This window comes from Phyllobates terribilis, unplaced genomic scaffold, assembly GCF_046119375.1.
Source record: "Phyllobates terribilis strain yellow unplaced genomic scaffold, ASM4611937v1 Scaffold_274__1_contigs__length_2534360, whole genome shotgun sequence".
Classification (NCBI taxonomy): domain Eukaryota; kingdom Metazoa; phylum Chordata; class Amphibia; order Anura; family Dendrobatidae; genus Phyllobates; species Phyllobates terribilis.
In genome coordinates, this window is record NW_027363034.1 from 1 (window position 1) to 257500 (window position 257500).

Consider the following 257500-nt stretch of genomic DNA (forward strand, 5'->3'; position numbering starts at 1 on the left):
CCACTCCACGCATTGACCTGGTATTGCAGTATCTCCAGGACCGGTGCACCCCTTCTTTAATGCAGTTTCTAAAATCAGAAAGAATTGAATTCAATGCTTTTTGTTCATTTTGCTTGTTTGTCGGATTTTGGGATGGACTCTTTGGCTTTGCTTTTCTTCTCCTCATTGGATTTTTCATGTTAAAAGTTGCAGAAGCCAGATGACAAGCTCATTTTGGTTCAACTTCAGCAACTGTGCATTGCATTGCCATGTAATGTAATGTAATGCAATGCTATCTATCTAGCTCTCCCTCTATACTTCCTTTTGGATAAACAGACATATTAGGCAAGCATTTTGGAGCTTTCACCTAAATAACTACAGGTGGTGAGATAAGCTGCACAATATAATTGACCTTTCAGTATATTGTTGCACACACACCATCTATTTAGCAAATGCCCTTGTTATCAACAGCAGCCTTTTAAACTCACCTGAGCTAACAGGTATGTGAGCTGGTTACTCTGCTGCGCTTAAAATTTCTTTTTTGGTTTGCTACAATGCCTTTTCTGAAACGTTGTCTCCCTCTGCTGGAACACTGACTTCTTTCATTTAATGCCTGCAGACTATAAAAGAGAAACCAACCCAAAAAGTTTGGTTGATTAGTCTGTGGCATTCTTTTAAACTGTTGCTTATGGCGGTCTCTGTGAGCTTCTCAGTGACATTCAGCCATCCAGGTATCCCGCCTGCAGTAGACGGAATGTGGCAATGGAACGCTGGCTGCGCGTGTCATAATAGGCTCTGAGCCTTTATATACCTGCGCACAGCAGCAGCCACCTTCAGTCTGCTGCTGGACAGCCAGCAGCAGCAGCAGCAGGAGAGGTAATTAATCAGCAACCCTCCTGCTAAGGGTAGACAGCTGCTCGTTCCACCCCCCCCCCCGCCTTAATTGGTTCTCCTCCCTTCCAACGGTGTTGAGGCGGGTGGGAACAGCCGGGGGTTGAGGGTACTGTGCTAAAAGAGGTGGAGTTATGCAGATCTAAAACGCGTGGATTGCAGCAGCAGCAAGCCGAAAAGTGCAGGCATGTGAGGGATCTAGAGGTTGACAGCATGTCTTCTTAACGGGAGTCCAGGTGGCCATCTCCACAAATGGACTTTTCAGAATCCTTGGGTGGCACCGTAGTCGGAAACCAATTCTGGTTATCGCTTCTCGGCCTTTTGGCTAAGATCAAGTGTAGTATCTGTTCTTATCAGTTTAATATCTGATACGTCCCCTATCTGGGGACCATATATTAAATGGATTTTTAGAACAGGGAGATGGAAAAAGAGCTTGCTCTGTCCACTCCACGCATTGACCTGGTATTGCAGTATCTCCAGGACCGGTGCACCCCTTCTTTAATGCAGTTTCTAAAATCAGAAAGAATTGAATTCAATGCTTTTTGTTCATTTTGCTTGTTTGTCGGATTTTGGGATGGACTCTTTGGCTTTGCTTTTCTTCTCCTCATTGGATTTTTCATGTTAAAAGTTGCAGAAGCCAGATGACAAGCTCATTTTGGTTCAACTTCAGCAACTGTGCATTGCATTGCCATGTAATGTAATGTAATGCAATGCTATCTATCTAGCTCTCCCTCTATACTTCCTTTTGGATAAACAGACATATTAGGCAAGCATTTTGGAGCTTTCACCTAAATAACTACAGGTGGTGAGATAAGCTGCACAATATAATTGACCTTTCAGTATATTGTTGCACACACACCATCTATTTAGCAAATGCCCTTGTTATCAACAGCAGCCTTTTAAACTCACCTGAGCTAACAGGTATGTGAGCTGGTTACTCTGCTGCGCTTAAAATTTCTTTTTTGGTTTGCTACAATGCCTTTTCTGAAACGTTGTCTCCCTCTGCTGGAACACTGACTTCTTTCATTTAATGCCTGCAGACTATAAAAGAGAAACCAACCCAAAAAGTTTGGTTGATTAGTCTGTGGCATTCTTTTAAACTGTTGCTTATGGCGGTCTCTGTGAGCTTCTCAGTGACATTCAGCCATCCAGGTATCCCGCCTGCAGTAGACGGAATGTGGCAATGGAACGCTGGCTGCGCGTGTCATAATAGGCTCTGAGCCTTTATATACCTGCGCACAGCAGCAGCCACCTTCAGTCTGCTGCTGGACAGCCAGCAGCAGCAGCAGCAGGAGAGGTAATTAATCAGCAACCCTCCTGCTAAGGGTAGACAGCTGCTCGTTCCACCCCCCCCCCCGCCTTAATTGGTTCTCCTCCCTTCCAACGGTGTTGAGGCGGGTGGGAACAGCCGGGGGTTGAGGGTACTGTGCTAAAAGAGGTGGAGTTATGCAGATCTAAAACGCGTGGATTGCAGCAGCAGCAAGCCGAAAAGTGCAGGCATGTGAGGGATCTAGAGGTTGACAGCATGTCTTCTTAACGGGAGTCCAGGTGGCCATCTCCACAAATGGACTTTTCAGAATCCTTGGGTGGCACCGTAGTCGGAAACCAATTCTGGTTATCGCTTCTCGGCCTTTTGGCTAAGATCAAGTGTAGTATCTGTTCTTATCAGTTTAATATCTGATACGTCCCCTATCTGGGGACCATATATTAAATGGATTTTTAGAACAGGGAGATGGAAAAAGAGCTTGCTCTGTCCACTCCACGCATTGACCTGGTATTGCAGTATCTCCAGGACCGGTGCACCCCTTCTTTAATGCAGTTTCTAAAATCAGAAAGAATTGAATTCAATGCTTTTTGTTCATTTTGCTTGTTTGTCGGATTTTGGGATGGACTCTTTGGCTTTGCTTTTCTTCTCCTCATTGGATTTTTCATGTTAAAAGTTGCAGAAGCCAGATGACAAGCTCATTTTGGTTCAACTTCAGCAACTGTGCATTGCATTGCCATGTAATGTAATGTAATGCAATGCTATCTATCTAGCTCTCCCTCTATACTTCCTTTTGGATAAACAGACATATTAGGCAAGCATTTTGGAGCTTTCACCTAAATAACTACAGGTGGTGAGATAAGCTGCACAATATAATTGACCTTTCAGTATATTGTTGCACACACACCATCTATTTAGCAAATGCCCTTGTTATCAACAGCAGCCTTTTAAACTCACCTGAGCTAACAGGTATGTGAGCTGGTTACTCTGCTGCGCTTAAAATTTCTTTTTTGGTTTGCTACAATGCCTTTTCTGAAACGTTGTCTCCCTCTGCTGGAACACTGACTTCTTTCATTTAATGCCTGCAGACTATAAAAGAGAAACCAACCCAAAAAGTTTGGTTGATTAGTCTGTGGCATTCTTTTAAACTGTTGCTTATGGCGGTCTCTGTGAGCTTCTCAGTGACATTCAGCCATCCAGGTATCCCGCCTGCAGTAGAGGAATGTGGCAATGGAACGCTGGCTGCGCGTGTCATAATAGGCTCTGAGCCTTTATATACCTGCGCACAGCAGCAGCCACCTTCAGTCTGCTGCTGGACAGCCAGCAGCAGCAGCAGCAGGAGAGGTAATTAATCAGCAACCCTCCTGCTAAGGGTAGACAGCTGCTCGTTCCACCCCCCCCCCCGCCTTAATTGGTTCTCCTCCCTTCCAACGGTGTTGAGGCGGGTGGGAACAGCCGGGGGTTGAGGGTACTGTGCTAAAAGAGGTGGAGTTATGCAGATCTAAAACGCGTGGATTGCAGCAGCAGCAAGCCGAAAAGTGCAGGCATGTGAGGGATCTAGAGGTTGACAGCATGTCTTCTTAACGGGAGTCCAGGTGGCCATCTCCACAAATGGACTTTTCAGAATCCTTGGGTGGCACCGTAGTCGGAAACCAATTCTGGTTATCGCTTCTCGGCCTTTTGGCTAAGATCAAGTGTAGTATCTGTTCTTATCAGTTTAATATCTGATACGTCCCCTATCTGGGGACCATATATTAAATGGATTTTTAGAACAGGGAGATGGAAAAAGAGCTTGCTCTGTCCACTCCACGCATTGACCTGGTATTGCAGTATCTCCAGGACCGGTGCACCCCTTCTTTAATGCAGTTTCTAAAATCAGAAAGAATTGAATTCAATGCTTTTTGTTCATTTGCTTGTTTGTCGGATTTTGGGATGGACTCTTTGGCTTTGCTTTTCTTCTCCTCATTGGATTTTTCATGTTAAAAGTTGCAGAAGCCAGATGACAAGCTCATTTTGGTTCAACTTCAGCAACTGTGCATTGCATTGCCATGTAATGTAATGTAATGCAATGCTATCTATCTAGCTCTCCCTCTATACTTCCTTTTGGATAAACAGACATATTAGGCAAGCATTTTGGAGCTTTCACCTAAATAACTACAGGTGGTGAGATAAGCTGCACAATATAATTGACCTTTCAGTATATTGTTGCACACACACCATCTATTTAGCAAATGCCCTTGTTATCAACAGCAGCCTTTTAAACTCACCTGAGCTAACAGGTATGTGAGCTGGTTACTCTGCTGCGCTTAAAATTTCTTTTTTGGTTTGCTACAATGCCTTTTCTGAAACGTTGTCTCCCTCTGCTGGAACACTGACTTCTTTCATTTAATGCCTGCAGACTATAAAAGAGAAACCAACCCAAAAAGTTTGGTTGATTAGTCTGTGGCATTCTTTTAAACTGTTGCTTATGGCGGTCTCTGTGAGCTTCTCAGTGACATTCAGCCATCCAGGTATCCCGCCTGCAGTAGACGGAATGTGGCAATGGAACGCTGGCTGCGCGTGTCATAATAGGCTCTGAGCCTTTATATACCTGCGCACAGCAGCAGCCACCTTCAGTCTGCTGCTGGACAGCCAGCAGCAGCAGCAGCAGGAGAGGTAATTAATCAGCAACCCTCCTGCTAAGGGTAGACAGCTGCTCGTTCCACCCCCCCCCGCCTTAATTGGTTCTCCTCCCTTCCAACGGTGTTGAGGCGGGTGGGAACAGCCCGGGGGTTGAGGGTACTGTGCTAAAAGAGGTGGAGTTATGCAGATCTAAAACGCGTGGATTGCAGCAGCAGGCAGCAAGCCGAAAAGTGCAGGCATGTGAGGGATCTAGAGGTTGACAGCATGTCTTCTTAACGGGAGTCCAGGTGGCCATCTCCACAAATGGACTTTTCAGAATCCTTGGGTGGCACCGTAGTCGGAAACCAATTCTGGTTATCGCTTCTCGGCCTTTTGGCTAAGATCAAGTGTAGTATCTGTTCTTATCAGTTTAATATCTGATACGTCCCCTATCTGGGGACCATATATTAAATGGATTTTTAGAACAGGGAGATGGAAAAAGAGCTTGCTCTGTCCACTCCACGCATTGACCTGGTATTGCAGTATCTCCAGGACCGGTGCACCCCTTCTTTAATGCAGTTTCTAAAATCAGAAAGAATTGAATTCAATGCTTTTTGTTCATTTTGCTTGTTTGTCGGATTTTGGGATGGACTCTTTGGCTTTGCTTTTCTTCTCCTCATTGGATTTTTCATGTTAAAAGTTGCAGAAGCCAGATGACAAGCTCATTTTGGTTCAACTTCAGCAACTGTGCATTGCATTGCCATGTAATGTAATGTAATGCAATGCTATCTATCTAGCTCTCCCCTCTATACTTCCTTTTGGATAAACAGACATATTAGGCAAGCATTTTGGAGCTTTCACCTAAATAACTACAGGTGGTGAGATAAGCTGCACAATATAATTGACCTTTCAGTATATTGTTGCACACACACCATCTATTTAGCAAATGCCCTTGTTATCAACAGCAGCCTTTTAAACTCACCTGAGCTAACAGGTATGTGAGCTGGTTACTCTGCTGCGCTTAAAATTTCTTTTTTGGTTTGCTACAATGCCTTTTCTGAAACGTTGTCTCCCTCTGCTGGAACACTGACTTCTTTCATTTAATGCCTGCAGACTATAAAAGAGAAACCAACCCAAAAAGTTTGGTTGATTAGTCTGTGGCATTCTTTTAAACTGTTGCTTATGGCGGTCTCTGTGAGCTTCTCAGTGACATTCAGCCATCCAGGTATCCCGCCTGCAGTAGACGGAATGTGGCAATGGAACGCTGGCTGCGCGTGTCATAATAGGCTCTGAGCCTTTATATACCTGCGCACAGCAGCAGCCACCTTCAGTCTGCTGCTGGACAGCCAGCAGCAGCAGCAGCAGGAGAGGTAATTAATCAGCAACCCTCCTGCTAAGGGTAGACAGCTGCTCGTTCCACCCCCCCCGCCTTAATTGGTTCTCCTCCCTTCCAACGGTGTTGAGGCGGGTGGGAACAGCCGGGGTTGAGGGTACTGTGCTAAAAGAGGTGGAGTTATGCAGATCTAAACGCGTGGATTGCAGCAGCAGCAAGCCGAAAAGTGCAGGCATGTGAGGGATCTAGAGGTTGACAGCATGTCTTCTTAACGGGAGTCCAGTGGCCATCTCCACAAATGGACTTTTCAGAATCCTTGGGTGGCACCGTAGTCGGAAACCAATTCTGGTTATCGCTTCTCGGCCTTTTGGCTAAGATCAAGTGTAGTATCTGTTCTTATCAGTTTAATATCTGATACGTCCCCTATCTGGGGACCATATATTAAATGGATTTTTAGAACAGGGAGATGGAAAAAGAGCTTGCTCTGTCCACTCCACGCATTGACCTGGTATTGCAGTATCTCCAGGACCGGTGCACCCCTTCTTTAATGCAGTTTCTAAAATCAGAAAGAATTGAATTCAATGCTTTTTGTTCATTTTGCTTGTTTGTCGGATTTTGGGATGGACTCTTTGGCTTTGCTTTTCTTCTCCTCATTGGATTTTTCATGTTAAAAGTTGCAGAAGCCAGATGACAAGCTCATTTTGGTTCAACTTCAGCAACTGTGCATTGCATTGCCATGTAATGTAATGTAATGCAATGCTATCTATCTAGCTCTCCTCTATACTTCCTTTTGGATAAACAGACATATTAGGCAAGCATTTTGGAGCTTTCACCTAAATAACTACAGGTGGTGAGATAAGCTGCACAATATAATTGACCTTTCAGTATATTGTTGCACACACACCATCTATTTAGCAAATGCCCTTGTTATCAACAGCAGCCTTTTAAACTCACCTGAGCTAACAGGTATGTGAGCTGGTTACTCTGCTGCGCTTAAAATTTCTTTTTTGGTTTGCTACAATGCCTTTTCTGAAACGTTGTCTCCCTCTGCTGGAACACTGACTTCTTTCATTTAATGCCTGCAGACTATAAAAGAGAAACCAACCCAAAAAGTTTGGTTGATTAGTCTGTGGCATTCTTTTAAACTGTTGCTTATGGCGGTCTCTGTGAGCTTCTCAGTGACATTCAGCCATCCAGGTATCCCGCCTGCAGTAGACGGAATGTGGCAATGGAACGCTGGCTGCGCGTGTCATAATAGGCTCTGAGCCTTTATATACCTGCGCACAGCAGCAGCCACCTTCAGTCTGCTGCTGGACAGCCAGCAGCAGCAGCAGCAGGAGAGGTAATTAATCAGCAACCCTCCTGCTAAGGGTAGACAGCTGCTCGTTCCACCCCCCCCCCCCGCCTTAATTGGTTCTCCTCCCTTCCAACGGTGTTGAGGCGGGTGGGAACAGCCGGGGGTTGAGGGTACTGTGCTAAAAGAGGTGGAGTTATGCAGATCTAAAATGCGTGGATTGCAGCAGCAGCAAGCCGAAAAGTGCAGGCATGTGAGGGATCTAGAGGTTGACAGCATGTCTTCTTAACGGGAGTCCAGGTGGCCATCTCCACAAATGGACTTTTCAGAATCCTTGGGTGGCACCGTAGTCGGAAACCAATTCTGGTTATCGCTTCTCGGCCTTTTGGCTAAGATCAAGTGTAGTATCTGTTCTTATCAGTTTAATATCTGATACGTCCCCTATCTGGGGACCATATATTAAATGGATTTTTAGAACAGGGAGATGGAAAAAGAGCTTGCTCTGTCCACTCCACGCATTGACCTGGTATTGCAGTATCTCCAGGACCGGTGCACCCCTTCTTTAATGCAGTTTCTAAAATCAGAAAGAATTGAATTCAATGCTTTTTGTTCATTTTGCTTGTTTGTCGGATTTTGGGATGGACTCTTTGGCTTTGCTTTTCTTCTCCTCATTGGATTTTTCATGTTAAAAGTTGCAGAAGCCAGATGACAAGCTCATTTTGGTTCAACTTCAGCAACTGTGCATTGCATTGCCATGTAATGTAATGTAATGCAATGCTATCTATCTAGCTCTCCCTCTATACTTCCTTTTGGATAAACAGACATATTAGGCAAGCATTTTGGAGCTTTCACCTAAATAACTACAGGTGGTGAGATAAGCTGCACAATATAATTGACCTTTCAGTATATTGTTGCACACACACCATCTATTTAGCAAATGCCCTTGTTATCAACAGCAGCCTTTTAAACTCACCTGAGCTAACAGGTATGTGAGCTGGTTACTCTGCTGCGCTTAAAATTTCTTTTTTGGTTTGCTACAATGCCTTTTCTGAAACGTTGTCTCCCTCTGCTGGAACACTGACTTCTTTCATTTAATGCCTGCAGACTATAAAAGAGAAACCAACCCAAAAAGTTTGGTTGATTAGTCTGTGGCATTCTTTTAAACTGTTGCTTATGGCGGTCTCTGTGAGCTTCTCAGTGACATTCAGCCATCCAGGTATCCCGCCTGCAGTAGACGGAATGTGGCAATGGAACGCTGGCTGCGCGTGTCATAATAGGCTCTGAGCCTTTATATACCTGCGCACAGCAGCAGCCACCTTCAGTCTGCTGCTGGACAGCCAGCAGCAGCAGCAGCAGGAGAGGTAATTAATCAGCAACCCTCCTGCTAAGGGTAGACAGCTGCTCGTTCCACCCCCCCCCCCGCCTTAATTGGTTCTCCTCCCTTCCAACGGTGTTGAGGCGGGTGGGAACAGCCGGGGGTTGAGGGTACTGTGCTAAAAGAGGTGGAGTTATGCAGATCTAAAATGCGTGGATTGCAGCAGCAGCAAGCCGAAAAGTGCAGGCATGTGAGGGATCTAGAGGTTGACAGCATGTCTTCTTAACGGGAGTCCAGGTGGCCATCTCCACAAATGGACTTTTCAGAATCCTTGGGTGGCACCGTAGTCGGAAACCAATTCTGGTTATCGCTTCTCGGCCTTTTGGCTAAGATCAAGTGTAGTATCTGTTCTTATCAGTTTAATATCTGATACGTCCCCTATCTGGGGACCATATATTAAATGGATTTTTAGAACAGGGAGATGGAAAAAGAGCTTGCTCTGTCCACTCCACGCATTGACCTGGTATTGCAGTATCTCCAGGACCGGTGCACCCCTTCTTTAATGCAGTTTCTAAAATCAGAAAGAATTGAATTCAATGCTTTTTGTTCATTTTGCTTGTTTGTCGGATTTTGGGATGGACTCTTTGGCTTTGCTTTTCTTCTCCTCATTGGATTTTTCATGTTAAAAGTTGCAGAAGCCAGATGACAAGCTCATTTTGGTTCAACTTCAGCAACTGTGCATTGCATTGCCATGTAATGTAATGTAATGCAATGCTATCTATCTAGCTCTCCCTCTATACTTCCTTTTGGATAAACAGACATATTAGGCAAGCATTTTGGAGCTTTCACCTAAATAACTACAGGTGGTGAGATAAGCTGCACAATATAATTGACCTTTCAGTATATTGTTGCACACACACCATCTATTTAGCAAATGCCCTTGTTATCAACAGCAGCCTTTTAAACTCACCTGAGCTAACAGGTATGTGAGCTGGTTACTCTGCTGCGCTTAAAATTTCTTTTTTGGTTTGCTACAATGCCTTTTCTGAAACGTTGTCTCCCTCTGCTGGAACACTGACTTCTTTCATTTAATGCCTGCAGACTATAAAAGAGAAACCAACCCAAAAAGTTTGGTTGATTAGTCTGTGGCATTCTTTTAAACTGTTGCTTATGGCGGTCTCTGTGAGCTTCTCAGTGACATTCAGCCATCCAGGTATCCCGCCTGCAGTAGACGGAATGTGGCAATGGAACGCTGGCTGCGCGTGTCATAATAGGCTCTGAGCCTTTATATACCTGCGCACAGCAGCAGCCACCTTCAGTCTGCTGCTGGACAGCCAGCAGCAGCAGCAGCAGGAGAGGTAATTAATCAGCAACCCTCCTGCTAAGGGTAGACAGCTGCTCGTTCCACCCCCCCCGCCTTAATTGGTTCTCCTCCCTTCCAACGGTGTTGAGGCGGGTGGGAACAGCCGGGGGTTGAGGGTACTGTGCTAAAAGAGGTGGAGTTATGCAGATCTAAAACGCGTGGATTGCAGCAGCAGCAAGCCGAAAAGTGCAGGCATGTGAGGGATCTAGAGGTTGACAGCATGTCTTCTTAACGGGAGTCCAGGTGGCCATCTCCACAAATGGACTTTTCAGAATCCTTGGGTGGCACCGTAGTCGGAAACCAATTCTGGTTATCGCTTCTCGGCCTTTTGGCTAAGATCAAGTGTAGTATCTGTTCTTATCAGTTTAATATCTGATACGTCCCCTATCTGGGGACCATATATTAAATGGATTTTTAGAACAGGGAGATGGAAAAAGAGCTTGCTCTGTCCACTCCACGCATTGACCTGGTATTGCAGTATCTCCAGGACCGGTGCACCCCTTCTTTAATGCAGTTTCTAAAATCAGAAAGAATTGAATTCAATGCTTTTTGTTCATTTTGCTTGTTTGTCGGATTTTGGGATGGACTCTTTGGCTTTGCTTTTCTTCTCCTCATTGGATTTTTCATGTTAAAAGTTGCAGAAGCCAGATGACAAGCTCATTTTGGTTCAACTTCAGCAACTGTGCATTGCATTGCCATGTAATGTAATGTAATGCAATGCTATCTATCTAGCTCTCCCTCTATACTTCCTTTTGGATAAACAGACATATTAGGCAAGCATTTTGGAGCTTTCACCTAAATAACTACAGGTGGTGAGATAAGCTGCACAATATAATTGACCTTTCAGTATATTGTTGCACACACACCATCTATTTAGCAAATGCCCTTGTTATCAACAGCAGCCTTTTAAACTCACCTGAGCTAACAGGTATGTGAGCTGGTTACTCTGCTGCGCTTAAAATTTCTTTTTTGGTTTGCTACAATGCCTTTTCTGAAACGTTGTCTCCCTCTGCTGGAACACTGACTTCTTTCATTTAATGCCTGCAGACTATAAAAGAGAAACCAACCCAAAAAGTTTGGTTGATTAGTCTGTGGCATTCTTTTAAACTGTTGCTTATGGCGGTCTCTGTGAGCTTCTCAGTGACATTCAGCCATCCAGGTATCCCGCCTGCAGTAGACGGAATGTGGCAATGGAACGCTGGCTGCGCGTGTCATAATAGGCTCTGAGCCTTTATATACCTGCGCACAGCAGCAGCCACCTTCAGTCTGCTGCTGGACAGCCAGCAGCAGCAGCAGCAGGAGAGGTAATTAATCAGCAACCCTCCTGCTAAGGGTAGACAGCTGCTCGTTCCACCCCCCCCCCCCGCCTTAATTGGTTCTCCTCCCTTCCAACGGTGTTGAGGCGGGTGGGAACAGCCGGGGGTTGAGGGTACTGTGCTAAAAGAGGTGGAGTTATGCAGATCTAAAACGCGTGGATTGCAGCAGCAGCAAGCCGAAAAGTGCAGGCATGTGAGGGATCTAGAGGTTGACAGCATGTCTTCTTAACGGGAGTCCAGGTGGCCATCTCCACAAATGGACTTTTCAGAATCCTTGGGTGGCACCGTAGTCGGAAACCAATTCTGGTTATCGCTTCTCGGCCTTTTGGCTAAGATCAAGTGTAGTATCTGTTCTTATCAGTTTAATATCTGATACGTCCCCTATCTGGGGACCATATATTAAATGGATTTTTAGAACAGGGAGATGGAAAAAGAGCTTGCTCTGTCCACTCCACGCATTGACCTGGTATTGCAGTATCTCCAGGACCGGTGCACCCCTTCTTTAATGCAGTTTCTAAAATCAGAAAGAATTGAATTCAATGCTTTTTGTTCATTTTGCTTGTTTGTCGGATTTTGGGATGGACTCTTTGGCTTTGCTTTTCTTCTCCTCATTGGATTTTTCATGTTAAAAGTTGCAGAAGCCAGATGACAAGCTCATTTTGGTTCAACTTCAGCAACTGTGCATTGCATTGCCATGTAATGTAATGTAATGCAATGCTATCTATCTAGCTCTCCCTCTATACTTCCTTTTGGATAAACAGACATATTAGGCAAGCATTTTGGAGCTTTCACCTAAATAACTACAGGTGGTGAGATAAGCTGCACAATATAATTGACCTTTCAGTATATTGTTGCACACACACCATCTATTTAGCAAATGCCCTTGTTATCAACAGCAGCCTTTTAAACTCACCTGAGCTAACAGGTATGTGAGCTGGTTACTCTGCTGCGCTTAAAATTTCTTTTTTGGTTTGCTACAATGCCTTTTCTGAAACGTTGTCTCCCTCTGCTGGAACACTGACTTCTTTCATTTAATGCCTGCAGACTATAAAAGAGAAACCAACCCAAAAAGTTTGGTTGATTAGTCTGTGGCATTCTTTTAAACTGTTGCTTATGGCGGTCTCTGTGAGCTTCTCAGTGACATTCAGCCATCCAGGTATCCCGCCTGCAGTAGACGGAATGTGGCAATGGAACGCTGGCTGCGCGTGTCATAATAGGCTCTGAGCCTTTATATACCTGCGCACAGCAGCAGCCACCTTCAGTCTGCTGCTGGACAGCCAGCAGCAGCAGCAGCAGGAGAGGTAATTAATCAGCAACCCTCCTGCTAAGGGTAGACAGCTGCTCGTTCCACCCCCCCCCCGCCTTAATTGGTTCTCCTCCCTTCCAACGGTGTTGAGGCGGGTGGGAACAGCCGGGGGTTGAGGGTACTGTGCTAAAAGAGGTGGAGTTATGCAGATCTAAAATGCGTGGATTGCAGCAGCAGCAAGCCGAAAAGTGCAGGCATGTGAGGGATCTAGAGGTTGACAGCATGTCTTCTTAACGGGAGTCCAGGTGGCCATCTCCACAAATGGACTTTTCAGAATCCTTGGGTGGCACCGTAGTCGGAAACCAATTCTGGTTATCGCTTCTCGGCCTTTTGGCTAAGATCAAGTGTAGTATCTGTTCTTATCAGTTTAATATCTGATACGTCCCCTATCTGGGGACCATATATTAAATGGATTTTTAGAACAGGGAGATGGAAAAAGAGCTTGCTCTGTCCACTCCACGCATTGACCTGGTATTGCAGTATCTCCAGGACCGGTGCACCCCTTCTTTAATGCAGTTTCTAAAATCAGAAAGAATTGAATTCAATGCTTTTTGTTCATTTTGCTTGTTTGTCGGATTTTGGGATGGACTCTTTGGCTTTGCTTTTCTTCTCCTCATTGGATTTTTCATGTTAAAAGTTGCAGAAGCCAGATGACAAGCTCATTTTGGTTCAACTTCAGCAACTGTGCATTGCATTGCCATGTAATGTAATGTAATGCAATGCTATCTATCTAGCTCTCCCTCTATACTTCCTTTTGGATAAACAGACATATTAGGCAAGCATTTTGGAGCTTTCACCTAAATAACTACAGGTGGTGAGATAAGCTGCACAATATAATTGACCTTTCAGTATATTGTTGCACACACACCATCTATTTAGCAAATGCCCTTGTTATCAACAGCAGCCTTTTAAACTCACCTGAGCTAACAGGTATGTGAGCTGGTTACTCTGCTGCGCTTAAAATTTCTTTTTTGGTTTGCTACAATGCCTTTTCTGAAACGTTGTCTCCCTCTGCTGGAACACTGACTTCTTTCATTTAATGCCTGCAGACTATAAAAGAGAAACCAACCCAAAAAGTTTGGTTGATTAGTCTGTGGCATTCTTTTAAACTGTTGCTTATGGCGGTCTCTGTGAGCTTCTCAGTGACATTCAGCCATCCAGGTATCCCGCCTGCAGTAGACGGAATGTGGCAATGGAACGCTGGCTGCGCGTGTCATAATAGGCTCTGAGCCTTTATATACCTGCGCACAGCAGCAGCCACCTTCAGTCTGCTGCTGGACAGCCAGCAGCAGCAGCAGCAGGAGAGGTAATTAATCAGCAACCCTCCTGCTAAGGGTAGACAGCTGCTCGTTCCACCCCCCCCGCCTTAATTGGTTCTCCTCCCTTCCAACGGTGTTGAGGCGGGTGGGAACAGCCGGGGGTTGAGGGTACTGTGCTAAAAGAGGTGGAGTTATGCAGATCTAAAACGCGTGGATTGCAGCAGCAGCAAGCCGAAAAGTGCAGGCATGTGAGGGATCTAGAGGTTGACAGCATGTCTTCTTAACGGGAGTCCAGGTGGCCATCTCCACAAATGGACTTTTCAGAATCCTTGGGTGGCACCGTAGTCGGAAACCAATTCTGGTTATCGCTTCTCGGCCTTTTGGCTAAGATCAAGTGTAGTATCTGTTCTTATCAGTTTAATATCTGATACGTCCCCTATCTGGGGACCATATATTAAATGGATTTTTAGAACAGGGAGATGGAAAAAGAGCTTGCTCTGTCCACTCCACGCATTGACCTGGTATTGCAGTATCTCCAGGACCGGTGCACCCCTTCTTTAATGCAGTTTCTAAAATCAGAAAGAATTGAATTCAATGCTTTTTGTTCATTTTGCTTGTTTGTCGGATTTTGGGATGGACTCTTTGGCTTTGCTTTTCTTCTCCTCATTGGATTTTTCATGTTAAAAGTTGCAGAAGCCAGATGACAAGCTCATTTTGGTTCAACTTCAGCAACTGTGCATTGCATTGCCATGTAATGTAATGTAATGCAATGCTATCTATCTAGCTCTCCCTCTATACTTCCTTTTGGATAAACAGACATATTAGGCAAGCATTTTGGAGCTTTCACCTAAATAACTACAGGCGGTGAGATAAGCTGCACAATATAATTGACCTTTCAGTATATTGTTGCACACACACCATCTATTTAGCAAATGCCCTTGTTATCAACAGCAGCCTTTTAAACTCACCTGAGCTAACAGGTATGTGAGCTGGTTACTCTGCTGCGCTTAAAATTTCTTTTTTGGTTTGCTACAATGCCTTTTCTGAAACGTTGTCTCCCTCTGCTGGAACACTGACTTCTTTCATTTAATGCCTGCAGACTATAAAAGAGAAACCAACCCAAAAAGTTTGGTTGATTAGTCTGTGGCATTCTTTTAAACTGTTGCTTATGGCGGTCTCTGTGAGCTTCTCAGTGACATTCAGCCATCCAGGTATCCCGCCTGCAGTAGACGGAATGTGGCAATGGAACGCTGGCTGCGCGTGTCATAATAGGCTCTGAGCCTTTATATACCTGCGCACAGCAGCAGCCACCTTCAGTCTGCTGCTGGACAGACAGCAGCAGCAGCAGCAGGAGAGGTAATTAATCAGCAACCCTCCTGCTAAGGGTAGACAGCTGCTCGTTCCACCCCCCCCCCCGCCTTAATTGGTTCTCCTCCCTTCCAACGGAGTTGAGGCGGGTGGGAACAGCCGGGGGTTGAGGGTACTGTGCTAAAAGAGGTGGAGTTATGCAGATCTAAAACGCGTGGATTGCAGCAGCAGCAAGCCGAAAAGTGCAGGCATGTGAGGGATCTAGAGGTTGACAGCATGTCTTCTTAACGGGAGTCCAGGTGGCCATCTCCACAAATGGACTTTTCAGAATCCTTGGGTGGCACCGTAGTCGGAAACCAATTCTGGTTATCGCTTCTCGGCCTTTTGGCTAAGATCAAGTGTAGTATCTGTTCTTATCAGTTTAATATCTGATACGTCCCCTATCTGGGGACCATATATTAAATGGATTTTTAGAACAGGGAGATGGAAAAAGAGCTTGCTCTGTCCACTCCACGCATTGACCTGGTATTGCAGTATCTCCAGGACCGGTGCACCCCTTCTTTAATGCAGTTTCTAAAATCAGAAAGAATTGAATTCAATGCTTTTTGTTCATTTTGCTTGTTTGTCGGATTTTGGGATGGACTCTTTGGCTTTGCTTTTCTTCTCCTCATTGGATTTTTCATGTTAAAAGTTGCAGAAGCCAGATGACAAGCTCATTTTGGTTCAACTTCAGCAACTGTGCATTGCATTGCCATGTAATGTAATGTAATGCAATGCTATCTATCTAGCTCTCCCTCTATACTTCCTTTTGGATAAACAGACATATTAGGCAAGCATTTTGGAGCTTTCACCTAAATAACTACAGGTGGTGAGATAAGCTGCACAATATAATTGACCTTTCAGTATATTGTTGCACACACACCATCTATTTAGCAAATGCCCTTGTTATCAACAGCAGCCTTTTAAACTCACCTGAGCTAACAGGTATGTGAGCTGGTTACTCTGCTGCGCTTAAAATTTCTTTTTTGGTTTGCTACAATGCCTTTTCTGAAACGTTGTCTCCCTCTGCTGGAACACTGACTTCTTTCATTTAATGCCTGCAGACTATAAAAGAGAAACCAACCCAAAAAGTTTGGTTGATTAGTCTGTGGCATTCTTTTAAACTGTTGCTTATGGCGGTCTCTGTGAGCTTCTCAGTGACATTCAGCCATCCAGGTATCCCGCCTGCAGTAGACGGAATGTGGCAATGGAACGCTGGCTGCGCGTGTCATAATAGGCTCTGAGCCTTTATATACCTGCGCACAGCAGCAGCCACCTTCAGTCTGCTGCTGGACAGCCAGCATCAGCAGCAGGAGAGGTAATTAATCAGCAACCCTCCTGCTAAGGGTAGACAGCTGCTCGTTCCACCCCCCCCCCGCCTTAATTGGTTCTCCTCCCTTCCAACGGTGTTGAGGCGGGTGGGAACAGCCGGGGGTTGAGGGTACTGTGCTAAAAGAGGTGGAGTTATGCAGATCTAAAACGCGTGGATTGCAGCAGCAGCAAGCCGAAAAGTGCAGGCATGTGAGGGATCTAGAGGTTGACAGCATGTCTTCTTAACGGGAGTCCAGGTGGCCATCTCCACAAATGGACTTTTCAGAATCCTTGGGTGGCACCGTAGTCGGAAACCAATTCTGGTTATCGCTTCTCGGCCTTTTGGCTAAGATCAAGTGTAGTATCTGTTCTTATCAGTTTAATATCTGATACGTCCCCTATCTGGGGACCATATATTAAATGGATTTTTAGAACAGGGAGATGGAAAAAGAGCTTGCTCTGTCCACTCCACGCATTGACCTGGTATTGCAGTATCTCCAGGACCGGTGCACCCCTTCTTTAATGCAGTTTCTAAAATCAGAAAGAATTGAATTCAATGCTTTTTGTTCATTTTGCTTGTTTGTCGGATTTTGGGATGGACTCTTTGGCTTTGCTTTTCTTCTCCTCATTGGATTTTTCATGTTAAAAGTTGCAGAAGCCAGATGACAAGCTCATTTTGGTTCAACTTCAGCAACTGTGCATTGCATTGCCATGTAATGTAATGTAATGCAATGCTATCTATCTAGCTCTCCCTCTATACTTCCTTTTGGATAAACAGACATATTAGGCAAGCATTTTGGAGCTTTCACCTAAATAACTACAGGTGGTGAGATAAGCTGCACAATATAATTGACCTTTCAGTATATTGTTGCACACACACCATCTATTTAGCAAATGCCCTTGTTATCAACAGCAGCCTTTTAAACTCACCTGAGCTAACAGGTATGTGAGCTGGTTACTCTGCTGCGCTTAAAATTTCTTTTTTGGTTTGCTACAATGCCTTTTCTGAAACGTTGTCTCCCTCTGCTGGAACACTGACTTCTTTCATTTAATGCCTGCAGACTATAAAAGAGAAACCAACCCAAAAAGTTTGGTTGATTAGTCTGTGGCATTCTTTTAAACTGTTGCTTATGGCGGTCTCTGTGAGCTTCTCAGTGACATTCAGCCATCCAGGTATCCCGCCTGCAGTAGACGGAATGTGGCAATGGAACGCTGGCTGCGCGTGTCATAATAGGCTCTGAGCCTTTATATACCTGCGCACAGCAGCAGCCACCTTCAGTCTGCTGCTGGACAGCCAGCAGCAGCAGCAGCAGGAGAGGTAATTAATCAGCAACCCTCCTGCTAAGGGTAGACAGCTGCTCGTTCCACCCCCCCCCCCCCGCCTTAATTGGTTCTCCTCCCTTCCAACGGTGTTGAGGCGGGTGGGAACAGCCGGGGGTTGAGGGTACTGTGCTAAAAGAGGTGGAGTTATGCAGATCTAAAACGCGTGGATTGCAGCAGCAGCAAGCCGAAAAGTGCAGGCATGTGAGGGATCTAGAGGTTGACAGCATGTCTTCTTAACGGGAGTCCAGGTGGCCATCTCCACAAATGGACTTTTCAGAATCCTTGGGTGGCACCGTAGTCGGAAACCAATTCTGGTTATCGCTTCTCGGCCTTTTGGCTAAGATCAAGTGTAGTATCTGTTCTTATCAGTTTAATATCTGATACGTCCCCTATCTGGGGACCATATATTAAATGGATTTTTAGAACAGGGAGATGGAAAAAGAGCTTGCTCTGTCCACTCCACGCATTGACCTGGTATTGCAGTATCTCCAGGACCGGTGCACCCCTTCTTTAATGCAGTTTCTAAAATCAGAAAGAATTGAATTCAATGCTTTTTGTTCATTTTGCTTGTTTGTCGGATTTTGGGATGGACTCTTTGGCTTTGCTTTTCTTCTCCTCATTGGATTTTTCATGTTAAAAGTTGCAGAAGCCAGATGACAAGCTCATTTTGGTTCAACTTCAGCAACTGTGCATTGCATTGCCATGTAATGTAATGTAATGCAATGCTATCTATCTAGCTCTCCCTCTATACTTCCTTTTGGATAAACAGACATATTAGGCAAGCATTTTGGAGCTTTCACCTAAATAACTACAGGCGGTGAGATAAGCTGCACAATATAATTGACCTTTCAGTATATTGTTGCACACACACCATCTATTTAGCAAATGCCCTTGTTATCAACAGCAGCCTTTTAAACTCACCTGAGCTAACAGGTATGTGAGCTGGTTACTCTGCTGCGCTTAAAATTTCTTTTTTGGTTTGCTACAATGCCTTTTCTGAAACGTTGTCTCCCTCTGCTGGAACACTGACTTCTTTCATTTAATGCCTGCAGACTATAAAAGAGAAACCAACCCAAAAAGTTTGGTTGATTAGTCTGTGGCATTCTTTTAAACTGTTGCTTATGGCGGTCTCTGTGAGCTTCTCAGTGACATTCAGCCATCCAGGTATCCCGCCTGCAGTAGACGGAATGTGGCAATGGAACGCTGGCTGCGCGTGTCATAATAGGCTCTGAGCCTTTATATACCTGCGCACAGCAGCAGCCACCTTCAGTCTGCTGCTGGACAGACAGCAGCAGCAGCAGCAAGAGAGGTAATTAATCAGCAACCCTCCTGCTAAGGGTAGACAGCTGCTCGTTCCACCCCCCCCCCCCGCCTTAATTGGTTCTCCTCCCTTCCAACGGTGTTGAGGCGGGTGGGAACAGCCGGGGGTTGAGGGTACTGTGCTAAAAGAGGTGGAGTTATGCAGATCTAAAACGCGTGGATTGCAGCAGCAGCAAGCCGAAAAGTGCAGGCATGTGAGGGATCTAGAGGTTGACAGCATGTCTTCTTAACGGGAGTCCAGGTGGCCATCTCCACAAATGGACTTTTCAGAATCCTTGGGTGGCACCGTAGTCGGAAACCAATTCTGGTTATCGCTTCTCGGCCTTTTGGCTAAGATCAAGTGTAGTATCTGTTCTTATCAGTTTAATATCTGATACGTCCCCTATCTGGGGACCATATATTAAATGGATTTTTAGAACAGGGAGATGGAAAAAGAGCTTCCTCTGTCCACTCCACGCATTGACCTGGTATTGCAGTATCTCCAGGACCGGTGCACCCCTTCTTTAATGCAGTTTCTAAAATCAGAAAGAATTGAATTCAATGCTTTTTGTTCATTTTGCTTGTTTGTCGGATTTTGGGATGGACTCTTTGGCTTTGCTTTTCTTCTCCTCATTGGATTTTTCATGTTAAAAGTTGCAGAAGCCAGATGACAAGCTCATTTTGGTTCAACTTCAGCAACTGTGCATTGCATTGCCATGTAATGTAATGTAATGCAATGCTATCTATCTAGCTCTCCCTCTATACTTCCTTTTGGATAAACAGACATATTAGGCAAGCATTTTGGAGCTTTCACCTAAATAACTACAGGTGGTGAGATAAGCTGCACAATATAATTGACCTTTCAGTATATTGTTGCACACACACCATCTATTTAGCAAATGCCCTTGTTATCAACAGCAGCCTTTTAAACTCACCTGAGCTAACAGGTATGTGAGCTGGTTACTCTGCTGCGCTTAAAATTTCTTTTTTGGTTTGCTACAATGCCTTTTCTGAAACGTTGTCTCCCTCTGCTGGAACACTGACTTCTTTCATTTAATGCCTGCAGACTATAAAAGAGAAACCAACCCAAAAAGTTTGGTTGATTAGTCTGTGGCATTCTTTTAAACTGTTGCTTATGGCGGTCTCTGTGAGCTTCTCAGTGACATTCAGCCATCCAGGTATCCCGCCTGCAGTAGACGGAATGTGGCAATGGAACGCTGGCTGCGCGTGTCATAATAGGCTCTGAGCCTTTATATACCTGCGCACAGCAGCAGCCACCTTCAGTCTGCTGCTGGACAGCCAGCAGCAGCAGCAGGAGAGGTAATTAATCAGCAACCCTCCTGCTAAGGGTAGACAGCTGCTCGTTCCACCCCCCCCCCCGCCTTAATTGGTTCTCCTCCCTTCCAACGGTGTTGAGGCGGGTGGGAACAGCCGGGGGTTGAGGGTACTGTGCTAAAAGAGGTGGAGTTATGCAGATCTAAAACGCGTGGATTGCAGCAGCAGCAAGCCGAAAAGTGCAGGCATGTGAGGGATCTAGAGGTTGACAGCATGTCTTCTTAACGGGAGTCCAGGTGGCCATCTCCACAAATGGACTTTTCAGAATCCTTGGGTGGCACCGTAGTCGGAAACCAATTCTGGTTATCGCTTCTCGGCCTTTTGGCTAAGATCAAGTGTAGTATCTGTTCTTATCAGTTTAATATCTGATACGTCCCCTATCTGGGGACCATATATTAAATGGATTTTTAGAACAGGGAGATGGAAAAAGAGCTTGCTCTGTCCACTCCACGCATTGACCTGGTATTGCAGTATCTCCAGGACCGGTGCACCCCTTCTTTAATGCAGTTTCTAAAATCAGAAAGAATTGAATTCAATGCTTTTTGTTCATTTTGCTTGTTTGTCGGATTTTGGGATGGACTCTTTGGCTTTGCTTTTCTTCTCCTCATTGGATTTTTCATGTTAAAAGTTGCAGAAGCCAGATGACAAGCTCATTTTGGTTCAACTTCAGCAACTGTGCATTGCATTGCCATGTAATGTAATGTAATGCAATGCTATCTATCTAGCTCTCCCTCTATACTTCCTTTTGGATAAACAGACATATTAGGCAAGCATTTTGGAGCTTTCACCTAAATAACTACAGGTGGTGAGATAAGCTGCACAATATAATTGACCTTTCAGTATATTGTTGCACACACACCATCTATTTAGCAAATGCCCTTGTTATCAACAGCAGCCTTTTAAACTCACCTGAGCTAACAGGTATGTGAGCTGGTTACTCTGCTGCGCTTAAAATTTCTTTTTTGGTTTGCTACAATGCCTTTTCTGAAACGTTGTCTCCCTCTGCTGGAACACTGACTTCTTTCATTTAATGCCTGCAGACTATAAAAGAGAAACCAACCCAAAAAGTTTGGTTGATTAGTCTGTGGCATTCTTTTAAACTGTTGCTTATGGCGGTCTCTGTGAGCTTCTCAGTGACATTCAGCCATCCAGGTATCCCGCCTGCAGTAGACGGAATGTGGCAATGGAACGCTGGCTGCGCGTGTCATAATAGGCTCTGAGCCTTTATATACCTGCGCACAGCAGCAGCCACCTTCAGTCTGCTGCTGGACAGCCAGCAGCAGCAGCAGCAGTAGAGGTAATTAATCAGCAACCCTCCTGCTAAGGGTAGACAGCTGCTCGTTCCACCCCCCCCCGCCTTAATTGGTTCTCCTCCCTTCCAACGGTGTTGAGGCGGGTGGGAACAGCCGGGGGTTGAGGGTACTGTGCTAAAAGAGGTGGAGTTATGCAGATCTAAAACGCGTGGATTGCAGCAGCAGCAAGCCGAAAAGTGCAGGCATGTGAGGGATCTAGAGGTTGACAGCATGTCTTCTTAACGGGAGTCCAGGTGGCCATCTCCACAAATGAACTTTTCAGAATCCTTGGGTGGCACCGTAGTCGGAAACCAATTCTGATTATCGCTTCTCGGCCTTTTGGCTAAGATCAAGTGTAGTATCTGTTCTTATCAGTTTAATATCTGATACGTCCCCTATCTGGGGACCATATATTAAATGGACTTTTAGAACAGGGAGATGGAAAAAGAGCTTGCTCTGTCCACTCCACGCATTGACCTGGTATTGCAGTATCTCCAGGACCGGTGCACCCCTTCTTTAATGCAGTTTCTAAAATCAGAAAAAGTTGAATTCAATGCTTTTTGTTCATTTTGCTTGTTTGTCGGATTTTGGGATGGACTCTTTGGCTTTGCTTTTCTTCTCCTCATTGGATTTTTCATGTTAAAAGTTGCAGAAGCCAGATGACAAGCTCATTTTGGTTCAACTTCAGCAACTGTGCATTGCATTGCCATGTAATGTAATGTAATGCAATGCTATCTATCTAGCTCTCCCTCTATACTTCCTTTTGGATAAACAGACATATTAGGCAAGCATTTTGGAGCTTTCACCTAAATAACTACAGGTGGTGAGATAAGCTGCACAATATAATTGACCTTTCAGTATATTGTTGCACACACACCATCTATTTAGCAAATGCCCTTGTTATCAACAGCAGCCTTTTAAACTCACCTGAGCTAACAGGTATGTGAGCTGGTTACTCTGCTGCGCTTAAAATTTCTTTTTTGGTTTGCTACAATGCCTTTTCTGAAACGTTGTCTCCCTCTGCTGGAACACTGACTTCTTTCATTTAATGCCTGCAGACTATAAAAGAGAAACCAACCCAAAAAGTTTGGTTGATTAGTCTGTGGCATTCTTTTAAACTGTTGCTTATGGCGGTCTCTGTGAGCTTCTCAGTGACATTCAGCCATCCAGGTATCCCGCCTGCAGTAGACGGAATGTGGCAATGGAACGCTGGCTGCGCGTGTCATAATAGGCTCTGAGCCTTTATATACCTGCGCACAGCAGCAGCCACCTTCAGTCTGCTGCTGGACAGCCAGCAGCAGCAGCGGCAGGAGAGGTAATTAATCAGCAACCCTCCTGCTAAGGGTAGACAGCTGCTCGTTCCACCCCCCCCCGCCTTAATTGGTTCTCCTCCCTTCCAACGGTGTTGAGGTGGGTGGGAACAGCCGGGGGTTGAGGGTACTGTGCTAAAAGAGGTGGAGTTATGCAGATCTAAAACGCGTGGATTGCAGCAGCAGCAAGCCGAAAAGTGCAGGCATGTGAGGGATCTAGAGGTTGACAGCATGTCTTCTTAACGGGAGTCCAGGTGGCAATCTCCACAAATGAACTTTTCAGAATCCTTGGGTGGCACCGTAGTCGGAAACCAATTCTGGTTATCGCTTCTCGGCCTTTTGGCTAAGATCAAGTGTAGTATCTGTTCTTATCAGTTTAATATCTGATACGTCCCCTATCTGGGGACCATATATTAAATGGACTTTTAGAACAGGGAGATGGAAAAAGAGCTTGCTCTGTCCACTCCACGCATTGACCTGGTATTGCAGTATCTCCAGGACCGGTGCACCCCTTCTTTAATGCAGTTTCTAAAATCAGAAAAAGTTGAATTCAATGCTTTTTGTTCATTTTGCTTGTTTGTCGGATTTTGGGATGGACTCTTTGGCTTTGCTTTTCTTCTCCTCATTGGATTTTTCATGTTAAAAGTTGCAGAAGCCAGATGACAAGCTCATTTTGGTTCAACTTCAGCAACTGTGCATTGCATTGCCATGTAATGTAATGTAATGCAATGCTATCTATCTAGCTCTCCCTCTATACTTCCTTTTGGATAAACAGACATATTAGGCAAGCATTTTGGAGCTTTCACCTAAATAACTACAGGTGGTGAGATAAGCTGCACAATATAATTGACCTTTCAGTATATTGTTGCACACACACCATCTATTTAGCAAATGCCCTTGTTATCAACAGCAGCCTTTTAAACTCACCTGAGCTAACAGGTATGTGAGCTGGTTACTCTGCTGCGCTTAAAATTTCTTTTTTGGTTTGCTACAATGCCTTTTCTGAAACGTTGTCTCCCTCTGCTGGAACACTGACTTCTTTCATTTAATGCCTGCAGACTATAAAAGAGAAACCAACCCAAAAGTTTGGTTGATTAGTCTGTGGCATTCTTTTAAACTGTTGCTTATGGCGGTCTCTGTGAGCTTCTCAGTGACATTCAGCCATCCAGGTATCCCGCCTGCAGTAGACGGAATGTGGCTATGGAACGCTGGCTGCGCGTGTCATAATAGGCTCTGAGCCTTTATATACCTGCGCACAGCAGCAGCCACCTTCAGTCTGCTGCTGGACAGCCAGCAGCAGCAGCAGCAGGAGAGGTAATTAATCAGCAACCCTCCTGCTAAGGGTAGACAGCTGCTCGTTCCACCCCCCCCCTGCCTTAATTGGTTCTCCTCCCTTCCAACGGTGTTGAGGCGGGTGGGAACAGCCGGGGGTTGAGGGTACTGTGCTAAAAGAGGTGGAGTTATGCAGATCTAAAACGCGTGGATTGCAGCAGCAGCAAGCCGAAAAGTGCAGGCATGTGAGGGATCTAGAGGTTGACAGCATGTCTTCTTAACGGGAGTCCAGGTGGCCATCTCCACAAATGGACTTTTCAGAATCCTTGGGTGGCACCGTAGTCGGAAACCAATTCTGGTTATCGCTTCTCGGCCTTTTGGCTAAGATCAAGTGTAGTATCTGTTCTTATCAGTTTAATATCTGATACGTCCCCTATCTGGGGACCATATATTAAATGGATTTTTAGAACAGGGAGATGGAAAAAGAGCTTGCTCTGTCCACTCCACGCATTGACCTGGTATTGCAGTATCTCCAGGACCGGTGCACCCCTTCTTTAATGCAGTTTCTAAAATCAGAAAGAATTGAATTCAATGCTTTTTGTTCATTTTGCTTGTTTGTCGGATTTTGGGATGGACTCTTTGGCTTTGCTTTTCTTCTCCTCATTGGATTTTTCATGTTAAAAGTTGCAGAAGCCAGATGACAAGCTCATTTTGGTTCAACTTCAGCAACTGTGCATTGCATTGCCATGTAATGTAATGTAATGCAATGCTATCTATCTAGCTCTCCCTCTATACTTCCTTTTGGATAAACAGACATATTAGGCAAGCATTTTGGAGCTTTCACCTAAATAACTACAGGTGGTGAGATAAGCTGCACAATATAATTGACCTTTCAGTATATTGTTGCACACACACCATCTATTTAGCAAATGCCCTTGTTATCAACAGCAGCCTTTTAAACTCACCTGAGCTAATAGGTATGTGAGCTGGTTACTCTGCTGCGCTTAAAATTTCTTTTTTGGTTTGCTACAATGCCTTTTCTGAAACGTTGTCTCCCTCTGCTGGAACACTGACTTCTTTCATTTAATGCCTGCAGACTATAAAAGAGAAACCAACCCAAAAAGTTTGGTTGATTAGTCTGTGGCATTCTTTTAAACTGTTGCTTATGGCGGTCTCTGTGAGCTTCTCAGTGACATTCAGCCATCCAGGTATCCCGCCTGCAGTAGACGGAATGTGGCAATGGAACGCTGGCTGCGCGTGTCATAATAGGCTCTGAGCCTTTATATACCTGCGCACAGCAGCAGCCACCTTCAGTCTGCTGCTGGACAGCCAGCAGCAGCAGCAGCAGGAGAGGTAATTAATCAGCAACCCTCCTGCTAAGGGTAGACAGCTGCTCGTTCCACCCCCCCCCCGCCTTAATTGGTTCTCCTCCCTTCCAACGGTGTTGAGGCGGGTGGGAACAGCCGGGGGTTGAGGGTACTGTGCTAAAAGAGGTGGAGTTATGCAGATCTAAAACGCGTGGATTGCAGCAGCAGCAAGCCGAAAAGTGCAGGCATGTGAGGGATCTAGAGGTTGACAGCATGTCTTCTTAACGGGAGTCCAGGTGGCCATCTCCACAAATGGACTTTTCAGAATCCTTGGGTGGCACCGTAGTCGGAAACCAATTCTGGTTATCGCTTCTCGGCCTTTTGGCTAAGATCAAGTGTAGTATCTGTTCTTATCAGTTTAATATCTGATACGTCCCCTATCTGGGGACCATATATTAAATGGATTTTTAGAACAGGGAGATGGAAAAAGAGCTTGCTCTGTCCACTCCACGCATTGACCTGGTATTGCAGTATCTCCAGGACCGGTGCACCCCTTCTTTAATGCAGTTTCTAAAATCAGAAAGAATTGAATTCAATGCTTTTTGTTCATTTTGCTTGTTTGTCGGATTTTGGGATGGACTCTTTGGCTTTGCTTTTCTTCTCCTCATTGGATTTTTCATGTTAAAAGTTGCAGAAGCCAGATGACAAGCTCATTTTGGTTCAACTTCAGCAACTGTGCATTGCATTGCCATGTAATGTAATGTAATGCAATGCTATCTATCTAGCTCTCCCTCTATACTTCCTTTTGGATAAACAGACATATTAGGCAAGCATTTTGGAGCTTTCACCTAAATAACTACAGGTGGTGAGATAAGCTGCACAATATAATTGACCTTTCAGTATATTGTTGCACACACACCATCTATTTAGCAAATGCCCTTGTTATCAACAGCAGCCTTTTAAACTCACCTGAGCTAACAGGTATGTGAGCTGGTTACTCTGCTGCGCTTAAAATTTCTTTTTTGGTTTGCTACAATGCCTTTTCTGAAACGTTGTCTCCCTCTGCTGGAACACTGACTTCTTTCATTTAATGCCTGCAGACTATAAAAGAGAAACCAACCCAAAAAGTTTGGTTGATTAGTCTGTGGCATTCTTTTAAACTGTTGCTTATGGCGGTCTCTGTGAGCTTCTCAGTGACATTCAGCCATCCAGGTATCCCGCCTGCAGTAGACGGAATGTGGCAATGGAACGCTGGCTGCGCGTGTCATAATAGGCTCTGAGCCTTTATATACCTGTGCACAGCAGCAGCCACCTTCAGTCTGCTGCTGGACAGCCAGCAGCAGCAGCAGCAGGAGAGGTAATTAATCAGCAACCCTCCTGCTAAGGGTAGACAGCTGCTCATTCCACCCCCCCCCCCCCCCGCCTTAATTGGTTCTCCTCCCTTCCAACGGTGTTGAGGCGGGTGAGAACAGCCGGGGGTTGAGGGTACTGTGCTAAAAGAGGTGGAGTTATGCAGATCTAAAACGCGTGGATTGCAGCAGCAGCAAGCCGAAAAGTGCAGGCATGTGAGGGATCTAGAGGTTGACAGCATGTCTTCTTAACGGGAGTCCAGGTGGCCATCTCCACAAATGGACTTTTCAGAATCCTTGGGTGGCACCGTAGTCGGAAACCAATTCTGGTTATCGCTTCTCGGCCTTTTGGCTAAGATCAAGTGTAGTATCTGTTCTTATCAGTTTAATATCTGATACGTCCCCTATCTGGGGACCATATATTAAATGGATTTTTAGAACAGGGAGATGGAAAAAGAGCTTGCTCTGTCCACTCCACGCATTGACCTGGTATTGCAGTATCTCCAGGACCGGTGCACCCCTTCTTTAATGCAGTTTCTAAAATCAGAAAGAATTGAATTCAATGCTTTTTGTTCATTTTGCTTGTTTGTCGGATTTTGGGATGGACTCTTTGGCTTTGCTTTTCTTCTCCTCATTGGATTTTTCATGTTAAAAGTTGCAGAAGCCAGATGACAAGCTCATTTTGGTTCAACTTCAGCAACTGTGCATTGCATTGCCATGTAATGTAATGTAATGCAATGCTATCTATCTAGCTCTCCCTCTATACTTCCTTTTGGATAAACAGACATATTAGGCAAGCATTTTGGAGCTTTCACCTAAATAACTACAGGTGGTGAGATAAGCTGCACAATATAATTGACCTTTCAGTATATTGTTGCACACACACCATCTATTTAGCAAATGCCCTTGTTATCAACAGCAGCCTTTTAAACTCACCTGAGCTAACAGGTATGTGAGCTGGTTACTCTGCTGCGCTTAAAATTTCTTTTTTGGTTTGCTACAATGCCTTTTATGAAACGTTGTCTCCCTCTGCTGGAACACTGACTTCTTTCATTTAATGCCTGCAGACTATAAAAGAGAAACCAACCCAAAAAGTTTGGTTGATTAGTCTGTGGCATTCTTTTAAACTGTTGCTTATGGCGGTCTCTGTGAGCTTCTCAGTGACATTCAGCCATCCAGGTATCCCGCCTGCAGTAGACGGAATGTGGCAATGGAACGCTGGCTGCGCGTGTCATAATAGGCTCTGAGCCTTTATATACCTGCGCACAGCAGCAGCCACCTTCAGTCTGCTGCTGGACAGCCAGCAGCAGCAGCAGCAGGAGAGGTAATTAATCAGCAACCCTCCTGCTAAGGGTAGACAGCTGCTCGTTCCACCCCCCCCCCCCGCCTTAATTGGTTCTCCTCCCTTCCAACGGTGTTGAGGCGGGTGGGAACAGCCGGGGGTTGAGGGTACTGTGCTAAAAGAGGTGGAGTTATGCAGATCTAAAACGCGTGGATTGCAGCAGCAGCAAGCCGAAAAGTGCAGGCATGTGAGGGATCTAGAGGTTGACAGCATGTCTTCTTAACGGGAGTCCAGGTGGCCATCTCCACAAATGGACTTTTCAGAATCCTTGGGTGGCACCGTAGTCGGAAACCAATTCTGGTTATCGCTTCTCGGCCTTTTGGCTAAGATCAAGTGTAGTATCTGTTCTTATCAGTTTAATATCTGATACGTCCCCTATCTGGGGACCATATATTAAATGGATTTTTAGAACAGGGAGATGGAAAAAGAGCATGCTCTGTCCACTCCACGCATTGACCTGGTATTGCAGTATCTCCAGGACCGGTGCACCCCTTCTTTAATGCAGTTTCTAAAATCAGAAAGAATTGAATTCAATGCTTTTTGTTCATTTTGCTTGTTTGTCGGATTTTGGGATGGACTCTTTGGCTTTGCTTTTCTTCTCCTCATTGGATTTTTCATGTTAAAAGTTGCAGAAGCCAGATGACAAGCTCATTTTGGTTCAACTTCAGCAACTGTGCATTGCATTGCCATGTAATGTAATGTAAAGCAATGCTATCTATCTAGCTCTCCCTCTATACTTCCTTTTGGATAAACAGACATATTAGGCAAGCATTTTGGAGCTTTCACCTAAATAACTACAGGTGGTGAGATAAGCTGCACAATATAATTGACCTTTCAGTATATTGTTGCACACACACCATCTATTTAGCAAATGCCCTTGTTATCAACAGCAGCCTTTTAAACTCACCTGAGCTAACAGGTATGTGAGCTGGTTACTCTGCTGCGCTTAAAATTTCTTTTTTGGTTTGCTACAATGCCTTTTCTGAAACGTTGTCTCCCTCTGCTGGAACACTGACTTCTTTCATTTAATGCCTGCAGACTATAAAAGAGAAACCAACCCAAAAAGTTTGGTTGATTAGTCTGTGGCATTCTTTTAAACTGTTGCTTATGGCGGTCTCTGTGAGCTTCTCAGTGACATTCAGCCATCCAGGTATCCCGCCTGCAGTAGACGGAATGTGGCAATGGAACGCTGGCTGCGCGTGTCATAATAGGCTCTGAGCCTTTATATACCTGCGCACAGCAGCAGCCACCTTCAGTCTGCTGCTGGACAGCCAGCAGCAGCAGCAGCAGGAGAGGTAATTAATCAGCAACCCTCCTGCTAAGGGTAGACAGCTGCTCGTTCCACCCCCCCCCCGCCTTAATTGGTTCTCCTCCCTTCCAACGGTGTTGAGGCGGGTGGGAACAGCCGGGGGTTGAGGGTACTGTGCTAAAAGAGGTGGAGTTATGCAGATCTAAAACGCGTGGATTGCAGCAGCAGCAAGCCGAAAAGTGCAGGCATGTGAGGGATCTAGAGGTTGACAGCATGTCTTCTTAACGGGAGTCCAGGTGGCCATCTCCACAAATGGACTTTTCAGAATCCTTGGGTGGCACCGTAGTCGGAAACCAATTCTGGTTATCGCTTCTCGGCCTTTTGGCTAAGATCAAGTGTAGTATCTGTTCTTATCAGTTTAATATCTGATACGTCCCCTATCTGGGGACCATATATTAAATGGATTTTTAGAACAGGGAGATGGAAAAAGAGCTTGCTCTGTCCACTCCACGCATTGACCTGGTATTGCAGTATCTCCAGGACCGGTGCACCCCTTCTTTAATGCAGTTTCTAAAATCAGAAAGAATTGAATTCAATGCTTTTTGTTCATTTTGCTTGTTTGTCGGATTTTGGGATGGACTCTTTGGCTTTGCTTTTCTTCTCCTCATTGGATTTTTCATGTTAAAAGTTGCAGAAGCCAGATGACAAGCTCATTTTGGTTCAACTTCAGCAACTGTGCATTGCATTGCCATGTAATGTAATGTAATGCAATGCTATCTATCTAGCTCTCCCTCTATACTTCCTTTTGGATAAACAGACATATTAGGCAAGCATTTTGGAGCTTTCACCTAAATAACTACAGGTGGTGAGATAAGCTGCACAATATAATTGACCTTTCAGTATATTGTTGCACACACACCATCTATTTAGCAAATGCCCTTGTTATCAACAGCAGCCTTTTAAACTCACCTGAGCTAACAGGTATGTGAGCTGGTTACTCTGCTGCGCTTAAAATTTCTTTTTTGGTTTGCTACAATGCCTTTTCTGAAACGTTGTCTCCCTCTGCTGGAACACTGACTTCTTTCATTTAATGCCTGCAGACTATAAAAGAGAAACCAACCCAAAAAGTTTGGTTGATTAGTCTGTGGCATTCTTTTAAACTGTTGCTTATGGCGGTCTCTGTGAGCTTCTCAGTGACATTCAGCCATCCAGGTATCCCGCCTGCAGTAGACGGAATGTGGCAATGGAACGCTGGCTGCGCGTGTCATAATAGGCTCTGAGCCTTTATATACCTGCGCACAGCAGCAGCCACCTTCAGTCTGCTGCTGGACAGCCAGCAGCAGCAGCAGCAGGAGAGGTAATTAATCAGCAACCCTCCTGCTAAGGGTAGACAGCTGCTCGTTCCACCCCCCCCCCCGCCTTAATTGGTTCTCCTCCCTTCCAACGGTGTTGAGGCGGGTGGGAACAGCCGGGGGTTGAGGGTACTGTGCTAAAAGAGGTGGAGTTATGCAGATCTAAAACGCGTGGATTGCAGCAGCAGCAAGCCGAAAAGTGCAGGCATGTGAGGGATCTAGAGGTTGACAGCATGTCTTCTTAACGGGAGTCCAGGTGGCCATCTCCACAAATGGACTTTTCAGAATCCTTGGGTGGCACCGTAGTCGGAAACCAATTCTGGTTATCGCTTCTCGGCCTTTTGGCTAAGATCAAGTGTAGTATCTTTCGAAAAGGCGGTTTTGGATGTTGGCCGCCCTAGTAGATTGATATATTATGCACACTGGGGTTTAGGCGCTTGTTAGTACGCCAGGTGGCTAATATAGTCATCTGGTGGAAAGCATGGCCCCCCAGGATCGACGCCATTGGGCCGGGGAAGATCGAAAGCCCGAAGTGTGAAGTGCCCCAGGAGTGGTGACCCTGGGGTGCCTTAACTCACTGGGATTGGGAACCCCACTTGAGTTTATGGCACATTTGCACAAGCACTTCAAATTTTCTTTCTTCGCACACACCCTTATTCCGGGCCTTCTGGCCTTAGGATGGGGAATTTTTCAATTCCCGGTCGAAGGTCCGGGCAGTATTATACTGTGAAACCTTCACTATTTATTTAATTTCTTTGTCACTGTGTGTCCACTTATTCACGTGTGTCACGTCCTACTAGGATTTTGTCGGGATGCGGTTCCCTTACGGGTTCCTCTCTTGGCAGGTCTAGGGGGGGAGTGTGTGGCCATCAGGTTCCGCTCCCCCCTGAACCCCCCTGGCTCTCCTCTTTCGGGAAGAGATCGATGTTGGCTCCCCTCTTCCGGGAGGGGAGCACAGTCTTTTGGCTCCCAGTGCCTTGCTCGGGTGAGAACTCGGGCAGGTATTGGGGGTAAGATTGGGTCGCCTCTGGTTTCGGCTGGAGGTGGCTATTTGTCCCTGTTCCTCGCTGTGGCCTTCTGGCTCGGAGGGACGGGGAATGGTTTGGGGGACCCTTCTCCTTTTGGAGAGGGTTTCAAGAAGACCAGCATCCAAGTGCACTTTTTTTGTGGCACTTGTCACTTTTTTAAGCGCACTCGGGTTTTGTACACGAATTCGCGCTTTCGAAAAAAAAAAAATCTGTTCTTATCAGTTTAATATCTGATACGTCCCCTATCTGGGGACCATATATTAAATGGATTTTTAGAACAGGGAGATGGAAAAAGAGCTTGCTCTGTCCACTCCACGCATTGACCTGGTATTGCAGTATCTCCAGGACCCGTGCACCCCTTCTTTAATGCAGTTTCTAAAATCAGAAAGAATTGAATTCAATGCTTTTTGTTCATTTTGCTTGTTTGTCGGATTTTGGGATGGACTCTTTGGCTTTGCTTTTCTTCTCCTCATTGGATTTTTCATGTTAAAAGTTGCAGAAGCCAGATGACAAGCTCATTTTGGTTCAACTTCAGCAACTGTGCATTGCATTGCCATGTAATGTAATGTAATGCAATGCTATCTATCTAGCTCTCCCTCTATACTTCCTTTTGGATAAACAGACATATTAGGCAAGCATTTTGGAGCTTTCACCTAAATAACTACAGGTGGTGAGATAAGCTGCACAATATAATTGACCTTTCAGTATATTGTTGCACACACACCATCTATTTAGCAAATGCCCTTGTTATCAACAGCAGCCTTTTAAACTCACCTGAGCTAACAGGTATGTGAGCTGGTTACTCTGCTGCGCTTAAAATTTCTTTTTTGGTTTGCTACAATGCCTTTTCTGAAACGTTGTCTCCCTCTGCTGGAACACTGACTTCTTTCATTTAATGCCTGCAGACTATAAAAGAGAAACCAACCCAAAAAGTTTGGTTGATTAGTCTGTGGCATTCTTTTAAACTGTTGCTTATGGCGGTCTCTGTGAGCTTCTCAGTGACATTCAGCCATCCAGGTATCCCGCCTGCAGTAGACGGAATGTGGCAATGGAACGCTGGCTGCGCGTGTCATAATAGGCTCTGAGCCTTTATATACCTGCGCACAGCAGCAGCCACCTTCAGTCTGCTGCTGGACAGCCAGCAGCAGCAGCAGCAGGAGAGGGAATTAATCAGCAACCCTCCTGCTAAGGGTAGACAGCTGCTCGTTCCACCCCCCCCCCCGCCTTAATTGGTTCTCCTCCCTTCCAACGGTGTTGAGGCGGGTGGGAACAGCCGGGGGTTGAGGGTACTGTGCTAAAAGAGGTGGAGTTATGCAGATCTAAAACGCGTGGATTGCAGCAGCAGCAAGCCGAAAAGTGCAGGCATGTGAGGGATCTACAGGTTGACAGCATGTCTTCTTAACGGGAGTCCAGGTGGCCATCTCCACAAATGGACTTTTCAGAATCCTTGGGTGGCACCGTAGTCGGAAACCAATTCTGGTTATCGCTTCTCGGCCTTTTGGCTAAGATCAAGTGTAGTATCTGTTCTTATCAGTTTAATATCTGATACGTCCCCTATCTGGGGACCATATATTAAATGGATTTTTAGAACAGGGAGATGGAAAAAGAGCTTGCTCTGTCCACTCCACGCATTGACCTGGTATTGCAGTATCTCCAGGACCGGTGCACCCCTTCTTTAATGCAGTTTCTAAAATCAGAAAGAATTGAATTCAATGCTTTTTGTTCATTTTGCTTGTTTGTCGGATTTTGGGATGGACTCTTTGGCTTTGCTTTTCTTCTCCTCATTGGATTTTTCATGTTAAAAGTTGCAGAAGCCAGATGACAAGCTCATTTTGGTTCAACTTCAGCAACTGTGCATTGCATTGCCATGTAATGTAATGTAATGCAATGCTATCTATCTAGCTCTCCCTCTATACTTCCTTTTGGATAAACAGACATATTAGGCAAGCATTTTGGAGCTTTCACCTAAATAACTACAGGTGGTGAGATAAGCTGCACAATATAATTGACCTTTCAGTATATTGTTGCACACACACCATCTATTTAGCAAATGCCCTTGTTATCAACAGCAGCCTTTTAAACTCACCTGAGCTAACAGGTATGTGAGCTGGTTACTCTGCTGCGCTTAAAATTTCTTTTTTGGTTTGCTACAATGCCTTTTCTGAAACGTTGTCTCCCTCTGCTGGAACACTGACTTCTTTCATTTAATGCCTGCAGACTATAAAAGAGAAACCAACCCAAAAAGTTTGGTTGATTAGTCTGTGGCATTCTTTTAAACTGTTGCTTATGGCGGTCTCTGTGAGCTTCTCAGTGACATTCAGCCATCCAAGTATCCCGCCTGCAGTAGACGGAATGTGGCAATGGAACGCTGGCTGCGCGTGTCATAATAGGCTCTGAGCCTTTATATACCTGCGCACAGCAGCAGCCACCTTCAGTCTGCTGCTGGACAGCCAGCAGCAGCAGCAGCAGGAGAGGTAATTAATCAGCAACCCTCCTGCTAAGGGTAGACAACTGCTCGTTCCACCCCCCCCCCTGCCTTAATTGGTTCTCCTCCCTTCCAACGGTGTTGAGGCGGGTGGGAACAGCCGGGGGTTGAGGGTACTGTGCTAAAAGAGGTGGAGTTATGCAGATCTAAAACGCGTGGATTGCAGCAGCAGCAAGCCGAAAAGTGCAGGCATGTGAGGGATCTAGAGGTTGACAGCATGTCTTCTTAACGGGAGTCCAGGTGGCCATCTCCACAAATGGACTTTTCAGAATCCTTGGGTGGCACCGTAGTCGGAAACCAATTCTGGTTATCGCTTCTCGGCCTTTTGGCTACGATCAAGTGCTTTATTGCAGGAGATTGTAGTTGAAGGGTACTCGGGTACCCCTCTCCTTGGCCTGGCAGGATCGTCCACTTTGGTGGACTTAACCTGCTTGCTGCTATTAGGGAGAGGGCTTAGTCCCAGGGTAACGTGTTGCGATCCCCCAGCTTCCAGGTGTCTTTCGCTGCAAGAACACTGGGAGCGCAGATTGCAAGCGGCTGCAATTTGCAACCTTGTTGCGGTTTCCATGGAGGTTGACCCTAACCTCGTGCCTCTTTATGCGAGGCTAAAAAACTCTATCCGAGTTCACTTCACGGCGGGTGGCTCGGATATGAGGAAATTAGGGTATGTAGTCCAGGACGTGCTCAGGAACCTTCTTGGCGTGCAGAGGAATGAAATTCTGTCCATCCAGGATTATCCTAGAAGAGGTGACTATGACATCACATTCACCGGAGAAGGTATTTTCAGAGATGTTCTAGAAAAGTTAAAAAAAGTTGAAAATAATCCTGTTCTGAAAGGGATACAAATTGTTGAGCACGTCCTGGATGAGGTAAGACTTGTTGTCGTAAAAGTATTTTCGCCTTTTGTTTCTGCTCCAGAAATTATGTCATTTTTAGCAATTTATTTTAAAAGTGTTAAATGTATTGGGAAGATACTTAATGAATATAACATATGGACATCTAAGTGGAAATTTCTTGTGAAGTGTATAAGAGATCCAAATACACCAGGTGGTATACGGCTTCCCCCTGCCCGTTTTAAAATTGGACAAACAAATGGGGATTTCTTCTTTTCTGGGATGCCAGTATATTGCAGAAATTGTGGGCGCTATGGTCATTCAAAAGAAAACTGTAATGTATCATGTAGAAATTGTGCTAGTGAAGAACATGAGACAAAAGAATGCCCTAAGGAAAAGAAATGTAGTTTTTGCCAGACTCCAGGTCACTTTTATTTTTCTTGCCCTCACAGATTTCGGGAAGATGAGCAAAAGGGAAAGTCCAAGACGTCCGACCAAGGACCAAAAGATCAGACCACCCCTCAGGAGGAGGAACAACAACCTGGAGCCTCTGGAGACAATAAGGGCGTACCAAATAGTGAAATGTCTCCAGAGTCTATGACAGGTAAAATACCAAATCCCAAAACCTGGCTGCAGGACCTGCGAGAGTCCAAAAGGAGGGCTGAGAAGGAGCAGAAGGGCACTACTGGTAAGGTCAAAAGGGACCGGCAAAAGGCCGACGCAGAAGCCCATGCCCAGTCTGGGTCTCCTAGGGCTGAGGGCGCTGAGTGGATAAAGGTGGGTCCGAAGAAAAAGAAAAAGGGTGGTTCGGAGGAGGCAGCAGGAGGTGAACAGATGGACACTTCTTCAGAAGGGGACGTGGACGCTGGACCCTCAGGGGTTTCGGTCTCCGCTGCTACAGGTGGGGACCGGGATCTTGCTGCCTCTGAAGAGTCAGAGGCTCTGCCTTGTGCGCAACCTCCTCCTATAGGACGACCTTCTACAGGTCAAACAGGGGCGGCGGAACCCCTCGGGGACCCACCTGATGAGGAACTGCATGGCCAGCCAATGGAGACCCAGCGGGTTCTGCCAGCCAGCCCTCCGAGCTATGCCAGTGTAGCGTCGGGTTTATATAAATGTGGTAATCTTTCCTCCTCCACGGAGACTCTCGTGACGATACTATCAGATGAGGAGGGAGGCGCAAGCCCAGTGGTCTGATCAGGTTCATCGGACAGGTAAATCCGTTGCTCTTAGTTACCTAAGTAAAATTTCTACATTTTCTAATGATGGCTGAACTCAAAGGTATTTCCCTCAACGTGAGAGGCATAAAATCTAACACGAGAAGAACTGCTCTTTTTAATTTTTTTACGTGTTTTACTGCATCTGTATTTTTTCTGCAAGAATGTAATATCCCACATGAAATGTCATATCAAAAATATAAAGATGAGTGGAAGTGTGGGCCATCTGTCTGGTCCGGATCGAATGCTGCAGGATCAGCGGGTGTAGCCATACTTTTTAAAGGGAACGTTTTAATTGATTTTATTCAGGAAATTTTACCAGGTCGTATTTTATTAGTGAAAGCTTTTATTGATGGTATTAGATGGCAGTTTTTAAATTTTTATGGATCCCCAGAGAAAAATGAAAGAGCCGAAATGCTTGATCTTTTACCTTTATTTATTAATAACTCTGAACCTTTTATCTTAGCAGGGGATTTTAATTGTGTTTTAAAAGGTGAAAACCGGCGCTCCAGCTCTGTAAGCAGGAACTACGATAAAACCTCAGGTATGCTACATGATATAGTCAAAGATGCTAAATTGATAGACATATATAAAGAGTGTCATAGTGACAGCCCAGAGGACGCCGGTTTCACTTGGAACAATGCTAATTGTAGCTCTAGGATTGATTTTATTTTTGGTTCAGACAAAACAATACCTGCCAAATGTGAAGTTTTAACTAATATATTTTCAGACCATAAACTTTTATCCTTTACCATAAAAGTAAATGACAACAAAAAATGTGGTAAGAAAAGCTGGAAAATGAACGTATCCCTTTTAACCGACCCGCAGATTTTATCAGATTTTATTGAGTTTTATAGGAAATGTAGAAAAGGGAAAAAAACAAATGAGACTATGAGTGTATGGTGGGATAGAATGAAAGTAAAAATAAAAGACTTTTTTATTAAAAAGAGTATATGTAGAGCCAAAGAAAAATATGAAGAATATAGAATTTTAAATACCCGCCTACAAACATTATTTAAGCTCAGAGACAATGGGATAGATGTACAACTTGATATTTCAAACTTAAAAGAAGAGATTTCAAAATGGCTAGAACAAAAAGGAAAAGAGATAATTTTTCATTCTAGAGTACAACATATAGAAGAAAATGAAAAGTGTTCCAGATATTTTTTTAGGAAAAATAAAAAAGAAAAAGTGATAATTGACCATATAGATGGTGAGAATAATATAAAAAATATGCTGGGTAAAGTAGAGGTTTTTTTTTCTAATCTTTTTCATGGAAAAAATATAGATAATAAATTAATGGATGATTCGCTGAAAGGACTAACGGCTGTTTTAGATCCCGCATCCCAAGAGTTTTTATCCCAAGTTTTAACGGAACAAGAAGTATTAAAAACTATTAAAAGTTTTAAAACTGGAAAGGTCCCTGGTCCTGATGGCATCCCAATAGAATTTTATGTATGTTTTTATGATATTTTAAAAGATGATTTGTTTTATTTGTTTACTGAGGTTTTTAATAATAAGGTTTTATTAAATTCCTGGAAGAAAGGTGAAGTCTCCCTCCTATACAAAAAAGGCGATAAATCAAAATTAGAAAACTGGAGACCAATAACACTTTTAAATTGTGACTATAAAATAATGGCTAAAATTTGTGCAAATCGTCTAAAAGAAGTCATCAGCAAAGTTATTCATTCTAATCAAGTGTGTGGGGTGCCGGGGCGCAGTATATGGGACAATCTGAATTTAGTGAAAGACTGTATTGAGGATGTGAAAGACAGAAAGGGGAAAATGGCGATTTTATCTATTGATTTTGAAAAAGCATTTGACCGTGTCTCACACTTTTATCTTTTTAAAGTTTTAGAGAAAATGGGCATACCAGAAGGGTTTTTACTATCGCTTAAAGCATTTTACAAGGATTGTACAAGTAAGATTTTAGTGAATGGTTTTAAGACACAAGAGGTATTTTTACGGTCAGGGGTGAAACAGGGATGCCCTCTGTCCCCCCTACTGTTTATCTGTGCACTGGAACCAATGTTATGTGCAATACGCCAAAATAAACAGATATGCGGTGTCCCTCTGCCTGGAAGCGGTGGTTTGGAGGCCAAGGTTGTAGGTTACATGGATGACGTGGCGGTCTTGTGTACAGATGCACCATCACTTACGGCCACTCTCCATCAAGTGCAATCCTTTTGTCTAGCTTCTGGTTTTAAAATCAATTTTAATAAGTGTAACATTTTAAGTGTTGGGGGGATGATTTTACGTGATGTACCAATTAATGTCTCCGAATCCATTTCCATTTTAGGTATATCATTCACTGAAAATAATGATGGTTATAATAGTTGGGAAACAGTTACACAGAAAGTAAATACGAAAATATGTATGTGGAACATGAGGAGACTTACAATGGAGGGTAAAGTATTGGTTTTAAAGATGGTGATTTTACCTCTTTTATTGTATCTTAGCATGGTTTTCCCCCCGCCTGTTAATGTTTTAAAAAAGATAACCAAAGCCTGTTTTACCTTCTTTTGGAACTCAAAAATGGAAAAGCTGAAAAGAGAAATCATGATGAAATCAAAAGTAAAAGGTGGTAAAGATTTTCCAGATTTTAATAGGTTTCTTTTAATCCATCTGTTCGTTTACTGTTTTAATGCCCTTTTTAAGAATCACTATTGGTCCTTTTTTATGCGTTTTAATACAGGATTTTTTATGAGAAAGTTTGGATGGTATGAAGTTAATATATCTGCGCCCCATGCTTTTAATTTGTCGACGCATTATGAGATTTTAAGGAAAATAGTGTCCGATTTTAATTTAGGGACTAAGAAAATAGAGGAATTAAGAAATAGTAAGAAACTAATTAAAGAAATACGTAAAAGTGAGGAAATATGTAATGTTGACAGATATGATGATGACAAATCTATGTCTATCTGGAAAATGATTAACGTTTTTTATCTTTTTAATGAACAGAGAGATCTGGCTTGGAGTTGCATGCACCGCTGTCTTCCTTGCCGGGCATTCCAATACAGAAGAGGATTTGTGAGGTCTGCCATCTGCCCAAGAGCCGGATGCCAAGAAGAGGAAACAGTGGAACATCTATTATGGACATGTAATTTTGCAAAGGATTTCTGGAGAAGACTGCTCCCCCTACTGGAAAGGGTGGCAGACCTCAAGGACTTTACATATAAAACTGTGCTATACGGACTTATGGAATGCCCCACAATGGACCAGTACACAATGGCTTGGAAGACAGTGAACTGCGCCAAGTCATCTCTCTGGAAAGCGCGCAACATTGCTATTTTTAAACAAGATGTTTTATCAGTGAATGATGTTTTAAGTTTATGTTTATGTGAAATGTATACTTATTATTTAATTGACAAAAAGAAGAATGTACATATTTCCAAAAAATGGCTTGTTGACCAAAGGAACCTAATTATTTAAAATCTTTGTATTTTTTTGTTTTGTAAATTTCATTTGTCTTTTAACGTTTGGTATTTGTCTAATTATGCTTGTAATTTGTTAAAGTTTTAATAAACGGTTTTATCCCTCTGCAGGGGATAGCCAAATTAAAAAAAAATCTGTTCTTATCAGTTTAATATCTGATACGTCCCCTATCTGGGGACCATATATTAAATGGATTTTTAGAACAGGGAGATGGAAAAAGAGCTTGCTCTGTCCACTCCACGCATTGACCTGGTATTGCAGTATCTCCAGGACCGGTGCACCCCTTCTTTAATGCAGTTTCTAAAATCAGAAAGAATTGAATTCAATGCTTTTTGTTCATTTTGCTTGTTTGTCGGATTTTGGGATGGACTCTTTGGCTTTGCTTTTCTTCTCCTCATTGGATTTTTCATGTTAAAAGTTGCAGAAGCCAGATGACAAGCTCATTTTGGTTCAACTTCAGCAACTGTGCATTGCATTGCCATGTAATGTAATGTAATGCAATGCTATCTATCTAGCTCTCCCTCTATAATTCCTTTTGGATAAACAGACATATTAGGCAAGCATTTTGGAGCTTTCACCTAAATAACTACAGGTGGTGAGATAAGCTGCACAATATAATTGACCTTTCAGTATATTGTTGCACACACACCATCTATTTAGCAAATGCCCTTGTTATCAACAGCAGCCTTTTAAACTCACCTGAGCTAACAGGTATGTGAGCTGGTTACTCTGCTGTGCTTAAAATTTCTTTTTTGGTTTGCTACAATGCCTTTTCTGAAACGTTGTCTCCCTCTGCTGGAACACTGACTTCTTTCATTTAATGCCTGCAGACTATAAAAGAGAAACCAACCCAAAAAGTTTGGTTGATTAGTCTGTGGCATTCTTTTAAACTGTTGCTTATGGCGGTCTCTGTGAGCTTCTCAGTGACATTCAGCCATCCAGGTATCCCGCCTGCAGTAGACGGAATGTGGCAATGGAACGCTGGCTGCGCGTGTCATAATAGGCTCTGAGCCTTTATATACCTGCGCACAGCAGCAGCCACCTTCAGTCTGCTGCTGGACAGCCAGCAGCAGCAGCAGCAGGAGAGGTAATTAATCAGCAACCCTCCTGCTAAGGGTAGACAGCTGCTCGTTCCACCCCCCCCCCCCCGCCTTAATTGGTTCTCCTCCCTTCCAACGGTGTTGAGGCGGGTGGGAACAGCCGGGGGTTGAGGGTACTGTGCTAAAAGAGGTGGAGTTATGCAGATCTAAAACGCGTGGATTGCAGCAGCAGCAAGCCGAAAAGTGCAGGCATGTGAGGGATCTAGAGGTTGACAGCATGTCTTCTTAATGGGAGTCCAGGTGGCCATCTCCACAAATGGACTTTTCAGAATCCTTGGGTGGCACCGTAGTCGGAAACCAATTCTGGTTATCGCTTCTCGGCCTTTTGGCTAAGATCAAGTGTAGTATCTGTTCTTATCAGTTTAATATCTGATACGTCCCCTATCTGGGGACCATATATTAAATGGATTTTTAGAACAGGGAGATGGAAAAAGAGCTTGCTCTGTCCACTCCACGCATTGACCTGGTATTGCAGTATCTCCAGGACCGGTGCACCCCTTCTTTAATGCAGTTTCTAAAATCAGAAAGAATTGAATTCAATGCTTTTTGTTCATTTTGCTTGTTTGTCGGATTTTGGGATGGACTCTTTGGCTTTGCTTTTCTTCTCCTCATTGGATTTTTCATGTTAAAAGTTGCAGAAGCCAGATGACAAGCTCATTTTGGTTCAACTTCAGCAACTGTGCATTGCATTGCCATGTAATGTAATGTAATGCAATGCTATCTATCTAGCTCTCCCTCTATACTTCCTTTTGGATAAACAGACATATTAGGCAAGCATTTTGGAGCTTTCACCTAAATAACTACAGGTGGTGAGATAAGCTGCACAATATAATTGACCTTTCAGTATATTGTTGCACACACACCATCTATTTAGCAAATGCCCTTGTTATCAACAGCAGCCTTTTAAACTCACCTGAGCTAACAGGTATGTGCGCTGGTTACTCTGCTGCGCTTAAAATTTCTTTTTTGGTTTGCTACAATGCCTTTTCTGAAACGTTGTCTCCCTCTGCTGGAACACTGACTTCTTTCATTTAATGCCTGCAGACTATAAAAGAGAAACCAACCCAAAAAGTTTGGTTGATTAGTCTGTGGCATTCTTTTAAACTGTTGCTTATGGCGGTCTCTGTGAGCTTCTCAGTGACATTCAGCCATCCAGGTATCCCGCCTGCAGTAGACGGAATGTGGCAATGGAACGCTGGCTGCGCGTGTCATAATAGGCTCTGAGCCTTTATATACCTGCGCACAGCAGCAGCCACCTTCAGCCAGCAGCAGCAGCAGCAGGAGAGGTAATTAATCAGCAACCCTCCTGCTAAGGGTAGACAGCTGCTCGTTCCACCCCCCCCGCCTTAATTGGTTCTCCTCCCTTCCAACGGTGTTGAGGCGGGTGGGAACAGCCGGGGGTTGAGGGTACTGTGCTAAAAGAGGTGGAGTTATGCAGATCTAAAACGCGTGGATTGCAGCAGCAGCAAGCCGAAAAGTGCAGGCATGTGAGGGATCTAGAGGTTGACAGCATGTCTTCTTAACGGGAGTCCAGGTGGCCATCTCCACAAATGGACTTTTCAGAATCCTTGGGTGGCACCGTAGTCGGAAACCAATTCTGGTTATCGCTTCTCGGCCTTTTGGCTAAGATCAAGTGTAGTATCTGTTCTTATCAGTTTAATATCTGATACGTCCCCTATCTGGGGACCATATATTAAATGGATTTTTAGAACAGGGAGATGGAAAAAGAGCTTGCTCTGTCCATTCCACGCATTGACCTGGTATTGCAGTATCTCCAGGACCGGTGCACCCCTTCTTTAATGCAGTTTCTAAAATCAGAAAGAATTGAATTCAATGCTTTTTGTTCATTTTGCTTGTTTGTCGGATTTTGGGATGGACTCTTTGGCTTTGCTTTTCTTCTCCTCATTGGATTTTTCATGTTAAAAGTTGCAGAAGCCAGATGACAAGCTCATTTTGGTTCAACTTCAGCAACTGTGCATTGCATTGCCATGTAATGTAATGTAATGCAATGCTATCTATCTAGCTCTCCCTCTATACTTCCTTTTGGATAAACAGACATATTAGGCAAGCATTTTGGAGCTTTCACCTAAATAACTACAGGTGGTGAGATAAGCTGCACAATATAATTGACCTTTCAGTATATTGTTGCACACACACCATCTATTTAGCAAATGCCCTTGTTATCAACAGCAGCCTTTTAAACTCACCTGAGCTAACAGGTATGTGAGCTGGTTACTCTGCTGCGCTTAAAATTTCTTTTTTGGTTTGCTACAATGCCTTTTCTGAAACGTTGTCTCCCTCTGCTGGAACACTGACTTCTTTCATTTAATGCCTGCAGACTATAAAAGAGAAACCAACCCAAAAAGTTTGGTTGATTAGTCTGTGGCATTCTTTTAAACTGTTGCTTATGGCGGTCTCTGTGAGCTTCTCAGTGACATTCAGCCATCCAGGTATCCCGCCTGCAGTAGACGGAATGTGGCAATGGAACGCTGGCTGCGCGTGTCATAATAGGCTCTGAGCCTTTATATACCTGCGCACAGCAGCAGCCACCTTCAGTCTGCTGCTGGACAGCCAGCAGCAGCAGCAGCAGGAGAGGTAATTAATCAGCAACCCTCCTGCTAAGGGTAGACAGCTGCTCGTTCCACCCCCCCCCCTGCCTTAATTGGTTCTCCTCCCTTCCAACGGTGTTGAGGCGGGTGGGAACAGCCGGGGGTTGAGGGTACTGTGCTAAAAGAGGTGGAGTTATGCAGATCTAAAACGCGTGGATTGCAGCAGCAGCAAGCCGAAAAGTGCAGGCATGTGAGGGATCTAGAGGTTGACAGCATGTCTTCTTAACGGGAGTCCAGGTGGCCATCTCCACAAATGGACTTTTCAGAATCCTTGGGTGGCACCGTAGTCGGAAACCAATTCTGGTTATCGCTTCTCGGCCTTTTGGCTAAGATCAAGTGTAGTATCTGTTCTTATCAGTTTAATATCTGATACGTCCCCTATCTGGGGACCATATATTAAATGGATTTTTAGAACAGGGAGATGGAAAAAGAGCTTGCTCTGTCCACTCCACGCATTGACCTGGTATTGCAGTATCTCCAGGACCGGTGCACCTCTTCTTTAATGCAGTTTCTAAAATCAGAAAGAATTGAATTCAATGCTTTTTGTTAATTTTGCTTGTTTGTCGGATTTTGGGATGGACTCTTTGGCTTTGCTTTTCTTCTCCTCATTGGATTTTTCATGTTAAAAGTTGCAGAAGCCAGATGACAAGCTCATTTTGGTTCAACTTCAGCAACTGTGCATTGCATTGCCATGTAATGTAATGTAATGCAATGCTATCTATCTAGCTCTCCCTCTATACTTCCTTTTGGATAAACAGACATATTAGGCAAGCATTTTGGAGCTTTCACCTAAATAACTACAGGTGGTGAGATAAGCTGCACAATATAATTGACCTTTCAGTATATTGTTGCACACACACCATCTATTTAGCAAATGCCCTTGTTATCAACAGCAGCCTTTTAAACTCACCTGAGCTAACAGGTATGTGAGCTGGTTACTCTGCTGCGCTTAAAATTTCTTTTTTGGTTTGCTACAATGCCTTTTCTGAAACGTTGTCTCCCTCTGCTGGAACACTGACTTCTTTCATTTAATGCCTGCAGACTATAAAAGAGAAACCAACCCAAAAAGTTTGGTTGATTAGTCTGTGGCATACTTTTAAACTGTTGCTTATGGCGGTCTCTGTGAGCTTCTCAGTGACATTCAGCCATCCAGGTATCCCGCCTGCAGTAGACGGAATGTGGCAATGGAACGCTGGCTGCGCGTGTCATAATAGGCTCTGAGCCTTTATATACCTGCGCACAGCAGCAGCCACCTTCAGTCTGCTGCTGGACAGCCAGCAGCAGCAGCAGCAGGAGAGGTAATTAATCAGCAACCCTCCTGCTAAGGGTAGACAGCTGCTCGTTCCACCCCCCACCCCCGCCTTAATTGGTTCTCCTCCCTTCCAACGGTGTTGAGGCGGGTGGGAACAGCCGGGGGTTGAGGGTACTGTGCTAAAAGAGGTGGAGTTATGCAGATCTAAAACGCGTGGATTGCAGCAGCAGCAAGCCGAAAAGTGCAGGCATGTGAGGGATCTAGAGGTTGACAGCATGTCTTCTTAACGGGAGTCCAGGTGGCCATCTCCACAAATGGACTTTTCAGAATCCTTGGGTGGCACCGTAGTCGGAAACCAATTCTGGTTATCGCTTCTCGGCCTTTTGGCTAAGATCAAGTGTAGTATCTGTTCTTATCAGTTTAATATCTGATACGTCCCCTATCTGGGGACCATATATTAAATGGATTTTTAGAACAGGGAGATGGAAAAAGAGCTTGCTCTGTCCACTCCACGCATTGACCTGGTATTGCAGTATCTCCAGGACCGGTGCACCCCTTCTTTAATGCAGTTTCTAAAATCAGAAAGAATTGAATTCAATGCTTTTTGTTCATTTTGCTTGTTTGTCGGATTTTGGGATGGACTCTTTGGCTTTGCTTTTCTTCTCCTCATTGGATTTTTCATGTTAAAAGTTGCAGAAGCCAGATGACAAGCTCATTTTGGTTCAACTTCAGCAACTGTGCATTGCATTGCCATGTAATGTAATGTAATGCAATGCTATCTATCTAGCTCTCCTTCTATACTTCCTTTTGGATAAACAGACATATTAGGCAAGCATTTTGGAGCTTTCACCTAAATAACTACAGGTGGTGAGATAAGCTGCACAATATAATTGACCTTTCAGTATATTGTTGCACACACACCATCTATTTAGCAAATGCCCTTGTTATCAACAGCAGCCTTTTAAACTCACCTGAGCTAACAGGTATGTGAGCTGGTTACTCTGCTGCGCTTAAAATTTCTTTTTTGGTTTGCTACAATGCCTTTTCTGAAACGTTGTCTCCCTCTGCTGGAACACTGACTTCTTTCATTTAATGCCTGCAGACTATAAAAGAGAAACCAACCCAAAAAGTTTGGTTGATTAGTCTGTGGCATTCTTTTAAACTGTTGCTTATGGCGGTCTCTGTGAGCTTCTCAGTGACATTCAGCCATCCAGGTATCCCGCCTGCAGTAGACGGAATGTGGCAATGGAACGCTGGCTGCGCGTGTCATAATAGGCTCTGAGCCTTTATATACCTGCGCTCAGCAGCAGCCACCTTCAGTCTGCTGCTGGACAGCCAGCAGCAGCAGCAGCAGGAGAGGTAATTAATCAGCAACCCTCCTGCTAAGGGTAGACAGCTGCTCGTTCCACCCCCCCCCCCCCGCCTTAATTGGTTCTCCTCCCTTCCAACGGTGTTGAGGCGGGTGGGAACAGCCGGGGGTTGAGGGTACTGTGCTAAAAGAGGTGGAGTTATGCAGATCTAAAACGCGTGGATTGCAGCAGCAGCAAGCCGAAAAGTGCAGGCATGTGAGGGATCTAGAGGTTGACAGCATGTCTTCTTAACGGGAGTCCAGGTGGCCATCTCCACAAATGGACTTTTCAGAATCCTTGGGTGGCACCGTAGTCGGAAACCAATTCTGGTTATCGCTTCTCGGCCTTTTGGCTAAGATCAAGTGTAGTATCTGTTCTTATCAGTTTAATATCTGATACGTCCCCTATCTGGGGACCATATATTAAATGGATTTTTAGAACAGGGAGATGGAAAAAGAGCTTGCTCTGTCCATTCCACGCATTGACCTGGTATTGCAGTATCTCCAGGACCGGTGCACCCCTTCTTTAATGCAGTTTCTAAAATCAGAAAGAATTGAATTCAATGCTTTTTGTTCATTTTGCTTGTTTGTCGGATTTTGGGATGGACTCTTTGGCTTTGCTTTTCTTCTCCTCATTGGATTTTTCATGTTAAAAGTTGCAGAAGCCAGATGACAAGCTCATTTTGGTTCAACTTCAGCAACTGTGCATTGCATTGCCATGTAATGTAATGTAATGCAATGCTATCTATCTAGCTCTCCCTCTATACTTCCTTTTGGATAAACAGACATATTAGGCAAGCATTTTGGAGCTTTCACCTAAATAACTACAGGTGGTGAGATAAGCTGCACAATATAATTGACCTTTCAGTATATTGTTGCACACACACCATCTATTTAGCAAATGCCCTTGTTATCAACAGCAGCCTTTTAAACTCACCTGAGCTAACAGGTATGTGAGCTGGTTACTCTGCTGCGCTTAAAATTTCTTTTTTGGTTTGCTACAATGCCTTTTCTGAAACGTTGTCTCCCTCTGCTGGAACACTGACTTCTTTCATTTAATGCCTGCAGACTATAAAAGAGAAACCAACCCAAAAAGTTTGGTTGATTAGTCTGTGGCATTCTTTTAAACTGTTGCTTATGGCGGTCTCTGTGAGCTTCTCAGTGACATTCAGCCATCCAGGTATCCCGCCTGCAGTAGACGGAATGTGGCAATGGAACGCTGGCTGCGCGTGTCATAATAGGCTCTGAGCCTTTATATACCTGCGCACAGCAGCAGCCACCTTCAGTCTGCTGCTGGACAGCCAGCAGCAGCAGCAGCAGGAGAGGGAATTAATCAGCAACCCTCCTGCTAAGGGTAGACAGCTGCTCGTTCCACCCCCCACCCCCGCCTTAATTGGTTCTCCTCCCTTCCAACGGTGTTGAGGCGGGTGGGAACAGCCGGGGGTTGAGGGTACTGTGCTAAAAGAGGTGGAGTTATGCAGATCTAAAACGCGTGGATTGCAGCAGCAGCAAGCCGAAAAGTGCAGGCATGTGAGGGATCTAGAGGTTGACAGCATGTCTTCTTAACGGGAGTCCAGGTGGCCATCTCCACAAATGGACTTTTCAGAATCCTTGGGTGGCACCGTAGTCGGAAACCAATTCTGGTTATCGCTTCTCGGCCTTTTGGCTAAGATCAAGTGTAGTATCTGTTCTTATCAGTTTAATATCTGATACGTCCCCTATCTGGGGACCATATATTAAATGGATTTTTAGAACAGGGAGATGGAAAAAGAGCTTGCTCTGTCCACTCCACGCATTGACCTGGTATTGCAGTATCTCCAGGACCGGTGCACCCCTTCTTTAATGCAGTTTCTAAAATCAGAAAGAATTGAATTCAATGCTTTTTGTTCATTTTGCTTGTTTGTCGGATTTTGGGATGGACTCTTTGGCTTTGCTTTTCTTCTCCTCATTGGATTTTTCATGTTAAAAGTTGCAGAAGCCAGATGACAAGCTCATTTTGGTTCAACTTCAGCAACTGTGCATTGCATTGCCATGTAATGTAATGTAATGCAATGCTATCTATCTAGCTCTCCTTCTATACTTCCTTTTGGATAAACAGACATATTAGGCAAGCATTTTGGAGCTTTCACCTAAATAACTACAGGTGGTGAGATAAGCTGCACAATATAATTGACCTTTCAGTATATTGTTGCACACACACCATCTATTTAGCAAATGCCCTTGTTATCAACAGCAGCCTTTTAAACTCACCTGAGCTAACAGGTATGTGAGCTGGTTACTCTGCTGCGCTTAAAATTTCTTTTTTGGTTTGCTACAATGCCTTTTCTGAAACGTTGTCTCCCTCTGCTGGAACACTGACTTCTTTCATTTAATGCCTGCAGACTATAAAAGAGAAACCAACCCAAAAAGTTTGGTTGATTAGTCTGTGGCATTCTTTTAAACTGTTGCTTATGGCGGTCTCTGTGAGCTTCTCAGTGACATTCAGCCATCCAGGTATCCCGCCTGCAGTAGACGGAATGTGGCAATGGAACGCTGGCTGCGCGTGTCATAATAGGCTCTGAGCCTTTATATACCTGCGCTCAGCAGCAGCCACCTTCAGTCTGCTGCTGGACAGCCAGCAGCAGCAGCAGCAGGAGAGGTAATTAATCAGCAACCCTCCTGCTAAGGGTAGACAGCTGCTCGTTCCACCCCCCCCCCCCCCGCCTTAATTGGTTCTCCTCCCTTCCAACGGTGTTGAGGCGGGTGGGAACAGCCGGGGGTTGAGGGTACTGTGCTAAAAGAGGTGGAGTTATGCAGATCTAAAACGCGTGGATTGCAGCAGCAGCAAGCCGAAAAGTGCAGGCATGTGAGGGATCTAGAGGTTGACAGCATGTCTTCTTAACGGGAGTCCAGGTGGCCATCTCCACAAATCGACTTTTCAGAATCCTTGGGTGGCACCGTAGTCGGAAACCAATTCTGGTTATCGCTTCTCGGCCTTTTGGCTAAGATCAAGTGTAGTATCTGTTCTTATCAGTTTAATATCTGATACGTCCCCTATCTGGGGACCATATATTAAATGGATTTTTAGAACAGGGAGATGGAAAAAGAGCTTGCTCTGTCCACTCCACGCATTGACCTGGTATTGCAGTATCTCCAGGACCGGTGCACCCCTTCTTTAATGCAGTTTCTAAAATCAGAAAGAATTGAATTCAATGCTTTTTGTTCATTTTGCTTGTTTGTCGGATTTTGGGATGGACTCTTTGGCTTTGCTTTTCTTCTCCTCATTGGATTTTTCATGTTAAAAGTTGCAGAAGCCAGATGACAAGCTCATTTTGGTTCAACTTCAGCAACTGTGCATTGCATTGCCATGTAATGTAATGTAATGCAATGCTATCTATCTAGCTCTCCCTCTATACTTCCTTTTGGATAAACAGACATATTAGGCAAGCATTTTGGAGCTTTCACCTAAATAACTACAGGTGGTGAGATAAGCTGCACAATATAATTGACCTTTCAGTATATTGTTGCACACACACCATCTATTTAGCAAATGCCCTTGTTATCAACAGCAGCCTTTTAAACTCACCTGAGCTAACAGGTATGTGAGCTGGTTACTCTGCTGCGCTTAAAATTTCTTTTTTGGTTTGCTACAATGCCTTTTCTGAAACGTTGTCTCCCTCTGCTGGAACACTGACTTCTTTCATTTAATGCCTGCAGACTATAAAAGAGAAACCAACCCAAAAAGTTTGGTTGATTAGTCTGTGGCATTCTTTTAAACTGTTGCTTATGGCGGTCTCTGTGAGCTTCTCAGTGACATTCAGCCATCCAGGTATCCCGCCTGCAGTAGACGGAATGTGGCAATGGAACGCTGGCTGCGCGTGTCATAATAGGCTCTGAGCCTTTATATACCTGCGCACAGCAGCAGCCACCTTCAGTCTGCTGCTGGACAGCCAGCAGCAGCAGCAGCAGGAGAGGTAATTAATCAGCAACCCTCCTGCTAAGGGTAGACAGCTGCTCGTTCCACCCCCCCCCCCCCCGCCTTAATTGGTTCTCCTCCTTCCAACGGTGTTGAGGCGGGTGGGAACAGCCGGGTTGAGGGTACTGTGCTAAAAGAGGTGGAGTTATGCAGATCTAAAACGCGTGGATTGCAGCAGCAGCAAGCCGAAAAGTGCAGGCATGTGAGGGATCTAGAGGTTGACAGCATGTCTTCTTAACGGAGTCCAGGTGGCCATCTCACAAATGGACTTTTCAGAATCCTTGGGTGGCACCGTAGTCGGAAACCAATTCTGGTTATCGCTTCTCGGCCTTTTGGCTAAGATCAAGTGTAGTATCTGTTCTTATCAGTTTAATATCTGATACGTCCCTATCTGGGACCATATATTAAATGGATTTTTAGAACAGGGAGATGGAAAAAGAGCTTGCTCTGTCCACTCCACGCATTGACCTGGTATTGCAGTATCTCCAGGACCGGTGCACCCCTTCTTTAATGCAGTTTCTAAAATCAGAAAGAATTGAATTCAATGCTTTTTGTTCATTTTGCTTGTTTGTCGGATTTTGGGATGGACTCTTTGGCTTTGCTTTCTTCTCCTCATTGGATTTTTCATGTAAAAGTTGCAGAAGCCAGATGACAAGCTCATTTTGGTTCAACTTCAGCAACTGTGCATTGCATTGCCATGTAATGTAATGTAATGCAATGCTATCTATCTAGCTCTCCCTCTATACTTCCTTTGGATAAACAGACATATTAGGCAGCATTTTGGAGCTTTCACCTAAATAACTACAGGTGGTGAGATAAGCTGCACAATATAATTGACCTTTCAGTATATTGTTGCACACACACCATCTATTTAGCAAATGCCCTTGTTATCAACAGCAGCCTTTTAAACTCACCTGAGCTAACAGGTATGTGAGCTGGTTACTCTGCTGCGCTTAAATTTCTTTTTGGTTTGCTACAATGCCTTTTCTGAAACGTTGTCTCCCTCTGCTGGAACACTGACTTCTTTCATTTAATGCCTGCAGACTATAAAAGAGAAACCAACCCAAAAAGTTTGGTTGATTAGTCTGTGGCATTCTTTTAAACTGTTGCTTATGGCGGTCTCTGTGAGCTTCTCAGTGACATTCAGCCATCCAGGTATCCCGCCTGCAGTAGACGGAATGTGGCAATGGAACGCTGGCCTGCGCGTGTCATAATAGGCTCTGAGCCTTTATATACCTGCGCACAGCAGCAGCCACCTTCAGTCTGCTGCTGGACAGCCAGCAGCAGCAGCAGCAGGAGAGGTAATTAATCAGCAACCCTCCTGCTAAGGGTAGACAGCTGCTCGTTCCCCCCCCCCCCCGCCTTAGTTGGTTCTCCTCCCTTCCAACGGTGTTGAGGCGGGTGGGAACATCCGGGGTTGAGGGTACTGTGCTAAAAGAGGTGGAGTTATGCAGATCTAAAACGCGTGGATTGCAGCAGCAGCAAGCCGAAAAGTGGCAGGCATGTGAGGGATCTAGAGGTTGACAGCATGTCTTCTTAACGGGAGTCCCAGGTGGCCATCTCCACAAATGGACTTTTCATAATCCTTGGGTGGCACCGTAGTCGGAAACCAATTCTGGTTATCGCTTCTCGGCCTTTTGGCTAAGATCAAGTGTAGTATCTGTTCTTATCAGTTTAATATCTGATACGTCCCCTATCTGGGGACCATATATTAAATGGATTTTTAGAACAGGGAGATGGAAAAAAGAGCTTGCTCTGTCACTCCACGCATTGACCTGGTATTGCAGTATCTCCAGGACCGGTGCACCCCTTCTTTAATGCAGTTTCTAAAATCAGAAAGAATTGAATCAATGCTTTTTGTTCATTTTGCTTGTTTGTCGGATTTTGGGATGGACTCTTTGGCTTTGCTTTTCTTCTCCTCATTGCATTTTTCATGTTAAAAGTTGCAGAAGCCAGATGACAAGCTCATTTTGGTTCAACTTCAGCAACTGTGCATTGCATTGCCATGTAATGTAATGTAATGCAATGCTATCTATCTAGCTCTCCCTCTATACTTCCTTTGGATAAACAGACATATTAGGCAAGCATTTTGGAGCTTTCACCTAAATAACTACAGGTGGTGAGATAAGCTGCACAATATAATTGACCTTTCAGTATATTGTTGCACACACACCATCTATTTAGCAAATGCCCTTGTTATCAACAGCAGCCTTTTAAAACTCACCTGAGCTAACAGGTATGTGAGCTGGTTACTCTGCTGCGCTTAAAATTTCTTTTTGGTTTGCTACAATGCCTTTTCTGAACGTTGTCTCCCTCTGCTGGAACACTGACTTCTTTCATTAATGCATGCAGACTATATAAAGAGAAACCAACCCAAAAAGTTTGGTTGATTAGTCTGTGGCATTCTTTTAAACTGTTGCTTATGGCGGTCTCTGTGAGCTTCTCAGTGACATTCAGCCATCAGGTATCCCGCCTGCAGTAGACGGAATGTGGCAATGGAACGCTGGCTGCGCGTGTCATAATAGGCTCTGAGCCTTTATATACCTGCGCACAGCAGCAGCCACCTTCAGTCTGCTGCTGGACAGCCAGCAGCAGCAGCAGCAGAGAGGTAATTAATCAGCAACCCTCCTGCTAAGGGTAGACAGCTGCTCGTTCCACCCCCCCCGCCTTAATTGGTTCTCCTCCCTTCCAATGGTGTTGAGGCGGGTGGGAACAGCCGGGGGTTGAGGGTACTGTGCTAAAAGAGGTGGAGAAAGTGCAGGCATGTGAGGGATCTAGAGGTTGACAGCATGTCTTCTTAACGGGAGTCCAGGTGGCCATCTCCACAAATGGACTTTTCAGAATCCTTGGGTGGCACCGTAGTCGCAAACCAATTCTGGTTATCGCTTCTCGGCCTTTTGGCTAAGATCAAGTGTAGTATCTGTTCTTATCAGTTTAATATCTGATACGTCCCCTATCTGGGGACCATATATTAAATGGATTTTTAGAACAGGGAGATGGAAAAAGAGCTTGCTCTGTCCACTCCACGCATTGACCTGGTATTGCAGTATCTCCAGGACCGGTGCACCCCTTCTTTAATGCAGTTTCTAAAATCAGAAAGAATTGAATTCAATGCTTTTTGTTCATTTTGCTTGTTTGTCGGATTTTGGGATGGACTCTTTGGCTTTGCTTTTCTTCTCCTCATTGGATTTTTCATGTTAAAAGTTGCAGAAGCCAGATTACAAGCTCATTTTGGTTCAACTTCAGCAACTGTGCATTGCATTGCCATGTAATGTAATGTAATGCAATGCTATCTATCTAGCTCTCCCTCTATACTTCCTTTTGGATAAACAGACATATTAGGCAAGCATTTTGGAGCTTTCACCTAAATAACTACAGGTGGTGAGATAAGCTGCACAATATAATTGACCTTTCAGTATATTGTTGCACACACACCATCTATTTAGCAAATGCCCTTGTTATCAACAGCAGCCTTTTAAACTCACCTGAGCTAACAGGTATGTGAGCTGGTTACTCTGCTGCGCTTAAAATTTCTTTTTTGGTTTGCTACAATGCCTTTTCTGAAACGTTGTCTCCCTCTGCTGGAACACTGACTTCTTTCATTTAATGCCTGCAGACTATAAAAGAGAAACCAACCCAAAAAGTTTGGTTGATTAGTCTGTGGCATTCTTTTAAACTGTTGCTTATGGCGGTCTCTGTGAGCTTCTCAGTGACATTCAGCCATCCAGGTATCCCGCCTGCAGTAGACGGAATGTGGCAATGGAACGCTGGCTGCGCGTGTCATAATAGGCTCTGAGCCTTTATATACCTGCGCACAGCAGCAGCCACCTTCAGTCTGCTGCTGGACAGCCAGCAGCAGCAGCAGCAGGAGAGGTACTTAATCAGCAACCCTCCTGCTAAGGGTAGACGGCTGCTCGTTCCACCCCCCCCCCCGCCTTAATTGGTTCTCCTCCCTTCCAACGGTGTTGAGGCGGGTGGGAACAGCCGGGGGTTGAGGGTACTGTGCTAAAAGAGGTGGAGTTATGCAGATCTAAAACGCGTGGATTGCAGCAGCAGCAAGCCGAAAAGTGCAGGCATGTGAGGGATCTAGAGGTTGACAGCATGTCTTCTTAACGGGAGTCCAGGTGGCCATCTCCACAAATGGACTTTTCAGAATCCTTGGGTGGCACCGTAGTCGGAAACCAATTCTGGTTATCGCTTCTCGGCCTTTTGGCTAAGATCAAGTGTAGTATCTGTTCTTATCAGTTTAATATCTGATACGTCCCCTATCTGGGGACCATATATTAAATGGATTTTTAGAACAGGGAGATGGAAAAAGAGCTTGCTCTGTCCATTCCACGCATTGACCTGGTATTGCAGTATCTCCAGGACCGGTGCACCCCTTCTTTAATGCAGTTTCTAAAATCAGAAAGAATTGAATTCAATGCTTTTTGTTCATTTTGCTTGTTTGTCGGATTTTGGGATGGACTCTTTGGCTTTGCTTTTCTTCTCCTCATTGGATTTTTCATGTTAAAAGTTGCAGAAGCCAGATGACAAGCTCATTTTGGTTCAACTTCAGCAACTGTGCATTGCATTGCCATGTAATGTAATGTAATGCAATGCTATCTATCTAGCTCTCCCTCTATACTTCCTTTTGGATAAACAGACATATTAGGCAAGCATTTTGGAGCTTTCACCTAAATAACTACAGGTGGTGAGATAAGCTGCACAATATAATTGACCTTTCAGTATATTGTTGCACACACACCATCTATTTAGCAAATGCCCTTGTTATCAACAGCAGCCTTTTAAACTCACCTGAGCTAACAGGTATGTGAGCTGGTTACTCTGCTGCGCTTAAAATTTCTATTTTGGTTTGCTACAATGCCTTTTCTGAAACGTTGTCTCCCTCTGCTGGAACACTGACTTCTTTCATTTAATGCATGCAGACTATAAAAGAGAAACCAACCCAAAAAGTTTGGTTGATTAGTCTGTGGCATTCTTTTAAACTGTTGCTTATGGCGGTCTCTGTGAGCTTCTCAGTGACATTCAGCCATCCAGGTATCCCGCCTGCAGTAGACGGAATGTGGCAATGGAACGCTGGCTGCGCGTGTCATAATAGGCTCTGAGCCTTTATATACCTGCGCACAGCAGCAGCCACCTTCAGTCTGCTGCTGGACAGCCAGCAGCAGCAGCAGCAGGAGAGGTAATTAATCAGCAACCCTCCTGCTAAGGGTAGACAGCTGCTCGTTCCACCTCCCCCCCCGCCTTAATTGGTTCTCCTCCCTTCCAACGGTGTTGAGGCGGGTGGGAACAGCCGGGGGTTGAGGGTACTGTGCTAAAAGAGGTGGAGTTATGCAGATCTAAAACGCGTGGATTGCAGCAGCAGCAAGCCGAAAAGTGCAGGCATGTGAGGGATCTAGAGGTTAACAGCATGTCTTCTTAACGGGAGTCCAGGTGGCCATCTCCACAAATGGACTTTTCAGAATCCTTGGGTGGCACCGTAGTCGGAAACCAATTCTGGTTATCGCTTCTCGGCCTTTTGGCTAAGATCAAGTGTAGTATCTGTTCTTATCAGTTTAATATCTGATACGTCCCCTATCTGGGGACCATATATTAAATGGATTTTTAGAACAGGGAGATGGAAAAAGAGCTTGCTCTGTCCACTCCACGCATTGACCTGGTATTGCAGTATCTCCAGGACCGGTGCACCCCTTCTTTAATGCAGTTTCTAAAATCAGAAAGAATTGAATTCAATGCTTTTTGTTCATTTTGCTTGTTTGTCGGATTTTGGGATGGACTCTTTGGCTTTGCTTTTCTTCTCCTCATTGGATTTTTCATGTTAAAAGTTGCAGAAGCCAGATGACAAGCTCATTTTGGTTCAACTTCAGCAACTGTGCATTGCATTGCCATGTAATGTAATGTAATGCAATGCTATCTATCTAGCTCTATATCTATACTTCCTTTTGGATAAACAGACATATTAGGCAAGCATTTTGGAGCTTTCACCTAAATAACTACAGGTGGTGAGATAAGCTGCACAATATAATTGACCTTTCAGTATATTGTTGCACACACACCATCTATTTAGCAAATGCCCTTGTTATCAACAGCAGCCTTTTAAACTCACCTGAGCTAACAGGTATGTGAGCTGGTTACTCTGCTGCGCTTAAAATTTCTTTTTTGGTTTGCTACAATGCCTTTTCTGAAACGTTGTCTCCCTCTGCTGGAACACTGACTTCTTTCATTTAATGCCTGCAGACTATAAAAGAGAAACCAACCCAAAAAGTTTGGTTGATTAGTCTGTGGCATTCTTTTAAACTGTTGCTTATGGCGGTCTCTGTGAGCTTCTCAGTGACATTCAGCCATCCAGGTATCCCGCCTGCAGTAGACGGAATGTGGCAATGGAACGCTGGCTGCGCGTGTCATAATAGGCTCTGAGCCTTTATATACCTGCGCACAGCAGCAGCCACCTTCAGTCTGCTGCTGGACAGCCAGCAGCAGCAGCAGCAGGAGAGGTAATTAATCAGCAACCCTCCTGCTAAGGGTAGACAGCTGCTCGTTCCACCCCCCCCCGCCTTAATTGGTTCTCCTCCCTTCCAACGGTGTTGAGGCGGGTGGGAACAGCCGGGGGTTGAGGGTACTGTGCTAAAAGAGGTGGAGTTATGCAGATCTAAAACGCGTGGATTGCAGCAGCAGCAAGCCGAAAAGTGCAGGCATGTGAGGGATCTAGAGGTTGACAGCATGTCTTCTTAACGGGAGTCCAGATGGCCATCTCCACAAATGGACTTTTCAGAATCCTTGGGTGGCACCGTAGTCGGAAACCAATTCTGGTTATCGCTTCTCGGCCTTTTGGCTAAGATCAAGTGTAGTATCTTTCGAAAAGGCGGTTTTGGATGTTGGCCGCCCTAGTAGATTGATACATTATGCACACTGGGGTTTAGGCGCTTGTTAGTACGCCAGGTGGCTAATATAGTCATCGGGTGGAAAGCATGGCCCCCCAGGATCGACGCCATTGGGCCGGGGAAGATCGAAAGCCCGAAGTGTGAAGTGCCCCAGGAGTGGTGACCCTGGGGTGCCTTAACTCACTGGGATTGGGAACCCCACTTGAGTTTATGGCACATTTGCACAAGCACTTCAAATTTTCTTTCTTCGCACACACCCTTATTCCGGGCCTTCTGGCCTTAGGATGGGGAATTTTTCAATTCCCGGTTGAAGGTCCGGGCAGTATTATACTGTGAAACCTTCACTATTTATTTAATTTCTTTGTCACTGTGTGTCCACTTATTCACGTGTGTCACGGCCTACTAGGATTTTGTCGGGATGCGGTTCCCTTACGGGTTCCTCTCTTGGCAGGTCTAGGGGGGGAGTGTGTGGCCATCAGGTTCCGCTCCCCCCTGAACCCCCCTGGCTCTCCTCTTTCGGGAGGAGAGCGTTGTTGGCTCCCCTCTTCCGGGAGGGGAGCACAGTCTTTGGCTCCCAGTGCCTTGCTCGGGTGAGAACTCGGGCAGGTGCTGGGGGTATGATTGGGTCGCCTCTGGCTTCGGCTGGAGGTGGCTTTTTGTCCCTGTTCCTCGCTGTGGCCTTTTGGCTCGGAGGGACGGGGAATGGTTTGGGGGACCCTTCTCCTTTTGGAGAGGGTTTCAAGAAGACCAGCATCCTAGTGCACTTTTTTTGTGGCACTTGTCACTTTTTTAAGCGCACTCGGGTTTTGTACACGAATTCGGGCTTTCAAAAAAAAAAAAAAATCTGTTCTTATCAGTTTAATATCTGATACGTCCCCTATCTGGGGATCATATATTAAATGGATTTTTAGAACAGGGAGATGGAAAAAGAGCTTGCTCTGTCCACTCCACGCATTGACCTGGTATTGCAGTATCTCCAGGACCGGTGCACCCCTTCTTTAATGCAGTTTCTAAAATCAGAAAGAATTGAATTCAATGCTTTTTGTTCATTTTGCTTGTTTGTCGGATTTTGGGATGGACTCTTTGGCTTTGCTTTTCTTCTCCTCATTGGATTTTTCATGTTAAAAGTTGCAGAAGCCAGATGACAAGCTCATTTTGGTTCAACTTCAGCAACTGTGCATTGCATTGCCATGTAATGTAATGTAATGCAATGCTATCTATCTAGCTCTCCCTCTATACTTCCTTTTGGATAAACAGACATATTAGGCAAGCATTTTGGAGCTTTCACCTAAATAACTACAGGTGGTGAGATAAGCTGCACAATATAATTGACCTTTCAGTATATTGTTGCACACACACCATCTATTAGCAAATGCCCTTGTTATCAACAGCAGCCTTTTAAACTCACCTGAGCTAACAGGTATGTGAGCTGGTTACTCTGCTGCGCTTAAAATTTCTTTTTTGGTTTGCTACAATGCCTTTTCTGAAACGTTGTCTCCCTCTGCTGGAACACTGACTTCTTTCATTTAATGCCTGCAGACTATAAAAGAGAAACCAACCCAAAAAGTTTGGTTGATTAGTCTGTGGCATTCTTTTAAACTGTTGCTTATGGCGGTCTCTGTGAGCTTCTCAGTGACATTCAGCCATCCAGGTATCCCGCCTGCAGTAGACGGAATGTGGCAATGGAACGCTGGCTGCGCGTGTCATAATAGGCTCTGAGCCTTTATATACCTGCGCACAGCAGCAGCCACCTTCAGTCTGCTGCTGGACAGCCAGCAGCAGCAGCAGCAGGAGAGGTAATTAATCAGCAACCCTCCTGCTAAGGGTAGACAGCTGCTCGTTCCACTCCCCCCCGCCTTAATTGGTTCTCCTCCCTTCCAACGGTGTTGAGGCGGGTGGGAACAGCCGGGGGTTGAGGGTACTGTGCTAAAAGAGGTGGAGTTATGCAGATCTAAAACGCGTGGATTGCAGCAGCAGCAAGCCGAAAAGTGCAGGCATGTGAGGGATCTAGAGGTTGACAGCATGTCTTCTTAACGGGAGTCCAGGTGGCCATCTCCACAAATGGACTTTTCAGAATCCTTGGGTGGCACCGTAGTCGGAAACCAATTCTGGTTATCGCTTCTCGGCCTTTTGGCTAAGATCAAGTGTAGTATCTGTTCTTATCAATTTAATATCTGATACGTCCCCTATCTGGGGACCATATATTAAATGGATTTTTAGAACAGGGAGATGGAAAAAGAGCTTGCTCTGTCCACTCCACGCATTGACCTGGTATTGCAGTATCTCCAGGACCGGTGCACCCCTTCTTTAATGCAGTTTCTAAAATCAGAAAGAATTGAATTCAATGCTTTTTGTTCATTTTGCTTGTTTGTCGGATTTTGGGATGGACTCTTTGGCTTTGCTTTTCTTCTCCTCATTGGATTTTTCATGTTAAAAGTTGCAGAAGCCAGATGACAAGCTCATTTTGGTTCAACTTCAGCAACTGTGCATTGCATTGCCATGTAATGTAATGCAATGCTATCTATCTAGCTCTCCCTCTATACTTCCTTTTGGATAAACAGACATATTAGGCAAGCATTTTGGAGCTTTCACCTAAATAACTACAGGTGGTGAGATAAGCTGCACAATATAATTGACCTTTCAGTATATTGTTGCACACACACCATCTATTTAGCAAATGCCCTTGTTATCAACAGCAGCCTTTTAAACTCACCTGAGCTAACAGGTATGTGAGCTGGTTACTCTGCTGCGCTTAAAATTTCTTTTTTGGTTTGCTACAATGCCTTTTCTGAAACGTTGTCTCCCTCTGCTGGAACACTGACTTCTTTCATTTAATGCCTGCAGACTATAAAAGAGAAACCAACCCAAAAAGTTTGGTTGATTAGTCTGTGGCATTCTTTTAAACTGTTGCTTATGGCGGTCTCTGTGAGCTTCTCAGTGACATTCAGCCATCCAGGTATCCCGCCTGCAGTAGACGGAATGTGGCAATGGAACGCTGGCTGCGCGTGTCATAATAGGCTCTGAGCCTTTATATACCTGCGCACAGCAGCAGCCACCTTCAGTCTGCTGCTGGACAGCCAGCAGCAGCAGCAGCAGGAGAGGTAATTAATCAGCAACCCTCCTGCTAAGGGTAGACAGCTGCTCGTTCCACCCCCCCCCCCCCGCCTTAATTGGTTCTCCTCCCTTCCAACGGTGTTGAGGCGGGTGGGAACAGCCGGGGGTTGAGGGTACTGTGCTAAAAGAGGTGGAGTTATGCAGATCTAAAACGCGTGGATTGCAGCAGCAGCAAGCCGAAAAGTGCAGGCATGTGAGGGATCTAGAGGTTGACAGCATGTCTTCTTAACGGGAGTCCAGGTGGCCATCTCCACAAATGGACTTTTCAGAATCCTTGGGTGGCACCGTAGTCGGAAACCAATTCTGGTTATCGCTTCTCGGCCTTTTGGCTAAGATCAAGTGTAGTATCTGTTCTTATCAGTTTAATATCTGATACGTCCCCTATCTGGGGACCATATATTAAATGGATTTTTAGAACAGGGAGATGGAAAAAGAGCTTGCTCTGTTCACTCCACGCATTGACCTGGTATTGCAGTATCTCCAGGACCGGTGCACCCCTTCTTTAATGCAGTTTCTAAAATCAGAAAGAATTGAATTCAATGCTTTTTGTTCATTTTGCTTGTTTGTCGGATTTTGGGATGGACTCTTTGGCTTTGCTTTTCTTCTCCTCATTGGATTTTTCATGTTAAAAGTTGCAGAAGCCAGATGACAAGCTCATTTTGGTTCAACTTCAGCAACTGTGCATTGCATTGCCATGTAATGTAATGTAATGCAATGCTATCTATCTAGCTCTCCCTCTATACTTCCTTTTGGATAAACAGACATATTAGGCAAGCATTTTGGAGCTTTCACCTAAATAACTACAGGTGGTGAGATAAGCTGCACAATATAATTGACCTTTCAGTATATTGTTGCACACACACCATCTATTTAGCAAATGCCCTTGTTATCAACAGCAGCCTTTTAAACTCACCTGAGCTAACAGGTATGTGAGCTGGTTACTCTGCTGCGCTTAAAATTTCTTTTTTGGTTTGCTACAATGCCTTTTCTGAAACGTTGTCTCCCTCTGCTGGAACACTGACTTCTTTCATTTAATGCCTGCAGACTATAAAAGAGAAACCAACCCAAAAAGTTTGGTTGATTAGTCTGTGGCATTCTTTTAAACTGTTGCTTATGGCGGTCTCTGTGAGCTTCTCAGTGACATTCAGCCATCCAGGTATCCCGCCTGCAGTAGACGGAATGTGGCAATGGAACGCTGGCTGCGCGTGTCATAATAGGCTCTGAGCCTTTATATACCTGCGCACAGCAGCAGCCACCTTCAGTCTGCTGCTGGACAGCCAGCAGCAGCAGCAGCAGGAGAGGTAATTAATCAGCAACCCTCCTGCTAAGGGTAGACAGCTGCTCGTTCCACCCCCCCCCCCGCCTTAATTGGTTCTCCTCCCTTCCAACGGTGTTGAGGCGGGTGGGAACAGCCGGGGGTTGAGGGTACTGTGCTAAAAGAGGTGGAGTTATGCAGATCTAAAACGCGTGGATTGCAGCAGCAGCAAGCCGAAAAGTGCAGGCATGTGAGGGATCTAGAGGTTGACAGCATGTCTTCTTAACGGGAGTCCAGGTGGCCATCTCCACAAATGGACTTTTCAGAATCCTTGGGTGGCACCGTAGTCGGAAACCAATTCTGGTTATCGCTTCTCGGCCTTTTGGCTAAGATCAAGTGTAGTATCTGTTCTTATCAGTTTAATATCTGATACGTCCCCTATCTGGGGACCATATATTAAATGGATTTTTAGAACAGGGAGATGGAAAAAGAGCTTGCTCTGTCCACTCCACGCATTGACCTGGTATTGCAGTATCTCCAGGACCGGTGCACCCCTTCTTTAATGCAGTTTCTAAAATCAGAAAGAATTGAATTCAATGCTTTTTGTTCATTTTGCTTGTTTGTCGGATTTTGGGATGGACTCTTTGGCTTTGCTTTTCTTCTCCTCATTGGATTTTTCATGTTAAAAGTTGCAGAAGCCAGATGACAAGCTCATTTTGGTTCAACTTCAGCAACTGTGCATTGCATTGCCATGTAATGTAATGTAATGCAATGCTATCTATCTAGCTCTCCCTCTATACTTCCTTTTGGATAAACAGACATATTAGGCAAGCATTTTGGAGCTTTCACCTAAATAACTACAGGTGGTGAGATAAGCTGCACAATATAATTGACCTTTCAGTATATTGTTGCACACACACCATCTATTTAGCAAATGCCCTTGTTATCAACAGCAGCCTTTTAAACTCACCTGAGCTAACAGGTATGTGAGCTGGTTACTCTGCTGCGCTTAAAATTTCTTTTTTGGTTTGCTACAATGCCTTTTCTGAAACGTTGTCTCCCTCTGCTGGAACACTGACTTCTTTCATTTAATGCCTGCAAACTATAAAAGAGAAACCAACCCAAAAAGTTTGGTTGATTAGTCTGTGGCATTCTTTTAAACTGTTGCTTATGGCGGTCTCTGTGAGCTTCTCAGTGACATTCAGCCATCCAGGTATCCCGCCTGCAGTAGACGGAATGTGGCAATGGAACGCTGGCTGCGCGTGTCATAATAGGCTCTGAGCCTTTATATACCTGCGCACAGCAGCAGCCACCTTCAGTCTGCTGCTGGACAGCCAGCAGCAGCAGCAGCAGGAGAGGTAATTAATCAGCAACCCTCCTGCTAAGGGTAGACAGCTGCTCGTTCCACCCCCCCCCCGCCTTAATTGGTTCTCCTCCCTTCCAACGGTGTTGAGGCGGGTGGGAACAGCCGGGGGTTGAGGGTACTGTGCTAAAAGAGGTGGAGTTATGCAGATCTAAAACGCGTGGATTGCAGCAGCAGCAAGCCGAAAAGTGCAGGCATGTGAGGGATCTAGAGGTTGACAGCATGTCTTCTTAACGGGAGTCCAGGTGGCCATCTCCACAAATGGACTTTTCAGAATCCTTGGGTGGCACCGTAGTCGGAAACCAATTCTGGTTATCGCTTCTCGGCCTTTTGGCTAAGATCAAGTGTAGTATCTGTTCTTATCAGTTTAATATCTGATACGTCCCCTATCTGGGGACCATATATTAAATGGATTTTTAGAACAGGGAGATGGAAAAAGAGCTTGCTCTGTCCACTCCACGCATTGACCTGGTATTGCAGTATCTCCAGGACCGGTGCACCCCTTCTTTAATGCAGTTTCTAAAATCAGAAAGAATTGAATTCAATGCTTTTTGTTCATTTTGCTTGTTTGTCGGATTTTGGGATGGACTCTTTGGCTTTGCTTTTCTTCTCCTCATTGGATTTTTCATGTTAAAAGTTGCAGAAGCCAGATGACAAGCTCATTTTGGTTCAACTTCAGCAACTGTGCATTGCATTGCCATGTAATGTAATGTAATGCAATGCTATCTATCTAGCTCTCCCTCTATACTTCCTTTTGGATAAACAGACATATTAGGCAAGCATTTTGGAGCTTTCACCTAAATAACTACAGGTGGTGAGATAAGCTGCACAATATAATTGACCTTTCAGTATATTGTTGCACACACACCATCTATTTAGCAAATGCCCTTGTTATCAACAGCAGCCTTTTAAACTCACCTGAGCTAACAGGTATGTGAGCTGGTTACTCTGCTGCGCTTAAAATTTCTTTTTTGGTTTGCTACAATGCCTTTTCTGAAACGTTGTCTCCCTCTGCTGGAACACTGACTTCTTTCATTTAATGCCTGCAGACTATAAAAGAGAAACCAACCCAAAAAGTTTGGTTGATTAGTCTGTGGCATTCTTTTAAACTGTTGCTTATGGCGGTCTCTGTGAGCTTCTCAGTGACATTCAGCCATCCAGGTATCCCGCCTGCAGTAGACGGAATGTGGCAATGGAACGCTGGCTGCGCGTGTCATAATAGGCTCTGAGCCTTTATATACCTGCGCACAGCAGCAGCCACCTTCAGTCTGCTGCTGGACAGCCAGCAGCAGCAGCAGCAGGAGAGGTAATTAATCAGCAACCCTCCTGCTAAGGGTAGACAGCTGCTCGTTCCACCCCCCCCCCGCCTTAATTGGTTCTCCTCCCTTCCAACGGTGTTGAGGCGGGTGGGAACAGCCGGGGGTTGAGGGTACTGTGCTAAAAGAGGTGGAGTTATGCAGATCTAAAACGCGTGGATTGCAGCAGCAGCAAGCCGAAAAGTGCAGGCATGTGAGGGATCTAGAGGTTGACAGCATGTCTTCTTAACGGGAGTCCAGGTGGCCATCTCCACAAATGGACTTTTCAGAATCCTTGGGTGGCACCGTAGTCAGAAACCAATTCTGGTTATCGCTTCTCGGCCTTTTGGCTAAGATCAAGTGTAGTATCTGTTCTTATCAGTTTAATATCTGATACGTCCCCTATCTGGGGACCATATATTAAATGGATTTTTAGAACAGGGAGATGGAAAAAGAGCTTGCTCTGTCCACTCCACGCATTGACCTGGTATTGCAGTATCTCCAGGACCGGTGCACCCCTTCTTTAATGCAGTTTCTAAAATCAGAAAGAATTGAATTCAATGCTTTTTGTTCATTTTGCTTGTTTGTCGGATTTTGGGATGGACTCTTTGGCTTTGCTTTTCTTCTCCTCATTGGATTTTTCATGTTAAAAGTTGCAGAAGCCAGATGACAAGCTCATTTTGGTTCAACTTCAGCAACTGTGCATTGCATTGCCATGTAACGTAATGTAATGCAATGCTATCTATCTAGCTCTCCCTCTATACTTCCTTTTGGATAAACAGACATATTAGGCAAGCATTTTGGAGCTTTCACCTAAATAACTACAGGTGGTGAGATAAGCTGCACAATATAATTGACCTTTCAGTATATTGTTGCACACACACCATCTATTTAGCAAATGCCCTTGTTATCAACAGCAGCCTTTTAAACTCACCTGAGCTAACAGGTATGTGAGCTGGTTACTCTGCTGCGCTTAAAATTTCTTTTTTGGTTTGCTACAATGCCTTTTCTGAAACGTTGTCTCCCTCTGCTGGAACACTGACTTCTTTCATTTAATGCCTGCAGACTATAAAAGAGAAACCAACCCAAAAAGTTTGGTTGATTAGTCTGTGGCATTCTTTTAAACTGTTGCTTATGGCGGTCTCTGTGAGATTCTCAGTGACATTCAGCCATCCAGGTATCCCGCCTGCAGTAGACGGAATGTGGCAATGGAACGCTGGCTGCGCGTGTCATAATAGGCTCTGAGCCTTTATATACCTGCGCACAGCAGCAGCCACCTTCAGTCTGCTGCTGGACAGCCAGCAGCAGCAGCAGCAGGAGAGGTAATTAATCAGCAACCCTCCTGCTAAGGGTAGACAGCTGCTCGTTCCACCCCCCCCCCGCCTTAATTGGTTCTCCTCCCTTCCAACGGTGTTGAGGCGGGTGGGAACAGCCGGGGGTTGAGGGTACTGTGCTAAAAGAGGTGGAGTTATGCAGATCTAAAACGCGTGGATTGCAGCAGCAGCAAGCCGAAAAGTGCAGGCATGTGAGGGATCTAGAGGTTGACAGCATGTCTTCTTAACGGGAGTCCAGGTGGCCATCTCCACAAATGGACTTTTCAGAATCCTTGGGTGGCACCGTAGTCGGAAACCAATTCTGGTTATCGCTTCTCGGCCTTTTGGCTAAGATCAAGTGTAGTATCTGTTCTTATCAGTTTAATATCTGATACGTCCCCTATCTGGGGACCATATATTAAATGGATTTTTAGAACAGGGAGATGGAAAAAGAGCTTGCTCTGTCCACTCCACGCATTGACCTGGTATTGCAGTATCTCCAGGACCGGTGCACCCCTTCTTTAATGCAGTTTCTAAAATCAGAAAGAATTGAATTCAATGCTTTTTGTTCATTTTGCTTGTTTGTCGGATTTTGGGATGGACTCTTTGGCTTTGCTTTTCTTCTCCTCATTGGATTTTTCATGTTAAAAGTTGCAGAAGCCAGATGACAAGCTCATTTTGGTTCAACTTCAGCAACTGTGCATTGCATTGCCATGTAATGTAATGTAATGCAATGCTATCTATCTAGCTCTCCCTCTATACTTCCTTTTGGATAAACAGACATATTAGGCAAGCATTTTGGAGCTTTCACCTAAATAACTACAGGTGGTGAGATAAGCTGCACAATATAATTGACCTTTCAGTATATTGTTGCACACACACCATCTATTTAGCAAATGCCCTTGTTATCAACAGCAGCCTTTTAAACTCACCTGAGCTAACAGGTATGTGAGCTGGTTACTCTGCTGCGCTTAAAATTTCTTTTTTGGTTTGCTACAATGCCTTTTCTGAAACGTTGTCTCCCTCTGCTGGAACACTGACTTCTTTCATTTAATGCCTGCAGACTATAAAAGAGAAACCAACCCAAAAAGTTTGGTTGATTAGTCTGTGGCATTCTTTTAAACTGTTGCTTATGGCGGTCTCTGTGAGCTTCTCAGTGACATTCAGCCATCCAGGTATCCCGCCTGCAGTAGACGGAATGTGGCAATGGAACGCTGGCTGCGCGTGTCATAATAGGCTCTGAGCCTTTATATACCTGCGCACAGCAGCAGCCACCTTCAGTCTGCTGCTGGACAGCCAGCAGCAGCAGCAGCAGGAGAGGTAATTAATCAGCAACCCTCCTGCTAAGGGTAGACAGCTGCTCGTTCCACCCCCCCCCCGCCTTAATTGGTTCTCCTCCCTTCCAACGGTGTTGAGGCGGGTGGGAACAGCCGGGGGTTGAGGGTACTGTGCTAAGAGAGGTGGAGTTATGCAGATCTAAAACGCGTGGATTGCAGCAGCAGCAAGCCGAAAAGTGCAGGCATGTGAGGGATCTTGAGGTTGACAGCATGTCTTCTTAACGGGAGTCCAGGTGGCCATCTCCACAAATGGACTTTTGAGAATCCTTGGGTGGCACCGTAGTCGGAAACCAATTCTGGTTATCGCTTCTCGGCCTTTTGGCTAAGATCAAGTGTAGTATCTGTTCTTATCAGTTTAATATCTGATACGTCCCCTATCTGGGGACCATATATTAAATGGATTTTTAGAACAGGGAGATGGAAAAAGAGCTTGCTCTGTCCACTCCACGCATTGACCTGGTATTGCAGTATCTCCAGGACCGGTGCACCCCTTCTTTAATGCAGTTTCTAAAATCAGAAAGAATTGAATTCAATGCTTTTTGTTCATTTTGCTTGTTTGTCGGATTTTGGGATGGACTCTTTGGCTTTGCTTTTCTTCTCCTCATTGGATTTTTCATGTTAAAAGTTGCAGAAGCCAGATGACAAGCTCATTTTGGTTCAACTTCAGCAACTGTGCATTGCATTGCCATGTAATGTAATGTAATGCAATGCTATCTATCTAGCTCTCCCTCTATACTTCCTTTTGGATAAACAGACATATTAGGCAAGCATTTTGGAGCTTTCACCTAAATGACTACAGGTGGTGAGATAAGCTGCACAATATAATTGACCTTTCAGTATATTGTTGCACACACACCATCTACTTAGCAAATGCCCTTGTTATCAACAGCAGCCTTTTAAACTCACCTGAGCTAACAGGTATGTGAGCTGGTTACTCTGCTGCGCTTAAAATTTCTTTTTTGGTTTGCTACAATGCCTTTTCTGAAACGTTGTCTCCCTCTGCTGGAACACTGACTTCTTTCATTTAATGCCTGCAGACTATAAAAGAGAAACCAACCCAAAAAGTTTGGTTGATTAGTCTGTGGCATTCTTTTAAACTGTTGCTTATGGCGGTCTCTGTGAGCTTCTCAGTGACATTCAGCCATCCAGGTATCCCGCCTGCAGTAGACGGAATGTGGCAATGGAACGCTGGCTGCGCGTGTCATAATAGGCTCTGAGCCTTTATATACCTGCGCACAGCAGCAGCCACCTTCAGTCTGCTGCTGGACAGCCAGCAGCAGCAGCAGCAGGAGAGGTAATTAATCAGCAACCCTCCTGCTAAGGGTAGACAGCTGCTCGTTCCACCCCCCCCCCGCCTTAATTGGTTCTCCTCCCTTCCAACGGTGTTGAGGCGGGTGGGAACAGCCGGGGGTTGAGGGTACTGTGCTAAAAGAGGTGGAGTTATGCAGATCTAAAACGCGTGGATTGCAGCAGCAGCAAGCCGAAAAGTGCAGGCATGTGAGGGATCTAGAGGTTGACAGCATGTCTTCTTAACGGGAGTCCAGGTGGCCATCTCCACAAATGGACTTTTCAGAATCCTTGGGTGGCACCGTAGTCGGAAACCAATTCTGGTTATCGCTTCTCGGCCTTTTGGCTAAGATCAAGTGTAGTATCTGTTCTTATCAGTTTAATATCTGATACGTCCCCTATCTGGGGACCATATATTAAATGGATTTTTAGAACAGGGAGATGGAAAAAGAGCTTGCTCTGTCCACTCCACGCATTGACCTGGTATTGCAGTATCTCCCGGACCGGTGCACCCCTTCTTTAATGCAGTTTCTAAAATCAGAAAGAATTGAATTCAATGCTTTTTGTTCATTTTGCTTGTTTGTCGGATTTTGGGATGGACTCTTTGGCTTTGCTTTTCTTCTCCTCATTGGATTTTTCATGTTAAAAGTTGCAGAAGCCAGATGACAAGCTCATTTTGGTTCAACTTCAGCAACTGTGCATTGCATTGCCATGTAATGTAATGTAATGCAATGCTATCTATCTAGCTCTCCCTCTATACTTCCTTTTGGATAAACAGACATATTAGGCAAGCATTTTGGAGCTTTCACCTAAATAACTACAGGTGGTGAGATAAGCTGCACAATATAATTGACCTTTCAGTATATTGTTGCACACACACCATCTATTTAGCAAATGCCCTTGTTATCAACAGCAGCCTTTTAAACTCACCTGAGCTAACAGGTATGTGAGCTGGTTACTCTGCTGCGCTTAAAATTTCTTTTTTGGTTTGCTACAATGCCTTTTCTGAAACGTTGTCTCCCTCTGCTGGAACACTGACTTCTTTCATTTAATGCCTGCAGACTATAAAAGAGAAACCAACCCAAAAAGTTTGGTTGATTAGTCTGTGGCATTCTTTTAAACTGTTGCTTATGGCGGTCTCTGTGAGCTTCTCAGTGACATTCAGCCATCCAGGTATCCCGCCTGCAGTAGACGGAATGTGGCAATGGAACGCTGGCTGCGCGTGTCATAATAGGCTCTGAGCCTTTATATACCTGCGCACAGCAGCAGCCACCTTCAGTCTGCTGCTGGACAGCCAGCAGCAGCAGCAGCAGGAGAGGTAATTAATCAGCAACCCTCCTGCTAAGGGTAGACAGCTGCTCGTTCCACCCCCCCCCCCCGCCTTAATTGGTTCTCCTCCCTTCCAACGGTGTTGAGGCGGGTGGGAACAGCCGGGGGTTGAGGGTACTGTGCTAAAAGAGGTGGAGTTATGCAGATCTAAAACGCGTGGATTGCAGCAGCAGCAAGCCGAAAAGTGCAGGCATGTGAGGGATCTAGAGGTTGACAGCATGTCTTCTTAACGGGAGTCCAGGTGGCCATCTCCACAAATGGACTTTTCAGAATCCTTGGGTGGCACCGTAGTCGGAAACCAATTCTGGTTATCGCTTCTCGGCCTTTTGGCTAAGATCAAGTGTAGTATCTGTTCTTATCAGTTTAATATCTGATACGTCCCCTATCTGGGGACCATATATTAAATGGATTTTTAGAACAGGGAGATGGAAAAAGAGCTTGCTCTGTCCACTCCACGCATTGACCTGGTATTGCAGTATCTCCAGGACCGGTGCACCCCTTCTTTAATGCAGTATCTAAAATCAGAAAGAATTGAATTCAATGCTTTTTGTTCATTTTGCTTGTTTGTCGGATTTTGGGATGGACTCTTTGGCTTTGCTTTTCTTCTCCTCATTGGATTTTTCATGTTAAAAGTTGCAGAAGCCAGATGACAAGCTCATTTTGGTTCAACTTCAGCAACTGTGCATTGCATTGCCATGTAATGTAATGTAATGCAATGCTATCTATCTAGCTCTCCCTCTATACTTCCTTTTGGATAAACAGACATATTAGGCAAGCATTTTGGAGCTTTCACCTAAATAACTACAGGTGGTGAGATAAGCTGCACAATATAATTGACCTTTCAGTATATTGTTGCACACACACCATCTATTTAGCAAATGCCCTTGTTATCAACAGCAGCCTTTTAAACTCACCTGAGCTAACAGGTATGTGAGCTGGTTACTCTGCTGCGCTTAAAATTTCTTTTTTGGTTTGCTACAATGCCTTTTCTGAAACGTTGTCTCCCTCTGCTGGAACACTGACTTCTTTCATTTAATGCCTGCAGACTATAAAAGAGAAACCAACCCAAAAAGTTTGGTTGATTAGTCTGTGGCATTCTTTTAAACTGTTGCTTATGGCGGTCTCTGTGAGCTTCTCAGTGACATTCAGCCATCCAGGTATCCCGCCTGCAGTAGACGGAATGTGGCAATGGAACGCTGGCTGCGCGTGTCATAATAGGCTCTGAGCCTTTATATACCTGCGCACAGCAGCAGCCACCTTCAGTCTGCTGCTGGACAGCCAGCAGCAGCAGCAGCAGGAGAGGTAATTAATCAGCAACCCTCCTGCTAAGGGTAGACAGCTGCTCGTTCCACCCCCGCCCGCCTTAATTGGTTTTCCTCCCTTCCAACGGTGTTGAGGCGGGTGGGAACAGTCGGGGGTTGAGGGTACTGTGCTAAAAGAGGTGGAGTTATGCAGATCTAAAACGCGTGGATTGCAGCAGCAGCAAGCCGAAAAGTGCAGGCATGTGAGGGATCTAGAGGTTGACAGCATGTCTTCTTAACGGGAGTCCAGGTGGCCATCTCCACAAATGGACTTTTCAGAATCCTTGGGTGGCACCGTAGTCGGAAACCAATTCTGGTTATCGCTTCTCGGCCTTTTGGCTAAGATCAAGTGTAGTATCTGTTCTTATCAGTTTAATATCTGATACGTCCCCTATCTGGGGACCATATATTAAATGGATTTTTAGAACAGGGAGATGGAAAAAGAGCTTGCTCTGTCCACTCCACGCATTGACCTGGTATTGCAGTATCTCCAGGACCGGTGCACCCCTTCTTTAATGCAGTTTCTAAAATCAGAAAGAATTGAATTCAATGCTTTTTGTTCATTTTGCTTGTTTGTCGGATTTTGGGATGGACTCTTTGGCTTTGCTTTTCTTCTCCTCATTGGATTTTTCATGTTAAAAGTTGCAGAAGCCAGATGACAAGCTCATTTTGGTTCAACTTCAGCAACTGTGCATTGCATTGCCATGTAATGTAATGTAATGCAATGCTATCTATCTAGCTCTCCCTCTATACTTCCTTTTGGATAAACAGACATATTAGGCAAGCATTTTGGAGCTTTCACCTAAATAACTACAGGTGGTGAGATAAGCTGCACAATATAATTGACCTTTCAGTATATTGTTGCACACACACCATCTATTTAGCAAATGCCCTTGTTATCAACAGCAGCCTTTTAAACTCACCTGAGCTAACAGGTATGTGAGCTGGTTACTCTGCTGCGCTTAAAATTTCTTTTTTGGTTTGCTACAATGCCTTTTCTGAAACGTTGTCTCCCTCTGCTGGAACACTGACTTCTTTCATTTAATGCCTGCAGACTATAAAAGAGAAACCAACCCAAAAAGTTTGGTTGATTAGTCTGTGGCATTCTTTTAAACTGTTGCTTATGGCGGTCTCTGTGAGCTTCTCAGTGACATTCAGCCATCCAGGTATCCCGCCTGCAGTAGACGGAATGTGGCAATGGAACGCTGGCTGCGCGTGTCATAATAGGCTCTGAGCCTTTATATACCTGCGCACAGCAGCAGCCACCTTCAGTCTGCTGCTGGACAGCCAGCAGCAGCAGCAGCAGGAGAGGTAATTAATCAGCAACCCTCCTGCTAAGGGTAGACAGCTGCTCGTTCCACCCCCCCCCCGCCTTAATTGGTTCTCCTCCCTTCCAACGGTGTTGAGGCGGGTGGGAACAGCCGGGGGTTGAGGGTACTGTGCTAAAAGAGGTGGAGTTATGCAGATCTAAAACGCGTGGATTGCAGCAGCAGCAAGCCGAAAAGTGCAGGCATGTGAGGGATCTAGAGGTTGACAGCATGTCTTCTTAACGGGAGTCCAGGTGGCCATCTCCACAAATGGACTTTTCAGAATCCTTGGGTGGCACCGTAGTCGGAAACCAATTCTGGTTATCGCTTCTCGGCCTTTTGGCTAAGATCAAGTGTAGTATCTGTTCTTATCAGTTTAATATCTGATACGTCCCCTATCTGGGGACCATATATTAAATGGATTTTTAGAACAGGGAGATGGAAAAAGAGCTTGCTCTGTCCACTCCACGCATTGACCTGGTATTGCAGTATCTCCAGGACCGGTGCACCCCTTCTTTAATGCAGTATCTAAAATCAGAAAGAATTGAATTCAATGCTTTTTGTTCATTTTGCTTGTTTGTCGGATTTTGGGATGGACTCTTTGGCTTTGCTTTTCTTCTCCTCATTGGATTTTTCATGTTAAAAGTTGCAGAAGCCAGATGACAAGCTCATTTTGGTTCAACTTCAGCAACTGTGCATTGCATTGCCATGTAATGTAATGTAATGCAATGCTATCTATCTAGCTCTCCCTCTATACTTCCTTTTGGATAAACAGACATATTAGGCAAGCATTTTGGATCTTTCACCTAAATAACTACAGGTGGTGAGATAAGCTGCACAATATAATTGACCTTTCAGTATATTGTTGCACACACACCATCTATTTAGCAAATGCCCTTGTTATCAACAGCAGCCTTTTAAACTCACCTGAGCTAACAGGTATGTGAGCTGGTTACTCTGCTGCGCTTAAAATTTCTTTTTTGGTTTGCTACAATGCCTTTTCTGAAACGTTGTCTCCCTCTGCTGGAACACTGACTTCTTTCATTTAATGCCTGCAGACTATAAAAGAGAAACCAACCCAAAAAGTTTGGTTGATTAGTCTGTGGCATTCTTTTAAACTGTTGCTTATGGCGGTCTCTGTGAGCTTCTCAGTGACATTCAGCCATCCAGGTATCCCGCCTGCAGTAGACGGAATGTGGCAATGGAACGCTGGCTGCGCGTGTCATAATAGGCTCTGAGCCTTTATATACCTGCGCACAGCAGCAGCCACCTTCAGTCTGCTGCTGGACAGCCAGCAGCAGCAGCAGCAGGAGAGGTAATTAATCAGCAACCCTCCTGCTAAGGGTAGACAGCTGCTCGTTCCACCCCCCCCGCCTTAATTGGTTCTCCTCCCTTCCAACGGTGTTGAGGCGGGTGGGAACAGCCGGGGGTTGAGGGTACTGTGCTAAAAGAGGTGGAGTTATGCAGATCTAAAACGCGTGGATTGCAGCAGCAGCAAGCCGAAAAGTGCAGGCATGTGAGGGATCTAGAGGTTGACAGCATGTCTTCTTAACGGGAGTCCAGGTGGCCATCTCCACAAATGGACTTTTCAGAATCCTTGGGTGGCACCGTAGTCGGAAACCAATTCTGGTTATCGCTTCTCGGCCTTTTGGCTAAGATCAAGTGTAGTATCTGTTCTTATCAGTTTAATATCTGATACGTCCCCTATCTGGGGACCATATATTAAATGGATTTTTAGAACAGGGAGATGGAAAAAGAGCTTGCTCTGTCCACTCCACGCATTGACCTGGTATTGCAGTATCTCCAGGACCGGTGCACCCCTTCTTTAATGCAGTTTCTAAAATCAGAAAGAATTGAATTCAATGCTTTTTGTTCATTTTGCTTGTTTGTCGGATTTTGGGATGGACTCTTTGGCTTTGCTTTTCTTCTCCTCATTGGATTTTTCATGTTAAAAGTTGCAGAAGCCAGATGACAAGCTCATTTTGGTTCAACTTCAGCAACTGTGCATTGCATTGCCATGTAATGTAATGTAATGCAATGCTATCTATCTAGCTCTCCCTCTATACTTCCTTTTGGATAAACAGACATATTAGGCAAGCATTTTGGAGCTTTCACCTAAATAACTACAGGTGGTGAGATAAGCTGCACAATATAATTGACCTTTCAGTATATTGTTGCACACACACCATCTATTTAGCAAATGCCCTTGTTATCAACAGCAGCCTTTTAAACTCACCTGAGCTAACAGGTATGTGAGCTGGTTACTCTGCTGCGCTTAAAATTTCTTTTTTGGTTTGCTACAATGCCTTTTCTGAAACGTTGTCTCCCTCTGCTGGAACACTGACTTCTTTCATTTAATGCCTGCAGACTATAAAAGAGAAACCAACCCAAAAAGTTTGGTTGATTAGTCTGTGGCATTCTTTTAAACTGTTGCTTATGGCGGTCTCTGTGAGCTTCTCAGTGACATTCAGCCATCCAGGTATCCCGCCTGCAGTAGACGGAATGTGGCAATGGAACGCTGGCTGCGCGTGTCATAATAGGCTCTGAGCCTTTATATACCTGCGCACAGCAGCAGCCACCTTCAGTCTGCTGCTGGACAGCCAGCAGCAGCAGCAGCAGGAGAGGTAATTAATCAGCAACCCTCCTGCTAAGGGTAGACAGCTGCTCGTTCCACCCCCCCCCCCCGCCTTAATTGGTTCTCCTCCCTTCCAACGGTGTTGAGGCGGGTGGGAACAGCCGGGGGTTGAGGGTACTGTGCTAAAAGAGGTGGAGTTATGCAGATCTAAAACGCGTGGATTGCAGCAGCAGCAAGCCGAAAAGTGCAGGCATGTGAGGGATCTAGAGGTTGACAGCATGTCTTCTTAACGGGAGTCCAGGTGGCCATCTCCACAAATGGACTTTTCAGAATCCTTGGGTGGCACCGTAGTCGGAAACCAATTCTGGTTATCGCTTCTCGGCCTTTTGGCTAAGATCAAGTGTAGTATCTGTTCTTATCAGTTTAATATCTGATACGTCCCCTATCTGGGGACCATATATTAAATGGATTTTTAGAACAGGGAGATGGAAAAAGAGCTTGCTCTGTCCACTCCACGCATTGACCTGGTATTGCAGTATCTCCAGGACCGGTGCACCCCTTCTTTAATGCAGTTTCTAAAATCAGAAAGAATTGAATTCAATGCTTTTTGTTCATTTTGCTTGTTTGTCGGATTTTGGGATGGACTCTTTGGCTTTGCTTTTCTTCTCCTCATTGGATTTTTCATGTTAAAAGTTGCAGAAGCCAGATGACAAGCTCATTTTGGTTCAACTTCAGCAACTGTGCATTGCATTGCCATGTAATGTAATGTAATGCAATGCTATCTATCTAGCTCTCCCTCTATACTTCCTTTTGGATAAACAGACATATTAGGCAAGCATTTTGGAGCTTTCATCTAAATAACTACAGGTGGTGAGATAAGCTGCACAATATAATTGACCTTTCAGTATATTGTTGCACACACACCATCTATTTAGCAAATGCCCTTGTTATCAACAGCAGCCTTTTAAACTCACCTGAGCTAACAGGTATGTGAGCTGGTTACTCTGCTGCGCTTAAAATTTCTTTTTTGGTTTGCTACAATGCCTTTTCTGAAACGTTGTCTCCCTCTGCTGGAACACTGACTTCTTTCATTTAATGCCTGCAGACTATAAAAGAGAAACCAACCCAAAAAGTTTGGTTGATTAGTCTGTGGCATTCTTTTAAACTGTTGCTTATGGCGGTCTCTGTGAGCTTCTCAGTGACATTCAGCCATCCAGGTATCCCGCCTGCAGTAGACGGAATGTGGCAATGGAACGCTGGCTGCGCGTGTCATAATAGGCTCTGAGCCTTTATATACCTGCGCACAGCAGCAGCCACCTTCAGTCTGCTGCTGGACAGCCAGCAGCAGCAGCAGCAGGAGAGGTAATTAATCAGCAACCCTCCTGCTAAGGGTAGACAGCTGCTCGTTCCACCCCCCCCCCCGCCTTAATTGATTCTCCTCCCTTCCAACGGTGTTGAGGCGGGTGGGAACAGCCGGGGGTTGAGGGTACTGTGCTAAAAGAGGTGGAGTTATGCAGATCTAAAACGCGTGGATTGCAGCAGCAGCAAGCCGAAAAGTGCAGGCATGTGAGGGATCTAGAGGTTGACAGCATGTCTTCTTAACGGGAGTCCAGGTGGCCATCTCCACAAATGGACTTTTCAGAATCCTTGGGTGGCACCGTAGTCGGAAACCAATTCTGGTTATCGCTTCTCGGCCTTTTGGCTAAGATCAAGTGTAGTATCTGTTCTTATCAGTTTAATATCTGATACGTCCCCTATCTGGGGACCATATATTAAATGGATTTTTAGAACAGGGAGATGGAAAAAGAGCTTGCTCTGTCCACTCCACGCATTGACCTGGTATTGCAGTATCTCCAGGACCGGTGCACCCCTTCTTTAATGCAGTTTCTAAAATCAGAAAGAATTGAATTCAATGCTTTTTGTTCATTTTGCTTGTTTGTCGGATTTTGGGATGGACTCTTTGGCTTTGCTTTTCTTCTCCTCATTGGATTTTTCATGTTAAAAGTTGCAGAAGCCAGATGACAAGCTCATTTTGGTTCAACTTCAGCAACTGTGCATTGCATTGCCATGTAATGTAATGTAATGCAATGCTATCTATCTAGCTCTCCCTCTATACTTCCTTTTGGATAAACAGACATATTAGGCAAGCATTTTGGAGCTTTCACCTAAATAACTACAGGTGGTGAGATAAGCTGCACAATATAATTGACCTTTCAGTATATTGTTGCACACACACCATCTATTTAGCAAATGCCCTTGTTATCAACAGCAGCCTTTTAAACTCACCTGAGCTAACAGGTATGTGCGCTGGTTACTCTGCTGCGCTTAAAATTTCTTTTTTGGTTTGCTACAATGCCTTTTCTGAAACGTTGTCTCCCTCTGCTGGAACACTGACTTCTTTCATTTAATGCCTGCAGACTATAAAAGAGAAACCAACCCAAAAAGTTTGGTTGATTAGTCTGTGGCATTCTTTTAAACTGTTGCTTATGGCGGTCTCTGTGAGCTTCTCAGTGACATTCAGCCATCCAGGTATCCCGCCTGCAGTAGACGGAATGTGGCAATGGAACGCTGGCTGCGCGTGTCATAATAGGCTCTGAGCCTTTATATACCTGCGCACAGCAGCAGCCACCTTCAGTCTGCTGCTGGACAGCCAGCAGCAGCAGCAGCAGGAGAGGTAATTAATCAGCAACCCTCCTGCTAAGGGTAGACAGCTGCTCGTTCCACCCCCCCCCCCCCCGCCTTAATTGGTTCTCCTCCCTTCCAACGGTGTTGAGGCGGGTGGGAACAGTCGGGGGTTGAGGGTACTGTGCTAAAAGAGGTGGAGTTATGCAGATCTAAAACGCGTGGATTGCAGCAGCAGCAAGCCGAAAAGTGCAGGCATGTGAGGGATCTAGAGGTTGACAGCATGTCTTCTTAACGGGAGTCCAGGTGGCCATCTCCACAAATGGACTTTTCAGAATCCTTGGGTGGCACCGTAGTCGGAAACCAATTCTGGTTATCGCTTCTCGGCCTTTTGGCTAAGATCAAGTGTAGTATCTGTTCTTATCAGTTTAATATCTGATACGTCCCCTATCTGGGGACCATATATTAAATGGATTTTTAGAACAGGGAGATGGAAAAAGAGCTTGCTCTGTCCACTCCACGCATTGACCTGGTATTGCAGTATCTCCAGGACCGGTGCACCCCTTCTTTAATGCAGTTTCTAAAATCAGAAAGAATTGAATTCAATGCTTTTTGTTCATTTTGCTTGTTTGTCGGATTTTGGGATGGACTCTTTGGCTTTGCTTTTCTTCTCCTCATTGGATTTTTCATGTTAAAAGTTGCAGAAGCCAGATGACAAGCTCATTTTGGTTCAACTTCAGCAACTGTGCATTGCATTGCCATGTAATGTAATGTAATGCAATGCTATCTATCTAGCTCTCCCTCTATACTTCCTTTTGGATAAACAGACATATTAGGCAAGCATTTTGGAGCTTTCACCTAAATAACTACAGGTGGTGAGATAAGCTGCACAATATAATTGACCTTTCAGTATATTGTTGCACACACACCATCTATTTAGCAAATGCCCTTGTTATCAACAGCAGCCTTTTAAACTCACCTGAGCTAACAGGTATGTGAGCTGGTTACTCTGCTGCGCTTAAAATTTCTTTTTTGGTTTGCTACAATGCCTTTTCTGAAACGTTGTCTCCCTCTGCTGGAACACTGACTTCTTTCATTTAATGCCTGCAGACTATAAAAGAGAAACCAACCCAAAAAGTTTGGTTGATTAGTCTGTGGCATTCTTTTAAACTGTTGCTTATGGCGGTCTCTGTGAGCTTCTCAGTGACATTCAGCCATCCAGGTATCCCGCCTGCAGTAGACGGAATGTGGCAATGGAACGCTGGCTGCGCGTGTCATAATAGGCTCTGAGCCTTTATATACCTGCGCACAGCAGCAGCCACCTTCAGTCTGCTGCTGGACAGCCAGCAGCAGCAGCAGCAGGAGAGGTAATTAATCAGCAACCCTCCTGCTAAGGGTAGACAGCTGCTCGTTCCACCCCCCCCCCGCCTTAATTGGTTCTCCTCCCTTCCAACGGTGTTGAGGCGGGTGGGAACAGCCGGGGGTTGAGGGTACTGTGCTAAAAGAGGTGGAGTTATGCAGATCTAAAACGCGTGGATTGCAGCAGCAGCAAGCCGAAAAGTGCAGGCATGTGAGGGATCTAGAGGTTGACAGCATGTCTTCTTAACGGGAGTCCAGGTGGCTATCTCCACAAATGGACTTTTCAGAATCCTTGGGTGGCACCGTAGTCGGAAACCAATTCTGGTTATCGCTTCTCGGCCTTTTGGCTAAGATCAAGTGTAGTATCTGTTCTTATCAGTTTAATATCTGATACGTCCCTTATCTGGGGACCATATATTAAATGGATTTTTAGAACAGGGAGATGGAAAAAGAGCTTGCTCTGTCCACTCCACGCATTGACCTGGTATTGCAGTATCTCCAGGACCGGTGCACCCCTTCTTTAATGCAGTTTCTAAAATCAGAAAGAATTGAATTCAATGCTTTTTGTTCATTTTGCTTGTTTGTCGGATTTTGGGATGGACTCTTTGGCTTTGCTTTTCTTCTCCTCATTGGATTTTTCATGTTAAAAGTTGCAGAAGCCAGATGACAAGCTCATTTTGGTTCAACTTCAGCAACTGTGCATTGCATTGCCATGTAATGTAATGTAATGCAATGCTATCTATCTAGCTCTCCCTCTATACTACCTTTTGGATAAACAGACATATTAGGCAAGCATTTTGGAGCTTTCACCTAAATAACTACAGGTGGTGAGATAAGCTGCACAATATAATTGACCTTTCAGTATATTGTTGCACACACACCATCTATTTAGCAAATGCCCTTGTTATCAACAGCAGCCTTTTAAACTCACCTGAGCTAACAGGTATGTGAGCTGGTTACTCTGCTGCGCTTAAAATTTCTTTTTTGGTTTGCTACAATGCCTTTTCTGAAACGTTGTCTCCCTCTGCTGGAACACTGACTTCTTTCATTTAATGCCTGCAGACTATAAAAGAGAAACCAACCCAAAAAGTTTGGTTGATTAGTCTGTGGCATTCTTTTAAACTGTTGCTTATGGCGGTCTCTGTGAGCTTCTCAGTGACATTCAGCCATCCAGGTATCCCGCCTGCAGTAGACGGAATGTGGCAATGGAACGCTGGCTGCGCGTGTCATAATAGGCTCTGAGCCTTTATATACCTGCGCACAGCAGCAGCCACCTTCAGTCTGCTGCTGGACAGCCAGCAGCAGCAGCAGCAGGAGAGGTAATTAATCAGCAACCCTCCTGCTAAGGTTAGACAGCTGCTCGTTCCACCCCCCCCCCCCCTCCTTAATTGGTTCTCCTCCCTTCCAACGGTGTTGAGGCGGGTGGGAACAGCCGGGGGTTGAGGGTACTGTGCTAAAAGAGGTGGAGTTATGCAGATCTAAAACGCGTGGATTGCAGCAGCAGCAAGCCGAAAAGTGCAGGCATGTGAGGGATCTAGAGGTTGACAGCATGTCTTCTTAACGGGAGTCCAGGTGGCCATCTCCACAAATGGACATTTCAGAATCCTTGGGTGGCACCGTAGTCGGAAACTAATTCTGGTTATCGCTTCTCGGCCTTTTGGCTAAGATCAAGTGTAGTATCTGTTCTTATCAGTTTAATATCTGATACGTCCCCTATCTGGGGACCATATATTAAATGGATTTTTAGAACAGGGAGATGGAAAAAGAGCTTGCTCTGTCCACTCCACGCATTGACCTGGTATTGCAGTATCTCCAGGACCGGTGCACCCCTTCTTTAATGCAGTTTCTAAAATCAGAAAGAATTGAATTCAATGCTTTTTGTTCATTTTGCTTGTTTGTCGGATTTTGGGATGGACTCTTTGGTAGTGTTGAGCCACCCCCGTAGTGTTCGGGTTCGGTTCGGTTCGTCGAACACCGGGATGTTCGAGGAACTGTTCGTCGAACTGTTCGTCGAACACCTTAGAACACCGTCGAACACCGTTAAAACCAATGGCAGGCAAACAAAAACACATAGAAACACATAGAAAACACCTGCAAAGGTGTCCAAAAGCTGACAAACTGCTCAGAAGACACTCTCTTTAAAAAAGCCGGCCGGCAAATTCAGCAGCGGCATACACCGGTACCCGACAATTTAGACAAGAAGGAATAGAGCATCACACATAGATTAGATAGATAGAAACATGTCAGTCACACATATAAGAAGCACAGTGACAGTGTTGGTTACTGCACTTGTCATTTAGTGTAAAGGATTTATTAAAAAAAATATTAGTGTTTTCATGCACCGTCTCTTTAAAAAAGCCGGCCGGCAATTCAGCAGCTGTACCCGACAATTTAGAACAGAAAGAATAGAGCTTCACACATAGATTAGATAGATAGAAACATGTCAGTCACATATATAATAAGTACAGTGACAGTGTTGCTTACTGTACTTGTCATTTAGTGTAAAGGATTTATTTAAAAAAATAATAGTGTTTTCATGCACTGTCTCTTTAAAAAAGCCGGCCGGCAATTCAGCAGCGGTACCCGACAATTTATAACAGACAGAATAGAGCATCACACATAGATTAGATAGATAGAAACATGTCAGTCACATATATATGAAGTACAGTGATAGTGTTGGTTACTGTACTTGTCATTTAGTATTAAAATAAAGGATTTATTATTAAAAAAATTGGCGTGGGGTTCCCCTTAATTTTAGGCTCTAGCGGAGGTTAAGCAGACGGCTGGGGCAGATGTTTGAAGCCTGGGAAGGGGGTAATACCCACGGAGCTTCCCAGGCTACTAATATCAGCCCCCAGCTGAATACATAGCCTTTACTAGCTATTAAAATGGGGGACCCCCCAAAAAAAATGACGTGGGGTCCCCCCTAATTTAATAGCTAGCAAAGGCTAGGCAGACAGCTGGGGGCTGATATTAATAGCCCAGGAAGGGAGCCATGAATATTGGCCCCCTCCCAGGCTAGAAACACCAGCCGTCAGCCGCCCCAGAAATGGCGCATTCATAGGATGCGCCAATTCTGGCACTTAGCCTCGCTCTTCCACGCTGCCCTGGTGCGGTGGCAGGGGGTAATAGGGTTGGGGTTGATGTCAGCTTATAATGCCAGCTGACATCAAGCCCAGGTTAGTAATGGAGAGGCGTCTATAAGACACCCCCATTACTAACCCCATAGTCAAAGTTAAAAAAAACCCAAACACCCAGAATAAAGTCCTTTAATTGAAATAAAGACACAATCCTTTATTGTTCTAAATTAAACCATACTTACCATCACGCCCATTCCAGCTGAAGCCAACGATCTCCTGCAATAAAAGAAAAATAATAAAGCAACCTCATCCTTACCTTTCCATGGTTCCCACGACAGCTTCAGCTCTGCTACATCGAGATGACAGGCTGGACCGCAGCAGAACGCTGCCATCCAGCCTGTCATCCCGCAGACACTGAGAAGCGCAGGCTTGCTTGCGCTGCTCAGCGTCTCTCTGTGACGACATCCAGATGAGCCGAGTTCATGTCCAATGAACTCGGCTCACCTCATGCACGTCACTGACAGCGTGGGAAAATTCTCACGCTGAAGCGCTGATTGCAGGAGAATTTTCCCACGCTGTCAGTGACGTGCAGGAGGTGAGCTGAGTTCATTGGACATGAGCTCACCTCATGCACATCACTGACAGCGTGGGAGAATTCTCCTGCACTCAGCACTTCAGCGTGAGAATTTTCCCACGCTGTCAGTGACGTGCATGAGGTGAGCCGAGTTCATTGGACATGACCTCGGCTCATCTGGATGCCGTCACAGAGAGACAGTGAGGAGCGCAAGCATGCCTGCGCTTCTCAGTGTCTGCGGGATGACAGACTGGATGGCAGCGTTCTGCTGCGGTCCAGCCAGTCATCTCGATGTAGCAGAGCTGAAGCTGTCGTGGGAACCATGGAAAGGTAAGGATGAGGTTGGTTTATTATTTTTCTTTTAGTGCAGGAGATCGTTGGCTTCAGCTGGAATGGGTGTGATGGTAAGTATGGTTTAATTTAGAACAATAAAGAATTGTGTCTTTATTTCAATTAAAGGACTTTATTCTGGGTGTTGTGTTTTTTTTAAATACTTTACTAGAAATTCATGGCGGTCATGTCTAATACTGGCGTGACCCCATGAATTTTGGGCTTGGGGCCAGCTGATAATACCAAGCTGGCCCTAACCCCTTTATTACCCAGTGAGCCACCGCACCAGGGCCCTGGATGAGTTGGGTACAGCGCCAGAAGATGGCGCTTCTATGAACGCGCCATTTTCCGGGGTGGCTGCGGACTGCAATTTGTAGCGGGGGGGGGGCCCAGAAAGCTTGGGCCTCCCTGCGCTGCAGATTCCAGCCCCCAGCTGCCTAGTTGTACCTGGCTGGACACAAAAATAGGGCGAAGCCCCACGTACTTTTTTTTTAATTATTTCATGAACTTCATGAAATAATTAAGAAAAAAAGGCCTTCCCTATATTGTTGTGTCCGGCCAGGTACAAATAGGCAGCTGGTGGATGGGGGCAGCCCGTTCCTGCCTGCTGTACCTGGCTGGACACAAATATAGTGCGAAGCCCCACATCAATTTTTTTTAATTATTTCATGAAATTCATGAAATAATTAAGAAAAAAAGGGCTTCCCTATATTGTTGTGTCCGGCCAGGTACAAATAGGCAGCTGGTGGATGGGGGCAGCCCGTTCCTGCCTGCTGTACCTGGCTGGACACAAATATAGTGCGAAGCCCCACTTCAATTTTTTTAAATTATTTCAGGAAATTCATGAAATAATTTTAAAAAAATTGACGTGGGGCTTCGCACTATATTTGTGTCCAGCCAGGTACAGCAGGCAGGAACGGGCTGCCCCCAACCACCAGCTGCCTATTTGTACCTGGCCGGACACAACAATATAGGGAAGCCCTTTTTTTCTTAATTATTTCATGAAATAATTTAAAGAAAATTGACGTGGGGCTTCGCCCTGTTTTTGTGTCCAGCCAGGTACAACTAGGCAGCTGGGGGCTGGAATCCGCAGCGCAGGGAGGCCCAAGCTTTCTGGGCCACCCCCGCTGCAAATTGCAGTCCGCAGCCACCCCGGAAAATGGCGCGTTCATAGAAGCGCCATCTTCTGGCGCTGTACCCAACTCATCCAGGGCCCTGATGCGGTGGCTCACTGGGTAATAAAGGGGTTAGGGCCAGCTTGGCATTATCAGCTGGCCCTAAGCCCGAAATTCATGGGGTCACGCCAATATTAGACATGACCACCATGAATTTCTAGTAAAGTATTTAAAAAAAACACAACACCCAGAAAAAAGTCCTTTAATTGAAATAAACACACAATTCTTTATTGTTCTAAATTAAACCATACTTACCATCACGCCCATTCCAGCTGAAGCCAACGATCTCCTGAAATAAAAGAAAAATAATAAAGCAACATCATCCTTACCTTTCCATGGTTCCCATGACAGCTTCAGCTCTGCTACATCGAGATGACAGGCTGGACCGCAGCAGAACGCTGCCATCCAGCCTGTCATCTCGCAGACACTGAGAAGCGCAGGCTTGCTTGCGCTCCACAGTGTCTCTCTGTGAGGGCATCCAGATGAGCCGAGTTAATGTCCAATGAACTCGGCTCACCTCATGCACGTCACTGACAGCGTGGGAAAATTCTCCTGCACTCAGCGCTTAAGCGTGGGAGAATTCTCACACTGAAGCGCTGAGTGCAGGAGAATTCTCCCACGCTGTCAGTGACGTGCAGGAGGTGAGCTGAGTTCATTGGACATGAGCTCACCTTATGCACGTCACTGACAGCGTGGGAAAATTCTCCTGCACTCAGCGCTTCAGCGGGAGAATTCTCACGCTGAAGCGCTGAGTGCAGGAGAATTCTCCCACGCTGTCAGTGACGTGCAGGAGGTGAGCTGAGTTCATTGGACATGAGCTCACCTTATGCACGTCACTGACAGCGTGGGAGAATTCTCCTGCACTCACCGCTTCAGCGTGAGAATTTTCCCACGCTGTCAGTGACGTGCATGAGGTGAGCCGAGTTCATTGGACATGAACTCGGCTCATCTGGATGTCGTCACAGAGAGACGCTGAGCAGCGCAAGCATGCCTGCGCTTCTCAGTGTCTGCGGGATGACAGGCTGGATGGCAGCGTTCTGCTGCGGTCCAGCCTGTCATCTCGATGTAGCAGAGCTGAAGCTGTCGTGGGAACCATGGAAAGGTAAGGATGAGGTTGCTTTATTATTTTTCTTTTGTTGCAGGAGATCGTTGGCTTCAGCTGGAATGGGCGTGACGGTAAGTATGGTTTAATTTAGAACAATAAAGGATTGTGTCTTTATTTCAATTAAAGGACTTTATTCTGGGTGTTTGTGTTTTTTTTAACTTTGACTATGGGGTTAGTAATGGGGGTGTCTTATAGACGCCTCTCCATTACTAACCTGGGCTTGATGTCAGCTGGCATTATAAGCTGACATCAACCCCAACCCTATTACCCCCTGCCACCGCACCAGGGCAGCGTGGAAGAGCGAGGCTAAGTGCCAGAATTGGCGCATCCTATGAATGCGCCATTTCTGGGGCGGCTGACGGCTGGTGTTTCTAGCCTGGGAGGGGGCCAATATTCATGGCTCCCTTCCTGGGCTATTAATATCAGCCCCCAGCTGTCTGCCTAGCCTTTGCTAGCTATTAAATTAGGGGGGACCCCACGTCATTTTTTTTGGGGGGTCCCCCATTTTAATAGCTAGTAAAGGCTATGTATTCAGCTGGGGGCTGATATTAGTAGCCTGGGAAGCTCCGTGGGTATTACCCCCTTCCCAGGCTTCAAACATCTGCCCCAGCCGTCTGCTTAACCTCCGCTAGAGCCTAAAATTAAGGGGAACCCCACGCCAATTTTTTTAATAATAAATCCTTTATTTTAATACTAAATGACAAGTACAGTAACCAACACTATCACTGTACTTCATATATATATGACTGACATGTTTCTATCTATCTAATCTATGTGTGAAGCTCTATTCTGTCTGTTATAAATTGTCGGGTACCGCTGCTGAATTGCCGGCCGGCTTTTTTAAAGAGACGGTGCATGAAAACACTAATATTTTTTTTGATAAATCCTTTACACTAAATGACAAGTACAGTAAGCAACACTGTCACTGTACTTCATATATATGTGACTGACATGTTTCTATCTATCTAATCTATGTGTGATACTCTATTCTTTCGGTTCTAAATTGTCGGGTACCGGTGTATGCCGCTGCTGAATTGCCGGCTTTTCATGTTTCACTGTTGGCACTGTTCCCATCGATTTGGGCAATCACTGTAATGCCACAACCACCATGGCTGTGGCATTACAGTGAGTGGCAGACAATCCCTGCATGATTGGTGCTCTAAATAGCGCCAGACATGCAGGACACGCTTTTGGTGCACGAACAGTTATCGAACATAACCTCGAACAGCCGAATTTTTTGCAAATCGTTCGGGTTCGTCGAACAACTCGAACACCGCCCAAAACAGCTCGAATTTGAGATTGGCGAACAGTTCTAGTCGAACACCGCTCATCTCTACTCTTTGGCTTTGCTTTTCTTCTCCTCATTGGATTTTTCATGTTAAAAGTTGCAGAAGCCAGATGACAAGCTCATTTTGGTTCAACTTCAGCAACTGTGCATTGCATTGCCATGTAATGTAATGTAATGCAATGCTATCTATCTAGCTCTCCCTCTATACTTCCTTTTGGATAAACAGACATATTAGGCAAGCATTTTGGAGCTTTCACCTAAATAACTACAGGTGGTGAGATAAGCTGCACAATATAATTGACCTTTCAGTATATTGTTGCACACACACCATCTATTTAGCAAATGCCCTTGTTATCAACAGCAGCCTTTTAAACTCACCTGAGCTAACAGGTATGTGAGCTGGTTACTCTGCTGCGCTTAAAATTTCTTTTTTGGTTTGCTACAATGCCTTTTCTGAAACGTTGTCTCCCTCTGCTGGAACACTGACTTCTTTCATTTAATGCCTGCAGACTATAAAAGAGAAACCAACCCAAAAAGTTTGGTTGATTAGTCTGTGGCATTCTTTTAAACTGTTGCTTATGGCGGTCTCTGTGAGCTTCTCAGTGACATTCAGCCATCCAGGTATCCCGCCTGCAGTAGACGGAATGTGGCAATGGAACGCTGGCTGCGCGTGTCATAATAGGCTCTGAGCCTTTATATACCTGCGCACAGCAGCAGCCACCTTCAGTCTGCTGCTGGACAGCCAGCAGCAGCAGCAGCAGGAGAGGTAATTAATCAGCAACCCTCCTGCTAAGGGTAGACAGCTGCTCGTTCCACCCCCCCCCCGCCTTAATTGGTTCTCCTCCCTTCCAACGGTGTTGAGGCGGGTGGGAACAGCCGGGGGTTGAGGGTACTGTGCTAAAAGAGGTGGAGTTATGCAGATCTAAAACGCGTGGATTGCAGCAGCAGCAAGCCGAAAAGTGCAGGCATGTGAGGGATCTAGAGGTTGACAGCATGTCTTCTTAACGGGAGTCCAGGTGGCCATCTCCACAAATGGACTTTTCAGAATCCTTGGGTGGCACCGTAGTCGGAAACCAATTCTGGTTATCGCTTCTCGGCCTTTTGGCTAAGATCAAGTGTAGTATCTGTTCTTATCAGTTTAATATCTGATACGTCCCCTATCTGGGGACCATATATTAAATGGATTTTTAGAACAGGGAGATGGAAAAAGAGCTTGCTCTGTCCACTCCACGCATTGACCTGGTATTGCAGTATCTCCAGGACCGGTGCACCCCTTCTTTAATGCAGTTTCTAAAATCAGAAAGAATTGAATTCAATGCTTTTTGTTCATTTTGCTTGTTTGTCGGATTTTGGGATGGACTCTTTGGCTTTGCTTTTCTTCTCCTCATTGGATTTTTCATGTTAAAAGTTGCAGAAGCCAGATGACAAGCTCATTTTGGTTCAACTTCAGCAACTGTGCATTGCATTGCCATGTAATGTAATGCAATGCAATGCTATCTATCTAGCTCTCCCTCTATACTTCCTTTTGGATAAACAGACATATTAGGCAAGCATTTTGGAGCTTTCACCTAAATAACTACAGGTGGTGAGATAAGCTGCACAATATAATTGACCTTTCAGTATATTGTTGCACACACACCATCTATTTAGCAAATGCCCTTGTTATCAACAGCAGCCTTTTAAACTCACCTGAGCTAACAGGTATGTGAGCTGGTTACTCTGCTGCGCTTAAAATTTCTTTTTTGGTTTGCTACAATGCCTTTTCTGAAACGTTGTCTCCCTCTGCTGGAACACTGACTTCTTTCATTTAATGCCTGCAGACTATAAAAGAGAAACCAACCCAAAAAGTTTGGTTGATTAGTCTGTGGCATTCTTTTAAACTGTTGCTTATGGCGGTCTCTGTGAGCTTCTCAGTGACATTCAGCCATCCAGGTATCCCGCCTGCAGTAGACGGAATGTGGCAATGGAACGCTGGCTGCGCGTGTCATAATAGGCTCTGAGCCTTTATATACCTGCGCACAGCAGCAGCCACCTTCAGTCTGCTGCTGGACAGCCAGCAGCAGCAGCAGCAGGAGAGGTAATTAATCAGCAACCCTCCTGCTAAGGGTAGACAGCTGCTCGTTCCACCCCCCCCCCCGCCTTAATTGGTTCTCCTCCCTTCCAACGGTGTTGAGGCGGGTGGGAACAGCCGAGGGTTGAGGGTACTGTGCTAAAAGAGGTGTAGTTATGCAGATCTAAAACGCGTGGATTGCAGCAGCAGCAAGCCGAAAAGTGCAGGCATGTGAGGGATCTAGAGGTTGACAGCATGTCTTCTTAACGGGAGTCCAGGTGGCCATCTCCACAAATGGACTTTTCAGAATCCTTGGGTGGCACCGTAGTCGGAAACCAATTCTGGTTATCGCTTCTCGGCCTTTTGGCTAAGATCAAGTGTAGTATCTGTTCTTATCAGTTTAATATCTGATACGTCCCCTATCTGGGGACCATATATTAAATGGATTTTTAGAACAGGGAGATGGATAAAGAGCTTGCTCTGTCCACTCCACGCATTGACCTGGTATTGCAGTATCTCCATTACCGGTGCACCCCTTCTTTAATGCAGTTTCTAAAATCAGAAAGAATTGAATTCAATGCTTTTTGTTCATTTTGCTTGTTTGTCGGATTTTGGGATGGACTCTTTGGCTTTGCTTTTCTTCTCCTCATTGGATTTTTCATGTTAAAAGTTGCAGAAGCCAGATGACAAGCTCATTTTGGTTCAACTTCAGCAACTGTGCATTGCATTGCCATGTAATGTAATGTAATGCAATGCTATCTATCTAGCTCTCCCTCTATACTTCCTTTTGGATAAACAGACATATTAGGCAAGCATTTTGGAGCTTTCACCTAAATAACTACAGGTGGTGAGATAAGCTGCACAATATAATTGACCTTTCAGTATATTGTTGCACACACAACATCTATTTAGCAAATGCCCTTGTTATCAACAGCAGCCTTTTAAACTCACCTGAGCTAACAGGTATGTGAGCTGGTTACTCTGCTGCGCTTAAAATTTCTTTTTTGGTTTGCTACAATGCCTTTTCTGAAACGTTGTCTCCCTCTGCTGGAACACTGACTTCTTTCATTTAATGCCTGCAGACTATAAAAGAGAAACCAACCCAAAAAGTTTGGTTGATTAGTCTGTGGCATTCTTTTAAACTGTTGCTTATGGCGGTCTCTGTGAGCTTCTCAGTGACATTCAGCCATCCAGGCATCCCACCTGCAGTAGACGGAATGTGGCAATGGAACGCTGGCTGCGCGTGTCATAATAGGCTCTGAGCCTTTATATACCTGCGCACAGCAGCAGCCACCTTCAGTCTGCTGCTGGACAGCCAGCAGCAGCAGCAGCAGGAGAGGTAATTAATCAGCAACCCTCCTGCTAAGGGTAGACAGCTGCTCGTTCCACCCCCCCCCCCGCCTTAATTGGTTCTCCTCCCTTCCAACGGTGTTGAGGCGGGTGGGAACAGCCGGGGGTTGAGGGTACTGTGCTAAAAGAGGTGGAGTTATGCAGATCTAAAACGCGTGGATTGCAGCAGCAGCAAGCCGAAAAGTGCAGGCATGTGAGGGATCTAGAGGTTGACAGCATGTCTTCTTAACGGGAGTCCAGGTGGCCATCTCCACAAATGGACTTTTCAGAATCCTTGGGTGGCACCGTAGTCGGAAACCAATTCTGGTTATCGCTTCTCGGCCTTTTGGCTAAGATCAAGTGTAGTATCTGTTCTTATCAGTTTAATATCTGATACGTCCCCTATCTGGGGACCATATATTAAATGGATTTTTAGAACAGGGAGATGGAAAAAGAGCTTGCTCTGTCCACTCCACGCATTGACCTGGTATTGCAGTATCTCCAGGACCGGTGCACCCCTTCTTTAATGCAGTTTCTAAAATCAGAAAGAATTGAATTCAATGCTTTTTGTTCATTTTGCTTGTTTGTCGGATTTTGGGATGGACTCTTTGGCTTTGCTTTTCTTCTCCTCATTGGATTTTTCATGTTAAAAGTTGCAGAAGCCAGATGACAAGCTCATTTTGGTTCAACTTCAGCAACTGTGCATTGCATTGCCATGTAATGTAATGTAATGCAATGCTATCTATCTAGCTCTCCCTCTATACTTCCTTTTGGATAAACAGACATATTAGGCAAGCATTTTGGAGCTTTCACCTAAATAACTACAGGTGGTGAGATAAGCTGCACAATATAATTGACCTTTCAGTATATTGTTGCACACACACCATCTATTTAGCAAATGCCCTTGTTATCAACAGCAGCCTTTTAAACTCACCTGAGCTAACAGGTATGTGAGCTGGTTACTCTGCTGCGCTTAAAATTTCTTTTTTGGTTTGCTACAATGCCTTTTCTGAAACGTTGTCTCCCTCTGCTGGAACACTGACTTCTTTCATTTAATGCCTGCAGACTATAAAGGAGAAACCAACCCAAAAAGTTTGGTTGATTAGTCTGTGGCATTCTTTTAAACTGTTGCTTATGGCGGTCTCTGTGAGCTTCTCAGTGACATTCAGCCATCCAGGTATCCCGCCTGCAGTAGACGGAATGTGGCAATGGAACGCTGGCTGCGCGTGTCATAATAGGCTCTGAGCCTTTATATACCTGCGCACAGCAGCAGCCACCTTAAGTCTGCTGCTGGACAGCCAGCAGCAGCAGCAGCAGGAGAGGTAATTAATCAGCAACCCTCCTGCTAAGGGTAGACAGCTGTTCGTTCCACCCCCCCCCCCCGCCTTAATTGGTTCTCCTCCCTTCCAACGGTGTTGAGGCGGGTGGGAACAGCCGGGGGTTGAGGGTACTGTGCTAAAAGAGGTGGAGTTATGCAGATCTAAAACGCGTGGATTGCAGCAGCAGCAAGCCGAAAAGTGCAGGCATGTGAGGGATCTAGAGGTTGACAGCATGTCTTCTTAACGGGAGTCCAGGTGGCCATCTCCACAAATGGACTTTTCAGAATCCTTGGGTGGCACCGTAGTCGGAAACCAATTCTGGTTATCGCTTCTCGGCCTTTTGGCTAAGATCAAGTGTAGTATCTGTTCTTATCAGTTTAATATCTGATACGTCCCCTATCTGGGGACCATATATTAAATGGATTTTTAGATCAGGGAGATGGAAAAAGAGCTTGCTCTGTCCACTCCACGCATTGACCTGGTATTGCAGTATCTCCAGGACCGGTGCACCCCTTCTTTAATGCAGTTTCTAAAATCAGAAAGAATTGAATTCAATGCTTTTTGTTCATTTTGCTTGTTTGTCGGATTTTGGGATGGACTCTTTGGCTTTGCTTTTCTTCTCCTCATTGGATTTTTCATGTTAAAAGTTGCAGAAGCCAGATGACAAGCTCATTTTGGTTCAACTTCAGCAACTGTGCATTGCATTGCCATGTAATGTAATGTAATGCAATGCTATCTATCTAGCTCTCCCTCTATACTTCCTTTTGGATAAACAGACATATTAGGCAAGCATTTTGGAGCTTTCACCTAAATAACTACAGGTGGTGAGATAAGCTGCACAATATAATTGACCTTTCAGTATATTGTTGCACACACACCATCTATTTAGCAAATGCCCTTGTTATCAACAGCAGCCTTTTAAACTCACCTGAGCTAACAGGTATGTGAGCTGGTTACTCTGCTGCGCTTAAAATTTCTTTTTTGGTTTGCTACAATGCCTTTTCTGAAACGTTGTCTCCCTCTGCTGGAACACTGACTTCTTTCATTTAATGCCTGCAGACTATAAAAGAGAAACCAACCCAAAAAGTTTGGTTGATTAGTCTGTGGCATTCTTTTAAACTGTTGCTTATGGCGGTCTCTGTGAGCTTCTCAGTGACATTCAGCCATCCAGGTATCCCGCCTGCAGTAGACGGAATGTGGCAATGGAACGCTGGCTGCGCGTGTCATAATAGGCTCTGAGCCTTTATATACCTGCGCACAGCAGCAGCCACCTTCAGTCTGCTGCTGGACAGCCAGCAGCAGCAGCAGCAGGAGAGGTAATTAATCAGCAACCCTCCTGCTAAGGGTAGACAGCTGTTCGTTCCACCCCCCCCCCCCCCGCCTTAATTGGTTCTCCTCCCTTCCAACGGTGTTGAGGCGGGTGGGAACAGCCGGGGGTTGAGGGTACTGTGCTAAAAGAGGTGGAGTTATGCAGATCTAAAACGCGTGGATTGCAGCAGCAGCAAGCCGAAAAGTGCAGGCATGTGAGGGATCTAGAGGTTGACAGCATGTCTTCTTAACGGGAGTCCAGGTGGCCATCTCCACAAATGGACTTTTCAGAATCCTTGGGTGGCACCGTAGTCGGAAACCAATTCTGGTTATCGCTTCTCGGCCTTTTGGCTAAGATCAAGTGTAGTATCTGTTCTTATCAGTTTAATATCTGATACGTCCCCTATCTGGGGACCATATATTAAATGGATTTTTAGAACAGGGAGATGGAAAAAGAGCTTGCTCTGTCCACTCCACGCATTGACCTGGTATTGCAGTATCTCCAGGACCGGTGCACCCCTTCTTTAATGCAGTTTCTAAAATCAGAAAGAATTGAATTCAATGCTTTTTGTTCATTTTGCTTGTTTGTCGGATTTTGGGATGGACTCTTTGGCTTTGCTTTTCTTCTCCTCATTGGATTTTTCATGTTAAAAGTTGCAGAAGCCAGATGACAAGCTCATTTTGGTTCAACTTCAGCAACTGTGCATTGCATTGCCATGTAATGTAATGTAATGCAATGCTATCTATCTAGCTCTCCCTCTATACTTCCTTTTGGATAAACAGACATATTAGGCAAGCATTTTGGAGCTTTCACCTAAATAACTACAGGTGGTGAGATAAGCTGCACAATATAATTGACCTTTCAGTATATTGTTGCACACACACCATCTATTTAGCAAATGCCCTTGTTATCAACAGCAGCCTTTTAAACTCACCTGAGCTAACAGGTATGTGAGCTGGTTACTCTGCTGCGCTTAAAATTTCTTTTTTGGTTTGCTACAATGCCTTTTCTGAAACGTTGTCTCCCTCTGCTGGAACACTGACTTCTTTCATTTAATGCCTGCAGACTATAAAAGAGAAACCAACCCAAAAAGTTTGGTTGATTAGTCTGTGGCATTCTTTTAAACTGTTGCTTATGGCGGTCTCTGTGAGCTTCTCAGTGACATTCAGCCATCCAGGTATCCCGCCTGCAGTAGACGGAATGTGGCAATGGAACGCTGGCTGCGCGTGTCATAATAGGCTCTGAGCCTTTATATACCTGCGCACAGCAGCAGCCACCTTCAGTCTGCTGCTGGACAGCCAGCAGCAGCAGCAGCAGGAGAGGTAATTAATCAGCAACCCTCCTGCTAAGGGTAGACAGCTGCTCGTTCCACCCCCCCCCCCCGCCTTAATTGGTTCTCCTCCCTTCCAACGGTGTTGAGGCGGGTGGGAACAGCCGGGGGTTGAGGGTACTGTGCTAAAAGAGGTGGAGTTATGCAGATCTAAAACGCGTGGATTGCAGCAGCAGCAAGCCGAAAAGTGCAGGCATGTGAGGGATCTAGAGGTTGACAGCATGTCTTCTTAACGGGAGTCCAGGTGGCCATCTCCACAAATGGACTTTTCAGAATCCTTGGGTGGCACCGTAGTCGGAAACCAATTCTGGTTATCGCTTCTCGGCCTTTTGGCTAAGATCAAGTGTAGTATCTGTTCTTATCAGTTTAATATCTGATACGTCCCCTATCTGGGGACCATATATTAAATGGATTTTTAGAACAGGGAGATGGAAAAAGAGCTTGCTCTGTCCACTCCACGCATTGACCTGGTATTGCAGTATCTCCAGGACCGGTGCACCCCTTCTTCAATGCAGTTTCTAAAATCAGAAAGAATTGAATTCAATGCTTTTTGTTCATTTTGCTTGTTTGTCGGATTTTGGGATGGACTCTTTGGCTTTGCTTTTCTTCTCCTCATTGGATTTTTCATGTTAAAAGTTGCAGAAGCCAGATGACAAGCTCATTTTCGTTCAACTTCAGCAACTGTGCATTGCATTGCCATGTAATGTAATGTAATGCAATGCTATCTATCTAGCTCTCCCTCTATACTTCCTTTTGGATAAACAGACATATTAGGCAAGCATTTTGGAGCTTTCACCTAAATAACTACAGGTGGTGAGATAAGCTGCACAATATAATTGACCTTTCAGTATATTGTTGCACACACACCATCTATTTAGCAAATGCCCTTGTTATCAACAGCAGCCTTTTAAACTCACCTGAGCTAACAGGTATGTGAGCTGGTTACTCTGCTGCGCTTAAAATTTCTTTTTTGGTTTGCTACAATGCCTTTTCTGAAACGTTGTCTCCCTCTGCTGGAACACTGACTTCTTTCATTTAATGCCTGCAGACTATAAAAGAGAAACCAACCCAAAAAGTTTGGTTGATTAGTCTGTGGCATTCTTTTAAACTGTTGCTTATGGCGGTCTCTGTGAGCTTCTCAGTGACATTCAGCCATCCAGGTATCCCGCCTGCAGTAGACGGAATGTGGCAATGGAACGCTGGCTGCGCGTGTCATAATAGGCTCTGAGCCTTTATATACCTGCGCACAGCAGCAGCCACCTTCAGTCTGCTGCTGGACAGCCAGCAGCAGCAGCAGCAGGAGAGGTAATTAATCAGCAACCCTCCTGCTAAGGGTAGACAGCTGCTCGTTCCACCCCCCCCCCCCGCCTTAATTGGTTCTCCTCCCTTCCAACGGTGTTGAGGCGGGTGGGAACAGCCGGGGGTTGAGGGTACTGTGCTAAAAGAGGTGGAGTTATGCAGATCTAAAACGCGTGGATTGCAGCAGCAGCAAGCCGAAAAGTGCAGGCATGTGAGGGATCTAGAGGTTGACAGCATGTCTTCTTAACGGGAGTCCAGGTGGCCATCTCCACAAATGGACTTTTCAGAATCCTTGGGTGGCACCGTAGTCGGAAACCAATTCTGGTTATCGCTTCTCGGCCTTTTGGCTAAGATCAAGTGTAGTATCTGTTCTTATCAGTTTAATATCTGATACGTCCCCTATCTGGGGACCATATATTAAATGGATTTTTAGAACAGGGAGATGGAAAAAGAGCTTGCTCTGTCCACTCCACGCATTGACCTGGTATTGCAGTATCTCCAGGACCGGTGCACCCCTTCTTTAATGCAGTTTCTAAAATCAGAAAGAATTGAATTCAATGCTTTTTGTTCATTTTGCTCGTTTGTCGGATTTTGGGATGGACTCTTTGGCTTTGCTTTTCTTCTCCTCATTGGATTTTTCATGTTAAAAGTTGCAGAAGCCAGATGACAAGCTCATTTTGGTTCAACTTCAGCAACTGTGCATTGCATTGCCATGTAATGTAATGTAATGCAATGCTATCTATCTAGCTCTCCCTCTATACTTCCTTTTGGATAAACAGACATATTAGGCAAGCATTTTGGAGCTTTCACCTAAATAACTACAGGTGGTGAGATAAGCTGCACAATATAATTGACCTTTCAGTATATTGTTGCACACACACCATCTATTTAGCAAATGCCCTTGTTATCAACAGCAGCCTTTTAAACTCACCTGAGCTAACAGGTATGTGAGCTGGTTACTCTGCTGCGCTTAAAATTTCTTTTTTGGTTTGCTACAATGCCTTTTCTGAAACGTTGTCTCCCTCTGCTGGAACACTGACTTCTTTCATTTAATGCCTGCAGACTATAAAAGAGAAACCAACCCAAAAAGTTTGGTTGATTAGTCTGTGGCATTCTTTTAAACTGTTGCTTATGGCGGTCTCTGTGAGCTTCTCAGTGACATTCAGCCATCCAGGTATCCCGCCTGCAGTAGACGGAATGTGGCAATGGAACGCTGGCTGCGCGTGTCATAATAGGCTCTGAGCCTTTATATACCTGCGCACAGCAGCAGCCACCTTCAGTCTGCTGCTGGACAGCCAGCAGCAGCAGCAGCAGGAGAGGTAATTAATCAGCAACCCTCCTGCTAAGGGTAGACAGCTGCTCGTTCCCCCCCCCCCCCGCCTTAATTGGTTCTCCTCCCTTCCAACGGTGTTGAGGCGGATGGGAACAGCCGGGGGTTGAGGGTACTGTGCTAAAAGAGGTGGAGTTATGCAGATCTAAACCGCGTGGATTGCAGCAGCAGCAAGCCGAAAAGTGCAGGCATGTGAGGGATCTAGAGGTTGACAGCATGTTTTCTTAACGGGAGTCCAGGTGGCCATCTCCACAAATGGACTTTTCAGAATCCTTGGGTGGCACCGTAGTCGGAAACCAATTCTGGTTATCGCTTCTCGGCCTTTTGGCTAAGATCAAGTGTAGTATCTGTTATTATCAGTTTAATATCTGATACGTCCCCTATCTGGGGACCATATATTAAATGGATTTTTAGAACAGGGAGATGGAAAAAGAGCTTGCTCTGTCCACTCCACGCATTGACCTGGTATTGCAGTATCTCCAGGACCGGTGCACCCCTTCTTTAATGCAGTTTCTAAAATCAGAAAGAATTGAATTCAATGCTTTTTGTTCATTTTGCTTGTTTGTCCGATTTTGGGATGGACTCTTTGGCTTTGCTTTTCTTCTCCTCATTGGATTTTTCATGTTAAAAGTTGCAGAAGCCAGATGACAAGCTCATTTTGGTTCAACTTCAGCAACTGTGCATTGCATTGCCATGTAATGTAATGTAATGCAATGCTATCTATCTAGCTCTCCCTCTATACTTCCTTTTGGATAAACAGACATATTAGGCAAGCATTTTGGAGCTTTCACCTAAATAACTACAGGTGGTGAGATAAGCTGCACAATATAATTGACCTTTCAGTATATTGTTGCACACACACCATCTATTTAGCAAATGCCCATGTTATCAACAGCAGCCTTTTAAACTCACCTGAGCTAACAGGTATGTGAGCTGGTTACTCTGCTGCGCTTAAAATTTCTTTTTTGGTTTGCTACAATGCCTTTTCTGAAACGTTGTCTCCCTCTGCTGGAACACTGACTTCTTTCATTTAATGCCTGCAGACTATAAAAGAGAAACCAACCCAAAAAGTTTGGTTGATTAGTCTGTGGCATTCTTTTAAACTGTTGCTTATGGCGGTCTCTGTGAGCTTCTCAGTGACATTCAGCCATCCAGGTATCCCGCCTGCAGTAGACGGAATGTGGCAATGGAACGCTGGCTGCGCGTGTCATAATAGGCTCTGAGCCTTTATATACCTGCGCACAGCACCAGCCACCTTCAGTCTGCTGCTGGACAGCCAGCAGCAGCAGCAGCAGGAGAGGTAATTAATCAGCAACCCTCCTGCTAAGGGTAGACAGCTGCTCGTTCCACCCCCCCCCCGCCTTAATTGGTTCTCCTCCCTTCCAACGGTGTTGAGGCGGGTGGGAACAGCCGGGGGTTGAGGGTACTGTGCTAAAAGAGGTGGAGTTATGCAGATCTAAAACGCGTGGATTGCAGCAGCAGCAAGCCGAAAAGTGCAGGCATGTGAGGGATCTAGAGGTTGACAGCATGTCTTCTTAACGGGAGTCCAGGTGGCCATCTCCACAAATGGACTTTTCAGAATCCTTGGGTGGCACCGTAGTCGGAAACCAATTCTGGTTATCGCTTCTCGGCCTTTTGGCTAAGATCAAGTGTAGTATCTGTTCTTATCAGTTTAATATCTGATACGTCCCCTATCTGGGGACCATATATTAAATGGATTTTTAGAACAGGGAGATGGAAAAAGAGCTTGCTCTGTCCACTCCACGCATTGAACTGGTATTGCAGTATCTCCAGGACCGGTGCACCCCTTCTTTAATGCAGTTTCTAAAATCAGAAAGAATTGAATTCAATGCTTTTTGTTCATTTTGCTTGTTTGTCGGATTTTGGGATGGACTCTTTGGCTTTGCTTTTCTTCTCCTCATTGGATTTTTCATGTTAAAAGTTGCAGAAGCCAGATGACAAGCTCATTTTGGTTCAACTTCAGCAACTGTGCATTGCATTGCCATGTAATGTAATGTAATGCAATGCTATCTATCTAGCTCTCCCTCTATACTTCCTTTTGGATAAACAGACATATTAGGCAAGCATTTTGGAGCTTTCACCTAAATAACTACAGGTGGTGAGATAAGCTGCACAATATAATTGACCTTTCAGTATATTGTTGCACACACACCATCTATTTAGCAAATGCCCTTGTTATCAACAGCAGCCTTTTAAACTCACCTGAGCTAACAGGTATGTGAGCTGGTTACTCTGCTGCGCTTAAAATTTCTTTTTTGGTTTGCTACAATGCCTTTTCTGAAACGTTGTCTCCCTCTGCTGGAACACTGACTTCTTTCATTTAATGCCTGCAGACTATAAAAGAGAAACCAACCCAAAAAGTTTGGTTGATTAGTCTGTAGCATTCTTTTAAACTGTTGCTTATGGCGGTCTCTGTGAGCTTCTCAGTGACATTCAGCCATCCAGGTATCCCGCCTGCAGTAGACGGAATGTGGCAATGGAACGCTGGCTGCGCGTGTCATAATAGGCTCTGAGCCTTTATATACCTGCGCACAGCAGCAGCCACCTTCAGTCTGCTGCTGGACAGCCAGCAGCAGCAGCAGCAGGAGAGGTAATTAATCAGCAACCCTCCTGCTAAGGGTAGACAGCTGCTCGTTCCACCCCCCCCCCCCCCGCCTTAATTGGTTCTCCTCCCTTCCAACGGTGTTGAGGCGGGTGGGAACAGCCGGGGGTTGAGGGTACTGTGCTAAAAGAGGTGGAGTTATGCAGATCTAAAACGCGTGGATTGCAGCAGCAGCAAGCCGAAAAGTGCAGGCATGTGAGGGATCTAGAGGTTGACAGCATGTCTTCTTAACGGGAGTCCAGGTGGCCATCTCCACAAATGGACTTTTCAGAATCCTTGGGTGGCACCGTAGTCGGAAACCAATTCTGGTTATCGCTTCTCGGCCTTTTGGCTAAGATCAAGTGTAGTATCTGTTCTTATCAGTTTAATATCTGATACGTCCCCTATCTGGGGACCATATATTAAATGGATTTTTAGAACAGGGAGATGGAAAAAGAGCTTGCTCTGTCCACTCCACGCATTGACCTGGTATTGCAGTATCTCCAGGACCGGTGCACCCCTTCTTTAATGCAGTTTCTAAAATCAGAAAGAATTGAATTCAATGCTTTTTGTTCATTTTGCTTGTTTGTCGGATTTTGGGATGGACTCTTTGGCTTTGCTTTTCTTCTCCTCATTGGATTTTTCATGTTAAAAGTTGCAGAAGCCAGATGACAAGCTCATTTTGGTTCAACTTCAGCAACTGTGCATTGCATTGCCATGTAATGTAATGTAATGCAATGCTATCTATCTAGCTCTCCCTCTATACTTCCTTTTGGATAAACAGACATATTAGGCAAGCATTTTGGAGCTTTCACCTAAATAACTACAGGTGGTGAGATAAGCTGCACAATATAATTGACCTTTCAGTATATTGTTGCACACACACCATCTATTTAGCAAATGCCCTTGTTATCAACAGCAGCCTTTTAAACTCACCTGAGCTAACAGGTATGTGAGCTGGTTACTCTGCTGCGCTTAAAATTTCTTTTTTGGTTTGCTACAATGCCTTTTCTGAAACGTTGTCTCCCTCTGCTGGAACACTGACTTCTTTCATTTAATGCCTGCAGACTATAAAAGAGAAACCAACCCAAAAAGTTTGGTTGATTAGTCTGTGGCATTCTTTTAAACTGTTGCTTATGGCGGTCTCTGTGAGCTTCTCAGTGACATTCAGCCATCCAGGTATCCCGCCTGCAGTAGACGGAATGTGGCAATGGAACGCTGGCTGCGCGTGTCATAATAGGCTCTGAGCCTTTATATACCTGCGCACAGCAGCAGCCACCTTCAGTCTGCTGCTGGACAGCCAGCAGCAGCAGCAGCAGGAGAGGTAATTAATCAGCAACCCTCCTGCTAAGGGTAGACAGCTGCTCGTTCCACCCCCCCCCCACCTTAATTGGTTCTCCTCCCTTCCAACGGTGTTGAGGCGGGTGGGAACAACCGGGGGTTGAGGGTACTGTGCTAAAAGAGGTGGAGTTATGCAGATCTAAAACGCGTGGATTGCAGCAGCAGCAAGCCGAAAAGTGCAGGCATGTGAGGGATCTAGAGGTTGACAGCATGTCTTCTTAACGGGAGTCCAGGTGGCCATCTCCACAAATGGACTTTTCAGAATCCTTGGGTGGCACCGTAGTCGGAAACCAATTCTGGTTATCGCTTCTCGGCCTTTTGGCTAAGATCAAGTGTAGTATCTGTTCTTATCAGTTTAATATCTGATACATCCCCTATCTGGGGACCATATATTAAATGGATTTTTAGAACAGGGAGATGGAAAAAGAGCTTGCTCTGTCCACTCCACGCATTGACCTGGTATTGCAGTATCTCCAGGACCGGTGCACCCCTTCTTTAATGCAGTTTCTAAAATCAGAAAGAATTGAATTCAATGCTTTTTGTTCATTTTGCTTGTTTGTCGGATTTTGGGATGGACTCTTTGGCTTTGCTTTTCTTCTCCTCATTGGAATTTTCATGTTAAAAGTTGCAGAAGCCAGTTGACAAGCTCATTTTGGTTCAACTTCAGCAACTGTGCATTGCATTGCCATGTAATGTAATGTAATGCAATGCTATCTATCTAGCTCTCCCTCTATACTTCCTTTTGGATAAACAGACATATTAGGCAAGCATTTTGGAGCTTTCACCTAAATAACTACAGGTGGTGAGATAAGCTGCACAATATAATTGACCTTTCAGTATATTGTTGCACACACACCATCTATTTAGCAAATGCCCTTGTTATCAACAGCAGCCTTTTAAACTCACCTGAGCTAACAGGTATGTGAGCTGGTTACTCTGCTGCGCTTAAAATTTCTTTTTTGGTTTGCTACAATGCCTTTTCTGAAACGTTGTCTCCCTCTGCTGGAACACTGACTTCTTTCATTTAATGCCTGCAGACTATAAAAGAGAAACCAACCCAAAAAGTTTGGTTGATTAGTCTGTGGCATTCTTTTAAACTGTTGCTTATGGCGGTCTCTGTGAGCTTCTCAGTGACATTCAGCCATCCAGGTATCCCGCCTGCAGTAGACGGAATGTGGCAATGGAACGCTGGCTGCGCGTGTCATAATAGGCTCTGAGCCTTTATATACCTGCGCACAGCAGCAGCCACCTTCAGTCTGCTGCTGGACAGCCAGCAGCAGCAGCAGCAGGAGAGGTAATTAATCAGCAACCCTCCTGCTAAGGGTAGACAGCTGCTCGTTCCACCCCCCCCCCCCGCCTTAATTGGTTCTCCTCCCTTCCAACGGTGTTGAGGCGGGTGGGAACAGCCGGGGGTTGAGGGTACTGTGCTAAAAGAGGTGGAGTTATGCAGATCTAAAACGCGTGGATTGCAGCAGCCGCAAACCGAAAAGTGCAGGCATGTGAGGGATCTAGAGGTTGACAGCATGTCTTCTTAACGGGAGTCCAGGTGGCCATCTCCACAAATGGACTTTTCAGAATCCTTGGGTGGCACCGTAGTCGGAAACCAATTCTGGTTATCGCTTCTCGGCCTTTTGGCTAAGATCAAGTGTAGTATCTTTCGAAAAGGCGGTTTTGGATGTTGGCCGCCCTAGTAGATTGATACATTATGCACACTGGGGTTTAGGCGCTTGTTAGTACGCCAGGTGGCTAATATAGTCATCTGGTGGAAAGCATGGCCCCCCAGGATCGACGCCATTGGGCCGGGGAAGATCGAAAGCCCGAAGTGTGAAGTGCCCCAGGAGTGGTGACCCTGGGGTGCCTTAACTCACTGGGATTGGGAACCCCACTTGAGTTTATGGCACATTTGCACAAGCACTTCAAATTTTCTTTCTTCGCACACACCCTTATTCCGGGCCTTCTGGCCTTAGGATGGGGAATTTTTCAATTCCCGGTCGAAGGTCCGGGCAGTATTATACTGTGAAACCTTCACTATTTATTTAATTTCTTTGTCACTGTGTGTCCACTTATTCACGTGTGTCACGTCCTACTAGGATTTTGTCGGGATGCGGTTCCCTTACGGGTTCCTCTCTTGGTAGGTCTAGGGGGGGAGTGTGTGGCCATCAGGTTCCGCTCCCCCCTGAACCCCCCTGGCTCTCCTCTTTCGGGAGGAGAGCGTTGTTGGCTCCCCTCTTCCGGGAGGGGAGCACAGTCTTTGGCTCCCAGTGCCTTGCTCGGGTGAGAACTCGGGCAGGTGCTGGGGGTAAGATTGGGTCGCCTCTGGCTTCGGCTGGAGGTGGCTTTTTGTCCCTGTTCCTCGCTGTGGCCTTTTGGCTCGGAGGGACGGGGAATGGTTTGGGGGACCCTTCTCCTTTTGGAGAGGGTTTCAAGAAGACCAGCATCCTAGTGCACTTTTTTTGTGGCACTTGTCACTTTTTTAAGCGCACTCGGGTTTTGTACACGAATTCGGGCTTTCGATAGAAAAAATCTGTTCTTATCAGTTTAATATCTGATACGTCCCCTATCTGGGGACCATATATTAAATGGATTTTTAGAACAGGGAGATGGAAAAAGAGCTTGCTCTGTCCACTCCACGCATTGACCTGGTATTGCAGTATCTCCAGGACCGGTGCACCCCTTCTTTAATGCAGTTTCTAAAATCAGAAAGAATTGAATTCAATGCTTTTTGTTCATTTTGCTTGTTTGTCCGATTTTGGGATGGACTCTTTGGCTTTGCTTTTCTTCTCCTCATTGGATTTTTCATGTTAAAAGTTGCAGAAGCCAGATGACAAGCTCATTTTGGTTCAACTTCAGCAACTGTGCATTGCATTGCCATGTAATGTAATGTAATGCAATGCTATCTATCTAGCTCTCCCTCTATACTTCCTTTTGGATAAACAGACATATTAGGCAAGCATTTTGGAGCTTTCACCTAAATAACTACAGGTGGTGAGATAAGCTGCACAATATAATTGACCTTTCAGTATATTGTTGCACACACACCATCTATTTAGCAAATGCCCTTCTTATCAACAGCAGCCTTTTAAACTCACCTGAGCTAACAGGTATGTGAGCTGGTTACTCTGCTGCGCTTAAAATTTCTTTTTTGGTTTGCTACAATGCCTTTTCTGAAACGTTGTCTCCCTCTGCTGGAACACTGACTTCTTTCATTTAATGCCTGCAGACTATAAAAGAGAAACCAACCCAAAAAGTTTGGTTGATTAGTCTGTGGCATTCTTTTAAACTGTTGCTTATGGCGGTCTCTGTGAGCTTCTCAGTGACATTCAGCCATCCAGGTATCCCGCCTGCAGTAGACGGAATGTGGCAATGGAACGCTGGCTGCGCGTGTCATAATAGGCTCTGAGCCTTTATATACCTGCGCACAGCAGCAGCCACCTTCAGTCTGCTGCTGGACAGCCAGCAGCAGCAGCAGCAGGAGAGGTAATTAATCAGCAACCCTCCTGCTAAGGGTAGACAGCTGCTCGTTCCACCCCCCCCCCGCCTTAATTGGTTCTCCTCCCTTCCAACGGTGTTGAGGCGGGTGGGAACAGCCGGGGGTTGAGGGTACTGTGCTAAAAGAGGTGGAGTTATGCAGATCTAAAACGCGTGGATTGCAGCAGCAGCAAGCCGAAAAGTGCAGGCATGTGAGGGATCTAGAGGTTGACAGCATGTCTTCTTAACGGGAGTCCAGGTGGCCATCTCCACAAATGGACTTTTCAGAATCCTTGGGTGGCACCGTAGTCGGAAACCAATTCTGGTTATCGCTTCTCGGCCTTTTGGCTAAGATCAAGTGTAGTATCTGTTCTTATCAGTTTAATATCTGATACGTCCCCTATCTGGGGACCATATATTAAATGGATTTTTAGAACAGGGAGATGGAAAAAGAGCTTGCTCTGTCCACTCCACGCATTGACCTGGTATTGTAGTATCTCCAGGACCGGTGCACCCCTTCTTTAATGCAGTTTCTAAAATCAGAAAGAATTGAATTCAATGCTTTTTGTTCATTTTGCTTGTTTGTCGGATTTTGGGATGGACTCTTTGGCTTTGCTTTTCTTCTCCTCATTGGATTTTTCATGTTAAAAGTTGCAGAAGCCAGATGACAAGCTCATTTTGGTTCAACTTCAGCAACTGTGCATTGCATTGCCATGTAATGTAATGTAATGCAATGCTATCTATCTAGCTCTCCCTCTATACTTCCTTTTGGATAAACAGACATATTAGGCAAGCATTTTGGAGCTTTCACCTAAATAACTACAGGTGGTGAGATAAGCTGCACAATATAATTGACCTTTCAGTATATTGTTGCACACACACCATCTATTTAGCAAATGCCCTTGTTATCAACAGCAGCCTTTTAAACTCACCTGAGCTAACAGGTATGTGAGCTGGTTACTCTGCTGCGCTTAAAATTTCTTTTTTGGTTTGCTACAATGCCTTTTCTGAAACGTTGTCTCCCTCTGCTGGAACACTGACTTCTTTCATTTAATGCCTGCAGACTATAAAAGAGAAACCAACCCAAAAAGTTTGGTTGATTAGTCTGTGGCATTCTTTTAAACTGGTGCTTATGGCGGTCTCTGTGAGCTTCTCAGTGACATTCAGCCATCCAGGTATCCCGCCTGCAGTAGACGGAATGTGGCAATGGAACGCTGGCTGCGCGCGTCATAATAGGCTCTGAGCCTTTATATACCTGCGCACAGCAGCAGCCACCTTCAGTCTGCTGCTGGACAGCCAGCAGCAGCAGCAGCAGGAGAGGTAATTAATCAGCAACCCTCCTGCTAAGGGTAGACAGCTGCTCGTTCCACCCCCCCCCCCGCCTAAATTGGTTCTCCTCCCTTCCAACGGTGTTGAGGCGGTTGGGAACAGCCGGGGGTTGAGGGTATTGTGCTAAAAGAGGTGGAGTTATGCAGATCTAAAACGCGTGGATTGCAGCAGCAGCAAGCCGAAAAGTGCAGGCATGTGAGGGATCTAGAGGTTGACAGCATGTCTTCTTAACGGGAGTCCAGGTGGCCATCTCCACAAATGGACTTTTCAGAATCCTTGGGTGGCACCGTAGTCGGAAACCAATTCTGGTTATCGCTTCTCGGCCTTTTGGCTAAGATCAAGTGTAGTATCTGTTCTTATCAGTTTAATATCTGATACGTCCCCTATCTGGGGACCATATATTAAATGGATTTTTAGAACAGGGAGATGGAAAAAGAGCTTGCTCTGTCCACTCCACGCATTGACCTGGTATTGCAGTATCTCCAGGACCGGTGCACCCCTTCTTTAATGCAGTTTCTAAAATCAGAAAGAATTGAATTCAATGCTTTTTGTTCATTTTGCTTGTTTGTCGGATTTTGGGATGGACTCTTTGGCTTTGCTTTTCTTCTCCTCATTGGATTTTTCATGTTAAAAGTTGCAGAAGCCAGATGACAAGCTCATTTTGGTTCAACTTCAGCAACTGTGCATTGCATTGCCATGTAATGTAATGTAATGCAATGCTATCTATCTAGCTCTCCCTCTATACTTCCTTTTGGATAAACAGACATATTAGGCAAGCATTTTGGAGCTTTCACCTAAATAACTACAGGTGGTGAGATAAGCTGCACAATATAATTGACCTTTCAGTATATTGTTGCACACACACCATCTATTTAGCAAATGCCCTTGTTATCAACAGCAGCCTTTTAAACTCACCTGAGCTAACAGGTATGTGAGCTGGTTACTCTGCTGCGCTTAAAATTTCTTTTTTGGTTTGCTACAATGCCTTTTCTGAAACGTTGTCTCCCTCTGCTGGAACACTGACTTCTTTCATTTAATGCCTGCAGACTATAAAAGAGAAACCAACCCAAAAAGTTTGGTTGATTAGTCTGTGGCATTCTTTTAAACTGTTGCTTATGGCGGTCTCTGTGAGCTTCTCAGTGACATTCAGCCATCCAGGTATCCCGCCTGCAGTAGACGGAATGTGGCAATGGAACGCTGGCTGCGCGTGTCATAATAGGCTCTGAGCCTTTATATACCTGCGCACAGCAGCAGCCACCTTCAGTCTGCTGCCTGACAGCCAGCAGCAGCAGCAGCAGGAGAGGTAATTAATCAGCAACCCTCCTGCTAAGGGTAGACAGCTGCTCGTTCCACCCCCCCCCCCCGCCTTAATTGGTTCTCCTCCCTTCCAACGGTGTTGAGGCGGGTGGGAACAGCCGGGGGTTGAGGGTACTGTGCTAAAAGAGGTGGAGTTATGCAGATCTAAAACGCGTGGATTGCAGCAGCAGCAAGCCGAAAAGTGCAGGCATGTGAGGGATCTAGAGGTTGACAGCATGTCTTCTTAACGGGAGTCCAGGTGGCCATCTCCACAAATGGACTTTTCAGAATCCTTGGGTGGCACCGTAGTCGGAAACCAATTCTGGTTATCGCTTCTCGGCCTTTTGGCTAAGATCAAGTGTAGTATCTGTTCTTATCAGTTTAATATCTGATACGTCCCCTATCTGGGGACCATATATTAAATGGATTTTTAGAACAGGGAGATGGAAAAAGAGCTTGCTCTGTCCACTCCACGCATTGACCTGGTATTGCAGTATCTCCAGGACCGGTGCACCCCTTCTTTAATGCAGTTTCTAAAATCAGAAAGAATTGAATTCAATGCTTTTTGTTCATTTTGCTTGTTTGTCGGATTTTGGGATGGACTCTTTGGCTTTGCTTTTCTTCTCCTCATTGGATTTTTCATGTTAAAAGTTGCAGAAGCCAGATGACAAGCTCATTTTGGTTCAACTTCAGCAACTGTGCATTGCATTGCCATGTAATGTAATGTAATGCAATGCTATCTATCTAGCTCTCCCTCTATACTTCCTTTTGGATAAACAGACATATTAGGCAAGCATTTTGGAGCTTTCACCTAAATAACTACAGGTGGTGAGATAAGCTGCACAATATAATTGACCTTTCAGTATATTGTTGCACACACACCATCTATTTAGCAAATGCCCTTGTTATCAACAGCAGCCTTTTAAACTCACCTGAGCTAACAGGTATGTGAGCTGGTTACTCTGCTGCGCTTAAAATTTCTTTTTTGGTTTGCTACAATGCCTTTTCTGAAACGTTGTCTCCCTCTGCTGGAACACTGACTTCTTTCATTTAATGCCTGCAGACTATAAAAGAGAAACCAACCCAAAAAGTTTGGTTGATTAGTCTGTGGCATTCTTTTAAACTGTTGCTTATGGCGGTCTCTGTGAGCTTCTCAGTGACATTCAGCCATCCAGGTATCCCGCCTGCAGTAGACGGAATGTGGCAATGGAACGCTGGCTGCGCGTGTCATAATAGGCTCTGAGCCTTTATATACCTGCGCACAGCAGCAGCCACCTTCAGTCTGCTGCTGGACAGCCAGCAGCAGCAGCAGCAGGAGAGGTAATTAATCAGCAACCCTCCTGCTAAGGGTAGACAGCTGCTCGTTCCACCCCCCCCCCGCCTTAATTGGTTCTCCTCCCTTCCAACGGTGTTGAGGCGGGTGGGAACAGCCGGGGGTTGAGGGTACTGTGCTAAAAGAGGTGGAGTTATGCAGATCTAAAACGCGTGGATTGCAGCAGCAGCAAGCCGAAAAGTGCAGGCATGTGAGGGATCTAGAGGTTGACAGCATGTCTTCTTAACGGGAGTCCAGGTGGCCATCTCCACAAATGGACTTTTCAGAATCCTTGGGTGGCACCGTAGTCGGAAACCAATTCTGGTTATCGCTTCTCGGCCTTTTGGCTAAGATCAAGTGTAGTATCTGTTCTTATCAGTTTAATATCTGATACGTCCCCTATCTGGGGACCATATATTAAATGGATTTTTAGAACAGGGAGATGGAAAAAGAGCTTGCTCTGTCCACTCCACGCATTGACCTGGTATTGCAGTATCTCCAGGACCGGTGCACCCCTTCTTTAATGCAGTTTCTAAAATCAGAAAGAATTGAATTCAATGCTTTTTGTTCATTTTGCTTGTTTGTCGGATTTTGGGATGGACTCTTTGGCTTTGCTTTTCTTCTCCTCATTGGATTTTTCATGTTAAAAGTTGCAGAAGCCAGATGACAAGCTCATTTTGGTTCAACTTCAGCAACTGTGCATTGCATTGCCATGTAATGTAATGTAATGCAATGCTATCTATCTAGCTCTCCCTCTATACTTCCTTTTGGATAAACAGACATATTAGGCAAGCATTTTGGAGCTTTCACCTAAATAACTACAGGTGGTGAGATAAGCTGCACAATATAATTGACCTTTCAGTATATTGTTGCACACACACCATCTATTTAGCAAATGCCCTTGTTATCAACAGCAGCCTTTTAAACTCACCTGAGCTAACAGGTATGTGAGCTGGTTACTCTGCTGCGCTTAAAATTTCTTTTTTGGTTTGCTACAATGCCTTTTCTGAAACGTTGTCTCCTTCTGCTGGAACACTGACTTCTTTCATTTAATGCCTGCAGACTATAAAAGAGAAACCAACCCAAAAAGTTTGGTTGATTAGTCTGTGGCATTCTTTTAAACTGTTGCTTATGGCGGTCTCTGTGAGCTTCTCAGTGACATTCAGCCATCCAGGTATCCCGCCTGCAGTAGACGGAATGTGGCAATGGAACGCTGGCTGCGCGTGTCATAATAGGCTCTGAGCCTTTATATACCTGCGCACAGCAGCAGCCACCTTCAGTCTGCTGCTGGACAGCCAGCAGCAGCAGCAGCAGGAGAGGTAATTAATCAGCAACCCTCCTGCTAAGGGTAGACAGCTGCTCGTTCCACCCCCCCCCCCGCCTTAATTGGTTCTCCCTTCCAACGGTGTTGAGGCGGGTGGGAACAGCCGGGGGTTGAGGGTACTGTGCTAAAAGAGGTGGAGTTATGCAGATCTAAAACGCGTGGATTGCAGCAGCAGCAAGCCGAAAAGTGCAGGCATGTGAGGGATCTAGAGGTTGACAGCATGTCTTCTTAACGGGAGTCCAGGTGGCCATCTCCACAAATGGACTTTTCAGAATCCTTGGGTGGCACCGTAGTCGGAAACCAATTCTGGTTATCGCTTCTCGGCCTTTTGGCTAAGATCAAGTGTAGTATCTGTTCTTATCAGTTTAATATCTGATACGTCCCCTATCTGGGGACCATATATTAAATGGATTTTTAGAACAGGGAGATGGAAAAAGAGCTTGCTCTGTCCACTCCACGCATTGACCTGGTATTGCAGTATCTCCAGGACCGGTGCACCCCTTCTTTAATGCAGTTTCTAAAATCAGAAAGAATTGAATTCAATGCTTTTTGTTCATTTTGCTTGTTTGTCGGATTTTGGGATGGACTCTTTGGCTTTGCTTTTCTTCTCCTCATTGGATTTTTCATGTTAAAAGTTGCAGAAGCCAGATGACAAGCTCATTTTGGTTCAACTTCAGCAACTGTGCATTGCATTGCCATGTAATGTAATGTAATGCAATGCTATCTATCTAGCTCTCCCTCTATACTTCCTTTTGGATAAACAGACATATTAGGCAAGAATTTTGGAGCTTTCACCTAAATAACTACAGGTGGTGAGATAAGCTGCACAATATAATTGACCTTTCAGTATATTGTTGCACACACACCATCTATTTAGCAAATGCCCTTGTTATCAACAGCAGCCTTTTAAACTCACCTGAGCTAACAGGTATGTGAGCTGGTTACTCTGCTGCGCTTAAAATTTCTCTTTTGGTTTGCTACAATGCCTTTTCTGAAACGTTGTCTCCCTCTGCTGGAACACTGACTTCTTTCATTTAATGCCTGCAGACTATAAAAGAGAAACCAACCCAAAAAGTTTGGTTGATTAGTCTGTGGCATTCTTTTAAACTGTTGCTTATGGCGGTCTCTGTGACCTTCTCAGTGACATTCAGCCATCCAGGTATCCCGCCTGCAGTAGACGGAATGTGGCAATGGAACGCTGGCTGAGCGTGTCATAATAGGCTCTGAGCCTTTATATACCTGCGCACAGCAGCAGCCACCTTCAGTCTGCTGCTGGACAGCCAGCAGCAGCAGCAGCAGGAGAGGTAATTAATCAGCAACCCTCCTGCTAAGGGTAGACAGCTGCTCGTTCCACCCCCCCCCCCCGCCTTAATTGGTTCTCCTCCCTTCCAACGGTGTTGAGGCGGGTGGGAACAGCCGGGGGTTGAGGGTACTGTGCTAAAAGAGGTGGAGTTATGCAGATCTAAAACGCGTGGATTGCAGCAGCAGCAAGCCGAAAAGTGCAGGCATGTGAGGGATCTAGAGGTTGACAGCATGTCTTCTTAACGGGAGTCCAGGTGGCCATCTCCACAAATGGACTTTTCAGAATCCTTGGGTGGCACCGTAGTCGGAAACCAATTCTGGTTATCGCTTCTCGGCCTTTTGGCTAAGATCAAGTGTAGTATCTGTTCTTATCAGTTTAATATCTGATACGTCCCCTATCTGGGGACCATATATTAAATGGATTTTTAGAACAGGGTGATGGAAAAAGAGCTTGCTCTGTCCACTCCACGCATTGACCAGGTATTGCAGTATCTCCAGGACCGGTGCACCCCTTCTTTAATGCAGTTTCTAAAATCAGAAAGAATTGAATTCAATGCTTTTTGTTCATTTTGCTTGTTTGTCGGATTTTGGGATGGACTCTTTGGCTTTGCTTTTCTTCTCCTCATTGGATTTTTCATGTTAAAAGTTGCAGAAGCCAGATGACAAGCTCATTTTGGTTCAACTTCAGCAACTGTGCATTGCATTGCCATGTAATGTAATGTAATGCAATGCTATCTATCTAGCTCTCCCTCTATACTTCCTTTTGGATAAACAGACATATTAGGCAAGCATTTTGGAGCTTTCACCTAAATAACTACAGGTGGTGAGATAAGCTGCACAATATAATTGACCTTTCAGTATATTGTTGCACACACACCATCTATTTAGCAAATGCCCTTGTTATCAACAGCAGCCTTTTAAACTCACCTGAGCTAACAGGTATGTGAGCTGGTTACTCTGCTGCGCTTAAAATTTCTTTTTTGGTTTGCTACAATGCCTTTTCTGAAACGTTGTCTCCCTCTGCTGGAACACTGACTTCTTTCATTTAATGCCTGCAGACTATAAAAGAGAAACCAACCCAAAAAGTTTGGTTGATTAGTCTGTGGCATTCTTTTAAACTGTTGCTTATGGCGGTCTCTGTGAGCTTCTCAGTGACATTCAGCCATCCAGGTATCCCGCCTGCAGTAGACGGAATGTGGCAATGGAACGCTGGCTGAGCGTGTCATAATAGGCTCTGAGCCTTTATATACCTGCGCACAGCAGCAGCCACCTTCAGTCTGCTGCTGGACAGCCAGCAGCAGCAGCAGCAGGAGAGGTAATTAATCAGCAACCCTCCTGCTAAGGGTAGACAGCTGCTCGTTCCACCCCCCCCCCCCGCCTTAATTGGTTCTCCTCCCTTCCAACGGTGTTGAGGCGGGTGGGAACAGCCGGGGGTTGAGGGTACTGTGCTAAAAGAGGTGGAGTTATGCAGATCTAAAACGCGTGGATTGCAGCAGCAGCAAGCCGAAAAGTGCAGGCATGTGAGGGATCTAGAGGTTGACAGCATGTCTTCTTAACGGGAGTCCAGGTGGCCATCTCCACAAATGGACTTTTCAGAATCCTTGGGTGGCACCGTAGTCGGAAACCAATTCTGGTTATCGCTTCTCGGCCTTTTGGCTAAGATCAAGTGTAGTATCTGTTCTTATCAGTTTAATATCTGATACGTCCCCTATCTGGGGACCATATATTAAATGGATTTTTAGAACAGGGAGATGGAAAAAGAGCTTGCTCTGTCCACTCCACGCATTGACCTGGTATTGCAGTATCTCCAGGACCGGTGCACCCCTTCTTTAATGCAGTTTCTAAAATCAGAAAGAATTGAATTCAATGCTTTTTGTTCATTTTGCTTGTTTGTCGGATTTTGGGATGGACTCTTTGGCTTTGCTTTTCTTCTCCTCATTGGATTTTTCATGTTAAAAGTTGCAGAAGCCAGATGACAAGCTCATTTTGGTTCAACTTCAGCAACTGTGCATTGCATTGCCATGTAATGTAATGTAATGCAATGCTATCTATCTAGCTCTCCCTCTATACTTCCTTTTGGATAAACAGACATATTAGGCAAGCATTTTGGAGCTTTCACCTAAATAACTACAGGTGGTGAGATAAGCTGCACAATATAATTGACCTTTCAGTATATTGTTGCACACACACCATCTATTTAGCAAATGCCCTTGTTATCAACAGCAGCCTTTTAAACTCACCTGAGCTAACAGGTATGTGAGCTGGTTACTCTGCTGCGCTTAAAATTTCTTTTTTGGTTTGCTACAATGCCTTTTCTGAAACGTTGTCTCCCTCTGCTGGAACACTGACTTCTTTCATTTAATGCCTGCAGACTATAAAAGAGAAACCAACCCAAAAAGTTTGGTTGATTAGTCTGTGGCATTCTTTTAAACTGTTGCTTATGGCGGTCTCTGTGAGCTTCTCAGTGACATTCAGCCATCCAGGTATCCCGCCTGCAGTAGACGGAATGTGGCAATGGAACGCTGGCTGCGCGTGTCATAATAGGCTCTGAGCCTTTATATACCTGCGCACAGCAGCAGCCACCTTCAGTCTGCTGCTGGACAGCCAGCAGCAGCAGCAGCAGGAGAGGTAATTAATCAGCAACCCTCCTGCTAAGGGTAGACAGCTGCTCGTTCCACCCCCCCCCCGCCTTAATTGGTTCTCCTCCCTTCCAACGGTGTTGAGGCGGGTGGGAACAGCCGGGGGTTGAGGGTACTGTGCTAAAAGAGGTGGAGTTATGCAGATCTAAAACGCGTGGATTGCAGCAGCAGCAAGCCGAAAAGTGCAGGCATGTGAGGGATCTAGAGGTTGACAGCATGTCTTCTTAACGGGAGTCCAGGTGGCCATCTCCACAAATGGACTTTTCAGAATCCTTGGGTGGCACCGTAGTCGGAAACCAATTCTGGTTATCGCTTCTCGGCCTTTTGGCTAAGATCAAGTGTAGTATCTGTTCTTATCAGTTTAATATCTGATACGTCCCCTATCTGGGGACCATATATTAAATGGATTTTTAGAACAGGGAGATGGAAAAAGAGCTTGCTCTGTCCACTCCACGCATTGACCTGGTATTGCAGTATCTCCAGGACCGGTGCACCCCTTCTTTAATGCAGTTTCTAAAATCAGAAAGAATTGAATTCAATGCTTTTTGTTCATTTTGCTTGTTTGTCGGATTTTGGGATGGACTCTTTGGCTTTGCTTTTCTTCTCCTCATTGGATTTTTCATGTTAAAAGTTGCAGAAGCCAGATGACAAGCTCATTTTGGTTCAACTTCAGCAACTGTGCATTGCATTGCCATGTAATGTAATGTAATGCAATGCTATCTATCTAGCTCTCCCTCTATACTTCCTTTTGGATAAACAGACATATTAGGCAAGCATTTTGGAGCTTTCACCTAAATAACTACAGGTGGTGAGATAAGCTGCACAATATAATTGACCTTTCAGTATATTGTTGCACACACACCATCTATTTAGCAAATGCCCTTGTTATCAACAGCAGCCTTTTAAACTCACCTGAGCTAACAGGTATGTGAGCTGGTTACTCTGCTGCGCTTAAAATTTCTTTTTTGGTTTGCTACAATGCCTTTTCTGAAACGTTGTCTCCTTCTGCTGGAACACTGACTTCTTTCATTTAATGCCTGCAGACTATAAAAGAGAAACCAACCCAAAAAGTTTGGTTGATTAGTCTGTGGCATTCTTTTAAACTGTTGCTTATGGCGGTCTCTGTGAGCTTCTCAGTGACATTCAGCCATCCAGGTATCCCGCCTGCAGTAGACGGAATGTGGCAATGGAACGCTGGCTGCGCGTGTCATAATAGGCTCTGAGCCTTTATATACCTGCGCACAGCAGCAGCCACCTTCAGTCTGCTGCTGGACAGCCAGCAGCAGCAGCAGCAGGAGAGGTAATTAATCAGCAACCCTCCTGCTAAGGGTAGACAGCTGCTCGTTCCACCCCCCCCCCCGCCTTAATTGGTTCTCCCTTCCAACGGTGTTGAGGCGGGTGGGAACAGCCGGGGGTTGAGGGTACTGTGCTAAAAGAGGTGGAGTTATGCAGATCTAAAACGCGTGGATTGCAGCAGCAGCAAGCCGAAAAGTGCAGGCATGTGAGGGATCTAGAGGTTGACAGCATGTCTTCTTAACGGGAGTCCAGGTGGCCATCTCCACAAATGGACTTTTCAGAATCCTTGGGTGGCACCGTAGTCGGAAACCAATTCTGGTTATCGCTTCTCGGCCTTTTGGCTAAGATCAAGTGTAGTATCTGTTCTTATCAGTTTAATATCTGATACGTCCCCTATCTGGGGACCATATATTAAATGGATTTTTAGAACAGGGAGATGGAAAAAGAGCTTGCTCTGTCCACTCCACGCATTGACCTGGTATTGCAGTATCTCCAGGACCGGTGCACCCCTTCTTTAATGCAGTTTCTAAAATCAGAAAGAATTGAATTCAATGCTTTTTGTTCATTTTGCTTGTTTGTCGGATTTTGGGATGGACTCTTTGGCTTTGCTTTTCTTCTCCTCATTGGATTTTTCATGTTAAAAGTTGCAGAAGCCAGATGACAAGCTCATTTTGGTTCAACTTCAGCAACTGTGCATTGCATTGCCATGTAATGTAATGTAATGCAATGCTATCTATCTAGCTCTCCCTCTATACTTCCTTTTGGATAAACAGACATATTAGGCAAGAATTTTGGAGCTTTCACCTAAATAACTACAGGTGGTGAGATAAGCTGCACAATATAATTGACCTTTCAGTATATTGTTGCACACACACCATCTATTTAGCAAATGCCCTTGTTATCAACAGCAGCCTTTTAAACTCACCTGAGCTAACAGGTATGTGAGCTGGTTACTCTGCTGCGCTTAAAATTTCTCTTTTGGTTTGCTACAATGCCTTTTCTGAAACGTTGTCTCCCTCTGCTGGAACACTGACTTCTTTCATTTAATGCCTGCAGACTATAAAAGAGAAACCAACCCAAAAAGTTTGGTTGATTAGTCTGTGGCATTCTTTTAAACTGTTGCTTATGGCGGTCTCTGTGAGCTTCTCAGTGACATTCAGCCATCCAGGTATCCCGCCTGCAGTAGACGGAATGTGGCAATGGAACGCTGGCTGAGCGTGTCATAATAGGCTCTGAGCCTTTATATACCTGCGCACAGCAGCAGCCACCTTCAGTCTGCTGCTGGACAGCCAGCAGCAGCAGCAGCAGGAGAGGTAATTAATCAGCAACCCTCCTGCTAAGGGTAGACAGCTGCTCGTTCCACCCCCCCCCCCCGCCTTAATTGGTTCTCCTCCCTTCCAACGGTGTTGAGGCGGGTGGGAACAGCCGGGGGTTGAGGGTACTGTGCTAAAAGAGGTGGAGTTATGCAGATCTAAAACGCGTGGATTGCAGCAGCAGCAAGCCGAAAAGTGCAGGCATGTGAGGGATCTAGAGGTTGACAGCATGTCTTCTTAACGGGAGTCCAGGTGGCCATCTCCACAAATGGACTTTTCAGAATCCTTGGGTGGCACCGTAGTCGGAAACCAATTCTGGTTATCGCTTCTCGGCCTTTTGGCTAAGATCAAGTGTAGTATCTGTTCTTATCAGTTTAATATCTGATACGTCCCCTATCTGGGGACCATATATTAAATGGATTTTTAGAACAGGGAGATGGAAAAAGAGCTTGCTCTGTCCACTCCACGCATTGACCTGGTATTGCAGTATCTCCAGGACCGGTGCACCCCTTCTTTAATGCAGTTTCTAAAATCAGAAAGAATTGAATTCAATGCTTTTTGTTCATTTTGCTTGTTTGTCGGATTTTGGGATGGACTCTTTGGCTTTGCTTTTCTTCTCCTCATTGGATTTTTCATGTTAAAAGTTGCAGAAGCCAGATGACAAGCTCATTTTGGTTCAACTTCAGCAACTGTGCATTGCATTGCCATGTAATGTAATGTAATGCAATGCTATCTATCTAGCTCTCCCTCTATACTTCCTTTTGGATAAACAGACATATTAGGCAAGCATTTTGGAGCTTTCACCTAAATAACTACAGGTGGTGAGATAAGCTGCACAATATAATTGACCTTTCAGTATATTGTTGCACACACACCATCTATTTAGCAAATGCCCTTGTTATCAACAGCAGCCTTTTAAACTCACCTGAGCTAACAGGTATGTGAGCTGGTTACTCTGCTGCGCTTAAAATTTCTTTTTTGGTTTGCTACAATGCCTTTTCTGAAACGTTGTCTCCCTCTGCTGGAACACTGACTTCTTTCATTTAATGCCTGCAGACTATAAAAGAGAAACCAACCCAAAAAGTTTGGTTGATTAGTCTGTGGCATTCTTTTAAACTGTTGCTTATGGCGGTCTCTGTGAGCTTCTCAGTGACATTCAGCCATCCAGGTATCCCGCCTGCAGTAGACGGAATGTGGCAATGGAACGCTGGCTGCGCGTGTCATAATAGGCTCTGAGCCTTTATATACCTGCGCACAGCAGCAGCCACCTTCAGTCTGCTGCTGGACAGCCAGCAGCAGCAGCAGGAAAGGTAATTAATCAGCAACCCTCCTGCTAAGGGTAGACAGCTGCTCGTTCCACCCCACCCCCGCCTTAATTGGTTCTCCTCCCTTCCAACGGTGTTGAGGCGGGTGGGAACAGCCGGGGGTTGAGGGTACTGTGCTAAAAGAGGTGGAGTTATGCAGATCTAAAACGCGTGGATTGCAGCAGCAGCAAGCCGAAAAGTGCAGGCATGTGAGGGATCTAGAGGTTGACAGCATGTCTTCTTAACGGGAGTCCAGGTGGCCATCTCCACAAATGGACTTTTCAGAATCCTTGGGTGGCACCGTAGTCGGAAACCAATTCTGGTTATCGCTTCTCGGCCTTTTGGCTAAGATCAAGTGTAGTATCTGTTCTTATCAGTTTAATATCTGATACGTCCCCTATCTGGGGACCATATATTAAATGGATTTTTAGAACAGGGAGATGGAAAAAGAGCTTGCTCTGTCCACTCCACGCATTGACCTGGTATTGCAGTATCTCCAGGACCGGTGCACCCCTTCTTTAATGCAGTTTCTAAAATCAGAAAGAATTGAATTCAATGCTTTTTGTTCATTTTGCTTGTTTGTCGGATTTTGGGATGGACTCTTTGGCTTTGCTTTTCTTCTCCTCATTGGATTTTTCATGTTAAAAGTTGCAGAAGCCAGATGACAAGCTCATTTTGGTTCAACTTCAGCAACTGTGCATTGCATTGCCATGTAATGTAATGTAATGCAATGCTATCTATCTAGCTCTCCCTCTATACTTCCTTTTGGATAAACAGACATATTAGGCAAGCATTTTGGAGCTTTCACCTAAATAACTACAGGTGGTGAGATAAGCTGCACAATATAATTGACCTTTCAGTATATTGTTGCACACACACCATCTATTTAGCAAATGCCCTTGTTATCAACAGCAGCCTTTTAAACTCACCTGAGCTAACAGGTATGTGAGCTGGTTACTCTGCTGCGCTTAAAATTTCTTTTTTGGTTTGATACAATGCCTTTTCTGAAACGTTGTCTCCCTCTGCTGGAACACTGACTTCTTTCATTTAATGCCTGCAGACTATAAAAGAGAAACCAACCCAAAAAGTTTGGTTGATTAGTCTGTGGCATTCTTTTAAACTGTTGCTTATGGCGGTCTCTGTGAGCTTCTCAGTGACATTCAGCCATCCAGGTATCCCGCCTGCAGTAGACGGAATGTGGCAATGGAACGCTGGCTGCGCGTGTCATAATAGGCTCTGAGCCTTTATATACCTGCGCACAGCAGCAGCCACCTTCAGTCTGCTGCTGGACAGCCAGCAGCAGCAGCAGCAGGAGAGGTAATTAATCAGCAACCCTCCTGCTAAGGGTAGACAGCTGCTCGTTCCACCCCCCCCCCCGCCTTAATTGGTTCTCCTCCCTTCCAACGGTGTTGAGGCGGGTGGGAACAGCCGGGGGTTGAGGGTACTGTGCTAAAAGAGGTGGAGTTATGCAGATCTAAAACGCGTGGATTGCAGCAGCAGCAAGCCGAAAAGTGCAGGCATGTGAGGGATCTAGAGGTTGACAGCATGTCTTCTTAACGGGAGTCCAGGTGGCCATCTCCACAAATGGACTTTTCAGAATCCTTGGGTGGCACCGTAGTCGGAAACCAATTCTGGTTATCGCTTCTCGGCCTTTTGGCTAAGATCAAGTGTAGTATCTGTTCTTATCAGTTTAATATCTGATACGTCCCCTATCTGGGGACCATATATTAAATGGATTTTTAGAACAGGGAGATGGAAAAAGAGCTTGCTCTGTCCACTCCACGCATTGACCTGGTATTGCAGTATCTCCAGGACCGGTGCACCCCTTCTTTAATGCAGTTTCTAAAATCAGAAAGAATTGAATTCAATGCTTTTTGTTCATTTTGCTTGTTTGTCGGATTTTGGGATGGACTCTTTGGCTTTGCTTTTCTTCTCCTCATTGGATTTTTCATGTTAAAAGTTGCAGAAGCCAGATGACAAGCTCATTTTGGTTCAACTTCAGCAACTGTGCATTGCATTGCCATGTAATGTAATGTAATGCAATGCTATCTATCTAGCTCTCCCTCTATACTTCCTTTTGGATAAACAGACATATTAGGCAAGCATTTTGGAGCTTTCACCTAAATAACTACAGGTGGTGAGATAAGCTGCACAATATAATTGACCTTTCAGTATATTGTTGCACACACACCATCTATTTAGCAAATGCCCTTGTTATCAACAGCAGCCTTTTAAACTCACCTGAGCTAACAGGTATGTGAGCTGGTTACTCTGCTGCGCTTAAAATTTCTTTTTTGGTTTGCTACAATGCCTTTTCTGAAACGTTGTCTCCCTCTGCTGGAACACTGACTTCTTTCATTTAATGCCTGCAGACTATAAAAGAGAAACCAACCCAAAAAGTTTGGTTGATTAGTCTGTGGCATTCTTTTAATCTGTTGCTTATGGCGGTCTCTGTGAGCTTCTCAGTGACATTCAGCCATCCAGGTATCCCGCCTGCAGTAGACGGAATGTGGCAATGGAACGCTGGCTGCGCGTGTCATAATAGGCTCTGAGCCTTTATATACCTGCGCACAGCAGCAGCCACCTTCAGTCTGCTGCTGGACAGCCAGCAGCAGCAGCAGCAGGAGAGGTAATTAATCAGCAACCCTCCTGCTAAGGGTAGACAGCTGCTCGTTCCACCCCCCCCCCCCCGCCTTAATTGGTTCTCCTCCCTTCCAACGGTGTTGAGGCGGGTGGGAACAGCCGGGGGTTGAGGGTACTGTGCTAAAAGAGGTGGAGTTATGCAGATCTAAAACGCGTGGATTGCAGCAGCAGCAAGCCGAAAAGTGCAGGCATGTGAGGGATCTAGAGGTTGACAGCATGTCTTCTTAACGGGAGTCCAGGTGGCCATCTCCACAAATGGACTTTTCAGAATCCTTGGGTGGCACCGTAGTCGGAAACCAATTCTGGTTATCGCTTCTCGGCCTTTTGGCTAAGATCAAGTGTAGTATCTGTTCTTATCAGTTTAATATCTGATACGTCCCCTATCTGGGGACCATATATTAAATGGATTTTTAGAACAGGGAGATGGAAAAAGAGCTTGCTCTGTCCACTCCACGCATTGACCTGGTATTGCAGTATCTCCAGGACCGGTGCACCCCTTCTTTAATGCAGTTTCTAAAATCAGAAAGAATTGAATTCAATGCTTTTTGTTCATTTTGCTTGTTTGTCGGATTTTGGGATGGACTCTTTGGCTTTGCTTTTCTTCTCCTCATTGGATTTTTCATGTTAAAAGTTGCAGAAGCCAGATGACAAGCTCATTTTGGTTCAACTTCAGCAACTGTGCATTGCATTGCCATGTAATGTAATGTAATGCAATGCTATCTATCTAGCTCTCCCTCTATACTTCCTTTTGGATAAACAGACATATTAGGCAAGCATTTTGGAGCTTTCACCTAAATAACTACAGGTGGTGAGATAAGCTGCACAATATAATTGACCTTTCAGTATATTGTTGCACACACACCATATATTTAGCAAATGCCCTTGTTATCAACAGCAGCCTTTTAAACTCACCTGAGCTAACAGGTATGTGAGCTGGTTACTCTGCTGCGCTTAAAATTTCTTTTTTGGTTTGCTACAATGCCTTTTCTGAAACGTTGTCTCCCTCTGCTGGAACACTGACTTCTTTCATTTAATGCCTGCAGACTATAAAAGAGAAACCAACCCAAAAAGTTTGGTTGATTAGTCTGTGGCATTCTTTTAAACTGTTGCTTATGGCGGTCTCTGTGAGCTTCTCAGTGACATTCAGCCATCCAGGTATCCCGCCTGCAGTAGACGGAATGTGGCAATGGAACGCTGGCTGCGCGTGTCATAATAGGCTCTGAGCCTTTATATACCTGCGCACAGCAGCAGCCACCTTCAGTCTGCTGCTGGACAGCCAGCAGCAGCAGCAGCAGGAGAGGTAATTAATCAGCAACCCTCCTGCTAAGGGTAGACAGCTGCTCGTTCCACCCCCCCCCCCGCCTTAATTGGTTCTCCTCCCTTCCAACGGTGTTGCGGCGGGTGGGAACAGCCGGGGGTTGAGGGTACTGTGCTAAAAGAGGTGGAGTTATGCAGATCTAAAACGCGTGGATTGCAGCAGCAGCAAGCCGAAAAGTGCAGGCATGTGAGGGATCTAGAGGTTGACAGCATGTCTTCTTAACGGGAGTCCAGGTGGCCATCTCCACAAATGGACTTTTCAGAATCCTTGGGTGGCACCGTAGTCGGAAACCAATTCTGGTTATCGCTTCTCGGCCTTTTGGCTAAGATCAAGTGTAGTATCTGTTCTTATCAGTTTAATATCTGATACGTCCCCTATCTGGGGACCATATATTAAATGGATTTTTAGAACAGGGAGATGGAAAAAGAGCTTGCTCTGTCCACTCCACGCATTGACCTGGTATTGCAGTATCTCCAGGACCGGTGCACCCCTTCTTTAATGCAGTTTCTAAAATCAGAAAGAATTGAATTCAATGCTTTTTGTTCATTTTGCTTGTTTGTCGGATTTTGGGATGGACTCTTTGGCTTTGCTTTTCTTCTCCTCATTGGATTTTTCATGTTAAAAGTTGCAGAAGCCAGATGACAAGCTCATTTTGGTTCAACTTCAGCAACTGTGCATTGCATTGCCATGTAATGTAATGTAATGCAATGCTATCTATCTAGCTCTCCCTCTATACTTCCTTTTGGATAAACAGACATATTAGGCAAGCATTTTGGAGCTTTCACCTAAATAACTACAGGTGGTGAGATAAGCTGCACAATATAATTGACCTTTCAGTATATTGTTGCACACACACCATATATTTAGTAAATGCCCTTGTTATCAACAGCAGCCTTTTAAACTCACCTGAGCTAACAGGTATGTGAGCTGGTTACTCTGCTGCGCTTAAAATTTCTTTTTTGGTTTGCTACAATGCCTTTTCTGAAACGTTGTCTCCCTCTGCTGGAACACTGACTTCTTTCATTTAATGCCTGCAGACTATAAAAGAGAAACCAACCCAAAAAGTTTGGTTGATTAGTCTGTGGCATTCTTTTAAACTGTTGCTTATGGCGGTCTCTGTGAGCTTCTCAGTGACATTCAGCCATCCAGGTATCCCGCCTGCAGTAGACGGAATGTGGCAATGGAACGCTGGCTGCGCGTGTCATAATAGGCTCTGAGCCTTTATATACCTGCGCACAGCAGCAGCCACCTTCAGTCTGCTGCTGGACAGCCAGCAGCAGCAGCAGCAGGAGAGGTAATTAATCAGCAACCCTCCTGCTAAGGGTAGACAGCTGCTCGTTCCACCCCCCCCCCCGCCTTAATTGGTTCTCCTCCCTTCCAACGGTGTTGAGGCGGGTGGGAACAGCCGGGGGTTGAGGGTACTGTGCTAAAAGAGGTGGAGTTATGCAGATCTAAAACGTGGATTGCAGCAGCAGCAAGCCGAAAAGTGCAGGCATGTGAGGGATCTAGAGGTTGACAGCATGTCTTCTTAACGGGAGTCCAGGTGGCCATCTCCACAAATGGACTTTTCAGAATCCTTGGGTGGCACCGTAGTCGGAAACCAATTCTGGTTATCGCTTCTCGGCCTTTTGGCTGCGATCTAGTGTTGGTTTTACTGGCATTGGTTGTAGTTGGAAGGTGCCTGGGGTACCCCGCCTCTTGGCCTTGGGTTCGGGTCCCACTCTTGTAGTGGGGCTTAGGCCCTTGCTGCTATAAGGAGGTGGGCTTAGTCCCTGGGCAACGGGTTGCGATCCCAGCTGTACAGTCCTAGGATTGTTCAGCGACTCCTTAGTTGCGGAAATCCCCCATTATTGGTTGCGGAAATCCCCGTTTTCCTGTTGCGGAAATCCTTGTTTCACCATGGATTCAGATCCAGGTGAAATTCCGACCTATGCCCGGTTACGGCATACGGTGCGGTTTTACTTCCATGAGGGAGGTAAAGATAACAGAGGTTTACGTTTTATTGTGGATGATCTTCTTGTGAAATTTTTTTCAATCCAGAAATCCGAGATCCTGGCAATCCAAGACTACCCGAAGCGTGGTGTATACGATGTCACATTCACTGAAAAAGGTATCCACCAAGATTTTTGCCGTAAAATGAATGATCCTGATATAATTTACCAGAGAAAGCCAATCTTTAAAGGTGTTAAAATTGTCGAACATGAATTAGATGTGATAAAAACTGTAATTGTTAAAATTTACTCTCCTTATACAAAAGAAAGCGATGTTATTTCATTTTTATCCAATTATTTCAGCAAAGTGGTAAGCCATGGAAAAGTTATGAATGAGTGCGGAGTTTGGGCGTGTAAGTGGAAATTTACGGTGACATGTATTAAGGACCCTTCAAGTCCGGGGGGTATAAGACTTCCCCCAGCACGTTTTAGAATTGGAAACACGAATGGTGACCTCTTTTTTAATGGAATGCCAGCATTCTGTAGGAAATGCAAAAAATACGGCCATTCTAACTGTGACATTACTTGTGTAGCCTGTGGGAGCAAAGACCATAAAACTGAAAATTGTACAACTGGAATTTTTTGTAGCAACTGTGTTTCCAGAGGTCATGCTTTTTCTCATTGTCCTTTTAGGAATACCTCAAAGAGAGCTCAAGCTGGGCAAACAGAGAGACCTTCACCCCCTGAACCAGAAAAGCCCTCACCCCCTGACCAACCCTCGGCTGGTTCGGACAAGCCCGCGGAGGAGAATGAGGGGGAGAGTATGGAAATACCGACCGTGGATGGTGAGCCATGGTGTACTGTTGGAAACTCGAAGCAAAAGAGGGAACGGCGTGGTAACCCACAAACAGAAACCCCTGCGGAGGGACCGAGGGTGGGTGCTACAGGCCAATCCTCACCTTCGAATCCTCCTGGGAATACTCAAGGGCGCGAACAGTCTGGGCCAAAAAAACGCAGGTTGCACGGAGTGGATAGGGCACCTAAGGAAGTACCCCCACCGGAACCCCCGGATGGAAGTGGGAAACCTCAAACGGTGCCTTTACAGGGTGAGGAGGTTGCCAATGTCCCACCCCCTTCAGAAATGGAGGGGGAGATGGAGATGGCTGACTCAGTGATCCTGGAAACTCCTGAAAATAAGTGGTCAACGTCTGAGACGCATGTGCTCGATACGATTCCCCCAGATGGTGCCTCGATAGGGGTCCAAATGGGGGTTCGTGAGCAAAGAGGCAGGCAATACGACCAAGCAGAGTTGGACAGAATGGAACAAGAGTATATCCTGGGAGGTCTACAGTCTGGGACACTAACAGATGAGGAGTCCTCCGTGACGGGCTCTCTGTTGACGATCAATGATCCCTCATCTCCTGGAATAGAAATATAAACCAGCTGAGGTAAGAGTTTGAAAGAATGCTAAATTTCCTTTTTTTCTCTTATGGCAGGGATTAGTGGTTTTTCTCTTAACGCTAGAGGGTTGAAAACTAAGACCAGAAGAGTTGCTCTCTTTGATTTTTTATCCTCTCTAACAGCTACAGTTTTCTTTTTACAGGAATGCTGCATCCCACACAGTTTAAATTATACAGAATATGAGACTGATTGGGCACATGGACCCTCAGTATGGTCAGGATCAAACGGGTCCAGGTCAGCAGGGGTCGCCATTCTTTTTAAAGGGAATGTTTTTATTGACTCTGTTCAAGAGGTTTTACCAGGTAGAATTTTATTAGTAAAAGCTTTTATTGATGGTTTTAAATGGCAATTTTTAAACTTTTATGGAGCCACAGATAAGCAAGAAAGAGCTGATATGTTGAATATGTTACCCTTATTTATTAATGATTCTGTCCCTCTTATTTTATCAGGAGATTTTAACTGCATTTTAGGTGGAGAAAAAAGGTTCTCAAGCTCCACAAGTAGGAATTATGATAAAACGTCTTTTATGTTAAAAAATGTCATACAAGATTTTAATTTAACAGATGTTTTTAAGGAGTGTAATAAAGACTTGCCTGCAGAGGAATGGGTAACCTGGAGCAACGTGAATTGTAGCTCCAGGATTGATTTTATTTTCTGCTCTAAAAATGTATTGCCTTTTAAATGTGAGCTTTTATCTAATGTTTTTTCTGATCACAAACTTTTATCCTTTTATGTGAAATGTAATGATTTTAAGAAAAAAGGAAAAGGTACCTGGAAGTTAAACATTTCCCTTTTAGAAGACCCCCAAGTTTTATCTGATTTTACTGAATTTTATTTACATTTTAAAAGAATAAGAGACCCCCATATCCCTATAAGTAGGTGGTGGGAAAAGATGAAAAAGAACATAAGAGATTTTTTTATGAAGGTTGGGGTCCAGAAAGCTAGAGAGAAAAGAGAATTTTATTGGCAACTCAACACTAGATTGGAGACCTTATATAAATTGAAGAGCCATGAGATTGAAGTAGATAAACAAATTAGTGACTTAAAAAGTGAAATTCAGCATACCTTGGAACAGAGAGGTAAAGAGTTAATTTTCCATGCAAAGGTCCAACATGTTGAAAATAATGAAACCTGTTCACGATATTTTTTTAAATGTATGGTGAAAAATCGTGTTTTTATTGAATCAATGGAAGGTAAACAAGACATAGAGGGTATTTTAGCTAAAGTGCATGAATTTTATTCCGAGCTTTTTAACACAAAATCAGTTGATGACCATTTTATGAAAAGTACTTTGGATGAAATTACAACTGTTTTAGACCCTGTCTCACAAGATGTTTTATTACAGAGTCTAACTGAAGATGAGATATCTGAGACCATAAGAAGCTTTAAGTCTGGTAAAGTACCGGGGCCTGATGGTATACCCATAGAATTTTATAAGGTTTTTTATGATATTTTACAGGAGGATTTATTTTATGTTTTTAGTGAGGTTTTTAATACAAAAACCCTACCGAACTCCTGGAAGAAAGGTGAGGTCTCCCTTATATACAAAAAGGAAGACAAAACGCAACTAAGAAATTGGAGACCTATCACCCTTCTAAATTGTGATTACAAAATAATGGCAAAAATTTGTGCAAATAGACTTAAAAAGGTAATAGGTAACATAATCCACCCAAACCAAGTGTGTGGCATACCAGGAAGGAGTGTTTGGGAAAATTTGAATCTAATCAAAGATGTAATAGATGACACAAAGTCGAGGGGAAATAAGCTGGCGGTCCTGTCTCTCGACTTTGAAAAAGCATTTGATAGAGTGTCACACCAATTCCTTTTTAATGTTTTAGCTAAAATGGGTATACCAGAAGGTTTTTTATGCTCTCTCAAAGCATTTTATCATGGTTGCACTAGTAAGGTTTTAGTAAATGGTTTTAAGACAAGTGATGTGTTTTTAAATTCTGGTGTAAAACAAGGTTGCCCTCTGTCCCCCTTGTTATTTATTTGTGCCCTTGAACCCCTACTCAGTGTCTTAAGGAGAGACAAGCAAATCCGAGGCGTCCATTTGCCAGGTGGGGGAGGGCTAGAAGCAAAAGTTACTGGATATATGGATGATGTAGCCATAACATGTAAAGATGCCCTGTCTATCCGGAAAACACTACGGCAAGTGGAATACTTCTGTGGTGGATCTGGTTTTAAAGTAAATTTTAATAAAAGCTGTATTTTAAATGTGGGGAATATGATTTTAAATGATGTACCGGTTCCTGAATGTGACTCTGTAAAGATTCTAGGTGTGATTTTTAACGAAACAAACAAAGGTAAAGAAAGCTGGGATCTTGTGGCACAAAAGGTAAATCAAAAACTATGTATGTGGAGGTTGAGGAAATTAACAATGGAAGGGAAGGTACTAGTTATAAAAATGGTAATTGTGCCTTTGTTATTGTACTTAAGTTTGGTGTCCCCCCCCCCCCCCACACATACCTTTACGAAAATAATCAAAGCTTGTTTCACTTTTTTCTGGAGCTCCAAGATGGAGAAATTGAAAAGAGAGTTAGTGGTCAAGCCTAAAGAGAAAGGCGGTAAAGATTTCCCCGATTTTAGAGCTTTTGTTTTAATAAGATTTTTTGTTTTATGTTTTAATGCACTGTCGAAAAATAGTTATTGGTCATATTTTATCCGTTTTAACACAGGTTATTTTATGAAACGTCATGGATGGTTTGAAACAGTTTTAAGTTCCCCATATGCTCTTAATACACCAGAAAGCTATAAGATTTTAGGAACTATTGTAAACACGTATGACTTAAAAGGGAAAAGTGCAGAAGACTTAAGAGATAGCAAAATGATTTTAAATGGTTTCAAACAAAAGGAATCAATTGTACAGATTGGGAATTTTAATGATAATAAATGTACTGACATATGGAAAGTTATTAATGAACCCTATCTTTTTAATTCCCAGAAGGACCTGGCCTGGAGCTGTGTGCATGATTGTCTTCCATGTCGGGCATTCCAACACCGAAGAGGACTCGTGAGAACTGCCAGATGTCCAAGACAAAGATGCCTCGGAGATGAGACTGTTTTACATGTTTTATGGACTTGTCACTTTGCACGACAAACATGGACTACAATATTTCCCTTGCTTCAAAAAATGACAAACATTAAGGATCTTACTTTTGAAACTGTCTTATTTGGTCGTGTGGAGTGCCCCAACGCCAGCAAGAGGATCATCGCATGGAAGACAATCAGTACCATCAAAGAAGCTCTATGGAAGGCCAGGAACATCCTTCTTTTTAAACACGATGTTTTATCTGTGAAAGATGTTTTAGAGTTGGCTTTCAGTGAAATGTATATGTATTATTTATTGGATAAAAAGAGAAATGTAATTTTATCAAAACAATGGCTGGTAAAAGAATGGAACACAGCAATCTAAACACATTGTCTGTATTTTAATGTAATTTTATTGCCTTATTGAACTGAAATCAATTTATGTGCGAATGTATTTTAAAATGTAATGATTTTATGTTCATATCTAATGTATTGTAATTAAGTTTTATCCAATAAACGGGTGTACCTATGTTTGGGTACATTCCAAGTCAAAAAAAAATCTGTTCTTATCAGTTTAATATCTGATACGTCCCCTATCTGGGGACCATATATTAAATGGATTTTTAGAACAGGGAGATGGAAAAAGAGCTTGCTCTGTCCACTCCACGCATTGACCTGGTATTGCAGTATCTCCAGGACCGGTGCACCCCTTCTTTAATGCAGTTTCTAAAATCAGAAAGAATTGAATTCAATGCTTTTTGTTCATTTTGCTTGTTTGTCGGATTTTGGGATGGACTCTTTGGCTTTGCTTTTCTTCTCCTCATTGGATTTTTCATGTTAAAAGTTGCAGAAGCCAGATGACAAGCTCATTTTGGTTCAACTTCAGCAACTGTGCATTGCATTGCCATGTAATGTAATGTAATGCAATGCTATCTATCTAGCTCTCCCTCTATACTTCCTTTTGGATAAACAGACATATTAGGCAAGCATTTTGGAGCTTTCACCTAAATAACTACAGGTGGTGAGATAAGCTGCACAATATAATTGACCTTTCAGTATATTGTTGCACACACACCATCTATTTAGCAAATGCCCTTGATATCAACAGCAGCCTTTTAAACTCACCTGAGCTAACAGGTATGTGAGCTGGTTACTCTGCTGCGCTTAAAATTTCTTTTTTGGTTTGCTACAATGCCTTTTCTGAAACGTTGTCTCCCTCTGCTGGAACACTGACTTCTTTCATTTAATGCCTGCAGACTATAAAAGAGAAACCAACCCAAAAAGTTTGGTTGATTAGTCTGTGGCATTCTTTTAAACTGTTGCTTATGGCGGTCTCTGTGAGCTTCTCAGTGACATTCAGCCATCCAGGTATCCCGCCTGCAGTAGACGGAATGTGGCAATGGAACGCTGGCTGCGCGTGTCATAATAGGCTCTGAGCCTTTATATACCTGCGCACAGCAGCAGCCACCTTCAGTCTGCTGCTGGACAGCCAGCAGCAGCAGCAGCAGGAGAGGTAATTAATCAGCAACCCTCCTGCTAAGGGTAGACAGCTGCTCGTTCCACCCCCCCCCCCCGCCTTAATTGGTTCTCCTCCATTCCAACGGTGTTGAGGCGGGTGGGAACAGCCGGGGGTTGAGGGTACTGTGCTAAAAGAGGTGGAGTTATGCAGATCTAAAACGCGTGGATTGCAGCAGCAGCAAGCCGAAAAGTGCAGGCATGTGAGGGATCTAGAGGTTGACAGCATGTCTTCTTAACGGGAGTCCAGGTGGCCATCTCCACAAATGGACTTTTCAGAATCCTTGGGTGGCACCGTAGTCGGAAACCAATTCTGGTTATCGCTTCTTGGCCTTTTGGCTAAGATCAAGTGTAGTATCTGTTCTTATCAGTTTAATATCTGATACGTCCCCTATCTGGGGACCATATATTAAATGGATTTTTAGAACAGGGAGATGGAAAAAGAGCTTGCTCTGTCCACTCCACGCATTGACCTGGTATTGCAGTATCTCCAGGACCGGTGCACCCCTTCTTTAATGCAGTTTCTAAAATCAGCAAGAATTGAATTCAATGCTTTTTGTTCATTTTGCTTGTTTGTCGGATTTTGGGATGGACTCTTTGGCTTTGCTTTTCTTCTCCTCATTGGATTTTTCATGTTAAAAGTTGCAGAAGCCAGATGACAAGCTCATTTTGGTTCAACTTCAGCAACTGTGCATTGCATTGCCATGTAATGTAATGTAATGCAATGCTATCTATCTAGCTCTCCCTCTATACTTCCTTTTGGATAAACAGACATATTAGGCAAGCATTTTGGAGCTTTCACCTAAATAACTACAGGTGGTGAGATAAGCTGCACAATATAATTGACCTTTCAGTATATTGTTGCACACACACCATCTATTTAGCAAATGCCCTTGTTATCAACAGCAGCCTTTTAAACTCACCTGAGCTAACAGGTATGTGAGCTGGTTACTCTGCTGCGCTTAAAATTTCTTTTTTGGTTTGCTACAATGCCTTTTCTGAAACGTTGTCTCCCTCTGCTGGAACACTGACTTCTTTCATTTAATGCCTGCAGACTATAAAAGAGAAACCAACCCAAAAAGTTTGGTTGATTAGTCTGTGGCATTCTTTTAAACTGTTGCTTATGGCGGTCTCTGTGAGCTTCTCAGTGACATTCAGCCATCCAGGTATCCCGCCTGCAGTAGACGGAATGTGGCAATGGAACGCTGGCTGCGCGTGTCATAATAGGCTCTGAGCCTTTATATACCTGCGCACAGCAGCAGCCACCTTCAGTCTGCTGCTGGACAGCCAGCAGCAGCAGCAGCAGGAGAGGTAATTAATCAGCAACCCTCCTGCTAAGGGTAGACAGCTGCTCGTTCCACCCCCCCCCCGCCTTAATTGGTTCTCCTCCCTTCCAACGGTGTTGAGGCGGGTGGGAACAGCCGGGGGTTGAGGGTACTGTGCTAAAAGAGGTGGAGTTATGCAGATCTAAAACGCGTGGATTGCAGCAGCAGCAAGCCGAAAAGTGCAGGCATGTGAGGGATCTAGAGGTTGACAGCATGTCTTCTTAACGGGAGTCCAGGTGGCCATCTCCACAAATGGACTTTTCAGAATCCTTGGGTGGCACCGTAGTCGGAAACCAATTCTGGTTATCGCTTCTCGGCCTTTTGGCTAAGATCAAGTGTAGTATCTGTTCTTATCAGTTTAATATCTGATACGTCCCCTATCTGGGGACCATATATTAAATGGATTTTTAGAACAGGGAGATGGAAAAAGAGCTTGCTCTGTCCACTCCACGCATTGACCTGGTATTGCAGTATCTCCAGGACCGGTGCACCCCTTCTTTAATGCAGTTTCTAAAATCAGAAAGAATTGAATTCAATGCTTTTTGTTCATTTTGCTTGTTTGTCGGATTTTGGGATGGACTCTTTGGCTTTGCTTTTCTTCTCCTCATTGGATTTTTCATGTTAAAAGTTGCAGAAGCCAGATGACAAGCTCATTTTGGTTCAACTTCAGCAACTGTGCATTGCATTGCCATGTAATGTAATGTAATGCAATGCTATCTATCTAGCTCTCCCTCTATACTTCCTTTTGGATAAACAGACATATTAGGCAAGCATTTTGGAGCTTTCACCTAAATAACTACAGGTGGTGAGATAAGCTGCACAATATAATTGACCTTTCAGTATATTGTTGCACACACACCATCTATTTAGCAAATGCCCTTGTTATCAACAGCAGTCTTTTAAACTCACCTGAGCTAACAGGTATGTGAGCTGGTTACTCTGCTGCGCTTAAAATTTCTTTTTTGGTTTGCTACAATGCCTTTTCTGAAACGTTGTCTCCCTCTGCTGGAGCACTGACTTCTTTCATTTAATGCCTGCAGACTATAAAAGAGAAACCAACCCAAAAAGTTTGGTTGATTAGTCTGTGGCATTCTTTTAAACTGTTGCTTATGGCGGTCTCTGTGAGCTTCTCAGTGACATTCAGCCATCCAGGTATCCCGCCTGCAGTAGACGGAATGTGGCAATGGAACGCTGGCTGCGCGTGTCATAATAGGCTCTGAGCCTTTATATACCTGCGCACAGCAGCAGCCACCTTCAGTCTGCTGCTGGACAGCCAGCAGCAGCAGCAGCAGGAGAGGTAATTAATCAGCAACCCTCCTGCTAAGGGTAGACAGCTGCTCGTTCCACCCCCCCCCCCCCGCCTTAATTGGTTCTCCTCCCTTCCAACGGTGTTGAGGCGGATGGGAACAGCCGGGGGTTGAGGGTACTGTGCTAAAAGAGGTGGAGTTATGCAGATCTAAAACGCGTGGATTGCAGCAGCAGCAAGCCGAAAAGTGCAGGCATGTGAGGGATCTAGAGGTTGACAGCATGTCTTCTTAACGGGAGTCCAGGTGGCCATCTCCACAAATGGACTTTTCAGAATCCTTGGGTGGCACCGTAGTCGGAAACCAATTCTGGTTATCGCTTCTCGGCCTTTTGGCTAAGATCAAGTGTAGTATCTGTTCTTATCAGTTTAATATCTGATACGTCCCCTATCTGGGGACCATATATTAAATGGATTTTTAGAACAGGGAGATGGAAAAAGAGCTTGCTCTGTCCACTCCACGCATTGACCTGGTATTGCAGTATCTCCAGGACCGGTGCACCCCTTCTTTAATGCAGTTTCTAAAATCAGAAAGAATTGAATTCAATGCTTTTTGTTCATTTTGCTTGTTTGTCGGATTTTGGGATGGACTCTTTGGCTTTGCTTTTCTTCTCCTCATTGGATTTTTCATGTTAAAAGTTGCAGAAGCCAGATGACAAGCTCATTTTGGTTCAACTTCAGCAACTGTGCATTGCATTGCCATGTAATGTAATGTAATGCAATGCTATCTATCTAGCTCTCCCTCTATACTTCCTTTTGGATAAACAGACATATTAGGCAAGCATTTTGGAGCTTTCACCTAAATAACTACAGGTGGTGAGATAAGCTGCACAATATAATTGACCTTTCAGTATATTGTTGCACACACACCATCTATTTAGCAAATGCCCTTGTTATCAACAGCAGTCTTTTAAACTCACCTGAGCTAACAGGTATGTGAGCTGGTTACTCTGCTGCGCTTAAAATTTCTTTTTTGGTTTGCTACCATGCCTTTTCTGAAATGTTGTCTCCCTCTGCTGGAACACTGACTTCTTTCATTTAATGCCTGCAGACTATAAAAGAGAAACCAACCCAAAAAGTTTGGTTGATTAGTCTGTGGCATTCTTTTAAACTGTTGCTTATGGCGGTCTCTGTGAGCTTCTCAGTGACATTCAGCCATCCAGGTATCCCGCCTGCAGTAGACGGAATGTGGCAATGGAACGCTGGCTGCGCGTGTCATAATAGGCTCTGAGCCTTTATATACCTGCGCACAGCAGCAGCCACCTTCAGTCTGCTGCTGGACAGCCAGCAGCAGCAGCAGCAGGAGAGGTAATTAATCAGCAACCCTCCTGCTAAGGGTAGACAACTGCTCGTTCCACCCCCCCCCCCGCCTTAATTGGTTCTCCTCCCTTCCAACGGTGTTGAGGCGGGTGGGAACAGCCGGGGGTTGAGGGTACTGTGCTAAAAGAGGTGGAGTTATGCAGATCTAAAACGCGTGGATTGCAGCAGCAGCAAGCCGAAAAGTGCAGGCATGTGAGGGATCTAGAGGTTGACAGCATGTCTTCTTAACGGGAGTCCAGGTGGCCATCTCCACAAATGGACTTTTCAGAATCCTTGGGTGGCACCGTAGTCGGAAACCAATTCTGGTTATCGCTTCTCGGCCTTTTGGCTAAGATCAAGTGTAGTATCTGTTCTTATCAGTTTAATATCTGATACGTCCCCTATCTGGGGACCATATATTAAATGGATTTTTAGAACAGGGAGATGGAAAAAGAGCTTGCTCTGTCCACTCCACGCATTGACCTGGTATTGCAGTATCTCCAGGACCGGTGCACCCCTTCTTTAATGCAGTTTCTAAAATCAGAAAGAATTGAATTCAATGCTTTTTGTTCATTTTGCTTGTTTGTCGGATTTTGGGATGGACTCTTTGGCTTTGCTTTTCTTCTCCTCATTGGATTTTTCATGTTAAAAGTTGCAGAAGCCAGATGACAAGCTCATTTTGGTTCAACTTCAGCAACTGTGCATTGCATTGCCATGTAATGTAATGTAATGCAATGCTATCTATCTAGCTCTCCCTCTATACTTCCTTTTGGATAAACAGACATATTAGGCAAGCATTTTGGAGCTTTCACCTAAATAACTACAGGTGGTGAGATAAGCTGCACAATATAATTGACCTTTCAGTATATTGTTGCACACACACCATCTATTTAGCAAATGCCCTTGTTATCAACAGCAGCCTTTTAAACTCACCTGAGCTAACAGGTATGTGAGCTGGTTACTCTGCTGCGCTTAAAATTTCTTTTTTGGTTTGCTACAATGCCTTTTCTGAAACGTTGTCTCCCTCTGCTGGAACACTGACTTCTTTCATTTAATGCCTGCAGACTATAAAAGAGAAACCAACCCAAAAAGTTTGGTTGATTAGTCTGTGGCATTCTTTTAAACTGTTGCTTATGGCGGTCTCTGTGAGCTTCTCAGTGACATTCAGCCATCCAGGTATCCCGCCTGCAGTAGACGGAATGTGGCAATGGAACGCTGGCTGCGCGTGTCATAATAGGCTCTGAGCCTTTATATACCTGCGCACAGCAGCAGCCACCTTCAGTCTGCTGCTGGACAGCCAGCAGCAGCAGCAGCAGGAGAGGTAATTAATCAGCAACCCTCCTGCTAAGGGTAGACAGCTGCTCGTTCCACCCCCCCCCCCCCCCCCGCCTTAATTGGTTCTCCTCCCTTCCAACGGTGTTGAGGCGGGTGGGAACAGCCGGGGGTTGAGGGTACTGTGCTAAAAGAGGTGGAGTTATGCAGATCTAAAACGCGTGGATTGCAGCAGCAGCAAGCCGAAAAGTGCAGGCATGTGAGGGATCTAAAGGTTGACAGCATGTCTTCTTAACGGGAGTCCAGGTGGCCATCTCCACAAATGGACTTTTCAGAATCCTTGGGTGGCACCGTAGTCGGAAACCAATTCTGGTTATCGCTTCTCGGCCTTTTGGCTAAGATCAAGTGTAGTATCTGTTCTTATCAGTTTAATATCTGATACGTCCCCTATCTGGGGACCATATATTAAATGGATTTTTAGAACAGGGAGATGGAAAAAGAGCTTGCTCTGTCCACTCCACGCATTGACCTGGTATTGCAGTATCTCCAGGACCGGTGCACCCCTTCTTTAATGCAGTTTCTAAAATCAGAAAGAATTGAATTCAATGCTTTTTGTTCATTTTGCTTGTTTGTCGGATTTTGGGATGGACTCTTTGGCTTTGCTTTTCTTCTCCTCATTGGATTTTTCATGTTAAAAGTTGCAGAAGCCAGATGACAAGCTCATTTTGGTTCAACTTCAGCAACTGTGCATTGCATTGCCATGTAATGTAATGTAATGCAATGCTATCTATCTAGCTCTCCCTCTATATTTCCTTTTGGATAAACAGACATATTAGGCAAGCATTTTGGAGCTTTCACCTAAATAACTACAGGTGGTGAGATAAGCTGCACAATATAATTGACCTTTCAGTATATTGTTGCACACACACCATCTATTTAGCAAATGCCCTTGTTATCAACAGCAGCCTTTTAAACTCACCTGAGCTAACAGGTATGTGAGCTGGTTACTCTGCTGCGCTTAAAATTTCTTTTTTGGTTTGCTACAATGCCTTTTCTGAAACGTTGTCTCCCTCTGCTGGAACACTGACTTCTTTCATTTAATGCCTGCAGACTATAAAAGAGAAACCAACCCAAAAAGTTTGGTTGATTAGTCTGTGGCATTCTTTTAAACTGTTGCTTATGGCGGTCTCTGTGAGCTTCTCAGTGACATTCAGCCATCCAGGTATCCCGCCTGCAGTAGACGGAATGTGGCAATGGAACGCTGGCTGCGCGTGTCATAATAGGCTCTGAGCCTTTATATACCTGCGCACAGCAGCAGCCACCTTCAGTCTGCTGCTGGACAGCCAGCAGCAGCAGCAGCAGGAGAGGTAATTAATCAGCAACCCTCCTGCTAAGGGTAGACAGCTGCTCGTTCCACCCCCCCCCCCGCCTTAATTGGTTCTCCTCCCTTCCAACGGTGTTGAGGCGGGTGGGAACAGCCGGGGGTTGAGGGTACTGTGCTAAAAGAGGTGGAGTTATGCAGATCTAAAACGCGTGGATTGCAGCAGCAGCAAGCCGAAAAGTGCAGGCATGTGAGGGATCTAGAGGTTGACAGCATGTCTTCTTAACGGGAGTCCAGGTGGCCATCTCCACAAATGGACTTTTCAGAATCCTTGGGTGGCACCGTAGTCGGAAACCAATTCTGGTTATCGCTTCTCGGCCTTTTGGCTAAGATCAAGTGTAGTATCTGTTCTTATCAGTTTAATATCTGATACGTCCCCTATCTGGGGACCATATATTAAATGGATTTTTAGAACAGGGAGATGGAAAAAGAGCTTGCTCTGTCCACTCCACGCATTGACCTGGTATTGCAGTATCTCCAGGACCGGTGCACCCCTTCTTTAATGCAGTTTCTAAAATCAGAAAGAATTGAATTCAATGCTTTTTGTTCATTTTGCTTGTTTGTCGGATTTTGGGATGGACTCTTTGGCTTTGCTTTTCTTCTCCTCATTGGATTTTTCATGTTAAAAGTTGCAGAAGCCAGATGACAAGCTCATTTTGGTTCAACTTCAGCAACTGTGCATTGCATTGCCATGTAATGTAATGTAATGCAATGCTATCTATCTAGCTCTCCCTCTATACTTCCTTTTGGATAAACAGACATATTAGGCAAGCATTTTGGAGCTTTCACCTAAATAACTACAGGTGGTGAGATAAGCTGCACAATATAATTGACCTTTCAGTATATTGTTGCACACACACCATCTATTTAGCAAATGCCCTTGTTATCAACAGCAGCCTTTTAAACTCACCTGAGCTAACAGGTATGTGAGCTGGTTACTCTGCTGCGCTTAAAATTTCTTTTTTGGTTTGCTACAATGCCTTTTCTGAAACGTTGTCTCCCTCTGCTGGAACACTGACTTCTTTCATTTAATGCCTGCAGACTATAAAAGAGAAACCAACCCAAAAAGTTTGGTTGATTAGTCTGTGGCATTCTTTTAAACTGTTGCTTATGGCGGTCTCTGTGAGCTTCTCAGTGACATTCAACCATCCAGGTATCCCGCCTGCAGTAGACGGAATGTGGCAATGGAACGCTGGCTGCGCGTGTCATAATAGGCTCTGAGCCTTTATATACCTGCGCACAGCAGCAGCCACCTTCAGTCTGCTGCTGGACAGCCAGCAGCAGCAGCAGCAGGAGAGGTAATTAATCAGCAACCCTCCTGCTAAGGGTAGACAGCTGCTCGTTCCACCCCCCCCCACCGCCTTAATTGGTTCTCCTCCCTTCCAACAGTGTTGAGGCGGGTGGGAACAGCCGGGGGTTGAGGGTACTGTGCTAAAAGAGGTGGAGTTATGCAGATCTAAAACGCGTGGATTGCAGCAGCAGCAAGCCGAAAAGTGCAGGCATGTGAGGGATCTAGAGGTTGACAGCATGTCTTCTTAACGGGAGTCCAGGTGGCCATCTCCACAAATGGACTTTTCAGAATCCTTGGGTGGCACCGTAGTCGGAAACCAATTCTGGTTATCGCTTCTCGGCCTTTTGGCTAAGATCAAGTGTAGTATCTTTTGAAAAGGCGGTTTTGGATGTTGGCCGCCCTAGTAGATTGATACATTATGCACACTGGGGTTTAGGCGCTTGTTAGTACGCCAGGTGGCTAATATAGTCATCTGGTGGAAAGCATGGCCCCCCAGGATCGACGCCATTGGGCCGGGGAAGATCGAAAGCCCGAAGTGTGAAGTGCCCCAGGAGTGGTGACCCTGGGGTGCCTTAACTCACTGGGATTGGGAACCCCACTTGAGTTTATGGCACATTCGCACAAGCACTTCAATATTTCTTTCTTCGCACACACCCTTATTCTGGGCCTTCTGGCCTTAGGATGGGGAATTTTTTCAATTCCCGGTCGAAGGTCCGGGCAGTATTATACTGTGAAACCTTCACTATTTATTTAATTTCTTTGTCACTGTGTGTCCACTTATTCACGTGTGTCACGTCCTACTAGGATTTTGTCGGGATGCGGTTCCCTTATGGGTTCCTCTCTTGGCAGGTCTAGGGGGGGAGTGTGTGGCCATCAGGTTCCGCTCCCCCCTGAACCCCCCTGGCTCTCCTCTTTCGGGAGGAGAGCGTTGTTGGCTCCCCTCTTCCGGGAGGGGAGCACAGTCTTTGGCTCCCAGTGCCTTGCTCGGGTGAGAACTCGGGCAGGTGCTGGGGGTAAGATTGGGTCGCCTCTGGCTTCGGCTGGAGGTGGCTATTTGTCCCTGTTCCTCGCTGTGGCCTTCTGGCTCGGAGGGATGGGGAATGGTTTGGGGGACCCTTCTCCTTTTGGAGAGGGTTTCAAGAAGACCAGCATCCTAGTGCACTTTTTTTGTGGCACTTGTCACTTTTTTAAGCGCACTCGGGTTTTGTACACGAATTCGGGCTTTCGAAAAAAAAAAAAAATCTGTTCTTATCAGTTTAATATCTGATACGTCCCCTATCTGGGGACCATATATTAAATGGATTTTTAGAACAGGGAGATGGAAAAAGAGCTTGCTCTGTCCACTCCACGCATTGACCTGGTATTGCAGTATCTCCAGGACCGGTGCACCCCTTCTTTAATGCAGTTTCTAAAATCAGAAAGAATTGAATTCAATGCTTTTTGTTCATTTTGCTTGTTTGTCGGATTTTGGGATGGACTCTTTGGCTTTGCTTTTCTTCTCCTCATTGGATTTTTCATGTTAAAAGTTGCAGAAGCCAGATGACAAGCTCATTTTGGTTCAACTTCAGCAACTGTGCATTGCATTGCCATGTAATGTAATGTAATGCAATGCTATCTATCTAGCTCTCCCTCTATACTTCCTTTTGGATAAACAGACATATTAGGCAAGCATTTTGGAGCTTTCACCTAAATAACTACAGGTGGTGAGATAAGCTGCACAATATAATTGACCTTTCAGTATATTGTTGCACACACACCATCTATTTAGCAAATGCCCTTGTTATCAACAGCAGCCTTTTAAACTCACCTGAGCTAACAGGTATGTGAGCTGGTTACTCTGCTGCGCTTAAAATTTCTTTTTTGGTTTGCTACAATGCCTTTTCTGAAACGTTGTCTCCCTCTGCTGGAACACTGACTTATTTCATTTAATGCCTGCAGACTATAAAAGAGAAACCAACCCAAAAAGTTTGGTTGATTAGTCTGTGGCATTCTTTTAAACTGTTGCTTATGGCGGTCTCTGTGAGCTTCTCAGTGACATTCAGCCATCCAGGTATCCCGCCTGCAGTAGACGGAATGTGGCAATGGAACGCTGGCTGCGCGTGTCATAATAGGCTCTGAGCCTTTATATACCTGCGCACAGCAGCAGCCACCTTCAGTCTGCTGCTGGACAGCCAGCAGCAGCAGCAGCAGGAGAGGTAATTAATCAGCAACCCTCCTGCTAAGGGTAGACAGCTGCTCGTTCCACCCCCCCCCCCGCCTTAATTGGTTCTCCTCCCTTCCAACGGTGTTGAGGCGGGTGGGAACAGCCGGGGGTTGAGGGTACTGTGCTAAAAGAGGTGGAGTTATGCAGATCTAAAACGCGTGGATTGCAGCAGCAGCAAGCCGAAAAGTGCAGGCATGTGAGGGATCTAGAGGTTGACAGCATGTCTTCTTAACGGGAGTCCAGGTGGCCATCTCCACAAATGGACTTTTCAGAATCCTTGGGTGGCACCGTAGTCGGAAAGCAATTCTGGTTATCGCTTCTCGGCCTTTTGGCTAAGATCAAGTGTAGTATCTGTTCTTATCAGTTTAATATCTGATACGTCCCCTATCTGGGGACCATATATTAAATGGATTTTTAGAACAGGGAGATGGAAAAAGAGCTTGCTCTGTCCACTCCACGCATTGACCTGGTATTGCAGTATCTCCAGGACCGGTGCACCCCTTCTTTAATGCAGTTTCTAAAATCAGAAAGAATTGAATTCAATGCTTTTTGTTCATTTTGCTTGTTTGTCGGATTTTGGGATGGACTCTTTGGCTTTGCTTTTCTTCTCCTCATTGGATTTTTCATGTTAAAAGTTGCAGAAGCCAGATGACAAGCTCATTTTGGTTCAACTTCAGCAACTGTGCATTGCATTGCCATGTAATGTAATGTAATGCAATGCTATCTATCTAGCTCTCCCTCTATACTTCCTTTTGGATAAACAGACATATTAGGCAAGCATTTTGGAGCTTTCACCTAAATAACTACAGGTGGTGAGATAAGCTGCACAATATAATTGACCTTTCAGTATATTGTTGCACACACACCATCTATTTAGCAAATGCCCTTGTTATCAACAGCAGCCTTTTAAACTCACCTGAGCTAACAGGTATGTGAGCTGGTTACTCTGCTGCGCTTAAAATTTCTTTTTTGGTTTGCTACAATGCCTTTTCTGAAACGTTGTCTCCCTCTGCTGGAACACTGACTTCTTTCATTTAATGCCTGCAGACTATAAAAGAGAAACCAACCCAAAAAGTTTGGTTGATTAGTCTGTGGCATTCTTTTAAACTGTTGCTTATGGCGGTCTCTGTGAGCTTCTCAGTGACATTCAGCCATCCAGGTATCCCGCCTGCAGTAGACGGAATGTGGCAATGGAACGCTGGCTGCGCGTGTCATAATAGGCTCTGAGCCTTTATATACCTGCGCACAGCAGCAGCCACCTTCAGTCTGCTGCTGGACAGCCAGCAGCAGCAGCAGCAGGAGAGGTAATTAATCAGCAACCCTCCTGCTAAGGGTAGACAGCTGCTCGTTCCACCCCCCCCCCCGCCTTAATTGGTTCTCCTCCCTTCCAACGGTGTTGAGGCGGGTGGGAACAGCCGGGGGTTGAGGGTACTGTGCTAAAAGAGGTGGAGTTATGCAGATCTAAAACGCGTGGATTGCAGCAGCAGCAAGCCGAAAAGTGCAGGCATGTGAGGGATCTAGAGGTTGACAGCATGTCTTCTTAACGGGAGTCCAGGTGGCCATCTCCACAAATGGACTTTTCAGAATCCTTGGGTGGCACCGTAGTCGGAAACCAATTCTGGTTATCGCTTCTCGGCCTTTTGGCTAAGATCAAGTGTAGTATCTGTTCTTATCAGTTTAATATCTGATACGTCCCCTATCTGGGGACCATATATTAAATGGATTTTTAGAACAGGGAGATGGAAAAAGAGCTTGCTCTGTCCACTCCACGCATTGACCTGGTATTGCAGTATCTCCAGGACCGGTGCACCCCTTCTTTAATGCAGTTTCTAAAATCAGAAAGAATTGAATTCAATGCTTTTTGTTCATTTTGCTTGTTTGTCGGATTTTGGGATGGACTCTTTGGCTTTGCTTTTCTTCTCCTCATTGGATTTTTCATGTTAAAAGTTGCAGAAGCCAGATGACAAGCTCATTTTGGTTCAACTTCAGCAACTGTGCATTGCATTGCCATGTAATGTAATGTAATGCAATGCTATCTATCTAGCTCTCCCTCTATACTTCCTTTTGGATAAACAGACATATTAGGCAAGCATTTTGGAGCTTTCACCTAAATAACTACAGGTGGTGAGATAAGCTGCACAATATAATTGACCTTTCAGTATATTGTTGCACACACACCATCTATTTAGCAAATGCCCTTGTTATCAACAGCAGCCTTTTAAACTCACCTGAGCTAACAGGTATGTGAGCTGGTTACTCTGCTGCGCTTAAAATTTCTTTTTTGGTTTGCTACAATGCCTTTTCTGAAACGTTGTCTCCCTCTGCTGGAACACTGACTTCTTTCATTTAATGCCTGCAGACTATAAAAGAGAAACCAACCCAAAAAGTTTGGTTGATTAGTCTGTGGCATTCTTTTAAACTGTTGCTTATGGCGGTCTCTGTGAGCTTCTCAGTGACATTCAGCCATCCAGGTATCCCGCCTGCAGTAGACGGAATGTGGCAATGGAACGCTGGCTGCGCGTGTCATAATAGGCTCTGAGCCTTTATATACCTGCGCACAGCAGCAGCCACCTTCAGTCTGCTGCTGGACAGCCAGCAGCAGCAGCAGCAGGAGAGGTAATTAATCAGCAACCCTCCTGCTAAGGGTAGACAGCTGCTCGTTCCACCCCCCCCCCCCCCGCATTAATTGGTTCTCCTCCCTTCCAACGGTGTTGAGGCGGGTGGGAACAGCCGGGGGTTGAGGGTACTGTGCTAAAAGAGGTGGAGTTATGCAGATCTAAAACGCGTGGATTGCAGCAGCAGCAAGCCAAAAAGTGCAGGCATGTGAGGGATCTAGAGGTTGACAGCATGTCTTCTTAACGGGAGTCCAGGTGGCCATCTCCACAAATGGACTTTTCAGAATCCTTGGGTGGCACCGTAGTCGGAAACCAATTCTGGTTATCGCTTCTCGGCCTTTTGGCTAAGATCAAGTGTAGTATCTGTTCTTTTAAGAACACAAGAGCTACGATCTACACTTGACGAGAGCGATCGAACTCGGAAGGAGAAGAGCTTCGGAGCCCAGCTGACATCGGAGAAGGAAGGCGGATATCGGTGGGAGGAAGAAGCTCTAAAGAATCCAGAAGAAGACGAAGACTCGGAGAAGAATCGGGCTGTCCTGTGGAATCTTCGAGGAAGAAAATCATCGAGACAAAGACCTTTCGGGGAATTTGTCCAGAACACGACGGGAGAAGAATCTGCATAGCTCCACCCATTCCGGGAAGAGTTCCAGATCCAGCTCCAAGAAGTAACTGCAGGAGGAAAGCCATGGCAAGCGCTGCGAGGAAGGCTGAAAAGAAGAGCCTGGAGCAGGGGACAGCCAGGAGGGCCCAGCCAGGAGCCGATTCTGACCCCAAGGACTCTGCCTCCACGACTGGCCAGCAGAAGGGAAACCAGAAGCCCCGCCACGAAGCTCCAGCCCTGGAGCCATGGATGCGGCAGATGGTGGCCCTGAAGCTGAAGGAAGTGGATGGGAGGGTGCCGGACATGTCCTCGGACGTGTTCTGCCAGAAGATGCTGCTGGATCGAGGCTTCTCCAGGTCGGACACCCTCAGCATCCAGACCTTCTTGACGGGGATCTTCTTCGTCACCTTCGCCACTGTGAACACCTGCAGGAGGTTCTGGGAAATGGTAAGCGCAAAAGGACCGGATAATTCTTTCTCTGCCTTTACAGGTAGCTGCCCTATCCAGAGGGACGAAAGGAGGATCACGGTCTCCATGCGCAACCCGCACACCCCAGGCCAAGACATCTGTACCTTCCTGAGATGCTTCTGTTTGGTTGTGAAGGAACCCTCTCACATCCTGAATGGACTCGGCTTCTGGACAGGTAAGTGGTCGGTGACCGTTAGACTTCACAGGGACCTGGCGTACTCAGACGGACTTCGGCACCTGCCCCCGACATTCTCCCTGGGCAACTCCTACGGCCTCATCTATTACCCGGACATGCCGCGGAACTGCAGGAGATGCGGCAAGAACGGCCACGAGATGAAGGACTGCAAGGAGGATGCCTGCAGGATTTGTCGAGTGACGGGACACAGCTCGAAGGACTGCCCGAAGAAGACGTCCTGCAACCTGTGTGGGCTGGCGGCTCATCTATACAAGGATTGCCCCAAGCGTGAGAGATCCTGGGCATCGGTGGTTGCGACGACCCCAGCTCCGGAGGACAAGGCCCCGACGACCAGGCCTGTGAAGGTCAAGGACGCGACGACCAAGGCCCCAGCGGCCAAGGCCGAGACGACCAAGGCCAAAGCGGTCAAGGAGTCGGTGGCCAAAGCCCCAGCGACGGTCCCAACAGCTCCGAAGCAGAAGAAAAAGTCAAAGGAGGGTAAGAGTTCTGTCACCCCTCTCTCGATCCCTCCCCCTGCCACCCCCGTCCAATCCCCCCCCACCCCGGCCACCCCTGCTGAGGATTCCACTTCCTCTTCCTCCTTCCCCTACTCCTCAGCAGGTGTCCTTTCCCCTGCCCCGGCAGCCACTCTCCCTCCCCAGACCATGGTAGCGGTGGAATTAACCTTTCCTCCACCCGCCGCTATCTATTCCGAGGAGGATTTTCCCCTTCTTGTCTCCCCAGTTCCAACCCGGGGAAAGAGGAAGGTGGAGGACAGCCCTGCTACTGAATCCTCCAAAAAGAAGATTCTGGATTTCGTAGGCGAAAAGGAGGATACCCTCCCTGAGCCAGAAGAGATGGAGCACATGGTTGAGACCCTGGTGCCGAGCCAGAAGAGGAGGAACTGGTGGTCGCCGAGATCGAGGCCGCGCTGCTTGACCAGATGGAGGAAGAGGGCCTGCTGGTGATCCCGTCACCAGCAGTCAACACCGACGAGGGACCACCCGACCGGAGTGGTAACTAAGGTGTATTGCCTGCGCTAACTTTTTCTTTTTTCCCTACATGATGGCTAATATTAAGTTATTTTCCATTAATGTCAGGAGCATCAAGGACAAGTTCAGACGTCAGACTATTTATGCCTTCCTTACTTCCCAGTTGTGTGATGTTTATATGTTGCAGGAATGTTCCCTTCCCTCCTCTAGGTCCTTCAAACATCTGGCCAGGGAGTGGTCCCACGGTCCATCCTACTGGTCCGGTGGGGGTGACTGCAAGTCTGCGGGGGTCGCAATTCTGATCAGGGGGGGCGCATTCACGCTTGAGTCCGTCCAGGAGCTCATCTGCGGCAGGGCTCTTGTTGTAGATGGCAACTGGGCAGGAGAACCTGTCAGGTTCATCAACGTGTATGCGTCCCCACTGAAGAATGAGCGTTTGGAGCTTTTCCAGACCCTGCGGCTTCAGCTTGCCACCACCAGGACCTTAGTGATGGCCGGGGATTTCAACTGCCCCATCGAGGAGGATGGTCGTAGTTCTGGCACATCTGCCAAGTTGGACATCACGTCCAAGCTGCTCATCGAGATGGTAACCGAGGCCTCTCTTCAGGACGTGGTGGGCTCCATGGGGAGAGGCTCCACGAACTATTCGTGGAGCCGATCCGATGGCTCACTCCGCTCCAGGATTGACTTTGTGTTCACCTCTCGGGCAGTCAGGCAGAGTAGGCACTCGATGGTCCCCTGCGTCTTCTCCGACCACAGAGCCATTCACTTACAAGGTGTCCTCGGCGACGGTTTTCCGTCCGGCCCCGGCTCCTGGAAGCTGAATTGTGCTCTGCTGGCTCAGGATGAAGTCGTGGAGGAGCTGAGAGCAGCCTACGCAATGTGGCAGTCCTACAAGGGTAGCTTCCAAACAGTCTCTGATTGGTGGGAATATGTTAAACTTGAGTTTCGCTGTTTCTTTCAGGCCAAGGGTCGACAACAGGCGTGTGAGAAGAGGAGGGACTTCAGAGGGCTGCAGCGCGAGCTGCGGTCGCTGCAGGACCTTCTTCACTGCGGCTGGGACGTGAGGGAGGAGCTGGAGGAGACCAAGAAGAGCCTGAAAAGGCACTTTGAGGAGGAGTCCAAGCGAATCGTCTTCCGTTCCAAAGTGGAGAATCTGGAGAAGGGTGAGAAATGTAACTCATTCTTTTTCAGGAAACTTCATGCCGGTCACACGCCCCTGAACGAGCTGCGAGACGAGAGCGGAAACATGCGACGTGGGAAGGAGGACGTGATGAGGGTCGTCAGCGACTTCTACAGCGAACTCTACTCCCACAAGACTACCGACCCCGACGCTGCTGATAAGTTCCTGTCAGGTATCACTAACCATCTTGATCCTGCAGGCACGGCAGCCTTGGACAAACCTCTGATGGTGGGCGAATTGCTCTCTGCCGCTAAATCCTTTAGGACCGGCAGGACCCCGGGCAGTGATGGTCTTCCAGCGGAGCTCTATGTAGCGCTGGGAGACCTCATCTGTCCGGACCTGTTGGACCTGTACGAGGAGATGGTGGTGGAGGGTAGAATGCCTCCATCTTTGAGGGAAGGAATGGTCATGATCCTGTACAAGCGGAAGGGAGAGAGGTGCGACCTGAGGAATTGGCGTCCCATCACTCTGCTCAACGTGGACTACAAGATCCTGGCCAAGACGATGGCGACACGACTTAAGACGGTCATCGGACGGATCATCAAACCGGACCAGACCTGCGGCATCCCTGGACGTCGCATCGCAGACAGCCTCGCTCTCGTGCGGGACACGGTCGAGTACATCAAGGTCCGCCGCGCACACGCGGCCCTGGTCTCCTTGGATCAGGAGAAGGCCTTCGACCGGGTTTCCCACGAGTTCATGGGCCGAGCTCTGCACCGGTTAGGTTTGGGTAACATGTTTTGTTCGTATGTCCGTCTGATGTATTTTGATATCCACAGCTCGGTGTTGGTGAACGGCTGGAAGACTGACCCCTTCCCTGTCCTCTCTGGGGTCAGACAAGGCTGCCCTCTATCACCTCTTCTTTTTGTTTGTGTTATAGAACTCTTCGCAGAGGCTATCCGGCAGAATGGAGAGATCAGAGGGATCACCGCACCGGGTCCGGGACGACACGAGGTCAAGTGCTCGCTCTACATGGACGACGTCACCGTCTTCTGCGCTGATCGTGGTTCAGTCGACGCCCTCGTCCAGACGTGTGAGAGGTTCGGCCGGGCTTCAGGGGCCAAAGTCAACTGCAGGAAGTCGGAAGCCATGCTCTTCGGGGATTGGCAGCCGGCCTCCTCCGCCCCCTTCCCCTTCAACATTCAACCGGATTTCCTCAAGGTGCTGGGAGTCTGGTTCGGGAAGGAAGGAGCGGCCCTCAAGTCCTGGCAAGAACGCTTGGCCAAAGTGAAGCAACGGATCGGACTCTGGAGCCTCAGACACCTCACTTGTGAGGGTAAGGCACTCGTCCTGCGTAATGAGGTCCTGCCCGTCTTGCAGTACACGGCGCAGGCCTGGCCCCCACACGTCACTGTGTGCAGGGCCATTACCAGGACAGTGTTTCACTTTGTCTGGGGATCCAAGATGGACAGAGTCAGGCGGGCTGTCATGTACAAGGAGCCTCGCAAGGGTGGGAAGGGCGTTCCAGATATCCCCACCCTCCTGCGATCCTCTTTTGTGTGTGATTGTGTCCGCCGGACTTTGCAAGTCAAGAATGGCTCCGCGGGCAGGTCCATGTCTCGCTTCTTCCTGCTTCCTCTTTGGAGGCGACTCGGCTGGGACAAGTGGGACAGCTCCTTCCCCTACAACTGGACGACGCCATGGTTCTACGGAGACGTCGTTCGATTTGTGGGGGAACATCAACTGGAGGGACTCAAGCCCGACTTGTGGAAGCCCAAAACTATCCACAAGCTCATCAGAGCCAAGGATGACGTGGAGAACATCACAGGACTTCACCAGGACACGCTGGAGACTGTGTGGACAAATGTGTCGTCTGACAGGCTGACCAACGGGCACAAGGACTTGTCGTGGATGGCGATTCAGGGCGGACTGCCCGTCCGGTCATTCATGCATGCCCGGAACCTGTGCAAGACCCGGTACTGCCCAAGGTGCCCCTTCGTGGAGGAAACATCTTTGCACACTTTTTGGGACTGCGGATTTGCACAGCGCCTGTTGACTGCCCTTGAGGACGACCTGAGGAACTCTGTCCCCAGGGCGAGCCTATCGCACCATTCTGTGCTTTACGGACTCTTCCCTGGGGTTCATACCGTCGGAGCCATCCAGGAGGCTTGGCGCCTTATGAACTGCTTCAAGGATGCCGTTTGGGTCGCCAGGAACCGGCTCATCTTGAGGAGGGAGAGGATGTCCATCCAGGACTGCCGCAGGCTGATCCACAGCCTGCTCAGAGACTATTCCATCGTGGACGGTCCGGAGGACGAGGATGAGGACTAAACCCCTCCTCCCCCTCTCCCCTTATGTGTCTTGTCTTTCAATAAAGCTTCGGGCCTGTGATTTTCCCCTCCCCATCCCCTTTTTCCCAATCCCCATCCCTTATCACGATTCGTTGTACTGTATTGATTGACATGCTTTTTCTTTCAGATTGAGTGTTTTGTGTAGCATAGGGGTGTGATTTGTCTAGTTAGTGCGTCGTATCCTCATGCTATGTAAATATGATGTAGAATTCTGTGTGTACTGGGCTGCGGCACTGTACACTGTCTGTTAACTTATTTTTTGTGCTAATAAAAGATATATTCAATCAAAAAATCTGTTCTTATCAGTTTAATATCTGATACGTCCCCTATCTGGGGACCATATATTAAATGGATTTTTAGAACAGGGAGATGGAAAAAGAGCTTGCTCTGTCCACTCCACGCATTGACCTGGTATTGCAGTATCTCCAGGACCGGTGCACCCCTTCTTTAATGCAGTTTCTAAAATCAGAAAGAATTGAATTCAATGCTTTTTGTTCATTTTGCTTGTTTGTCGGATTTTGGGATGGACTCTTTGGCTTTGCTTTTCTTCTCCTCATTGGATTTTTCATGTTAAAAGTTGCAGAAGCCAGATGACAAGCTCATTTTGGTTCAACTTCAGCAACTGTGCATTGCATTGCCATGTAATGTAATGTAATGCAATGCTATCTATCTAGCTCTCCCTCTATACTTCCTTTTGGATAAACAGACATATTAGGCAAGCATTTTGGAGCTTTCACCTAAATAACTACAGGAGGTGAGATAAGCTGCACAATATAATTGACCTTTCAGTATATTGTTGCACACACACCATCTATTTAGCAAATGCCCTTGTTATCAACAGCAGCCTTTTAAACTCACCTGAGCTAACAGGTATGTGAGCTGGTTACTCTGCTGCGCTTAAAATTTCTTTTTTGGTTTGCTACAATGCCTTTTCTGAAACGTTGTCTCCCTCTGCTGGAACACTGACTTCTTTCATTTAATGCCTGCAGACTATAAAAGAGAAACCAACCCAAAAAGTTTGGTTGATTAGTCTGTGGCATTCTTTTAAACTGTTGCTTATGGCGGTCTCTGTGAGCTTCTCAGTGACATTCAGCCATCCAGGTATCCCGCCTGCAGTAGACGGAATGTGGCAATGGAACGCTGGCTGCGCGTGTCATAATAGGCTCTGAGCCTTTATATACCTGCGCACAGCAGCAGCCACCTTCAGTCTGCTGCTGGACAGCCAGCAGCAGCAGCAGCAGGAGAGGTAATTAATCAGCAACCCTCCTGCTAAGGGTAGACAGCTGCTCGTTCCACCCCCCCCCCCGCCTTAATTGGTTCTCCTCCCTTCCAACGGTGTTGAGGCGGGTGGGAACAGCCGGGGGTTGAGGGTACTGTGCTAAAAGAGGTGGAGTTATGCAGATCTAAAACGCGTGGATTGCAGCAGCAGCAAGCCGAAAAGTGCAGGCATGTGAGGGATCTAGAGGTTGACAGCATGTCTTCTTAACGGGAGTCCAGGTGGCCATCTCCACAAATGGACTTTTCAGAATCCTTGGGTGGCACCGTAGTCGGAAACCAATTCTGGTTATCGCTTCTCGGCCTTTTCCCTAAGATCAAGTGTAGTATCTGTTCTTATCAGTTTAATATCTGATACGTCCCCTATCTGGGGACCATATATTAAATGGATTTTTAGAAGAGGGAGATGGAAAAAGAGCTTGCTCTGTCCACTCCACGCATTGACCTGGTATTGCAGTATCTCCAGGACCGGTGCACCCCTTCTTTAATGCAGTTTCTAAAATCAGAAAGAATTGAATTCAATGCTTTTTGTTCATTTTGCTTGTTTGTCGGATTTTGGGATGGACTCTTTGGCTTTGCTTTTCTTCTCCTCATTGGATTTTTCATGTTAAAAGTTGCAGAAGCCAGATGACAAGCTCATTTTGGTTCAACTTCAGCAACTGTGCATTGCATTGCCATGTAATGTAATGTAATGCAATGCTATCTATCTAGCTCTCCCTCTATACTTCCTTTTGGATAAACAGACATATTAGGCAAGCATTTTGGAGCTTTCACCTAAATAACTACAGGTGGTGAGATAAGCTGCACAATATAATTGACCTTTCAGTATATTGTTGCACACACACCATCTATTTAGCAAATGCCCTTGTTATCAACAGCAGCCTTTTAAACTCACCTGAGCTAACAGGTATGTGAGCTGGTTACTCTGCTGCGCTTAAAATTTCTTTTTTGGTTTGCTACAATGCCTTTTCTGAAACGTTGTCTCCCTCTGCTGGAACACTGACTTCTTTCATTTAATGCCTGCAGACTATAAAAGAGAAACCAACCCAAAAAGTTTGGTTGATTAGTCTGTGGCATTCTTTTAAACTGTTGCTTATGGCGGTCTCTGTGAGCTTCTCAGTGACATTCAGCCATCCAGGTATCCCGCCTGCAGTAGACGGAATGTGGCAATGGAACGCTGGCTGCGCGTGTCATAATAGGCTCTGAGCCTTTATATACCTGCGCACAGCAGCAGCCACCTTCAGTCTGCTGCTGGACAGCCAGCAGCAGCAGCAGCAGCAGGAGAGGTAATTAATCAGCAACCCTCCTGCTAAGGGTAGACAGCTGCTCGTTCCACCCCCCCCCCCCCCCGCCTTAATTGGTTCTCCTCCCTTCCAACGGTGTTGAGGCGGGTGGGAACAGCCGGGGGTTGAGGGTACTGTGCTAAAAGAGGTGGAGTTATGCAGATCTAAAACGCGTGGATTGCAGCAGCAGCAAGCCGAAAAGTGCAGGCATGTGAGGGATCTAGAGGTTGACAGCATGTCTTCTTAACGGGAGTCCAGGTGGCCATCTCCACAAATGGACTTTTCAGAATCCTTGGGTGGCACCGTAGTCGGAAACCAATTCTGGTTATCGCTTCTCGGCCTTTTGGCTAAGATCAAGTGTAGTATCTGTTCTTATCAGTTTAATATCTGATACGTCCCCTATCTGGGGACCATATATTAAATGGATTTTTAGAAGAGGGAGATGGAAAAAGAGCTTGCTCTGTCCACTCCACGCATTGACCTGGTATTGCAGTATCTCCAGGACCGGTGCACCCCTTCTTTAATGCAGTTTCTAAAATCAGAAAGAATTGAATTCAATGCTTTTTGTTCATTTTGCTTGTTTGTCGGATTTTGGGATGGACTCTTTGGCTTTGCTTTTCTTCTCCTCATTGGATTTTTCATGTTAAAAGTTGCAGAAGCCAGATGACAAGCTCATTTTGGTTCAACTTCAGCAACTGTGCATTGCATTGCCATGTAATGTAATGTAATGCAATGCTATCTATCTAGCTCTCCCTCTATACTTCCTTTTGGATAAACAGACATATTAGGCAAGCATTTTGGAGCTTTCACCTAAATAACTACAGGTGGTGAGATAAGCTGCACAATATAATTGACCTTTCAGTATATTGTTGCACACACACCATCTATTTAGCAAATGCCCTTGTTATCAACAGCAGCCTTTTAAACTCACCTGAGCTAACAGGTATGTGAGCTGGTTACTCTGCTGCGCTTAAAATTTCTTTTTTGGTTTGCTACAATGCCTTTTCTGAAACGTTGTCTCCCTCTGCTGGAACACTGACTTCTTTCATTTAATGCCTGCAGACTATAAAAGAGAAACCAACCCAAAAAGTTTGGTTGATTAGTCTGTGGCATTCTTTTAAACTGTTGCTTATGGCGGTCTCTGTGAGCTTCTCAGTGACATTCAGCCATCCAGGTATCCCGCCTGCAGTAGACGGAATGTGGCAATGGAACGCTGGCTGCGCGTGTCATAATAGGCTCTGAGCCTTTATATACCTGCGCACAGCAGCAGCCACCTTCAGTCTGCTGCTGGACAGCCAGCAGCAGCAGCAGCAGCAGGAGAGGTAATTAATCAGCAACCCTCCTGCTAAGGGTAGACAGCTGCTCGTTCCACCCCCCCCCCCCCCGCCTTAATTGGTTCTCCTCCCTTCCAACGGTGTTGAGGCGGGTGGGAACAGCCGGGGGTTGAGGGTACTGTGCTAAAAGAGGTGGAGTTATGCAGATCTAAAACGCGTGGATTGCAGCAGCAGCAAGCCGAAAAGTGCAGGCATGTGAGGGATCTAGAGGTTGACAGCATGTCTTCTTAACGGGAGTCCAGGTGGCCATCTCCACAAATGGACTTTTCAGAATCCTTGGGTGGCACCGTAGTCGGAAACCAATTCTGGTTATCGCTTCTCGGCCTTTTGGCTAAGATCAAGTGTAGTATCTGTTCTTATCAGTTTAATATCTGATACGTCCCCTATCTGGGGACCATATATTAAATGGATTTTTAGAACAGGGAGATGGAAAAAGAGCTTGCTCTGTCCACTCCACGCATTGACCTGGTATTGCAGTATCTCCAGGACCGGTGCACCCCTTCTTTAATGCAGTTTCTAAAATCAGAAAGAATTGAATTCAATGCTTTTTGTTCATTTTGCTTGTTTGTCGGATTTTGGGATGGACTCTTTGGCTTTGCTTTTCTTCTCCTCATTGGATTTTTCATGTTAAAAGTTGCAGAAGCCAGATGACAAGCTCATTTTGGTTCAACTTCAGCAACTGTGCATTGCATTGCCATGTAATGTAATGTAATGCAATGCTATCTATCTAGCTCTCCCTCTATACTTCCTTTTGGATAAACAGACATATTAGGCAAGCATTTTGGAGCTTTCACCTAAATAACTACAGGTGGTGAGATAAGCTGCACAATATAATTGACCTTTCAGTATATTGTTGCACACACACCATTTATTTAGCAAATGCCCTTGTTATCAACAGCAGCCTTTTAAACTCACCTGAGCTAACAGGTATGTGAGCTGGTTACTCTGCTGCGCTTAAAATTTCTTTTTTGGTTTGCTACAATGCCTTTTCTGAAACGTTGTCTCCCTCTGCTGGAACACTGACTTCTTTCATTTAATGCCTGCAGACTATAAAAGAGAAACCAACCCAAAAAGTTTGGTTGATTAGTCTGTGGCATTCTTTTAAACTGTTGCTTATGGCGGTCTCTGTGAGCTTCTCAGTGACATTCAGCCATCCAGGTATCCCGCCTGCAGTAGACGGAATGTGGCAATGGAACGCTGGCTGCGCGTGTCATAATAGGCTCTGAGCCTTTATATACCTGCGCACAGCAGCAGCCACCTTCAGTCTGCTGCTGGACAGCCAGCAGCAGCAGCAGCAGGAGAGGTAATTAATCAGCAACCCTCCTGCTAAGGGTAGACAGCTGCTCGTTCCACCCCCCCCCCCCCCCGCCTTAATTGGTTCTCCTCCCTTCCAACGGTGTTGAGGCGGGTGGGAACAGCCGGGGGTTGAGGGTACTGTGCTAAAAGAGGTGGAGTTATGCAGATCTAAAACGCGTGGATTGCAGCAGCAGCAAGCCGAAAAGTGCAGGCATGTGAGGGATCTAGAGGTTGACAGCATGTCTTCTTAACGGGAGTCCAGGTGGCCATCTCCACAAATGGACTTTTCAGAATCCTTGGGTGGCACCGTAGTCGGAAACCAATTCTGGTTATCGCTTCTCGGCCTTTTGGCTAAGATCAAGTGTAGTATCTGTTCTTATCAGTTTAATATCTGATACGTCCCCTATCTGGGGACCATATATTAAATGGATTTTTAGAACAGGGAGATGGAAAAAGAGCTTGCTCTGTCCACTCCACGCATTGACCTGGTATTGCAGTATCTTCAGGACCAGTGCACCCCTTCTTTAATGCAGTTTCTAAAATCAGAAAGAATTGAATTCAATGCTTTTTGTTCATTTTGCTTGTTTGTCGGATTTTGGGATGGACTCTTTGGCTTTGCTTTTCTTCTCCTCATTGGATTTTTCATGTTAAAAGTTGCAGAAGCCACATGACAAGCTCATTTTGGTTCAACTTCAGCAACTGTGCATTGCATTGCCATGTAATGCAATGCAATGCTATCTATCTAGCTCTCCCTCTATACTTCCTTTTGGATAAACAGACATATTAGGCAAGCATTTTGGAGCTTTCACCTAAATAACTACAGGTGGTGAGATAAGCTGCACAATATAATTGACCTTTCAGTATATTGTTGCATACACACCATCTATTTAGCAAATGCCCTTGTTATCAACAGCAGCCTTTTAAACTCACCTGAGCTAACAGGTATGTGAGCTGGTTACTCTGCTGCGCTTAAAATTTCTTTTTTGGTTTGCTACAATGCCTTTTCTGAAACGTTGTCTCCCTCTGCTGGAACACTGACTTCTTTCATTTAATGCCTGCAGACTATAAAAGAGAAACCAACCCAAAAAGTTTGGTTGATTAGTCTGTGGCATTCTTTTAAACTGTTGCTTATGGCGGTCTCTGTGAGCTTCTCAGTGACATTCAGCCATCCAGGTATCCCGCCTGCAGTAGACGGAATGTGGCAATGGAACGCTGGCTGCGCGTGTCATAATAGGCTCTGAGCCTTTATATACCTGCGCACAGCAGCAGCCACCTTCAGTCTGCTGCTGGACAGCCAGCAGCAGCAGCAGCAGGAGAGGTAATTAATCAGCAACCCTCCTGCTAAGGGTAGACAGCTGCTCGTTCCACCCCCCCCCCCGCCTTAATTGGTTCTCCTCCCTTCCAACGGTGTTGAGGCGGGTGGGAACAGCCGGGGGTTGAGGGTACTGTGCTAAAAGAGGTGGAGTTATGCAGATCTAAAACGCGTGGATTGCAGCAGCAGCAAGCCGAAAAGTGCAGGCATGTGAGGGATCTAGAGGTTGACAGCATGTCTTCTTAACGGGAGTCCAGGTGGCCATCTCCACAAATGGACTTTTCAGAATCCTTGGGTGGCACCGTAGTCGGAAACCAATTCTGGTTATCGCTTCTCGGCCTTTTGGCTAAGATCAAGTGTAGTATCTGTTCTTATCAGTTTAATATCTGATACGTCCCCTATCTGGGGACCATATATTAAATGGATTTTTAGAACAGGGAGATGGAAAAAGAGCTTGCTCTGTCCACTCCACGCATTGACCTGGTATTGCAGTATCTCCAGGACCGGTGCACCCCTTCTTTAATGCAGTTTCTAAAATCAGAAAGAATTGAATTCAATGGTTTTTGTTCATTTTGCTTGTTTGTCGGATTTTGGGATGGACTCTTTGGCTTTGCTTTTCTTCTCCTCATTGGATTTTTCATGTTAAAAGTTGCAGAAGCCAGATGACAAGCTCATTTTGGTTCAACTTCAGCAACTGTGCATTGCATTGCCATGTAATGTAATGTAATGCAATGCTATCTATCTAGCTCTCCCTCTATACTTCCTTTTGGATAAACAGACATATTAGGCAAGCATTTTGGAGCTTTCACCTAAATAACTACAGGTGGTGAGATAAGCTGCACAATATAATTGACCTTTCAGTATATTGTTGCACACACACCATCTATTTAGCAAATGCCCTTGTTATCAACAGCAGCCTTTTAAACTCACCTGAGCTAACAGGTATGTGAGCTGGTTACTCTGCTGCGCTTAAAATTTCTTTTTTGGTTTGCTACAATGCCTTTTCTGAAACGTTGTCTCCCTCTGCTGGAACACTGACTTCTTTCATTTAATGCCTGCAGACTATAAAAGAGAAACCAACCCAAAAAGTTTGGTTGATTAGTCTGTGGCATTCTTTTAAACTGTTGCTTATGGCGGTCTCTGTGAGCTTCTCAGTGACATTCAGCCATCCAGGTATCCCGCCTGCAGTAGACGGAATGTGGCAATGGAACGCTGGCTGCGCGTGTCATAATAGGCTCTGAGCCTTTATATACCTGCGCACAGCAGCAGCCACCTTCAGTCTGCTGCTGGACAGCCAGCAGCAGCAGCAGCAGGAGAGGTAATTAATCAGCAACCCTCCTGCTAAGGGTAGACAGCTGCTCGTTCCACCCCCCCCCCCCCCGCCTTAATTGGTTCTCCTCCCTTCCAACGGTGTTGAGGCGGGTGGGAACAGCCGGGGGTTGAGGGTACTGTGCTAAAAGAGGTGGAGTTATGCAGATCTAAAACGCGTGGATTGCAGCAGCAGCAAGCCGAAAAGTGCAGGCATGTGAGGGATCTAGAGGTTGACAGCATGTCTTCTTAACGGGAGTCCAGGTGGCCATCTCCACAAATGGACTTTTCAGAATCCTTGGGTGGCACCGTAGTCGGAAACCAATTCTGGTTATCGCTTCTCGGCCTTTTGGCTAAGATCAAGTGTAGTATCTGTTCTTATCAGTTTAATATCTGATACGTCCCCTATCTGGGGACCATATATTAAATGGATTTTTAGAACAGGGAGAATGAAAAAGAGCTTGCTCTGTCCACTCCACGCATTGACCTGGTATTGCAGTATCTCCAGGACCGGTGCACCCCTTCTTTAATGCAGTTTCTAAAATCAGAAAGAATTGAATTCAATGCTTTTTGTTCATTTTGCTTGTTTGTCGGATTTTGGGATGGACTCTTTGGCTTTGCTTTTCTTCTCCTCATTGGATTTTTCATGTTAAAAGTTGCAGAAGCCAGATGACAAGCTCATTTTGGTTCAACTTCAGCAACTGTGCATTGCATTGCCATGTAATGTAATGTAATGCAATGCTATCTATCTAGCTCTCCCTCTATACTTCCTTTTGGATAAACAGACATATTAGGCAAGCATTTTGGAGCTTTCACCTAAATAACTACAGGTGGTGAGATAAGCTGCACAATATAATTGACCTTTCAGTATATTGTTGCACACACACCATCTATTTAGCAAATGCCCTTGTTATCAACAGCAGCCTTTTAAACTCACCTGAGCTAACAGGTATGTGAGCTGGTTACTCTGCTGCGCTTAAAATTTCTTTTTTGGTTTGCTACAATGCCTTTTCTGAAACGTTGTCTCCCTCTGCTGGAACACTGACTTCTTTCATTTAATGCCTGCAGACTATAAAAGAGAAACCAACCCAAAAAGTTTGGTTGATTAGTCTGTGGCATTCTTTTAAACTGTTGCTTATGGCGGTCTCTGTGAGCTTCTCAGTGACATTCAGCCATCCAGGTATCCCGCCTGCAGTAGACGGAATGTGGCAATGGAACGCTGGCTGCGCGTGTCATAATAGGCTCTGAGCCTTTATATACCTGCGCACAGCAGCAGCCACCTTCAGTCTGCTGCTGGACAGCCAGCAGCAGCAGCAGCAGGAGAGGTAATTAATCAGCAACCCTCCTGCTAAGGGTAGACAGCTGCTCGTTCCACCCCCCCCCCCCGCCTTAATTGGTTCTCCTCCCTTCCAACGGTGTTGAGGCGGGTGGGAACAGCCGGGGGTTGAGGGTACTGTGCTAAAAGAGGTGGAGTTATGCAGATCTAAAACGCGTGGATTGCAGCAGCAGCAAGCCGAAAAGTGCAGGCATGTGAGGGATCTAGAGGTTGACAGCATGTCTTCTTAACGGGAGTCCAGGTGGCCATCTCCACAAATGGACTTTTCAGAATCCTTGGGTGGCACCGTAGTCGGAAACCAATTCTGGTTATCGCTTCTCGGCCTTTTGGCTAAGATCAAGTGTAGTATCTGTTCTTATCAGTTTAATATCTGATACGTCCCCTATCTGGGGACCATATATTAAATGGATTTTTAGAACAGGGAGATGGAAAAAGAGCTTGCTCTGTCCACTCCACGCATTGACCTGGTATTGCAGTATCTCCAGGACCGGTGCACCCCTTCTTTAATGCAGTTTCTAAAATCAGAAAGAATTGAATTCAATGCTTTTTGTTCATTTTGCTTGTTTGTCGGATTTTGGGATGGACTCTTTGGCTTTGCTTTTCTTCTCCTCATTGGATTTTTCATGTTAAAAGTTGCAGAAGCCAGATGACAAGCTCATTTTGGTTCAACTTCAGCAACTGTGCATTGCATTGCCATGTAATGTAATGTAATGCAATGCTATCTATCTAGCTCTCCCTCTATACTTCCTTTTGGATAAACAGACATATTAGGCAAGCATTTTGGAGCTTTCACCTAAATAACTACAGGTGGTGAGATAAGCTGCACAATATAATTGACCTTTCAGTATATTGTTGCACACACACCATCTATTTAGCAAATGCCCTTGTTATCAACAGCAGCCTTTTAAACTCACCTGAGCTAACAGGTATGTGAGCTGGTTACTCTGCTGCGCTTAAAATTTCTTTTTTGGTTTGCTACAATGCCTTTTCTGAAACGTTGTCTCCCTCTGCTGGAACACTGACTTCTTTCATTTAATGCCTGCAGACTATAAAAGAGAAACCAACCCAAAAAGTTTGGTTGATTAGTCTGTGGCATTCTTTTAAACTGTTGCTTATGGCGGTCTCTGTGAGCTTCTCAGTGACATTCAGCCATCCAGGTATCCCGCCTGCAGTAGACGGAATGTGGCAATGGAACGCTGGCTGCGCGTGTCATAATAGGCTCTGAGCCTTTATATACCTGCCACAGCAGCAGCCACCTTCAGTCTGCTGCTGGACAGCCAGCAGCAGCAGCAGCAGGAGAGGTAATTAATCAGCAACCCTCCTGCTAAGGGTAGACAGCTGCTCGTTCCACCCCCCCCCCGCCTTAATTGGTTCTCCTCCCTTCCAACGGTGTTGAGGCGGGTGGGAACAGCCGGGGGTTGAGGGTACTGTGCTAAAAGAGGTGGAGTTATGCAGATCTAAAACGCGTGGATTGCAGCAGCAGCAAGCCGAAAAGTGCAGGCATGTGAGGGATCTAGAGGTTGACAGCATGTCTTCTTAACGGGAGTCCAGGTGGCCATCTCCACAAATGGACTTTTCAGAATCCTTGGGTGGCACCGTAGTCGGAAACCAATTCTGGTTATCGCTTCTCGGCCTTTTGGCTAAGATCAAGTGTAGTATCTGTTCTTATCAGTTTAATATCTGATACGTCCCCTATCTGGGGACCATATATTAAATGGATTTTTAGAACAGGGAGATGGAAAAAGAGCTTGCTCTGTCCACTCCACGCATTGACCTGGTATTGCAGTATCTCCAGGACCGGTGCACCCCTTCTTTAATGCAGTTTCTAAAATCAGAAAGAATTGAATTCAATGCTTTTTGTTCATTTTGCTTGTTTGTCGGATTTTGGGATGGACTCTTTGGCTTTGCTTTTCTTCTCCTCATTGGATTTTTCATGTTAAAAGTTGCAGAAGCCAGATGACAAGCTCATTTTGGTTCAACTTCAGCAACTGTGCATTGCATTGCCATGTAATGTAATGTAATGCAATGCTATCTATCTAGCTCTCCCTCTATACTTCCTTTTGGATAAACAGACATATTAGGCAAGCATTTTGGAGCTTTCACCTAAATAACTACAGGTGGTGAGATAAGCTGCACAATATAATTGACCTTTCAGTATATTGTTGCACACACACCATCTATTTAGCAAATGCCCTTGTTATCAACAGCAGCCTTTTAAACTCACCTGAGCTAACAGGTATGTGAGCTGGTTACTCTGCTGCGCTTAAAATTTCTTTTTTGGTTTGCTACAATGCCTTTTCTGAAACGTTGTCTCCCTCTGCTGGAACACTGACTTCTTTCATTTAATGCCTGCAGACTATAAAAGAGAAACCAACCCAAAAAGTTTGGTTGATTAGTCTGTGGCATTCTTTTAAACTGTTGCTTATGGCGGTCTCTGTGAGCTTCTCAGTGACATTCAGCCATCCAGGTATCCCGCCTGCAGTAGACGGAATGTGGCAATGGAACGCTGGCTGCGCGTGTCATAATAGGCTCTGAGCCTTTATATACCTGCGCACAGCAGCAGCCACCTTCAGTCTGCTGCTGGACAGCCAGCAGCAGCAGCAGCAGGAGAGGTAATTAATCAGCAACCCTCCTGCTAAGGGTAGACAGCTGCTCGTTCCACCCCCCCCCCGCCTTAATTGGTTCTCCTCCCTTCCAACGGTGTTGAGGCGGGTGGGAACAGCCGGGGGTTGAGGGTACTGTGCTAAAAGAGGTGGAGTTATGCAGATCTAAAACGCGTGGATTGCAGCAGCAGCAAGCCGAAAAGTGCAGGCATGTGAGGGATCTAGAGGTTGACAGCATGTCTTCTTAACGGGAGTCCAGGTGGCCATCTCCACAAATGGACTTTTCAGAATCCTTGGGTGGCACCGTAGTCGGAAACCAATTCTGGTTATCGCTTCTCGGCCTTTTGGCTAAGATCAAGTGTAGTATCTGTTCTTATCAGTTTAATATCTGATACGTCCCCTATCTGGGGACCATATATTAAATGGATTTTTAGAACAGGGAGATGGAAAAAGAGCTTGCTCTGTCCACTCCACGCATTGACCTGGTATTGCAGTATCTCCAGGACCGGTGCACCCCTTCTTTAATGCAGTTTCTAAAATCAGAAAGAATTGAATTCAATGCTTTTTGTTCATTTTGCTTGTTTGTCGGATTTTGGGATGGACTCTTTGGCTTTGCTTTTCTTCTCCTCATTGGATTTTTCATGTTAAAAGTTGCAGAAGCCAGATGACAAGCTCATTTTGGTTCAACTTCAGCAACTGTGCATTGCATTGCCATGTAATGTAATGTAATGCAATGCTATCTATCTAGCTCTCCCTCTATACTTCCTTTTGGATAAACAGACATATTAGGCAAGCATTTTGGAGCTTTCACCTAAATAACTACAGGTGGTGAGATAAGCTGCACAATATAATTGACCTTTCAGTATATTGTTGCACACACACCATCTATTTAGCAAATGCCCTTGTTATCAACAGCAGCCTTTTAAACTCACCTGAGCTAACAGGTATGTGAGCTGGTTACTCTGCTGCGCTTAAAATTTCTTTTTTGGTTTGCTACAATGCCTTTTCTGAAACGTTGTCTCCCTCTGCTGGAACACTGACTTCTTTCATTTAATGTCTGCAGACTATAAAAGAGAAACCAACCCAAAAAGTTTGGTTGATTAGTCTGTGGCATTCTTTTAAACTGTTGCTTATGGCGGTCTCTGTGAGCTTCTCAGTGACATTCAGCCATCCAGGTATCCCGCCTGCAGTAGACGGAATGTGGCAATGGAACGCTGGCTGCGCGTGTCATAATAGGCTCTGAGCCTTTATATACCTGCGCACAGCAGCAGCCACCTTCAGTCTGCTGCTGGACAGCCAGCAGCAGCAGCAGGAGAGGTAATTAATCAGCAACCCTCCTGCTAAGGGTAGACAGCTGCTCGTTCCACCCCCCCCCCCGCCTTAATTGGTTCTCCTCCCTTCCAACGGTGTTGAGGCGGGTGGGAACAGCCGGGGGTTGAGGGTACTGTGCTAAAAGAGGTGGAGTTATGCAGATCTAAAACGCGTGGATTGCAGCAGCAGCAAGCCGAAAAGTGCAGGCATGTGAGGGATCTAGAGGTTGACAGCATGTCTTCTTAACGGGAGTCCAGGTGGCCATCTCCACAAATGGACTTTTCAGAATCCTTGGGTGGCACCGTAGTCGGAAACCAATTCTGGTTATCGCTTCTCGGCCTTTTGGCTAAGATCAAGTGTAGTATCTGTTCTTATCAGTTTAATATCTGATACGTCCCCTATCTGGGGACCATATATTAAATGGATTTTTAGAACAGGGAGATGGAAAAAGAGCTTGCTCTGTCCACTCCACGCATTGACCTGGTATTGCAGTATCTCCAGGACCGGTGCACCCCTTCTTTAATGCAGTTTCTAAAATCAGAAAGAATTGAATTCAATGCTTTTTGTTCATTTTGCTTGTTTGTCGGATTTTGGGATCGACTCTTTGGCTTTGCTTTTCTTCTCCTCATTGGATTTTTCATGTTAAAAGTTGCAGAAGCCAGATGACAAGCTCATTTTGGTTCAACTTCAGCAACTGTGCATTGCATTGCCATGTAATGTAATGTAATGCAATGCTATCTATCTAGCTCTCCCTCTATACTTCCTTTTGGATAAACAGACATATTAGGCAAGCATTTTGGAGCTTTCACCTAAATAACTACAGGTGGTGAGATAAGCTGCACAATATAATTGACCTTTCAGTATATTGTTGCACACACACCATCTATTTAGCAAATGCCCTTGTTATCAACAGCAGCCTTTTAAACTCACCTGAGCTAACAGGTATGTGAGCTGGTTACTCTGCTGCGCTTAAAATTTCTTTTTTGGTTTGCTACAATGCCTTTTCTGAAACGTTGTCTCCCTCTGCTGGAACACTGACTTCTTTCATTTAATGCCTGCAGACTATAAAAGAGAAACCAACCCAAAAAGTTTGGTTGATTAGTCTGTGGCATTCTTTTAAACTGTTGCTTATGGCGGTCTCTGTGAGCTTCTCAGTGACATTCAGCCATCCAGGTATCCCGCCTGCAGTAGACGGAATGTGGCAATGGAACGCTGGCTGCGCGTGTCATAATAGGCTCTGAGCCTTTATATACCTGCGCACAGCAGCAGCCACCTTCAGTCTGCTGCTGGACAGCCAGCAGCAGCAGCAGCAGGAGAGGTAATTAATCAGCAACCCTCCTGCTAAGGGTAGACAGCTGTTCGTTCCACCCCCCCCCCCCGCCTTAATTGGTTCTCCTCCCTTCCAACGGTGTTCAGGCGGGTGGGAACAGCCGGGGGTTGAGGGTACTGTGCTAAAAGAGGTGGAGTTATGCAGATCTAAAACGCGTGGATTGCAGCAGCAGCAAGCCGAAAAGTGCAGGCATGTGAGGGATCTAGAGGTTGACAGCATGTCTTCTTAACGGGAGTCCGGGTGGCCATCTCCACAAATGGACTTTTCAGAATCCTTGGGTGGCACCGTAGTCGGAAACCAATTCTGGTTATCGCTTCTCGGCCTTTTGGCTAAGATCAAGTGTAGTATCTGTTCTTATCAGTTTAATATCTGATACGTCCCCTATCTGGGGACCATATATTAAATGGATTTTTAGAACAGGGAGATGGAAAAAGAGCTTGCTCTGTCCACTCCACGCATTGACCTGGTATTGCAGTATCTCCAGGACCGGTGCACCCCTTCTTTAATGCAGTTTCTAAAATCAGAAAGAATTGAATTCAATGCTTTTTGTTCATTTTGCTTGTTTGTCGGATTTTGGGATGGACTCTTTGGCTTTGCTTTTCTTCTCCTCATTGGATTTTTCATGTTAAAAGTTGCAGAAGCCAGATGACAAGCTCATTTTGGTTCAACTTCAGCAACTGTGCATTGCATTGCCATGTAATGTAATGTAATGCAATGCTATCTATCTAGCTCTCCCTCTATACTTCCTTTTGGATAAACAGACATATTAGGCAAGCATTTTGGAGCTTTCACCTAAATAACTACAGGTGGTGAGATAAGCTGCACAATATAATTGACCTTTCAGTATATTGTTGCACACACACCATCTATTTAGCAAATGCCCTTGTTATCAACAGCAGCCTTTTAAACTCACCTGAGCTAACAGGTATGTGAGCTGGTTACTCTGCTGCGCTTAAAATTTCTTTTTTGGTTTGCTACAATGCCTTTTCTGAAACGTTGTCTCCCTCTGCTGGAACACTGACTTCTTTCATTTAATGCCTGCAGACTATAAAAGAGAAACCAACCCAAAAAGTTTGGTTGATTAGTCTGTGGCATTCTTTTAAACTGTTGCTTATGGCGGTCTCTGTGAGCTTCTCAGTGACATTCAGCCATCCAGGTATCCCGCCTGCAGTAGACGGAATGTGGCAATGGAACGCTGGCTGCGCGTGTCATAATAGGCTCTGAGCCTTTATATACCTGCGCACAGCAGCAGCCACCTTCAGTCTGCTGCTGGACAGCCAGCAGCAGCAGCAGCAGGAGAGGTAATTAATCAGCAACCCTCCTGCTAAGGGTAGACAGCTGCTCGTTCCACCCCCCCCCCGCCTTAATTGGTTCTCCTCCCTTCCAACGGTGTTGAGGCGGGTGGGAACAGCCGGGGGTTGAGGGTACTGTGCTAAAAGAGGTGGAGTTATGCAGATCTAAAACGCGTGGATTGCAGCAGCAGCAAGCCGAAAAGTGCAGGCATGTGAGGGATCTAGAGGTTGACAGCATGTCTTCTTAACGGGAGTCCAGGTGGCCATCTCCACAAATGGACTTTTCAGAATCCTTGGGTGGCACCGTAGTCGGAAACCAATTCTGGTTATCGCTTCTCGGCCTTTTGGCTAAGATCAAGTGTAGTATCTGTTCTTATCAGTTTAATATCTGATACGTCCCCTATCTGGGGACCATATATTAAATGGATTTTTAGAACAGGGAGATGGAAAAAGAGCTTGCTCTGTCCACTCCACGCATTGACCTGGTATTGCAGTATCTCCAGGACCGGTGCACCCCTTCTTTAATGCAGTTTCTAAAATCAGAAAGAATTGAATTCAATGCTTTTTGTTCATTTTGCTTGTTTGTCGGATTTTGGGATGGACTCTTTGGCTTTGCTTTTCTTCTCCTCATTGGATTTTTCATGTTAAAAGTTGCAGAAGCCAGATGACAAGCTCATTTTGGTTCAACTTCAGCAACTGTGCATTGCATTGCCATGTAATGTAATGTAATGCAATGCTATCTATCTAGCTCTCCCTCTATACTTCCTTTTGGATAAACAGACATATTAGGCAAGCATTTTGGAGCTTTCACCTAAATAACTACAGGTGGTGAGATAAGCTGCACAATATAATTGACCTTTCAGTATATTGTTGCACACACACCATCTATTTAGCAAATGCCCTTGTTATCAACAGCAGCCTTTTAAACTCACCTGAGCTAACAGGTATGTGAGCTGGTTACTCTGCTGCGCTTAAAATTTCTTTTTTGGTTTGCTACAATGCCTTTTCTGAAACGTTGTCTCCCTCTGCTGGAACACTGACTTCTTTCATTTAATGCCTGCAGACTATAAAAGAGAAACCAACCCAAAAAGTTTGGTTGATTAGTCTGTGGCATTCTTTTAAACTGTTGCTTATGGCGGTCTCTGTGAGCTTCTCAGTGACATTCAGCCATCCAGGTATCCCGCCTGCAGTAGACGGAATGTGGCAATGGAACGCTGGCTGCGCATGTCATAATAGGCTCTGAGCCTTTATATACCTGCGCACAGCAGCAGCCACCTTCAGTCTGCTGCTGGACAGCCAGCAGCAGCAGCAGGAGAGGTAATTAATCAGCAACCCTCCTGCTAAGGGTAGACAGCTGCTCGTTCCACCCCCCCCCCCCGCCTTAATTGGTTCTCCTCCCTTCCAACGGTGTTGAGGCGGGTGGGAACAGCCGGGGGTTGAGGGTACTGTGCTAAAAGAGGTGGAGTTATGCAGATCTAAAACGCGTGGATTGCAGCAGCAGCAAGCCGAAAAGTGCAGGCATGTGAGGGATCTAGAGGTTGACAGCATGTCTTCTTAACGGGAGTCCAGGTGGCCATCTCCACAAATGGACTTTTCAGAATCCTTGGGTGGCACCGTAGTCGGAAACCAATTCTGGTTATCGCTTCTCGGCCTTTTGGCTAAGATCAAGTGTAGTATCTGTTCTTATCAGTTTAATATCTGATACGTCCCCTATCTGGGGACCATATATTAAATGGATTTTTAGAACAGGGAGATGGAAAAAGAGCTTACTCTGTCCACTCCACGCATTGACCTGGTATTGCAGTATCTCCAGGACCGGTGCACCCCTTCTTTAATGCAGTTTCTAAAATCAGAAAGAATTGAATTCAATGCTTTTTGTTCATTTTGCTTGTTTGTCGGATTTTGGGATGGACTCTTTGGCTTTGCTTTTCTTCTCCTCATTGGATTTTTCATGTTAAAAGTTGCAGAAGCCAGATGACAAGCTCATTTTGGTTCAACTTCAGCAACTGTGCATTGCATTGCCATGTAATGTAATGTAATGCAATGCTATCTATCTAGCTCTCCCTCTATACTTCCTTTTGGATAAACAGACATATTAGGCAAGCATTTTGGAGCTTTCACCTAAATAACTACAGGTGGTGAGATAAGCTGCACAATATAATTGACCTTTCAGTATATTGTTGCACACACACCATCTATTTAGCAAATGCCCTTGTTATCAACAGCAGCCTTTTAAACTCACCTGAGCTAACAGGTATGTGAGCTGGTTACTCTGCTGCGCTTAAAATTTCTTTTTTGGTTTGCTACAATGCCTTTTCTGAAACGTTGTCTCCCTCTGCTGGAACACTGACTTCTTTCATTTAATGCCTGCAGACTATAAAAGAGAAACCAACCCAAAAAGTTTGGTTGATTAGTCTGTGGCATTCTTTTAAACTGTTGCTTATGGCGGTCTCTGTGAGCTTCTCAGTGACATTCAGCCATCCAGGTATCCCGCCTGCAGTAGACGGAATGTGGCAATGGAACACTGGCTGCGCGTGTCATAATAGGCTCTGAGCCTTTATATACCTGCGCACAGCAGCAGCCACCTTCAGTCTGCTGCTGGACAGCCAGCAGCAGCAGGAGAGGTAATTAATCAGCAACCCTCCTGCTAAGGGTAGACAGCTGCTCGTTCCACCCCCCCCCCCGCCTTAATTGGGTCTCCTCCCTTCCAACGGTGTTGAGGCGGGTGGGAACAGCCGGGGGTTGAGGGTACTGTGCTAAAAGAGGTGGAGTTATGCAGATCTAAAACGCGTGGATTGCAGCAGCAGCAAGCCGAAAAGTGCAGGCATGTGAGGGATCTAGAGGTTGACAGCATGTCTTCTTAACGGGAGTCCAGGTGGCCATCTCCACAAATGGACTTTTCAGAATCCTTGGGTGGCACCGTAGTCGGAAACCAATTCTGGTTATCGCTTCTCGGCCTTTTGGCTAAGATCAAGTGTAGTATCTGTTCTTATCAGTTTAATATCTGATACGTCCCCTATCTGGGGACCATATATTAAATGGATTTTTAGAACAGGGAGATGGAAAAAGAGCTTGCTCTGTCCACTCCACGCATTGACCTGGTATTGCAGTATCTCCAGGACCGGTGCACCCCTTCTTTAATGCAGTTTCTAAAATCAGAAAGAATTGAATTCAATGCTTTTTGTTCATTTTGCTTGTTTGTCGGATTTTGGGATGGACTCTTTGGCTTTGCTTTTCTTCTCCTCATTGGATTTTTCATGTTAAAAGTTGCAGAAGCCAGATGACAAGCTCATTTTGGTTCAACTTCAGCAACTGTGCATTGCATTGCCATGTAATGTAATGTAATGCAATGCTATCTATCTAGCTCTCCCTCTATACATCCTTTTGGATAAACAGACATATTAGGCAAGCATTTTGGAGCTTTCACCTAAATAACTACAGGTGGTGAGATAAGCTGCACAATATAATTGACCTTTCAGTATATTGTTGCACACACACCATCTATTTAGCAAATGCCCTTGTTATCAACAGCAGCCTTTTAAACTCACCTGAGCTAACAGGTATGTGAGCTGGTTACTCTGCTGCGCTTAAAATTTCTGTTTTGGTTTGCTACAATGCCTTTTCTGAAACGTTGTCTCCCTCTGCTGGAACACTGACTTCTTTCATTTAATGCCTGCAGACTATAAAAGAGAAACCAACCCAAAAAGTTTGGTTGATTAGTCTGTGGCATTCTTTTAAACTGTTGCTTATGGCGGTCTCTGTGAGCTTCTCAGTGACATTCAGCCATCCAGGTATCCCGCCTGCAGTAGACGGAATGTGGCAATGGAACGCTGGCTGCGCGTGTCATAATAGGCTCTGAGCCTTTATATACCTGCGCACAGCAGCAGCCACCTTCAGTCTGCTGCTGGACAGCCAGCAGCAGCAGCAGCAGGAGAGGTAATTAATCAGCAACCCTCCTGCTAAGGGTAGACAGCTGCTCGTTCCACCCCCCCCCCGCCTTAATTGGTTCTCCTCCCTTCCAACGGTGTTGAGGCGGGTGGGAACAGCCGGGGGTTGAGGGTACTGTGCTAAAAGAGGTGGAGTTATGCAGATCTAAAACGCGTGGATTGCAGCAGCAGCAAGCCGAAAAGTGCAGGCATGTGAGGGATCTAGAGGTTGACAGCATGTCTTCTTAACGGGAGTCCAGGTGGCCATCTCCACAAATGGACTTTTCAGAATCCTTGGGTGGCACCGTAGTCAGAAACCAATTCTGGTTATCGCTTCTCGACCTTTTGGCTAAGATCAAGTGTAGTACCTGTTCTTATCAGTTTAATATCTGATACGTCCCCTATCTGGGGACCATATATTAAATGGATTTTTAGAACAGGGAGATGGAAAAAGAGCTTGCTCTGTCCACTCCACGCATTGACCTGGTATTGCAGTATCTCCAGGACCGGTGCACCCCTTCTTTAATGCAGTTTCTAAAATCAGAAAGAATTGAATTCAATGCTTTTTGTTCATTTTGCTTGTTTGTCGGATTTTGGGATGGACTCTTTGGCTTTGCTTTTCTTCTCCTCATTGGATTTTTCATGTTAAAAGTTGCAGAAGCCAGATGACAAGCTCATTTTGGTTCAACTTCAGCAACTGTGCATTGCATTGCCATGTAATGTAATGTAATGCAATGCTATCTATCTAGCTCTCCCTCTATACTTCCTTTTGGATAAACAGACATATTAGGCAAGCATTTTGGAGCTTTCACCTAAATAACTACAGGTGGTGAGATAAGCTGCACAATATAATTGACCTTTCAGTATATTGTTGCACACACACCATCTATTTAGCAAATGCCCTTGTTATCAACAGCAGCCTTTTAAACTCACCTGAGCTAACAGGTATGTGAGCTGGTTACTCTGCTGCGCTTAAAATTTCTTTTTTGGTTTGCTACAATGCCTTTTCTGAAACGTTGTCTCCCTCTGCTGGAACACTGACTTCTTTCATTTAATGCCTGCAGACTATAAAAGAGAAACCAACCCAAAAAGTTTGGTTGATTAGTCTGTGGCATTCTTTTAAACTGTTGCTTATGGCGGTCTCTGTGAGCTTCTCAGTGACATTCAGCCATCCAGGTATCCCGCCTGCAGTAGACGGAATGTGGCAATGGAACGCTGGCTGCGCGTGTCATAATAGGCTCTGAGCCTTTATATACCTGCGCACAGCAGCAGCCACCTTCAGTCTGCTGCTGGACAGCCAGCAGCAGCAGCAGCAGGAGAGGTAATTAATCAGCAACCCTCCTGCTAAGGGTAGACAGCTGCTCGTTCCACCCCCCCCCCGCCTTAATTGGTTCTCCTCCCTTCCAACGGTGTTGAGGCGGGTGGGAACAGCCGGGGGTTGAGGGTACTGTGCTAAAAGAGGTGGAGTTATGCAGATCTAAAACGCGTGGATTGCAGCAGCAGCAAGCCGAAAAGTGCAGGCATGTGAGGGATCTAGAGCTTGACAGCATGTCTTCTTAACGAGAGTCCAGGTGGCCATCTCCACAAATGGACTTTTCAGAATCCTTGGGTGGCACCGTAGTCGGAAACCAATTCTGGTTATCGCTTCTCGGCCTTTTGGCTAAGATCAAGTGTAGTATCTTTTGAAAAGGCAGTTTTGTCCTTGGGCTGCCCTAGTAAATTGATGCATATTACACACTGGTTTGGTGCACTTGTTAGTACGCCAGGTGGCTCATAGAGTTATCTGATGGAAAACATGGCCCTCCAGGATCGAAGTCACTAGGCTGGGTAAGTGTGAGGGCTTTGGAGCAATGTGCCCCAGGAGTAGGCGCCCTGGTGGGAGTCCAAGCTTACTGGGACTGGGAACCCCAGAAAGACTTGGCTTCGTAGCACGCCGCACCTTTGCCAATCATACTTTCTGAGCAACCCCCCCTATTCCTGGCCTCCGGGCTAGGAAGGGGAATTTTTATAAACCCGGTCGGAGGTCCGGTCAGCTTTGGGCTGAGAAACCAACACAGGCTCCAGCTCCACTAGGGTGGCAGCCTAGATGGAAGCTGGGAGCACGAAAACGGCTCTTCTCCGGCTTCGGCTAGGGAGAGCATCGGAGATCCCTGACCCTCGCTGTGGCCTTCTGGCTCAGAGGGATGGGGATGGTTTATTGGGGACCCTCTCCTCCGGGAAGGGTCCACATGAATCCTCGCCTCGTGCGCTGTTTTGGTGTGACTTCGGTCACATTTTTCAGTGCCTTGGATGCAGCTTCAATCAAAAAATCTGTTCTTATCAGTTTAATATCTGATACGTCCCCTATCTGGGGACCATATATTAAATGGATTTTTAGAACAGGGAGATGGAAAAAGAGCTTGCTCTGTCCACTCCACGCATTGACCTGGTATTGCAGTATCTCCAGGACCGGTGCACCCCTTCTTTAATGCAGTTTCTAAAATCAGAAAGAATTGAATTCAATGCTTTTTGTTCATTTTGCTTGTTTGTCGGATTTTGGGATGGACTCTTTGGCTTTGCTTTTCTTCTCCTCATTGGATTTTTCATGTTAAAAGTTGCAGAAGCCAGATGACAAGCTCATTTTGGTTCAACTTCAGCAACTGTGCATTGCATTGCCATGTAATGTAATGTAATGCAATGCTATCTATCTAGCTCTCCCTCTATACTTCCTTTTGGATAAACAGACATATTAGGCAAGCATTTTGGAGCTTTCACCTAAATAACTACAGGTGGTGAGATAAGCTGCACAATATAATTGACCTTTCAGTATATTGTTGCACACACACCATCTATTTAGCAAATGCCCTTGTTATCAACAGCAGCCTTTTAAACTCACCTGAGCTAACAGGTATGTGAGCTGGTTACTCTGCTGCGCTTAAAATTTCTTTTTTGGTTTGCTACAATGCCTTTTCTGAAACGTTGTCTCCCTCTGCTGGAACACTGACTTCTTTCATTTAATGCCTGCAGACTATAAAAGAGAAACCAACCCAAAAAGTTTGGTTGATTAGTCTGTGGCATTCTTTTAAACTGTTGCTTATGGCGGTCTCTGTGAGCTTCTCAGTGACATTCAGCCATCCAGGTATCCCGCCTGCAGTAGACGGAATGTGGCAATGGAACGCTGGCTGCGCGTGTCATAATAGGCTCTGAGCCTTTATATACCTGCGCACAGCAGCAGCCACCTTCAGTCTGCTGCTGGACAGCCAGCAGCAGCAGCAGCAGGAGAGGTAATTAATCAGCAACCCTCCTGCTAAGGGTAGACAGCTGCTCGTTCCACCCCCCCCCCCCCGCCTTAATTGGTTCTCCTCCCTTCCAACGGTGTTGAGGCGGGTGGGAACAGCCGGGGGTTGAGGGTACTGTGCTAAAAGAGGTGGAGTTATGCAGATCTAAAACGCGTGGATTGCAGCAGCAGCAAGCCGAAAAGTGCAGGCATGTGAGGGATCTAGAGGTTGACAGCATGTCTTCTTAACGGGAGTCCAGGTGGCCATCTCCACAAATGGACTTTTCAGAATCCTTGGGTGGCACCGTAGTCGGAAACCAATTCTGGTTATCGCTTCTCGGCCTTTTGGCTAAGATCAAGTGTAGTATCTGTTCTTATCAGTTTAATATCTGATACGTCCCCTATCTGGGGACCATATATTAAATGGATTTTTAGAACAGGGAGATGGAAAAAGAGCTTGCTCTGTCCACTCCACGCATTGACCTGGTATTGCAGTATCTCCAGGACCGGTGCACCCCTTCTTTAATGCAGTTTCTAAAATCAGAAAGAATTGAATTCAATGCTTTTTGTTCATTTTGCTTGTTTGTCGGATTTTGGGATGGACTCTTTGGCTTTGCTTTTCTTCTCCTCATTGGATTTTTCATGTTAAAAGTTGCAGAAGCCAGATGACAAGCTCATTTTGGTTCAACTTCAGCAACTGTGCATTGCATTGCCATGTAATGTAATGTAATGCAATGCTATCTATCTAGCTCTCCCTCTATACTTCCTTTTGGATAAACAGACATATTAGGCAAGCATTTTGGAGCTTTCACCTAAATAACTACAGGTGGTGAGATAAGCTGCACAATATAATTGACCTTTCAGTATATTGTTGCACACACACCATCTATTTAGCAAATGCCCTTGTTATCAACAGCAGCCTTTTAAACTCACCTGAGCTAACAGGTATGTGAGCTGGTTACTCTGCTGCGCTTAAAATTTCTTTTTTGGTTTGCTACAATGCCTTTTCTGAAACGTTGTCTCCCTCTGCTGGAACACTGACTTCTTTCATTTAATGCCTGCAGACTATAAAAGAGAAACCAACCCAAAAAGTTTGGTTGATTAGTCTGTGGCATTCTTTTAAACTGTTGCTTATGGCGGTCTCTGTGAGCTTCTCAGTGACATTCAGCCATCCAGGTATCCCGCCTGCAGTAGACGGAATGTGGCAATGGAACGCTGGCTGCGCGTGTCATAATAGGCTCTGAGCCTTTATATACCTGCGCACAGCAGCAGCCACCTTCAGTCTGCTGCTGGACAGCCAGCAGCAGCAGCAGCAGGAGAGGTAATTAATCAGCAACCCTCCTGCTAAGGGTAAACAGCTGCTCGTTCCACCCCCCCCCCCCCGCCTTAATTGGTTCTCCTCCCTTCCAACGGTGTTGAGGCGGGTGGTAACAGCCGGGGGTTGAGGGTACTGTGCTAAAAGAGGTGGAGTTATGCAGATCTAAAACGCGTGGATTGCAGCAGCAGCAAGCCGAAAAGTGCAGGCATGTGAGGGATCTAGAGGTTGACAGCATGTCTTCTTAACGGGAGTCCAGGTGGCCATCTCCACAAATGGACTTTTCAGAATCCTTGGGTGGCACCGTAGTCGGAAACCAATTCTGGTTATCGCTTCTCGGCCTTTTGGCTAAGATCAAGTGTAGTATCTGTTCTTATCAGTTTAATATCTGATACGTCCCCTATCTGGGGACCATATATTAAATGGATTTTTAGAACAGGGAGATGGAAAAAGAGCTTGCTCTGTCCACTCCACGCATTGACCTGGTATTGCAGTATCTCCAGGACCGGTGCACCCCTTCTTTAATGCAGTTTCTAAAATCAGAAAGAATTGAATTCAATGCTTTTTGTTCATTTTGCTTGTTTGTCGGATTTTGGGATGGACTCTTTGGCTTTGCTTTTCTTCTCCTCATTGGATTTTTCATGTTAAAAGTTGCAGAAGCCAGATGACAAGCTCATTTTGGTTCAACTTCAGCAACTGTGCATTGCATTGCCATGTAATGTAATGTAATGCAATGCTATCTATCTAGCTCTCCCTCTATACTTCCTTTTGGATAAACAGACATATTAGGCAAGCATTTTGGAGCTTTCACCTAAATAACTACAGGTGGTGAGATAAGCTGCACAATATAATTGACCTTTCAGTATATTGTTGCACACACACCATCTATTTAGCAAATGCCCTTGTTATCAACAGCAGCCTTTTAAACTCACCTGAGCTAACAGGTATGTGAGCTGGTTACTCTGCTGCGCTTAAAATTTCTTTTTTGGTTTGCTACAATGCCTTTTCTGAAACGTTGTCTCCCTCTGCTGGAACACTGACTTCTTTCATTTAATGCCTGCAGACTATAAAAGAGAAACCAACCCAAAAAGTTTGGTTGATTAGTCTGTGGCATTCTTTTAAACTGTTGCTTATGGCGGTCTCTGTGAGCTTCTCAGTGACATTCAGCCATCCAGGTATCCCGCCTGCAGTAGACGGAATGTGGCAATGGAACGCTGGCTGCGCGTGTCATAATAGGCTCTGAGCCTTTATATACCTGCGCACAGCAGCAGCCACCTTCAGTCTGCTGCTGGACAGCCAGCAGCAGCAGCAGCAGGAGAGGTAATTAATCAGCAACCCTCCTGCTAAGGGTAGACAGCTGCTCGTTCCACCCCCCCCCCCGCCTTAATTGGTTCTCCTCCCTTCCAACGGTGTTGAGGCGGGTGGGAACAGCCGGGGGTTGAGGGTACTGTGCTAAAAGAGGTGGAGTTATGCAGATCTAAAACGCGTGGATTGCAGCAGCAGCAAGCCGAAAAGTGCAGGCATGTGAGGGATCTAGAGGTTGACAGCATGTCTTCTTAACGGGAGTCCAGGTGGCCATCTCCACAAATGGACTTTTCAGAATCCTTGGGTGGCACCGTAGTCGGAAACCAATTCTGGTTATCGCTTCTCGGCCTTTTGGCTAAGATCAAGTGTAGTATCTGTTCTTATCAGTTTAATATCTGATACGTCCCCTATCTGGGGACCATATATTAAATGGATTTTTAGAACAGGGAGATGGAAAAAGAGCTTGCTCTGTCCACTCCACGCATTGACCTGGTATTGCAGTATCTCCAGGACCGGTGCACCCCTTCTTTAATGCAGTTTCTAAAATCAGAAAGAATTGAATTCAATGCTTTTTGTTCATTTTGCTTGTTTGTCGGATTTTGGGATGGACTCTTTGGCTTTGCTTTTCTTCTCCTCATTGGATTTTTCATGTTAAAAGTTGCAGAAGCCAGATGACAAGCTCATTTTGGTTCAACTTCAGCAACTGTGCATTGCATTGCCATGTAATGTAATGTAATGCAATGCTATCTATCTAGCTCTCCCTCTATACTTCCTTTTGGATAAACAGACATATTAGGCAAGCATTTTGGAGCTTTCACCTAAATAACTACAGGTGGTGAGATAAGCTGCACAATATAATTGACCTTTCAGTATATTGTTGCACACACACCATCTATTTAGCAAATGCCCTTGTTATCAACAGCAGCCTTTTAAACTCACCTGAGCTAACAGGTATGTGAGCTGGTTACTCTGCTGCGCTTAAAATTTCTTTTTTGGTTTGCTACAATGCCTTTTCTGAAACGTTGTCTCCCTCTGCTGGAACACTGACTTCTTTCATTTAATGCCTGCAGACTATAAAAGAGAAACCAACCCAAAAAGTTTGGTTGATTAGTCTGTGGCATTCTTTTAAACTGTTGCTTATGGCGGTCTCTGTGAGCTTCTCAGTGACATTCAGCCATCCAGGTATCCCGCCTGCAGTAGACGGAATGTGGCAATGGAACGCTGGCTGCGCGTGTCATAATAGGCTCTGAGCCTTTATATACCTGCGCACAGCAGCAGCCACCTTCAGTCTGCTGCTGGACAGCCAGCAGCAGCAGCAGCAGGAGAGGTAATTAATCAGCAACCCTCCTGCTAAGGGTAGACAGCTGCTCGTTCCACCCCCCCCCGCCTTAATTGGTTCTCCTCCCTTCCAACGGTGTTGAGGCGGGTGGGAACAGCCGGGGGTTGAGGGTACTGTGCTAAAAGAGGTGGAGTTATGCAGATCTAAAACGCGTGGATTGCAGCAGCAGCAAGCCGAAAAGTGCAGGCATGTGAGGGATCTAGAGGTTGACAGCATGTCTTCTTAACGGGAGTCCAGGTGGCCATCTCCACAAATGGACTTTTCAGAATCCTTGGGTGGCACCGTAGTCGGAAACCAATTCTGGTTGTCGCTTCTCGGCCTTTTGGCTAAGATCAAGTGTAGTATCTGTTCTTATCAGTTTAATATCTGATACGTCCCCTATCTGGGGACCATATATTAAATGGATTTTTAGAACAGGGAGATGGAAAAAGAGCTTGCTCTGTCCACTCCACGCATTGACCTGGTATTGCAGTATCTCCAGGACCGGTGCACCCCTTCTTTAATGCAGTTTCTAAAATCAGAAAGAATTGAATTCAATGCTTTTTGTTCATTTTGCTTGTTTGTCGGATTTTGGGATGGACTCTTTGGCTTTGCTTTTCTTCTCCTCATTGGATTTTTCATGTTAAAAGTTGCAGAAGCCAGATGACAAGCTCATTTTGGTTCAACTTCAGCAACTGTGCATTGCATTGCCATGTAATGTAATGTAATGCAATGCTATCTATCTAGCTCTCCCTCTATACTTCCTTTTGGATAAACAGACATATTAGGCAAGCATTTTGGAGCTTTCACCTAAATAACTACAGGTGGTGAGATAAGCTGCACAATATAATTGACCTTTCAGTATATTGTTGCACACACACCATCTATTTAGCAAATGCCCTTGTTATCAACAGCAGCCTTTTAAACTCACCTGAGCTAACAGGTATGTGAGCTGGTTACTCTGCTGCGCTTAAAATTTCTTTTTTGGTTTGCTACAATGCCTTTTCTGAAACGTTGTCTCCCTCTGCTGGAACACTGACTTCTTTCATTTAATGCCTGCAGACTATAAAAGAGAAACCAACCCAAAAAGTTTGGTTGATTAGTCTGTGGCATTCTTTTAAACTGTTGCTTATGGCGGTCTCTGTGAGCTTCTCAGTGACATTCAGCCATCCAGGTATCCCGCCTGCAGTAGACGGAATGTGGCAATGGAACGCTGGCTGCGCGTGTCATAATAGGCTCTGAGCCTTTATATACCTGCGCACAGCAGCAGCCACCTTCAGTCTGCTGCTGGACAGCCAGCAGCAGCAGCAGCAGGAGAGGTAATTAATCAGCAACCCTCCTGCTAAGGGTAGACAGCTGCTCGTTCCACCCCCCCCCCGCCTTAATTGGTTCTCCTCCCTTCCAACGGTGTTGAGGCGGGTGGGAACAGCCGGGGGTTGAGGGTACTGTGCTAAAAGAGGTGGAGTTATGCAGATCTAAAACGCGTGGATTGCAGCAGCAGCAAGCCGAAAAGTGCAGGCATGTGAGGGATCTAGAGGTTGACAGCATGTCTTCTTAACGGGAGTCCAGGTGGCCATCTCCACAAATGGACTTTTCAGAATCCTTGGGTGGCACCGTCGTCGGAAACCAATTCTGGTTATCGCTTCTCGGCCTTTTGGCTAAGATCAAGTGTAGTATCTGTTCTTATCAGTTTAATATCTGATACGTCCCCTATCTGGGGACCATATATTAAATGGATTTTTAGAACAGGGAGATGGAAAAAGAGCTTGCTCTGTCCACTCCACGCATTGACCTGGTATTGCAGTATCTCCAGGACCGGTGCACCCCTTCTTTAATGCAGTTTCTAAAATCAGAAAGAATTGAATTCAATGCTTTTTGTTCATTTTGCTTGTTTGTCGGATTTTGGGATGGACTCTTTGGCTTTGCTTTTCTTCTCCTCATTGGATTTTTCATGTTAAAAGTTGCAGAAGCCAGATGACAAGCTCATTTTGGTTCAACTTCAGCAACTGTGCATTGCATTGCCATGTAATGTAATGTAATGCAATGCTATCTATCTAGCTCTCCCTCTATACTTCCTTTTGGATAAACAGACATATTAGGCAAGCATTTTGGAGCTTTCACCTAAATAACTACAGGTGGTGAGATAAGCTGCACAATATAATTGACCTTTCAGTATATTGTTGCACACACACCATCTATTTAGCAAATGCCCTTGTTATCAACAGCAGCCTTTTAAACTCACCTGAGCTAACAGGTATGTGAGCTGATTACTCTGCTGCGCTTAAAATTTCTTTTTTGGTTTGCTACAATGCCTTTTCTGAAACGTTGTCTCCCTCTGCTGGAACACTGACTTCTTTCATTTAATGCCTGCAGACTATAAAAGAGAAACCAACCCAAAAAGTTTGGTTGATTAGTCTGTGGCATTCTTTTAAACTGTTGCTTATGGCGGTCTCTGTGAGCTTCTCAGTGACATTCAGCCATCCAGGTATCCCGCCTGCAGTAGACGGAATGTGGCAATGGAACGCTGGCTGCGCGTGTCATAATAGGCTCTGAGCCTTTATATACCTGCGCACAGCAGCAGCCACCTTCAGTCTGCTGCTGGACAGCCAGCAGCAGCAGCAGCAGGAGAGGTAATTAATCAGCAACCCTCCTGCTAAGGGTAGACAGCTGCTCGTTCCACCCCCCCCCCGCCTTAATTGGTTCTCCTCCCTTCCAACGGTGTTGAGGCGGGTGGGAACAGCCGGGGGTTGAGGGTACTGTGCTAAAAGAGGTGGAGTTATGCAGATCTAAAACGCGTGGATTGCAGCAGCAGCAAGCCGAAAAGTGCAGGCATGTGAGGGATCTAGAGGTTGACAGCATGTCTTCTTAACGGGAGTCCAGGTGGCCATCTCCACAAATGGACTTTTCAGAATCCTTGGGTGGCACCGTAGTCGGAAACCAATTCTGGTTATCGCTTCTCGGCCTTTTGGCTAAGATCAAGTGTAGTATCTGTTCTTATCAGTTTAATATCTGATACGTCCCCTATCTGGGGACCATATATTAAATGGATTTTTAGAACAGGGAGATGGAAAAAGAGCTTGCTCTGTCCACTCCACGCATTGACCTGGTATTGCAGTATCTCCAGGACCGGTGCACCCCTTCTTTAATGCAGTTTCTAAAATCAGAAAGAATTGAATTCAATGCTTTTTGTTCATTTTGCTTGTTTGTCGGATTTTGGGATGGACTCTTTGGCTTTGCTTTTCTTCTCCTCATTGGATTTTTCATGTTAAAAGTTGCAGAAGCCAGATGACAAGCTCATTTTGGTTCAACTTCAGCAACTGTGCATTGCATTGCCATGTAATGTAATGTAATGCAATGCTATCTATCTAGCTCTCCCTCTATACTTCCTTTTGGATAAACAGACATATTAGGCAAGCATTTTGGAGCTTTCACCTAAATAACTACAGGTGGTGAGATAAGCTGCACAATATAATTGACCTTTCAGTATATTGTTGCACACACACCATCTATTTAGCAAATGCCCTTGTTATCAACAGCAGCCTTTTAAACTCACCTGAGCTAACAGGTATGTGAGCTGGTTACTCTGCTGCGCTTAAAATTTCTTTTTTGGTTTGCTACAATGCCTTTTCTGAAACGTTGTCTCCCTCTGCTGGAACACTGACTTCTTTCATTTAATGCCTGCAGACTATAAAAGAGAAACCAACCCAAAAAGTTTGGTTGATTAGTCTGTGGCATTCTTTTAAACTGTTGCTTATGGCGGTCTCTGTGAGCTTCTCAGTGACATTCAGCCATCCAGGTATCCCGCCTGCAGTAGACGGAATGTGGCAATGGAACGCTGGCTGCGCGTGTCATAATAGGCTCTGAGCCTTTATATACCTGCGCACAGCAGCAGCCACCTTCAGTCTGCTGCTGGACAGCCAGCAGCAGCAGCAGGAGAGGTAATTAATCAGCAACCCTCCTGCTAAGGGTAGACAGCTGCTCGTTCCACCCCCCCACCCGCCTTAATTGGTTCTCCTCCCTTCCAACGGTGTTGAGGCGGGTGGGAACAGCCGGGGGTTGAGGGTACTGTGCTAAAAGAGGTGGAGTTATGCAGATCTAAAACGCGTGGATTGCAGCAGCAGCAAGCCGAAAAGTGCAGGCATGTGAGGGATCTAGAGGTTGACAGCATGTCTTCTTAACGGGAGTCCAGGTGGCCATCTCCACAAATGGACTTTTCAGAATCCTTGGGTGGCACCGTAGTCGGAAACCAATTCTGGTTATCGCTTCTCGGCCTTTTGGCTAAGATCAAGTGTAGTATCTGTTCTTATCAGTTTAATATCTGATACGTCCCCTATCTGGGGACCATATATTAAATGGATTTTTAGAACAGGGAGATGGAAAAAGAGCTTGCTCTGTCCACTCCACGCATTGACCTGGTATTGCAGTATCTCCAGGACCGGTGCACCCCTTCTTTAATGCAGTTTCTAAAATCAGAAAGAATTGAATTCAATGCTTTTTGTTCATTTTGCTTGTTTGTCGGATTTTGGGATGGACTCTTTGGCTTTGCTTTTCTTCTCCTCATTGGATTTTTCATGTTAAAAGTTGCAGAAGCCAGATGACAAGCTCATTTTGGTTCAACTTCAGCAACTGTGCATTGCATTGCCATGTAATGTAATGTAATGCAATGCTATCTATCTAGCTCTCCCTCTATACTTCCTTTTGGATAAACAGACATATTAGGCAAGCATTTTGGAGCTTTCACCTAAATAACTACAGGTGGTGAGATAAGCTGCACAATATAATTGACCTTTCAGTATATTGTTGCACACACACCATCTATTTAGCAAATGCCCTTGTTATCAACAGCAGCCTTTTAAACTCACCTGAGCTAACAGGTATGTGAGCTGGTTACTCTGCTGCGCTTAAAATTTCTTTTTTGGTTTGCTACAATGCCTTTTCTGAAACGTTGTCTCCCTCTGCTGGAACACTGACTTCTTTCATTTAATGCCTGCAGACTATAAAAGAGAAACCAACCCAAAAAGTTTGGTTGATTAGTCTGTGGCATTCTTTTAAACTGTTGCTTATGGCGGTCTCTGTGAGCTTCTCAGTGACATTCAGCCATCCAGGTATCCCGCCTGCAGTAGACGGAATGTGGCAATGGAACGCTGGCTGCGCGTGTCATAATAGGCTCTGAGCCTTTATATACCTGCGCACAGCAGCAGCCACCTTCAGTCTGCTGCTGGACAGCCAGCAGCAGCAGGAGAGGTAATTAATCAGCAACCCTCCTGCTAAGGGTAGACAGCTGCTCGTTCCACCCCCCCCCGCCTTAATTGGTTCTCCTCCCTTCCAACGGTGTTGAGGCGGGTGGGAACAGCCGGGGGTTGAGGGTACTGTGCTAAAAGAGGTGGAGTTATGCAGATCTAAAACGCGTGGATTGCAGCAGCAGCAAGCCGAAAAGTGCAGGCATGTGAGGGATCTAGAGGTTGACAGCATGTCTTCTTAACGGGAGTCCAGGTGGCCATCTCCACAAATGGACTTTTCAGAATCCTTGGGTGGCACCGTAGTCGGAAACCAATTCTGGTTATCGCTTCTCGGCCTTTTGGCTAAGATCAAGTGTAGTATCTGTTCTTATCAGTTTAATATCTGATACGTCCCCTATCTGGGGACCATATATTAAATGGATTTTTAGAACAGGGAGATGGAAAAAGAGCTTGCTCTGTCCACTCCACGCATTGACCTGGTATTGCAGTATCTCCAGGACCGGTGCACCCCTTCTTTAATGCAGTTTCTAAAATCAGAAAGAATTGAATTCAATGCTTTTTGTTCATTTTGCTTGTTTGTCGGATTTTGGGATGGACTCTTTGGCTTTGCTTTTCTTCTCCTCATTGGATTTTTCATGTTAAAAGTTGCAGAAGCCAGATGACAAGCTCATTTTGGTTCAACTTCAGCAACTGTGCATTGCATTGCCATGTAATGTAATGTAATGCAATGCTATCTATCTAGCTCTCCCTCTATACTTCCTTTTGGATAAACAGACATATTAGGCAAGCATTTTGGAGCTTTCACCTAAATAACTACAGGTGGTGAGATAAGCTGCACAATATAATTGACCTTTCAGTATATTGTTGCACACACACCATCTATTTAGCAAATGCCCTTGTTATCAACAGCAGCCTTTTAAACTCACCTGAGCTAACAGGTATGTGAGCTGGTTACTCTGCTGCGCTTAAAATTTCTTTTTTGGTTTGCTACAATGCCTTTTCTGAAACGTTGTCTCCCTCTGCTGGAACACTGACTTCTTTCATTTAATGCCTGCAGACTATAAAAGAGAAACCAACCCAAAAAGTTTGGTTGATTAGTCTGTGGCATTCTTTTAAACTGTTGCTTATGGCGGTCTCTGTGAGCTTCTCAGTGACATTCAGCCATCCAGGTATCCCGCCTGCAGTAGACGGAATGTGGCAATGGAACGCTGGCTGCGCGTGTCATAATAGGCTCTGAGCCTTTATATACCTGCGCACAGCAGCAGCCACCTTCAGTCTGCTGCTGGACAGCCAGCAGCAGCAGCAGCAGGAGAGGTAATTAATCAGCAACCCTCCTGCTAAGGGTAGACAGCTGCTCGTTCCACCCCCCCCCCCCCCCGCCTTAATTGGTTCTCCTCCCTTCCAACGGTGTTGAGGCGGGTGGGAGCAGCCGGGGGTTGAGGGTACTGTGCTAAAAGAGGTGGAGTTATGCAGATCTAAAACGCGTGGATTGCAGCAGCAGCAAGCCGAAAAGTGCAGGCATGTGAGGGATCTAGAGGTTGACAGCATGTCTTCTTAACGGGAGTCCAGGTGGCCATCTCCACAAATGGACTTTTCAGAATCCTTGGGTGGCACCGTAGTCGGAAACCAATTCTGGTTATCGCTTCTCGGCCTTTTGGCTAAGATCAAGTGTAGTATCTGTTCTTATCAGTTTAATATCTGATACGTCCCCTATCTGGGGACCATATATTAAATGGATTTTTAGAACAGGGAGATGGAAAAAGAGCTTGCTCTGTCCACTCCACGCATTGACCTGGTATTGCAGTATCTCCAGGACCGGTGCACCCCTTCTTTAATGCAGTTTCTAAAATCAGAAAGAATTGAATTCAATGCTTTTTGTTCATTTTGCTTGTTTGTCGGATTTTGGGATGGACTCTTTGGCTTTGCTTTTCTTCTCCTCATTGGATTTTTCATGTTAAAAGTTGCAGAAGCCAGATGACAAGCTCATTTTGGTTCAACTTCAGCAACTGTGCATTGCATTGCCATGTAATGTAATGTAATGCAATGCTATCTATCTAGCTCTCCCTCTATACTTCCTTTTGGATAAACAGACATATTAGGCAAGCATTTTGGAGCTTTCACCTAAATAACTACAGGTGGTGAGATAAGCTGCACAATATAATTGACCTTTCAGTATATTGTTGCACACACACCATCTATTTAGCAAATGCCCTTGTTATCAACAGCAGCCTTTTAAACTCACCTGAGCTAACAGGTATGTGAGCTGGTTACTCTGCTGCGCTTAAAATTTCTTTTTTGGTTTGCTACAATGCCTTTTCTGAAACGTTGTCTCCCTCTGCTGGAACACTGACTTCTTTCATTTAATGCCTGCAGACTATAAAAGAGAAACCAACCCAAAAAGTTTGGTTGATTAGTCTGTGGCATTCTTTTAAACTGTTGCTTATGGCGGTCTCTGTGAGCTTCTCAGTGACATTCAGCCATCCAGGTATCCCGCCTGCAGTAGACGGAATGTGGCAATGGAACGCTGGCTGTGCGTGTCATAATAGGCTCTGAGCCTTTATATACCTGCGCACAGCAGCAGCCACCTTCAGTCTGCTGCTGGACAGCCAGCAGCAGCAGCAGCAGGAGAGGTAATTAATCAGCAACCCTCCTGCTAAGGGTAGACAGCTGCTCGTTCCACCCCCCCCCGCCTTAATTGGTTCTCCTCCCTTCCAACGGTGTTGAGGCGGGTGGGAACAGCCGGGGGTTGAGGGTACTGTGCTAAAAGAGGTGGAGTTATGCAGATCTAAAACGCGTGGATTGCAGCAGCAGCAAGCCGAAAAGTGCAGGCATGTGAGGGATCTAGAGGTTGACAGCATGTCTTCTTAACGGGAGTCCAGGTGGCCATCTCCACAAATGGACTTTTCAGAATCCTTGGGTGGCACCGTAGTCGGAAACCAATTCTGGTTATCGCTTCTCGGCCTTTTGGCTAAGATCAAGTGTAGTATCTGTTCTTATCAGTTTAATATCTGATACGTCCCCTATCTGGGGACCATATATTAAATGGATTTTTAGAACAGGGAGATGGAAAAAGAGCTTGCTCTGTCCACTCCACGCATTGACCTGGTATTGCAGTATCTCCAGGACCGGTGCACCCCTTCTTTAATGCAGTTTCTAAAATCAGAAAGAATTGAATTCAATGCTTTTTGTTCATTTTGCTTGTTTGTCGGATTTTGGGATGGACTCTTTGGCTTTGCTTTTCTTCTCCTCATTGGATTTTTCATGTTAAAAGTTGCAGAAGCCAGATGACAAGCTCATTTTGGTTCAACTTCAGCAACTGTGCATTGCATTGCCATGTAATGTAATGTAATGCAATGCTATCTATCTAGCTCTCCCTCTATACTTCCTTTTGGATAAACAGACATATTAGGCAAGCATTTTGGAGCTTTCACCTAAATAACTACAGGTGGTGAGATAAGCTGCACAATATAATTGACCTTTCAGTATATTGTTGCACACACACCATCTATTTAGCAAATGCCCTTGTTATCAACAGCAGCCTTTTAAACTCACCTGAGCTAACAGGTATGTGAGCTGGTTACTCTGCTGCGCTTAAAATTTCTTTTTTGGTTTGCTACAATGCCTTTTCTGAAACGTTGTCTCCCTCTGCTGGAACACTGACTTCTTTCATTTAATGCCTGCAGACTATAAAAGAGAAACCAACCCAAAAAGTTTGGTTGATTAGTCTGTGGCATTCTTTTAAACTGTTGCTTATGGCGGTCTCTGTGAGCTTCTCAGTGACATTCAGCCATCCAGGTATCCCGCCTGCAGTAGACGGAATGTGGCAATGGAACGCTGGCTGCGCGTGTCATAATAGGCTCTGAGCCTTTATATACCTGCGCACAGCAGCAGCCACCTTCAGTCTGCTGCTGGACAGCCAGCAGCAGCAGCAGCAGGAGAGGTAATTAATCAGCAACCCTCCTGCTAAGGGTAGACAGCTGCTCGTTCCACCCCCCCCCGCCTTAATTGGTTCTCCTCCCTTCCAACGGTGTTGAGGCGGGTGGGAACAGCCGGGGGTTGAGGGTACTGTGCTAAAAGAGGTGGAGTTATGCAGATCTAAAACGCGTGGATTGCAGCAGCAGCAAGCCGAAAAGTGCAGGCATGTGAGGGATCTAGAGGTTGACAGCATGTCTTCTTAACGGGAGTCCAGGTGGCCATCTCCACAAATGGACTTTTCAGAATCCTTGGGTGGCACCGTAGTCGGAAACCAATTCTGGTTATCGCTTCTCGGCCTTTTGGCTAAGATCAAGTGTAGTATCTGTTCTTATCAGTTTAATATCTGATACGTCCCCTATCTGGGGACCATATATTAAATGGATTTTTAGAACAGGGAGATGGAAAAAGAGCTTGCTCTGTCCACTCCACGCATTGACCTGGTATTGCAGTATCTCCAGGACCGGTGCACCCCTTCTTTAATGCAGTTTCTAAAATCAGAAAGAATTGAATTCAATGCTTTTTGTTCATTTTGCTTGTTTGTCGGATTTTGGGATGGACTCTTTGGCTTTGCTTTTCTTCTCCTCATTGGATTTTTCATGTTAAAAGTTGCAGAAGCCAGATGACAAGCTCATTTTGGTTCAACTTCAGCAACTGTGCATTGCATTGCCATGTAATGTAATGTAATGCAATGCTATCTATCTAGCTCTCCCTCTATACTTCCTTTTGGATAAACAGACATATTAGGCAAGCATTTTGGAGCTTTCACCTAAATAACTACAGGTGGTGAGATAAGCTGCACAATATAATTGACCTTTCAGTATATTGTTGCACACACACCATCTATTTAGCAAATGCCCTTGTTATCAACAGCAGCCTTTTAAACTCACCTGAGCTAACAGGTATGTGAGCTGGTTACTCTGCTGCGCTTAAAATTTCTTTTTTGGTTTGCTACAATGCCTTTTCTGAAACGTTGTCTCCCTCTGCTGGAACACTGACTTCTTTCATTTAATGCCTGCAGACTATAAAAGAGAAACCAACCCAAAAAGTTTGGTTGATTAGTCTGTGGCATTCTTTTAAACTGTTGCTTATGGCGGTCTCTGTGAGCTTCTCAGTGACATTCAGCCATCCAGGTATCCCGCCTGCAGTAGACGGAATGTGGCAATGGAACGCTGGCTGCGCGTGTCATAATAGGCTCTGAGCCTTTATATACCTGCGCACAGCAGCAGCCACCTTCAGTCTGCTGCTGGACAGCCAGCAGCAGCAGCAGCAGGAGAGGTAATTAATCAGCAACCCTCCTGCTAAGGGTAGACAGCTGCTCGTTCCCCCCCCCCCCCCGCGCCTTAATTGGTTCTCCTCCCTTCCAACGGTGTTGAGGCGGGTGGGAACAGCCGGGGGTTGAGGGTACTGTGCTAAAAGAGGTGGAGTTATGCAGATCTAAAACGCGTGGATTGCAGCAGCAGCAAGCCGAAAAGTGCAGGCATGTGAGGGATCTAGAGGTTGACAGCATGTCTTCTTAACGGGAGTCCAGGTGGCCATCTCCACAAATGGACTTTTCAGAATCCTTGGGTGGCACCGTAGTCGGAAACCAATTCTGGTTATCGCTTCTCGGCCTTTTGGCTAAGATCAAGTGTAGTATCTGTTCTTATCAGTTTAATATCTGATACGTCCCCTATCTGGGGACCATATATTAAATGGATTTTTAGAACAGGGAGATGGAAAAAGAGCTTGCTCTGTCCACTCCACGCATTGACCTGGTATTGCAGTATCTCCAGGACCGGTGCACCCCTTCTTTAATGCAGTTTCTAAAATCAGAAAGAATTGAATTCAATGCTTTTTGTTCATTTTGCTTGTTTTTCGGATTTTGGGATGGACTCTTTGGCTTTGCTTTTCTTCTCCTCATTGGATTTTTCATGTTAAAAGTTGCAGAAGCCAGATGACAAGCTCATTTTGGTTCAACTTCAGCAACTGTGCATTGCATTGCCATGTAATGTAATGTAATGCAATGCTATCTATCTAGCTCTCCTTCTATACTTCCTTTTGGATAAACAGACATATTAGGCAAGCATTTTGGAGCTTTCACCTAAATAACTACAGGTGGTGAGATAAGCTGCACAATATAATTGACCTTTCAGTATATTGTTGCACACACACCATCTATTTAGCAAATGCCCCTGTTATCAACAGCAGCCTTTTAAACTCACCTGAGCTAACAGGTATGTGAGCTGGTTACTCTGCTGCGCTTAAAATTTCTTTTTTGGTTTGCTACAATGCCTTTTCTGAAACGTTGTCTCCCTCTGCTGGAACACTGACTTCTTTCATTTAATGCCTGCAGACTATAAAAGAGAAACCAACCCAAAAAGTTTGGTTGATTAGTCTGTGGCATTCTTTTAAACTGTTGCTTATGGCGGTCTCTGTGAGCTTCTCAGTGACATTCAGCCATCCAGGTATCCCGCCTGCAGTAGACGGAATGTGGCAATGGAACGCTGGCTGCGCGTGTCATAATAGGCTCTGAGCCTTTATATACCTGCGCACAGCAGCAGCCACCTTCAGTCTGCTGCTGGACAGCCAGCAGCAGCAGCAGGAGAGGTAATTAATCAGCAACCCTCCTGCTAAGGGTAGACAGCTGCTCGTTCCACCCCCCCCCCCGCCTTAATTGGTTCTCCTCCCTTCCAACGGTGTTGAGGCGGGTGGGAACAGCCGGGGGTTGAGGGTACTGTGCTAAAAGAGGTGGAGTTATGCAGATCTAAAACGCGTGGATTGCAGCAGCAGCAAGCCGAAAAGTGCAGGCATGTGAGGGATCTAGAGGTTGACAGCATGTCTTCTTAACGGGAGTCCAGGTGGCCATCTCCACAAATGGACTTTTCAGAATCCTTGGGTGGCACCGTAGTCGGAAACCAATTCTGGTTATCGCTTCTCGGCCTTTTGGCTAAGATCAAGTGTAGTATCTGTTCTTATCAGTTTAATATCTGATACGTCCCCTATCTGGGGACCATATATTAAATGGATTTTTAGAACAGGGAGATGGAAAAAGAGCTTGCTCTGTCCACTCCACGCATTGACCTGGTATTGCAGTATCTCCAGGACCGGTGCACCCCTTCTTTAATGCAGTTTCTAAAATCAGAAAGAATTGAATTCAATGCTTTTTGTTCATTTTGCTTGTTTGTCGGATTTTGGGATGGACTCTTTGGCTTTGCTTTTCTTCTCCTCATTGGATTTTTCATGTTAAAAGTTGCAGAAGCCAGATGACAAGCTCATTTTGGTTCAACTTCAGCAACTGTGCATTGCATTGCCATGTAATGTAATGTAATGCAATGCTATCTATCTAGCTCTCCCTCTATACTTCCTTTTGGATAAACAGACATATTAGGCAAGCATTTTGGAGCTTTCACCTAAATAACTACAGGTGGTGAGATAAGCTGCACAATATAATTGACCTTTCAGTATATTGTTGCACACACACCATCTATTTAGCAAATGCCCTTGTTATCAACAGCAGCCTTTTAAACTCACCTGAGCTAACAGGTATGTGAGCTGGTTACTCTGCTGCGCTTAAAATTTCTTTTTTGGTTTGCTACAATGCCTTTTCTGAAACGTTGTCTCCCTCTGCTGGAACACTGACTTCTTTCATTTAATGCCTGCAGACTATAAAAGAGAAACCAACCCAAAAAGTTTGGTTGATTAGTCTGTGGCATTCTTTTAAACTGTTGCTTATGGCGGTCTCTGTGAGCTTCTCAGTGACATTCAGCCATCCAGGTATCCCGCCTGCAGTAGACGGAATGTGGCAATGGAACGCTGGCTGCGCGTGTCATAATAGGCTCTGAGCCTTTATATACCTGCGCACAGCAGCAGCCACCTTCAGTCTGCTGCTGGACAGCCAGCAGCAGCAGCAGCAGGAGAGGTAATTAATCAGCAACCCTCCTGCTAAGGGTAGACAGCTGCTCGTTCCACCCCCCCCCCCCCCGCCTTAATTGGTTCTCCTCCCTTCCAACGGTGTTGAGGCGGGTGGGAACAGCCGGGGGTTGAGGGTACTGTGCTAAAAGAGGTGGAGTTATGCAGATCTAAAACGCGTGGATTGCAGCAGCAGCAAGCCGAAAAGTGCAGGCATGTGAGGGATCTAGAGGTTGACAGCATGTCTTCTTAACGGGAGTCCAGGTGGCCATCTCCACAAATGGACTTTTCAGAATCCTTGGGTGGCACCGTAGTCGGAAACCAATTCTGGTTATCGCTTCTTGGCCTTTTGGCTAAGATCAAGTGTAGTATCTGTTCTTATCAGTTTAATATCTGATACGTCCCCTATCTGGGGACCATATATTAAATGGATTTTTAGAACAGGGAGATGGAAAAAGAGCTTGCTCTGTCCACTCCACGCATTGACCTGGTATTGCAGTATCTCCAGGACCGGTGCACCCCTTCTTTAATGCAGTTTCTAAAATCAGAAAGAATTGAATTCAATGCTTTTTGTTCATTTTGCTTGTTTGTCGGATTTTGGGATGGACTCTTTGGCTTTGCTTTTCTTCTCCTCATTGGATTTTTCATGTTAAAAGTTGCAGAAGCCAGATGACAAGCTCATTTTGGTTCAACTTCAGCAACTGTGCATTGCATTGCCATGTAATGTAATGTAATGCAATGCTATCTATCTAGCTCTCCCTCTATACTTCCTTTTGGATAAACAGACATATTAGGCAAGCATTTTGGAGCTTTCACCTAAATAACTACAGGTGGTGAGATAAGCTGCACAATATAATTGACCTTTCAGTATATTGTTGCACACACACCATCTATTTAGCAAATGCCCTTGTTATCAACAGCAGCCTTTTAAACTCACCTGAGCTAACAGGTATGTGAGCTGGTTACTCTGCTGCGCTTAAAATTTCTTTTTTGGTTTGCTACAATGCCTTTTCTGAAACGTTGTCTCCCTCTGCTGGAACACTGACTTCTTTCATTTAATGCCTGCAGACTATAAAAGAGAAACCAACCCAAAAAGTTTGGTTGATTAGTCTGTGGCATTCTTTTAAACTGTTGCTTATGGCGGTCTCTGTGAGCTTCTCAGTGACATTCAGCCATCCAGGTATCCCGCCTGCAGTAGACGGAATGTGGCAATGGAACGCTGGCTGCGCGTGTCATAATAGGCTCTGAGCCTTTATATACCTGCGCACAGCAGCAGCCACCTTCAGTCTGCTGCTGGACAGCCAGCAGCAGCAGCAGGAGAGGTAATTAATCAGCAACCCTCCTGCTAAGGGTAGACAGCTGCTCGTTCCACCCCCCCCCCCCGCCTTAATTGGTTCTCCTCCCTTCCAACGGTGTTGAGGCGGGTGGGAACAGCCGGGGGTTGAGGGTACTGTGCTAAAAGAGGTGGAGTTATGCAGATCTAAAACGCGTGGATTGCAGCAGCAGCAAGCCGAAAAGTGCAGGCATGTGAGGGATCTAGAGGTTGACAGCATGTCTTCTTAACGGGAGTCCAGGTGGCCATCTCCACAAATGGACTTTTCAGAATCCTTGGGTGGCACCGTAGTCGGAAACCAATTCTGGTTATCGCTTCTCGGCCTTTTGGCTAAGATCAAGTGTAGTATCTGTTCTTATCAGTTTAATATCTGATACGTCCCCTATCTGGGGACCATATATTAAATGGATTTTTAGAACAGGGAGATGGAAAAAGAGCTTGCTCTGTCCACTCCACGCATTGACCTGGTATTGCAGTATCTCCAGGACCGGTGCACCCCTTCTTTAATGCAGTTTCTAAAATCAGAAAGAATTGAATTCAATGCTTTTTGTTCATTTTGCTTGTTTGTCGGATTTTGGGATGGACTCTTTGGCTTTGCTTTTCTTCTCCTCATTGGATTTTTCATGTTAAAAGTTGCAGAAGCCAGATGACAAGCTCATTTTGGTTCAACTTCAGCAACTGTGCATTGCATTGCCATGTAATGTAATGTAATGCAATGCTATCTATCTAGCTCTCCCTCTATACTTCCTTTTGGATAAACAGACATATTAGGCAAGCATTTTGGAGCTTTCACCTAAATAACTACAGGTGGTGAGATAAGCTGCACAATATAATTGACCTTTCAGTATATTGTTGCACACACACCATCTATTTAGCAAATGCCCTTGTTATCAACAGCAGCCTTTTAAACTCACCTGAGCTAACAGGTATGTGAGCTGGTTACTCTGCTGCGCTTAAAATTTCTTTTTTGGTTTGCTACAATGCCTTTTCTGAAACGTTGTCTCCCTCTGCTGGAACACTGACTTCTTTCATTTAATGCCTGCAGACTATAAAAGAGAAACCAACCCAAAAAGTTTGGTTGATTAGTCTGTGGCATTCTTTTAAACTGTTGCTTATGGCGGTCTCTGTGAGCTTCTCAGTGACATTCAGCCATCCAGGTATCCCGCCTGCAGTAGACGGAATGTGGCAATGGAACGCTGGCTGCGCGTGTCATAATAGGCTCTGAGCCTTTATATACCTGCGCACAGCAGCAGCCACCTTCAGTCTGCTGCTGGACAGCCAGCAGCAGCAGCAGCAGGAGAGGTAATTAATCAGCAACCCTCCTGCTAAGGGTAGACAGCTGCTCGTTCCACCCCCCCCCCCCCCCGCCTTAATTGGTTCTCCTCCCTTCCAACGGTGTTGAGGCGGGTGGGAACAGCCGGGGGTTGAGGGTACTGTGCTAAAAGAGGTGGAGTTATGCAGATCTAAAACGCGTGGATTGCAGCAGCAGCAAGCCGAAAAGTGCAGGCATGTGAGGGATCTAGAGGTTGACAGCATGTCTTCTTAACGGGAGTCCAGGTGGCCATCTCCACAAATGGACTTTTCAGAATCCTTGGGTGGCACCGTAGTCGGAAACCAATTCTGGTTATCGCTTCTTGGCCTTTTGGCTAAGATCAAGTGTAGTATCTGTTCTTATCAGTTTAATATCTGATACGTCCCCTATCTGGGGACCATATATTAAATGGATTTTTAGAACAGGGAGATGGAAAAAGAGCTTGCTCTGTCCACTCCACGCATTGACCTGGTATTGCAGTATCTCCAGGACCGGTGCACCCCTTCTTTAATGCAGTTTCTAAAATCAGAAAGAATTGAATTCAATGCTTTTTGTTCATTTTGCTTGTTTGTCGGATTTTGGGATGGACTCTTTGGCTTTGCTTTTCTTCTCCTCATTGGATTTTTCATGTTAAAAGTTGCAGAAGCCAGATGACAAGCTCATTTTGGTTCAACTTCAGCAACTGTGCATTGCATTGCCATGTAATGTAATGTAATGCAATGCTATCTATCTAGCTCTCCCTCTATACTTCCTTTTGGATAAACAGACATATTAGGCAAGCATTTTGGAGCTTTCACCTAAATAACTACAGGTGGTGAGATAAGCTGCACAATATAATTGACCTTTCAGTATATTGTTGCACACACACCATCTATTTAGCAAATGCCCTTGTTATCAACAGCAGCCTTTTAAACTCACCTGAGCTAACAGGTATGTGAGCTGGTTACTCTGCTGCGCTTAAAATTTCTTTTTTGGTTTGCTACAATGCCTTTTCTGAAACGTTGTCTCCCTCTGCTGGAACACTGACTTCTTTCATTTAATGCCTGCAGACTATAAAAGAGAAACCAACCCAAAAAGTTTGGTTGATTAGTCTGTGGCATTCTTTTAAACTGTTGCTTATGGCGGTCTCTGTGAGCTTCTCAGTGACATTCAGCCATCCAGGTATCCCGCCTGCAGTAGACGGAATGTGGCAATGGAACGCTGGCTGCGCGTGTCATAATAGGCTCTGAGCCTTTATATACCTGCGCACAGCAGCAGCCACCTTCAGTCTGCTGCTGGACAGTCAGCAGCAGCAGCAGCAGGAGAGGTAATTAATCAGCAACCCTCCTGCTAAGGGTAGACAGCTGCTCGTTCCACCCCCCCCCCCCCGCCTTAATTGGTTCTCCTCCCTTCCAACGGTGTTGAGGCGGGTGGGAACAGCCGGGGGTTGAGGGTACTGTGCTAAAAGAGGTGGAGTTATGCAGATCTAAAACGCGTGGATTGCAGCAGCAGCAAGCCGAAAAGTGCAGGCATGTGAGGGATCTAGAGGTTGACAGCATGTCTTCTTAACGGGAGTCCAGGTGGCCATCTCCACAAATGGACTTTTCAGAATCCTTGGGTGGCACCGTAGTCGGAAACCAATTCTGGTTATCGCTTCTTGGCCTTTTGGCTAAGATCAAGTGTAGTATCTGTTCTTATCAGTTTAATATCTGATACGTCCCCTATCTGGGGACCATATATTAAATGGATTTTTAGAACAGGGAGATGGAAAAAGAGCTTGCTCTGTCCACTCCACGCATTGACCTGGTATTGCAGTATCTCCAGGACCGGTGCACCCCTTCTTTAATGCAGTTTCTAAAATCAGAAAGAATTGAATTCAATGCTTTTTGTTCATTTTGCTTGTTTGTCGGATTTTGGGATGGACTCTTTGGCTTTGCTTTTCTTCTCCTCATTGGATTTTTCATGTTAAAAGTTGCAGAAGCCAGATGACAAGCTCATTTTGGTTCAACTTCAGCAACTGTGCATTGCATTGCCATGTAATGTAATGTAATGCAATGCTATCTATCTAGCTCTCCCTCTATACTTCCTTTTGGATAAACAGACATATTAGGCAAGCATTTTGGAGCTTTCACCTAAATAACTACAGGTGGTGAGATAAGCTGCACAATATAATTGACCTTTCAGTATATTGTTGCACACACACCATCTATTTAGCAAATGCCCTTGTTATCAACAGCAGCCTTTTAAACTCACCTGAGCTAACAGGTATGTGAGCTGGTTACTCTGCTGCGCTTAAAATTTCTTTTTTGGTTTGCTACAATGCCTTTTCTGAAACGTTGTCTCCCTCTGCTGGAACACTGACTTCTTTCATTTAATGCCTGCAGACTATAAAAGAGAAACCAACCCAAAAAGTTTGGTTGATTAGTCTGTGGCATTCTTTTAAACTGTTGCTTATGGCGGTCTCTGTGAGCTTCTCAGTGACATTCAGCCATCCAGGTATCCCGCCTGCAGTAGACGGAATGTGGCAATGGAACGCTGGCTGCGCGTGTCATAATAGGCTCTGAGCCTTTATATACCTGCGCACAGCAGCAGCCACCTTCAGTCTGCTGCTGGACAGCCAGCAGCAGCAGCAGCAGGAGAGGTAATTAATCAGCAACCCTCCTGCTAAGGGTAGACAGCTGCTCGTTCCACCCCCCCCCCCCGCCTTAATTGGTTCTCCTCCCTTCCAACGGTGTTGAGGCGGGTGGGAACAGCCGGGGGTTGAGGGTACTGTGCTAAAAGAGGTGGAGTTATGCAGATCTAAAACGCGTGGATTGCAGCAGCAGCAAGCCAAAAAGTGCAGGCATGTGAGGGATCTAGAGGTTGACAGCATGTCTTCTTAACGGGAGTCCAGGTGGCCATCTCCACAAATGGACTTTTCAGAATCCTTGGGTGGCACCGTAGTCGGAAACCAATTCTGGTTATCGCTTCTCGGCCTTTTGGCTAAGATCAAGTGTAGTATCTGTTCTTATCAGTTTAATATCTGATACGTCCCCTATCTGGGGACCATATATTAAATGGATTTTTAGAACAGGGAGATGGAAAAAGAGCTTGCTCTGTCCACTCCACGCATTGACCTGGTATTGCAGTATCTCCAGGACCGGTGCACCCCTTCTTTAATGCAGTTTCTAAAATCAGAAAGAATTGAATTCAATGCTTTTTGTTCATTTTGCTTGTTTGTCGGATTTTGGGATGGACTCTTTGGCTTTGCTTTTCTTCTCCTCATTGGATTTTTCATGTTAAAAGTTGCAGAAGCCAGATGACAAGCTCATTTTGGTTCAACTTCAGCAACTGTGCATTGCATTGCCATGTAATGTAATGTAATGCAATGCTATCTATCTAGCTCTCCCTCTATACTTCCTTTTGGATAAACAGACATATTAGGCAAGCATTTTGGAGCTTTCACCTAAATAACTACAGGTGGTGAGATAAGCTGCACAATATAATTGACCTTTCAGTATATTGTTGCACACACACCATCTATTTAGCAAATGCCCTTGTTATCAACAGCAGCCTTTTAAACTCACCTGAGCTAACAGGTATGTGAGCTGGTTACTCTGCTGCGCTTAAAATTTCTTTTTTGGTTTGCTACAATGCCTTTTCTGAAACGTTGTCTCCCTCTGCTGGAACACTGACTTCTTTCATTTAATGCCTGCAGACTATAAAAGAGAAACCAACCCAAAAAGTTTGGTTGATTAGTCTGTGGCATTCTTTTAAACTGTTGCTTATGGCGGTCTCTGTGAGCTTCTCAGTGACATTCAGCCATCCAGGTATCCCGGAATGTGGCAATGGAACGCTGGCTGCGCGTGTCATAATAGGCTCTGAGCCTTTATATACCTGCGCACAGCAGCAGCCACCTTCAGTCTGCTGCTGGACAGCCAGCAGCAGCAGCAGCAGGAGAGGTAATTAATCAGCAACCCTCCTGCTAAGGGTAGACAGCTGCTCGTTCCACCCCCCCCCCCGCCTTAATTGGTTCTCCTCCCTTCCAACGGTGTTGAGGCGGGTGGGAACAGCCGGGGGTTGAGGGTACTGTGCTAAAAGAGGTGGAGTTATGCAGATCTAAAACGCGTGGATTGCAGCAGCAGCAAGCCGAAAAGTGCAGGCATGTGAGGGATCTAGAGGTTGACAGCATGTCTTCTTAACGGGAGTCCAGGTGGCCATCTCCACAAATGGACTTTTCAGAATCCTTGGGTGGCACCGTAGTCGGAAACCAATTCTGGTTATCGCTTCTCGGCCTTTTGGCTAAGATCAAGTGTAGTATCTGTTCTTATCAGTTTAATATCTGATACGTCCCCTATCTGGGGACCATATATTAAATGGATTTTTAGAACAGGGAGATGGAAAAAGAGCTTGCTCTGTCCACTCCACGCATTGACCTGGTATTGCAGTATCTCCAGGACCGGTGCACCCCTTCTTTAATGCAGTTTCTAAAATCAGAAAGAATTGAATTCAATGCTTTTTGTTCATTTTGCTTGTTTGTCGGATTTTGGGATGGACTCTTTGGCTTTGCTTTTCTTCTCCTCATTGGATTTTTCATGTTAAAAGTTGCAGAAGCCAGATGACAAGCTCATTTTGGTTCAACTTCAGCAAGTGTGCATTGCATTGCCATGTAATGTAATGTAATGCAATGCTATCTATCTAGCTCTCCCTCTATACTTCCTTTTGGATAAACAGACATATTAGGCAAGCATTTTGGAGCTTTCACCTAAATAACTACAGGTGGTGAGATAAGCTGCACAAAATAATTGACCTTTCAGTATATTGTTGCACACACACCATCTATTTAGCAAATGCCCTTGTTATCAACAGCAGCCTTTTAAACTCACCTGAGCTAACAGGTATGTGAGCTGGTTACTCTGCTGCGCTTAAAATTTCTTTTTTGGTTTGCTACAATGCCTTTTCTGAAACGTTGTCTCCCTCTGCTGGAACACTGACTTCTTTCATTTAATGCCTGCAGACTATAAAAGAGAAACCAACCCAAAAAGTTTGGTTGATTAGTCTGTGGCATTCTTTTAAACTGTTGCTTATGGCGGTCTCTGTGAGCTTCTCAGTGACATTCAGCCATCCAGGTATCCCGCCTGCAGTAGACGGAATGTGGCAATGGAACGCTGGCTGCGCGTGTCATAATAGGCTCTGAGCCTTTATATACCTGCGCACAGCAGCAGCCACCTTCAGTCTGCTGCTGGACAGCCAGCAGCAGCAGCAGCAGGAGAGGTAATTAATCAGCAACCCTCCTGCTAAGGGTAGACAGCTGCTCGTTCCACCCCCCCCCCGCCTTAATTGGTTCTCCTCCCTTCCAACGGTGTTGAGGCGGGTGGGAACAGCCGGGGGTTGAGGGTACTGTGCTAAAAGAGGTGGAGTTATGCAGATCTAAAACGCGTGGATTGCAGCAGCAGCAAGCCGAAAAGTGCAGGCATGTGAGGGATCTAGAGGTTGACAGCATGTCTTCTTAACGGGAGTCCAGGTGGCCATCTCCACAAATGGACTTTTCAGAATCCTTGGGTGGCACCGTAGTCGGAAACCAATTCTGGTTATCGCTTCTCGGCCTTTTGGCTAAGATCAAGTGTAGTATCTGTTCTTATCAGTTTAATATCTGATACGTCCCCTATCTGGGGACCATATATTAAATGGATTTTTAGAACAGGGAGATGGAAAAAGAGCTTGCTCTGTCCACTCCACGCATTGACCTGGTATTGCAGTATCTCCAGGACCGGTGCACCCCTTCTTTAATGCAGTTTCTAAAATCAGAAAGAATTGAATTCAATGCTTTTTGTTCATTTTGCTTGTTTGTCGGATTTTGGGATGGACTCTTTGGCTTTGCTTTTCTTCTCCTCATTGGATTTTTCATGTTAAAAGTTGCAGAAGCCAGATGACAAGCTCATTTTGGTTCAACTTCAGCAACTGTGCATTGCATTGCCATGTAATGTAATGTAATGCAATGCTATCTATCTAGCTCTCCCTCTATACTTCCTTTTGGATAAACAGACATATTAGGCAAGCATTTTGGAGCTTTCACCTAAATAACTACAGGTGGTGAGATAAGCTGCACAATATAATTGACCTTTCAGTATATTGTTGCACACACACCATCTATTTAGCAAATGCCCTTGTTATCAACAGCAGCCTTTTAAACTCACCTGAGCTAACAGGTATGTAAGCTGGTTACTCTGCTGCGCTTAAAATTTCTTTTTTGGTTTGCTACAATGCCTTTTCTGAAACGTTGTCTCCCTCTGCTGGAACACTGACTTCTTTCATTTAATGCCTGCAGACTATAAAAGAGAAACCAACCCAAAAAGTTTGGTTGATTAGTCTGTGGCATTCTTTTAAACTGTTGCTTATGGCGGTCTCTGTGAGCTTCTCAGTGACATTCAGCCATCCAGGTATCCCGCCTGCAGTAGACGGAATGTGGCAATGGAACGCTGGCTGCGCGTGTCATAATAGGCTCTGAGCCTTTATATACCTGCGCACAGCAGCAGCCACCTTCAGTCTGCTGCTGGACAGCCAGCAGCAGCAGCAGCAGGAGAGGTAATTAATCAGCAACCCTCCTGCTAAGGGTAGACAGCTGCTCGTTCCACCCCCCCCCCCCCCGCCTTAATTGGTTCTCCTCCCTTCCAACGGTGTTGAGGCGGGTGGGAGCAGCCGGGGGTTGAGGGTACTGTGCTAAAAGAGGTGGAGTTATGCAGATCTAAAACGCGTGGATTGCAGCAGCAGCAAGCCGAAAAGTGCAGGCATGTGAGGGATCTAGAGGTTGACAGCATGTCTTCTTAACGGGAGTCCAGGTGGCCATCTCCACAAATGGACTTTTCAGAATCCTTGGGTGGCACCGTAGTCGGAAACCAATTCTGGTTATCGCTTCTCGGCCTTTTGGCTAAGATCAAGTGTAGTATCTGTTCTTATCAGTTTAATATCTGATACGTCCCCTATCTGGGGACCATATATTAAATGGATTTTTAGAACAGGGAGATGGAAAAAGAGCTTGCTCTGTCCACTCCACGCATTGACCTGGTATTGCAGTATCTCCAGGACCGGTGCACCCCTTCTTTAATGCAGTTTCTAAAATCAGAAAGAATTGAATTCAATGCTTTTTGTTCATTTTGCTTGTTTGTCGGATTTTGGGATGGACTCTTTGGCTTTGCTTTTCTTCTCCTCATTGGATTTTTCATGTTAAAAGTTGCAGAAGCCAGATGACAAGCTCATTTTGGTTCAACTTCAACAACTGTGCATTGCATTGCCATGTAATGTAATGTAATGCAATGCTATCTATCTAGCTCTCCCTCTATACTTCCTTTTGGATAAACAGACATATTAGGCAAGCATTTTGGAGCTTTCACCTAAATAACTACAGGTGGTGAGATAAGCTGCACAATATAATTGACCTTTCAGTATATTGTTGCACACACACCATCTATTTAGCAAATGCCCTTGTTATCAACAGCAGCCTTTTAAACTCACCTGAGCTAACAGGTATGTGAGCTGGTTACTCTGCTGCGCTTAAAATTTCTTTTTTGGTTTGCTACAATGCCTTTTCTGAAACGTTGTCTCCCTCTGCTGGAACACTGACTTCTTTCATTTAATGCCTGCAGACTATAAAAGAGAAACCAACCCAAAAAGTTTGGTTGATTAGTCTGTGGCATTCTTTTAAACTGTTGCTTATGGCGGTCTCTGTGAGCTTCTCAGTGACATTCAGCCATCCAGGTATCCCGCCTGCAGTAGACGGAATGTGGCAATGGAACGCTGGCTGCGCGTGTCATAATAGGCTCTGAGCCTTTATATACCTGCGCACAGCAGCAGCCACCTTCAGTCTGCTGCTGGACAGCCAGCAGCAGCAGCAGCAGGAGAGGTAATTAATCAGCAACCCTCCTGCTAAGGGTAGACAGCTGCTCGTTCCACCCCCCCCCCCGCCTTAATTGGTTCTCCTCCCTTCCAACGGTGTTGAGGCGGGTGGGAACAGCCGGGGGTTGAGGGTACTGTGCTAAAAGAGGTGGAGTTATGCAGATCTAAAACGCGTGGATTGCAGCAGCAGCAAGCCGAAAAGTGCAGGCATGTGAGGGATCTAGAGGTTGACAGCATGTCTTCTTAACGGGAGTCCAGGTGGCCATCTCCACAAATGGACTTTTCAGAATCCTTGGGTGGCACCGTAGTCGGAAACCAATTCTGGTTATCGCTTCTCGGCCTTTTGGCTAAGATCAAGTGTAGTATCTGTTCTTATCAGTTTAATATCTGATACGTCCCCTATCTGGGGACCATATATTAAATGGATTTTTAGAACAGGGAGATGGAAAAAGAGCTTGCTCTGTCCACTCCACGCATTGACCTGGTATTGCAGTATCTCCAGGACCGGTGCACCCCTTCTTTAATGCAGTTTCTAAAATCAGAAAGAATTGAATTCAATGCTTTTTGTTCATTTTGCTTGTTTGTCGGATTTTGGGATGGACTCTTTGGCTTTGCTTTTCTTCTCCTCATTGGATTTTTCATGTTAAAAGTTGCAGAAGCCAGATGACAAGTTCATTTTGGTTCAACTTCAGCAACTGTGCATTGCATTGCCATGTAATGTAATGTAATGCAATGCTATCTATCTAGCTCTCCCTCTATACTTCCTTTTGGATAAACAGACATATTAGGCAAGCATTTTGGAGCTTTCACCTAAATAACTACAGGTGGTGAGATAAGCTGCACAATATAATTGACCTTTCAGTATATTGTTGCACACACACCATCTATTTAGCAAATGCCCTTGTTATCAACAGCAGCCTTTTAAACTCACCTGAGCTAACAGGTATGTGAGCTGGTTACTCTGCTGCGCTTAAAATTTCTTTTTTGGTTTGCTACAATGCCTTTTCTGAAACGTTGTCTCCCTCTGCTGGAACACTGACTTCTTTCATTTAATGCCTGCAGACTATAAAAGAGAAACCAACCCAAAAAGTTTGGTTGATTAGTCTGTGGCATTCTTTTAAACTGTTGCTTATGGCGGTCTCTGTGAGCTTCTCAGTGACATTCAGCCATCCAGGTATCCCGCCTGCAGTAGACGGAATGTGGCAATGGAACGCTGGCTGCGCGTGTCATAATAGGCTCTGAGCCTTTATATACCTGCGCACAGCAGCAGCCACCTTCAGTCTGCTGCTGGACAGCCAGCAGCAGCAGCAGCAGGAGAGGTAATTAATCAGCAACCCTCCTGCTAAGGGTAGACAGCTGCTCGTTCCACCCCCCCCCCCCCCCGCCTTAATTGGTTCTCCTCCCTTCCAACGGTGTTGAGGCGGGTGGGAACAGCCGGGGGTTGAGGGTACTGTGCTAAAAGAGGTGGAGTTATGCAGATCTAAAACGCGTGGATTGCAGCAGCAGCAAGCCGAAAAGTGCAGGCATGTGAGGGATCTAGAGGTTGACAGCATGTCTTCTTAACGGGAGTCCAGGTGGCCATCTCCACAAATGGACTTTTCAGAATCCTTGGGTGGCACCGTAGTCGGAAACCAATTCTGGTTATCGCTTCTCGGCCTTTTGGCTAAGATCAAGTGTAGTATCTGTTCTTATCAGTTTAATATCTGATACGTCCCCTATCTGGGGACCATATATTAAATGGATTTTTAGAACAGGGAGATGGAAAAAGAGCTTGCTCTGTCCACTCCACGCATTGACCTGGTATTGCAGTATCTCCAGGACCGGTGCACCCCTTCTTTAATGCAGTTTCTAAAATCAGAAAGAATTGAATTCAATGCTTTTTGTTCATTTTGCTTGTTTGTCGGATTTTGGGATGGACTCTTTGGCTTTGCTTTTCTTCTCCTCATTGGATTTTTCATGTTAAAAGTTGCAGAAGCCAGATGACAAGCTCATTTTGGTTCAACTTCAGCAACTGTGCATTGCATTGCCATGTAATGTAATGTAATGCAATGCTATCTATCTAGCTCTCCCTCTATACTTCCTTTTGGATAAACAGACATATTAGGCAAGCATTTTGGAGCTTTCACCTAAATAACTACAGGTGGTGAGATAAGCTGCACAATATAATTGACCTTTCAGTATATTGTTGCACACACACCATCTATTTAGCAAATGCCCTTGTTATCAACAGCAGCCTTTTAAACTCACCTGAGCTAACAGGTATGTGAGCTGGTTACTCTGCTGCGCTTAAAATTTCTTTTTTGGTTTGCTACAATGCCTTTTCTGAAACGTTGTCTCCCTCTGCTGGAACACTGACTTCTTTCATTTAATGCCTGCAGACTATAAAAGAGAAACCAACCCAAAAAGTTTGGTTGATTAGTCTGTGGCATTCTTTTAAACTGTTGCTTATGGCGGTCTCTGTGAGCTTCTCAGTGACATTCAGCCATCCAGGTATCCCGCCTGCAGTAGACGGAATGTGGCAATGGAACGCTGGCTGCGCGTGTCATAATAGGCTCTGAGCCTTTATATACCTGCGCACAGCAGCAGCCACCTTCAGTCTGCTGCTGGACAGCCAGCAGCAGCAGCAGCAGGAGAGGTAATTAATCAGCAACCCTCCTGCTAAGGGTAGACAGCTGCTTGTTCCACCCCCCCCCCCCCCCCGCCTTAATTGGTTCTCCTCCCTTCCAACGGTGTTGAGGCGGGTGGGAACAGCCGGGGGTTGAGGGTACTGTGCTAAAAGAGGTGGAGTTATGCAGATCTAAAACGCGTGGATTGCAGCAGCAGCAAGCCGAAAAGTGCAGGCATGTGAGGGATCTAGAGGTTGACAGCATGTCTTCTTAACGGGAGTCCAGGTGGCCATCTCCACAAATGGACTTTTCAGAATCCTTGGGTGGCACCGTAGTCGGAAACCAATTCTGGTTATCGCTTCTCGGCCTTTTGGCTAAGATCAAGTGTAGTATCTGTTCTTATCAGTTTAATATCTGATACGTCCCCTATCTGGGGACCATATATTAAATGGATTTTTAGAACAGGGAGATGGAAAAAGAGCTTGCTCTGTCCACTCCACGCATTGACCTGGTATTGCAGTATCTCCAGGACCGGTGCACCCCTTCTTTAATGCAGTTTCTAAAATCAGAAAGAATTGAATTCAATGCTTTTTGTTCATTTTGCTTGTTTGTCGGATTTTGGGATGGACTCTTTGGCTTTGCTTTTCTTCTCCTCATTGGATTTTTCATGTTAAAAGTTGCAGAAGCCAGATGACAAGCTCATTTTGGTTCAACTTCAGCAACTGTGCATTGCATTGCCATGTAATGTAATGTAATGCAATGCTATCTATCTAGCTCTCCCTCTATACTTCCTTTTGGATAAACAGACATATTAGGCAAGCATTTTGGAGCTTTCACCTAAATAACTACAGGTGGTGAGATAAGCTGCACAATATAATTGACCTTTCAGTATATTGTTGCACACACACCATCTATTTAGCAAATGCCCTTGTTATCAACAGCAGCCTTTTAAACTCACCTGAGCTAACAGGTATGTGAGCTGGTTACTCTGCTGCGCTTAAAATTTCTTTTTTGGTTTGCTACAATGCCTTTTCTGAAACGTTGTCTCCCTCTGCTGGAACACTGACTTCTTTCATTTAATGCCTGCAGACTATAAAAGAGAAACCAACCCAAAAAGTTTGGTTGATTAGTCTGTGGCATTCTTTTAAACTGTTGCTTATGGCGGTCTCTGTGAGCTTCTCAGTGACATTCAGCCATCCAGGTATCCCGCCTGCAGTAGACGGAATGTGGCAATGGAACGCTGGCTGCGCGTGTCATAATAGGCTCTGAGCCTTTATATACCTGCGCACAGCAGCAGCCACCTTCAGTCTGCTGCTGGACAGCCAGCAGCAGCAGCAGCAGGAGAGGTAATTAATCAGCAACCCTCCTGCTAAGGGTAGACAGCTGCTCGTTCCACCCCCCCCCCCCCGCCTTAATTGGTTCTCCTCCCTTCCAACGGTGTTGAGGCGGGTGGGAACAGCCGGGGGTTGAGGGTACTGTGCTAAAAGAGGTGGAGTTATGCAGATCTAAAACGCGTGGATTGCAGCAGCAGCAAGCCGAAAAGTGCAGGCATGTGAGGGATCTAGAGGTTGACAGCATGTCTTCTTAACGGGAGTCCAGGTGGCCATCTCCACAAATGGACTTTTCAGAATCCTTGGGTGGCACCGTAGTCGGAAACCAATTCTGGTTATCGCTTCTCGGCCTTTTGGCTAAGATCAAGTGTAGTATCTGTTCTTATCAGTTTAATATCTGATACGTCCCCTATCTGGGGACCATATATTAAATGGATTTTTAGAACAGGGAGATGGAAAAAGAGCTTGCTCTGTCCACTCCACGCATTGACCTGGTATTGCAGTATCTCCAGGACCGGTGCACCCCTTCTTTAATGCAGTTTCTAAAATCAGAAAGAATTGAATTCAATGCTTTTTGTTCATTTTGCTTGTTTGTCGGATTTTGGGATGGACTCTTTGGCTTTGCTTTTCTTCTCCTCATTGGATTTTTCATGTTAAAAGTTGCAGAAGCCAGATGACAAGCTCATTTTGGTTCAACTTCAGCAACTGTGCATTGCATTGCCATGTAATGTAATGTAATGCAATGCTATCTATCTAGCTCTCCCTCTATACTTCCTTTTGGATAAACAGACATATTAGGCAAGCATTTTGGAGCTTTCACCTAAATAACTACAGGTGGTGAGATAAGCTGCACAATATAATTGACCTTTCAGTATATTGTTGCACACACACCATCTATTTAGCAAATGCCCTTGTTATCAACAGCAGCCTTTTAAACTCACCTGAGCTAACAGGTATGTGAGCTGGTTACTCTGCTGCGCTTAAAATTTCTTTTTTGGTTTGCTACAATGCCTTTTCTGAAACGTTGTCTCCCTCTGCTGGAACACTGACTTCTTTCATTTAATGCCTGCAGACTATAAAAGAGAAACCAACCCAAAAAGTTTGGTTGATTAGTCTGTGGCATTCTTTTAAACTGTTGCTTATGGCGGTCTCTGTGAGCTTCTCAGTGACATTCAGCCATCCAGGTATCCCGCCTGCAGTAGACGGAATGTGGCAATGGAACGCTGGCTGCGCGTGTCATAATAGGCTCTGAGCCTTTATATACCTGCGCACAGCAGCAGCCACCTTCAGTCTGCTGCTGGACAGCCAGCAGCAGCAGCAGCAGCAGGAGAGGTAATTAATCAGCAACCCTCCTGCTAAGGGTAGACAGCTGCTCGTTCCACCCCCCCCCCGCCTTAATTGGTTCTCCTCCCTTCCAACGGTGTTGAGGCGGGTGGGAACAGCCGGGGGTTGAGGGTACTGTGCTAAAAGAGGTGGAGTTATGCAGATCTAAAACGCGTGGATTGCAGCAGCAGCAAGCCGAAAAGTGCAGGCATGTGAGGGATCTAGAGGTTGACAGCATGTCTTCTTAACGGGAGTCCAGGTGGCCATCTCCACAAATGGACTTTTCAGAATCCTTGGGTGGCACCGTAGTCGGAAACCAATTCTGGTTATCGCTTCTCGGCCTTTTGGCTAAGATCAAGTGTAGTATCTGTTCTTATCAGTTTAATATCTGATACGTCCCCTATCTGGGGACCATATATTAAATGGATTTTTAGAACAGGGAGATGGAAAAAGAGCTTGCTCTGTCCACTCCACGCATTGACCTGGTATTGCAGTATCTCCAGGACCGGTGCACCCCTTCTTTAATGCAGTTTCTAAAATCGTGCAGCACGAATATAAAAGGATCAGTACGTTTTCTGAAAACCAGTGTCGGAAGCACTTAGAGAGAACCCTATGGCTCTTAGCCCCCAGATAACATGCAAGGATTCAAGTACGCGGGACCCCGCTAATCCGCTGATGGGCCGGATATCTGCAACGTACAGAGCTGGAATTCCTACAGAAATACAAAAGTGACCAGTAAATTCTGGACTATAAATTCTTATTATCTGCTTTATTTGTATCTTATTTTTCCACCCCAATGTATTCTCAAAAAAGTGATGGGAAATGCAATGTGTAGGGCCATCCTATAGGGACCACAGCTGATTTTTCAATTTCTTTGGGGTTACTGCTCTACCTCGCTTATATAAGTCAATAAGAAAGTCTCTCCCCACTATATTCTGGAGACCTACATAAAAGTGCCAAAGCTTTTTGTTTTTTTTTCTTTATTTCCTCCAATATTGTATTCATACAGGAATGCTTCCATTAAAGTTTGCAACATACTGTACTTTTTGGCATCTGTTTGAAGGATGGACCTATTTTGAAGTTCTGAAAAGTCTAATAGATCTGTACCGATACCGATTAATAATTAAAGGGGTTGTCCCGGACTTTAACATTGATGGCCTTTCTTTAAAGAGGTGGTCCACTACATTGTATAATGACCCCATCGATTTACACATGTTAACTAAATAAATGTTTTTGTAAATACCTCCTGCTTCCATATGTACCTGTGGGTGGCGCTATTGCTGACTGCTCAGTCTGCATCACGTGACCCCGGCTGCAGGTATTTGAAAGGTGTAATTTGATGGGGGCATTATACAATGTAGTGACCACCTCTTTAAGATAAGGCATCAATGTTTGATCAATTGGGGTGCTCATTAGCGGAGCTGCACTGCGGAGCTCTGTGGAGGGAATAGTGGCTGCGGCTGCGTACTACACATCTGCCCCCTAATGATTTGAACGGGTGGCCGATATGTAGTACTCCGTCAACAGAGCTCGGCACCTGAGCATTTCTGGCCACAGGAACAGCTACAGCACGCACTATCAATCAGACATTGATGATCAAGTATAGGCCTTCAATAAAGTCTTGGACAGCCCCTTTAAAGTCTCCAAATGAGATTCTGAAGTTTTGTTTCATTGGCAGTCTATGCGGAAACAGTATAAAGTTACAGAAGATCGGACCGATGGTATACCATAGCACAAAACATTAGTCTTTAAGGGATTATTCAGCCATAGACATTGGGTCATGGTTTTAATCATGTGACGAAAATCACATTGTTTTACTGTAAATTTCTGTGGTCACAGGCCAAACAGTTTATGCTTGCGTCCTTTTTTTCGAACTTTTCTCGGCCAGGTGGCAAGAACCTTACATGTGATAGTCATGCCTAACATAACTAGGAGGTAGGGAATTAATACCCAATGTCAGATCCTGGATGACCACCATTAGTCTACCAGCAACTTACACAGAAGCAAAGCACATTCAGATCTTTCACACAGTGGACCTAAACCCGAAAACCATGTAAGTGTCCATATTTCCAGTACAGGGCACCTTTGTCAATGACAAACCTTAAATATACAAATATATTGGGACAGGATTCATGCTCCACGGACATGTGGTTTGAAATCATGAAAGGAAACAAAATGCATTATAAGGTTGGCTCTTAAAAAAAGATAACTGTTTCTGAATATTCCCGGAGGCTGCAGACACGCACTTAAGGCGTAGAGCCAATAAACGATGAACGAGCGCTCATAGGAATCATTTCAACATACGATTATTGGCCCATCTAACCAGGACCACAATCGGCAGACAAACTAGGAAAGCACCGTTTCATTGGGTGCGATACATTTTATGCATTCATTAAAATTCTTAACGGCAGCACATTACTCAGTGTAAACAGGAGACGTGCTGCTGATAACAGGATACCAGATTATTAGCGATCATTGTGTCCCCGTCATTGTTTCGTCAACCTGTGTATGCACTTTTCCAATTGTCAGTCGTTCAATTGCCTGGATCAGACCGACTATATAGGACATTAGTATCTGGTCTCCGCTGCACAAACTACCACTGATACATGTGAACAAAGTCGATATGTTTTTTTTTCCCCCAGTATATCCCTCCCAGCTTACATCACTCCCTATAAATAAATAGAAGCACTAATATAATAGCAAGTGGTTAATAAGACCTCTAAGCAGTCAGGAACACTGCTTCATCTGAATCGGGATCCTTCCCACTGTCCTCGCTGGGTAACGAGTCTCCACCACTCGGAGACCGGCAGCTCAAGTCCTCCACCCCAGATTCCTGGTCACTGTTAGCCGACAGGTCGGGGTCCGAGCTCTTCAAATGGTCCTGGGTTAGGATCAGGGCCGAGTCCTCCTCACCTTGGGATGAACTACGAGAGGGAAACAGCTTCAGGTTGGTGCTGTAATCTTGGGGCGTATTAGCCGGAGAGTGTTTGGTGATGCATATCTGGAAGTTGTGGATTTTTGGCTGGTCATTGAGATTCTTGTAGGTTTCATTTGACTCTCGAGTTTCCAGTTTTGTTAATCTCTAAAGGAAAAATTGTTAGACAAGAGCAAAAGTTACATTGGGTTAGGGCATGTTAATGTAACCTCTACATGCAAGTCGATCAGCAGTGGTTTAATGGTCTGTTTAGTAAGGCCGGCCGCACTTATGTTATCGTCAGCACATTTCTCGTTTACACAGGACAATGTGCTGCTAATGATAATTTTTAAACGTGCTCAAAAATTATCACACCAATGAATGCTTTGCCCCTCCATTGGATGTTTGATGGCCTGTTTAGGCAGCCAACAGTTGGGAATGAGGGAACGCTCCCTAACCCAATTATTGGCCTGCCTAAATGAACCTTTACTTGAAAACTTTATACCAATGAACAAACTTCTCTGGTGCCATAAGAAAGCCATAACGCCACAGTGCTCAGGCATTACTGACATTGAAAAGACACAAGGTAGAGACCCTGGTTACAGTGATGTGTCACTTAATGGTCTGATTGCTGTAGTTTTTATAAAATCACTATTTTATCAGCAAGCAGATTATCATTGGGGACTAGTAAACCTGCTGCCAGGTAGTCCTACATATTCATAAGCTCTGTACAACCCCGCCCCCATCACTGATTGGCAGCTTTCTGCAAATCTAGTATACACAAAGTGGCCAATCAGTGGTGTGGGCAGGGTTATACAGAGCTCAGCAGTCAGAGAACTGCCAATCAGTGATGTGGGCGGGGTCTGCTGCAGATAACACAGTAATTTTATCAAAATGACAGCAGGTAGCCCAGTAAGTGACAGATTGTTGGAATCAGGGCCTCTGCCCCTATATTGCGCTGCACTCAGATGGGTAGCAAAAACCTGGTAACAGATTCCCTTTAATGGTGCTCTCTTCCAGTTATTGTGTTGGAGAACACCAAAGACGTAGGGCATCGGCTAAAAATGATTGCCTCTTTTTTATCTTGTGCAGAGTTTTTATATATAATAATTTAAAATTGTTTCTCAGTCACCATTAAAAGCTGAATTGGTTTACACTGAAACCTAAGCGGAGGTATAAACATCAAAAACATATAGGCCAGGAAGCTGGATTTTCAGTATTTCTACCACACCTTCTCCATGAACTCCATTTCCTCCTCCAGCTGCTGCGTCTCTTCTTTTACTGCCTGTAGAAAATCAGTGACTGACTGGCGAGGGTGCATTCCTTTCTCAAATCGGTTATAGAGGCCCCTCCAAAACCTTCCATGGTGAAAAATAAGTTTGAAGAGTTAGTATATGCACAAGTACAGAAGATTATCATCGAGCAATTCTCATGATATATGTTCTTAAGACGTGCTAGCTCATGGTACACACATGAAGGGCTAGCTCACAATGCTGTATATTCTCCCATGCCAGAGAATTGGGCCGATTATGCTAATGACACTCTGCTTTAACTCTGAGTGTGATCCAATTTTCTCGCATGGAAGAATTGCAGCACAGGTGTGGAGAAGATGGAGGACTTAATTTTTCCATCTTCTCCATTGTCTCTGTGCACGTACATCAGACTGCACTCGGATAACATAGTATATTATTGGTCCGAGTGCTATCCGATAAAACATCACATAGCACTAGCACTCGGCCGTGTTACGTGGCAATGTGAGCGAGTCCTAATGAGTCCCTCAGTGGCTGATCTATGGCTGGTGACTTCAGATTAGTGAAAATATGTGGTGGCAAGTTGGGCCTCATTACTCGGACAGCACACTGACACATCCTATCCTTACGCTATTCACATGTCCGTTCTGTTATTTTGCTGACTGATGGTCTGTATATAAACAGAGACATCCCCTACATTGACCTTATTTGCGGACATCCAAGTTGCATCCTACTGCTATTCTTCATTTTCACTGACTGGGTACTTGAAGAAGCTTGGGAAACCTCTGTCACGTTGTTTTTGCATATGGCAAAACCATTGATAAAAACGGACATGTGGACTAAATATGCCCGAAAATTGGATCTAACACACTTGCAAAATTGGTCTGTTTTGTACAGGCAAACAAAAAAAAACAGCTTTTGCCTGGATTCACACGTGTGTTTTGCGGTCTGAGTATGCTTCAATGCAAAGACTGGCTTCAGGTCTCCTGACCCAAACTCGACTTTATATTATGCGTTTATATAGAAAGTTCCCGATCAGGGACATCCGCATGCCCTATTAAAGGGGTTGTACCAAGTATATAAGTAATCCCCTATCAACGGGATTTAGGAATTGATCGCTAGGGGTCAGTTCCACAGAGAATGAATGGAGTAGAGATGTACATGCTCCCCCTCTGCTCTGTTCAAAGCTTGCTCTACAGAACCTCCTGGGGATTGTTGGGGGTCCCAGCGGTCTGACCCCCAAAGATCAATACTTTATCGCAGTCTAAATATGTGCAAAATGAATCACCGTGTCACAAGCTGTCATAGATGTCAGTAAATCTGTCTAAAGTGAATTGATTTGTGCCAGGCAGAAGATAGAACTGACGAGTGAGCTCTGACGCAACCCCTAAATGTAGACCATGGTTACAAGTGGGAAGAGTGTTGGGCCTTGGATTTCACCACTGAAGGACACATTGGGCTCATGATACGTCACCCCGCTTCTTTCACCTGTAAAGTTAGGGTTGATGTTTCTATATATGAATGATAAGTATATGGTGTGTTAGAGTTCTGCTGCTTTATTCAGTGCAGAGGAGGAATCAGAATAACCTCTTACCTGAAGTGGCATGGAGTGGTGTGTGGTCTCAGAGTTCCTTGGGTCTGACTGTGATCTGCTCTGTACAGAGGGTTCATGTAATCCAACCGCTGCTTCCACAGGTAAGACCAGAGGGAGTAGGTCCTCTCCTGAATTCTGGAAGATGATGATTGCATCACTGATATATTGAGATTATGAGAGCTGCAAGTATACCCGTCACCACTGCAACCTGCACTAACACTAAGGGCTCATTCAGACGGACATTTTTTGTGTACGAGTCCTATTTGTGTTATTTCCAGATACGACTTGTACCTAGAAGAGTGAATGGGGCCATTCACATATCTGTGATTGTTTGAGAGACGGAAAATCGTGGCAAAATGTACGATAGTACGATAGTTATCTGAGTGTCAGGTCAAAATTAACAATGCACATCCATGGGTCAGTGAAAAAAAAAAAATCGGCCAACAATTAATTGCCATCTGAGCGCTGTCCAGTTTTCCAGGTCTGTTTGATGGAAAAAGATGAAGAAACTGAAGCTCAGGCCAAACTCTAATGATAAAAACTGACACTGACCAAACTGGTGAAACTGTGCCTGATTCTCTTATATGAATGAGCCACAAGTTCTATAGCTTTCAGTGTTTCTTTGCATAGTAGCTGTGTAGCTTCATAGTCAAAATTGGAAAATCCGGTTCCAAAAAGTAGATGGAAAGATGCACTGAACTGCTTGGCCCCACCACGGTGCACCGAGCGCCTGTACTTGATTTGAACAGTCCTTCTGTACTGACAGTCCCTTTACAGCAGTGTTCCCCAACTCCAGTCCTCAGGACCCACCAACAGATCATGTTTTCAGGATTTCCTTAGTATTGCACAGCTGATGGAATTATTGCCTGTGCAGGTGATGCAATTATCAGCTGTGCAATACTAAGGAAATCCTGAAAACATGGCCTGTTGGTGGGTCCTGAGGACTGGAGTTGAGAACCACTGCTGTAAAGGGTTAGGAGATAACTTTCTGAATGCAGGAGGTCTGACCGATGGGACTTTTAGCGATGCTGAGAATGGGGCTCTTCAGTGATCAGCAGAAGGCCTCATTCACATGTACAGGTTTAAACAGGTATGTGAAAAAATGGTATCAGTGTGTCCATTTTTACCATCATTGTGTTATCAGTGTTCTTCTCGTATGGATAAATATGTTATAAAGTTTCTCCTATGCTTTGTAATGTTAAAGAAGTTGTCCAGTACTTTATATTACTCCCCCCCCAATGTATCCCCCCGGGGCCCCTAAGACTTTGCTGATAATGCCTGTGAGCTTCGCTATCGGTGGCCGCTCACAGGCATCACGTGACCCCACGCTGATGTCACGACAAGTGAGGCGTGACTCAGCGCTGGGGTCCCTACGGTGGCTGCTGGGTTGTGGGCAGGGTTACACCTCCTCCCCATGCGTCACTCCCAGCATCTACCGCGCTTTCCCAATGAATGGGGAGAGGCAGAGCGTGCGGTGGATGCCGGGTGTGATGTGGGGGGGGGTAACCCCGCCCACAGTCTGGCATCCACCTGGAACGCGGAAGACAGAGACCCCCGGCTGCTGCCAGCGACATCGGCGGGGGTCACGTGATGCCTGTGAGCGGCCAGTGATAGCGCCACTCACAGGCATTATCTGCAACGGTAGGTAATTACAAAAATCCTTAGGGGTCTCGGGGAGACACATTGGGGGGGGGGGTAATATAAAGTACTGGACAACCCCTTTAATCTCGGACAGCACCATGATGCCATCCGTGGGCTGTCTATGTTCTTCATGGACCCATAGACTTGTATAGGTCTTTTTCATCTGTGATATTGGAAGAAAAAACAGACATGTCTCCGTGAGTTTTGCACAGACACATAGTCCATGAAAATCCACAGGCATGTGAATAGCATTAGCATTAACACGTACATGTGGATACGGATGTCTGAATGAGGCCTCAATGAGAGCTTGATATTTTAAGAATATCTCTTTAAAGCCATGATCCTCTAGTTACAAGGATGTATCTCATGTCCTTGGCTACTGACCTGCAGGTTAGGACATTTTGTGACTGGGAAAGAAGATCTACAAGATTTCAACATTACTCAGGACAGAGAATATCTTCAAGAAGTATCTTCTAGTGGACCATTGGTTACATCAGGAACTGTGCAATTCTTAAATCCATGTACCCATCTTATTTTATTATTGGCATTTTGATTTCACCATTCTTATGTTTCTCTGTACAGTGGCACTGCCAGCGATGCCAGCGACCCAGATGGGCAGGAAAAAACTGAAATGGTTTAGGTTCACATACCCATTCAGTCTCCGGATATGTGGGAGTCCCTAAGGTCTGACACCCCCACCAATCCTGAAGTGATGGCATATCTTACCAATATGCCATCACTTTATACATTTTTCTCCTGCACAGTTATTGAAAATTTTTTGCCAAGGTTCAACCTTCACAGTTTATAAGTGATTGCTGTTATCCAGACTGTGGGGCACCGTGTGATCAGATCAGCATCAGGGACACGTCAACCATCCATATTCTATTTCTGTTACAAGCCTATAGTGACCATACACAGAGCACATATTCTCTCACATCAGTTCCTTCCTCTCCTTCTCGCAGTTGCACAGAAAGTTTCCATACTGACAGGAGTATATATGGTGTTGTATGTGGACCAAGAATCTCTCATTAAATTCAAACGCACAGGGAAACTGCTCCATGAGCTGCCAGACACATTCCAGGAACTGGTCTATCACTGGGGACACCTCCTTGGGATCCCCATCTAAATTTCCATACCTTAAAAAAAAAAAAAAAAAAAAAATATGCTGAAGCAATGCAATTGGGGTATATGCATGCAACATCTTTTTCAGGTGGACTGCACTCCCAAAACCGCCTGAGACTGGGAATGGCACAGAAAAACTACAGTAAGTATATTATATTAGAATGTATGGTGTTTTTTTTTTGTCTCTTTTGCTGAGAGGAGGAGAGCTGATGGAAGATTTGGAAAGTGACACAGCTAAACTCAGCTGTGCTGACCCTAGCCCCACACTGACTGCTGGGCCCATATCTGAAATGTGTTGATTGATGGGATTTGAATACAGTTGATATTCTAATCATGCAGGAGGTTAGACCAGGAGATCCGGGCTTTCATTATAACCCACACACTGAGAAACCTGCTGTAAGATATGGTGTGGAGGTGTTCTTTTTCTAGCATCTTGCTGCCTGTTTATAATTGGACAACATAGTACAAGGAGAAGTACATGCCCCACAGTGAAAGCTCTCTGATAACACCCACTTGGATGTAACGAAAATTAACTCATTAGGTGACAAATACTTTGATTGTTAATATCCCTGCAACAGAGATGCAAAATAAAAAAAGAACTAACAATTATTTTTTTTTCTGCTCTGAAGCTACAACGTGTTTTCAGTTCAACATGAAAAATTTGGTGAAAGGCCCTCTGTAAATAAGTGACTCTGTTTGACTTTTCCAACATATGTGCAGTGACCAGGGTTACCTGTGATTAAATTTGTGTCCAAATGAAATCCAGTCTTTTTCAATTAACACCTAATAGTAATTGGGAAAAATAAAAGTTACACTATGCAAAAAATATCAACTCCGTAAATCTCCACCAGTACATAGAGTATATGAAATGAAACCTCTTACCATAAATACTCTGATGGTTCGGTAATAGGGGTCAAGTAACAGACTGGATACAGAGCAGACCTGAGCGGTGCGGTCCCATCCATCAGAACAATGAACGAGCACGCTGGCGCCCTCTTCTGACACGGCCTAAATGTGCAAATTAAATGTAAAATATTACACATTTATATAATTACAAATCTCGTTTATTCTCAGCACTAAAAGGATCATTTTTGTACAGTCCGTGCCTAGAATAGTACAAATCAGACAAGCAGCACTAGAATATGAACAGATACAACACATCTTACCTTTACAATGAAGATACCAGCATCTAGGATTGTTTTCACGTGTTTTAACCAGCCAGAGGATTCAAGACCCCAAAGAAATTCACCCATAGAAGGAGATCGGAGCTCACAAACTGCAATCATGAACAGAACAATAAGCTCACTATAGCAACAGATTCTGTATGTGAAGTATTTCTGCTCCAAGACTTGAGATAGAGAATATATATATATATATATATATATATATATATATATATATATACATACAGTCATGGCCAAAAGTATTGAGAATGACACCAAAATTATATTTTCACATGATCTGCTGGCCTCTGGTTTTTATTAGTGTTTGTCTGATGTTTATATCACATACAGAAATATAATTGCAATCATATTATGAGTACCAATAGGTTATATTGACAGTTAGAATGAGTTAATGCAGCAAGTCAATATTTGCAGTGTTGCCCCTTCTTCTTCAAGACCTCTGTAATTCTCCCTGGCATGCTCTCAATCAACTTTTGGACCAAATCCTGACTGATAGCAGTCCATTCTTGCATAATCAATGCTTGCATTTTGCCAGAATTTGTTGGTTTTTGTTTGTCCACCCGTCTCTTGATGATTGACCACAAGTTCTCAATGGGATTAAGATCTGGGGAGTTTCCAGGCCATGGACCCAAAATCTCTATGTTTTGTTCCATGAGCCATTTAGTTATCACCTTTGCTTTAGGGCAAGGTGCTCCATCATGCTGGAAAAGGCATTGTTGGGCGCCAAACCGCTCTTGGACGGTTGGGAGAAGTTGCTCTTGGAGGACATTCTGGTACCATTCTTTATTCATGGCTGTGTTTTAGGCAAGACTGTGAGTGAGCCGATTCCCTTGGCTGAGAAGCAACCCCACACATGAATGGTTTCAGGATGCTTTACAGTTGGCATGAGACAAGACTGGTGGTAGCGCTCACCTCTTCTCCGAATAAGCTGTTTTCCAGATGTCCCAAACAATCGAAAAAGGGATTCATTAGAGAAAATGATTTTGCCCCAGTCCTCAGCAGTCCACTCCCTGTACCTTTTGCAGAAAATCAGTCGGTCCCTGATGTTTTTTCTGGAGAGAAGTGGCTTCTTTGCTGCCCTCCTTGAATCCAGCCCTTGCTCAAAGAGTCTCCGCCTCACAGTGCGTGCAGAAGCACTCACACCAGCCTGCTGCCATTCCTGAGCAAGCTCGGCACTGCTGGTAGTCCGATCCCACAGCTGAAACAGTTTTAAGATACGGTCCTGGCGCTTGCTGGTCTTTCTTGGGCGCCCTGGAGCCTTTTTGACAACAATGGAAGCTCTCTCCTTGAAGTTCTTGATGATGCGATAGATTGTTGACTGAGGTGCAATTTTTGTAGCTGCGATACTCTTCCCTGTTAGGCCATTTTTGTGCAGTGCAATGATGGCTGCACGTGTTTCTTTAGAGATAACCATGGTTAACTGAAGAGAAACAATGATACCAAGAACCAGCCTCCTTTTAAAGTGTGCAGTGATGTCATTCTTACTTAATCATGACTGATTGATCGCCAGCCCTGTCCTCATCAACACCCACACCTGTGTTAATGGATCAATCACTAAAACGATGTTAGCTGCTCCTTTTAAGGCAGGACTGCAATGATGTTGAAATGTGTTTTGGGGGTTAAAGTTCATTTTCTGGGCAAATATTGACTTTGCAAGTACAGTAATTGCTGTTAAGCTGATCACTCTTTGACATTCAGGAGTATATGCAAATTGCCATTACAAAAAATGAAGCAGTAAACTTTGGAAAAATTACTATTTGTCTCATTCTCAATACTTTTGGCCATGACTGTATATATATATATATATATATATATATATATATATAGGGTTGTGTAGGATACTCCAAGTGCGGATATGACTTAAAAATTGTACAATGAAATTGTAAAATTCTGTATTATTTATTATATTGGGGTTGGTCACTTTATATAAAAAAATTCCAAAAGGGTGATAAAATGTAATGTTTGGCACATACAACTATAGATTACTTCCCCGGAGTTTGCCTTCTTCCTAAGGTGCGCCTGGAGGCCATGTTTCTCCCCAGGTAAGTTATACACCTCTACCCATCTACGTGATGTACAAGAAAACATGATTCATCAGACCAGAACCCTTTCTTCTATTACTCTATGGTTCAGTTCTGATGCCCATATACCCTTGTAGGTGCTTTTGGCTGTAACCGGGTCAGCATGACAATGACCAGTGTGCATCTCCATATGTAATAAGCTGCAATACTTTATCCTGACATCTTTTCTTCATAGCCAAAACTTAATTTTTCAGCAATATGTGCCACAGTATTTCTTCTGCAGCACCGGACCAGCTGGGGCTACTGTACCTTTCGTTCCACACAAGTATCAATGAGCCTTGGGCGCCCATGACTCCGCCACCTGCTCACCGGATGTTCTACCCTGGTAGGCACTAACTATTGTATGCCAGGCACACCCCACAACACCTGCTGTTTTTGAGATCTTCTGACAACCCTCATGGGGGCACCTCTGACAAGGAGAATATTGAGATCTCTAGACATCATGATTTGTCCATTGAAAATGGAGCTGTTTAGGGAATAGAGCGCACAGAACATAGGGAAAAAAAACAGTGGAGGGGGAAAGAAATAATTTGAGGTGCTCACCTGGAGGGATTGTGAGAGTCACAGCTCCTAAACCAGGAGTAATATAACGCTAGCTGCCATCTATAAGAAATATCTTTTATGTATTCTTTTACCCTATGCACAAAATAAACGTTCATGGAAAACTATGAATTGGCAGCAGCGTGTGCAATGTCCTCAAGGGCCAACATACATACGCTGAAAGTAGATTTGCAAATAACATTTTTCGCTGTTGCCCGTTCCTGTGGCACCATTAATGTACTAGGCCTTAATGAGTTTGGTGACATAACGTCTTGTGATCGCTATTTTAACTCTCTAAGAACCAGGGAGTTTTTTATTTAAGCGCTTTTTGTGTTTATGGAGCTGACGTTTTTATTGATACCAATTTGGAGCACATATAACGTTTTGCTAGCTTTGTATTGGATTTTTTTTGTTAAGTGAGGTGACAAAGAACCCACAATTTTGGCATTTTGATTTTTTTTTTCTGCAATGTTTACCGTAAAGGTTAATTACCATAATTCCATACTTTGATACATCTGACTTTTACGGATGTGGCGATACCAAATGTTTTTTTTTCCGTTTCTTTGTTTTTAATAGGGAAAACGTGGGATAGTTAAAAATTATCTATTTTTTATATTTTGACTTTTTATTTTTTTTTCATTTTTTTTGTACCCATTAGTGGACTTAAACATGTGATCCTTGGATTGCTTATATATACTGTAATACCACAGTATTGCGGTATTTACTAGAAATCATGGTTGCCTATGGCACTCAGTCTGCTGTAAAAAGTACTAAGATGGGCCTTAAAGGTAAAGGCATTTTGCCCATAGCGGTAGACCACGTGGCCACTATGGCGCTCATTAGCTGGGAAAGCCTGATGCTACAGGGCTTTCTTCTTCCGCATATCATTCTTTGAAAGATGGCCTTTGTTCCTCATCATTCAGCCTGTGCGTCTGTGCTCGAAGTCTCAGCACTGCAGGTGCAATGACGTCACTAGATCGGGCCCTCTGTGCGGAGTTTTTTTTTATTTTGGCAACAAGAAAAGCGTATACTGTGGGATCCATCATACATGATGTGGGGCGGCCATCATACTGTGTGAGCGAACTGTTGGGGGCCATCATACTGTGTGAGCGAACTGTGGAAGACATCATACTGTGTGTGTATATGTGTGGGGGGCTGTAAGAGCATCATACTGTGTGTGTGTGTGGGGGGGGGAGTAGTGTAGGTGCATTATACTGGTGGGGTTTGCCATGGGGTCATCATGTTGTCCACGTAAGGACTACTGTGGCAGAAAATTATGACAGGAGATTCACTCCGAGGTATCGCACCGTGTGTGGAGGGCAGCATACTCTATGGGGTTTATTAAAATGGTATCAGTGTGTGCAAACAAGAGGAATCAGTAGCAGGAGCATTATTTCTGTGTCCAAGCCACAAAACATGTCCTCTCCCTGTATTTAAAAGTTGGAAAGTAGGCCCTTGTGTGACTGCATCAATATGTTATAACCCTGCCTAGTCCATCAATATAGACTCTTGGTATGGGGCCCCATGATTTCTATGAACGCCTCTGCTTAAGCTGGCCCCCGGCTGCTGTGGTAACCCATCGATTAACAGCGCACATTCAAAATAGTTAACAGACACCATCAGCTTCTTGTGGAGTTCCTGAGCCACCTCCACACACGCAGGCTCCTTCTCAGGATGTTCATTCACATCCTAATGCGGTGAGAGGTTACATATAAAAATAAAATCCTAAAATCTTGGAATTTTTGCTTTGCCCACTAATACTCCATTTACACAGACAGATTAGTGGCAGTAAACCACCACTAACTGGTAAATATTTACTGATTGTCGGAGGTTTAGAAGCCTGTTTACACAGGAAAACCATGCTAAATGATGTGCGTTGAACGTTCAGAAGGCGTAAGCTTTGCAGCTCCTCAGAAGAATTTTTTATTTTTACCAGGAGACCTGGACCCCCGTGGTCTAGAGGTCTCAGGGGGTCTCAGCGCTGCTGGGACCCCTGGCCCTCCCCTGGCGGATCTGCGTACCCCCTAAGGAGGTCCCCGCATAAGCCTGCCGGCCCCGGGGGATACAGGGTGCTCCCTGGCGGAGACGCACACTGCATCTAGGGGTCCCTGCGAGCTCCGCCGTGGGGGAGCGAAGGGCCATGGCGTCACACATCCCTGGGGGTCCCTGTGGCGCTCAGCTGGGTAAGTGCCCTGTGTGTGTGTGTGTGTTACTGTCTTATGGTGACTGCACCTTTTGTCTTTTCAGGCAGAGGTGTAATACTGGAGAATGCACATCACCGCTGCTGTTAGCAGGGGAGCGGGTCAGAGGAGCGCGGGCTCCGTTAGTGTAACGGGGGGCGTGGCTTATGTTCTTGGCTGCCTGCCATCGTCTGTGCAGACAGGAAGCGCCTGGAAAGCGCGCGCTGGGCAGTCCCCGCCCCCCTCCTGCCTTCCTTCTCTTCGGCTCTGCAAACGGCCATTGCCTCACGGAGCTCAGCGCTGTCCTCTCCCTCCCCCCTGCTCTCCGCTCTCACACACAGGCTCCAGGAAGCTGGTGAGTCATCTGTTTGTCTCATCTCTACAGCACAGAGCGCTGCTGTCTTCTCTGCTGCATGCACACCTTAGTCCTTTTAAGGCAAGGTGCATTGCGTGTTCAGCAGCATTAACCCCTTCTGGCCATCATCAGAAAACCTTTTTTCTGCAATGCTGGGGTAGCTTTTCTCCCTCTAAGGAGAATCTTTAACCCTTCAGTGCTTGGTAAATTGTTTTGTGGGAACAGGCTGTGATAGCAGGATCTCACTTCCCCGGTTACTGTGCTCTTGTAAGGGGTTATTACTGCTCTTTCCGCGACGCTCGCTACTGAGTAGGGGGCATGTCGGATCAGGGTCCAGGCGGCGCGGACCTCTCTCCCGGCCCGCTTCAGGATCGGTCACGCGTATCTGATATGCCGGGGTTGACGGCGTCAGGTTCGTCTCTGGTCAGGGGCCTCAGTGATGTTAAAGCGCTCACTCGCTCCATTGACAGTCTGTCTGACCTCCTGGGTCACTGGGTATCAGCTAAGTCCCTACCGGCGCGGGGCAAGAAGCGCCACAGGCCTGTGGTGGCGCTGTCTCCTCCGCGCAGCGCATCAAAGGCTTCGGATTCACCGACAAGCTCTGCTGGTGAGATCTCCGATTCTGATGAAGAGGATCGGCAGGGTCGCTCGGCTTCGCTTTCAGGCCACGTGGATGCTCTTATTGGAGCCATGCGGGAAGTGTTATAGCTGTCTGAAGAGGTGACGAGGCCGGGCAAGTCGGCCCGGCTGTATCAGGAGTCGCGTCGGGCTCGTTCGACACTGCCAGCGCACGATGAACTTAACGAGGCGGTGGAGAGAGAATGCCTGTGTCCGGATAAGCGCTTCCAAGGGATGCGTTTTTTTGATGCCCTGTATCCCTGCTCCACAGAGACGATCGCTAATTGGGTCCCCTCTCCTGAAGTGGACGTGCCATTGTCTCAGCTGAGCAAATCTTCTTTGCTTCCGGTTAAAGGGAAGGCGAGTCTACAGGATCCGCTGGACAGAAGGACGGAGTTAGCGGCGAAGTCCATCTACGAGGCCGTGGGTCATGGATTCCGAGCGGCCTTGGGGGCCATGTGGGGACAGCCTGTACATCTAGTGCACTAGTTAGGCTTTGGGCCAGATGGTGATGCTGAGCAGTGTCTGCCCTGGCTGGACCAGAATGGGAGACCACAGAATCCACAGATGATTCTGACCCAATTTCATGCCCAGCACATGCCTGACACCTAACATTATACTGGTGAGGCTTCCCTGAGATGGTTGGATCAGCTGCGGTCAGCATGGCAAGATGGGACTCCGCTGTCTGACGTGGAAAGGCTCTTCCAGCTGTTGGAAGAGGTGGCCCGATATAGCAGAGACGCAGTGCTGGATACTACTTTGTTTCTGTCCAGGCCTCAAGCCTCGGCCGTCACAGTCAGTAGAGCACTGTGGCTCAAACAGTGGACTGGAGACGCAGTATCCAAACAAGGTTTGCTTACTCTGGCGTACAAGGGCGGTCTGCTTTTTGGTTCGGACCTCACGGAGCTGATTGCTAAGGCCAAGGATGTGGCTTTGCCACAGCGGAAAGCAGCGGCCTCTACGTCTGACAGGTCAAGTGCCGGTAGTGGTCGTCGGTCCTTTCGACCCAGGGGACGATTCGATCAGCCCTCTTGGAGATTGGGTCGTCCCTAGTCTTCCGGTAAGAAGTCCACCCAGAAATCCCGTACTCCCTGGAAACAGCATTTCCGTCGGGACAAAAGGGAGGCTGACAAAAAGCCCGCTAAGGCGGACTGACGCCAGGATCCCTCTCGAGGGCTCTCGGGTGGGAGGTCGGCTGCTACAATTCGGGTCGGTTTGGGCGTCCCACGAATCGGACGCCTGGGTGACACGGGTTGTGTCAGCGGGCTATTTCATAGAGTTTCACTCTCTACCCCCGGACAGGTTTCGTCAGTCTCGCATCCCGTCCGTGCCCAAGCTGGCTGCTGCTCTGCTGCGGGAGGTCAACTCTCTTCTGCAGCAGGGTGTAGTGGTTCCGTTTCCGCCGGAGGACCGGGGAAGGGGGTTTTTACTCTAACCTTTTTGTGGTCCCCAAAAAAGGAGGACAAGTTTCATCCCATTCTGGACCTCAAGGATTTGAATCTTCATGTCCGAATCCGGAAATTCCGTATGGAGTCTCTTCGCTCCGTCGTGGCGGCCTTGTCGCAGTACGATTTTTTGGTGTCGATCGACATCCGCGACGCCTATTTGCATGTCCCTGTTGGCAGGGCTCACCAGTGCTTCCTGCGTTTCGCCGTAGGGCAGGCCCATTACCAATTTGTGGCCCTACCTTTCGGGTTGGTCTCGGCGCCCAGGGTTTTTACAAAGGTTCTGGCGCCGCTCATGGCGCTCCTTCAAAAGCAAGGAGTTCCGATTCTCCCCTACCTGGACGACCTGTTAATTGTGGCGCCCACAGCGGAGGAGGCAGTGACAGCTCGCGATCTCTCCCTTCAGCACCTGGAAGACTTCGGGTGGCTGGTCAATTGGAAGAAGTCGTCATTGGAGCCGTCGCAGTCAATCCTGTTCTTGGGGATGCATTTCGACACCGTACGGGCAGTGGTGTCCCTCCCTCCGGACAAACAAGCGAACCTTCGTCACCACGTCCAGGCTATGAGGTCGGTGAGGGCGATGTCCCTTCGGAAGTGCATGCGCCTTCTGGGTCTGATGGTGGCAGCAATGGAAGCGGTGCCGTTTGCACAATTTCATTCCCGGGATCTCCAAGATCTTATTCTGACCCGTTGGGACCGATCGCCGACTTCGCTGGATCGCTGTGTCGTCATCTCCCGCAGGGTGCGAGAGTCTCTTGGATGGTGGTTACGTCTGGAGGCTCTATCCCTGGGGAAATCCCTTCTTCTCCCACGGTGGTCGGTGATTACCACCGATGCCAGCCTGACTGGCTGGGGGGGGGGTTTGGAACGACCTCTGGGTTCAGGGGGTCTGGTCGTCAGAGGAGTCGTCTCTGCCAATCAACATTCTGGAGTTGAGAGCAATATTTCTCTGCCTCCGACATTGGACGGTCCCTTTGAGCGGTCTGCCGGTCCGGATTCAGACGGACAATGCGACATCTGTCGCGTATATCAACCATCAGGGCGGGACGAGGAGTTCCAGACTCATGATGCAGGTCTCTCGGATCCTGCTTTGGGCCGAGTTCAGGGTTCCAGTCATCTCCGCGTTTCACATCCCGGGTGTGCTGAATATCTCGGCGGACTTCCTCAGTCGCGAGCGGGTAGATCCCGGAGAATAGAGTCTTCATCCGGAGGTTTTTACTCTGCTGTGCTCCCGTTGGGGGACTCCCCAAGTGGACTTGATGGCATCCAGGCTGAACGCCAAGATTCCGACAATCATGTCCAGGTACAGGGACCCGGAGGCTGTGGCGGTAGATGCTCTAGTGGCCCCGTGGGACCAGTTCGAGCTGATCTATGTGTTTCCGCCGGTATCCTTACTTCCTCTGGTGATCAGGCGGATCAATCTCGAACGAGTATCAGCGATTTTGGTGGCGCCGGATTGGCCGCGGAGGGTGTGGTATTCAACGCTGGTGTCTCTTCTGGCAGCGCCTCCGTTTCCACTGCCTCTTCGCCCGGACCTGTTAACTCAAGGGCCCATTCGTCATCCGGACCTGAAGTCACTTCGTTTGACGGCGTGGCTCTTGAGACCGAAATCTTGACCCGTCGTGGGTTTTCGTCCGAGGTCATTGCCACCTTGCGGGCGGCCAGAGGTCCAGCTACGACTAGTATTTATCACAGAACTTGGGAGGCCTTCTATTCATGGTGTTCTGGATCGTCAAGGAACCCGAGGGTTTTTTTCCATTCCCAACTTCTTGGCCTTTCTGCAATGTGGTCTGGTCAAGGGTCTAGCAGTTAGTACCTTGCGGGGTCAGGTCTCTGCACTATCCGGGCTTTTTCGGAAGGCTATTGCCTCACGCAGGGATGTGCGTTCATTTTTTCGCGGGGTTGCACATCAGTTTCCGCCTCGGAGGGCGGTTGTGGCTCCTTGGCGGCTCAATTTAGTTTTGGAGGCTCTTCAGCATGGGCCGTTTGAGCCTATGGATTCAGCTACGCTTTACTTGCTTTCTTGGAAGGTGGCCTTCCTGGTGGCGGTCACCTCTTTAACCCCTTAAGCCCCGGAGCATTTTTCGTTTTTGCATTTTCGTTTTTGCTCCCCTTGTTTCCAGAGCCATAGCGTTTTTATTTTTTGGTCAATATGGCCATGTGAGGGCTTATTTTTTGCGGGACGAGTTGTACTTTTCAACGCCATTACTAGTTTTATCATATCCTGTACGGGAAAACGGGAAAAAAATTCCAAGTGCGGTAAAATTGCAAAAAAAGTGCAATACCACAGTTGTTTTTTTATTTTTTTTTTTTACCATGTTCACTGAATGCTAAAACTGACCTGCCCTTCTCATTCTACAGGTCATTACGAGTTCACAGACACCAAACATGTATAGGTTCTTTTATATTTAAGTGGTGAAAAAAAATTCCAAAATTTGGTAAAAAAAAAAAATAAAAAAAAAGTGCCATTTTCTAAGACCCGTAGCGTCTCCATTTTTCGTGATCTGGGGCTGGTTGATGGCTTATTTTTTGCGTGCCAGGCTGACGTTTTTATTGATAACATTTGGGGTAGATCCGATGTTTTGATCGCCCGTTATTGCATTTTATTGCAATTTTGCGGCGACCAAAAAACGTAATTCTGGCGTTTAGAATTTTTTTCTCGCTACGCCGTTTACCGATCGGAATAATTCTTTTTTTATATTGATAGATCGGGCGATTCTGAACGCGGCGATACCAAATATGTGTATGTGGGTTTTTTTTTTTATATATTTTATTTTGAATGGGGCGAAAGGGGGGTGATTTAAACTTTTATATTTTTTTATTTTTTTTATATTTTTAAAAACTTTTTTTTTTTACTTTTTGCATGCTTCTATAGTCTCCATAGGAGACTAGAAGCAGCAGTTGTCCGATCGCCTCTGCTACATACAGGGGACGAGCAGGTCCCCTGCATGCAGCAGAAATGGTCCTGTGCTATGAGCGCCGACCACTAGGTGGCGCTCATAGCGACAAGATCATGACAACCACAGGCGTCTGCTGCAGACCCTGGTTGTCATGCACGCCCATCGGCGACCCGCGATCACGTGACGGGGTCGCCGGTGGGCGGGGCTTATGACGCGCTACCCGGAAGCGCGCGTTAAATGCTGCTGTCGGAGATTGACAGCAGCATTTAACTGGTTAACAGCCGCGGGTGGATCGCGATTCCACCCGCGGCTGTTGCGGGCACATGTCAGCTGTAAGAATCAGCTGACATGTGCTCGGTTCAGTGAGGGCTCAGCGCCGGAGCCCTCACTGAACCGGCGGTACGCAAAAGTGCGTACTAATACGTCCCCGGTAAGTAAGGGGTTAAGAAGGGTTTCGGAGTTGGCGGCACTGTCTTGCTCGCCCCCTTTTTTGGAATTCCACCCGGATCGTGTGGCGCTTCGTACCCGTGGAGATTTTTTACCTAAAGTGGTGTCGCGTTTTCCACCTCAATCAGGACATCCTGTTGCCTTCCCTCTGTCCGAAACCAAAGAGTCTGAAGGAGCGGGCCTTGCACTCGTTTGATTTGGTGCGGGCATTGAAGTTCTATCTTTCAATCACGCAAGGGTTTCGAAAATCGGATTCTCTGTTTGTGATTCCTGCTGGTCGTCGCCGTGGTCAGCGGGCTTCCAAGGACACTATAGCTCGGTGGATATGTTCGGCTATCCTGGAGGCGTACCGGCTCAAGGGCGAGCCTTGTCCGGTTAAGGTTCAAGCTCATTCCACGAGAGCTGTTGGTTCGTCGTGGGCCTTTCGTCAGGGGGCTTCGGCAGCGCAGCTCTGCCGGGCGGCTACCTGGTGCTCCGTTCACACTTTTACTAAATTTTATAAAGTGAACGTGAGTGCTTCCGCCAATGCGGCCTTGGGACGCAGGGTCCTGCAGGCGGCAGTGGTTTAGGTTATCTCTTTATTTTTTGTTCAGCGCTTGTTGCGCACTTGCCTAAGTTGTTGGGGTGTTGGCGATCCTGCCACTGTTTCCCACCCTTGAGTTTTGGACTGCTTTGGGACTTCCCACTAGTAATGGATCTGTGTCTCCCTTCCTTCCCTTCTGCTGCTGAAAGACGGATTTTGGTAAGACCTTACCTGTAAAATCCTTTTCAGCGAAGGAAGGAAGGGAGACACAGCACCCTCCCATGGCAGAAGTGTATTATGGTTTTTCTAGATGCGGCGCGACTCCCTCCTGATGGCGGTCATCTGGTCTGGGGTTGGCGCACTAGGGCTCTGTTCCAGCATTGCCAGCTCATCGCAGTTGTCAGGTCCAGTAAGTAGTGCCTGGGACTGTGTGTTTTCATGCTGTTATATACATAACCTGTTCTCTCACATTTATGAATTTTCAGAAGGGGTTGTGTTGTTCCCCTGGTGTTGTCTGCTCTTCCTTAGCTTGTGTACGGACTGGAGAACATGGGAGTAGGAGGAGCCTAAGCTGGAGGGGCCGGTTGTCACTTTTTCTAAATCTGAGGTGAACTATCCTGTGGGGCTCCGCCTACCCCCACTAGTAATGGATCTGTGTCTCCCTTCCTTCCTTCGCTGAAAAGGATTTTACAGGTAAGGTCTTACCAAAATCCGTCTTTTTCTCGTTTTACCCTATAGCCTATTTACACTCCACTTCTCAGCAGCTCTCGTTTATAATCTTTCAGTGTAAATGCATATTAAGTCTCAGCATTGGCTTACCCTGCCTGTTCTGTAGAGATTCTCAGCAGCCATCTTATAATCATCACAGACAGGATTAAAATAAAAGGTAACATCTTGTCATATAGATAATACAGGATCCACCATTCACAAAAGGCGATGGTCTCAGCTGACCTTCTCCCCCCTCTCTGCACAATGACCTCTGCACAGGTCAGAGAGCATGCCTATAACCCAGTGAACATCCACAGTCTAAAGTGGTCCATATATCCACTGTAAGGCTTATCAGCTCAGGTAATATTGCCGCCTGATCATTTAGAGAGAATACAATTAGAAAAATCTTGACAATCAGAAATTAAAAACCTATTGATAAAAAAGAATATAAATGTCTGGTTTTAATAATTACAGAAATTTCTAGCTGATATATTCCTTAACATGATCAACACTCGTATAAGACGTAGATAGTACTCGGACCTCACAAGTGACCGTGGTCAGATAGTATTTAATCTAAATCACAATTAGTCAGGAAGCAGGAAACCACTAGAATAAAATTCCGCAAGTACAACAAACGTGATTGTATATTATCATGTCGTCACTGAATTTTGGGTCTTCTATCCTTTGGATTACGAGCTCGGAGAGAATGAAGACACAGGACAGGATGTTTGTGTCTAAACATACTCTAAAAACTTTATTACAAAACACAGGGCTAATATACACCCTAAAGGCAGGAAACGGATTTGCCATATATGGTTCGATTATACAGTTTAGCTGAACAAGCGAAAAAAACTAGTTTCTGTATGCTTTAAAATATTTAATTAGACTTATCTAGTTAGCAAGGTCATTTCATCTTTCTGCAAGAACACATTATTGCTACAAGAAGAAACATCTGGCCAGGGAGAATCACGTTATCTTTTTAGCAAGGACACGCTATTGATACAAGAAGGAACATTTCAGCTTGCTGTTTTTTTACCTAAAATAACTGTCAGACTTATATAGCATAGATGGGGCCTTTAAACTTGAGGGACTCCATCTTCTGCTATAACATTCCATCCTTTTGTTCCTTCATTTATCAATACGAATTTCTATGTTTTCTTTTAGTACAACGCTGAATACACATTAAAAAAAGCTTAAAAACCAAATAAACCGCAAGACACATTAGCAAAACCTGTAAAATAGCTTGTACTATACCAGCCAACCACCCACCAATACCTTTAAACCAATTTGCGGGATTTAGAAAGGAAAATCTCTGTGTGGAATTATTGGCCAAAGTATCTGAACAGTTCACTCAAAAGTTTATCTCTTCCCATGAGACTGGGACAGCGAGAAAGGGTATGCTAGTGGACGTCACAGGGGCATGTGTACATATCCAACAATTAGCAATGGTCTGGTTTTGCTCCTTTAGTCCATCGATTAGAGCAAGATGGTGTCTAATGAATCTATTGTCGTCTCCATCCATGGTGCCTAACCTAGTCCATGCACCTGTGGTCGCAAGGATGCAGGTAAGTATAAACAATGTCATCAGTCTTTGTCCGCTGGTTCTCCTAGTATCTTTTTGCAATGGGACGCGTGGATCCAGGTCTCTTTTCCCTCTAACTTAACGGCTGTGCTTGTGGTCAGCAGAACTTGAAAGGGTCCATCAAACCGTGGATCTAGGCTTTTCCTCACGTGTCTTTTTATAACCACCCAGTCTCCAGGTTGCAGCGTATGGCTGCTAGAGTCTTGATCTGGATCTGGAAGAGAACTGAAGACATTATCATGTACTTGCTTAATCTTTTTGTGTAAAGTCCTCACATAGGAACTTAGCACATGGTTGTTCATTTCTAATGCTTGCGGATAGAAACACCCTAGGCTGGGTACGTTGCCAAACAATATCTCATATGGAGAGAGTCCAGTCTTTCTATTAGGCATGTATCTTACTGAAAACAGAGCAAGTGGTAAACAGTCCGGCCATGGTTTTCCTGTCTCAGCCATGGCTTTCTGAATTTTTAATTTCAATGTCCCATTCAGTCTTTCCACTTTACCACTACTTTGTGGGTGATATGGGGTATGGAATGCTTGTTGAATTCCTAGAGCTGACATGACTTCATTCATTATTTCACCTGTGAAGTGTGTACCTCTGTCACTCTCAATTACCTCTGGTACCCCATACCTGCAGACCACCTCCGCAAGCAGTTTCTTTGCGGTTGCCGCAGCCGTGGCTTTGGCAATCGGGAAAGCCTCTGGCCATCCTGAGAACAAATCAATACAAACCAACACATATTCCCATGATCCTGACTTTGGCAGCTGAATATAATCAATTTGCAGTCTCTCGAATGGATAGAGGGGCCGGGGGGTGTGTTTGGGTGGTGTTTTAACTACTCTACCCTGATTATGTGTAGCACATATCATGCACCCTTGTACAAGGTTTTCAATACAGGTGGAGAATCCTGGTGCCACCCAATGTTTCTGCATCACACTCATCACACCCGTTTTAGATTGGTGTGTCGGCCCATGTAGTATCTGGGCAGCTGCTGGGTACAGTGCCCTTGGAAGTCATCGTCGTGTCCCTTTCCCCCATACCCCATTTGCTTCATTCAGGCATGCACCTTCCTTTAACCACTTATCAACCTCCTCCTTTTGAGCCTGAGCCTGCATTTGGGATAAGATGTCCTCCGACACAAAGGGGTTTTTAGGGGCACTTAACTGACGTACTGTTGACCCTTGTTGCGACTTACAGGCTGCTGTTTTTGCCGCTGCATCTGCCATCGCATTTCCTCTGCTTACCTGGTCGGTGCGTCTGGTATGTGCTCTTACCTTTATGACAGCTACTTGTTTAGGTAGTTGTAGCGCATCAATTAACTGCTGGACCGCATCAGCATTCTTAATGGGGTGTCCTGCTGCCGTCAGGAAACCTCTTGACTTCCATATTGGACCAAAATCATGCGATATACCGAATGCGTACCTAGAATCTGTGTAAATGTTAACAATACTACCTTCCGCTAGTTTACAGGCCTCGGTTAGGGCCCTAAGTTCAGCTTCTTGAGCCGACTGGTGTGGGAGCATTGGTTCTGCCTTGATTACTGCATTGAGGGAGACAACTGCATATCCAGTATGGAAGGTACCTGAATCGTCCTGATGACGGGATCCATCTACAAAAAATTCAAAATCTGCATTTTGTAATTCATGTTCAAATCCAGTAGGTAAACCTGCCGTTTCTTGTGCCATCATTTGTACACAGTCATGAGGAACTTCCTCTCTTGGATCTTCCTTAAAAAGCACAGTACCTGACTCCTCCTTTAGATCCGAGAGAGGTAACAAAGTTGCTGGATTCAGGGTAGTACACCTCTGTAAAGAAACATTGGGAGGCATTAACAGTGCACATTGTAACCTGAGATGACGTGCTGCTGAGAGGTGAGCGGGTTGCACTTGATTCAATATAGTGTAGACATCATGAGGTGTTAGAACGGTGAGCGGGTGGTCAAGAACAATGTCTGCGGATTTATGGAGTAATAGTCCAACAGCATGCAGAGCACGTACACAGGATGGTGCACCTCTGGCTACCGCATCCAATCTGCCACGAAAGTAGGCAACAGGTCTCTGATTATCACCGTGTGTTTGAGTTGAAACTCCTGCTGCATGTCCAGCTTGTTCATGAAGGTACAGAGTAAATGGGAGCTCATAATTAGGGGTACCCAAAGCTGGAGCGGCCAAAATACGGTTCTTGAGAGAATAAAAACAGTCTATTGCCTCTGATGTTAGTACAAAAGGTGTTGGGGTAAGACAGTCATAGAGGGGCTGCATTAAAACAGAGATGGCATGAATCCACTGTCTGCAATAGGAAACAAGTCCAAGAAAAGTTCTGAGGGCTGCAACATTAATGGGGACGGTGAATGCCTGTACTGCTTGTTTGCGTGCATTTGTTAAATGACGAGCTCCTGGTGTAATGCAATGTCCCAAAAAGGTGACTGAAGATTTACAAAACTAAAGCTTATCTTTCGATGCCTTGCAGCCAGCGTGATAGAGAAACAACATAAGCGATATAGTTGCACTATGACATTGTTTCCTGGAGGGGGCACAAATGAGCAGGTCATCGACATATTGCAGAACAACGATATGTGGTTCAGACCATCCCTCCAGTATTTCCTGCAGGCTTGCAGTGTACATTGTGGGTGAATTCTGGGCACCCTGTGGCAACACTGTCCATGTATATTGACTACCCTGGAATGTGAAAGCAAACAGGTACTGGCAGTCAGGATGTAATGGTACACTGAAAAATGCATTTGCCAAATCAACCACTGAAAAGCAAAGAGAATTAGAAGGTATCTGTGACAGAAGAGTATGCGGGTTGGGCACAACTGGTGTTAGAAGTTCTGTGGCTTTGTTAACCAACCGGAGGTCATGGACCATTCTATATGCGGCTGGTTGTCCTGGCACGCTCTTTTTCTTTACTGGGAACAGGGGAGTGTTGCAAGGGGACTGGGTTTTGACTAGGACTCCTCTCTGTAGTAATTTTTGGACCTGCTGGGCTATGGCATTCTCCTGAGCCGTGCTAAGGGGATACTGCTTCTGTTGAGGCAAGATGGCTCCTGGTTTTAATTTCACCATTACTGGTTGAACTCTTAACCTACCAACATCTGTTTTGCCTGAGGCCCAAAAATCATGTGGTACAGCCTGCTCCAATATCGGGGGAAACTCATTTGTCTCTTCTATGCTGGCAATATCTAGTGACATAATTTTGCAAAGGGTACTTGGTTTTAAACCTGGGGTCATGGTGACAGTGCCATCGGGATGATACTCAATATGTGCTTGTAATTGGGACAACACATCATTTCCCAAAAGGTTACATTGGCCTCGGGGCGATACCATGAGCTGGCTATGTACAGTAGCTCCTTGAATTTGCAGGGGAATTCTTTTAGTGACAGGAAGCAGGACAGACGGGGAATTGAAGGGGGTGGCAATGACATGATGTGAAAAATCAGTGTCAGTATATGGCCAATCACCTTGCGTAATTACTGAATTGTCGGCCCCCGTATCCACTTGGAAATCGATTTCATGTCCCCCTGGTAGGTTCACCTGCACTATACAACTGGGAGTTGGGGGTAAGGAGATGAGGGGGTTCATGTGCAAGCTTCCCTCATCCTATGGGGGCGTTGTTTGGTCGGCTGGAGGACCCGTACTCTGAGCATTTGGATACGGGTTGGTCCTACAGTTCTTTCTAAAATGTCCTGGCTTTTTACATCCGTAACATAGTGTAGCGCTGGCGTCCCTGCCCTCTGCTAGGCAGGGACGCTGCTCCCCTCACCGCTCTGCTCCGTGCCCGGCGTCCTCTCCCCGCTCTGCTGTCAGCGCGCGCTCCTTCCTGGCGTCCTCCTCCTGCTCTGCTCTCAGCGCGCGCTCCTTCCCGGCCCCTGTGCTTAGGGCGCGCGCGCGCGCGCTCCCCTCCTCTTAAAGGGGCCGCGCGCGCCGTCCTAAGGAGTCCCCGGCCAATGGCCGGAGGACTTCATCATATATAAGGCACCTCCTCCAAAATGGAGGTGCCCGAGCAATGTTGTTTGCACCTGTGTCTCACCTGTGCTTCAGCCCTCAGGTCCCGTTGCCAGTTACCTGCCAGTTTCCTGCCAGTTTCCTGCTAGTTACCTGCCAGTACCTGCCAGTTACCTGCCTGATTCCTGCCTGAATACTTGTTACCTGTCTGCCAGTCTGAGGTCCGACGGTCTGCCTTACTACTCCTGTCAGTCTGTCTAAAGGACCAGCCTGCCCGCTCACCTGGGAGCGCATATCAGCTACCTGCCTGCTTGCCTGAGGTCCGACGGTCTGCCTTACTACTCCGGTCAGTCTGTCTATGGACCAGCTTGCCCGCTCACCTGGGAGCGCTTCTCCGTTATCTGCCTGCTTGCCAGCCCGGAGGCTCCGTTGTCACGTGCTGTGACCACCAGCTACTCCAGACTCTTGCCCGCTCACCTGGGAGCGCATCTCCGTTACCTGCCTGCTTGCCAGCCCGGAGGCTCCGTTGTCACGTGCTGTGACCACCAGCTATTCCAGAGACTCTTGCCCGCTCACCTGGGAGCGCTTCTCCGTTACCTACCTGCCTGCCAGCCCGGAGGTTCCGCCGTCACGTGCCGTGACCACCTGCTATTCCAGAGACTCTCGCTTGCTCACCTGGGAGCACACATCTACCACCTGCCTGCTAGCCTACCCGGAGGCTCTGCCATCACAGGTCGTACCTACCCCTTACCCAGAGACTGCCCTGATCACTTGCCGTAACTCCCTGTCCGTTCACCCAGAGACTGCCACCCGCTCCCTTACAAGGGCCGCCCCCTTGTATAGTAGCTCAGAGGTTCCGCCTCCCGGACCCGTTACAGTCCGCCTCCCGGACCCGTTACAGTTTGCTCGGGCCATGGAACCCGGTGGCACCCAAGCTCCCTCGCTCTCGGACCTCTGTCTTGAACTGTCCCGTCAGAGGTCCCAACAGGAGGCCATCCTGGGTCACCTGCGGAATGTTAATACTCGCCTGAACACTCTGTCTGATCCACCAACAACCTCCGCCAGTGCCATATCTTGCAATCCGGTAGCTCCGCTGCCCACTAATACTATGGTATCCTACCCCGGACCCCGGCTCTCTGCACCTCCTCGCTTCGGAGGCGACCCCGTCCAGGCTCGGGGCTTCATAAATCTGTGCACCCTGCACTTTGAACTTTTGTCCCATCAGTTTAATTCCGACCGGGCCAAAATTGCCTTTATCATGTCCCATCTCACCGGGGAGGCCCTGGCCTGGCTAAATCCTCTATGGGAGAGAGGAGACCCCCTGGTGTCCAACTTGCCTGCTTTTCTCTCGGCTTTCCGGAAAGTCTTCGACGAACCCGGACGGAGGACCTCATCCGCATCCTCTCTGCTACGCCTCCGTCAGGAGGGTCTCACCGTGGGCCAATATGCCATACGGTTCCGCACCCTTGCCTCGGAGCTGGCCTGGGATAACGACGCTCTGGTATCCGTCTTCTGGGAGGGTCTGTCCGGTCGTATTAAAGATGAACTTGCTGGTCGGGACATTCCTACCTCTCTCGATGATCTAATAACCCTTGCCACCCGGATTGACCTACGGTTCCAGGAGCGTGCCAAAGAGGTCACCCGTGAGAGAAGGATTCCACGTTTAGCTCCTACTTTCCAGAGACCCGTCATTCCCTCCATCTCTCCCCAGGTACACTCTCCTGAGCCTATGCAGGTCGACCAGACCAAGATGGTCAAAACCCGTCAGGACTCACGCCGTGCCGAGGGGAGCTGCTTCTACTGTGGCAGTAAGGAGCACCGGATCCGTGCCTGCCCGGAGAGGTCTGGAAACGCCTGTGTCTAGGTTCGCTCAGAGAGGTCCACCTAGACAAGAATAAATCCTCTCCATCCCTGCTGTTGTCAGTTTCGATCATCTACGGGGAGAACCGTTATTTCGAACTAGCCCAACTTGACTCTGGAGCAGCCGGGAACCTTATTTCACAGTCCCTGGTTGAAAAATACCACATCCCCACCAAACCTCTGGCTGTACCCTTGTCTGTCGCTGCCGTGGATGGGGGCCTCTTACCTCGCCCCATTCAACTCATCACCGAATCCATTACCCTGCAGGTGGGAATGCTGCATTCTGAAAGTATCTCCTTTCATGTTCTGCCTGGACTCTCTCACGCCCTCTTGCTAGGTCTGCCCTGGCTCCAGAGACATGCACCCGTGCTAGACTGGCAAACCGGAGAGGTCCTTCGCTGGGGACAAGACTGTCATAAAACCTGCCTGGTTCCCGTCCATCCCGTCCGTCCCTCTCCTACCCCAGCTAATCTACCTGGACTTCCGATTCCTTTTTGGTCTTATGCAGATGTCTTTAATAAAAAGGAGGCAGAGACATTACCACCACATAGACCATACGACTGTCCCATCGATCTGCTACCCGGTACTACTCCTCCCCGTGGGCGTATCTATCCTTTATCCGCTGCTGAAACCCGGTCAATGTCCGAATATATTGAGGAGAATCTGGCCAGAGGATTCATCCGGAAATCTACCTCCCCGGCGGGAGCAGGCTTCTTTTTCGTCAAAAAGAAGGACGGCTCTCTCCGTCCCTGTATAGACTATAGAGGCCTAAACCTGATCACGGTGAAGAATAAGTACCCCCTTCCGCTCATTCCAGAATTATTTGATCGCCTGAGGGGGGCTAGGATCTTCACCAAACTGGACCTTCGTGGGGCGTACAACCTGGTTCGTATTCGTCAGGGGGATGAATGGAAGACGGCATTCAACACCCGGGACGGCCACTATGAATACCTGGTAATGCCCTTTGGTCTCTGTAACGCTCCTGCCGTCTTTCAAGAGTTGGTCAATGACATCTTCCGGGACCTTCTCTACTCCTGCGTAGTGGTGTACCTGGACGACATCTTGGTCTTCTCTCCGGATCTCCAGACTCACCGGAGGGACGTTCGTCAGGTCCTGCTCAGGCTAAGGCAGAACCATCTCTACGCTAAATTTGAGAAGTGCCTCTTTGAGCAGACCTCGCTTCCGTTTCTGGGCTACATTATCTCTCAGACCGGCCTACAAATGGATCCTGAGAAACTGTCTGCCATCGAGAAATGGCCCCGACCGGAGGGGTTGAAGGCCATTCAGCGATTCCTGGGCTTCGCCAACTACTACCGCCTCTTCATACCACACTTCTCTTCCCGGACGGCCCCAATTTCTGCGCTCACCCGTAAAGGTACTAATCCCAAAGAGTGGCCACCCGAAACAGAGGAGGCCTTTCTTTCCCTTAAACAGGCCTTCTCTTCCGCCCCGGTGCTGCATCGCCCAGATGGCAACAAACAGTTCTTCCTGGAAGTTGACGCCTCCTCCTCTGGAGCCGGAGCGGTACTTACTCAATCATCTTCCGGGAGGATGGTAACTTGTGGCTTCTTCTCTAAACTCTTCTCCTCCTCTGAGCGCAACTATTCCATAGGAGACCGAGAGTTATTGGCCATCAAACTGGCATTGGAGGAGTGGCGTTACCTGCTCGAGGGGGCTCTTCACCCAGTAATAATTTACACTGACCACAAGAACTTGGCTTATCTCCAGCATGCCCAGAGACTTAACCCGCGCCAAGCCCGGTGGTCCTTGTTTTTTGCTCGTTTTGATTTTGTCCTTCATTTTCGCCCGGCTGACAAAAACGTCAAGGCGGACGCCTTGTCTCGGTCCTTTCTGGTGTCTGATCTCGAGGAGGATCCGAAACATATCATCGATCCCGCCAGAGTAATGCAGGTGGCTCCCGTGAGTCTAAATCGTCTTCCTCCTGGTAAGACGTTCGTACCAGTACCTGATCGGGAGAAGATCCTACACTGGGGTCATTCGTCTAAACTAGCTGGCCACGCCGGTCAGAAAAAGACCCTCCAGCTTATTACCCGGCACTACTGGTGGCCTAACCTGCACAAGGATGTAATAGACTTTGTTTCTGCCTGTGTGTCCTGCGCCCGCAACAAAGTTCCGAGACACCTGCCGGCCGGCCGTCTCCTACCTCTGCCAGTACCTGCTGCCCCCTGGCAGCATATAGCGATGGACTTCATTACTGATCTACCCGTCTCTGCCGGTTGTACGGTCATTTGGGTGGTCGCTGACCGCTTCTCCAAGATGGCTCACTTCATTCCACTGCCAGGTCTTCCGTCTGCACCCGAGCTGGCTAAAGACTTTATCCGCCACATCTTCCGTCTTCATGGCCTGCCCCGTCACATCGTGTCGGATCGTGGGGTACAGTTCACTTCCCGTTTCTGGAGAGCCACTTGTAAATTGCTGGACGTCACCCTGGACTTCTCCGCTTACCACCCACAGTCTAATGGTCAAGTGGAGCGGATCAATCAGAACCTGACCAGTTACCTTCGGCACTTCGTTAATGCCCACCATTCTGACTGGGTGGATCTCCTGCCATGGGCCGAATTCTCGTACAACAATCACGAGAGCGAGTCTTCCTCCAAATCCCCGTTTTTTCTAGTCTACGGTCAGCATCCTCGGATCCCGTTTCCCGTCTCCACCTCGGCGGACAATCCGGCTGCGGAATCTCTTGTTAACAAATTTTCCTCCATATGGGAGAGTACCCGGTCCGCACTCCTTCTGTCATCCGAGCGTATGAAAAGACACGCTGACAAAAAACGTCTGGACCCTCCTCAATTCCGCCCTGGGGATAAAGTCTGGCTCTCGTCCAAATATGTCCGGCTCAAGATCCCTTCCTTTAAGTTAGGGCCTCGGTTCATCGGCCCACTGGAGGTCATCAGTCAGATCAACCCGGTGGCCTATAAATTGAAACTCCCGGCCAACTTACGGATCCCTAACTCCTTCCATGTGTCTCTCCTCAAACCTGTGGTGCTTAACTCTTTTTCCAAGTCTACAGGTACGCCTCCTGCTCCGGTTTCTGCTGAGGACGAGTTTGAGGTAGAGAACATTCTTGCCACCAAAAGGGTAAGAGGAAAGACCTTTTTTCTGGTAGATTGGAAGGGGTTTGGTCCTGAGGAGAGAACGTGGGAGCCCCGGGAGAACATCCATGCCCCTCTCATCCTAGCTAAATTTCTATCTGGCCTAAAAAAGGGGGGGCCTAAAGGGGGGGGTACTGTAGCGCTGGCGTCCCTGCCCTCTGCTAGGCAGGGACGCTGCTCCCCTCACCGCTCTGCTCCGTGCCCGGCGTCCTCTCCCCGCTCTGCTGTCAGCGCGCGCTCCTTCCCGGCGTCCTCCTCCCGCTCTGCTCTCAGCGCGCGCTCCTTCCCGGCCCCTGTGCTTAGGGCGCGCGCGCGCGCGCTCCCCTCCTCTTAAAGGGGCCGCGCGCGCCGTCCTAAGGAGTCCCCGGCCAATGGCCGGAGGACTTCATCATATATAAGGCACCTCCTCCAAAATGGAGGTGCCCGAGCAATGTTGTTTGCACCTGTGTCTCACCTGTGCTTCAGCCCTCAGGTCCCGTTGCCAGTTACCTGCCAGTTTCCTGCCAGTTTCCTGCTAGTTACCTGCCAGTACCTGCCAGTTACCTGCCTGATTCCTGCCTGAATACTTGTTACCTGTCTGCCAGTCTGAGGTCCGACGGTCTGCCTTACTACTCCTGTCAGTCTGTCTAAAGGACCAGCCTGCCCGCTCACCTGGGAGCGCATATCAGCTACCTGCCTGCTTGCCTGAGGTCCGACGGTCTGCCTTACTACTCCGGTCAGTCTGTCTATGGACCAGCTTGCCCGCTCACCTGGGAGCGCTTCTCCGTTATCTGCCTGCTTCCCAGCCCGGAGGCTCCGTTGTCACGTGCTGTGACCACCAGCTACTCCAGACTCTTGCCCGCTCACCTGGGAGCGCATCTCCGTTACCTGCCTGCTTGCCAGCCCGGAGGCTCCGTTGTCACGTGCTGTGACCACCAGCTATTCCAGAGACTCTTGCCCGCTCACCTGGGAGCGCTTCTCCGTTACCTACCTGCCTGCCAGCCCGGAGGTTCCGCCGTCACGTGCCGTGACCACCTGCTATTCCAGAGACTCTCGCTTGCTTACCTGGGAGCACACATCTACCACCTGCCTGCTAGCCTACCCGGAGGCTCTGCCATCACAGGTCGTACCTACCCCTTACCCAGAGACTGCCCTGATCACTTGCCGTAACTCCCTGTCCGTTCACCCAGAGACTGCCACCCGCTCCCTTACAAGGGCCGCCCCCTTGTATAGTAGCTCAGAGGTTCCGCCTCCCGGACCCGTTACAGTCCGCCTCCCGGACCCGTTACACATAGTCTCTGTCCTTCTCCTTCAGTCTGTCCTCTGCCTCTGTTGTTTCTGGGGGTCGTCTCTACTATATGTATTCTGGCAGCTCTTTTTGCCTGCGCTATGTCATGCTGTGCCCCCTGAGCTATTCTAGCTAAATCTTCTGCCTTCACTGATCTCCAGTCCGGTCTACTTGCTTTTACCTTCTCTGCAATCTCTTTCTTTAGTCCATTCATGAAAGCACTTGCTAATACCCTCTCACTAGTCTTATTCCCGGGGTTGAACCCCATTTCTGACCAGGTTTTCTTTAGTGCATAGAAATAATCCTTAGGATCTTCCTTCTTTCCCTGCACTCTATCTTCTAGTGTAACTTGCTTTTCTGCTTGCCTGTCTTGACATGCTTTTACCAACGCTGCTGCGAATAGGACTCCAGCTGCTGCATCATTAGATTCTGCATCTACGGGTCCGGTCCTATTGGCATACTGTTTTTTTGTCTCATCTATCAACCTATCATAGCGGGCTTCATCTGCCAATTTTCCCTTAATTACCCCCTGCAGATCTATTCTAGTGGCATGATACGTATCCTGTATGGTGGTGATCATTCTAGCAAAACCCATAGGGGACTGGGATGGATCTGGCAGCTGGGAGATCAGTGCCAACTGCTCTGAAGGACTCCATGGTCTATACATTAACATTGTACGAGCTTCCTGACCTGGAACCACTGCATCCCCCCCTGCTGCTGCTGCTGGTGCTCCTGGCACAACTACCGTCCTCATTGGGAATAGACTAGCTGGGTGGGGTCTCGGTCCTCCACATGCCACACAGATGTCTACTGTCAAGGGGTTCTGTTGTCCACATCTGGGGCAAACCCAACATTTAGGTTCCTGGGAATTCTGGTACTGGGGTGGGGGTGACGTCGGGAGCGGACAGGGAGGAAAATCTGTCATTCCAGTTTTTGTCAGTCTGTAACGTCCGTCTCCTAATTCTTCAATCTTTCCTTCAAAATAAGCGCATGCATTCATCCATACATCTACTGTCTTCAACAGACCCTTATCTTTCAACCATCCATGATAGGAGTTAAAGAAGGATTTCCATTTCTCTCCATTCATCTCTCCATTCTCATTCATTCCCGCTTTACACAATATTTTGTCAATTCCAATCAGTGCCTGTTTCCCTTCTCTGCGTACCACTAAGTCTTTGGCTATAATGCCTTCCTTGGCATTTTGGTTCCCCATTTTTTTCGGTTCTCCTCACCTAGAAGAGACTCCTCAGTCACTTAGACAATGGGCCACAAAGGTTTCTGAACCATTCCACTACTAGCCTCTCTAGGACTTATACGCCAACCAGAAAAACAGACCAAAAACATCAATCCCGGGACACATCCACAACACAATCATCGGATCCATACTTTCATTAAATTCTCCAAAGGATAGAAGGCAGGACTGTCAATTTATCTGAGGGATTCTACTGGTTCAAAGGGACCTGAGCCAGACAACAATCTGTTGAATTACCTGGGGAGCCGACCGCTCGGGGGTGAGGGAGTCTCTTCTATGCAGTGATATAATTAGGTAGAATATAACAGTTATTCTTACCTCAGCACTGTATATATCACCAACAGAGAGCTTCACTCGTCCCACGTCTCGGACCGGTCGAGCACCCTTGGGTAGATTAACTCAAGGTCCCTGTTCGAGGCGCCAGCTGTCGTCACTGAATATTGGGTCTTCTATCCTTTGGATTACGAGCTCGGAGAGAATGAAGACACAGGACAGGATGTTTGTGTCTAAACATACTCTAAAAACTTTATTACAAAACACAGGGCTAATATACACCCTAAAGGCAGGAAACGGATTTGCCATATATGGTTCGATTATACAGTTTAGCTGAACAAGTGAAAAAAACTAGTTTCTGTATGCTTTAAAATATTTAATTAGACTTATCTAGTTAGCAAGGTCATTTCATCTTTCTGCAAGAACACATTATTACTACAAGAAGAAACATCTGGCCAGGGAGAATCACGTTATCTTTTTAGCAAGGACACGCTATTGATACAAGAAAGAACATTTCAGCTTGCTGTTTTTTTACCTAAAATAACTGTCAGACTTATATAGCATAGATGGGGCCTTTAAACTTGAGGGACTCCATCTTCTGCTATAACAATCATTAGGCTATATTTAGTAGCTTTACCGAGAATTCTATAATAAAGGCTCAGTGGTCAATGTTCTCGTGTATAAAACATTCACATAACATAAAAATAAGTAACAATGCATAACACTGACGTGGTAAATATAAAGCTTCCTCCTAAAAGGAAAACCCCACGCGGGGAGAGGACCACATCTGAAGACTCGACAATGACACATTATGATGGAATGATCATCTCGGAGCTTCTCCTGCTGTGCCTTCACCTCTTTCCAGGACATCGAGGAAAAAAAGAAAATACCTGACTATTCAAGGAACCATTCCTGAATAATTCTTAGTATTCTGGGATATTTGGCTGCATCCGTTCTTTATGGAAATAAGGATCTACAAAAGCCAAACTGTTGTAAAATGCAGCAAATGTTCTATTGTGTGGTATACTGGGATCTACGGGGGCTTTAAACTCTGGGGTGACCATTATAAAGCAGCACAGAGCCCATTGTATAAACTCTACTGGTATATTTAGCTGTATTAGAACCAAAATATCTAACTGAAGGCCCACCATACATATTAGACTAATGTTGACCTATCCCACCGATATTGACAGATTCAGCTGAAACTCAAATGTTTATGGGGGCCCAGACAACTGATTGTTGGGGAAGTTAAAGGGGTATTCCTATCTCCAAGATCCTATCCCAATATGTAGTAGGTGTAATAATAATATTAGCAAATACCTCCAATTAGAAATGTAGTATAGTCCTTCTGATTAGCAATGTTGCTTACCCCATGTGCAAGGCATTGCAGTAGCTTAGGCATCCATAGTTACGACCACACATAGTTACGCTTCGTGGTCGTAACAATGAATACCTAAGCTACTGCAATGCCCTGCACATGGGGTAAGTGACATAGCTAGTCAGAAGAACTATCCTACATTTATAATTGTAGGTATTTGCTAATATTATTACACCTACTACATATTGGGATAGGATTTTGGAGATGAGAATACCTCTAAAGTGTCCGACATGTCCGATTTTGAACTATTGATCCTTCTGTTTCCCTGGAGATAGCTTATCACCAAAGATGTAGGACTGCGGTTCTCTTATAGAGAACACAGAGACACTCGGCTGAAGTACTCTTGTGTATGGGACAACGCTTTACTGTTGGAATTGCTGTGGCATATGAGAGGAGACTGACTATGAGCATCACTATCACGGTGAAAATATTTAAGATTTTTAAAGTCCTAATTTTAGGAGGTCCAAGTCCTAAAAAAATATTATTAACCAGGAACAATGTATTATTTAGAAAAAGACTCATCCATCGCCTGATTGGATTGTTTATAGTCATCTCATCTGCCCATGTAAACAGGACGTGCTGCCGACAATAAGCAACCATCTTGGTACACTTTGTATCGGCCCTTTTGAAAAGGCTTTATATGAGCACCGGTGGACTTGTTAGTGGGGCTGTGGCCTGACGCTGATGATTGGCCACACTATCTATCAGTATTCGGTCAGTATTTTTTCTCAGGAGTGGGAGCCAAAACCAGGTGAGGAACAATCAGAGAAACGGTCTAATAGAAACAAGTCACCAATTCTGCATTTATCACCCACTCCTGGTTTTGGCTCCCACTCCTGAGAAAAAATACTGACCGATTACTGATAGTGGGGCCGTGGCCTCAGGCCACAAGTCCACAGTGCATGACCGTGCTCATTCATGTGTATTTGTACATGTGAGATCTGAAATGAACGTGAACGACTGTGACCTGTTTGGTGAGATAAAGGTTACTGACGCACTTGATCTAAACTTAGTCCCGCAGTCTGGCTTCAGCCATTTTTTTCCTACAGATCATATTACCTGAACTTATCATGTGTCTTCCCAGGCTGTAAACAGAGAGGAGGCAGTACATTGTAAAGACGAGGCCTACAGCGTCCAAAGCCCAAACCCGAGAATCCAACAACTAATCTGTCATGTGTACAAATACATTCCACCCCTCTGTTATCCTGATCAGACAAGGAGCTCACATGGCTCATTACAGGACGGGACGGAAATTCTCTTAAAGTGATCTACACCTCCGACATTAAATGTGACGATACGTTTCTAATGTCTAGACGGAGTGAGGCGTCTTTCTTTTTGACGAAGAAGAAGCCTGCTCCCGCCGGGGAGGTAGATTTCCGGATAAATCCCCGGGCCAGATTCTCCTCAATATATTCAGACATGGACCGGGTCTCAGCAGCGGACAAAGGGTAAAAACGCCCACGGGGAGGAGTAGCGCCAGGTATCAGGTCGATTGGGCAATCGTATGGTCTATGAGGGGGTAATGTCTCTGCTTCTCTTTTATTAAAGACATCCGCATAAGACCAATAGGGAACCTGTAGGCCGGGTAGATTGGCTGGGGTAGGAGAAGGACAGGCAGGAAGAACGGGAACTAAACAAGTCTTATGGCAGTCCTCTCCCCAGCGAAGGACTTCTCCGGTCTGCCAATCAAGCACGGGTGCATGTTTCTGGAGCCAAGGTAGGCCTAGCAAGAGGGCGTGAGAGAGTCCAGGCAGAACATGGAAGAAGATGCTTTCAGAGTGCAGCATTCCCACCTGCAGAGTTATGGATTCGGTGATGAGTTGAATGGGATGCGGTAAGAGACCCCCATCCACGGAGGCGACAGATAAGGCTACAGCCAGGGGTTTGGTGGGAATGTGGTATTTCTCTACCAGGGATAGAGAAATGAGATTTCCGGCAGCTCCAGAGTCAAGTTGAGCTAGTTCACAGAAACTGTTCTCCCCGCAGATGATAGAGACCGACAGCATCAGAGATGGAGAGGGTTTACTCGTGTCTAGGACGACCTCTCTGAGCGATCCTAGACACAGGCGTTTCCCGACCTCTCCGGGCAGGAACGGATCCGGTGCTCCTTACTGCCACAGTAGAAGCAGCTCCCCTCGGCACGGCGTAATTCTTGACGGGTTTTGACCATCTTGGTCTGGTCGACCTGCATAGGCTCGGGTGAGTGCGCCTGAGGAGGAACGGAGGAAGTGACGGGTTTCTGAAAGGTAGGGGCAAGGCGTGGAAGCCTCCTCTCACGGGTGACCTCTTTGGTGCGCTCCTGGAACCGGATGTCAATCCGGGTGGCGAGTGTTATTAAGTCGTCGAGAGTGGTAGGAATGTCCCGACCGGCGAGTTCATCTTTAATACGGCCGGACAGACTCTCCCAGAAGACGGACACCAGGGCGTCGTTATCCCAGGCAAGCTCCGAAGCAAGGGTACGGAACCGTATGGCATATTGGCCCACGGTGAGACTTCCTTGACGGAGGCGTAGCAGAGATGAGGCGGATGAGGTCTTCCATCCTGGTTCGTCGAAGACTTTCCGGAAAGCCGTGAGAAAGGCTGGCAGGTTGGACACCAGGGAATCTCCTCTCTCCCATAGAGGATTTAGCCAAGCCAGCGCCTCCCCCGTGAGATGGGACATGATGAAGGCTACTTTGGCTCAGTCGGTGGAAAACTGATGTGCCAAAAGTTCGAAGTGCAGAGTGCACTGGTTAGTGAAGCCCCGTGCCTGACCGGGATCTCCGCCAAAACGAGGCGGGGCGGAGAGACGGGGACCGGGAAGGGATGCTATGGTATTGCTGTGCAGCGGCGGCGCCGGGGTAGTAAGTGTGCGAGTGGAAGCAGCTCCCGATGAGACAGTCAGTGTGTCCAGGCGAGAGTTAACACTACGCAGGTGACTCAGGATGGACTCCTGTTGGGACCTCTGACGGGAAAGTTCATGACATAGGTCCGAGAGCGAGGGAGCTTGGGTGCCACCGGGTTCCATGGCCTGAGCAAACTGTAACGGGTGTGGGAGGTGGAACCTCTGAGCTACTATACAAAGGGTAGTCCTTGTAAGGAAGCGGGTGGCTCCCAGGGAAGGCGGGTAGGTAGACACTGCAAGTGACAAGGACAGTCTCAGGGTAGAAGGGCAGGGCGGTCACAGCAAGTGACGGGGACAGTCTCTTGACAGGCGGGTGGTCACGGCAAGTAACGGCTAAGCCTCCAGATAGGCTAGCAGGCAGGTAGCAGGTGAGTGCTCCCAGGTGAGCGAGTAAGAGTCTCTGGACAGGCAGGTGGTCACAGCAAGTGACTGCTAAGCCTCCAGGTAGGCTAGCAGGCAGGTAGCAGGAGAGCGCTCCCAGGTGAGCGGGTGAGAGTCTCTGGACAGGCAGGTGGTCACAGCAAGTGACGGCTAAGCCTTCAGGTAGGCTAGCAGGCGGGTAGCAGGTAAGCACTCCCAGGTGAGCGCTCCCAGGTGAGCGGGTAAGAGTCTCTGGACAGGCAGGCAGGTATCTGGCAGGTAGTTCCTGGTCCGCAGGCGGACTGATCCATAGACAGACTGGCAGGTGCTGGTAGGCAGACTGTCGGACCACAGGATTGCAAGCAGGTAGACAGAAATCAGGCAGATATCAGGCAGGTATCAGGCAACGGGACCTGAGGGCTGAAGCAGAGTTGAAAGGCTTTGCAACAACAGAGCTCGGGCACCTCCATTTTGGAGGAGGTGCCTTATATATGGTGAGGTCCTCCGGCCATTGGCCGGGGACTCCTTAGGACGGCGCGCGCGGCCCCTTTAAGAGAGAGGGAGCGCGCGCGCGCCCTAAGCACCTTGACCGGGAAGCAGCGTGCGCTGCCAGCAGAGCGGGAGGAAGACGCCGGGCACGGAGCGGAGAGGTGAGGGGAACGGAGTCCCAGCCTAGCAGGAGGCAGGGACGCCGACGCTACAGTCGTCACGTGATTGTGGCAGCCGTCACGTGCTGGTATAACACGCTGCAATTAGAAATGGGAATCGGCACAGGAGTCACAATATAAAGTCAGTGCTGGTAGTAACACAAGAATCCAACAAGCCGAGCGTCCACACGTCGTCCAACAGCCCAACATGGATGATGAGAAGCTGCAGGACGTCACATAATCCGCGATATTCAGGCAGAGAACACAAACCGCAATGTGCTGCCACCGACATCTTCATCAGCTCAAGAGGAGGCGACTGTGTAAGAACATCACCGTTTTGTTTTCCCCCCTGAATATCGTGGATTATTAGATGACTGATGTTCTGCTACTTTTTCTTTTTGAAGTTGTCTACACACATAATGGCTGCAGAGGACTGAGAGAAAGTCCACAGGGAACAAAAGAGAAGTCGGGAACAGAAGGGGAGACGAGGGCTGAGCCACTTACACAGACAGAAAGCTGAGGAGGACATGTTATTACTCCAGGATCTGCTCCATTCATTCCTTATGTGGCATCCAAGTGCTGAGCTCGGCTTTTTCCAGAGCCCCATAGAGAATGAATGGAGCTGCAGTTGTTCCCTGACTTTCCGTTCCTTCCCGATCAGACGATGGTTCGCAGTGGTCAGACCCCACGATCAGTAAGTGATCACTGAGCCTGTGGATAAGTGATAACTAAAGTTGACAAATCCCCAGGCCCGGATGGGATACACCCGCGAGTACTGCAGGAATTAAGTAATGTCATAGATAGACCATTATTTTTAATCTTTAAAGATTCCATAATAACAGGGTCTGTACCACAGGACTGGCGTATAGCAAATGTGGTGCCAATATTCAAAAAGGGGACAGAAACCGAACTTGGAAATTATAGGCCGGTAAGCTTAACCTCTACTGTGGGAAAAATCCTGGAGGGTTTCCTAAGAGATTCTATAATAGAGTATCTGAAGAAGAATAGCCTCATGACCCAATATCAACATGGGTTTACAAGGGACCGTTCCTGTCAGACTAATCTGATCAGTTTTTATGAGGAGGCAAGTTCTGGACTGGACCAAGGAAATGCAGTGGATGTTGTGTATATGGACTTTTCAAAAGCTTTTGATACGGTTCCACACAAAAGGTTGATACATAAAATGAGAACAATGGGGATAGGGGAAAATATATGTATGTGGGTTAAGAATTGGTTCAGTGATAGGAAACAAAGGGTGGTTATTAATGGAAAACACTCAGACTAGGTCTCATTTAACAGTGGGGTACCACAGGGGTCAGTATTGGGCCCCCTTCTTTTTAACATATTTATTAATGACCTTGTAGGGGGCATACAGAGTACTATTTCAATATTTGCAGATGACACTAAACTCTGCAGGGTAATCAATACAGAGGAGGACAATTTTATATTACAGGAGGATCTATGTAAACTAGAAGCTTGGGCTGATAAATGGCAAATGAGCTTTAATGGGGATAAATGTAAGGTAATGCACTTGGGCAGAGGAAATAAAATGTATAATTATATGCTTAATTGTAAAACACTGGATAAATCTGTCACTGAAAAAGACCTGGGTGTATTGGTGGACGACAAGCTCATGTTTAGTGGCCAGTGTCAGGCAGCTGCTGCAAAGGCAAATAAAATAATGGGATGCGTTAAAAGAGGCATAGATGCTCATGAGGAGAAGATAATTTTACCTCTATACAAGTCATTAGTGCGACCACACTTAGAATACTGTGTACAGTTCTGGTCTCCGGTGTATAAGAAAGACATAGCTGAACTAGAGCGGGTGCAGAGAAGAGCGACCAAGGTTATTAGAGGACTGGGGGGTCTGCAATACCAAGACAGGTTATTACACTTGGGGTTATTTACTGTGGAAAAACGAAGGCTTAGGGGTGATCTTATTACTTTGTACAAGTATATGAGGGGACAGTACAAAGACCTTTCTACTGATCTTTTTACTCTGAGGCCAGAGACGGGGACAAGGGGGCATCTTCTACGTCTGGAGGAAAGAAGGTTTAATCATAATCACAGACGGGGATTCTTTACTGTAAGAGCAGTGAGACTATGGAGCTCTCTGCCTCATGATGTTGTAATGAGTGATTCACTAATAAAATTTAAGAAGGGCATGGATTCCTTTCTTGAAAAGTATAATATTACAGGTTGCAAAAACTAGATTCCATGATAGGGCGTTGATCCAGGGAACTAGTCTGATTGTCGTATGGAGTCGGGAAGGAATTTTTTTCCCCAATGTGGAGCTTAGTGTTTGCCACAGGGTTTTTTTTTGCCTTCCTCTGGATCAACATGTTAGGCTATGGGTTGAACTAGATGGACTTAGTCTTCCTTCAACCTTAAAAACTATGTTACTATGTATGTAACTTGTTATCTTCAGACATCCCCTCTAAGCAATGGCGCACGCCAGCAGTGAAGGCGGGAGGAGACGCTGGGTACAGGGAAGGCTTTACCTTTGGGGGCCACATATAGGGCATGTGAGGGGTGGACACTTCCCGTATTCACCATTACTGAGCCCCCGCTCTGTACCGCTCTTATCTGAGTGCAGGAGACACAGCAGTCACTAATCAGCCACTCTCCGGCACTTGCAGCTGTCCGAGCTCTGCTGTGCCTGTTAGGGGTGAAGTTCGGGTCCTAGGAGGCAGCGACTATGCAGCCTGCAAAGCAGATGACAGCCCGGGTACCACGTCTCCGGATAAATCTCCACCTTGTGAGCTGCTTCTTGTGCAGCAGCCCCATGCAAGTCGCTCCGCTCTCCTCAGCCAGCTTCTGCTGAAGACTGAGCTCCTCTGCCCAATCTAGGAGCCCAATAGCCCTGATCACACCAGTGGTAGCCCAGTGCTGCTGGGGGGGACAGGGCTAGATCCGATTTACAGATAGCAAACTAATCAGCCCTAGATATTTCTAATAGCTGCAGAGCAGGCGACATAACTCTGACCGGTGTCCTCATAGACCTCTCCTCAGCCGGGACTAATAAGAGCAGTAAGATGGCCGTCATGGGGTCCATTGTTAGATCTCGGCTGCCATAGAAACTCATCGGCACCATGATCGCGCCTCCCTCTCCGGTCTTAAGTGCCTAAATGCTGTGAAAGCCACTGACTGTGTCATATAAGGGGTTAAGCTGCCAGGATCAGGGTTGGCTCCACTGCTGGCGCCTGAGGCAGGAGCGGGACTCTGTTATACCGCCACACGACTGCCGCAGATCTTGTAAGAGTCCTGACTGCACCTACCTGATGATAATGTGTCCTATAACGCGGGTCCTGGTACCAGACTGCCCTTTACATATTAATCACTAGCAGGGAACCAGTTACTTACAGGTTCTAGTTTCTGATGTGTTTCCAGGACCTGTAGTTATCAACATTTTACCCTTAAGGCCCAGTTATAATATTACTGCAACACTCTCACTACATATGAGCATCCTGTACCTGTATACCTGCCCTGTGTGCGGCGCAAAAGTATATAACAAAATGTGTGTACACAAATACCTATCTCCTGAATGGTATTACTGCTAGATCTCCTGTACATAGAAATATGAGGTTCTTAGCGCACACTTTGAGCAAATTGTGCGAGCCCATCTGACACCGTCAAGGCGACCTCTTCAGATGGGTCCCTACACTAACACTACACTAACTTACTAACTGGGACCACCATTTTTAATGTTTATTATTACTGTACTAATGCAATCAATTGTACCTGTTATAATTCATTTTTTAATTAGTTTTATAATTTTTTATTACTCTTGTGTTTATGATAATGGTATTACTAAAATCCCTATACTTAGTGTTGATCCAGAAGAAGGCAAAAACCCCAGGACACCTTCAGCCAATTTGTGTCACAGGGGAAAAATTCCTTCTTGACCCCGAGAAAAGGCGATCAGTCCTAGGACCCTGGATCAAATCTAATAATGTTATTACTAGTTATTAATAATTCTTATTAATATTACACAACTAATTGTACTGCTACTGCAGTTATTAGTATTTTAATTTAGGTTTTTGTACTTTTTATAGATTATATATTATTTATGTCCTGCTATCTTATTACTTTGCTATTCTAACTTTTCTATAACTACTTAAAATAATCAAAACAACACTATAATTATTTTTATATTCTTACTATTATTAACATCCTGCTATCTTATTACAGTATTATTCTACTTTCCTATCACTACTAATACTACCCTATACCTAGAGTGTTGATCCAGAAGAAGGCAAAAACCCCAGGACACCTTCAGCCAATTTGTGTCACTGAGGAAAAATTCCTTCTTGACCCCGAGAAAAGGCGATCAGTCCTAGGACCCTGGATCAAACCTAATAATGTTATTATTAGTTGTATAATTAATATATTACTTATTGTACTACTGGAGTTATTTTAATTTATGTTTTTATTTTTATAAATATAGCTATTTAATATTCTTATTATTAATAACCTGCTATATTTTTACATTATTATTATTCTTTCCTATCACTACTAATACTACCCTATAACTACAGTGTTGATCCAGAAGAAGGCAAAAACCCCTGGACACCTTCAGCCAATTTGTGTCACAGGGGAAAAATTCCTTCTTGACCCCGAGAAAAGGCGATCAGTCCTTGGACCCTGGATCACACTGCTATTCTACCTACTACTATTACTACTGTTATTTTATTACTATTTTATTTATTTCTTACTATTATCACTAGTATTATTACTCTTATTACACTAATACTGATACACTACCACTATATTACACTATCCTGCTGTTATTTGGTGGTCTGATACTTACCAGCCGGTATTGCCGTGATTGTAGCACCCTGAGGATTCGGCTGCTACAGGGGTATTGCACCTCAGCCAGAGGTGTGGTATTCCACTCCCGGGTAAGGATGGAGTGTGGAACTGAGCTCAGTAGGCTGCATGCACTACATACATCCCATTTCCGGGGGACAGATCAATGGTACTCCCACTAGAGAAATGTGCAGGTACGACAGTGTCTGTCCCTGGCTGGAGTGGGAGGGGGGTGGAACATCCCAGTAGTGTAGGAGCAGATAGGGGGAGCAGTCTGGGTAATGCTAGGAGCTCATTGGGTGCTGGTCACCTGAGCTCACACATAGAGGGAGTATATAAGGTGGGAACCATCTTAGATCAGGGTCAGACAGGCAGACAGTCACCAGTCAGTCTTTTGCAGAGGAAGAAAGCAGAGGAGAAGAGCAGCCCCAGGCCAAGATAGAGAGAGGAGAAAGAAGGACCCAGAGGGGGAGAAGAGGGAACCCCAAGAGCCCAAATACAACCAGAAGGGTGAAGGGTTGGCACAAGGGTACCGGATCCCAAGCTGGTGGAGGGCACTAATCCTCAGCCAGAGACCGGAGGTCGTGGGCAGGATCTGCCACGACCCCCCACTAAATCCACCCGGAAGGCAAACCGAGCATAGGGTCAGGGAACCCAGAGACAAGGGTTTTACCAACAAGAGGCCCGAGGGAGCCGGACATAGGTGGATCCCTGGTGGGGAAGGCCAGAGAGAAGGAACGTCAGAAAGGGAGCTCAGGACCACGCTCCAGAATTACTTGGGGGTTGGCCGAGTCCAGGACCTGGTGGACGCAGCACGGCTCGGGCGGTCACTCAAGGCCGGAGTGACCAGCACAACAGCAGTAAGTAAAAACCCTGAACTGCACAGCCCGACTCTGAGTCTCATTACCATCCTCACTGCACCTCCACAACCACCATCCTCTACAACTGACCCCCTGAGGCTATACCCCTCCCGTTGGGGGTTATACTACCAGAGCTGCACACACACCACCAGCCTCAGCGGACCCTGCTGCAGCGGCGGCCGTATGGACCGCAAATCAACGGGTGGCGTAGTCGACATAAAAGAACATCTAGTAACATCTGTAAGGACTGCCACACACTGAGCTTGACACCCTGGGCACGGACCGGGTCACCACCACTCGGAGACTACAACCCCCCATCTGATCCGGGTAATCCCCCAAACAACAGTGGCCCAGGGGGCGCGTCAACTTTGGCGTAGTCGGCAGGATAACGTGCCCGCAACAACCGGGTACTGCGTGCCTGAAGAAAAGTACACCGTTACCTCAAAAAGAAGTCTCCCGCCGGTTCCGGAGGGTCCCCGCCATCGGACTCCATCGCAGGTCGATTCCCGCCGGTTGCCCGCCATTTGCAGTTTTTTCCCGCCATCCATGGAGTTTCCCGCCACTGGGAGACGATTCCCGCCATTTCCGAAGATTTCCCGCCTTGGAAGAGCGGACGCCATTATGGGCGTGCCAGAGGGTGGCAAGAAGCCACCTCCCATCGTGGGCCAGGTCGAAGAATGGCGCCAAAAGCGGAAACCGCGCCCACCAACAGAGACTGTGATGCTAGAGGTGTCCATCAGCGTGAAAGAACTGCCCCTGGAACTGACAATCACTAAGTTGCCCCGGGACCACCCTCAATGGGGGCGGAGACAGAACAAAAGAGCAAAGATGGGTGCCGCCTGGAGCAGTCTGGAGAGAGCGCACCTGGAGACAAGAAGTCTGGAGAGGAGTCCAGAGAAAGCATACCCGGAGATGGAGGGAGAGACAGGCAGCACCGACCCAGTGGTCAGGAGCCTGCTACAAGCCACAACCCCACTAGGCCTAGTGGAGGTCCTGGCACAGCTCCCCCGAGACCGGGAGTGTGCACAGACTGCGCTGGAGGGCCTCGCACGGAGGATGGCCCAGGTGCAGCGAGAGACGTTGGCGGAGTGGAGCCGAGAGATGGCCCAGCAGACCGAAACCCGTCAGCGGAGCACGCCACCCGAGACGAGGAGACAGACCGCCTCTGAGGATGGTGCAGGAGGACTCAAGGCCGGAGACGGCGCCGAGAAGGGAGCTGAACGAACGGAGGCAGGTAAAGGGGACGTCTCTACCCCGAGTCGGGAAACCGCGTGCCTGCCCCAGCTCCCCGTCGCAGAGCCCGAAGTTCCCCCTGCCGTGCCCGTCGCTGCATCGTCACCGCCGCAGACTAGGCCTCAACCGGAAACCGCGGCCGCGACCCCTGTGACGTCACGCGCTTCGACCCTGAGCGCGGCAAAGCAGGAAATACCATCGGCCTGGTCGCAAGGCCTAGTACACCCGGGCGCCGCAATTCCAACAGCGCCCCCTACCTCCGCGGAGCCACCGGCCTGGTCGCAGGGCCGAGTAACCACGGGCGCCGCCGTTCTTACGGTGCCCTTTTCCTTTAGGGTGCCCCAAGCCTGGTCGCAAGGCCTGGTCAATCCGGGAGCCGCTACCACCACAGCGCCCATAACATCTAAAGTACCGCACCTGGGTGAAGACCTGTTCGCCCAGCATACGTGCCCGGATGGACAGCCCTTCATATGGCCCCAGGAGTACTACGAACTGGAACTCCAAAGAGCAAGGCCCCTGTGTGAGCCCCTGATTCCGGCTCCGAAGCCCGCTAGGAGGACCCAGCCCCCGCTAGAGGAGGCACAGTTTGAGTGGGACCCCACCGGAGAAGACCTCATGGGGTTCACTCAGGAGACTCGGGCAGCCGCAGCGGAGCGTGCAGAGTGCTGCCGGCAGCAGCTCGAGGTCTTCGAGAGGGAGCGGAGAGAGAGGCGGGTCCGGGAACAGCAAACGCAGATAAGGAGCGCGGAGCAGAAGAGCCGGACCAGGAGAGATCCCCGTGCAGCGCATGGTCCCCGTACCACCGGGACTGTGATAAAATTCGATATGCAGCACGGATGGGGCTTTATTAGAGACCATCATACCCCCGGCGACGTCTTTGTCACCCGCAGAGACGTAGAAAGCCATCTGCCGGAGGGACACAGAGGTCGTGACCTTTATGTAGGGGACGAGGTCACCTTCACCCGGCACAAGTGTGCCAAAGGACCCTACGCCCTCCATGTACATCGCCTGACGGAGGAGGAGCTGCGGTGTGAGGAGGAGCAAGAGGACCCGGACGGGTCTGAAGAATCCAAAGAAGGAGCAGGAGGACGCCGTCGTTGAAGTACGGTAGAGAGAGACTGTAAATAGTTACCCGTCGGGGTACCAGAACTGTTGCTGAGTTAAATATGTTCCCCGTTGGGACAAAGTGTGAACTGTTACCCGTGTGTCCCTATTTCCATTACCTGGCCGAGGACTGAGAGCGGCCACCTTCCTCCTTGTATATAGTTGCGCTTTCTAAGGCGCCCTCTACTGGTTTTATAGGAAAGCTGTGTTTTTTCTACAAGAGACTGTCGCACTTTACCCGGTCACAAGTTGCACCGTGGCCGGAAGAACAAGAAAAGTTTGCAAGAATATTTATAAAAAAGTTTTATTGCTGCTGAAAGTGATGATATATATATATGATGTTTTATATGTTATGTTGTTATGAAAAAAAATTTGTATGTTTATGGATGTTTTATTTTCTTACAGCCCGAGGACATGCTGTGATTTACCAGGGGGGAATGTAGCACCCTGAGGATTCGGCTGCTACAGGGGTATTGCACCTCAGCCAGAGGTGTGGTATTCCACTCCCGGGTAAGGATGGAGTGTGGAACTGAGCTCAGTAGGCTGCATCCACTACATACATCCCATTTCCGGGGGACAGATCAATGGTACTCCCACTAGAGAAATGTGCAGGTACGACAGTGTCTGTCCCTGGCTGGAGTGGGAGGGGGGTGGAACATCCCAGTAGTGTAGGAGCAGATAGGGGGAGCAGTCTGGGTAATGCTAGGAGCTCATTGGGTGCTGGTCACCTGAGCTCACACATAGAGGGAGTATATAAGGTGGGAACCATCTTAGATCAGGGTCAGACAGGCAGACAGTCACCAGTCAGTCTTTTGCAGAGGCAGAGGAAGAAAGCAGAGGAGAAGAGCAGCCCCAGGCCAAGAGAGAGAGAGGAGAAAGAAGGACCCAGAGGGGGAGAAGAGGGAACCCCAAGAGCCGAAATACAACCAGAAGGGTGAAGGGTTGGCACAAGGGTACCGGATCCCAAGCTGGTGGAGGGCACTAATCCTCAGCCAGAGACCGGAGGTCGTGGGCAGGATCTGCCACGACCCCCCACTAAATCCACCCGGAAGGCAAACCGAGCATAGGGTCAGGGAACCCAGAGACAAGGGTTTTACCAACAAGAGGCCCGAGGGAGCCGGACATAGGTGGATCCCTGGTGGGGAAGGCCAGAGAGAAGGAACGTCAGAAAGGGATCTCAGGACCACGCTCCAGAATTACTTGGGGGTTGGCCGAGTCCAGGACCTGGTGGACGCAGCACGGCTCGGGCGGTCACTCAAGGCCGGAGTGACCAGCACAACAGCAGTAAGTAAAAACCCTGAACTGCACAGCCCGACTCTGAGTCTCATTACCATCCTCACTGCACCTCCACAACCACCATCCTCTACAACTGACCCCCTGAGGCTATACCCCTCCCGTTGGGGGTTATACTACCAGAGCTGCACACACACCACCAGCCTCAGCGGACCCTGCTGCAGCGGCGGCCGTATGGACCGCAAATCAACGGGTGGCGTAGTCGACATAAAAGAACATCTAGTAACATCTGTAAGGACTGCCACACACTGAGCTTGACACCCTGGGCACGGACCGGGTCACCACCACTCGGAGACTACAACCCCCCATCTGATCCGGCTCCGGGTAATCCCCCAAACAACACTGGCCCAGGGGGCGCGTCATGATGTTATCGGCAGAGAGGTTCCAGCAGGATGGTCCACATGATGTTCCTCTTTCCTCTCAAATACCGGTTGATGTACTGGCGGAAGTTGGTCTGGTTCTCCTTCTTCCTTCTTGTTGTTGGGATCGGTTGTCTTCTTTTCTGGCCTTTGGCCGTCACTTCCCCCCTAGGGATCTTGATGTGGAGTTTCATCTTCTTTGCTTTCTCTTCTTTCTCTTCTTCCTCTTCTTCCTCTTCATCCAGGTAGGCGCACAGTTCTTTTAGTGTCTTCTGTCTTAAATCCATGATGTCCAGCTTTATCTTCTTTGCTGCCTTCTCCTCTTCTTCCTTCTCTTCTTCCTTGTCTTCCTCTTCATCCAGGTACTTGCGCCGTTCTTTTAGTTCCTTGCGCCTTTCTTCCCTCTTCCTTTTCTCCCTGGCTTTATACTCTTCGATGCATCTTCTTTGGGCAATGGGGTTGGTCGGCATAAGGCGCTGGAAGAGAAGAGATGAAGTTAGGAGGCTACAAGGAAGATCCGAATACACAGCTACCTTATAGAAGAGGCCGTAGCGTTGCCCTGAGTCGTCTCACTGACCTCCTTCTTGTAGAGGGGAGAAGGGAGAAACTTCACACAATATGCCAGTCTCCTCAGCTGTTCCTCAGGACTGATGTAATCTGCAGAAAACACAACCAGATATTAGGAGCAATCCTCACCATACAAAGAGGACGTATGTATGTTAAGACTGTCAGAAGGAGCTCACTGATGGATTCTCAGTTAACTAGTTCTGCAGCCAGCAATAGACAGTACAGCACAGAGGGCACAGGAGGCAAACTGTGCACAATTTTCAATAAAACTCAGAAAAATATTTACCACCAAGTATATGCATTAAAGGAAAGAAAATGTCCCCACAGATGAGTCTGTTTAATGAAAGCCCCAGAAAGCCATGTAACAAGAGTATAGAGAACGGTGAGTGAGTGATGGATACTACCGGGTCCAACGCTGGCAGAATACTCCATCCCCATGGTGTCCGCTGATATCTTCTCTTGTAGAAATGTATCCAAAATCTATAAAACCTCAGGAGGCGTCAGCAGAGGGTTTGGGGATTGGCTGATATTTCTTTGGTCTTAGAAACATTGGCTATAAATAATTCGGGGGCTCTGCTGGGGAAAGGGCAAATTGGGAAATGTGTAGGATATTTACTGTTCTGTATCTGAGCTTCATTAAAGGGGAATTATCAGATGGAACAAGTCATCCCCTTATCCCTGGGCACGGTGATGACTGATAGATCAGTGGGGTCCGACCGCGGGAAACTCCAGCAATCACCAAAAAAGGGCAGTGACCCCCATTAGAAGTGATGGCTGGATCCTTCCAGATGGGAGATGTGATGAGTGTGGCGCCCCCCACTGGTGTCTCAGCGTATCATGTGTTGGGGAATAATGACTTCTCCTCTGGTAAATGGGCTGATTCCTGTCAGTTGTGGTCGCTGAGTGCGTGTGATGGGATGTGGCTCCGTCCATTAGATTATATCACGTCTTATACCTAGAATCTCTCGCTGATCGCAGGTGTCTGTCTTCACACTCAGATGAGATGGAACAAACTGACCACATAGGAGGTTTTTTTTTTTTTCAAATTCAAACCGAGCAATCCTATTGGCTGAGTATGACTGTCGTTACCATGGTGACAGAATGTTAAAGGGACAGAACATTAATAATGTATAATAGTGTATTTTATTACATATTTCACATAATAGTGGCTGATATATGGACCTGTACAGATAATACACTTCTATAACTCCTCATATTTTTCATACAGCAATTTGGTGGTGCTGCAGAGATATTTTGGGCGTAATATAACTTGTGCTGGCAATTGATCATCTATAAAGTAGTCTGGTAATGTATGTAATGGTCCTAAGATTGTGGTTTTATGTTCAATACAAATCTAAATATTAATCAGACGTCACTCCCTGCTATTTGAAGGGTTTTTGTCCCTTTCCCTATGTCAGAGTAGTATCACATATAGCTCGGATACGCTGCAGCCTTCAGAACAATGAGGTCCGTTGTGGCTTTCCCCTGCACATTCGGCCATTATATAAGTGACGGCAGCTGCGTTGTGTCCCTGCACGGCTGATAGCGTCGCTGTGCAGGGATTCAGTATGGTGGAGCTGGGGCTCTTTTCTTTTATGGGTCGATACAAGTCTTGTTCAGACATATAAATATGCCTTGATTACATTGTAGAAAAGAAGGGTGACATTACAGGAGTTCCATACATTCTCAGTGTAAGATCAGTGGGGTCGGACCCCCGGCACCAGGGAGTATACAGAAGGAGCTTGTGAATGTCTTACTTTAGTGGTCTTGTAAGCTCCTCATCCCACACTTTTCCTGTATAGGACATATAGCTTTTCTGTATACATAACTCTTATGTAAAAACAACATCCTCCATGCACATTTCTGTAGGTTGCCTGATGGTTCAGGTGTAGTTACATCATTTTTTTCTACTGCCCGACCTAACAGCGTTAGCTTGCTCTTTTAGCAATCCAATTGTATTGTTTCACATTTGGGGCGATTGTGTCAGCGGCAGGTTTCATTGTGGGGTTATATAATGGGCACTATTTTTATAGGCTTATTTGGATATTATTGCCTTTGTGAATAGATACTTTGCTGCTGCCTTGCTCTTTATTATATTGTGGTGGGCAGTCTGTAGTCATATATTCAGATTTTCTGTGACTAGTTGGGCATATATATGTGAGGATTAACCATATCAGTACCTTGCAATGGTTTTGTTATTCATTGGGGCAATTGTTGCTTTTTAGTTGTTTTTTTTAACATGTCTTGTATGTTTAGTCTTTAATAAAATTCTATATTTTTGCTATTCCTTGGTGATCCCTGTCATTGCATCCTTTCTTTCTCCTTGTTTCTTTGCATCTCTATTATGTAGCTGCAGGGTTAGGGACGGCCGGTTCCTTGCAGGAATAGTTATCAGGACGGGTGCGGTTTCTGCTGTAATAACTCATTCATGTGACCCATCAGTCATCACCCGATCAGCCGGGCAATGCTCAGCACAGGCCGCCGTCATCCCACTTCTCTACATCTATTATATAGACACTCCACAACTGCTCCTTCTCTTCAGAATTCAGAAAGATTTATTTTTTTATTTTTTTATTTCCGCAGCCATGCAGTGACGCTAGGTAGGTGCAGAGCTAAAGGGAAACCCACCTCAGAAGAAAATTCTAGGGTCCTGATCACTAGAGATGAGAGCTTAAAGGGAATCTGTCACTAGGTTTTTGCCATATATTCCGAGAGCAGCATGATGTAGAGACAGAGACCCTGATTCCAGCGATGTGTCACTTTCTGGGCTGCTTGCTGGTGTTTTGATAAAATCTTTGTTTTATCAGTAGGAGGTTGTGACTAGAAGACTAGTAAACCTGCAACCAGGTATCCCTCATTTTTCAGGAGTGGTCCAAATTAAATAAAAAAGCGGTCTATAGGGCGCTAAAAGAATGAACACTAGAAGTGAAAAAAATTTTAGGACTAAAAAATAAATTTAATGAGCCCTTTCCACAAAGCGTTTCGATAGTGAACTATCTTCCTCAGGTGGTACATGGCGCGCTTTTTCTCCCTTTCTCTTTTCTCATTTTTCACAAGGTCTGTATAGCAGCCTTCTGCCTATGCACAGTGTACACAGAAAGCTGCCAATCAGTGGTGCAGCCGGTTATATGGAGCTCAGCATTCAGAGCACTGCTAGATCTGCAGTAGATAAAACTAAAATTTATCAAAACTGCAGCGAAATAAGGGACACATTTCTGGAATCAGGTTTCTGCCCTTACATCATGCAGATGGGATAGCAAAACCTGGTGGCAGATTCCATTTTAGAGCCATCGGATATTACCTTGTGACCTCTCAAAGGGGAACTTGTTGTCTAGGATGGTTATTATTTCCAAACCATTACAAAATGTCATGTGTCTCTTGATGCGGGATAACTTGTATGTAATGTGTTGTATGTTAGGTCTATGAACAGTACAAGTCCTTCAGTATAGGGTTACCTGAGAAGCGTAGCCAGCATGAAGCAGGACTTGTATTATGTTTTGTCAGGGATGATTAATGTCTGAGTGCTTTATGCTGCGTTCTGCAGTCATCTCTCTGCCATCCTCCGTACACCCATCGCCGTCCTGTTCTCACACTTCTTTATTTGGCTTTTTTCTTGTGGTCGTAATATGGAGCATGTTGTATCCATAAAGCGGTCAGATTTGCCGGACCTCATGCTGTTCTGCCGAATCAGACCTAGATCATTATTGGGGGCTGGGGCACCTCCAATTCAAGATGGTAGACAAATCGTGTCTTGTGAGACTGCACGCTCCAGCACCCACAATACTGGAGCATCGGTTAGGTTTACACATATCCACCTGTTGTGTTTTCTTTTGGGACACAGCAGTTTGTAGAATTGTCATCATTAATGTTTTCTTTTTTTTATCTTTCCAGTATTACTGAAATTCAGAAAGATGTGGAGTACAGACTGCCAATCACCTTTAAGAACTTCACCATCAGCATCAATATGTAAGTGACACGGGGTGCTATTGTCTTAGTTGAGAGATTACGTTGCATTTCTTGGGGTTATTAAATGTGAACCTAATGGGAATTAAAGGGATTGTCCTCTACTTTGATATTGATAACATCAGCATTGGGTATCAATATCAAATCGATGGGGTTTTGACAGCCCCCCAGAGAGGGAGCCGCATGCTCCTATTCACTTGTGAAGATGGCCCCCACTCATAGGCGGATTATAATGAGGGCAATCCGGGCGACCGCCCAGGGCCCCGAGCCTGCAGAGGGCCCGCGGCTCCGGGGCGGGGTGTCTAATGCCGGATTGCCCTCATTATATGTGCGGGCCGCCGCGGCACATACCGGTAGCAGTGGCGGGAGGGGAGCCCGGGAGGAGGGGCCCCGTACCGCTCCCCCAGCAGCAGCCGCCGCTACTTCTTCATCGGCCGGGCCAGCACTGCAGCAGTTAACTTCCCTGTGCTGGCCCGGCCGCGTCACTGCTAGGAGACACGGCCCTGTCCGCGGCCGTGTTTCCTAGCTGTGACGTCACGCAGTGCGCGCCCGACCTGCACTGCTACTTACCACGGGAGAGGAGCAGGAGCCAGGAGGACTGGAGCCGAGCCGGGGGATGGTGAGTGAGTGTG

At 45.9% G+C, this 257500-nt stretch overlaps 133 non-coding genes and 8 pseudogenes across 133 annotated transcripts; all 141 read left to right on the top strand.

Moving 5' to 3' along the window:
* The first annotated feature begins 1175 nt into the window (after window positions 1-1175).
* Window positions 1176-1366, top strand: LOC141219428 (U2 spliceosomal RNA). The gene has a single exon (XR_012287901.1). It is a non-coding gene; the product is annotated as a U2 spliceosomal RNA (small nuclear RNA).
* A 1121-nt stretch (window positions 1367-2487) lies between these two features.
* LOC141219531 (U2 spliceosomal RNA) lies at window positions 2488-2678 on the top strand. The gene has a single exon (XR_012287995.1). It is a non-coding gene; the product is annotated as a U2 spliceosomal RNA (small nuclear RNA).
* A 1120-nt stretch (window positions 2679-3798) lies between these two features.
* LOC141219543 (U2 spliceosomal RNA) lies at window positions 3799-3989 on the top strand. Its single transcript, XR_012288006.1, has one exon. It is a non-coding gene; the product is annotated as a U2 spliceosomal RNA (small nuclear RNA).
* Window positions 3990-5112: 1123 nt separating this feature from the next.
* On the top strand, window positions 5113-5303 carry LOC141219554 (U2 spliceosomal RNA). The gene has a single exon (XR_012288017.1). It is a non-coding gene; the product is annotated as a U2 spliceosomal RNA (small nuclear RNA).
* Window positions 5304-6419: 1116 nt separating this feature from the next.
* Window positions 6420-6610, top strand: LOC141219566 (U2 spliceosomal RNA). The gene has a single exon (XR_012288028.1). It is a non-coding gene; the product is annotated as a U2 spliceosomal RNA (small nuclear RNA).
* A 1121-nt stretch (window positions 6611-7731) lies between these two features.
* LOC141219434 (U2 spliceosomal RNA) lies at window positions 7732-7922 on the top strand. Its single transcript, XR_012287907.1, has one exon. It is a non-coding gene; the product is annotated as a U2 spliceosomal RNA (small nuclear RNA).
* A 1121-nt stretch (window positions 7923-9043) lies between these two features.
* Window positions 9044-9234, top strand: LOC141219445 (U2 spliceosomal RNA). Its single transcript, XR_012287918.1, has one exon. It is a non-coding gene; the product is annotated as a U2 spliceosomal RNA (small nuclear RNA).
* Window positions 9235-10352: 1118 nt separating this feature from the next.
* On the top strand, window positions 10353-10543 carry LOC141219456 (U2 spliceosomal RNA). Its single transcript, XR_012287929.1, has one exon. It is a non-coding gene; the product is annotated as a U2 spliceosomal RNA (small nuclear RNA).
* Window positions 10544-11665: 1122 nt separating this feature from the next.
* Window positions 11666-11856, top strand: LOC141219467 (U2 spliceosomal RNA). The gene has a single exon (XR_012287940.1). It is a non-coding gene; the product is annotated as a U2 spliceosomal RNA (small nuclear RNA).
* Window positions 11857-12976: 1120 nt separating this feature from the next.
* LOC141219478 (U2 spliceosomal RNA) lies at window positions 12977-13167 on the top strand. Its single transcript, XR_012287951.1, has one exon. It is a non-coding gene; the product is annotated as a U2 spliceosomal RNA (small nuclear RNA).
* Window positions 13168-14285: 1118 nt separating this feature from the next.
* LOC141219489 (U2 spliceosomal RNA) lies at window positions 14286-14476 on the top strand. Its single transcript, XR_012287962.1, has one exon. It is a non-coding gene; the product is annotated as a U2 spliceosomal RNA (small nuclear RNA).
* A 1121-nt stretch (window positions 14477-15597) lies between these two features.
* On the top strand, window positions 15598-15788 carry LOC141219500 (U2 spliceosomal RNA). The gene has a single exon (XR_012287973.1). It is a non-coding gene; the product is annotated as a U2 spliceosomal RNA (small nuclear RNA).
* Window positions 15789-16905: 1117 nt separating this feature from the next.
* On the top strand, window positions 16906-17096 carry LOC141219511 (U2 spliceosomal RNA). Its single transcript, XR_012287984.1, has one exon. It is a non-coding gene; the product is annotated as a U2 spliceosomal RNA (small nuclear RNA).
* A 1123-nt stretch (window positions 17097-18219) lies between these two features.
* LOC141219522 (U2 spliceosomal RNA) lies at window positions 18220-18410 on the top strand. The gene has a single exon (XR_012287993.1). It is a non-coding gene; the product is annotated as a U2 spliceosomal RNA (small nuclear RNA).
* Window positions 18411-19532: 1122 nt separating this feature from the next.
* Window positions 19533-19723, top strand: LOC141219507 (U2 spliceosomal RNA). The gene has a single exon (XR_012287980.1). It is a non-coding gene; the product is annotated as a U2 spliceosomal RNA (small nuclear RNA).
* A 1118-nt stretch (window positions 19724-20841) lies between these two features.
* Window positions 20842-21032, top strand: LOC141219530 (U2 spliceosomal RNA). Its single transcript, XR_012287994.1, has one exon. It is a non-coding gene; the product is annotated as a U2 spliceosomal RNA (small nuclear RNA).
* Window positions 21033-22151: 1119 nt separating this feature from the next.
* Window positions 22152-22342, top strand: LOC141219496 (U2 spliceosomal RNA). The gene has a single exon (XR_012287969.1). It is a non-coding gene; the product is annotated as a U2 spliceosomal RNA (small nuclear RNA).
* Window positions 22343-23461: 1119 nt separating this feature from the next.
* LOC141219497 (U2 spliceosomal RNA) lies at window positions 23462-23652 on the top strand. The gene has a single exon (XR_012287970.1). It is a non-coding gene; the product is annotated as a U2 spliceosomal RNA (small nuclear RNA).
* A 1119-nt stretch (window positions 23653-24771) lies between these two features.
* Window positions 24772-24962, top strand: LOC141219532 (U2 spliceosomal RNA). The gene has a single exon (XR_012287996.1). It is a non-coding gene; the product is annotated as a U2 spliceosomal RNA (small nuclear RNA).
* A 1120-nt stretch (window positions 24963-26082) lies between these two features.
* Window positions 26083-26273, top strand: LOC141219533 (U2 spliceosomal RNA). Its single transcript, XR_012287997.1, has one exon. It is a non-coding gene; the product is annotated as a U2 spliceosomal RNA (small nuclear RNA).
* Window positions 26274-27398: 1125 nt separating this feature from the next.
* On the top strand, window positions 27399-27589 carry LOC141219534 (U2 spliceosomal RNA). Its single transcript, XR_012287998.1, has one exon. It is a non-coding gene; the product is annotated as a U2 spliceosomal RNA (small nuclear RNA).
* A 1122-nt stretch (window positions 27590-28711) lies between these two features.
* LOC141219493 (U2 spliceosomal RNA) lies at window positions 28712-28902 on the top strand. The gene has a single exon (XR_012287966.1). It is a non-coding gene; the product is annotated as a U2 spliceosomal RNA (small nuclear RNA).
* Window positions 28903-30022: 1120 nt separating this feature from the next.
* On the top strand, window positions 30023-30213 carry LOC141219535 (U2 spliceosomal RNA). Its single transcript, XR_012287999.1, has one exon. It is a non-coding gene; the product is annotated as a U2 spliceosomal RNA (small nuclear RNA).
* Window positions 30214-31334: 1121 nt separating this feature from the next.
* On the top strand, window positions 31335-31426 carry LOC141219529 (U2 spliceosomal RNA; annotated as a pseudogene).
* A 790-nt stretch (window positions 31427-32216) lies between these two features.
* Window positions 32217-32398, top strand: LOC141219520 (U2 spliceosomal RNA). The gene has a single exon (XR_012287992.1). It is a non-coding gene; the product is annotated as a U2 spliceosomal RNA (small nuclear RNA).
* Window positions 32399-33519: 1121 nt separating this feature from the next.
* Window positions 33520-33710, top strand: LOC141219536 (U2 spliceosomal RNA). Its single transcript, XR_012288000.1, has one exon. It is a non-coding gene; the product is annotated as a U2 spliceosomal RNA (small nuclear RNA).
* A 6395-nt stretch (window positions 33711-40105) lies between these two features.
* LOC141219516 (U2 spliceosomal RNA) lies at window positions 40106-40293 on the top strand. The gene has a single exon (XR_012287989.1). It is a non-coding gene; the product is annotated as a U2 spliceosomal RNA (small nuclear RNA).
* A 1123-nt stretch (window positions 40294-41416) lies between these two features.
* On the top strand, window positions 41417-41607 carry LOC141219537 (U2 spliceosomal RNA). The gene has a single exon (XR_012288001.1). It is a non-coding gene; the product is annotated as a U2 spliceosomal RNA (small nuclear RNA).
* A 1103-nt stretch (window positions 41608-42710) lies between these two features.
* Window positions 42711-42901, top strand: LOC141219487 (U2 spliceosomal RNA). Its single transcript, XR_012287960.1, has one exon. It is a non-coding gene; the product is annotated as a U2 spliceosomal RNA (small nuclear RNA).
* Window positions 42902-44022: 1121 nt separating this feature from the next.
* Window positions 44023-44213, top strand: LOC141219480 (U2 spliceosomal RNA). Its single transcript, XR_012287953.1, has one exon. It is a non-coding gene; the product is annotated as a U2 spliceosomal RNA (small nuclear RNA).
* Window positions 44214-45335: 1122 nt separating this feature from the next.
* On the top strand, window positions 45336-45526 carry LOC141219538 (U2 spliceosomal RNA). The gene has a single exon (XR_012288002.1). It is a non-coding gene; the product is annotated as a U2 spliceosomal RNA (small nuclear RNA).
* A 1123-nt stretch (window positions 45527-46649) lies between these two features.
* Window positions 46650-46840, top strand: LOC141219488 (U2 spliceosomal RNA). The gene has a single exon (XR_012287961.1). It is a non-coding gene; the product is annotated as a U2 spliceosomal RNA (small nuclear RNA).
* A 1122-nt stretch (window positions 46841-47962) lies between these two features.
* LOC141219539 (U2 spliceosomal RNA) lies at window positions 47963-48153 on the top strand. Its single transcript, XR_012288003.1, has one exon. It is a non-coding gene; the product is annotated as a U2 spliceosomal RNA (small nuclear RNA).
* A 1124-nt stretch (window positions 48154-49277) lies between these two features.
* On the top strand, window positions 49278-49468 carry LOC141219541 (U2 spliceosomal RNA). The gene has a single exon (XR_012288004.1). It is a non-coding gene; the product is annotated as a U2 spliceosomal RNA (small nuclear RNA).
* Window positions 49469-50587: 1119 nt separating this feature from the next.
* Window positions 50588-50776, top strand: LOC141219509 (U2 spliceosomal RNA). Its single transcript, XR_012287982.1, has one exon. It is a non-coding gene; the product is annotated as a U2 spliceosomal RNA (small nuclear RNA).
* Window positions 50777-51892: 1116 nt separating this feature from the next.
* On the top strand, window positions 51893-52083 carry LOC141219508 (U2 spliceosomal RNA). Its single transcript, XR_012287981.1, has one exon. It is a non-coding gene; the product is annotated as a U2 spliceosomal RNA (small nuclear RNA).
* Window positions 52084-53152: 1069 nt separating this feature from the next.
* On the top strand, window positions 53153-53343 carry LOC141219542 (U2 spliceosomal RNA). Its single transcript, XR_012288005.1, has one exon. It is a non-coding gene; the product is annotated as a U2 spliceosomal RNA (small nuclear RNA).
* A 1121-nt stretch (window positions 53344-54464) lies between these two features.
* Window positions 54465-54655, top strand: LOC141219490 (U2 spliceosomal RNA). Its single transcript, XR_012287963.1, has one exon. It is a non-coding gene; the product is annotated as a U2 spliceosomal RNA (small nuclear RNA).
* A 1121-nt stretch (window positions 54656-55776) lies between these two features.
* LOC141219544 (U2 spliceosomal RNA) lies at window positions 55777-55967 on the top strand. The gene has a single exon (XR_012288007.1). It is a non-coding gene; the product is annotated as a U2 spliceosomal RNA (small nuclear RNA).
* Window positions 55968-57086: 1119 nt separating this feature from the next.
* On the top strand, window positions 57087-57178 carry LOC141219527 (U2 spliceosomal RNA; annotated as a pseudogene).
* A 794-nt stretch (window positions 57179-57972) lies between these two features.
* On the top strand, window positions 57973-58151 carry LOC141219521 (U2 spliceosomal RNA; annotated as a pseudogene).
* Window positions 58152-59269: 1118 nt separating this feature from the next.
* Window positions 59270-59460, top strand: LOC141219504 (U2 spliceosomal RNA). The gene has a single exon (XR_012287977.1). It is a non-coding gene; the product is annotated as a U2 spliceosomal RNA (small nuclear RNA).
* A 1118-nt stretch (window positions 59461-60578) lies between these two features.
* Window positions 60579-60769, top strand: LOC141219491 (U2 spliceosomal RNA). The gene has a single exon (XR_012287964.1). It is a non-coding gene; the product is annotated as a U2 spliceosomal RNA (small nuclear RNA).
* A 1121-nt stretch (window positions 60770-61890) lies between these two features.
* Window positions 61891-62081, top strand: LOC141219545 (U2 spliceosomal RNA). The gene has a single exon (XR_012288008.1). It is a non-coding gene; the product is annotated as a U2 spliceosomal RNA (small nuclear RNA).
* A 1120-nt stretch (window positions 62082-63201) lies between these two features.
* Window positions 63202-63392, top strand: LOC141219546 (U2 spliceosomal RNA). Its single transcript, XR_012288009.1, has one exon. It is a non-coding gene; the product is annotated as a U2 spliceosomal RNA (small nuclear RNA).
* A 1120-nt stretch (window positions 63393-64512) lies between these two features.
* LOC141219547 (U2 spliceosomal RNA) lies at window positions 64513-64703 on the top strand. The gene has a single exon (XR_012288010.1). It is a non-coding gene; the product is annotated as a U2 spliceosomal RNA (small nuclear RNA).
* A 1120-nt stretch (window positions 64704-65823) lies between these two features.
* LOC141219548 (U2 spliceosomal RNA) lies at window positions 65824-66014 on the top strand. Its single transcript, XR_012288011.1, has one exon. It is a non-coding gene; the product is annotated as a U2 spliceosomal RNA (small nuclear RNA).
* Window positions 66015-67134: 1120 nt separating this feature from the next.
* Window positions 67135-67325, top strand: LOC141219549 (U2 spliceosomal RNA). The gene has a single exon (XR_012288012.1). It is a non-coding gene; the product is annotated as a U2 spliceosomal RNA (small nuclear RNA).
* A 1120-nt stretch (window positions 67326-68445) lies between these two features.
* On the top strand, window positions 68446-68636 carry LOC141219499 (U2 spliceosomal RNA). Its single transcript, XR_012287972.1, has one exon. It is a non-coding gene; the product is annotated as a U2 spliceosomal RNA (small nuclear RNA).
* A 1122-nt stretch (window positions 68637-69758) lies between these two features.
* LOC141219550 (U2 spliceosomal RNA) lies at window positions 69759-69949 on the top strand. The gene has a single exon (XR_012288013.1). It is a non-coding gene; the product is annotated as a U2 spliceosomal RNA (small nuclear RNA).
* Window positions 69950-71068: 1119 nt separating this feature from the next.
* LOC141219551 (U2 spliceosomal RNA) lies at window positions 71069-71259 on the top strand. The gene has a single exon (XR_012288014.1). It is a non-coding gene; the product is annotated as a U2 spliceosomal RNA (small nuclear RNA).
* Window positions 71260-72379: 1120 nt separating this feature from the next.
* On the top strand, window positions 72380-72570 carry LOC141219552 (U2 spliceosomal RNA). The gene has a single exon (XR_012288015.1). It is a non-coding gene; the product is annotated as a U2 spliceosomal RNA (small nuclear RNA).
* Window positions 72571-73688: 1118 nt separating this feature from the next.
* Window positions 73689-73879, top strand: LOC141219553 (U2 spliceosomal RNA). Its single transcript, XR_012288016.1, has one exon. It is a non-coding gene; the product is annotated as a U2 spliceosomal RNA (small nuclear RNA).
* A 1122-nt stretch (window positions 73880-75001) lies between these two features.
* Window positions 75002-75192, top strand: LOC141219555 (U2 spliceosomal RNA). Its single transcript, XR_012288018.1, has one exon. It is a non-coding gene; the product is annotated as a U2 spliceosomal RNA (small nuclear RNA).
* A 1121-nt stretch (window positions 75193-76313) lies between these two features.
* On the top strand, window positions 76314-76504 carry LOC141219557 (U2 spliceosomal RNA). Its single transcript, XR_012288019.1, has one exon. It is a non-coding gene; the product is annotated as a U2 spliceosomal RNA (small nuclear RNA).
* Window positions 76505-77628: 1124 nt separating this feature from the next.
* On the top strand, window positions 77629-77819 carry LOC141219558 (U2 spliceosomal RNA). Its single transcript, XR_012288020.1, has one exon. It is a non-coding gene; the product is annotated as a U2 spliceosomal RNA (small nuclear RNA).
* A 1120-nt stretch (window positions 77820-78939) lies between these two features.
* LOC141219492 (U2 spliceosomal RNA) lies at window positions 78940-79130 on the top strand. Its single transcript, XR_012287965.1, has one exon. It is a non-coding gene; the product is annotated as a U2 spliceosomal RNA (small nuclear RNA).
* A 1123-nt stretch (window positions 79131-80253) lies between these two features.
* LOC141219559 (U2 spliceosomal RNA) lies at window positions 80254-80444 on the top strand. Its single transcript, XR_012288021.1, has one exon. It is a non-coding gene; the product is annotated as a U2 spliceosomal RNA (small nuclear RNA).
* Window positions 80445-87249: 6805 nt separating this feature from the next.
* Window positions 87250-87440, top strand: LOC141219560 (U2 spliceosomal RNA). The gene has a single exon (XR_012288022.1). It is a non-coding gene; the product is annotated as a U2 spliceosomal RNA (small nuclear RNA).
* Window positions 87441-88561: 1121 nt separating this feature from the next.
* On the top strand, window positions 88562-88752 carry LOC141219510 (U2 spliceosomal RNA). Its single transcript, XR_012287983.1, has one exon. It is a non-coding gene; the product is annotated as a U2 spliceosomal RNA (small nuclear RNA).
* A 1121-nt stretch (window positions 88753-89873) lies between these two features.
* Window positions 89874-90064, top strand: LOC141219561 (U2 spliceosomal RNA). The gene has a single exon (XR_012288023.1). It is a non-coding gene; the product is annotated as a U2 spliceosomal RNA (small nuclear RNA).
* A 1122-nt stretch (window positions 90065-91186) lies between these two features.
* LOC141219479 (U2 spliceosomal RNA) lies at window positions 91187-91377 on the top strand. Its single transcript, XR_012287952.1, has one exon. It is a non-coding gene; the product is annotated as a U2 spliceosomal RNA (small nuclear RNA).
* Window positions 91378-92501: 1124 nt separating this feature from the next.
* LOC141219562 (U2 spliceosomal RNA) lies at window positions 92502-92692 on the top strand. The gene has a single exon (XR_012288024.1). It is a non-coding gene; the product is annotated as a U2 spliceosomal RNA (small nuclear RNA).
* A 1122-nt stretch (window positions 92693-93814) lies between these two features.
* On the top strand, window positions 93815-94005 carry LOC141219563 (U2 spliceosomal RNA). The gene has a single exon (XR_012288025.1). It is a non-coding gene; the product is annotated as a U2 spliceosomal RNA (small nuclear RNA).
* Window positions 94006-95127: 1122 nt separating this feature from the next.
* LOC141219564 (U2 spliceosomal RNA) lies at window positions 95128-95318 on the top strand. The gene has a single exon (XR_012288026.1). It is a non-coding gene; the product is annotated as a U2 spliceosomal RNA (small nuclear RNA).
* Window positions 95319-96438: 1120 nt separating this feature from the next.
* LOC141219503 (U2 spliceosomal RNA) lies at window positions 96439-96629 on the top strand. The gene has a single exon (XR_012287976.1). It is a non-coding gene; the product is annotated as a U2 spliceosomal RNA (small nuclear RNA).
* A 1120-nt stretch (window positions 96630-97749) lies between these two features.
* Window positions 97750-97940, top strand: LOC141219502 (U2 spliceosomal RNA). The gene has a single exon (XR_012287975.1). It is a non-coding gene; the product is annotated as a U2 spliceosomal RNA (small nuclear RNA).
* Window positions 97941-99064: 1124 nt separating this feature from the next.
* LOC141219565 (U2 spliceosomal RNA) lies at window positions 99065-99255 on the top strand. The gene has a single exon (XR_012288027.1). It is a non-coding gene; the product is annotated as a U2 spliceosomal RNA (small nuclear RNA).
* Window positions 99256-100375: 1120 nt separating this feature from the next.
* LOC141219498 (U2 spliceosomal RNA) lies at window positions 100376-100566 on the top strand. The gene has a single exon (XR_012287971.1). It is a non-coding gene; the product is annotated as a U2 spliceosomal RNA (small nuclear RNA).
* A 1122-nt stretch (window positions 100567-101688) lies between these two features.
* LOC141219528 (U2 spliceosomal RNA) lies at window positions 101689-101780 on the top strand (annotated as a pseudogene).
* A 789-nt stretch (window positions 101781-102569) lies between these two features.
* Window positions 102570-102749, top strand: LOC141219517 (U2 spliceosomal RNA; annotated as a pseudogene).
* Window positions 102750-103869: 1120 nt separating this feature from the next.
* On the top strand, window positions 103870-104060 carry LOC141219494 (U2 spliceosomal RNA). Its single transcript, XR_012287967.1, has one exon. It is a non-coding gene; the product is annotated as a U2 spliceosomal RNA (small nuclear RNA).
* A 1121-nt stretch (window positions 104061-105181) lies between these two features.
* Window positions 105182-105372, top strand: LOC141219567 (U2 spliceosomal RNA). Its single transcript, XR_012288029.1, has one exon. It is a non-coding gene; the product is annotated as a U2 spliceosomal RNA (small nuclear RNA).
* Window positions 105373-106494: 1122 nt separating this feature from the next.
* On the top strand, window positions 106495-106685 carry LOC141219568 (U2 spliceosomal RNA). The gene has a single exon (XR_012288030.1). It is a non-coding gene; the product is annotated as a U2 spliceosomal RNA (small nuclear RNA).
* A 1120-nt stretch (window positions 106686-107805) lies between these two features.
* Window positions 107806-107996, top strand: LOC141219569 (U2 spliceosomal RNA). Its single transcript, XR_012288031.1, has one exon. It is a non-coding gene; the product is annotated as a U2 spliceosomal RNA (small nuclear RNA).
* Window positions 107997-109114: 1118 nt separating this feature from the next.
* Window positions 109115-109305, top strand: LOC141219570 (U2 spliceosomal RNA). The gene has a single exon (XR_012288032.1). It is a non-coding gene; the product is annotated as a U2 spliceosomal RNA (small nuclear RNA).
* Window positions 109306-110427: 1122 nt separating this feature from the next.
* Window positions 110428-110618, top strand: LOC141219505 (U2 spliceosomal RNA). The gene has a single exon (XR_012287978.1). It is a non-coding gene; the product is annotated as a U2 spliceosomal RNA (small nuclear RNA).
* A 1122-nt stretch (window positions 110619-111740) lies between these two features.
* On the top strand, window positions 111741-111931 carry LOC141219571 (U2 spliceosomal RNA). Its single transcript, XR_012288033.1, has one exon. It is a non-coding gene; the product is annotated as a U2 spliceosomal RNA (small nuclear RNA).
* A 1120-nt stretch (window positions 111932-113051) lies between these two features.
* LOC141219429 (U2 spliceosomal RNA) lies at window positions 113052-113242 on the top strand. Its single transcript, XR_012287902.1, has one exon. It is a non-coding gene; the product is annotated as a U2 spliceosomal RNA (small nuclear RNA).
* A 1118-nt stretch (window positions 113243-114360) lies between these two features.
* On the top strand, window positions 114361-114551 carry LOC141219430 (U2 spliceosomal RNA). The gene has a single exon (XR_012287903.1). It is a non-coding gene; the product is annotated as a U2 spliceosomal RNA (small nuclear RNA).
* Window positions 114552-115673: 1122 nt separating this feature from the next.
* Window positions 115674-115864, top strand: LOC141219431 (U2 spliceosomal RNA). Its single transcript, XR_012287904.1, has one exon. It is a non-coding gene; the product is annotated as a U2 spliceosomal RNA (small nuclear RNA).
* A 1117-nt stretch (window positions 115865-116981) lies between these two features.
* Window positions 116982-117172, top strand: LOC141219432 (U2 spliceosomal RNA). The gene has a single exon (XR_012287905.1). It is a non-coding gene; the product is annotated as a U2 spliceosomal RNA (small nuclear RNA).
* Window positions 117173-118293: 1121 nt separating this feature from the next.
* LOC141219433 (U2 spliceosomal RNA) lies at window positions 118294-118484 on the top strand. The gene has a single exon (XR_012287906.1). It is a non-coding gene; the product is annotated as a U2 spliceosomal RNA (small nuclear RNA).
* Window positions 118485-119607: 1123 nt separating this feature from the next.
* Window positions 119608-119798, top strand: LOC141219435 (U2 spliceosomal RNA). The gene has a single exon (XR_012287908.1). It is a non-coding gene; the product is annotated as a U2 spliceosomal RNA (small nuclear RNA).
* Window positions 119799-120919: 1121 nt separating this feature from the next.
* On the top strand, window positions 120920-121110 carry LOC141219436 (U2 spliceosomal RNA). Its single transcript, XR_012287909.1, has one exon. It is a non-coding gene; the product is annotated as a U2 spliceosomal RNA (small nuclear RNA).
* Window positions 121111-127563: 6453 nt separating this feature from the next.
* On the top strand, window positions 127564-127751 carry LOC141219518 (U2 spliceosomal RNA). Its single transcript, XR_012287990.1, has one exon. It is a non-coding gene; the product is annotated as a U2 spliceosomal RNA (small nuclear RNA).
* Window positions 127752-128873: 1122 nt separating this feature from the next.
* On the top strand, window positions 128874-129064 carry LOC141219481 (U2 spliceosomal RNA). Its single transcript, XR_012287954.1, has one exon. It is a non-coding gene; the product is annotated as a U2 spliceosomal RNA (small nuclear RNA).
* Window positions 129065-130184: 1120 nt separating this feature from the next.
* LOC141219437 (U2 spliceosomal RNA) lies at window positions 130185-130375 on the top strand. Its single transcript, XR_012287910.1, has one exon. It is a non-coding gene; the product is annotated as a U2 spliceosomal RNA (small nuclear RNA).
* A 1123-nt stretch (window positions 130376-131498) lies between these two features.
* On the top strand, window positions 131499-131689 carry LOC141219438 (U2 spliceosomal RNA). The gene has a single exon (XR_012287911.1). It is a non-coding gene; the product is annotated as a U2 spliceosomal RNA (small nuclear RNA).
* Window positions 131690-132810: 1121 nt separating this feature from the next.
* On the top strand, window positions 132811-133001 carry LOC141219439 (U2 spliceosomal RNA). Its single transcript, XR_012287912.1, has one exon. It is a non-coding gene; the product is annotated as a U2 spliceosomal RNA (small nuclear RNA).
* A 1127-nt stretch (window positions 133002-134128) lies between these two features.
* On the top strand, window positions 134129-134319 carry LOC141219440 (U2 spliceosomal RNA). The gene has a single exon (XR_012287913.1). It is a non-coding gene; the product is annotated as a U2 spliceosomal RNA (small nuclear RNA).
* A 1121-nt stretch (window positions 134320-135440) lies between these two features.
* LOC141219441 (U2 spliceosomal RNA) lies at window positions 135441-135631 on the top strand. The gene has a single exon (XR_012287914.1). It is a non-coding gene; the product is annotated as a U2 spliceosomal RNA (small nuclear RNA).
* A 1122-nt stretch (window positions 135632-136753) lies between these two features.
* Window positions 136754-136845, top strand: LOC141219526 (U2 spliceosomal RNA; annotated as a pseudogene).
* Window positions 136846-137635: 790 nt separating this feature from the next.
* On the top strand, window positions 137636-137819 carry LOC141219519 (U2 spliceosomal RNA). The gene has a single exon (XR_012287991.1). It is a non-coding gene; the product is annotated as a U2 spliceosomal RNA (small nuclear RNA).
* Window positions 137820-138940: 1121 nt separating this feature from the next.
* LOC141219442 (U2 spliceosomal RNA) lies at window positions 138941-139131 on the top strand. The gene has a single exon (XR_012287915.1). It is a non-coding gene; the product is annotated as a U2 spliceosomal RNA (small nuclear RNA).
* Window positions 139132-140252: 1121 nt separating this feature from the next.
* Window positions 140253-140443, top strand: LOC141219443 (U2 spliceosomal RNA). The gene has a single exon (XR_012287916.1). It is a non-coding gene; the product is annotated as a U2 spliceosomal RNA (small nuclear RNA).
* A 1124-nt stretch (window positions 140444-141567) lies between these two features.
* On the top strand, window positions 141568-141645 carry LOC141219523 (U2 spliceosomal RNA; annotated as a pseudogene).
* A 5563-nt stretch (window positions 141646-147208) lies between these two features.
* LOC141219515 (U2 spliceosomal RNA) lies at window positions 147209-147401 on the top strand. The gene has a single exon (XR_012287988.1). It is a non-coding gene; the product is annotated as a U2 spliceosomal RNA (small nuclear RNA).
* Window positions 147402-148522: 1121 nt separating this feature from the next.
* LOC141219513 (U2 spliceosomal RNA) lies at window positions 148523-148713 on the top strand. The gene has a single exon (XR_012287986.1). It is a non-coding gene; the product is annotated as a U2 spliceosomal RNA (small nuclear RNA).
* Window positions 148714-149841: 1128 nt separating this feature from the next.
* Window positions 149842-150032, top strand: LOC141219485 (U2 spliceosomal RNA). Its single transcript, XR_012287958.1, has one exon. It is a non-coding gene; the product is annotated as a U2 spliceosomal RNA (small nuclear RNA).
* A 1127-nt stretch (window positions 150033-151159) lies between these two features.
* LOC141219444 (U2 spliceosomal RNA) lies at window positions 151160-151350 on the top strand. The gene has a single exon (XR_012287917.1). It is a non-coding gene; the product is annotated as a U2 spliceosomal RNA (small nuclear RNA).
* Window positions 151351-152475: 1125 nt separating this feature from the next.
* On the top strand, window positions 152476-152666 carry LOC141219486 (U2 spliceosomal RNA). The gene has a single exon (XR_012287959.1). It is a non-coding gene; the product is annotated as a U2 spliceosomal RNA (small nuclear RNA).
* Window positions 152667-153782: 1116 nt separating this feature from the next.
* On the top strand, window positions 153783-153973 carry LOC141219446 (U2 spliceosomal RNA). Its single transcript, XR_012287919.1, has one exon. It is a non-coding gene; the product is annotated as a U2 spliceosomal RNA (small nuclear RNA).
* Window positions 153974-155097: 1124 nt separating this feature from the next.
* On the top strand, window positions 155098-155288 carry LOC141219501 (U2 spliceosomal RNA). Its single transcript, XR_012287974.1, has one exon. It is a non-coding gene; the product is annotated as a U2 spliceosomal RNA (small nuclear RNA).
* A 1122-nt stretch (window positions 155289-156410) lies between these two features.
* Window positions 156411-156601, top strand: LOC141219447 (U2 spliceosomal RNA). Its single transcript, XR_012287920.1, has one exon. It is a non-coding gene; the product is annotated as a U2 spliceosomal RNA (small nuclear RNA).
* Window positions 156602-157720: 1119 nt separating this feature from the next.
* On the top strand, window positions 157721-157911 carry LOC141219448 (U2 spliceosomal RNA). The gene has a single exon (XR_012287921.1). It is a non-coding gene; the product is annotated as a U2 spliceosomal RNA (small nuclear RNA).
* A 1120-nt stretch (window positions 157912-159031) lies between these two features.
* Window positions 159032-159222, top strand: LOC141219449 (U2 spliceosomal RNA). The gene has a single exon (XR_012287922.1). It is a non-coding gene; the product is annotated as a U2 spliceosomal RNA (small nuclear RNA).
* A 1118-nt stretch (window positions 159223-160340) lies between these two features.
* LOC141219450 (U2 spliceosomal RNA) lies at window positions 160341-160531 on the top strand. The gene has a single exon (XR_012287923.1). It is a non-coding gene; the product is annotated as a U2 spliceosomal RNA (small nuclear RNA).
* A 1122-nt stretch (window positions 160532-161653) lies between these two features.
* On the top strand, window positions 161654-161844 carry LOC141219451 (U2 spliceosomal RNA). The gene has a single exon (XR_012287924.1). It is a non-coding gene; the product is annotated as a U2 spliceosomal RNA (small nuclear RNA).
* A 1120-nt stretch (window positions 161845-162964) lies between these two features.
* Window positions 162965-163155, top strand: LOC141219452 (U2 spliceosomal RNA). Its single transcript, XR_012287925.1, has one exon. It is a non-coding gene; the product is annotated as a U2 spliceosomal RNA (small nuclear RNA).
* A 1119-nt stretch (window positions 163156-164274) lies between these two features.
* Window positions 164275-164465, top strand: LOC141219506 (U2 spliceosomal RNA). Its single transcript, XR_012287979.1, has one exon. It is a non-coding gene; the product is annotated as a U2 spliceosomal RNA (small nuclear RNA).
* Window positions 164466-165580: 1115 nt separating this feature from the next.
* Window positions 165581-165771, top strand: LOC141219453 (U2 spliceosomal RNA). Its single transcript, XR_012287926.1, has one exon. It is a non-coding gene; the product is annotated as a U2 spliceosomal RNA (small nuclear RNA).
* A 1120-nt stretch (window positions 165772-166891) lies between these two features.
* Window positions 166892-167082, top strand: LOC141219512 (U2 spliceosomal RNA). The gene has a single exon (XR_012287985.1). It is a non-coding gene; the product is annotated as a U2 spliceosomal RNA (small nuclear RNA).
* Window positions 167083-168202: 1120 nt separating this feature from the next.
* Window positions 168203-168318, top strand: LOC141219525 (U2 spliceosomal RNA; annotated as a pseudogene).
* A 524-nt stretch (window positions 168319-168842) lies between these two features.
* LOC141219514 (U2 spliceosomal RNA) lies at window positions 168843-169024 on the top strand. The gene has a single exon (XR_012287987.1). It is a non-coding gene; the product is annotated as a U2 spliceosomal RNA (small nuclear RNA).
* Window positions 169025-170147: 1123 nt separating this feature from the next.
* LOC141219454 (U2 spliceosomal RNA) lies at window positions 170148-170338 on the top strand. Its single transcript, XR_012287927.1, has one exon. It is a non-coding gene; the product is annotated as a U2 spliceosomal RNA (small nuclear RNA).
* A 1123-nt stretch (window positions 170339-171461) lies between these two features.
* Window positions 171462-171652, top strand: LOC141219455 (U2 spliceosomal RNA). The gene has a single exon (XR_012287928.1). It is a non-coding gene; the product is annotated as a U2 spliceosomal RNA (small nuclear RNA).
* A 1121-nt stretch (window positions 171653-172773) lies between these two features.
* On the top strand, window positions 172774-172964 carry LOC141219457 (U2 spliceosomal RNA). The gene has a single exon (XR_012287930.1). It is a non-coding gene; the product is annotated as a U2 spliceosomal RNA (small nuclear RNA).
* Window positions 172965-174083: 1119 nt separating this feature from the next.
* Window positions 174084-174274, top strand: LOC141219495 (U2 spliceosomal RNA). The gene has a single exon (XR_012287968.1). It is a non-coding gene; the product is annotated as a U2 spliceosomal RNA (small nuclear RNA).
* A 1120-nt stretch (window positions 174275-175394) lies between these two features.
* On the top strand, window positions 175395-175585 carry LOC141219458 (U2 spliceosomal RNA). The gene has a single exon (XR_012287931.1). It is a non-coding gene; the product is annotated as a U2 spliceosomal RNA (small nuclear RNA).
* Window positions 175586-176705: 1120 nt separating this feature from the next.
* On the top strand, window positions 176706-176896 carry LOC141219459 (U2 spliceosomal RNA). The gene has a single exon (XR_012287932.1). It is a non-coding gene; the product is annotated as a U2 spliceosomal RNA (small nuclear RNA).
* A 1118-nt stretch (window positions 176897-178014) lies between these two features.
* On the top strand, window positions 178015-178205 carry LOC141219460 (U2 spliceosomal RNA). Its single transcript, XR_012287933.1, has one exon. It is a non-coding gene; the product is annotated as a U2 spliceosomal RNA (small nuclear RNA).
* A 1113-nt stretch (window positions 178206-179318) lies between these two features.
* Window positions 179319-179509, top strand: LOC141219461 (U2 spliceosomal RNA). The gene has a single exon (XR_012287934.1). It is a non-coding gene; the product is annotated as a U2 spliceosomal RNA (small nuclear RNA).
* A 1125-nt stretch (window positions 179510-180634) lies between these two features.
* On the top strand, window positions 180635-180825 carry LOC141219462 (U2 spliceosomal RNA). Its single transcript, XR_012287935.1, has one exon. It is a non-coding gene; the product is annotated as a U2 spliceosomal RNA (small nuclear RNA).
* Window positions 180826-181944: 1119 nt separating this feature from the next.
* Window positions 181945-182135, top strand: LOC141219463 (U2 spliceosomal RNA). The gene has a single exon (XR_012287936.1). It is a non-coding gene; the product is annotated as a U2 spliceosomal RNA (small nuclear RNA).
* Window positions 182136-183254: 1119 nt separating this feature from the next.
* LOC141219464 (U2 spliceosomal RNA) lies at window positions 183255-183445 on the top strand. Its single transcript, XR_012287937.1, has one exon. It is a non-coding gene; the product is annotated as a U2 spliceosomal RNA (small nuclear RNA).
* Window positions 183446-184568: 1123 nt separating this feature from the next.
* LOC141219465 (U2 spliceosomal RNA) lies at window positions 184569-184759 on the top strand. Its single transcript, XR_012287938.1, has one exon. It is a non-coding gene; the product is annotated as a U2 spliceosomal RNA (small nuclear RNA).
* Window positions 184760-185877: 1118 nt separating this feature from the next.
* Window positions 185878-186068, top strand: LOC141219466 (U2 spliceosomal RNA). The gene has a single exon (XR_012287939.1). It is a non-coding gene; the product is annotated as a U2 spliceosomal RNA (small nuclear RNA).
* Window positions 186069-187192: 1124 nt separating this feature from the next.
* LOC141219482 (U2 spliceosomal RNA) lies at window positions 187193-187383 on the top strand. The gene has a single exon (XR_012287955.1). It is a non-coding gene; the product is annotated as a U2 spliceosomal RNA (small nuclear RNA).
* Window positions 187384-188502: 1119 nt separating this feature from the next.
* LOC141219468 (U2 spliceosomal RNA) lies at window positions 188503-188693 on the top strand. Its single transcript, XR_012287941.1, has one exon. It is a non-coding gene; the product is annotated as a U2 spliceosomal RNA (small nuclear RNA).
* A 1125-nt stretch (window positions 188694-189818) lies between these two features.
* LOC141219483 (U2 spliceosomal RNA) lies at window positions 189819-190009 on the top strand. Its single transcript, XR_012287956.1, has one exon. It is a non-coding gene; the product is annotated as a U2 spliceosomal RNA (small nuclear RNA).
* Window positions 190010-191132: 1123 nt separating this feature from the next.
* Window positions 191133-191323, top strand: LOC141219484 (U2 spliceosomal RNA). The gene has a single exon (XR_012287957.1). It is a non-coding gene; the product is annotated as a U2 spliceosomal RNA (small nuclear RNA).
* A 1122-nt stretch (window positions 191324-192445) lies between these two features.
* Window positions 192446-192636, top strand: LOC141219469 (U2 spliceosomal RNA). Its single transcript, XR_012287942.1, has one exon. It is a non-coding gene; the product is annotated as a U2 spliceosomal RNA (small nuclear RNA).
* A 1108-nt stretch (window positions 192637-193744) lies between these two features.
* Window positions 193745-193935, top strand: LOC141219470 (U2 spliceosomal RNA). The gene has a single exon (XR_012287943.1). It is a non-coding gene; the product is annotated as a U2 spliceosomal RNA (small nuclear RNA).
* Window positions 193936-195055: 1120 nt separating this feature from the next.
* LOC141219471 (U2 spliceosomal RNA) lies at window positions 195056-195246 on the top strand. The gene has a single exon (XR_012287944.1). It is a non-coding gene; the product is annotated as a U2 spliceosomal RNA (small nuclear RNA).
* Window positions 195247-196370: 1124 nt separating this feature from the next.
* LOC141219472 (U2 spliceosomal RNA) lies at window positions 196371-196561 on the top strand. The gene has a single exon (XR_012287945.1). It is a non-coding gene; the product is annotated as a U2 spliceosomal RNA (small nuclear RNA).
* A 1121-nt stretch (window positions 196562-197682) lies between these two features.
* Window positions 197683-197873, top strand: LOC141219473 (U2 spliceosomal RNA). The gene has a single exon (XR_012287946.1). It is a non-coding gene; the product is annotated as a U2 spliceosomal RNA (small nuclear RNA).
* A 1125-nt stretch (window positions 197874-198998) lies between these two features.
* On the top strand, window positions 198999-199189 carry LOC141219474 (U2 spliceosomal RNA). Its single transcript, XR_012287947.1, has one exon. It is a non-coding gene; the product is annotated as a U2 spliceosomal RNA (small nuclear RNA).
* Window positions 199190-200315: 1126 nt separating this feature from the next.
* LOC141219475 (U2 spliceosomal RNA) lies at window positions 200316-200506 on the top strand. Its single transcript, XR_012287948.1, has one exon. It is a non-coding gene; the product is annotated as a U2 spliceosomal RNA (small nuclear RNA).
* Window positions 200507-201629: 1123 nt separating this feature from the next.
* LOC141219476 (U2 spliceosomal RNA) lies at window positions 201630-201820 on the top strand. The gene has a single exon (XR_012287949.1). It is a non-coding gene; the product is annotated as a U2 spliceosomal RNA (small nuclear RNA).
* Window positions 201821-202943: 1123 nt separating this feature from the next.
* LOC141219477 (U2 spliceosomal RNA) lies at window positions 202944-203134 on the top strand. The gene has a single exon (XR_012287950.1). It is a non-coding gene; the product is annotated as a U2 spliceosomal RNA (small nuclear RNA).
* Window positions 203135-257500: the final 54366 nt, after the last annotated feature.